Source organism: Sciurus carolinensis, chromosome 5, assembly GCF_902686445.1.
Source record: "Sciurus carolinensis chromosome 5, mSciCar1.2, whole genome shotgun sequence".
Classification (NCBI taxonomy): Eukaryota; Metazoa; Chordata; class Mammalia; order Rodentia; family Sciuridae; genus Sciurus; species Sciurus carolinensis.
The window spans coordinates 39,518,213-39,806,570 of NC_062217.1; the positions used below are offsets into that span (position 1 = coordinate 39,518,213).

Genomic DNA, 288,358 nt, shown 5'->3' on the forward strand with positions numbered 1-288,358 from the left:
CAACATTAACCACATGCAATCAACATTTGGAACAGTATCCAAACAGACATTACACATTAAACATTAGTTTTTCAAGAAAGAAAGCAGCTTGAAGTTTACTGGTGCAAATTAATTTTGTCTTCAGATTTGGTGCCCCAAACAAAAAAGGTTAGGTTTGATTATGAATTTTGATGGTGATGGCAGTAGTTATAGGAGAAGCAGCAAAATTTATGGGAGTTCTTCAAAATTAGCCTATACCAGAGAGGTGGAAGAGATGTGTGTATATATATTTCTACACTAGGTCTGTATAGTTTATATATATGCCATATATGTATGTGTATGCCCTTACAAACCATACATATAGTCCAAAGGCTCACAAAACAAGCCAAGTAGGTTTGAAATTCAGAGTTGGTTTTATGATGATTTTTTTTTTTTTAAAGTTACTACCTAAAAGTCTGTTTTTCCATGTTCTCAAGACTTGAAGAGGTACTTTTGGAGTAAACATTGAAATATTTTTAGGCCAAGTAAACTGCCTGTGCTTTCTTTAAGTGACTTATCTGTGAAGCCATGAATATATACTTGTAATGAAGAACTCCACATTTATCAAACAAGAAGGTTCCTTTTCACACATATTCTTTCATCCAGTTTTTGCTAAGCCCCTCCAGTTATTCATCATAATCCCACTTACCAAATAATTAAGACAAATGAGGAGGTAGAAATATAGCACTAGATTGCTTTCACAGCATCAGACTTTAACATTTTAATATAGCACATTAGTGTAAATTCTAGTCATTCTGAATTTTTCACTTGGTAATAATATTTATCAGGTTATCATTGTTTCTCTCATGGTGACTGGTTGAAATTATCAATTATAAATTGTTGTCTCTTAGAAAGTTTGTTTTATAAGAAGGCATGTCAAAAAAAAAAAAAAAAGAGAGAGAGAGAGAGAGAGAGAGAGAAGTCAAAGTACCAACCAAAAACCCACCCCAAATTGATATTTCTGTGGCTTGCATTCTAATAAAGTGCCAGCCTCTACCTAACAATATGAGCACTGAAAATGGCAAAAAATGATGTGCTATAGTTTCAATGCCAGTGCTAAATGCCATCGTTTTTGTAAAAGCGTTACAGAAATAATTTTAGTACATGACAAAATAAGATGTAATACAGTGTTAAAATAAAGTTATATTTTCACTTGATTACAAAGTACTGAATGATAAAGGCAATCAAAATGGAAAAAAAAGCAAACAGCACAAGGATGACAGCAGCACACTGCTCGTCACTAAGTGTGCGCCGGGTCCGGGTGCTTTCCACAGTGTCTCTGTTGGTGCTGGCTGGTGGTTCTGTCCTCTGAGAGATGAAGAGCACCGTGGTGCTGTAGGGACCTACTAGGTCCTGGTGCCCCATAGGATCTTGGCACTGGCGAATGGCACACACTCTGAAGCGATATTCACAGTTCAGTTGGAGGCTGGAATACCGGAAGGAAGAGTCGGGACCTTTGTAAATCTGTCAATGAAATATTAAAAGGAAGAACTGTATGGAGTTTGACCAGAAAATGTGTTAACAATGACTAGTTTTAGAATTATTTTTGACATGAAAGTTAGTAAATATCATTGATTTTATTTTTTGCAATACTGGGGATCAAACCCAGGGGTACTATACCACTGAACTATATACCAAGTCCTACTTTTATACTTTGAGACAGGGTCTTGCTAAGTTGCTGAAGGTCTTGCTAAATTGCTAAGATCCTATCTGGGAATGTGGCTGAGTGGTAAAGTGCCCCTGGGTTCAATCCCCAGTACCAAACCAATAAACAACACATAAAACAAAACAAAACAAAACAAAACAAAAACCCCACACATCCTACCTACAAAAAAAAAAAAAATTCAGAGATCTGTCAGAGAGGAGAAATATCTTAACTATATTCATTATAGTTCATTATATTCATTATAGTTAACTATATTCATTATAGTTATGGTTAGAGCTAATTTAAGGAGGTTAATATACTTATTAATGAATATAGTTAGAAATTTAGGTAGGTTTAATGTAAGAGGGGCCACTTTAGGAGTATAACATTAAAATAGTATTAAAGGAATTCTGATCATGTGTGATCCGTGGATAGGACATAGGCTCTAGCTGTACATAGGGCTATGACGTCCTGATGTAGTACTCCCACCCCCTTTTCTGGTACTGGGGATGGAACACTGAGTCACATCCCCAGCCCTTTTAATTTTTTAATTTTGAGGCAGGGTCTAGCTAAGTTGCCTAGGTTGGTCTCAAACTTGCATTCCTCCTGCCTCAGTCTCCTGATGAACTGGGATTACAGGCATGTACTAGTGATCTCAGCCTGATGTATTTTTTGTGAACCTATAAATGACTTTTGAAAGAGCTGGGTGCAGAGGGCTGGGTGGAAGAGCGCTTGCCTCTTATGTGGGAAGCACTGAGTTTGATCCCCAGCACCACATAAAGATAATAAAGATGTGTCCACCTACAACTAAAAATATTAAAAAAAAAAAAAAAAAGGACATATACTATTTAAAAAAAAAGAGCTGGTAGGGAAGAAAGAAAAAGGACTATATATATAAATAGTTATAGATGGACACAACACCTTTATTTTACTTATTTTTATGTGGTGCAAGGATGGAACCTAGTGCCTCACACATGCTCTACCACTGAGTCACAACCACAGTCCCAGGACCAAGATGATCTTGTCGATGCCCATGATACTAATGAAGTGAGGAAGAAGTTGGAAAAGAGAAATTAGAAAGATGATGATATCGAGTTTTCTCAATTTTGTGTTTCAAAACGTTGGGAAGATCTGAAGGGAGACATCTAAACAGCTGGAGATACAGGATTAAAGAGAACAGATTAACTTGGTAGAGCTAATTTAAGGAGGTTAATATACTTAAGAGAAGCGATTCAAATAAGCCTCATGCTTGAAATGAGCTGGGTTATATTTTAAAATGAGAAGTAAGAATTAAAATGAATAACACCACTTCTATCCCTCCCCCCTCATTACATGTTTGACCTTAAAAGAGAAAATAAAAATTTGAAATTCAAAATTTTTTTGGTTGTTAGCTGCTATTCAGATAAATTACATATAATTCAAACAACATAGCCCTTTATATTTGTTATGAATTTATTATCTAGTCACAGATAGAATGAGGCAAATATCAACACAGATTTACAGTTAAGGGAATACCAAGTAAGAGATTACCTGGTAATTAACTTTGCATTTTAATAGGGAACTACAGATTAAAATGTAAGCTTATGAAGTTCGTATGTGTCCAGTTAGCCAAGAACTTTGAAATAGTATGCCAAATGCAATTGAACTTTACAGGGAAACCTTCAAAGAAATTTAAAATTTCATAAATTGATATCTATTTTAGTATTATAAATATTTTGTACCATAAAGAAAATAACAATTGAAGAATTAGGATCAAGAAAAATGAATCTGGTATCTTACCTGATTTTATCTATCTCTACATTCTAAAAACCCATTTCATTGGCTAAACTTAATTTACCAAGTACTCATACTAAAATTCAAAATAGTTATCTTCTGAAGACAAGTGCATGTGTTTATCATCAAAGGTATCAACTTTTGAGGCTGTTTTTTAACAGAGGAACAGATTTTAACTACCACTACTTCCTGTGTGTATTACATAGCCATATCTGGTTTTGCAGTGAATCATATGCACAATAAATATTATAGTTTAAGACAGTAATTTTAGCAATATATTACTTTTGAATTGAGTACAACTTAAGCCATCCCTTAACATATATTATGTATTTGATTAATTAAAAATAATTATAAGAACATATATGGCACATGTCATATAATGATACATAGTTACATAATGTGATTCTTCTTTAATTTGTTAACTTATAATTGTAAATAATTGTTTCATAGTGAGCAATACATTAAAACAGTAAAAATCCTCACAACTAAATATAGAAAAATAACCAGCAGCTTGTTTATCTTCTGTCTCCTTTATTACTGAGAAGGGAACTGTAAGCAGAGTCTTGAGCAGTTATAAAATTTACCGTGCATGAATTCTAAAATTTTTTGTGATAGGAACCATGTGAAACTTCAAACAAAACAAAACAAAACAAAACAAAACAAAACAGAATTATGCACTGGATTAGGCAAAGGGGAATGAAGGGGAAGGGAGGGAGGATGGAAATAGGAAAGGGAGTAGAATGAATGGGACAGAACTTTCCTATGTTCATATATGAATACACGACCAGAGTAACTCCACATCATGTACAACCACAGAAATGGGAAGTTATACTCCATGTATTTGTCAAAATACATTCTACTGTCATGTATAACTAAAAAGAACAAATAAAAAATATAAAAAATAAATAAAGCAAAACCACTCCCACAAAACAAAAAACAAACAAAAACATAATCAGAATTGTGGGCTCCATTCTCAGATAGTCAGTCATTAGGTCTATAAGCCACTCTGAGAACCCAGGTCTTGACAATCTGAATTTGGAAGCTTATGAAAGGAAGAAGTAGATTCTGTATGAATCCACGGTGTCAACAATTTTTCCTGCTATGATAGTATGTGCTAACTTGACTGGGGTAAGGGGATGCCCAGCCAGTAGGAGAACACTGCTTCACAGTATGTTTGTGAGGGCCTTTCTGAAACAGATTAGGCTATGAATTGGCTCAGTGAGTAAAGAAGGTAGTTTCCATCAAGGTGTTTGGCATCATCCAATCTTTAAATAGAACAAAAAGGCAAGTATGTTCTTTCTGGTTGGCTGGAACAGCATTTTTCCTGTTCTTGGACTCTGATGTTCATAGTCCTTGGGCCTTTGGATTCTTAGGAATTAGGGTTTGAACTGCAACTATACCACTGGCTTTCCTCAGCCCCAAGCTTACAGATGACAGACTGTAGAACTTAGCAGCCTCCGTAATTGAGCAAACCAATCCATCAAAATAAAATCATTTCTGAGATACTTCTATCTAAAGGGCCTGTTGGTTCTGTTTCTATTTAGACCCCTTACCTACCAATACCAAAAGTGCTCTAATTTTTGAAAGGGGTGTCAAACTCTCTCCACTACTCAAGTCCATGTACAAGGAGAGGCTGGCCTTCATTCTTAGCTCCAAAGGTGGGCTCTGGTTGGTTTAAGCCCTAGCATAGTCATTGGTCTTTGAAATTTTAGTGCTTTCTTTAAGTGCATGAATCAAATTCTCTACTGCTAGGTGAAGACACTGAAGACAGTGAGAGAAACCAAGTCCCTGATGATTTCATTCAGTTATTGGACCAACCAAGTCTGCCTACCTTTTTGGTTTTTCCCTATGAGGATTTACACTTAGTTGCTCAAACGACAGCTCTTAGTTTTCCTGGTACTTGCAAAACTCCCAGCTTGTTGATCTGCTTTGAAAGTGTCTCTATTGCCTTCCAAACTTTCCACACCACCTTGTTACACCATCTAAAATGCCATTTTTGGTTAGAAAGCATTTGCTTTTAAAAACGAATACACTTAAGAGAAGCTTAAAGAGTCAGTAGATATTTGACACATAAATTTCCCAAAGTGTGTTTCTCCTAATAACTTGTAAGGTCAGTTATATATGTATATAGGAGTTAGCATGTATGTGAGGGAGGAAGGGAAGAGTACAGATTGTGGAGAATGGGGGCAATTCCAGATGAAGTGCTATTGACAGACACAGGGCAAGAAGACACCAAAGGTTTGGAGGAAAGTCATTGATGAAAAATGGATGAAGAAAGGTAAGAAAGTAAAGCAATCGATTTGTTTCTAAGCTTGGCTCAGGGTCATAGATACTTGCTGCCAGGCTAATTTCTCCACCTTAAAGATATCAACAATTCTTACTGCTAAAGAATGAAGACCCACCCATACCTGGCTTTTTCTACAACATACTCCATCCTTGAGCCTGCTGAAGTCACACTTTAAAGTTCATGGCTCCCTTTAAGTACTCCAGTCCCTGAAGTATTAGTTATATGACACTACTTTTGGAAATATTCCAAAGTCCAGCTGGAATTAATTATTCTTCTTTGTAAAACAAGTTTTATATTTATTATGACCTTTCACTGGTTAAGTAAAATGTTACCATTAAAATGGTTAGGGCTGGAGTTGTGGTTCAGTGGTACAGCACTTGCCTAGCATGTGTGAGGCACTGGGTTCAATCCTCAGCACCATATATATTTAAATAAAATAAAGATCCATTGACAACTGAAAAAAAATAAACCAGTTAATATGGTCTCCCCTATAATTCCTTGTACTTAACATTTTATGTGTTGCATATCAAATAAATTATAAATAAAATGCTAAACTCCATAAAATAAATTGGCCTCTTAAATGGCTTTTAAACTTCTGGAATACAAGTTGTAAGTTGTAAAATTTTATAAATTTTTAAGAGATTTAGATGAGCATCTATACGATGAAGTTCTAAGGAAATCATTTAAGTTTTACAATGTATAATCTAAAGTAAGTTTAGTGAATAAAGGGTTAATTTAGCTTTTATGTTATATTAGAATTAGCACTGGTGTTTCATGTAGTGACATTAAAATTCATATACTACTCAAATGTGGGGTCCCTATTTCCTTTAAACATGCTAATAAAATTACACTTTCTTTAATATTAATTTTGCTTCCTCCTTGGAAGGAAACTTGCTTATCAGAAAATTACATTTCAAATCTAATTACTGTGTAAATTTGCGGATGGCTTAATAAAGAAAAACAATCATGTGCTGAATTTAATCTAACTCTTTGGATCTTTTGTAATTCTAGTTAAGATGTTATGTGTCTATATTTAACACAATTTGAAAGAAAAATATATACTAAAAATTCTATTAATAATTAGAACAGCACAGGATGGAATAAAACAGACGGCTGATTTTCTAGTGGGAAAATAAAATATAAGATACAGAACAATTAAAACAGCCCACATTAAGAGTTCTCAAAAATGAAGGTTGACAGCAAAAAAAGGACAGTAAGATGAAATGCTTACAGACATTGTCAGAGTCATATTTATTTTAAATCAGAATGGACAGAATGCCCTTATTTTATTTATTTTTATGTGATGCTAAGGATCTAACCCAGTGCTTCACACCGCTAGGCAAGTGCTCTGCCACTGAGCTACGGCCTGAGCCCATGAGTCATATTTTTTTTTTTTATAACAAACACTGACAACTCCCCACTCTACCTAGGAAGTTATCTTCAAAATTTCTCTGCTAAGAAGGCAACACTTCCTCTAGATTTCCATTAACAACTGTTTTACTGCTATATTTAAGCAGTATATAATAATGATGATTATTACTATTGTTATGTGACTATTCTGGTCAAAATCCTCCATTTGCTTCTGAAATCGCATGGAGTTAAAGTTATTGTATAGCCTTTAATGTCTGTCCTACATGACATTCCTATAATCTTCACATCACATTGGCTTCCTTATAGTTTATTTTCCAAAATGAGTGTCATTTAACTGTCTTTAGAGCTTGAAGTGCTTAGGAGGGACCCTGAATTCTCAAGTGTGGCTTCAGTAAGGCTCAAGAAGGGAGTAAGTAACTGAGGAGGGCAGGTATTGGTAGGTCTTTATTCTCTAGCAGCAGCAAAACTGTTGACTACCATTAGCCACCAGACTTCATCAGCAATTCTCTCTAGGGTTCCCTCTGTCTCACTCATATTGGCCTTCTTATTGTTTGTCAAATTTAACAAACATGTTCTTGCCTCAGAGCTTCTTCTTGGAACACTTTTTTCCTCATATCACTTCTCATGGATCCTTCTCCCTGTAGTACTATTTCTTTTACCCTATTTTATTTTTTTCTCCAATGCTCTTAGAACTGTCTGACATACTATATACTGATGGTGTTTATTTGCCTTTAATATGTCTTCTTCCAAAAGAATGTAAACTCCATGGACTAAAGACTTTTTGTTCAGGGCTATACTGACAGTTTAGCAGAATTCAATGAAGAGTTGTCAAATAAATGAATAACCTATTCTAATGTAGCTCATGTCCCAAATATTCTGAATCCTAAGATCTTTGGAACATACTCTATATTGAAAAATATTTCTAAATCAAAATGGTAAAGATGGTCAAATCTTGTACTGAAAATACATAAAAATGAAAAAAAGATAAAATAGATATCCATAAAATTGTATCTTGGTACATACCTGTTTGAAATCTGAATCTTTTCCCATCATAACTTGAAGACTGTAAATAACTGGATCACCTTTCATCGGCTGTAAACATTCCCAAGTAATTTCACAAATGTGATCATTTAATTTCTCTATTTTGGGGGCTATAGGGAAGAAATATAAATAAGATGTGCTGATCCATTTATTTTTTAAAAAAACATTTTTATTTGTAGATGGACATAATACTTTTATTTATTTTTATGTGGTGCTGAGGATTGAACCCCACTGCCTCACACATGCCAGGCAAGCACTCTACCACTGAGCTACAACCCCACCCACTTGATTTTTAACTTCATATATCATACTTGCTTTAATAAACATAAACAAACCTATAAAACCCAATAAACAAAATAAATATCAGTAAATTTTTGGTATCGGCATACAAGAAGTTAAGAAAATCAGTATTTTTTCTTTTTTAACCCAGGGGTGCTCTACCACTGAGCTACATACACCTCAACCCTTTTATACATTTATTTTGAAACAGGGTCTTGCTAAGTTGTTGAGGGTGGTCTTGAAGTATCTGAAATCCTTCTGCCTCAGCCTCATGAACTGCTGGGATTATAGGCATGCATCAACAAACTTGGCTAAAATCAACACTAAACTGGATGAGGGAACAGAATAATGTTCCCAGTGAAACTCATCAAAATTATTAGAAAGACTATTCAAGAAGAATCCCGTTAATTCTAGATCTGCTTAACAAATGAGCTCTTGATGATCCAGGATACTGTCCTAGAAGTCTTTGTGATGAGTCCTTGGAGTTCAAAGAACTTAAGTATTTTGGCTAAATGCACAAAATGCAATCCTTGCAAGGCTCATTTTAAAAAGAGTACTTTGAAATTAGATTTATGTATACAGAAATGTGTGTGTATATGTGTGCATATTTGTGTATAAATCTGATTGAAAAATCCAAAGCAAGTAAAAATTTGTTTTACTTAGCAGAAGACTTGCTTCTCCCTCTGAATGAATCTGAATGAATAAAACAGCAATGATTTAAAACAATCATATTTTATGCTTTTCTTCCTTAAAGTAACAATAGCAGAAACAGAAAATGAGCCTATTAGAAAACTAGTCTATTCGGTTTAGCATTTTTAATTGTTAAAGTGACCAGTGACAAAACCCAGTACTTGTTTAAGTATTAACGTGTCAGATAAAATAGCTTTTATTACTGAAGAAAATTCCCAGTAGGTAGGCTTGTCTGTATTAGACATATACTCAGTACTAAGTTTTAATAAAAGTAAACAAAACACTTTATGAAAATGTAAAATTGATTTATTATTAAAGAAAAGAACAGCAAGATGTATAACTTACCTTTCAAAGCAGCTGGAAGAGATTTTGGAGTAGTGAAAATATATTCTTGGGAGAAGGGCCCTTCTCCAGCTTCATTACAAGCTTGAATACAGAATTTATAGGATGTTGACTCAGTAAGTCTTTGTACTTTATATGTATGACATGGTCCTCTGTACAAGGATACAAACCTAAAATGGAAATAACTCTTTATTAATAAACAGACTTTTATAAAAATGTTTCAAAGTTACTAAAAAAGTACAGTTGGGTACATTATTTAGAAATAAGAAGTTACTGCAAAAATTTAAAGCCAGAATTGTTTGTCACTCCAAACACATTATCTTTTTGTTTTTCATCATCATCAGATGAAAATCACAGACTGATAGATTCCCAATTTGACTGAAAGTCTCTTACTAAATTTCACGTCCAACCACTCTTTTTTTCATTACTGGGGATTGAACCCAGGAGTGCTTAACCACTGAGCAATATCCCCAGCCTTTTATTTTGTATTTTGAGACAGGGTTTTGTTAAGCTGCTCAAAGCTGCACTAAGTTGCTGAGGGTGACTTTGAACTTGTGATCCTCCTGCCTCAGCCTCCTGAGTGGCTGGGATTACAGGTGTGTATTGCTGTGCCGAGCCGTGTCCAATCATTCTAAATTGGTTTTTCCTCAGGCACCTGGTAACCATGACTTTGTTTCTGATTGTAGTCTTCTAATATATACTTCCACAACATGTTTCTATTTTTATTTTTCTTGTCTTTAACTGGGAAAAAACAGAACTCAATTTCTAGGCAAAATTTTAGTTGATTTACATTTTCTGGAGATTTATAATAATTTGAGAAAATATGAAATTTCAAATAAATTATACACTTGGAATTGTTTGGTGGAAGTTTAATATTACATATTCTAATATTTTATCTATAAGCCAAGTGTTTCCCAATATTTTTTTACAGGCTATTTCTAAAATTTTTGGAAGTTGGGGAACAAATAATGAATGCTTTTATAGTGCTAACAGTATGAAAATTGTAGTCAGGTTAAAAGTGAAGAAATATTTAATGACCTGAAGTAACAATATTTCCAAGCAGCAATTATTAGATAAGCTTTGCCCTTTTTTTTTGAAAGTACTGGCTATTTTTTTCTTTTGCAGTGTGGAACTTAGAATGTCTAGTTTCATGTCTGGACATTCATCTTGCCAAACCAACAAATTAGCCACACTTCTATACCGCCAGCTTTTTAAATGCAGCTTACAAAGGCTTCATTTTGCTATCTTTGTCTCAATCTTTAGCTAAATTTTAGCACTCTACTTTTAGAACAGAATGTAAATATTTTATTTGTTCTTTTGTAACATTAAAAAAAAACCCTGTAAGATTAAAGTCGATACCCTTTAAAAAAAAGGAAAAAATTTGAGATAAAAAGCTTGAGCTAAACTGGGCATGATGGTGCATGCCTGTAATTCCAACTGCTTAGGAGACTGAAGCAGGAGGATCACAAGTTCAAAGCCAGCCTCAGCAATTTAGTGAGGCCTTAAGCAACACAGTGAGTCCCTGTCTCTAAATAAAATATTAAAAAAAGAGCTGGGGTAGCTCAGTGATAGAGCACCCCTGGGTTCAATCCCCAGTACCAAAAAAGACAAAATTCTAATAAACTGAGTGAATAGTAAAAAACCAAAATTCAAAAGTCTTAAAATATTATAATAGCTGTGGAGGGTATATGACATTGTTCATATGGGGTAAAACGTGAACAAGCAACCCTAAATTGGTATTTGAATAATTACTATTACAAATATTTTCAATAACACTATAACTCAAATGCAGGGTTTAGCTGGGCAGCATATGGCATGGTATACTGGAAATAGTATAACATGTACATGAAAATGTAAAAGACAGAAACCCATATAAGAATCTGAATGAAAGGGAGACTAGCAAAGAGACTAGATTAATCACAGGATTTACCCAAGACTGAACAGTAAGGAGCTGAACTGTGTTCACCTAGCGTGTAGGTCCTTCTGTCAGGGATGTGGAGGAGAGTAAGACATAATCCCTGCCCTTTAGGATCTCAGAGACCTTAAAGTAAATCACAGTCAGTTGCTGTGAAATTATGTCCTGCTGAAAATAAGTAACTTCAGAGTTATTTTGTAGACAAGATTACATTTTATGAAGCAAGTAAATGGGTTGGAGAAGAGATCCAAAGGAAAGCCCACTTAATTTTTTTCTAATTTAGCATTCCACTCAAATTATAAAGTATCTTCTAATATTCTTTTATTTTTAATTTTTTTTAGTTATTGATGGACCTTTATTTTATTCATTTATTTATATGTGGTGCTGAGAATTGAACCCAGTGACTCACACATGCTAGGTAAGCGCTCTGCCACTGAGCCACAACCCCAGCTCTCTTCTAATATTCTAAACACAGTACACTTAAAAAGGATTTCTTATGATAACTGCAACTGGTTCTGCAACCTTATTTACTTCTATAATTTATAAAAATTTATATATACTTAAAACCTAAAAAAACTATATTAAAAAAGTTAACGACCTACCTTCCATTCTTATCCTCCATCTGAAGGTGATACTGGATAGAATCTGTTGACAATGTCTTTGGGGTTCCTTCTCCCCATTTCAGCTTAAGGTTCTGGTGGTTAAAGGCAACACATTCCAGACGAGGTGGGTCAGGAGGGAGGGGCTTAGTTTTCAATTTTATCATATGGCTGAAAGGACCAGCTCCAAGGCTATTCAAGGCTTGAATTCGTATTCTAAGTTCCACATTAAAAAAAAAAAAAAAATTAAGTTTTTACAATCATTTTATTTTAAAGTATTTCTCTGGTCTAGGCAAAAATGAACATCTTTTAGAGTGTACCTGTATGTTGTATCTGGTTGTAAATTGTCTATTACATAGCTTGTAATCTTTCCCACTGTCAAGGGCTGTTTATCTCCAAAGTCTATGCTGTAGGCAAGGATTTCTGAACCATGATCACAAGGCTTTTCCCAGCTTATTGCAAGGGATGTAGAAGGTGAATAATGGAGATTTTCTATATCATCATCACTTATTTCTTGAAGACAAGTCACAATGGCAGGAACTGATGGTGGAGTCACACAAGCTACTACTTCACTGAAAGGGCCTGCACCCACAACACTCAGAGCCTACAAAGCAACAAAGCCTCCAAGTTAACAAAGACACAACCATGAAAATGCTCATGAAACAGAAAACTCTGGATGGAGTACAGGACAAGGAACCGATCACTTTTACCTGGACTCTGCAATAATAGGTGGTTGCTGGTAAAAGTCCCTTTAATTCATAACTGAGGCCAGGCCCACAATAACATATCTGCATACTTCCTTCAACTCCGCCCCACTCCAATCGATACTCAGTGACATCGGTTCCATTACTCAAAGGAATCTTTAAGTTAAGAAAAAGTATAAAGTTCTTAGTCTTTATATTGGCTAAATAACTTTTGGGCAAAAATGTTCTTTCCATAAGCATATTAAAAGCTCAATTATTTTTTAATTATTTAAAGAGTTAATTGAAATTTTCTTTGTTCTAATTAGTTATACATGACAGTAGAATGCATTTTGACACATCATACATAAATGGAGTATAACTTCTCATTCTTCTGGTTGGTTGCACATGATGTATAGTTACACGGGTCCTGTAATCACATATGCACATAGGGTAAGATCTGATTCATTCTACTATCATTTATTTTTTAACTTATTTAAAACATTCAAACACAATCAAAACTTCATTTTTATATTCTTATTTATTGAAACTCTGAATTTAAGACTGGTCAAAATTATAACTTTTGAATTAGAAGTAGAAATATGAGCAGGAGTCACTTTAGAAAGAGTATTTTAAGGTAAATATATTTCAAATAATTATATTAGGTAATATAAAATGTTAAACCACATACTAACATTTTTCTTGTTAAATTTCAAAGGAAACTGCAGATATGTTTATCATTACTGATTAATACTATGTACAATAAATACCCTAGGGATAACCAATATAAGAGAAGTAGAATTACACCAATTCCTATGAATGTTTGTTCTGAACATTAAGTTCACTACTGGCTGAAGTAGTTCAGCACTGAGACAAAGCCTTTCATAAAAATATAAAGCACATCATGAACAAGAGTCCAAAAACTTGAAGATATACCTACTCAAATGTTTCAAAGAGGAAGCAAAATTCACTTTGTACCATATGAATTTAACTAGAACTAATTATGTGTAATAATTTAGGAGGCAAAAAAGAACTATCTATTCTTTTATATAAACTATTCATTGCACTCATTTAGGAAAGTAAACATGTGTCAATGGAAATTACAATACCTCCCAATTCACTTGTGCACAAGTTGCAGATCTGCACGTTACTTGCGGGGGTTTGCATTGATCTGGTGGTCCAGGGGCTGTAGTAATATCACACTTTTCTGAAAATGGTCCAAACTAGAAAAACAACATAACCAGCATTTTTATTTTTCACCCTTTAATGTCTACTGATTGCATAGAATTCCTTATTTAAGGATTCACTAATAATTAAGTTCATCTTCCCTGCCTTTCAAGATTAATTTGGTCATAACATAAATCTACAAGCAATCACAGAAAGTAAAAAGATTTAATAATCATGAAGTGAAGGAGTGGGGAATTTTAAAGTTTCATTCACTATACTTTCTTCTGTCCCTCATTCACTCCATGAATTTTTTGTTGTTGTTCTTTATTTTTTATGTGGTGCTGAGGCTTGAACCCAGCGCCTCTCAAGTGCTAGGCAAGTGCTCTACCACTTAGCCACGACCTCAGCCCCTCATGAATTAGTTTTTGTAAGAAGGGCAAGGCATTAAGGAATTCAGTAGGTGAAAATAAGAAGGAATTATGTAAGGGATGAAGAAATGGATATCAATTAAAGGCATGGGGGATGGTAAGCATAAATTACATCTTAAAATCTGGAATAGCTCTAGAAGGGTCAAAAATGTATATTCTTTGGAAATATAGAAAGCAAATACATAATTTTTTATATTTATTTTTAGATGTTGATAGACCTTTATTTTATTCATTTATTTATATGTGGTGCTAGGTATCAAACCTAGTGCCTCACAAATGCTAGGCAATAGCTCTATCACTGAGCCACAACCCCAGCCCCTAGAAGGCAAATATTTAAGGTCATTTTGACAAGTTATCTCAAACCTGAAAACATAAATTAAGATATTAGTATTAAACATGCTATCACAAGATGTCCTTCATATAGAAAAGAATGACATTAAGAACTGCCCACAAAGTCTATAAATTTGTCATGGAAGAAATTTAAAAATGAGTTAACAGTGATAAATACAGAACTCAGTTGGAGCTAGGATATGAAATGTAGTACAGCCCACTAAAATCTGAAATGGGGAAAGGAGACTTGTCATTTAATTTGTAAAGTTTTAATTACTGAATAGTTCACAAAAACAGTGTCACCCCTTTAAGTAAGAAATTATTGCTTTGTCCTTAGGGAAATTGCCTTAATGAAGAGAGATAAGAAGTGCCATACTTTTTGTTTTTTTTGGTACTGGGGACTGAACCCAAGGACATTTTATCACAGAGCTACATCCCCAATCCTTTTTATTTGAGACAGGGTCTCACCAAGTTGCTTAGGGCCTTGCTACTTTGCTGAGGCTGGTCTTGAACTACTGATCCTCCTGCCTCAACCTCCTAAATCACTGGGATTACAGGTGTGTGCCACTGCATTTGTTAAGAAGTATCATACTTGGGTAGAAAGACCTTTGGCTCTGGAATCTGACAAGCCTGGGTTTGTAGCTCACTCTGTTATTTGTGTGTGTGATTATGGGCAAGGTCCTTGTGAGCTATGGATGTTATCACAACTTTTGTTCATTTTATAAAACTATATAGACACATAGGTAATATTTTAAAAATAATCCATACAAAACTACAAATGCTTAAAATATAAGACCCAACCCTTAGGCAAAATATAAATCACAACTATTTTCAATTTGAAGTAAATGCTGTGTATAATCAGCCTGTGGATGAAGTAAATCTTATTGGCATTGCCTGAAAGGTAAACTTTTAACACCACTGAAGAAGTCCCAAGTGTCACAAATTCATTTAAAACAAAAACAAAAACAAAAACAAAACCTTTATTTATTATTGACATTATTATTATTTATGTGGTGCTGAGGACTGAACCCAGTGTATCACATGTGTTAGGCAAGTGCTCTACCACTGAGCCCGAGCCCCAGCCCCAGTCACCCAAGTCTAATTCTAAGTGAGGTTTGAAAATAATAATTCCCTAACAAGTTACAGGACATACTAATATTTTTCTTATTATCAATACAGTATTATTAAAAATTGTAAAATTTGGAGTCATATGTTGAAATTGAAATTGAGAAATAATGGGTGGGTTGATACATGATAAAATGAAACACTATTATAATTAGGATTCAGTCAACATGGTCTTCTCACCCCCATTTTGTTAGCTGCACGCAGTCTAAAGCTGTACATCTTTCCAGGAAGAAGGCCGCTCACTGTACATTCCAATTCAGAGCCTTGGTATACTTCTCTGGGTTCATCTTTTTCTGGAGAAGACATTTCCACACCATAATAGGAAATAGGTGATCCACCATCAGCTAGAGGGGGTCCTAAGTGTGGAAAGATTTATGCAATTTATGTGATTTAACAAGATGAACACTTAAAGTGCTAACAATTGTAATTTATTACCAAAATGAAAATTACCCCATCGTAACTGTATTTCTTTTGCTTTGGGTCTACCCTGTAATCTTGGAGGGAGGCATGGGCCGGGAGGTACAGCTGGAGTCTGCACAAGTAAAGATTCAGAGACCTGCCAAAACAAAAGCAAAACCAAAACAAAAATGCCACAAACCAAATAACCAGACTGCTTTTGATAAACGAAAAGAACACAAACATAAAGACCATACCGAAAATTTGAAATAATACTTGAATATCAAACGAAAAGGATGAATGTTCTGCATAAAATAAAAATTTAATGATCAAAATCACTATTTTTATATACAAAGACATGTACCATGTGAACCAAAGCAAGTTACTGGAAAAAAACACCAATAAACCCTTCCTTTCTTTACATAGTTAAAAAACAGTAGAGTATGGTGGTATATGCTGTAATTCCAGTTACTTTGGAGACTGAAGCAGGAGAATCTCAAGTTTGAGGCCAGTGTTGGCAAAACCCTGACTCAAAATTAAAAATAAAAAGGGCTGGGGATGCAACATAGTGGCAGAGCACTTGCCTACCATGTTTAAGGCCCTGGGTTTAATCCCTGGTACTGCAAACCAAAACAAAAAACAACAAACATAAAATCCAACAAAAACCAAACTACCCAAAACAAACCAAAACAAAATCCAACATGATATATTAAGTAATAGTTTTTATTCTGTCCAAAAAGATTCACAAAATCTCTTCTAAGGAGAGATGTTTTAATGTTCTCTAAATGCTGCCTGTCTTATTTTCAGGAGGTTTAGACTCTAACAGCTACTATATTTTTTAACTTAAGTGCTAGTTTATTTATTAAAAACAAAAACCAAAAAACTTCCTTTCTTTATTTCCACCTAAAAATAATTATAAAATCAGGTAAACATATCTAGGTATTTGGTATCTTTCTAGGTATTGCTTTCAGTTTCTATGCCAAAGTCTTAGTTTTATTTTATTTATTTATTTTTTGTTTTTGAGTCTTTTAATCAGAAAGAAGTCACTTTGGTCCTAATGAACTTGAAATCTTGATACTTCAATATACAGAGGGCTGTTTCAGTATTGCTACCAGCAAAGCCTTTAAACACCCATGTCACAAGCAACTAGAAATGAACTTTAAGTGAGTATAAAATTAGGGAAAATAAAATTGATGACCACTTGACATTAGTTGTTTAGGCCATGACCTTTAGAAGTAAAAGGTAAAGGAGGAATTATATTTATGAAGGTAATTTTCTTCAGCTAATATTTTGGGGATACAAGAGGAAAATCTTTTGTTGTTCTCGCCTCTTGAGTATATTTTCTGCCAGTTCTTCTGTCTCAGTCACCAAAGTATCCATCCTGAAAAAGTCTTGCTCATTTTCTTCAGATTTGCATCTAAACGAGGGATATTTCTAATTGTTTCAAGACAGGTTTCCAATCCCTCAATGAAAGTCACAGCCAGCTCCAGCAAATGTACCAAATATCTGTATAAAAAGCTTCCATAGCTAAGTTTTCCTGGCATATGGGTTTCAACAGTCTTTGCCTGAGGGACCTCTTTTCTCTTAGCACAGCTTCCAGATGATTATTTGTACTTTGTAGATCATGATACTTTTGAACCAAATAGAAAGGATGAACAATGTCTGCTGCATCTTTTTCTAGTTTCAGAAGTTCAATTTTCAGGCTTTTCTGTTAGATTTCAGCTTGAATATTTGTGATATGTTGTAGTCTAGAGAATTTCTCAAAGCAAGGAGCTGTTTTCTTTAGATATATTTAACATATTCTCAGTGACATGAAGTGGCTCAACTTCAGCCCTTCCGAGTTTGGCGCGGAAGCTGGGTCCCATGGGCTGGCAGTCATGGCTCTGACACACTTCCCTGCTTGGCACTGGGAGTGAGCTTGTCTTAGTTTTATTTTAAAAAATATTCTCTTAAAAAGACTTCTATAAATTCAGTGCCACATTCCTTAATTCTGCCATATTAAGGTTTACACTTAACATTTTTAAACATAAAATATTTCGTTATCGCTTTATTCGAAAAGTCATCCTTACATAAGAATACTATGATGCTGGAACTGGGATTGTCGCTCAGTAGTAAAGTACTTGCCTAGCACGTGGGAGGCACTGGGTTGGATTCTCAGCACCACATATAAGTAAGTAAAATAAAGGTCCATCAACAACTAAAAAAATTTATAAAAAAAAAAAGAGTGCTATAATTCTATATTAGCATAACAGGATTTACTGTGTGTATGTGTTTTTGTATAACTAAGGAGATTTTCTTTCTTTTTTTTTCCTTTGCAGTGCTGGGAATTGAACCCAGGGCCACAGGTGTGGCTCTACCTTTGAACTACACCTCCAGCCTCAGGGAGATTTTCTTACTGGATTAAATGAAGCAACTGGATCACAAGCCTACTGGGCAGGACTCACACTCAATTTCACAATACTCACATTTTATTTCTTTAGTCTTTTTTTGCAGGGGTAGGGGCGAAGGCGGGTACTGGGGATTGAACCCAGGGGTGCTCGACCACTGAGCTGCATCTCTAAATCTTTTTTGAGACAAGATCTTGCTAAATTTCACAGGCTGGCCTTGATCTTAAGATCCTTTTGCCTCAGCGTCTGGAGTTCCTGGAACCACAGGCATGTGCCACTGTACCATGCTTACAATATTCACATTTTCAACAAAATGATCATAATTTTTTTTTTTTTAAGAAGAGCACTTCGTGTTAAATTCCATTTGAAAAATAATAATTATATATAAATGCTCCAAGAAATTATTCTTGGTTAAATTCATTTCAAAAATCATTCTTATTTAAAAAAAAGTACCTCTCCAGAATAGTGTAAGTTTCTTATATACAATCAATGCACATTAAATCCACTTTGGTTACTGGGTCTCTAAAATAAAATGGTCAACTTTCCTGAAATAAGTAAAATATTATAACATGTAATATAACAACATTAAATGATACTTAATGGTTTTCCCTGACACACAGTTTATAGGGCAGTAAATCAGTGTACAATTATTTTATTTCTATTTCTGCTTGGTATGGTTATTCAGCATCATCCTAAAATTTAGCTTTATAAAATTTTTTTCAGTGTTCTCATAGCTAAACACCAATAAGACAATAGATAAGCATTACCGCACTCTGTCCTCCATCACTAATGCAGTAAACTCGTAAACGATAGTAACAGCCTGGATTCAGCCGATCACAAAGATGTTCCCTAGTAGCGCCACTGTATATCATATCCCATTTGTTTCCTGTAAGATGAAGAATCGTGTTCACACACCTACGAGGTAATGTTTAACACTGTGGTATCATGGACACGGCAGGTATCCTAGTTTTACTAAATAAGTGTTTATGTAATTTGACAGAACAATTTAAGCTTGTTACGAATTTCCTGGAAATGATCTAATTGTCTTTATGTGTGCAGCTTCCTAGACAAATATGCATGGCTTTGTTGGAAGTGAAATATCTCTGTAACTGTACAGACTTTGACTTAAATTGATAACTTGCTTTTAATTGAGCATTTTAAATGTGTTTACTGGCCCAGTAATAACGTTATAACAAACGAAACGTAAAAAGAATCAATATCATAGGAAGTTCAGTCTTAATTAAAATATATTCTCATTTTGGGCAGGAAATAGGTCATTTCATAGAAGTAAAAACTATTAAATGTGTGATTCAAGAAACTAAAATAATGTGAGTTAAATTTTAGAAGAAAAATTTTCTCTGGTACTTATGGGTGTAAATCTGAATAACCTTTAGAAGACATCATAGTATCTAATGACTTAAGTCTGGGTATTCTGGAACTGAGCAATGTAAACAAGTGAGAAAAAAAGGTAAGAAAATGTAAACATAATAATACAGGTAATACAGCAGTCTTACATTTGATTTACTGTATTTCTGGAGATCACAATTTGAAGTGGGTGATTAACATGCAAAATCCTAACTGCTACCAACAAATAAACAATCAATCAAGGACAGTCCACAGTGACTGAAGTATCTTTCCAAGGTAGCAAAGGAAAAGTAAGAGAAAAGATATAAAATGTAAAATCATGACAAGTAGAGACAAACTAGAATAAATCTATCAATTTTTAATAGCTGTTCTTACCATTAGAACCTTCTGCCATCTCCACTACATACTTATTGATGGGTGCTCCTCCATTGTCTTTTGGTGGATCTATCCAAAGAAACAAGTAGTGTCAGGCAAAGTTCAATACAATGTAAAAATGACAGAAAACCCTATTAAGCAGAATACCAAACTCAAGATTGTTTAAAAAGAAATGAAGTTTTATTATTAATACCTGTACCTCATTACTGTATGCTATTGTCTCCTGCTTTTCAGTTAATTTACCATATTTTCCCATGGTTATAAATTTGGCTCTCTATAAGAATTTTGATTTACTATTTATTTATTTTGTGGTACTGGAGATTAAATCTAGAAGACTTTGTTCCTGAGAGACAGCCTCAGACTGGTTTATTTTCTGAGAGAGGGTCTTGCTAAATAACCCAGGCTGGACTTGAACTTGTGATCCTCCTGTTTTAGCTTCCCAAATTGCTGGGATTACAGGCATGCATGGTAGATTATATTAGAATTATTGAACTTATGATTATGCTTTCTGTGAGAAAACAGGAATTCAGGAAATTGTGTAGATTATTAGTGTTGTTTTCTATTATTATTCTTGTTATTGTTATTATTTGTAGTGCTGGGGATCAAAACCAGGACCATGTGAATGACAGGCAAATGCTTCATCACTACGAGTCTTTGGTGTTGCTTTCTTCTTATTTTTAGAATGTAAGAGTTTTTATTAAAACTTTTTTTTACTGGTATATTATTATCAAATATATTAGTGGGCTTTGTTGTTTCATATTCATACATATATACACCATAATTTGGTTAGTTTCATTCCCCAAGTGTTGCTTTCTTCTGAATGAACAATGTTCTATTAGTCTGGCCTTTCCTCCTACAGGCAGGTGCAACACCGTTAAACCACATAAAGAACCACAGTCAGTCTGAGCATGGCTGAAAACCATGGTCTTCTTGTGGCAATGTGGACACTATACATCTGTAACATAAGAATTTAGACTCTGAATTAGTTGGTTTATCTTCTCTCTAGCCAAAGTTAAAAGACCAACCCATCTAGATAACGTTCAAATATCTTGTTATCTTCATATTCAAATATAAAAGCAATAATATTATGTACAAATATGCATAATATCTTACCCCAAGTTATTTTAAAACTGTGTGAATGTATCTTTCCTTTAACTGAAGGTTTTACAGGTACTCCTGGTTTATCAGGGCAGGTAGTAAATTCTACCACTTCACTCGGATTACTTTTACCTTCTGAGTTATAAGCAATAACCTGTGATGAGAACATAAAGACTTAAAATGACATGTTTGATATCTAATGATACCGGTTTAATGAACAACATAATAAAAAAAAGTTTCCATTAAATGATAAAACACATTTTCAGAGTGTGATAGTTTGTTTCTTTGAGAACTGCTTGTCAAATAGGGAATTGGGACACAAAGAATATGCAAGTGTACTTCCCCTTTAGAGTCAGTATTGGGAATACAAGTGCAAGTTTAACATTTTGACGCTAAACAACAGTCATCAAAGGAACAAGCTGTAACTGGATGATACTTGAAGAGCTTTAGGCATGCTGTACTTCTTTTTTGATGCTTTAAAAAGATGCCCACAAATTCTTTGAATATTCTTTCTTCAAAAGGTGAAAGCTCATTTCCCTTTCCTTGGGTGTGATGAGTACTTAGTGACCCCTCTGTAACAAAAAGAATGTAGCAGAAATGACAGTGTGCCTTTGGATGACTAGAATCCCAGTTACATATTAACTACAATCTCCTGGACATCAGATGTATTCACCCAACTAAACTGGTCCTGAATTCCTGACCTGTAGAAATCAAGATAAAGCAATATTCGTTTTTGTCAAGTTATGGGGTAATTTGTTATACAGCAATAGTGAAATGTAATTAACATCTAGATTTCATTTATATGGCTTTAGAAATTCATTTACACTTATATTTTTACCTCATTATAGGCAGGAACTATGATAGTATACACTAGAGATGAGGATTTACTTAGTACATCTACCACTCCAAATAACTCATGCAGCCCATGAGAACTTAGTAAAATTTAAAATTTAGTTCAATTTTTCAATTTTGCTTAGGCTTCTTCAGTCCTTTCACATGGTCAGATGGATTTTTCAGGATTTATTTTCTCACTCTGCTGCTTTACAAATGAGACTAAAGGGATTTAAAACACTCCTCAATGTTGTGCAGGGTATCTACCTAAACTTACTTAAACTTTAAAGAACAGTCTCCCTAGAAGACATAAAGATTCATATAATTATTTTTTAAATACCTCTATATATTTCATCATTGACCCTTTTATTGTAGGGCACCTTTTCAATTAGCCACAAAGGCAATTAAAGGCAAGAAATCATAATCTTTTTTTTCTCCCTAATTTTACAAATAATCAGAACATTCATTTAGTGCTTACCACATAGGGAGCCTTTGCAATGAATTGTAGGTGTGATAATCCTTATCTTTAACGAGTTGAGAATAATTTTTTTTCTTCATTTTTTTGAGACAGGGGTCTTGCTATGTTGCCCAGGCTGGCCTTAAACTCCTGGGCTGAGGTGACCCTCTTGCCTCAGCCTCCCAGAGCATCTGGGACTACTGGCATGAGTTGTTGCACCTGGCTCTGCTTTTTGACTATTATGAGTAATGGTATGAATATTTGTGTACTTTTTTTTCTTCCAGTGCTAGTGACTGAATCAAGGGCCTTGCACCTACTGGTCAAGTTCTACCCTAGCTAAAGAGTTTAGTTAGAATCTTTATGTAGCAGATAGGCAATACACATATTAAAATAAATGGGAGGAGAACAGATTGTTGAAAGAGTTCATGAGGTGCTCAAGGGCAACAGCAATGAAAGAGAAAGTTTGGGTAAGAGAGGACAGAAAGCCCTTAGCATAAGAGTAGAAGTGAAGAGTAAATAGTTAGGTCTACTCAGGGAAGGATGAGTAGTTCTACTCAATCTGGTGAGGTAGTCGGTCTAAGTAAAATCGAAGCAGTAAATTTTAAAAATGGATAATCCTATGTTGAACTAAGAATGAAAGTAGTAAGTTTTAAAAATGGATAATTTTATGTTGAACTAAGGGACTTTAGGGAAAGCTATTTTTCAGAAAGATTAGGTATAGAATAAAAATGTGATTGGAAGGTGAGAGAAGTAGTTACATATGGAATATGTTTGGAGATTCAGTACTCCTCAGGACAGAAATCACAGCTGGCATAAGGCAAAGAGATGACACATGAAAGTGAGAAACCACTTAAAGAGTTAAGGCCTTAGCTGAGGGCACACTTCAATTGGGGCAGAGGAAAAGGGAAGAGATTATAAACTGACCCTAGACAAGATGAGAAATAGGAAGGGAACATGATTATGTATTGTCACACATGTTGACATAATACAGGAACAGGCCACTTGCCTCAAAAGCCTTTCATGCTTTTGTTGAAAATTAGAAATAATAGTAAAATTAAGACCCTTATACATTCATCTAGTTTGAAAACTGTAGCATTTTCTTATTGTATTCTTTAAACCTTTTTATTTTCCTAGGTTTTTTCTTTTTCCCTTAATAAATGAGACATTAATGGGGGCAGAGGGAAAGGCTGTCCTTCTTTTAAAAAAAAATCTGGATACCAGGTCCCCATTCAGCATCTAGTGTACCATTTGATAATTAGACTTGTTGTTGTTGTTTATCACTCTCATTTTTAGGAATTCTGATTGCTTTGTTATGTTTTAAAATTGTATTTTCATTCATCTTTTGGACTTAAATTTTTTCATTGTCCTAATTTTGTTTTAGTATCTTGAATATCCTAGGTTACCTTCAGTGTAGAACCCTGAACTCTAGTAATTGGCTAATATGAGAAATTCATTTTCTGTTAATCATATTCTTATTGTTTCTTAGGAATAATAATATGCTATCTAGTCATTACTTCCTGGAGTATATTTTTAATATTTCTGCTTAGTGTTGTAAGATTTTTATAAATATTAAAATTTATTTTGATAGACTGCTTGAAAGAAGTTTCTGTAATGTCAAGTTAAAAAAGGAAGACTAAGACATGACAAAGGGATTTAATGATTTGAAACTACCTCAGCAGGGTCCTCAGCACATGGCTGAGCTCTAAATAAATGTCTGAACTCTCAGAATTTCATAAATATATCATTTCTTATTTTCTGCACCCCCATTTCTATATTAGTGGACCTCAACTTTTAGCAAGCATCAGAATTATCTAGACAGTATCCTACAACACAGATAGATAGGCCTCTTAGAATTTCTGATTTGTTGGCTGGAATGAGGACTGAGAACTTAAAACTTCTAACAAGTTCCCAGATAATGCTGATAGAATGACCTGTAGAGCTTATCACTATTTTAATTTGTTACTTAATAAGCCTTTCTATAATTGAGTGATGTGTAAAGAGGTGGTTTATAGATGTGTATTCCCACTCTTGACCCTGTTATTTGGAGTGGCTTTTGAGAACTGCTGTTTGTCTCCTTGGAGATTCTGATTCCTTTCTCCCTGCAATTTGAGATTGACTTCTATAGTGAAACAGCAATCTGATTTGCTTACAGTGAATCAGTAAAAACGACACATATTTATGTGCATGTGGTGTGTGTGTGTATTCAATGGCAATGACATCTTGATGTCACATGGTAAAACTTAACAAATTATAAAGACATAATCAAATTCCTCCTTAGAAGACCTGTTGGCAAGATAATCATTACTGAACCAAATTACAATTTAACATCACCATAAAAACTAAACTGAAAGTGTGTATTCCCCAAGTATTTTATGAATTTTGCAAATATAAAAACTGCATTTGGAAATTAAAATGAACTAGTCATATAAAATAAAGCATAATGAATGTGATTATTATGCACTATGTAATTAAATTTCCCACTATTATTAAGGTTTATTTGTAAGATTCTCAAGGGGTACTAAAATTTATCCTTGCTTTTTAATAATGAACACATTTACAGTGGCCTCTATTATTTGAAATGATAAGCACTGCTAAGAAAATTTAGATGTTGAATCCATCAACTAATAAGCATCCTATTATGTTCTTGGGAAAATTTCTGTATAATATTTAGGCTTACTTATATTATCTTATATATTAACTAGTTCAAGTACTGTCTGCCAAGAAATAGCAATGTATTTATTGCTAGTACCCTAGAATGATGCCATAGTAGCAAAGATAAATTTTGGAAGTCTCCACAGAAGAATCTTCAAAGTCTGTCACTGCCTCAAATGCGCAAGAATAATATAAACAAAGAATGATAAAATTAAATAATCATTAGTTGGCACCATCAATTATAGTAATTCCTGATTCAGGTGGGACAATTAATGGGTACTAAAACTAGTATGAAAATTTGATAAGGAGTAAGATGTTTACAATAGTACATAGTACTTACAAAACATTTATTACAAAAGGAAAAAGGAAAATTTTACAGTGAAGAAACATGATAGATACTGTCTCCCTCAAATGATTATCAGATGGGACAAACTGAAATTGTGTACCACTCTGTATGATGCACTGAGCATTACCTTTTTCATATCACTGTCCAAAAAGCATATTAAGTATATTTTAAGAACATTTATATTTTAAAAGATGTTTGTTCACATTATGCAAGTGAGAGTTCCCCAAAACATTGAAACTTGTTTTGAATTTATATATATAAAGTTTGAGAAGCATTATGATGTAATACAAAAGTAAACAAAAAAGCTCTTTAGAATAGGTCAATTATTTGTGCTTTAAAACCAAAGGAATGAAATATGTACTTAAGAACAATAAAAACAAGAAACAAGTATTTTAAGGGCTTTGAAAGCTTACCTTAAATGCAAATTTGCCAAAACGAAACCCGTTATTCTGTATAATTAATATACACTTATTAAAAAAAAGCCTACCTTAAATTTATACTTTGTACTACGTCTGAGATTTTTCACAGTGTAAGCAAGATCTTCTCCATCATACTTAGGCTTAAAACCATATCCCTAGAAGAGGAAAACAAAACCTTCATCAGCTTTCTAATAGCAGAAATACAAGGAATAACAAATATGTGAAAAGACCCAGGTTTCTCTTCATTTCCTGTTAGGTGCAATGTGATTTATGCTCTGTTGAGTGTAATTCTCATGTCGTTGCTTCTACCCTGAGTGGATGGACCCAGAAATGCTACTGAACTGTTGCAGAATGATCAAGGAGATTACTTATTTTCAACAAATATAGCAGCTAAGAGAAGACCTTTGGGTTGAGGAAAAAAAGGGGTCAAAGGCAACTTTGCCATCAGTTATTTATCCCAAGAACTATAGGAAATTTCGCAGATGTTACAAGAGTTAATCGGCCTACAACTATTTCATAGTTTAATTTGCCCTGAATGCGTTGTGTTCAGGTGAATAAATCAATGGTTGGTTTAACTGGCAGGTGAGGATACTACTCAGGTTTAAGACTGCTATTTACAGTTTTAGTGACAATGTTTTACTGCTTTCCTGATGCTACCATGTTTAAAATTTTTAAAAACTGACATAAAATTCACATATAAAATTCTACCATTTCATAGTAATATAATTCAAAAGTGGACAAGATTGTGTAGCCATTACCTAATCCCTAATTCCAGAATGAAGCCTGTCCTTTTTGGTTAGCAGTTATTTCCCCATCTTTTCATCCATTTTCTGCCTCCATCAATTTATCAATATTTATATAAGTGGAATCACACAGTGTTTGGTCTTTTGTGACTAGCTTATTTTACTTAGTACAATGATTTGAAGACTCATTCCTGTTGTGGTATGTTATCAGTATTCCCTTTTTATGGCTGAATGATATTTCACTGCACTGGGTATACCACATTTTTTTTATTCATTTATCTACTTATGGACATGAGTTGCTTCCACTTCCTATTTTTGTTTTTTGAGATGGGGTCTTGCTACATTGTCTAGGCTGACTTTAAACTCTTGGGCTCAAGCAAAACGCCTATCTCACCCTCCAGAGTAGTTGGGACCATAGGGGTAAGCCACTGTTCCTGTCTCTGCTTCAGTTTTTGGCTAGCATGAAAAATGCTGCTATGAACATTTATGGTTTTTTTTTTTTTTTTTTTTTTTGTAGTGATAAGGATAAAACCCAGGGCCTCATGCATTGTAGGCAAGAACTCTACTACTGTGCTATACACCTTATCCTGTGTACAAATTTTTGTTATTGACATGTATTTTCGGATTTCCCTGAGTATATATATGGAGTGCACTATTGCTATTTTTGACTCATATTGTTTCAAAGTAGTTTTGAAATAACAGAAGATACCCTAACTCTTGCTCAGCTAGGTTGAGTAACTCACATAAGATGAGCAATAAGTATCTATTTGGGCTACACTACGGTCTCATGTGGGACTCTTAAATCTTCTGTGGTACTTTGAGAAGCAGTATGCAATTACTAGCTGCCTAGTAGGAGGTTGTGATCTTCCCCTATCCCCAAAATATTTCTCCCCAAATGGATATATTTTCTTGTTCTTTTTTTGAAGTGCATGCTAGGTAAGTGCTCTACCATTGAGCTATAATCCCAGCTGCCAAATGAATACATTTAATCTATGTTTTTTTCCAGACATATACACTCACAAAAAAACAAATGTCTTTTTACATTTGAGGAAAACAAGACTGAGTTCTCCCTCATTCCCAATCCCTCTCAAACAATAATAAACCAAGGCCTGAAGGGACCTGGGGAAGGAGCTAACTACTGTATGACATTTATTTATCTGAAGGAATGCTACACCAAAATGTTGTCGATACCCTATTTAAAATATTTATTCATACTTACTGAAGTTTCTTCTTCCATCTCTAAAATATAAGAAATTCCTTCATCTGATGGTGTTCCTGAGGGTTTACTCCACTGTAAGGACAACCAAGTAACTCCAGCTTTTGCTAATACAGGACTTGCTGGCATAGAAGGGGCACAGCCTGAGGTGTAATATAAAACTTCTTCACTAAAACCACTGTTGAAACAAACGGATTTAAAAAAAGAATAAAAAGAATGATTTTTACCACTAGGGAACAAATTTTTGACTGTTATTGTTTTGAAAATAATTTTTTTTTTTGCAGTGTTGGGGGGGGGGCCAAGCCCAGAGCCTCGAACATACTAGCAAGCACCCTGTCACTGAGCTATATCACCAACCCCAGAAAATAAAAAGTTTTGATAATTATAATCCAAATAATTTATCTTGGATTTGATAATATTCTTAAGGTAACTAGTTTAAATATCAGAAAGTGAATTAGTATTCTTTAAAAAATGCAGTTAGAGCTGGGTGTGGTGATGCATGTGGTAATTCCAGTGACTTGGGAACATGAGGCAGGAGGATCCCAAGTTTGAGACCAGACTTAGTAACTTAGTGAGACCCTAAGCAACTTAGCAAGATTCTGTCTCAAAATAAATAAAAAGAGCTGGGATGTAGTGCCACGGTAATGCCCCTGAGTTCAATCCCCATTATCAAGGGTTCAGGGGAGGCAATGTTAGCTGGGTATGGTAGTGGAAGCTATAATCTCAGCTATTTAGGAAGCTGAAGCAAGAGAATCTAAAGTTCAAGGTAGCCTGGGCAACTCAGCAAGACACTGTCTAAATAAAAAGAAAGGGCAATAGCTCAGAGCTTGCCTCACAAGAGGCCTTGGGTTCAATTTTCAATATTACCAAAAAATCAAAACCAAAACCAAAACATGCCCCCCCCCGCAAAAAAAAAAAAACCCAGAAAAAACAAAAACCAATAACAAATTGCAGTACTTTCAGAATTTTTAAGCTTTCCTAATTTTTTTTTTTTTTTTTTTTTTTTTGTGGTGCAAGGCATTGAACTCAGGGCCTCAGTATGGTAGGCAAAATGCACTACTGCTGGGTTACATCCCCAACCCAAGACTGTATCTTAATTATCCAGTCAGTGAAGAAATACACAAATTACCTTATATGAAAAGTATGAACTTAGTAACAGCCTTTTATTGGTATAAACATACTTTCATATAATGCCATTTATACAAAACAGAAAATGCAAATTCTTGGTATGTAATTAAACATACCTGACCTCATAAAGATGAGCAAGGTTATCTCTAGAATACAGATAATTTCAATATGACTCTTGAAAGGTTTTTGTATTTAAATCATATTCTCTTGAAATTTATCAGACTTTAAACAACAAAAACACATATGCTGAGGATTAATATAAAAACTCCTTAGTCACAGGTAAATGTTTAATTTATGTTTGAAATTGGAAAAGTTGCTAACTTTAAACTTTACTGTGGTACTTCACAAAACTAAGAAAGTCTCTTACAGCTTTTGCTAATATGGTAACTGTCAACAAAGTACAGCAGAATTTCTAGTTGATAACTTGGACTGAATAAGCAAGCATCTGAAGTTGACTAGAATCTTCGATATTTACATTATTTTATAAAATGTGTCTTACCTTGTACCATAGTCATTTTTGGCTGACAGTCTAAATTTACAACCCATTGCTGGTGACAGTTTAGTAATTTTAAATTGCTTCTGTAAACCCACGTAACACTGACAAAATTCTCCATTTCCTTTTCCCTAAAAGAAATGGCTAATTATTATACATCCTGCACATTACTTTAGAAAAAAGCAAATCCACATCAATTCCTTCTAATATTAGCTAGAACACATTAAAAATTATTTATTACATGTAAGTCATGGATCTTAAGTAAAGGTTGAGATATGACTGACACACACACACACACACACACACACACACACCATACATACTTCATCTAGTGTAGAATCAAAGAATTAATATTTGTATAGTTTCTTGACTTATGTACCGTGTTTTAGACAATGCTAAAATTAGCCATAATAAAAGAAACTGTCTCCAGGTATGGACCTTACAATCTTCATGGGGGACTGATAGTAGTGGAAACAGAATGGCAATTATACTGGCAGCTTTGCTTTTCTTTAACCTATGAAAAGTTCTATGCAAACAGGCCCCCCCCCCCCTTCTTGGCACTGAAGAATGAACCCAGGAGCACTTTATGACTGAGCTACATCTCCAGCACGCCCCCACACCAAAAACATTTTTTTTTAAATTTTGAGACAGGGTCTCACTATGTGGCTTAGGACCTTGCTTAGTTGCTGAGGTTGGCTTTGAACTTGTAATCCTCCTGCCTTAGTTGTTTGGATCACAGGCAAGCATAACCAGCTTTGGTGAATGCAAACAGCTTGAAGAAAAGGTCTCTACTTAACCCCAAACCTCATCCTAGATACTGCTAAGTACCTTTAAATAAAGATTTGGAGGTGCTACTGATTATAGACTTAGCACTGAAAAAAATCCTAGCAACACTGAAGACAGAGTAGACCAATTAAAGGCAATAAAGAAGGAAGAAATATCAGGCTCAGGACAACTAGAGCTTTACAAACTTATGGTACTGAATAAAATAAGTTTCTTGTTCTCTACCCATTTTTCTTTATTGGGTTAATGGAGGTAAATAGTGGCTAGGATGACTCTTAAAAACTTTAGTCTATACCTAGCTGTTTTACAGAACTCTCTTATTAGTTTTAATGGTACTTAGTTGAGTCTACTGAGTGGTGTAAGTAGAAAATCATCTTCACATGATAATTTTGCTTCCCAGAACAGATACTATGGCTGTAACCTCCTGTTTTAGTTTCAAGTCATACAGCATCAACTATCATTTCCTGAATAATGTTAAATACAGTTGTGGATAACTGGAAACTTTGACTTGTTTTTGCTTTGATCAGAAATACTTTACTAATTAGTGATGGCACAAAAATTATCAAATTAGGAATTACTTTTCTATTTCTACTGGGTGTTAAATTTTACCAAATACTTTTTCATCATTTATCATGACAATATGGTTTTCCTTCCATATTAATGTGATTCTGTTAATGTTAACCAAAGTTCAAATTCTGGAATAAAAACTTTCTTGATTGTGTTTTATTAATCTTTGATTATAATTGTTGTAGTCCCAAATTATCAGTGGTATTTCTTTTTCTCTTCTGACCCCTTCTCTTGGCTTGGTATAAGCAACAGGGAAAGAGAGAACAGGATCACCAAGAGCAAAACAATGTACTTAACAATAAAGCCAAATATGCTTGCTGTGCTGGGCTGAATTATGGCTTCCAAAGATATACAGGTCCTAATCCCTAGAACCCGTGAATGTTTTCTTTATGATTGTGACGGGACTGAACAATGTGACTAAGTTAAGAATCTTGAGATGGGAGATGATCCTAGATTATCTGGGTAGACCATACATGGAATCACAAATGATCTTCTAAGAGGGAGGCAGAGAGAGAGTCGAAGGCAGACGATAGAGAGGATGAAGTGACAGTGGAAGCTTGGGGAGAATAAGCAAAGACATCTGGCTATGAATCAAGTCATGAGGATAGTTTCCAGAAGCTGGTCAAAACGAAGATGTGGAATCTGTGCTAGAGACTCTGGAGGCCACAGCTAGGCTGACAACTTCATTTTGGCCCAGTGAAACCCACTTTAGATTTCTGATCTCCCAAACTGTAAGAGAATATATGCTGTTTCAAGTCATCAAGTTACAAGTTTTACTGTAACAGAAGACATTCTATTAGTCTGTTAGAGCAGCTGTAGGAAATGAATGTCCTTGTCATTAAGGCTGATGTGGGGGAAAAAATGCCTTTATCAAGGTAATTCCATGACAGTTTTGATGGTGATTCAGTTAAAACAAAAGGGGCAGGTTTAGTCAGTAATGTTTTCTAAGAACACTATCAATCCACTCATGCACCACATAAAATCATTCATATTGTTTCTAAGAAAAAAATAAGTAAAAACAGACACATAATTTTAACTAAAAAGATTCAATTTACTTACCTCATCCCATTCTAAAATAAAGCTTTGGATTTTAGAACCATTGTCACTAGGTGCCTACAACAAACACCAAAACAACAACAAAAAGAATACAAATTAATACTTTCATAAATGATACTGTGATCTAACCTAAGGGATGTATTTTATGTTGCAGATATACTTACTCTGTGACTTAGTCCTAGAAAAAAATCCATAGAAAAACAAAACAAGAGGCTTTTCAAGTTTTTGTGAACACTGAATAATCTTTTAGCAAGAACTATCTGAATATTTATAATCCTTGAAAAAAGGTCACTTTGCCCTTCTTTCACGTATTCTTAGCTTTCAGTTCCTTTTGCTCAATCACATCATTTTAACAAAAAAGCACTTTAAAATCTATATGGAATATTGTATAATATACCAAAGAGGGAAGAACTAGGGTGCTGAAAGGAACTGAGAGGAACTCTGGATACCTACACCTAGATTAAAAAAGCCCATCACCTAAGATCAACCACATAGTAATCTGCTTATTTTTAGGGGTTGAAAATTAGAGTCTCCACTGGCATTGTACTGCAGTATTTAATCACTCTTGAAATTAAGAATCTCAACAGTATTTCTAATTAAGTTTAAGTTTTTTAAATGGTTCTGCAGAGAATTTACCTCTATAATCTTCTGAAATCTATCCAGTTTTTATATAATATCTGTCAACTATGTAAACAGTAATCAAGAATCACTAAATTTTTATTAGTGATAAACATGGTGGTCTAAATTATTATATTAACACAGACCTTTCATTTAAAAAATTTATGTATACTATATAATTTAAAGCAATATTCAACTCATTGGTACAGCACTTAAAGGTGAATAAAATGAGAAGGGGGCAAAGAAAGGGTTGTTGGGAGACTCATAACTTTTACATAGCAGAGAAAAAGAATTCAAGGAGACTGCAAGGCTCAGCAGGAAAAAAGGGGTGTAAAACTATATTTCCCAAGAGTTAATGACTGCAAGTTGCTCTAGTCTATAGTTGTTAAAAGTCTCACATTTACCTTTTACTTTAAAAAAAAATTTTTTTTTGGTAAGGCTACTAAAATGTCTACCTTCAACAACCTGGGATCTTCCAGCTTTCTCCATGTTGGAGGAGAAACTATGTTTACCTTAACTCATTTAATCATCAAATCAACTCCAATATACTATTATCCAAAACTTTATGAAAGAGGAAATGGGAACTTGAAAGAACACAAGTAAATTGTTCTAAATCACAAAAAGTCAGCCGATTGAAGCAGAACTGATTTTGGTCTGTCTGACCTCCAAAACAATATTCCTACCAAACAGTATTCCAGAGGCTGAGCAGATTAGCCTGGCTCCTGGCAATTAAGAGAGTAAGAGCCCAACCTCAGTTTTTATCGTCACCACAATGGCAATTCTAAACATCAGTGGATAAAATACTTCTTTCAACTGCTACCCTGAGTGCCAATTCATGTTGCTGTTCTTACTCCACATTAATTTCCAATGAAATGGTTTTAGATTATGCAAGGCAGTAGAGTCAAAAGACAGTATAGCCAAGTTGCTAAACTAATCAAATTTTCTTCATCTTTAAAATGAAAAACAATAGCATTATGCTATTTGTATTTTCAAGGCATAACAAAACATAACAAATTATCGGTTTAATCCTCTCAGCAACTCTGAGGTATATAATGTTATGCCCAATAATAGTAACAATGACAGCTCTTTCCTCAACAACCTAGATTACTGTATATTTATTTACAGGGCTATTTCTAGGAGAGTCCAAGTCTGTTTAACTTGAACAAGAAAGCACTTGCTGCTTGCATAGGGCTGTTGGTATATTGGTAAAGGTAGACATTTCAGAACTGATTTGAATTATCATCTTCAGAATAAAGAGTAGTGAAGGGCATGAAGCTTCCCCAAATGCCATATCAATTGGCAGGGCCTAAGCATATTTGTAAGTAAAAGGTTTTGCTACAGATAAAATGATATGGAATAAAGTTAGTTATACTTTTTATTACAATGGAAATGTGTATATATTTGATTTGCATATACTTTAGTTTTTTTTTTTTTTAACTCCACAAAGCATTAAATATCCTTAGAACTAGGGGTGAACAAAGCTACTAATCAAGTAGTTAGACACAAATTCTCAAAACTTTCAGAGGAAAATTATCAGTGAGTTTTGTTCTAGTGTTAAGAGTACATAATTAAATCATGGTAAGTGTTATAGCTCACTGCAAATCAATGGTTGCTAACAGGGGTATTTCCTTGTAGAGGGTGTTTTGGAAATTTGTAGGGGAGGTTTCTAACCTGATAACAATATGCAGGGGGAATAGGGGCTGATAGTTGCAGAGTACTAAGAGTGCTGTAGGGTGTTGGGCAAATCAGACCAATAAAGAATTAATTGCTCCTTTCCTCTAGCACTTCTGGATGTCCTGTTAGATGCCCACGTAGGTGAAATATCTGTCTGTAATTATCAGAGTATAGAATCTAATTACATTTGTTAAGGTATTTTTTGTACAGTTTAAAGAGACCCTGACTTTCGCCAACATGCAACTACTATGCACTTTGGGAGAGACTATTTAATTTTATTCTGAAATTTACCAAGACCTGCACACTATATATATGAAAATCATGTCACAAATGACAGTGCTGCTTGTGGTATCTGAATAATCAATTCCACATATAGGTGTTTGTCTATATTATCTTTGTGTGTAGTTGTGCCCAAACACTGATATATTAGAACACGCAGTATCTTAAAGAATAACTTTGTTTCTCCCTTTAAGGCATCACACTGACATTTAAAAAACTGAGTCTAGTTACTATGAATCTGATTTTAGGATAATATTTAGGATATAAAGGTATCATTATAAACTACCATAAATAGGAGCAGTAAAGAATTATTGCTATGAATCTCAGTGTCATCACATGTACAAATAACAGAAAAAACCTGTAAGAGAATTATCTGAAAGTATAAGAATGTCTATTTCTTACATTTAAAGAGCAAGTTGTTTAAAGATCTTTCAGTCTTCAAAAACAATTGACATTTCATACTGAGGGCCAAGGGAAAAATATACAGTTAGAACTACTTTACAAAATATTCTTACCTTCCATTGCAAAGTAAGTGAATTTTTGGTTCGATTGGCTATCCTTGGTGGATTAGGTACATCAGGTTCACAGCTTAAGGTAGTAAAGCTTTCAGCTTCTGAAGGAGTTCCCTTTATAGAATTGGACTCTGCCTGTACTCTAAGGTGATAAAATAGTTTTACCCCATGAAATCACTGTATTTTATTTTCAAAAACATAATTTTAAAGTATTTTCAAGTTAGTAAGGCAGCTTCTAAATGGTCTATCAAGAAAATATGAAGGGATGGTCCTTAAAAAAACATTACAGACCAGTGGTTTTTATTTTACTGCAACCCAAATAAATACATTTTAAATTGAGACATACCTGTGTTTGTAAGAAGGATTTCTTAAAATAGTAGTTTTCTGGAACAATATTATTAATATACTGATATTTTTTATTCCATTTGATTCTATTTTTTAAAAAAAATGTTGGATATAATCCACAAAATTAAATTCATGACTCAATAATGGTGGCAATCCATAGTTTGAAAAATGTTAGGCTGGACAATACTTTGGGTTTAACCATGGAAAATTACTTGAAGATTTATCAGTTTAATAGGAATAATCCCAACCACAAAAGACTTTAAAAACTGAATGATTAACTAAAAGTTATATTGGGCCCTAGATGGGGAAGCCCTAGAATTTATAAAATTTTGGCAATATATATTGGAAGAACTATAAAACATTATCTGAGTTACTCTAATTAAATTTGAGATTCTGTGATTTATTATTTTATACTCTTTCCAAAATGCAATGTAGTAAAGTATGTAAGAATAAACCAAGTATTATTTGGTTCTGTTAACAAAAATTTTGAAAGCTGGGACAATTCTCCAGTACTAAATTAGCTATTGTAGATATATTCTACAGATGCGTTTCAATCCCTAGATCCTATAAACTCAATGATTAAATCTTTCCTTACTATAACACTGAAGTTAAATGCTTTTGGTTATTTTGGGAAAAATGTTGATAGTTGTGCCAAAAGAAAAAAAACAGTCCACGTTTTTAGTCCAAAATTAATAAATTATATTCTATACTTATAAGAAAACAGTTAAAAAAAAAAAAAAAACCCAAACCATAATTCTGTTTTATATCATATAAAGGCAACATGCAGGAGTTTCTTACTTTGCATGGTAATCTGTAGCTGGTTTGAGATCATTTAAAGTGACACTTGTTTCTTCTCCTCTGGGGGTGGAAAAAGAGTAATATTTCAGTGTTTGACAAATAAAGCATTTCCAAAGGATGTGCATTATACTGTTCCTTTCTTTTTGGTACCAGGGATTGAACCAAGTGGGGCTTAACCACTAAGCCACATTCTCAGCCCTTTTTATTTTGACACCGGTCTCCCTAAATTGCTTAGGGCCTCACACTAAAGTGCTCTGAACTTGCAATCCTCCTGCCTCAGCCTCCCAAGTTCCTGGGATTACAGGTATGCCCCATGGTGCCCAGCCTACTCTTTCTTTCTTTAACAACTAAAATCATATTCAGATATCACTAATATAGAATGATTACTATTTTAAAACTAGAAAGTATGTTAAGCAAATCAAATGTGTATGCTGGCCTTTTTTTTTTGATGTGGAGTTAGAAGATATTTAACTTACTGAGGAAATGGAATCATTACTAAAGAATTTATTACTAAAAAATCCATTCTGTACACAAAATACCAAATAAAATGTGCTACTGAAAGGAAAACTGCCAAATTTTTACAAAGAATTGATCACTATATTTCATTTTATTAGAAAATAACATGACTTTATTTACATATATCACAGTTAAGTTTAATGAGTAGAGAAGAAAAAAAGTGAATCACAATTTAAAGTAAAGTATTTTCTGTGTCCACTATTATACTATTATACAGCAGCATATATCCTAAAATAATCATTTGCTAAAGTATGTAGCTACAAACAAGCCTGTTCTCCATTTTTTCCTCCTTCCTTTCTTTTTTTTTTTTGTAGAGCTGGGGATGGAACCCAAGGTTTGGCACAAGCTAGGTAAGGGTTTTACCATGGAGTTATACCCCCCAGCCCTATCTCTCCTTTTTATCTGAAAATCACTGTTCCCAGGGGTGGGACTGTGGCTCAGTGGTAAGGGTGCTTGCATAGAGTGTGAGGCACTGGGTGCGATCCTCAGCACCACATAAAAATAAATAAATAAAATAAAGGTATTGTGTATATCTACAACTAAAAAGAATATTTTAAGTAATATTCTTTTTAAATAATTTTAAATAATATTAGGTGTGGTAGCAAACACCTGAGTGACTCTGGAGGCTGAGGCAGGAGGATCTTAAGTTCCAGACCAGCCAAACCAGCTTAGGAAACTTAGAGAGACCCTGTCTCAAAATTTAAAAAGTCTGGGGATATAGCTCAGTGGTACAGTGAACCTAGGTTCAACCTTGGAACTGCCAAAAACAAGCAAAACAAAACAAAACAAAACAAAAAAAAAAAAAAATGTTACCTATTTCATTTCTTTCAACCAAATCTCTCCTATTTTACAGATTTCTTTCCCACCCTATGCCTCTCAGTTAAACTGTTTCTTAAATCAAAACCAATAAATATGATGAAAAATAATGTCTTATCAATCAAAGTATGTTTTAATAAACTGGGCAATGATAGTAGCATCCTCAGAAAAAGACTTTAAGGGTGTAGGATAGTGGAGATTACTATTGTGTTCCCTGACTAGGAACACTACAAATGGAAATAAATCCTTCTTAGTAAACAGTCATATCTAACTAGAAACAATCATTAATACCAAATTAGAACTAAACACAAGAAAATCTAGAGAGGAGGCAGGACATTTTATAGTTCTATGTGATGAAATGACATACTTTCTTCTTACCAGCTACTTTTTGAAAAAAAGATACCAAGGCGGATGCTGTCAGTGTTCCTGGTCATGATTACTTAAATGACTAACCACCTCCTTAATCATCTTTATGGTGCTTAAATTGTAAGATATAATTGGCTTTGGGTTAGGGTTGTGGCTCAGTGGTAAAGTTCTTGCCTAGCATGTGTGAGGAACTGGGTTCGATCCTCAGTACCACATATAAATAAATAAAATAAAAATACACTGACAACTAAAAAAGAAATAACTGACTTTACCTTTCATATTTTCCATTAGAATAAACACTTTCTATATTAAAAAGGGAGAAAAGCAATTTCTGATACTAAGTTCATTTTGTAATAGACTGTATGTATAAAAGACTTAAATCGAAGTCCACAGAGGAGCAATGTAATATCTCCTGAGTTCACAATTCAAAGTTCTCCATTTCTAGGTCCTGGGTTCTATACTACATATAATAATTTATATTTAATGCATCAAGAATATATGAACATGAAACATCTGTTAGGGAGCTGATGGGGGACGAGCTGAATGTGGTCAATGAAAAAGATAGTTCTGAGGGAGTACAGACAGAAATGTGTATCAGCCTTCATTAGAATACTTTACAGCAAAATCACTATTGCTAGCCAACTTAAAGGTCAAAATAAAAACATGAAGAGGGAAAATAGAACCAAATAAGAAATAACCTATTTATGATCAACCATTGACATAATGTGAGGGAACAAAACTAACAAATACCTACACGTAAAGACTTTTGTATTTCCCATCTTTTCCAGTACTTGAGACAAGAATTTCGTAACTGTAGGGCTCTGGCACAGTAGCCTCATCTGTTTCCCCGTTAATGAAGCTTGAAGGTGGTGACCAGGTAAGTACTACTGTCCTTGCCTGAATGTCAGAGGCCTGCAAAAACATAACGTGCCACATTCAGTGATTTTCAACTGTTGGTCACTGTTTGCAATACTGTCTGTGAACTACCATCCCCTGTTCACAAAGTCCAATGCACAACTTTTCCTTTAAATTTTAGTTCAGTCATCCTTGCATAGGAAAATTTCCCTAACATTCCTGCCGATGTTTAATTCTCCTATTACACACTGACAACACTCTCTTTGGCACTTCAGTTATAATTTTACATTTACTGCATGACGCTGTCCATGAAACTAAGCTCTGAGTCAGGGGCCATGTTTGTGCTCTCCATTCTATTTTCTGTTTTATCACAGTGGTATTATAAAGGACAGATATACACAAACGACTGGAAGAAAACTCAAACTGTTAAGCATAAGGAAGCTGAAGGAGTGGGTGATAGGAGATTTATTTTTATTCTATATATTTCTATATTATATCTTTCACCATAAGAGTTAACATACTAGTAGTAAACATTCAGGATTCAATCTAAATCACTGGCACTTCTGTGACCTTGCTTTCAAAATGGAGTGAAGTTATAGCTCTTTAAAAAGCAGAGAAAAAAAAATTACTGTGGTAGTTTGGTATTTTCCTTTCTAGTCATTTCTTAAATTCTTTATAGACAGACTATAATTATGGTGTTCAAACAGTATGGTCCTCAGTATTCCTTTTCCCTGACTTCTATAAGAACATCTTCAAATATTTCTGAATTATTACTCTGTCATATTTTTTAACAGCTCTATCATTTTGTCCAGTAAAAAATACCATGATTTAATTACACTTTCCTTTAGTTGTCTCACTTTTTGCTAATGTTAATGATGCATTTTTTTTTTCTTTTTTGCTTGTGTAGCTTTTTATGGAGAAATGGGACCTCACACAACATCAGAGGAGATTGTTTATGTTTCTCTTGATTATCAATGAAGAATCCTTTGTACTCTTAATGGGTTTAAAAAATTCAATTTGAGCCAGACGTACCGATACATGCCTATAATCCTAACTACCTGAGAGGGTGAGGTAGAACTGCAAGTTTGAGGTCAGCTTGGGTAATTTAGCAAGACTGTGTCTCAAAATAAAAATACAAAGGACTGGGGTATAGCTCAGTAGTGGAGTGTTTGCCTAGCATGTGTGAGACCCTGGGTTCAATATTCAGTATTGCAAAAAAAAGGTCAATTGTATGAACACTTAATATTAATATTCTGTCATACCTGATGTAAATATTTTCCTTAGTAGGTTATAGTCTTTATTTTTCATTAGTACATTATAATTATACATATATGGGGTTCATTTTGACATATTCATAAATGCAAATAACATAGATTGCTTCACTTCAATTCCCAGTACTTTTTCCCTCCCCTCTTTCCTTCCTGATTCCCTTCCTTTACTCTATTGGTCTTCCTTCTATTATTTATTTATTTGGTACCAGGGATTGGACCCAGGGTGTTTAGCCACTGAGTCACATGCCTAACTCTCTTTATTTTTTATTTTGAGTCAGGGTCTTACTAACGCTTAGGGTTTAATAAGTTGCTGAAGCTGGCTTTGAACTTGCAATCCTCCTGCTTCAGCCTCCCGAGCCTCTGGGATTATAGGCATGTGCCATTGCACCTGGTTCTTCATTTATTTTTCAATTTTTATTTTCATCATGGCTATATAAAAAATTAGAATGCATTGTGATCTACTCATACATGCAGAAAGCATAATTTGGTCAGTTTCATTCCCCTTTCCCTCCTGTTTCCACTCTACTGATCTCCCTTCTATTCTTGCAAGATCTCCTTTTTTAAAATTCCTTTTTTCTCTCCAGTTTCCACATGAGGAAAAACATTCACCCCTTGATTTTCTCATTTTGGCTTATTTCACTTAGTATGATGTTCTCTAGCTCTATCTACTTACCAGCATACGACACAGTTTCATTTTTCTTTATGGTTGAGTAGAACTCAATTATATATGTATGTCACATTTTATTTATCCATTTGTTGGTTGACAGGGACCTAGGCTGGTCCTATAACTTGGCTACTATGAATTGTGCTGTAAACACTGGTATGCATGTATCACTACAGCATGCTAATTTTAGTTCTTCTGGAAAAATACTGAGGATTGGGATAGCTGGGTCATATGGTAGGCAGGTTCTGTCTTTATAAAGACTATTTTAAATGTTTATAGATAATTTTATGTAAGCCACACATTTTTCTGATTTATTATATCTATACTTGTAAAGAGCTGGGAAATACTAATTATCTTCTAGTTTTTCTATTATTTGATTTTAACTCATTTTGCTTCTAAAGTTAACTGGATATACTTTATGTGGAAATAATATAAATGGGTTAAAGCCGTGATACTCAGTGTACTCACATTATCAGATCTATGCCTATTCCAATGATGTGTTATATCATTGTATCCTTGTTTAAAAACTGAATGCTTCTCTCAATATTCTGCTTCACTAATCAATGTTATTTTTCCTTAGGTCAAATCCATGATGACACATTACCGACCTCACATTTCTTTTAAGTTTTAAATAAAGCCTGAATGAAAGTATAACAAATCAAACTCACCCTATATATATAAATGTCAAGAAAATATGAGATACTCACCACCGGTTTAATAATGTTGGAAAGAAGTGCTTCAAATGCTTTAGTTTCTTCATCTTTTTCTTAAAATAAAACAAAATAAAATAAACTTAAATTCAATTCTTTCTTCTCTCAAATATATCTTCTGAAACTAGAATGGTACTTGAGATTTTGTTTTCTATTTCAAAAATTTTTTTTAATTGTAGATGGACACAATGCCTTTATTTTATGTGTTTATTTTTATATGGTGCTGAGGATCAAACCCAGTGCCTCACACATGCTAGGCAAGTGCTCTACCACTGAGCTACAATCCCAGCCCCCTTATTCTCCAGTTTTTATACTTAGTTTTATACAGAGCATTCGTGGTCCTTTAGTATTTGGCTACTTCAATTTCTATTTTAAGTTTAAGCATGACTATTAATTATATACATGTATTTATACATATTATCTACGAAGTATATACACACACACAAAACATGCATATACACATACATATGTGAACAGTAAGCATTTCTTATAAAAATATATTTCTATTTCAAAGTATAAAAAATACTCTCTTCTTCAGGAAGTTTTCATTTGCCAATCTTGAACCTCTTAATAAATTAACTAACAATTTTTTATGCCATGCCATAACTGTGGTTTCCCCAAATAAGAATATAATTTGCTTGACCATAACTTACTGATACCATTAACATACATGAAACTTTAGCTTAACTCTTCTGAAACATCTATGCTGAAAAGAATAATCAGAAAGTCTCAAAAGTGAAGAACATTTTTGTAGATGTTATTAATATACAGGCCACTATTTAAAATTTGTTAGTGAGGAATGAAAATTTTAAGGAAAAGGAAGATGGGAAGAGTTAACAAGGCTAGTATTTTGAAATTTCCCTCAAAGCTGAAAACATCTGAGCTCTAGTCAAATATTAGCTACATTATTTGATAATTCAACATACTAAGAATTAGGAGTGTAAGTTTAGATAAACATATTCAAGAATTGAGAGAATTGTGGTATTAGTATTTATGAAGTGGCATGTTAGTACGCGTCATCATGTCTGATGAAACCGTTTTAAATCCTGGCCTGATCTACCAGTAGAAATGAGACACAGTCAGTATCAAAGAAACCCCAAAGAACATACATACAGAAACTCCAGAAGTCAAGACAAATAGTAGAGAGGATTAATTTTATAGTTAAAAGTACTTGGGTACTAACTTCATGTTATAGGCATAATGGAAGACAGGGTATTTGTTAATCCAGTTTATATTTAGCTTATAGAGATCAAGTCTAGTATATATAAAAAGTAGTGCTCAGAGTTCAGATGGTGGAGGTCACAGACTAGGGGAAGGATGGAAGGTAAAGGGTATTTTAAAAGAAAAAAAACTTTTGAAAGAAAGGAATGGAGAATAACTATGTAGAGGAATTGGCTAAGGACATAACTAGTTAATACTGGGGATTTACACATAAAGAAGTTGGGAGAAATAAAATTTTGATAAAAACCAGGATAACCTTATCAAAGATCTAGAAACAGAAGAAATGGAATCTGGGTTAATATTATCTGAGTTTGCTTATCAATGAGTAAAAAAAAAATTTTTTTTTTTAGTCAAGCTATAGGAAATTATATTGGTAATTCTAGGAATAAAACTTTCTAGGGAAATTATATGGTCTGTTGGCTAGTCTTAACCTAGTTTCTTTTTCATCTTTATTTTTATGTATATGTATGATTACAAGAATGATGTGAATCTACATTGTGTACAACTACAGAAAAGTTGTACTCCATTTGTGTACAATGAATCAAAAAACAGTCTGTAAAAATAAAAAAATATTTTAATAACAAAATCAATCAGTAAAATTTATGATACCTGTGAAATTACTGAGATTTCCAAACTGTCAAAAACAGCAATCTGGTAACAGTTCAGGTTCTAAAACCTTTCTCATATTTGGGAAAAGTTAGGAGTATGAATCTAGTTTACTTGGACCAGGACAAAATGACTGAAAGGTTAGAATATATTTCTAGTAGGTTAATCAGTGATATAAAGTATCAATGACAATGCCTGAGTATTTTAAATCCTCACCTTCTATTTCTGTATCCACTTGTGCACCACCTTTCACTTTTCCTGATTTGTTTTTTGCTGATCCTGTGTTTACACCACTGGCATTCTGCCCTTTTACAAGCCCATTATGTTCATTTATGGGAGATGGGCATTTCTGGGGTGATGATGGCGGACTGTTCATCTTATCTTTCTGTGTTCCTTGGCGATCCTTTAATTTTTTCTGCAAACGTTCATATGTTTTGCTAGATCTTTCATCTCTAAAGTTGGATCTTCCATGTGTAGAGTGACCGTCTAGGAAGAAATAGAGTCAATGTTAAGATCACTTTCCCCCCAAAAATTTATGATATGAGAAAGATTGGGAAATGTCTATTATGTAAAGCTTATAAAATATTATGAAGAATAATTTTGAAAAACAAAGCTATTTCTATGTCACCACTGGTTGAAAAATAAAGCTTTATGACTTGATTATAATTATAAATATATATATCAAGTAAATTTACATAGACATTCCTTTCCTTCATTATTCCCAACTACTGATCATAGAAACAGCTTGGTGGTATGCTATGATTATCACAGGTGAAAAATGAGACTTGAACTTACATGTCCGCAATTATTATTAGTCTTTTACTCTTCTGTAAGCAGTTGCTTTTTGTGTCTCTTTAAATTTCAAACATATAAAATAAATAAAAACACTGCCTGACTAAACTCCCTTGTGACCAGAAATCATCAATGAAAAAGATTTAGAGTTAGCAAAAAGAAAAAAGTTGAACTATTTAATAACAATCTACATAAAGTATTACAACTTCAGATCCCTATATCACCCACATACTATAATGAGCTCAAACAAGTCAAGGGCCCAAATGTAAGAACTAAAAGTATAAAACTCTTAGAAGGAAACAAAGGTCTGTTTGATTTATTTTGGACTAGTCAACAGTTTAGTTTCTTAGATAAGAACCAAAAACACAGAACAAACAAAAAAATAAATTGGAATTTATCAAAATTAAAAACTTTTCTTTATCAAAGGCTGCCATGAGGAAAATGAAAAGATGAGAGAAAATACCTACAAATCATGTATCTGATAAGACATTCTATCTAGAATATGTAAAGCAAAATTCAATAATAAAAACAGTATGAAAAAAAACACTGGTAAAGAGCCAGGCATAATGGCACATGCCTGTAATATCAAGTTACTTGGGAGGATAAAGCAGAATGATCCCAGGTTTGAGACAGACTGGGCAACTTAGTGAGACCTTGTCTTAAAAAAAAAAAAAAAAAAAAGACTGAGGGGGTGTAGTTCAGTGGTAAAGCACCTGTGGGTTCAATTCCCAGTGCCAAAAAGGAAAAAAAAAAAAAAAAAAAAGATGGGGGTGAAGAATAGTGAACTTTCTCTGCAGAAGACACAAATGGCCAGTGAGCATAAAAAAGATGCTCAACATCAGTAGTCATTAGGGAAAAGCAAATCAAAACTATAATGAGATAAAACTTCACTTGTAACAGGTTGGCTATAAACAAAATTTGAGACAATAACGAGTTTTGTCAAGGATGTGGAGAAATTTGAATCCTCATATACTCCTAGTGGGGAATACTAATGATGCAATTGCTGAGGGAAAGTATGCTTGTTTCACAATTAGTTGAAAACAATTGGCACATGATCCAGAAATTTCATTCTAAGGTATATACTCAGAAGTGAAAACAAGTCAATACAAAATCTTGTTCACAAAAACTGAAAATAATCTAAATGTCCATCAACTAAAGAATGAATAAACAAAATGTGCTGCATCCACTTAATGCAGTATATACTGAAATATAAGAAGGAGTGAAAAAATACTATGTGATAATACAAACATCAAAAACATGTTAAGTGAAAAAACCTAGACACAAAAGAAACCACATAGTATATAAGCATTTTTTTTTGTACTGGGAATTAAACCCAGGGGTGCTCTACCACTGAACTACATCCCCAGCTCTTTTTTTTTTTAGACAGGATATTATTAAGTTGCTAAGGGTTTTGTTAACTTACTGAGGCTAGCCATGAACTTGAGATCTTCCTGCCTTAGTCTCCAGAGTCACTGGGATTATACCCAGGCATGCACCACCAAGCCTTACCGGCTGTGTGAACATTTTAATGAAAATTTCATATGCAATACATATATTGAATATACATTTAAATGACACATTACGGAAGACACAAATCCATAGACCCAGAGGTTGGGAGGGAAAGAGGAAAATGGGACTATTGATAGGTATAAAGTTTCTTTTGGGGATGAAAGAAATGTTCTAGAATGAGATAGTGGTAGTGAATGTAGTGTATACAGGTTGAGTATCCTTAATTCAAAAATCTGAAATGCTCCAAAATCTGGAACTCGGAGTGTTGATCATGACACCACAAGTGGAGAATTCCACACCTGACTTCTTGCGATGCGTTGCACAAAATTATTAAGGTAGCATATAAAAAAATCACCTTCAAATTATGTATATAAGGTATATATGAAACATAGGTGAATTTTCTGTTTAGAGTTGGGTCCCGTTCCCAAGACATCTCATTATATATATGAAAATATTCCAGAATCTGAAATACTTCTGGTCTCAAGCATTTTGAATATGGAATACACAACTTGCAGAGTCTATGCTAAAAACCACTGAAATGTACAGTTTAAAATGGTAAACTCTGTTATGTGAATTATAACTTAACAAAAACAATAAAACTTAAAAATGTAACCAATTAGTACATACATTTAAATTGTGGTTATTCAAATGCTTTATATTTTATTTATTTCTCAAGAAACAAAAATGTTACAGTGGTAGAGCACGAATTTTATTGTCAAACAGATCTAAGATGGTTGAAATTCTCAGTAACTAACTTGTATGACCTTGTAAAAATTATTTAGCATTTCTGAACCTCAGTTTTCTGTTTTTGCAGAATTTTGAGGATTAAGTGAGATAATAAATTTATGAGCATACCGTCTAGCTAAGTTCAGGCTTGATAATGGTATGACTGACAAAGAAATGTTCCATCAGGTCTCACTTTAGGAATTCATACAAAATGTGCACAGAAAAGGGATTCTCTGGCTAGGATACCAGTACTATCAGTTATCAGAATCCAGTGGTAGATTTCCTGGTTTATAAACATAAATACAATAAGAATCTTGCCTTCTACCATTGGATGATTGGTTAGGGATTTTAACAATGCAAAATACTAATAACTGTGATATCCAGTTATCCTTTTTGTTTTTCCTCAAACACATTTAAAAATTGTCAAAATTAACAATACAGAGAGAAGGATGGGACTTATTTGTAGCATAAACTCTTGCTACTGTAAAGTATGTTTGGGGTTGGGGACATAACTCGGTGGTACAGCACTTGCTTAACATTCATGAGGCCCTGGGTTCCATCCTCAGCACCAGGTGTGTGGGGGGAGATGTCAAAAGTATATTTGTTGGACCACCACATGAGCACAACTTGGGAGGTTGTTAGAAATGTAGAATCTCATGCCCCATCTAGACTTATTGGATCAATCAGCATTAGGTGGGCAATGGATAGGTTTGGAAAAAAAAAATACAATGTATCTATTACTTACAGGCTGTGTTGCATAACTTAAATTTTTATTTAGAGTTATTTTCTCTACAAATTTACTGAGCATAAGTGGCAGGCACTGAACAACACTGATTGATAAACCAGATTGAAGTCTTAGGGAGTTTATAGTCAAATAAAGGAAACAAGACATACAAATTGACAAAAACAAAAACAAACAAAAAAACCAACCAAACAAACAAACAAAAAAAACCGAAAGAAAAGAAAATAGAAATTGTCTTTAAGCTCTGTGAATTCTGTGAAAAAAATAAATAGATTTCAGTGCTAGAGACTTATAACTAAGGTTAGGGAGGATACCCTGGAAAGCTTAAGTTTAAAAGAAAAGGGGAAACCTGAAGAAAATGGGGAAGACCATTCTTGGCATAGAGGACACATGTGCGGAGATCCTGAGGCAAGAAAGGGCTTTAAGGTTTTGAAAAACTGAAAAAATGGGGGAGGGGGGCAATAATAGAATAAGACAGGGGCCACAGGTCCAGGGGACAAATGGCAAGATCGGGAGACAATTTTAGATGTTAAAATGGGACATAGGGAATGTGCTGAAGCTGTGTGCTACTGTGATCTAGTGGGTAAAGCTCAGGGAGCCTACTAAACCTGCTACCATGTGCAGTTTTGTTCCCCACAACAAAGACTTATCTGTTTCAAAACATCAATGGCAACCCTGGTCTAGGGGAAGGGTTTGGAATTTACAATGGGAAGTCGCCGAAATGTTTTAAATAGGATATGATCGAGTTAATACTTAAAAAGGGGTTACTGTTGCTGAAGTGAATTATTAGGGGTAAGAATAAAAACAAAAACCAAAAAAACTGAGTGGAAGAATGCTACTTCAGTTGTCCTGGAAAGAACTAATGGTGGACTGGATTTGAGTAGCAGTAGAGAAGTAGTAGATAATTTGGCAGTCTTTCAAAAACAAAAGAGATACTAATTCATCTGACCATCAGGCTTTAATTTTAGCAAACTGGTTAGTGATACCATCTACTGAGATGAATAAGACAGAAGAAAAACAGACTCTGGGGTCCAAAACTGAGAATGATATCACATACACTCTAGCTGTCATACAGGAGACATCCAAGTGGCGTTATCAAAATGGTAGCAAAACTGGGACTGGGGTTGTGGCACAGTGGTAGAGAGCTTGCCTAGCACATGTGAGGCACTGGGTTCAATACTCAGCACCACATAAAAATAAATAAGTAAAATAAAGATATAGGATCTATCTACAACTAAAAAAAAAAAAAAAAGATGGTAGCAAGAAATGGATGTCTGGGGCTCAGAGGAGAAATTTTTTTTTTTGGTACTGGGGATTAAACTGCAGAGCACGCAACCACTGAGCCACAACCCAGCCCTATTTTCTATTTTATTTAGAAATAGTGTCTCACTGAGTTGCTTAGAACCTTGTGCTATTGCAGAGGCTGGCTTTGAACTCACAATCCTCCTGTCTCAGCCTCCCTAGCTGCTGGGATTACAGGAGGAATTTTTATTGAAAATAAATATTTGAGAGCTGTCAGTATACATAAGTGGTGTTTAAAGTCATAAGAAGGAATAAAATTATTACTTCATATGTGTGTGGTAGTCTACTGTTCCCAACAATCTATTAACTCCCTCAGAGAAGAAGTTATGGATCATTCTGGCTTTTTTTCAATCACTCAAGGAACTTAATAACTTTGTGTAGTAGCATCATAGACTTCAGAATTTATCAATGATATGACCATTCCTGGTTGAAAATTTCCTCAGAGCCTGCACTGCAGGACACTGGCAAAGACCTCTTGTTTAATGTGATCCCATTAAATATTATTGTATGATGTAAGTTACTTCTCTTGATTTTCTGTTTACTCATCTGCCTTAAAGGGTGATCATGAGGATGAAGCATTTAACATACTGCTTGGGCAATAGAACTGTGTTATCTTTACTATGTGTTGTTTCTTTTATACAATATGATGATCACAATCTCTCATATCTGAGCAAAGAATATCCAACTCGATAAAGTAGAGTTTTTTAAGATATCTTACCTACATCTCCATAAACTTGTGAAGACTGATACTGTGGCATATACTGTGTTGCCATGTCTCCAGCGCCAGTCACTGGTGAGTACATATGGCGTGGTGGAGGGGGCATCATGGTTGGGACAGGAATGAAACCAGGCAGAGGAGGATGTGGAGAACGGTGGATGACTGTGTGACCACCAGGGTGAAACTCTGGTGCCTGAGGAACCACAACAACTCTTCGGACACCATTGTCTTCAATAACCTACAAAATGAATTATTAGATTAAAAGCAGGATATGAGCAATTCTTTTCAAATGTTAGATTAAGAACTTTTATATGACTAGAAGTCAAATATAAATTTTAGAGGGTCAATATGAAAAATTTTATTAAATACATTTAGGTGCGTATGAATTAACACTAAATAACATGAAACAATTTTTGTTATACAATTCAATATAAATCTTAAAATACTGATTAGAATGGCCAAAAATTATAAATGATAAGCAATAATACCAGGTGTAAGTGTTACATGCATCTAGTTATGCAGTAATTTTGGTTTAGACATAACAGGATCAGGAATTTCCTTTTCCACATTATGGCATAGGGTGGAGGAAAAACAAGTTGTAGAAAGATCAAAAAGAAAAAAACCCTGGATCTGGATTTCTAAAGATTTAATTGTACATCAGAGTTTAGGGACAAAACTCTTATATAAGACTACAACAAGGACAATTTAAACAGTTTATCATTTCAAGTAAGGCAAACACCAAATATTAACTCCCAGTTTAAAAAAAAAAAAAATCTGTTGCTTTGATGCTTAGAAATTATGCTTTTTTTCCCTTTCAAATAGGAATACAATTGAAGGAATTTTTTTTTTTCTTCAAATGATAGATTACCCTTTGAACCTCACTGGTGCTATAAGGACACGTAGGAAAGCCTCAAATGCCATAAGATTTGATCTCAAAATTAGGAATCCCTCCACTATGGTAAGGCCCTTACTCTTAAGCTGAAATGATAACTATCAAAGTAGAATAAATGGCTAACAATATCTTTCTCCATGAAACAAAAAGATTACAATGTAAACTGCTAATTTAAATACAAATCTTCTTTATTATGCATAAGGATGGCAAATTTTGTACGTTTGTATATATACAAATCTATACTATATATGTTTGGTAGGTATAGGTATATTAAAAACACTTATTTGGGTATAGATAAATCTAAATTACAGGACCAGGTGTGGTGGCGTATGTCTGTTATCCCAGTGGCTTGGGAAGTTGAGGCAGGAGGATCCCACGTCAAAGCCAGCCTCAGCAATTTAGTGAGGCCCTTGCAACTTTACCCTGACCCAGAATTAAAAAGCCTGGGGATGTGTAGTTAAGCACTCCTGGGTTGAAGCCCCAGTCCACAAACAAATAAAAAACACCTAAATACAAATATTAATCAGATTATATTAAACTCATCTACTGGAGAGTGATATGACTGCTCTGTAACATGGGACTGAAAAACCGAATGAATATCTGTTTATATATGTCAGGTCTAGCACCACAATGCCTTGTTCCAGTAAAATGGATGTCTCATTCCCTGACCTTTTCCCTATTTAACTTGGTTTGTGAATTTAAGTCTTAAGCAAGTGCACAGAGTTGATGGAAACTGAATCACATCTGGAACCCTACTGAAAGAAATCTACAAAGTATTTACAGGTTTTTATCTCAAAACTACAGGAAAGGACATTAGAAGTTTGGAATGGATTTTGAATGAGCTAAACCCTGGTACCTGTCACAATACCACTTTAACCTTATCAATGATTGACAAATCTTCAGACTTCTCATTTCTGATAGGATTATAGTTCATATTCATTCAGTCTGGTTCCAACCTACCTTCTTAGTCATATCTTTCTTCTGTACCAAATCCTGAACCCCTAACTGCAGTCAGACTGGTATACTAAAAAAAAAACCTGTCTTTGCACTGATCTATATCTTTCTGTATCTTGTATATTTGTTTACATTATTTTTTCTCTTCATTTTGCTTCCCCTTAATCTATAAGCATGCAAATCCTATCTATCCTAAATCTAGCTGACTAGTCCTTTTCCACTGATTAAAAAAAATTGTTTTTGAACAAATAAACATAATTTAAAAGAGAGAAAAAAATCTTAGAAGTATTATATATGTAAGGGCCTCATACTAACACAACGAAAAGAACAAACACAAGAAAAGTGAATTACTAACCATGTTACAAGATGACAAATTTTCTGAATAAAAGTACTGCAGGTAAGGGTGCTTTTACATATATTGTGGGAGGGGCATAGGTTGCAGAGTAAAAGAGAGATCAGAATAAGCTATATTGGTAAAGCAAATTTGAGCAGAGACTTGAAGGAAGTAGATGAATTAACCACACAGAAATACAGAATGCTATTCTGGGTAGAGGGAACAGTTATTTCTGAGTTCCTAATGTAGAAGTGCGTGTGACTATATGGAAGGAATGGAAGGAAGCCAGTGTGACCAAATGAGCATTTACAGAGGTGAAAGGGCAGCAGACAGGTCATAGAGAGAAACGGGATATGGGATGTTGGTGTCAGGCAGAGCCACACTGCCAAGTAAGGACTAGGACTTCAGGATTTACTCTCAGTGAAATGGGAGTCATCAGAATTTTGGGCAGAAGAATGATGTAAACTACTATTTCCCAAACCAGGGGTGACTATGCCTTCTAGAAGATATTTGATTGTGTCTTGGAGACATTTTTGGCTTGGAAACTGTCACAACTCAGTGGCACCTAGTGGGTAGAGTGAGGCCAGGATGCTGCTAAACATTCTGTAAGAGTGACAAACTCCTGCAACAAAAATTATCTGGTCCAAAATGTCTATAGTAGCAAGGCTGAGAAATCCTGATATAATCTTGTATTTGACAGACTTAACTTTGGGGAACGAGACAAGGGCAAAATCAAGGAAACTATTCAGAAAGTCACTGCATAATGTAGTTGCATTGACTTGGAGTGCAAGTAGTGAAGGTGGTTAGACCATGATCCACTTTCTGCATGCATTTAAGGTAGAACAAAAAGCTTAGTTGACGATTCCACGTGGAAAGTAAGAAAAAGTATTTGTGGAGGGATGGTGTTTTATAAACTGTAACAGGGAAAGGTGAAGGGTAGAAAAAATGCGGGGGGGGGCAGGTGGATTTGAAGTTTCAGGTTGCAGACATTTGAGTTTCATAAGTTTATGAGACACTGAAGTGGAAATGTTGAGCAGATTGATTGTATCAGTATGCAGTTTCAGAAAGATAAAGAAAGGACATCTAAGTGAGGTAGGAGGAAAACCAATAAAGTATGCAGTCTGAAAGTTGGGTGAAGTTGGGTATTAAGGAGGAAGGATCAACTGTGTTAAAAGCTGCTGATATATCAAGTAAGATGAAGGTAAAGAAATGACCATGGATTTAGCAAAGTGAACATCACTATGACCTTGATGAGAACAGTTTTGGTATAATCACAGATGTAAAGCCTAACTGGGGTAGGTTTTAAGAAATAAAATGGGAGAAGATTTACAGAAAGATAATAGCACAATTTTGGGAAGTTTTATTGCAAAGGAGAATAATGAAATAGTGTATGGCTGGCAGTGGAATCAAGAAAACATCTATTTGTGTTTTGTTTTTGTTTTTAGTGAGAGCAATTACTACATGCTGATATACTAATAAGGGTGATCCAGTTGAGTAAGAAAATGATGATGTATCAGAGGAAAAATGCTAAAGTAAAACCCTTGAACATGCAAAGAGGATGGGCTCCGGTACTCCAGTAGAGGTACTGAACAGGAATTCAGTCTGTCACTGTTACATACGAGGAAGCAGAGGTTTGTGGGTCATGTAACTGCAGGTGATGACAGAGATATGGATATCCTTCTGACTGCTCCTCCATGGACATTTTCTGAGCATTATAATCTACTGGTGATCTGTTCTTCCTATAATTTCTGTTCCATTTACTCTAAGTAACTTGTTTGTTAACATTGTAGTGTTTGGTAATTTTTTCTTATGCATATGTCTTATTCTAAAATAAAACTGTTTCTCAAGGGATCAGTATGAACTAATACTACAAAAAGGTATTATTGTTATTTCTATTTTTAGACAGGAAACTGAGGCATACAGATGGTGAATAACTTGCCCAGGGTCATACAGGTAGCAAGCACAGGAACTAGAAATGGCTAAATAACTTATGGAATTAATATTTCTGCTAAGAATGAACATTTAAAACAGGGGAGGAGAGTTAGAGGAGGAAAGCTGGACACAGTGGTACATGTCTGTAATCCCAGTGGCTCGGGAGACTGAGGCAGGAGGATCACAAGTTCAAGGTCAGTCTCATCAACTTAGCATGGCCCTAAGCAAAGTAGTGAGACCCCGTCTCAAAATGAAAAACAAAAAAAGGGATGGGAATGTGACTCAGTGGTTTAAGTGTTCCTGGGTTCAATCTCTGATACCAAAAAAAAAGGAAAAGGGAGGGAGAATGAGGAGTTATTGATTAATAGGTTCACAGATTCAGTTTTCAGCAAGGTGAAGGGTTCTTTGGATAGATGGTGGTGACAGTAGTAAAACAATGTCAACATATTCATTCAATACTGATTTGTCGACCTGAACATGGTCAAGAAGGTACATTTTCAGCACTCCATCCCCCCTCCCAAAAAAACCCTAAGATGTATAAGAGGAGAAAAATAAAACAAAAAACAAAAACAAAGAGCTAGACTTCACCACTTCAAGTAATGGTCTAAGCAGCCAGTAACTTTAGCCAGAGACCTCAAGTCTTGGCTAAGACTAGTTCCTCTACTTACTACCTGTGTGACCCTGGGCAATTTATTTAACATTTTTTTGCCTCTGTTTCCCCATCTAAAATGGAGACAGTAACAGTACCTACTTGCAGTATTATGAAGAGTCAATAGTTAATATTGGTTCCCTGAGAAATATTTAAGTTGTAGAGTAAAACATATGCATATGAAAAATTAACAAACACTACGATGTTAAACAGAAATATCTATTAAGTCTTCAGAGGCCTTGCTGCTAAGAAGTAGTCAAACAGAGACACCAGGGCTAGGGATATAGCTCAGTTGGTAGAGTGTTTGCCTTGTAAGCACAAGGCTCTGGGTTCAATCCCCAGTACCGCCAAAAACAAAACAAAACAAAACAACAAAAAACATGGAGACATCAAATTTCATACCAACAGGGTATTCTAATGGTGATGACTAAAATAAAATCAAGTTGTGACAAGGAAAAAAAAAAAGAGATGAAATACAATTCAATTTCATCTGTTAATAAAAATTAAAACAAACAAAACAGTGAAAAATGTATCAATGCAGTCTGATTCCTTAACCACAAATGCCACCTAATTTCTAATTAGGCAAAGTCCTGCTTTCTTTCCTTTATTGAATGCAGAAATAACTGAGCAAAACTGCAGAGAGATATTGTTTGTGTGTCTTCCCCACCAGAATGTAGTACCATGATAAATCTGTTTTGCTGTTTTCTTTTCAGTATCTGAAACAATACTTAAGTCATGGAAGATGCTCCAAAAGTATTTGTTGAATGACCAGAAATGTATGTATTCTTAGTTCCAATAGCATGTAACATTCTTCTCTTCCCTCTTAACATCACAAAACTATTAGGTTCTGTGATTTGCCTCAATTCCTACAACTATTTCTATTGCCTCACCCTAAATCTTGAACTACTCCAACTTTAAGATTTTAATACAGCTATTTCTAACTATTCACTCAACAAATAATTTTATATAGTCAACCACATACACATGATGTCAGTAAGTGAGCACAACCATCTATTTCCCTAGCTCTTACTATACTACTTTACTACTTCATGTTCATCTGAACCTTAGTCTCCCACCTACCTTCCAGTTTCCCAAACCCCTTGCCTCTTCCTTTTGGCTGTTTTCCCCCCAAGAGAGACAGAGAAAAGATTGACATCAGATTGATTTATAAAATCTTAAAAAAAAAAAAAAATGCACTGACCTTACCACTGGGTGAGAACATAAGGCAAAGTGAAATAGGAAACAAAGCTCAAAGGTATAATACAAACCTTTTCCTTAAATTGATACAAGCCTTTTCCCCACATTTTGAGATTTACAATCCCCTTCCTGTTAGGTTCTTTCTCATCTCCATAAAAACCCGCATTCCATAAAAAAGCAGTTTATGAAGCCATTACAAGAAAGACAGCAAGACTTCTGATGTTGTCTTTCAGGAGTCCCGTTCAGATAATTTATAAACTTTGATAAGCCATTAACTTCATCACTAAACTATCAAATGTGAATTCTACCTTGCAATGCATATGTTCTTAGGGACTACCAGTTCTTTGGCAGTGAATTAAAGTTCCTTCCACTCTTGTCACCATTTGCTTTCTACGTCATTATTTGCTTTGTGTTCATATTTCACAATTTACTCTTTCATTTCTCCATTTGACAGCTTAATTGGCATGTATTTCTGCTTCGATGTAGTATGTCTATCTCTCACAACCTTCCCTTTCTTCCAATTTAGCAATAATAAACCGCATTAACATTATGCCTAGAGAAAGAAGGGCCAAGCCCCAAAGTGGCTATGGAACTTATCTAAAAGTAAAATGCATAATCTTGGTTTACAGACTATATACAATCTTTTCTAAATAGTTTGTTATCTGAGAGCTTTTCCTCCCCACTATTCTTAAAAAACAAACATACCTGGAAATGTAACAATTGAGGTTTCTGATTAAATACAAGTAGAAAAAAAGTCTGAGGATAGGTGAAAATGATGTTATTTAGAAATTGTTAAAAATTTCAGTAATTTTAAAAAGAGGATATGTGTGATAAAATAACAATGGCAATTTGTTGATAATTGTTAAGTTGGTTCATGGGTACAAGACACGTTAATGATACTACTCATTCATTCTACTTCTGTATAAGTTTGAAAGTGTCCATCATAAAGAAGAAATTATATATATAAGAAAGTAACAATAATTTATATACACTAATAATTAATATTGGAGAGGTTAAAGTCAACTGTTACACATTTTGTGGGAATGTAAAACTGATATGAACTTCACTTGAAAGGATGTTATTATGTATCCAAAACTTTAAAAAGTTCAAATACTTTGAATTAATAATGCCATTTCCAAAAATTTATTCTAAGGAAATACGAAACAATACTAAGATTTGTGCATGTATTCACTGTACCTTTATAATCACAAAAGAAAAACCAAGAGTCTAACTAATCACATAATACAAATAATCAAATAAAGATATATTGAGACAATGGATTTTACAGCTTCTAAAACTTTTATAGTTTTGAAATACATTAATGATATAAGGAAATGATCATATCAAGTATAAACATCATACATATTTAAGATTTATAATTTTGTAACTGGATAAAAGGGAAATATCCTAATTTGCCTTTTGCATATTTTCCAAGTTTATATAAGTAGGATCATAAGAACAGGTAAAAGTATACTGCTATATTTGTTCTTTATTACTAAATATTTTTTCTATACTTTTGTTTGCAAAAGTAATATTTCTTTAAATTTAAGCCTGTGGTGAACAATTTCACTTCTTTCAGCATATCATTTTAATTAGTTTTAGGTCTCCCTATTTTGTTGGATGGCATCTTACACAATGTCATGTTTAATAATTTTTTTCTTATAACAATGATTTTAAAAAAAATCTATTTTTGATCCAACAACTAAAGCCATGTACATAAATGAAGAATTAAGCATATTTTTACTGTTTAAAAGCTGTTACTATTCACAAATAGAAAAGGTTAAAACAGTCCCTAGAAGCCCTTTCAAAAATCATTCTATATCTACATAGTATCTACTTTCTCTTTAAGACCAAAGGTCAACAGAACAATCTGTTTTCCCATTACTACTGAGTATAATACTAAAGTATCAGAACAATAAGGCACGAAGATTACAAACAAGTAACATCACAGAATTCTTGAATAAGAATGTAAAGGCAGGGGCTGGGGTTGTAGCTCAGTGGTAGAACACTTGCCTAGCATATATGAGGCACTGGGTTTGATCCTCAGCACCAACTGAAAATAAATAAATAAGACAAAGGTATTGTGTCCATCTACAACTTAAAAAAAAATGTAAAGGCAGTGTAATGTAAAAAGTAGCATGTATGGGTTTTGAACATTACAAAGGAGAAAAAAATAAAACCAATTACTCCCAAAGTAATTCAATATCTGATGCCTGGCTATCTAATGTTACTCTTAAATATGAACTGAAAAAGAAGAGAGAGATGGGTATAGTGATGCTTGCCTATAATCCCAGTGACTCTGGAGGTTGAGGACAGGAAGATTCCAAGTTTGAGGTCAGCCTCAGTAACTCTGTGAGATCAAGTCCCCCAAAAAAGGATGAGAAGGGTGAGTTCATGTTTGAAGTATCTGTAAACTTACTAGGGATATGAAATTGGTACCAACATGATAAATTTGAAGGTTAATATATACTGCATAAATCATGTTTTCATCATGTGTTTCTCCTAAAAGTACTTTTAATAAATCTTTATCTTATGGGGGGTTGGGTAGGGAAGAATGAAGGAACTTTGGATTATGTAGAGGGGAGTGAGGAAAGGGGTGGGAGTGGTAGGGATGGGAAAAAAAATTAAAAAAAAAATCTTGATCTAAAATCAAGATCTATCTGCCTGATATGGTGGTGGTACATGCCTGTAAACCCAGTGACTCGGGAGGCTGAGGCAGAAGGATCAAAACTTTAAGGCTAGTCTCAGCAACTAAATCAGATCCCTGTCACCAAATTAAAAAAAAAAAAAAAAAAAAAAAAAAAAAATATATATATATATATATAAAGGGCTGGGGATGTAGCTTAATGATATAGCACCCTTTGGTTTAATCCCCAGTACCAAAAAAAAAAAAAAAAAAAAAAAAAAAGAAAAAGCAAAGAAACAAACAAAAACCCAAACTAAAAAGATCTATCTTCTGATTCTTTTACTTTTCTGTCACAATATGCTCTTAGGTAGCATTCTCATTTCCTCAGTGGTGGATTGAAGTGGTCCCAACACTGAATTTTAATTTTCGCAGTTCTTGCTTGCTTGAGCCAACCTGTTAGGACACATACATTTGCTGAACTGTTAGTATACACTGAATTGTTATAAACACAATGACACAGCAAAACCTTCCTTAGGTTACTAGCTTTAAATGACGTATGTATAAGAGCAGGGGATGGATGTTATAAAACTTCTTGCTATGTGGGGAGAATCAAGTGTATAAAAGTCTAAAAGGAAACTAGATAATAGCTATTCAAGTGTGTGCTCTTGGATCTTGCTGAGCCAAACAGAACTTGTATATTATTAAAGTCATCTATATATTTTAATACTTGGTTAAACTCATAGCTTCTTGATTGCCAACATTATGATTGTGTGTCAAGTTTTGGACAATGTGTCAAGTGTTAACTCAGCTGTACTGAGAACTTGGATTTTTTTTATGTGTGGGATTGAAACCAGGGGCACTTAATCACTGAGTCACATCCCCAGGCCTTTTTAATATTAAATTTAGAGACAGGGTCTTGCTAAGTTACTTAGTGCCTTGCTAGGTTGCTGAGGCTGGTTTTGAACTTGTGACCCTCATACCTTGGCTTCCTGAGCCGGGTGAGCCACTGCACCTGACCCAGAAGTTGGATTTTAATGATAAATGTTTACCAACAGAAACTGTGTGTATTAGGGAATGGAGTTGTTTTGACAGTGATGTGAAAATGTAAGAATATAGTCTTATATACTGGGTAGTTAAATTGTTTAAATAATGATGAGACTAGACTTTTATCTTTAAATTATTCCATGTGCTTGGAAGTAATACATTTCTTGAGATAATCTTGATTTAAAGATTAATAACAGGTCTGCTAGCCTTATATATCCCATCTAGTAAGATTGCAGTTTAAATTAATTAATTTATTTGGCAACTATTTATGGGACACCTACTATAATTGAGTTATCACAAGAATGCAAAAATAATTAAAAGGTTACTCCTATCTTTGAGGAACTTAAATCCTACAGGGATTTAAAGCACACACAATTATAATATTTGGTGGTATGTACTACAACCAAGAAGTGGTATAAATAACTTGGTCTAGGCCCTCAAGGACAGATAAAATTCCGGAAGGCCAAAAAGGGGGAATGAATAACGTTCCCTAAATAAGAGCTTTTACAAAACAATGGAGAAAGGAAAAGACCATGTGAGCAATTGAGAAGTCATGCAAAAATGGATACATGATGGAAGTAATGAAGAGAACAAGGGTGTAAAGGCCAACTAAGACAGAACTATGTAAGGCCTTAAATGTCAAGACAACTATACTTTATCGAATGAACAAGTCAACTAAAGGTTGTTTATGTCCAAAGAAGTGAAAAGATCAAAAAATGTTATGAGAAAGTTATCTAGTGATTCTTTGTCTGAAGATAATAGTACTTCAATCTAGATGATTATTTCCTTGTTTGTAAATATGTATTGAGCTCCTACTATGCAGCCACTGTACATAGAACTGAGGCTAAAATAAGAACAGAAAGTCCTACACATGATCAAGTCCAGTTAACTCTTTGACCTCATTCTCTACTATTATTCTGTCCTGACAACTCACTGTTCTCAGGTATGGAGCATGTTCTCATTTTAGGCCATGTGCACTATTTCTAGAACCCTCCTTCTTCAGATAAATGCAAGGTGAATCCCACTTATCTTTCAAGACTTGGTTCAAATGTCTCCTTTCAATGAGGTCTGTCCTAACATCCTATTTTAAAATGTAACCAGCTCTATCCCCCCCCACAACATCACTTCCACCTAATATTAATCTAGCTGTTGATTATGCTTTCTGTTTTCCTCTCCCTCAAGAATGTAAACTTCAGAAGGAACAAGAATCTATGTCTCTTTTACTTAAACATGTATCCCGAGCACTCAAGAGTACTCAAGACATATTTGTGTGGAACACTGATAAATACAGTGTTTAAGAAGTCATAATCTTCCTAGGAAAGACAATTAGTTAACAAACTGTGATAAATGCATTAAGACACACACACACACACATATATATATATATATATAAATATTATATACTAAGAGAGTCCAAAAGGACAGGTAACCTGGAAAGGCCTAGGGGAAACCTGCTTCTAGAAGTTCATGATTGAATGAAATGAGATGGGAAGAGTTTGTTATAAACATAAAACGAAAAGGTATTATAAGATGAGACTATCAGATGTCCTATGATGGAAATGATGTCTTAATCATCTTTGTGTCACTTGTACCCAGCACAGATTTTGGCACAAGACACGACTCAATAAATGTTGAACTTTATGCTGGAGAACAGTCTTTGTGTAACTGAACAAAGTTCTGAAAAGGTACAATGGAGAAGAAGTACAAAAAATAAAAACATACAAGAAAATCTGGGATAAAATCATATCAATGGTGTCAGATTTTTAGAGGTCAGAGAATCAGGCTGGAAAAAAGTCCTTTAGATATGGTACACAGTAGCGAGAAAGGTAATATAGGCAGAATGCAGACTGTAATAAATTGAGGAGTCAAAGTGTTAAAAGTAGAGATACCAAGCAGAGACTATTCTAAAAGATTACAATGTACTTTATTTTTAAGTATTATTTGATTGGTTCTTATTAGTTATACATGATAGTAAATCCATTTTGATAAAATTATATAACCATAGGGTATGTATTATTTTAATTAGGACCCCATTCATGGTAATTTCATGTGTACAAAGGAATCTTATGTTAGATTTACTCTTTATGTCTTTCCTAGTCCTATCCCCACCTCCCTTCCCTTCATTCCCCTTTGTCTAATTAACTGAACTTCTCTTCTTCCTCTCCCCAGTTTATTATGGTTTAGCTTCCACATATATCAGTGAAGACATATGACCTTTGTTTTATGGGGACTGGCTTATTTCACTTAGCATGACAGTCTCTAGATCCATCCATTTACTGGCAAATGTGTTAAAGTCATTCTTCTTTATGGCTGAGTAATAGTCTATTGTGTATGTACACCACAATTTCTTTATCCATTCATCTGTTGATGGGCATCTAGGTTGGTTCCATAGCTTAGCTATTGTGAACTGTGCTGCTATAAAACTGATGTGGCAGTGTCACTGTTGTATGCTGTTTTTAAATCTTTTGGATACATTCTGAGGAGTGGGATAACTGGGTCAAGTGGTGGTTTCATTCTTAGTTTGCTGAGGAATCTCCACACTGCTTTCCAGAGGGGTTGCACCTATTTGCAGTTCCACCAGCAATGTACAAGCATACCCTTTTCCCCACATCCTCGCCAAGATTTGTTGTTACTTGTATTCTTGGTAACTGCCATTCTGACTGGAGTGAGATGGAATCTTAATGTAGTTTTAATTTGCATTTCTCTAATTGCTAAAGATGCTGAATTCTTATTTTTTATATATTGTTGATCATTCTTATTTCTTGTTTTGAGAAGGGTCTGTTCAGTTCCTTTGCTCACTGTACTTTGAACTCTGTTATCTCATGTTATCATCTTATCTTACAATAAGGGCACTGAGATTCAAGGAAGGTGATTTGTCCAAGGTCTGGCAGACAGCAAGTATTTGAAGATAGGGATCCAGCTTTTCTGACTCTCAATTTCAGATTTACTTCCCTTCTCCCCACAAGCATCTACATTTTTTTTTTTTTTTCTGTTGTTCATGTAGTGGTGTGCTTCATGGAATAAGCCAAGAATCTACCACAATATCTTACCAATATTCTGCCATGATTAGGGAGGCAAAAAAAGAGAGGGTCTGAACAAAACTGAAATGTAAATTCAGTGCTAGGAAGAGAAAGTGAGTCTTTTTCAAAAGGGACCCACGGCAATAAATACAGACTATATAGAATCTCAGTACTCAAAGCACACTTGGCAAATCTATAGTTTAATTCAGTTTGCTGTGTATGTAACTTAACTATACTTGATTATTCTTTTTTTTTTTTTTTAACCAGTGTCTTTCTTTTTTGTGGTGCTGGGGACTGAACCTGGGTTTCATGCATCCTAGGCAAGTGTTCTACCACTGAGACACATCCCAGCCCCATACTTCATTCTTTAAGACAGAGCTTGCCAATACGTGAGCAGATAAGGATTATAGTTGGGCAGTAATATTGATCCCTCTGGCCCTTAGGGTTGCAGATTTAAATTCTATTTACCACAATATGCCACATAATTACTATCAGTATCTGAAAGTCTCTGTATAAACAAGGTTAGAAGTACTGTCTTGGCTTACTTCTAAGCAAATGATTAATTAAAAAAATACGATAGCAGAGGCACCTCGACAGCTCAAATAATTATTAACATTAGTTACATACTCAGGGCGATAAAAACTTCAAAATGAATTTTCTTTTGTAATTCAATACCTAAAGACCAAATGGTGAGCACTGCCAATATACTTTTTTCTCTTTTCCAAATGTACTGAAGTACTTGAAATATGGATTTACCAAAGATGTGTCAGCATTTACATTATACTTTTCCCCACGAGAACCAGTTAAAAAGAGTAACATTACTGGGGACGTGAGTGTAGCTTAGTGGCACAGCCTCATGCAAGAGACCCTGGGTTCAATCCCAAGCAATGTACTCCCTCCCTGGAAAAGAGAGTAACATCATCACTATTATATACAAATAAAAAGAAAAATATCATAAAAACATACCTGTGGGGCATATCCAGGAGGCACATAAATAGGAGGCACAGAACCATTTGGGGACATCATTGGAACCTGAGCAGGACCTAGATGAGTTAGAGAAATGATTCATTAATACATGACTGTGTAGCAAGCAAAGTTGAAAACAACTACCTATTTCATCTAAACACTAAAGCCAACAGTAACTATATTACTATAAAAAGAAACCTAGGTGACTGACTTGTTATAAATGTTTACCTCATAAAATGCACCTTTTACCTATACTTGCATTCTCAAGTGATAAGTCACTTGGGAACTTATTAAAACATAAGATTAACAGTCTCTCCTAGAGATTCTTATTGGTATGCCTACAACCTTGAATCATTATGTTTACTTTATAAATATTCCAGGTGACTCTCATGATTGTGCAAGTTAGAAACACTGACTGAGAAAACCAAACAGAATTGTGTATATACATATAAAAAAAAAATCAATAAAAGACAAAAGTCAAATTCTCAAAAATAACGGGAAAAAAATCAAGAAAAAAGGGAAGAGAAGAATAGTTAAAAGAGAAGTGTGCTTTATTAGAGTTAAGACTCTTGTGTAATATATATGTCATGTCCGGGGTGCTTAAGAACAAAGAGAAATGCCATATATGGATATTTACCCCCAAATATTTGTTTTTTTATGCCAAGTTCTAAAAAAGAAACTTGTTTCTTTTATCCTGTATTTCTTTTCACTTTTATCGTGTTATGCTTTCCAAGTAAGTTTTATAAATATTATCACTTGTTTACCTTCTCACCTTTGTGGGAGAAATATAAGCATTTTTGGAAGTGGTTTATTCTTTATAGAAATTCAAATCTTACTTGCTTTTCTGTAACTTTTTAGAAAAGTATCTCACTTTCAGATTGTTTCTTCTTGTAACTTTAGACTATAGCATCCTTTTACTTACCAGTTTTAATCACTTGAAATGAAACCTTTTCAGAGTTTGATGAAGAATGTAATGGGGAAAGGATCATTTTTACATGCAGAAGTTAAATCTACCAGCGAATGTTACCACAGGTAACATTACACATACAATAAAGAGCATGGAGGTTCCAGCAAATCCAGATTCCAGCCTTTCTAGGGAAGGGGGAGGGGTGAGGACAGAACAATACAGTGGTGATGGGGGAGGGGAAGGTTGAGGAAGAGGTAGGCAGGAAAAGAGAGAATGTAAAAAGGGGGTGCAAGAGGCGAAATGCTGAGCAGTGGTGAGAAGGCGGTGGGGGGCAGAAGGAAAGGGAAGGAGAGGAGAGAGGCAAGAGGGGAAAGGAAGAGAAAGGTAAGAAGAGAAAGGGGAGGGATAAGGGAGGATCCTGGAGGAACAGTAAAGAGGAAGGCTGGGAGGGAAGATGGAGGGGAAAACAGAAGGGACAGAGAGGGAGAAAAAGGAAAAGGGCAGAAGAATAGAATAGAAGGAAGGGGTAGAAGAAAGGAAAATAAATACTGAAGTGGTTAAGATAAAGTAAGGAGGGGCAAGGAATGTATACTACCGAATTATACTACATAATATCTGGCTATGAAAATAACTTCTCAACAAAATACTTCTCTGAACCAAAACAAGCCCACCAAATACCTAAAGACGTTCAGAGTATCTTAATGGTACACAGATAATACTAACATACTATATGCCACGCCTTTTATATAGTTTTTCTTCTCATAATCATTTTATCAGAGAAATATTATTGCCACCACCCTCATTTTCCAGATGTGGAAACAGAGGCACAGAAAAGTTATGCTTGTCCAAGTGATAGAACTGGGATTCAAGACAGTTTCTTTTTTTTCTTCTTCTTTTGCAGTACCGGGGATCAAATTCAGGTCCGCATGTGTGCTAAGCAAGCACTCTATCAATAAGCTACATTCCTGGCCCTTTTAAAAAAAAATTACAAAAACTTTTATTTACAGACAGAGTCTCTTCTACATTGCCCAGGCTAGGCCGTGTTTCTTTTCTTTTCCTTTTTTTTTCTTTCTTTTTGTGGTGCTGGGGATTGAACCCGGACCTTGTGCATGGAAGGAAAGCACTCTACCAACTGAGCTATATCCCCAGCCCAGATAGCCTTGAACTTGGGATCCTGCTCTCAGTAGCTGGGGTTACAGGTGTGTGTCAACATGTGTGGCTCAGTTTCATTTCTGAGGATATAATCTCTACTACATAAATTTTAAAATACCATGCATATTGGCAATTGATGTAATGTCTGGAAGGGGAATGTAAGGCTGACTTTGTTATATTTCCTTGATAAACATGAGAGAACAAAATTAACCAAGTATTACTTATTAATTTACTACATAAAACTCAAGAGCTGCTTTACACCTCTATGCAGAAAGGCTTCTTTCAAAATACACCTTTTAGATGGGTACCAGGGAATCTAGAGACTGAGGTAAAAGGACTCCAAATATGAGGTCAGCCTCAGCAACTTAGCAAGACCCTGTCCCAAAATAAAAAGGGGACAGATAGAGCTCTAGTATAGAGTCCCTTAGTTCCATCCCCAGTAGAAAAACAACTATAAGAAAGAAAAAAAGAAACAACAACAACAACAATAACAACAAAAACCCCTCCTCCCCCCAAAAAGCAACCTTTCAAGTTCTATATTCTGGGCTCAAAAGAAGTAAAGTTTTATTCTACTGCTTATTTACTTCAATTGGTTAATTTATATAAATTATTATCAATTAGTTTTCTAAATCCTAAGAGCTGGCTTAGTTATTCACAATGTGTGAAAGTTAGCAGAAAACCAGAAAAATAATTTATTGAAAACTGTATTTAAGCGGGTGAATAGCTCACCCTGTAGACGCTTGCTGAGTGTGTGCACAGGCCCAGGGTTCGAATCCCCGGCACCTTGGAAGAAAGCAAAAAGTGAAAACTTATTTACAATCTGAATAAAGGAAATTAGTATCTTTTGAGATTTTAAACATATGAATCCTGGACTGTGGGCTCTTCCAAGTGTTGTCAAGTTTACTTATGTCCAGTCATTAGGGCAGGTGGTTGTTTTTTGGAGGGGAATTGGGGATTTAACCTAGGGGTACTTTATCACTAAGATACATCTCTAGTTCTTTTTATTTTTTAAATTAAGGTCTCACTAAATTGCTTCAGTCCTGCTAAATTGATGAGTCTGGCCTTGAACTCCTCCTGTCTCAGCCTCCTAAGCCGCTGGCATTACATAGAGTGCCACTGTGTCTGGGTGGTGTTAGTTTTTATTTAGCCATGAGAGTAATGTTATTGCTGATAACATTTAAAATGATAAAACTGCATAACTGCATTGTGTTACCCTCCTTTAAGAGAAACATGACTATAGAAATACTTGTAACTATAATTCAAACCATGTTACTTTTGATAGCACCTAAAACGGTTTATGATTTTAATTATATTTAAGTGTGATACTGAAAACAGAACAAAACAAACTTAACCTAAAGTAAACCAGTAGGACATCCTTACTAGTTGTAGTGAGGAATAATACTGATTAACTCACTTCTCTATGAAGTAATCATTTCACCCTAGCAAGTATATTTTCTTATTCTGAGGCAGAAATGATACATGATTAAGTTTTTAAAAAATGCAATTTCATCAGTACCATATTTAATATTTAAAACACTAGTGTGAAATATCATTCAACACCGAACATGTAAACCCCCAATAAATATAGTAAATATGAGTATTGATGTTCAAAACAATTATTTACAGCATCATTTTTGTTGCTATTACTGTGTTTATGGTAGTAAAACTCTAGATAAGGTCTTGCATATTTAACAATGCAAATGTTTGATTGCTTCCTTTGTTCCAACAATGTTTTTTAATTTAGGAAGTTCTAAAAGACAACTACACATTGACATAAATTTGTCTGCAGCAAGGGAGATTTGGCCCCATGGAAGAAGCTAAATATAATATAGACTGTACCATTAAATGCACATCTCACACAACAAGAGCAAGCTATAGTGATAAATATATTCATTATTTTTTAGGGGTACATTGCCTATCCCAAAAACCAGGAGAAGAGAAAACAACTGCATTCACCAATGCCTTAAATTTGGGAAGCTCCCCACCCCAATTTTAAAAAGTGCCACCAATGATTCAATATATAAGGTATTTCTTCTACTATAAGTAAAATTCTTCTTTATTTTTCCTTGTTAATATACATTCATATTTAAGTTTTTTTTAATTTAAAAACTCCGAATTTGTCAAAGCGTTTAAATTCTTAAAATGCAACGGGCTGCTGACGTGCTACACATTCTCTTTACAAGCAAGCTTTCACAATGGCTTCCAAATAATCTGATGCCAATTTTCATATTTTTGTTTTAAAAAGAAAAACCTAGTAAAATAAAGGGTCCAGAATGGGATATTCTGTGGAATATAAAATAAGCCTAACTCTACATAGAGTCTAATCTGCTTAAAACTACATAGCAACAATTTAAAATATTTTATAGCGATTATATTTGGCATCTATTTAAAAAAACCACGCCGCGAGACTTTAGATTAATACAATGTCTTTTTATATTTTAAAATAAAAGCAAAATTTTCAAAACCAGCAAATCTTACCACTCATTTTGTTTTTACAGTAGCAGCAGAGAACAAGAAAATCCAACAAGGAAACAGCGTAGTACACGTTAACAGCTTTAATTGGAGAACGGCTTCGCTTTTTTTTTTTTTAAAGCTCTAAGAGGAAAAGATCCTTTGACCGAGTCACGTGATAGATGTCACGTGACCTGCTGTGCCGGGAGAGCAAAAGGGAATGGGGGAGGAAACTTCCTTGTAGCACCGTTTCTGACACAGAAAATTATTCAATGATTTTTACTTTGCCGTTCCCCTGAGTGTGACCATCTTTCAGAATTCCTTATGAAACAATTTAAAAGCTCATCAAAATATACCTTACAGAAATAAATATTTGATGTAAAGCAGTTCTCTTGTAGTCACTGATAATACCCTGAAGGCATGATTTTCTACTTTATTCATCCATCCTGCTGCTGGTTTTCACTTACTAAGTTTGGGATAAATGTAACTATTTGTTGATTTAAAGGATTTTGTCTGAAATGCCATTGTGTAACTTAATCCACTCTACATATTCAATTCTTAAGGAATGTCAACAACACACAAAGAATTGTATACAGAATATAGGCCTGACTGGCATGTTCCTCAAAGGTGGGATTTATATATTGCAGGCTGGTATTTGAGTCTCTATCTACCAAAGGCTTTTATTGTTGGTCTTCCTTTCTCCTTTTTCTTTTTTTTAAACATTTAACCCGGATATTAAAATAGATAATTTGTAGGTGGCATTCTCACCCCTGTAGATGGCATTCTCACCCAATAAGTACAGACGAGGAAGGAGACTAATATTTAGCAGCAAGAGAAGAAGACTGTAAGAACTTGTAGGATGACTTTCACTACTTTATGGTATTGTAAGTTCAGAGGAAATTTATTAGCTAACACAAATATACAAGTAATGATTGTGATTTATAATAAATTGCACAGTGGAAGAAAATGGATTTTGGTATCAAAACAAATATTTTAGTAACAGCTTTAATATTTATTACCAAGACTACTTACTGCTCTTCTTTGGATCTTAGTTTCTTTCTGTGAAAAGGTTAGAATAACCAACCTCACACCATTGTGAGAATCCAGTTGGATAAATTTAAGCACTAAGTACACTGGCTGGTGCCACTCAATAAAGGATAATTCTAATAGATAAAGAATAATCATCATGTTTTCAAAAAATGATAATTATATAATGCTGAATATGTGCCAGGCATCATTTGGAGTGCTTTGCTTATGTTTGAGAACTTAATCTTCATGACTGAAGTAGGCATCACTAATAGGTAGGAAGCAAACTTAAGTAACTTGCCAAGGGCACACAGTGAGGGAAAGGCGCACTTATCTAATGATAAGATTATGTTTTAAAAAGGGTAAGTCATATCCAAGGGTCCTGTCTCCTAAAAAGGTGGAAAAAACCGAGACGAGATAACTTGGAGGAATAGGTAGAGAGCTCCCAGAGGAGATAAAGACCACAAAAGACTATTTTTTACAAATGGGGAAGGGTAATTGTTAACTTCCAAGTTCCCACTGAATGGTAGGGCTGCCCTGAAGAGGAAGACTATGGAGCAGTTTCATAGTCAAAGTTAGACCAAGACTCTGTAAATCTAACCATGCCTCTGACCACCCACTCCTAAAACAAGACAAGCTTCTGGAGTCCACTTTCTCATTTTGGCTCACAATCACACAGTTTTATTTTCATTTCTTGAATCTCTTCAGCTGGTGATATCCTTCTCAATTCTTCCCACTGTGCTCACTGGAACCCCTTTCCCCACTACAAATAAATTCCCTTGTAACCTTAACCTTAATACAAACCATCATCCCTGTGCTGCCTTTATGAAACCTGGCTGCCCCAGCACACTTTCCCCAGCAGCTTCCTATCCTCTCCTGAGGAAGTGGCTGCAGCTTCCAGATAGAGGCTGCTTCTCATTACCATTATTCCTGTTTTAGGCTAAAGTTTCTTTTCCCTTGCAATCCCTGAATGTGTGTATGCCACCTTCTTTCCATTTTCGCAGCTGTCGTACTCAGTCTAGTTTATTGAGAACTTTGACAATGAGTTAAGTTTTTTTTCTCTGTTTCAACTCTTGCCCATCAAAACAATGACTATAATGCTCAAAAAGGAGGCTTAAGGGGGAGGGGATAGAAAGGGGAAATACTGGGCAATGATATTGGTCAAATTATATTGCTATATTGTGTGCATGTACAAATATGTAACAACTTATCTCCCCACTATTTACAACTCTAATGCACCAATTTAAAAAATGGGACCCCTTCCCAGGCTCGGGACTGGGGATGTGACTCAATGATAGAGTGCTACTTGTCTGAAATGCATGAAGACTTGGATTCGATTCCCAGCACCACAAAACAAATGAATAAACAAACAAAAACAAACAAGAGTTCCAACAACAACAAAAACCCTATGCTTAAAATTTCTTGAACTCAGTTCTTTCACTGTTTTTAGTAAGTTATGTTCAAAGATATAACTTGGAACTTATTACTTAGAATTCCATCATCTCATCTTTAAAATCAGACTGTCATGTTTTACAGTTTCAGGTCACATTATCTTTCATCTCTCTGGTTCTCTTTCTTTTATAACTTTTATTCTTCCTCATAATGATCTCCTCTTTTCTCCTGGTAACATTGCCTTTACAACCTGCTGGCTTCCTTTCCCATTCATGTTTTCCTTTCACCATTTCTCTCCACAAAATTTCCAATCTTAATCAGTCTCATAAGTACCTTCTCTTTTCTAAAACCTGAGCTACAGAAATAAAATGGTATTCAGATTGGCATATTTGTTAATTTGGCAGCTTCAACCTATCAGCACTGCTTGAGAATCATTTCAGCAATCTATCCCTGGTCCCTATCTTGTTTTCTAGGGTGTTTATTAGAAATCTTCACTACTCTTGAAGATCTCCCCATCTGACCTCAACCATATCTTTCAACATGTAACTGAACTCTTTCAAGGTTATTTACAAACTTTTCTTATCTCTTTCCTCTATTTTCAAAAGTGTTGTCCTTTTATTAGATCAAAGGTATCTCCCTACTTCTACTTTTATTTGATCCTGTGCTACATCCCTCATCTCTGTTGGGTCCTACATTTTCACTTTCTCCTGCTCAACTTCTCTGTGCCCACAAAAAGATAAAGTTTCAAATATACACTACCCATCTCCAACAAATAGCACTTTTTTCCTCTGCCCTGTGATACCATCGGCTACTACTCTTCATCTCACTTTTTTTTTTTTTTTTTGGTAGCAGGGATTGAAGCCAGGGGTGCTTACACACTGAACCACACTCTCAGCCCTTTTTATATTTTATTTTGAGACAGTGTCTCACTAAGTTACTTAGGGCCTCACTAAATTGCTGAGGCTGGTTTTAAACTTGTAATGCTCCTGCCTCAGATTCTCAAGTCTCTAGAATTACAGACGTGTACCACTGCCGTCCAGCTTTAATCAACCTTCTAAAAATTAAGATGAACAGCTTTTATTTTCTGACCTTATATTCACATTTATATTCACATTAATAACATTTTATTTCTGACCTTATATTCATATTAATAACATTTTATTTGATATATACAAAGAAAATAATGGAAGTCACTAGACACATTAAAGTGACTACCTCATACCTACTATCCAAGCCAAAAAACAGACCACACAGTATTGTGTCCATTTACTCCTTCCCTAGTTATTCACTTTTATATTCAGAATAGTCTCCACTATTCTGAATTATTATTTTTATTATTATCTTTCTTTTACAAATAGTTTTCTATGTTAGGGGTATGGTTAAATGGTAGAATGCTTATCTAGCATGCATGATGCTCTGGGTTTGAGCCCCAAGGGGGAAAATTTCTAAAAAGAAATCATGTATACCTCTAAACAATGTTAATTTGCTTGCTTTTGAGTTGTATAAAAATTAAATAGTATAGTCTTCAGTAATTTGTTTTTTATACAATATTATATTCCTAAGATTTGTTCATGTAAGGTCATATAGTTGTAGTTTCCTCATTTTTATTTACTATTTCATGTAAATAACTATGATTTCTTTATGGTACCACTAACTTTTGGTAAGTTTTAAGAAAAATTTTTGTTACTTATGTTTGTTGTCATTCACTTACTGTTCATCAACAAACATACATAGAATGTCTACAATGTGCTCGATACTGTTTTGTATACTTTGGAGACGTCAAGTGAAAAAGGACAAAAATCCCTGCCCTTGTAGAGTTTACACTGGGGGAAGAAAATAATTAATACCATGATAAATAAATAAATCATATCCAAGTAAATCATATATGTTCAAGAAACATATATGTTGGGAACATGTTTGAAGGTGATAAAGCTATGAAGTGGGGGGGAGACCAGGGTGAACATGACTGTGAGTATCAAGATAAGCTGGTGGTGATGGGGGAGACTGAGAATTCCAACTTAAAATACAGTTATCAGTTGAAGTTTCATTGAGAAGGGAAGGTGATTTTTGAGCAGACTAGAAAGAAAAGTGGGAGGGAATGAGTCTTGTGAATGTCTGAAGAAGATTATTCTACACAGTGGGTGCAAACCAGTGCAAAGGCTCTAAGGTGGGAGCATGAAGTAGCATGTTCAAGCCATAGCAAGGACACCAGTGTCATGAGAGCAGAATAGGGAAGAGGAAAAAAGGAATTTGGTAACACTGGGAAAGATGGAAGTGAATGAGATTCTATCAGGCCCTTATAGGTTACTGTGAGGACTTTGAAATGGGTAGCCAAGGCTGAATTTTAAAACATTATCTAAATTATATTTTTAAAAAATTCATCTGACTCATACATAGTGCTGGTGGCAATATAGTACAATATTTGGGAAAATTGGCAGAGTTGAATGAATGCATGCCTTATACTTCTACTAAGTATACAGGCAATGAAAATGCTTACACATATCACCAAAAGATAGGACTTAGAATGTTCGTGGTATTATTTGTAATAGCACCAAACTGAATGAAACAGACTGGGGAAAAATCAGGTGTTCAGATTTGGATGTGTTACATTTGAAATGTCTAGTAGGCATCTAAATGGAGATCTCCTGTAGCAGGTTGTGGGTTTAATTGTTTGAAAATTCAAGGAGATGCCTGGTATGGAGATATAAATTCCAGTCTTTGGTAGATGGGCTTTTAACCCATGAGACTTAATGACATCACTAAAGAAGTAAAAGAGAGGGAGAGAAGAATCTAATGCTTTAGACAGAAGATTGCTGCTATTTCTGTATATCTCTTAGCCCATGTTTAAGGTACTCTGTATACCTAGGAGGAGAAATGCTGGGTCTTAGGGTAACAGGAATATTAATTTTCATAAGACAGTGTCAAATAATTTTACTGAGTATATCAATTTATATTCCCATTAGTCAACTATGTAAAACAGGTTCTACTGATTCAGTCTCACCACTACTTGGTATTCAGATTTAAAAATTTTTCTAATCTCATTTTGGTCTTATTTTACATTACCTCATCCATTTTTTTTTTTTTACATTTAAAAAAATTTTCTTCAGTTGTAGATGGACACAATATCCTTATTTTTTATTTATTTTTATGTGGTGCTAAGGATTTAACCCAGTGCCTCACATGTGCAAGGCAAGGGCTCTACCACTCAGCCACAACCCCAGCCCCCTAGTCCATGTTTATAATCCATTTTTTCTATTCTTTTAAAAATAGACGGGTAAGTTTTTGTGTTTTCTGGGTATCCATTTTTTTTGGGTTAAACTGGCTGCAAGTATGTTCTTTCTAGTTTACATTTTGTTTTTCATATTTTATGATGTACAGAAATTCTTAATTGTAATGGAATCAAACATACTAATATTTTAATAGCATTGTGTCTGTGTCTAAAGAAATCTCTCTGTATTCCATAATAAGAAGATAATCTCCTTTTAAAAAAGTTATTATTATTTATTTATTTGGCATTGGGGATTGAACCTAGGGATGCTTTGTCACCAAGCTATATTCCCAGTCTTTTCTATTTTTTGAGACACAGTCTTGCTAAATTGCTGAGACTGGCCTTGAACCTGTGATCCTCCTATCTCAGGCTCCTGAATCACTGGGATTACATGAATGCATTACCATGCCAGGCTTCCTTTGTTACTATTTTTACATTTATTCTTTCATATGTAATTCTTTGAGAACTGACTTTTGGGTATGGTCTAAGGAAAGGATCTGATTTCATTTTAATCAAAATGGATCACCAATTGACTCAGCAAATTATTTCATGTTCCCCAACTCTTGGGATGAGCCTCTTTCTTCTTGTGGGCAGAGCAATGAAATTAAAATTATCTTATGGAAGATCTTGTTTTATAAGATTTCCCCAGAGCATCCAGTCTACCAATGAAACGGAAATCTTCAAATCACATGTCAACCCACTGCAATCAGGCCCAGAACACTCTGAGATTATAGTGGTGAAGGCGACAAAGATAAAATTCTTACTTGCCAAATTCAATTGTCATTGATGACAACTCTCAAATGATTCCTCAACATTTGAAATACTAGTCTTTCCTTTTGATCAGACCCCTTTCAACTCCTTAATGACTTCTTGTCTTCTGTTCTTTAAGTTTTGGTTTTCCTGGGAGCTTTGTTTTAGGCTTGCTTCTTTTGTTACTCTACATGATCTCTCAAGATGACCTCATTTACTCTCCTGAAAACGTATAGTTCTGTATCTCATTCAGATCTTTCTCATGAGCTTTAGGTCTGTGAACAATCAGTCCATATGAAACTCAAAAGTTACTCTTCCACCAATATTCATTTCGCTATTTTTTTTAAAATGATAAGGTTAAAGTTTTACCTCAACACAGAAACTTGAGAGTTCCTAAACTTTAATTTCCTCCTCACTTTCCATAGCAGCAGATTGGAAGTTCTCATGGTCTTCCAAATATTTTTCAAATCCCTGTTTTCTTATTCTATTGCTAGTGTCTTAGCAACAGTCATGTCTTTTTAGAACTATTCTAGCATTCTCCTAATGATGTCCTTAACCCCAGTCCCTAGCAATCAATACATCTCACATTAGTGCTAAAGTGATCTAAAAAACAAATCTGTTTTCTGCTCTGCTTAAAACACACAACTAATTCTTTATTATTTATAAGATAAAGTCTAAGCAACTGACTATGGCCTGCTAAGGTTGCCATGAACCAGGTGGTGTCACTTAAGCTGGTAAAATACTAGCCTATACTTGTCAATACTGAGTGAATCACATTTTTTTCACTTGCATCATAATATTTTCAAGTGAATTTTGGTACTACTGTGCTATTTTACCATTCATTTTACTATAATTTGTAATATTTGTTATATCCTCAACAACAGAAGCAGCATAAAAAGTGATGAGAAGCATGAACTTCTTAGCTAGCTCATTTAACTCTAACGACAGCTTATGGCTATGAGACCTTGCAAATTACTTGATCTTTTTGTATTTTAGTTTCCTCACCTGTGAAGTGGAATAAGAGATATATTATAGTTATCTATAATTATATATGTTATATATATTCATAATAATATAATGCAGACTGAATGTTCTCTTATTTGTAAAGTAACCAGAGTGCTTAGTACACAATTGAGTGTATAAGCAATGTTACCCAAGAACAGTGTTAGTGCTTGTCTTGACAAGTCTACCTGAAAATCAATAGTTCAAGGAAAGGTGATCAATATGCCAAAGTATATGAAAAAGTTCAAACAACTGCTACGATATATCACACTATTAATAAAAGTCTCTGCAAAATACTTGAGACAATGTTATGAAAATAAAAAGCAGGTACATTTTTTATATTAATTTTCTCTTTAATCTGTCATCAATTGTGTTTTGTGTTTTTCCTGCCTTTTGGTTTTGCTATGTATATCTCTTCAGTTACCTTTCAGAACAAGTTTAGCCATTAAGAAATTCATTGCTTATGAATTACTGAAGTTTGCTACAATTGTCATAATCAGACAAGAATGAGAAAATGAAAAATATGCAACCATAAGGTTCTCAATGCATCCTCCTAAAATTTTTCCTATAGGAAAATTGCTGGATGCAGTTATTTAATTAACAAGGCCTTTAGGAAAAAAACCATACAATTACGTTTTCCTTAGTATTACTGAAAGGTCCATTAAAGTAGGGACCTTGTCAGTAATACTGAGTATTAGAGCTCACTGGTAACTGTAAAAATAGGGAAGGTACAGAGGTAAGTTTTGTTAGAATGGTACAGAAGGTAGGCACAAGTCCTAGAACACATGAAGCACACTAAAAGTCCTGCCATTTGGAGAAAAGATCCAACACAATTCACCTCAAATATATGTCAGCTACATATAATTATAACACAGCAAAATGTACCCAAATATGTCTCACTGAAACTGTTGTAAAGAAAGAGTCTAAATTTCTAATAAGAAAAATACATATGGAAATGATATAGTATGGAAAATAGTCAATGAATTACTTAATGGCCAAATCTGTTCTCAAAGATACTGAAGGTGACACTTAAGGGATACAGCACCAAAACCAAAAAGCACAAAACATAATTGATGACAAATTAAAAGGGAAACTTAACATAGAAAAAAAACAATAAAAATAAGGAGTGAGGTGGGTCTTATGGCATAACTAGAACTGGTCTATAAATGCACTCTGGTTTGTGTGAGATGAAATGCTGTGATTAAAATTAAACGCTATGTCTGCACTGTCAAACTAGTCCTCTGCAGATCAAGTATGGCTCACATTGCCATAGAGCATGACCCTAATGGCTTGGCTGGAAAAAAAAAAAAAACTAAAGTGGGAAAAATTCAGTAAAGCATTAATTAATGTGCAACACTTTAAGCAATGTACCTTCCAAAAGAGTTGCAAAATAAACATCTACGAGTCAAATTAGGTGACTTGCAGAAACAACTGTTAAAAAGTTGAAATGATTTTTTTTTCCTGGCAATAAATAAAAAAGATCAGCTACTTATTATGGCTGCACTTTGACTGTAATACAAAGTCTCAGTCATCTGCATGTCAGAAAATTTAAGCAGGAGACTCATACAGTTCAGAAAAGAATAACTTTGGATGAATAAGATATAAAAGGGCAGGGATGTGAAATGCATCCCTATTTCTCCTCTACTGATTTTCATCTGATCCTTCAAAGGACTGACTCTATTACCATGACCCTGATTCTTGAGGCAGCATTAAGGTGTAATTTCTTTTTTTTTTTCTTTTTTTAAGAAAATAAAATACGTTTATTAAGGCAAAGGCTGAACCAGCCACTCAGAACAGTCCAAGGGGCAGGAAGGGATTGCCCCAAACAACCACCCTAGCTCAAGGCAGCTGGTGATAGGATCCTGTACCTGCCCTGGTCCCATAGGAGCCATGTGTTCAGCTATGTGTAGGCCTGGGTCTCCCTCTCCACGAAGGCCTGGAAGAGGCCACCCAGCTCCTGGTGGGCTGGGGTCTGCTCGCCAGCCAGAAGCCTCCGTGCAGCTTCTAGGCCTTCCTGCTCCAGGTCCTGCTGCTTCTGCCGCAGCTGCTGCCCCTGCTCCTGCTGCTCACTCTCCATCAGCCCCAGGGCCACCTGGTGTCCACGGCAGAGCATGTGTCGGCGATCTACTTGAGTCTGGAATCGAGGCAGGGTCCGAACAGGATCCTGTGCTCCAAAAGTGGGGTACAGCACCTGGGGGGCCTGACTTGCCCCCATGCCAAAGATGAAAGGTTTGAACACTGACCTGGACGGGTCTGATGTGGCAGTGAGGAAGTGGACACAGGGCTGTGTGGGATCCTGAGGCAGGATGGACACCATGCTGGCTGTTGTTCGGAAGCCTCCAGAATCCATACAAATGCCACTCTCTTTGTTTCTGAGAATGTCCATCATCACCTCTGCTGTGATACTCCCTTGCCATTTCTGTAGCAGCTCCCGCCCAGCCCGGAAGTGTGCCTTGGCAGCCTCCATGCGCACAGGCTGCTGGGTCAGAGAGAAGACCTGAGCAAAGTCAAAGGCGCCCTGCCCACTCCACCAGCCCTGGGCCTGGGCATGGCTCCGAAGCTCCGGATGTTCGGCTGAGATGTCCGTGCCAATGCTCAGCTGGTTGGAGATGTTTCGGGCACCCCCCTGGATCCTCTGTGCAGCCCACAGTCTCCCAGCTGTCTCCAGCACCCATGCCTCAGTCCGGTCAGCCAGCAGGAAAGTGTTGTGGTAGCAGAACGGCATGGGGTCCTCCCGGCAGCTGCCCCCCTGCCCATAGCGCTCCAGCAAGCCTGTGATCACACGCAGGGCCTCCTGGGCAGTGCTGCCCCGTTCTAAAGCCAGCCTGAGCAGGTCCATGCCCAGCAGGGCTTCCCCCTCCCCAACGGGCTCCTTGGTCCACACTGCTTCATTGCCAATGCAGACACCATGCTCATTGGCACCCATCTCAGCCCCCCACAGCCAAGAAGGACGACTCAGAATCACAGCATGTGTCTTCGACACCTGTTCCACCTCAATGTAGGTGCACTGGAGCCGGCTCCCAGGGGTGTGAGTGCCTGCTGGTACAAACACCACCTCCTGCACCTCATCCCGGGGTCTGTCTGAGTTCTTTGCAAAGATCACGGCTGGGATGGCAGAGGCCGGAGGCATGGAGACTAAGCAGTCGCAGGAACGAGGGGTGTCAGTCATTGAGGACGCCATCCAGTACATATATCCCTCACTCCCTCAGCCTCCAACGCCCCCAGGTTGGTCCCCGGAGTCACCTCCTCTGCTTCAGATCAGGTGGATCAAAACTTTTTTTTTTTTTTTTTGTGGTGCTGGGAATTGAACCCAGGGCCTTGTGCTTACGAGGCAAGCACTTTACCAACTGAGCTATCTCCCCAGTCCAAGGTGTAATTTCTGTGTTAAGTATTTAAACAACATGTGTTAAGCTCAAGCAGCTCGGACCATAACTGATGCATGTTTAAAGAGCCAAAGTACCAAGAGTTAGGCCACTGAATACTACTAACCAAGTGCTCCATGGGAGGATGTCTATTGCTGGGAGATGAATGACAATGATAATGACTTCAGGAAGATAAAGAGAGCAAAGGATAAGAATCTATAATTTTGTCCTTGGGCACAAACCAAATCTTGTTCCTTGTCCTTTTAAATCTTTGTCATGTTTTTCCTCTTTTTGCCTTTCAGGGTCCTTAGTCTCCTTGCAGATCTGGCCTCATAGTTTCTTTCCCTATAATCTTCTCCTTTACTTAAATTATACTAAAGTATTAATTTAATAAAATTTTTACTTTATATGATACATACCAACAGAAAGCTAAAGTGAGAATCATTCTAAAGTCAGATATATTATAGATGAAATGGGGGATGAGGGAGGCTAGATGAGGTTAGGAGACTAGGTATTAACTAGAGAATGATCAATACAGATGGCTATATTCTAATGTACTATGTTCTAGGCATTGATTTTGTGTACCAGTGAAAATTTCAAAATGAAGTCTAGCAAATCAATCATTTTTTAAAATTAGGCCAAGTAAAGATATTAAAAGGAAAGAAGAAATCAAACAGAAGGGAGTCTATTCTGTTTATACCACATCACCTCACAATGAGAGAATGTTTTAACTTCAAATATTTAACTTCAGAATTTAAAAAAAAAAGACTTTTAAGTTGAAGAAATTTTGCTTAATGAAAAAAGATCACATTATCTGTATTTTTCCCATTTCTTAGACTGATGAGATTTCCCCAAATTTATGGATAAGGATTTGGGAATAACTCCTTAAAGGAAAAAGAGGAATTTATTCTAATGGCTGATTGAGCTCTGGTAATGGGGAGAGAGGAAATAGACCAGAGTTGGGTAATGGTTACCACTATTGTTCAATTTGGGACACTTCTGAAAGGACAATAGGAAGCTAAAAATCATTAAAATTATGTACTTTCAGCTATTACCTTACTGATTTTTATTTTATTAAGATATGTGAAAAATAACTCTATTAAAAATACTTTAAAAATGCTTTATTAAAAAACATGCAAATATATTAAACAGCATTCAAAGGATGACTATGTATTGAGTGTATGAATATTTTAGAGTATATGAATACTAAAAGTAACATAACTCTTTATACATATTCATATATTTTAATCAACTTACCTCTGTTTAATACCTGATATATAAATAGCAGTGACAACTGGTATTTAACTGAAAAATTTCTTCTTTCAGTATAGCCTTTATATTTTTTCATAAAACTGCCCATACTGTGGTATCTTATGGTTAATAAATTTGAACTGCTGATACTTCAACTGAATCCTTTCTTCAATATTTTAAGATTATAATGTTTATATTGAAAATATTTTTGTTTCTGAGGTGCTGTCTGGTAAGCCTGGAATAAATTCTAAGTGGAGGATATTACCACTGCTAATTTTTCTTACTGAAATGCACAAATATTTAGGTATGAACATTTCCCCACCCCATGGACAATAAAATACCTTCAACTATTTTTACAAACAAATCTCAGTGACCTTTCTTTTTTTTTTGTAAAGTTTTTACTGGCATCATAATTATACATAGTAGCGGGATTCGTTGTTACAAATTCATAGATGCACACAACATAATTCAGTCAATTTAATTCCCTAGTGCTTACTTTAGTTATAATTCTTTTAAGAATTTCACCAAGTTTAGACCTGTTTTTTGGAGCTCATTATTGCTGAAAAGAGTTCACTGCAAAATAATAAAGCACTGTCAAGTAATATAATCATGGATTTATAAAATAAATGAAAAAACATTCAGAATTTTTTATATAACCATGGCAGGAGTATTTAGATTTATTTCTTGCATGTAGTTCACATTCTTGTAACTGTATGATTTCCACCCGTTTCTCCAGTATCTACTGACACCAAGTGGCCAGCAGGGGCAGCAGCATCAAATACTTCTGCAACTACTACCATGAGACTGAATGAAGTTCCTGGGACTCCTTTCTATCTCAGTGCTAAGGTTTCAAACTGTCCCCTTAAAATTTATGTGTTTGAAATTTAATCTCCAAATTCGTATGTTGATGGCACTTGAAGGTGGGGTCTTTGGGAGGTAAATAGGAACAGATGAAGTCATGAGGGTAGGCTCCCCAGGATGGGACTAGTGGTTTTAAAAAAAGAGAAGACCCTGAGCTGGCATGACAGTCTCTTGCCATGTGATGGGTGATGGTGGTGCCATCCACCATGATATGATGCTGCAAGAAGGCCTTCATTGGATGCAGACACTCAACCATGGACTTCAAAGACTCCAGAAAAAATAAATAATGTATATTTTTTATTTCTACATTACTCTAGTCTGAGGTACTGAGTAACAAAAAATGGGCTAAGACACGCACTTTAATTGCTATCTTTGACACTCTTCTGGCAAGGATCAGGAAAAGAGAGATTTATCCTGATTGTCTTTAAGATTTAACCACAAGTTAAAGTGAACACTCAAAAGATAGAAGAACTATTTACTAGATGAGAATAAGGCAGAAGCTGTACCTTCAAAATGGTGGTCAACCTAATCTATGACAGTTTATCTTAATGGACTTACTAATAATTCTCTGTTAAAAACAACAAATCTGAGACAAATGTTAAACCAGTCAGATAACAAGATGAGAGGTATAAACCAGAACTGTTCTAGATAAACTGGAACACACGGTCACTTTATTAATAGGGGATGCTTATTTATTAATAAGGTTATATAACAACTGGCAACATTTATTCACATGTGATAGGCCATTAGTACAGGCCTCCAGCCTAGGAATTAACAATGTAGTGACTACAATTAGGAGTAGAATGAGGCAGGAAGTTATTGAAGAGAGAGAGAAAAAAATCAAGATTATTATTTATGCTTACATGTTTAGAGGCTTTTCTTTACCTTAGGGAAAAAAATTACTCTTTAATAAATTACTAGCCAGAGTGTAATTCAGAATTATGGATAATTTCATCTACATACAGGTAACTGAAAATGTCTATAATTAGATTATGCATTTGGATGTATTAGACATCTAAATATGTGATAAACACATTATGTAGAGTAAGTCTGAAGAATGTTTATCATATTATGGTTAAAATCTACTGTTGGCATTAAATTGAACTGCATATAAATAGAGAATATGAATTAGGAGACGTGTTTACCAAGCACCTGTTTATAAACATGAAGTTATTTTTAGTGTTCTTGTTAGAAATCTGCAGGCTGTGATATTGATGTGCATGGATGTGCAGGCAGGTTGTGAATACTACTATTTTTAGTGCCAGTCTAATGTGAAAAAAGATGAATCATTCTTTGTTATTCTAGTAGGAAACAGTACTTGGGATTTACTGCAGCACATTAGGTTAACCACGTTTCAATAACTAAACACCCACACGTTGACATCACACAGCAGCGATATGGATCAATGACGCAAATCCTGTCAGGATCAAACATTAAGGCCACAGAGGTTAGAAAAAAAAAAAAAAGTGCCTGAGTGACAGGGCAAACCAGTCACTGCACCAAGCAGACTGCATTAAATCAATATGGCTAGTGTCGAAAGGGTTGTGCTTGGTTCTTTTTTTAACATAATAGCTAAGCTATTTTAATTACAGATTTTCTATATAACAAACTCTATGTTTAAGGCTCTTCATAGCTACTGTGGTTTAAGGTCTGGACCTTTAAAAACATGTCTTAACGGTTGAGCAGTCAAATGAATTATATGGCAAATGGTCTTTTAGCCAGATTTTTTTTTTTCACAATCCTGTGCAGAACAGTCACCATTTATTAAGCATTTTATATAACATATTGTTCTTGACAATAACATTTAGATTCAGATTTGGAGCACTACACTAGGACCTCACAATTCATTGCAATCTAGGGGTCTTCTTTTCACGATCTTCTTCTTAGGGTCTTTATGATTTCAGTTTTAGTATTTTTGGATATCAAAATATTCGCTTTTTAAAAGGCTGCAGTTAGAGTAGTGGCTTATGAGAATTCACATATAATGTTTAACAATATTTCAACACACCAACAGAGTATTGGAAATCTCCTGTAACCGGAACAGAAACTACTCCTGGAGGGTTGCACAGAATGTTCATATCCTATGTAGGTTCCCCTGAAAAGAAACTACGCCTGTACACTTAAAATATTATCCCTTCCTTTCATCTTATTTTCTCCTCAAAGACTTTTACTTCCCAGAAGAACTGGAAAGCCAAAGGGAGATGAGAGCCGGAGGTGTCAACATGCCAAGAACCATTTGCCATACCCTCAGGCACCCTCAGGCACTTGCTTTGGTGTTGTTTCTTTTAACCAGGGCTGTTTCTAATAAAAATTGTTGTTGTTTTTTAAACGGTAAAAAGCAAAGGCGGTTCCTCATTCTAAAGTTTCTTTCTCCTTTTTTTTGAACTGCTAATCATCTGAAAGAAATATCTGCAAAATGTAAGAACTGCTGAGACAGATGTCTTCATAGTTTTGAGGGATAATTTTTAAATTTAGATTTTCCATAGCAGAAACCAAATAGTATTTCACAGAAACATTGAAAAACATTCTATACTTTTACTGTATGCCAACTTTCATCAGAAGTTTGGATTAAAGACCTTAATATTCTCTTAATATGATTTTATATATTTTGATCATCTGTTTTTGCTCCTTATTTTGGCCTACTCACTCCAACCTCTTCAGGGTAAGTCCCTACCACCTAAGATGGTCTTAAAATGGGAGAAAACTGTGTCAAATGTATGGTAAAGACTGAGAGGAGCCGGGTGCGGTGATGCACACATCTTTTAATCACAGCAACTCAGGAGGCTGTGGCAGGAGGATTCCAAGTTTGAGACCAACTTCAGCAACTTAGCAAGGCCCTGTCTCAAAATGAAACATTAAAAAAAGTGCTATACCAAAAAACAAACAAACAAACAAACAAACAAAATAAAACAAAACTCAAAACCCAAAACAACAACAAAACTGAGAAGAGGTAGGACAAAATACAAAATCCCACAAAGGCTAACAGAGGATCCTCTTCCTTTCATTCTCTTCAATTTCAAACATTACCAGACTAGGAAGCAGAACTTTATGTGGATCATCTATGATTATATTAAACAGAAAGATAAAGGGACAGAACTTTTTTCCAGGCTTTTTGCTTGGGGTTATGAGATATTTAGGAGATATTCTGATTAGAAGTTTGAGTCTTTCCTTTACAACTTGGTCCCCTAGTTATATAGTTTCCCTCTCAAAGGCAACCATTCTTTCTTTGTCTCTTCTAAATCTTTTAGAGATATTTTATGAATCTTAAAGCAATGTATATATTTCTTTAAAAAATACAAGGGTGGGAGGGGAGGGGGGGAAGGGGGAAAAATGGCAGAATGAATCAAACAACATTACCCTATGTAGATTTATGATTACACAAATGGTATGCCTTTACGCCATGTACAGACAGAGAAACAACATGTATCCCATTTGTTTACAATTTTATAATAAAAAAAAAAATACAAGCAGTGTTCTGTATCTTAACATATCTTAAACATCTTTCCCCACTGGTACATACAGATATGCTTCAGTCTCAATAGCTGCACAGTATTCCTCTGTTAAGAATATACCATTACTTAGTGATTCCCCTATTGATACTCACATTTTCAACCTTTTGCTATTACAATACTGCAATAAATATCACTGTACAAAAATGTCACATTGGTGTATCTGCAGGAGAAATTACTACAAATGGAACTGTTGTGTCAAAGAGAATTTACAGTTTTTGTATTAATGAATCTCTAGAGTATTTGTACTTATATATATTCTCATCTACATACACACCCTCAATAGTTAACAATCTTTTTGATAAATGCTAATCTGAAAGGTGAAAACAGTATACCACTGTAGTTCAGTTTGCATTTTCTTTTCTTCTTTCATCTGTGGTGTTGGGAATTGAAGACAGGATCTTGTGCACACTAGGCAAGCGATCTTACTATGAAGCCACACCCTCAACCCCTGCATTTTCTTTCTTCTTTTGGTATGTGGGATTGAACCCAGGGGCACTTAACCACTGAGTCACATCCCCATTTATTATTTTGAGATAGGGTCTCTCTAAATTGCTTAGGGCCTCACTAAGTTGCTGACGCTGGCTTTGAACTGACTATCTTCCTCCTGCCTCAGCTTCCCAATACATTTTCTTTTAAGTAAGGTTGACTATCTGTATGTTTAAGAGCCATTTATTTTTCCTTTTCTTGATTTGTCTGTTCCTAGCCCTTGTCCATTTTTGTATTTGATTTGCAGGGGTTCTTTACACATTTTAGAAGGAAGATCTCTGTGGTATGCTGCAAATATTTCTATTTCTTTGTCTTTTACCTAAGTTGTTCTTTTCCTTCTCTCCCTAGAGTAAAGTGATGTATATTTATATGTTTATTTTTGGATGCTAAGAAGGTGGGTTAGTGATGAGTCTCCAAACATTAGAAGTTGGGCCGGACATGGTGATATATGCCTGTAATTCCAGCAATTTGAGAAGCTGAAGCAGAAACAACGCAAGTTCAAAGCCAGCTTCAGCAATTCAGAGCCTGTCTCAAAATAAAAAATAAAAAGGGTTGGGAATGTAGTTCAGTGGTGAAGTACCCCAGAGTTCAATCTCTATTACTGTGAAAAACAAAAACACCCCATCAAAACAAAACCTCACAAAAAACATTAGAAATGGAAGCTGAAACTTCAGAGAATTTGCTCAAGGATATGATTTCTGAAAATGTGTTCTATAAAATTTGGTTTTATAATGTGCTTCTGGAAAAGGGTTCCAAACTCTTATGAATATGCTGCCAATGATGACCACTTTTTTTTTTTTTTTTTTTTTTTTTTTTGGGTTCTGGGGATTGAACTCAGGGCACTCGACCCCTGAACCACATCTCTAGTCCTAGTTTGTGTTTTATTTAGAGACAGGGTCTCACTGAGTTGCTTAGCACCTCACTTTTTGCTGAAGCTGCCTTTGAACTTGAGATCCTCCTGAGCCACTGGATTACAGGTGTGCGCCGCCCAGCAACAACCACTTCTTGAAAATTTGTAATGAGTATCTGCAAGTTAAAGTCATTGGTAAGACCTATAGCAAATAAATCTTTTGTGTTTTCCTTAACACCCAACTTATGGGCCTTTCCCCCTCCTATAACATCTACGAACACTCTATAGTAACTGTTGTACTGTCCTACCCACAGAAGGACTGATAAAGGAGTCATGTTTCCCTATGTGCACCCTTTTTTCCTATCCCTTGAATAATTCTCTCATGACCCCAACTCCAATCTTTACCTTTGTACTCCACATTTTTTCTTGGAAAAGTATATTCATATTTCACGACTTCAAATTACATATTAATGAATTGGTATTTCCATTCCAAGTCTTTCTAATGAGTAAGGCCAATAAATTAAAAGGTATTTAAAACCTAGTATGTTCAGAAAATCATTTATCGCTAACCTTTTCTTACCTAACATTGATTCTTTTCTTTCTCCTGTATTCTTTTCTTTTCTTTTTTTTTAACGGTACTGGGGATTGAATTCAGGGGCACTCAACCACTGAGCCATATCCCCAGCCTTACTCTGTATTTCATTTGGAGACAGGGTCTCACTAAATTGCTTAGTGCCTCACTTTTGCTGAGGCTGGCTTTGAATTTGTGATTCTCCTATCTCAGCCTCCTAAGCAGCTGGAATTAAGGCATGCACCATGGTGCCCAGCTTTTTTTTTTTTTTTTTTTTGAGCGGTGATCTCACTAAGTTGCCAAGGATGGATCTCAGTAAGTTGCTGGGTAGCATGGAATTTACAAAACTCCTGCCTCAGTCTCAAGTAGCTGGGATTATAGGTGTGCACCACCACACCCAGCTCTCCTGTATTCTTTAGCATAGTGAGAGTCACCGTTATTTATCTTTCTGCCAAAATAACTATTGAATTTGTAAATTCCTATCTTGTTCTCAACTTCCACAGTGAGTTACCAAGGCTCATTCTTATTACTATTGTTTTGGTTATTTCTTTGCTTAAAATCCTTCAGTAATTCCCTGTTCCTTTTAGGATAAAATCTGAAGACTTCCTCCCTCCCTCCCTCCCTCCCTTCCTACTGGGGATGGAACCCAGGGGCACTTAACCACTAAGTTACATCCCAGGCTGTTTTTATTTTTAAAATTTTGAGACAGGGTCTTGAAAAATTGCAGAAACTGGCAATTAAAATTCTAAAAAAAAAATTTATTTATTTATTTATTTATTTATTTATTTATATTTTTGGTGCAAGCGACTGAACTCAGGGTCTCACACATGCTAGGAATGCACTCTACAGAAGTTATACCTGCAGCCCCAAATATAAAATCTTTAGCATAAACTATATTGTATTTGGAATATAGCCTATATTTTCATTTGTAATCTAACTTTCAGTCATCCCCTTAGCCCCCCTATCCTCCTCTCTAATGGTAACTTTTCAGCCTCCTCTAATCTCTGTGTAGTCCACCTTTGAACATCCTACCTCTTCTGCCTCAAAGATTGTTCTTTATTTTTCCCATCTGGTTAACTACTTCTTTTTCTTTAAACACCTTCCTTTCCTGAAGTACTGAATGACTTCCCCTTGCTGGCTCAGGTGTTCCGGAGTCACTGGGATTACAGTTGTGCACTATTGCACCCAGCTAATCTTCCATTTTTAAAAAATACATATTTTTAAAGAATTTAACCTTTATTTTTTAATTTATTTTTATATGGTGCTGAGGACTGAAACCAGCGCCTTACCTGTGCTAGGCAAGCGCTGTACCACTGACCTACAACCTCAGCCCTAATCTTCCATTTTTGAGAGGAAAAAAGTAGAAGACTCATTCTTTGAGTGTCCTCCAGGAAATGTGTCCTAGTCCTGGCCTGGTTTGGCTACTCCTGTGACAGATAAGCTTGCATAGCTCCCTTCCTGTTTTCAATCACTGTACTTTTCTCATTTCATTAAATTCCTAAATCTCCTATCTTTCCTGGGAGAACAGAAACTTCATAAGAGTCAGGGACAGAACTATGTTGCTCACTGCTAAATCTCCAGTGTTTCAGAATAGTACACGCACATATTAAATTAATTATATTTAAACAAAAGAAAGGGTTAAGCAACCTCCAGGCCATATTTTAATCTAGACTTAATAATCTATTCGACTCAATCTTTTATACAACCTACAACTATAGTATAACCAGTATTGGTAGTTATAATCAGTATTGGTAGTTACTGGGGACCTAGAAGACTGAGTTATTTTCATATATTCTGTTTACCACGACTGAATTTAAGTGTCGTTTTGAAAATATTTTTAATAAAAGGAGTTGGTAAAAGGCTTTCTGGTTTTCAGTCAATCGGGAAAGGTATTTCATAAGCATACCTTGCAGATAGATTCATTACTATACTAAAGCAAACCAGAAAACCTTGCCTTCTGCATTTTGTGTAGCATAGAACCCTTAGTCTAATTTTGTAGGCACTTCCTCCCCTTATTCCAATCTTTCTACATTGAGTTCCAGAAATCTCCTACTACTCCAGATATTCCAGGCTTACTAGATACTCTAGAATATTTCTTGCAGACATCTCCTTCATACCTTTGTTCACATTGCTCTTTCTTAGAAAACTCACACACAGGCACGCACATGTGAACATACACACAGACTTTCTGAATCTTTCTAACTCTTGAAAGTCCAATACTAGCTATATCTATTTTGAGACTCACTTTCTGGCCACCCCAATGTTAAAAAGTGCTCCTTAATTTCCTGTTGTATATAAAGTCTGGCCTATACATCTAAACTGGCATATGTTATTTATTGGTCTATATTTTCACTTATCATTTTTTCTATCTTAAGTTCATCATTAATAATATATGTTCATTATCTACAAGGATTATGCTGTAAGGATTACATTAATTTTATTTAAACCTTGAATGAGGAACTTAAGTCTCATAGTTATTGGTGATCTGGGACTCAAATGAGAAAAGGCAGAGAGAATGACTGCAACTTAATTAGCACATATGATACTAGTTAATGGCTATTGAACATCATTCTACCAATTACTAGAGTAAGCATGCTGCATGTAATTAACCTATTTAACCTTCCAACTACCATGAGAGATAGCTACTTTCTTCATTTTATATAAAGAAAATTGAAACACAGGTTAGCAATTTGTCCAGTTACCAGGTACTGAGAGGCTCAGTTGGGACCTGAACTTACCAGTCTGGTTGCAGAGGACACACTTAAAAAGAAAAAGAAAAGAAAAAAAAAAAAGATTTAAATCATTAAATTGCTGAGGCTGTCCCTAAACTTGCAATTGCCATGCGCAGCCTCCCAAGTTGCTGGAATTATAGGTATGCAGCACCACACCTGGCTTCACACTTTTAACAGTTATTGTCCAGTCATTTCCCAAATATATAATACCTAAGATGATGTTCAACAACTATATACAGTCTCCCTGAAATGTTTTAATAAAAATACTTCAAGGTCATTTAAAATTATATACTAGAAACTAGAGTATTTTAAACCAACTACTATAAACCAACAACTACACTCACAAATGCATCCTTAAATCCTAGGATGACTTGGTTAACTAAGCTATAGCTCAGGATTAGACATGGGACCATCTCATGTTAGGTACTATATGAATATAGGCAAAATGAATTTCCCTATAATTTTCCTTTTTAACATAAATGTTGTAATTTTCTTTTAACTAAGTCATACATAACATAGTTTCTCTTAAAAAGTAACATTTAATAGCTTAGAGGGACAACCTGGGACTATAAACCAAAATACCCAGGAAGAGCCAGTCATTTGCGTAGGCTAAAATGGGCTAAATTTATGAATGGATGATCTGTTACAATTCATTTACACAAACATGACTTATTAAAGTTTCAAAACTAGTATTTTGGGCCTCTCTAATGAAACTGATGTTTTCATCAGGAGGGGAAATATAAAGAGTAAATTTTTAAATACAATAACATGATTTCCACCAGTATAAGAAATAGTTACCGATGTTTTAAGGCTGTTAAGATTTTCTAAGTAACATATAAAGGATATAACTTCTCCACAGTTTTGCTAATTATGAAAAAAGTTAATGCCTATTCATGGGAATGAATATCACCACACTGTTTTAAGTCAAGTTACTTATTATTTCAGTAGAACTTAAAAAATTAATCAAGTTCAGTCAAATTTCTGAAAAAATGTCAGTGGACAAAAGACGGGACTTGAAAACATTCTTTAGAATATCGAGTTCCCTATTATTAAAACAAATTTAAGATATGATAAAATTATCATAGTTATGAATTTTGTAAATATCTAAGGGCTAATGAGCGGTAGCTAATTACCACTGGCCATCCTTATTTCATATATGTATAAAACAATGACTGAATTTAAGTAATCTACCAAAGGCAACAGAATTACATTATTTCAGACTTGTGAAGAAGCTTTATAGGCATCAACTACAGCTATTCACTCAAAAAGGAAGAGCCAGAATATGTACCTATTCAGATGGACAAGGAACTGATTACTTCTAACCCTCTTTGACAGATCTGTTGATTACAAAGTTCTTCCTTATGCTTAGGTAAAATCTATTTTTTTTCCCCTAACTCCCACCCCCTGGTTCTAGAATACAGGTCAACTTATTTATTCCTAGATTTGGGCCTTTAACAATACACCATTAATTCCGTCACATATTTTGCTATTTCTTTAAAGTTTTATTGTTGTGTGACTTTAGGATGAAAAATTATATGGGTGTGTTGTATATGTATGTGTGCATATATGTACATATGTATGTAATATTTCATCCTTCTAGGTATAGTAACTACAGTAAAAAGTTGTGGTCATGATATATACAACAATAGACAATGAACTACTGATAAACTTCAGAGTTTATTTTTTGTTATTTTTTGGTACTGGGGATTGAATCCAGGGGTGCTTAACCACTGAGTCACATTTCCAGCCACTATATTAATATATATATTATATATATACATATTATTTAGAGACAGGGTCTCACTGAGTTGCTTAGGGCTTCGCTAAGTTGCTGAGGCTGGCTTTGAACTTGGGACCCTCCTGCCTCAGCCTCCTGAGCCACTGGATTACAGGCATGCACTGCCATCTCACCTGGCTCAGAATTATTTTTAATATTAAAGCCCTGATACACCTAAGAAAGGTTGTGGGATTCTAGAATATCATAGTAGATGAATAGAAGTTTTACTTGCATGAAGATTCTGAATCCCTCTTTTGTCCCCCACAGAGATATCCTGGGAGAAGAGGGGTTTGATTAGATTTTATGGGCATAAAGACTCAGACAAAAAAAAAAAAAAAAAAAAAAGGACAACACTAGGAGCTCCAACTTTTGTGGGTAAAAGAACTCACTCCAAGGCAATAGAGTTGAGATTAAAGGAACATGGGGCTTATGAGTATTTAACAAAATACTGACAGATCTCAAAATTCATCTGGTTTAGTCTAGGGGACTTGCTAAAAAATGCTCTGCAAAGGAGATAGCAAGGAAATGACAAATATGAAAGAGCGGAAAAACCATGGAGAGGGAGAATGGCTATCTGGTCATACTCAACATGATCCCAGAACACACAGAAAGTGAGAAAATGGTACTTACTGTTTGAAACGAACTTTCCTTTCCCTTCAAAAACTGCAGTAATGGAGGGAAAGTCAAGATGAAGTACTTGAAGAGATAATATCAGAGAGCAGAAAAACACTGATGAATAGATGTAGCAGTGAAGAGAAGAAAAATGGGAACAGAAGGGCTAAAAATTAACCACAGATCTTGAAAGGGGGGCAGTATAAAGAAGGGCCAACTAGACCCCTACTGGCAGAACAGAAAACCATACCAGCAGCAACATGATGAAAAAAATAATAATAATAATTGATGAGAAGCAGGTCTGAGCCACTTGGAACCAAAACAGAAAGTAACTGTGGGGGTTAATGTTATTCTAACTCTAGACAGTGATCACCACCAACATACTCTGGGATTGTTAAATAGGTTCTTGGGTTCCCTAAGGCAAACTATGAGGAAACCAAGGCGATCTGGCTCAGCAAATGTGAATTCACCTTGATACTTTTTCTATACATAAGAGTCAAATCACAGAAAATAAGCAGAAATATAAGATTTTCTGTTAAATGGGCAACATTCAGATGATTATCAATAGCTCACTATTCACATACTAAAATTATCATTTCCATATAGCTACAGAATCTTAACGGGTGCTCATATTGAAGACTGATATTGGGATTCTACAATATCCCAAGTATGAAAAGACTATTTTTTGGTATAGAGAAGTTATCATCAAGAAAAATGAATACCCACTATACTTTAAAATATTTTAGCAGTTCATTTTAACATATCAATGGAATACCTGCTAAGCAAGCAAATGGCATTATTTTAGCACAAAGAATCAGATGAAAAGAGACAATTTCTGTTGTTAAGGAAACAAAATGGGAGATAACATTTCTGAAACACTTTAGTTAAATAAGGTTTTATGTACCATGATAAAGATAGCATAATTGTTCCTGTCCCTAAAAGATTCAGAAGTTTAGTGCAAGTTTCTCTTTCAATTGCCCATCACTATTATGTATTAGTAAATTAACTAGCTGGCATTCTGTTTATAGGTCTATTATGAGCAATAACCATTCACTAGCTCAATTACTTTATGAACTGTGTCTGTGCCCAACTGTAATTGTTAAATTTAAGATTCTTATTCATAGTACTCATTCCCATAATTTACTAAAGAGATTTCAGTTTAATTAACAGATTATTCTAGAATCAAAGAATCTTATAATGAATGCTAGAATTCACCTAATCAAACTTCTCTTCCTATGCAGAAATTGCGTTAGTACCATCCAAAAAGTGCATGAATACATATAATAAACGATGATTACATTTATATACAGTCATATCTGTTATAGTTTTTCCCTGAGTCAAAATCTGCTTCCTTTAATTTCACCTATTGGTGTAAATTCTGCCCTCCAGAGAAACGTGGAACAATGTCTTCCTAGTCGCAGTTCTTTTTTCTAGGTTAAACATCCTTCATGTGTTTCTATAGTCTTTTAAAAGAATAATTTCACGCTTCTATTCTCTGCTGACTACCTTCTCTGGGACAATCCAAGTTTGCCAATACTTCTTTTAAACATGCTAACAAAACCATCTAACCCACATACACCATCATCTATTTTGTACTTAATTTCTATTTCTGCAATCCAAGATTTAATTTGTTTTCTCTTCAGCAAATTAGATTCAATAGACAACTCATATTTAACTCTAATTCTGCTAAACTGAGTTCTATTTATAAAGTTAAGGTCTCCTCTCTTTACACTATAGTGGACACTGTCATTTGTTTTGGTCACAGGATCTCGAGTTCCTTTGTGGGTTTGAGGAGTCAACCTAGTAAAGACTATCACTCCTATAGGTGCTGATAATCTAGTAGGCACTGGTGGGAAGCTATAAAATTCCTGTTACAGAACTGGTCTATGTGTTGGAAACAAGTAATATTGAGTTCTTTAGTGGAAAACTGGCAGAAGTACCATCATGGTATTAATGATCATTTCCTAATTAGATCACGTCTTTGTGAATGCCTTTTTTTAACCCCACTTGTGTTCTGATTATCCATTCCACAATAACCCCATCATATGGGTGGTCTGAACTTGCTGGAGCTTCTACAACCCAACTTCACTCTTGCCTGAGCTCCATGCTGGACCACCCTACGGTGTCAATGGGTTTGTCAACCTACTCAGGTTCTTATACCACATACTACACTATGCCTTTCTTGAAGATACCCTCTTCAGCCTACTTAGACTCTGACTCTGCACCAGGATGCCTTACTGTATGAATTCTCTCCTTATTGTGCTTGGGTCTGTCTTCCTCAACTTGGTTCTTCTCCTATGTAATGTGCTTCTCATTCAATTTGGTTATTGAATCCCACTCTGAGGAACTGCATCTTGCCTCCCTCATTCCACTGGAATACTGCATATAGTCTCTACCCCAACTAAGGGCTTCAGGATTGAACTGTCAGGGAAGAAAGAGAATCTTAATAAACTTTTGTGTTAACAGGCAAGAGTCAGCTTCATTAAAAAAAAAATGTAGAACTTTATTACTTCTATTAAATTTCATTCTATTAATTTTGACTTATTTCAAGATGTTCTGATTTTTTTTGAGCTTGACATTTACTTAATGTTTTAAGTTATCCTTTGTAACTTTCTGACTTAAAAATTTCATGAACATCTTTTATTTTTGTCAAAGCTACTAATTAAAAATGATCAAAAAAGCCCTAGAAAACAAAGCCCTGGATAACACAATGAGATGAAACTGTTTTTTGGCAATGGTCTGGTGAATAAATTTCATTTTGCCTTTATACAAAGATGTAAGGCAAATATGTGGAGTTTAAGAGTACTAGCTTATTCATTTTTGTCTCTTGCTGAATACTGAATGAATGAATGAATGAATGGATAAAGAATGTAAGATAATTCTAGATGGAGAAAAATGGAAAGCATTCCCTCTAAAAACTGGAATAAGACAAGGATGCCCTCTTTCACCACTTTTATTCAACACTGTCCTTGAAATTCTAGCCAGAGCAATCAGACAGACAAAAGGAAATTTAAGGTATACAAATAGGTAAAGAAGAACTCAAACTATCACTATTTGCTAATGACATGATTTTATATTTAGAAGATCCAAAAAATTCTACCGAAAAACTTGTAGAACTAATAAATGAATTCAGCAAAGTAGCAGGATATAAAATCAATTCCCATAAATCAAACACATTCCTATATATCAGTAATGAATCCACTGAAAGAGAAAGAAAACTACCTCATTCGCAGTAACCTCAAAAACAACAACAACAAGAACAACAACAACAAGAACAACAACAACAAGAACAAAAAAAACCCTGGGGATCAATCTAATAAGAGGCGAAAGACCTCTCATGCTCTTGGATAGGCAGAATTAATACTGTCAAAACGGCCATACCACCACAAAAACGTTATACAAATTTGATACAATTCCTATTAAAATCCCAATGGTATTCTTCATAGAATTAGAAAAAGCGTCATGAAATTAATTTGGAAAAATAAGAGACCCAGAATAGCCAAAGCAATCCTTAGCAAGAAAAGTGAAGTAGGAGGCGTCACAATACCACATCTCAAACTATACTACAGAGCAACAGTAACAAAAACATCAAAACAGACATGTAGACCAATGGTACAGAACAGAAGACACAGAGACAAACCCAGATATAAATACAGTTATCTCATACTAGACAAAAGCACCAAAAACATACATTGGAGAAAAGATAAACTATTCAACAAATGGTGCAGGGAAAAATGAAAATACATATGTAACAAAATGAAATTAAACCTCTATCTCTTACCCTGCACAAAACTAACTCAAAGCAGATCAAAGACTTAGGCACTAGAACAAAGACCCTGCAGCTACTAGATGAAAAAGCAGGCCCAAGTCTTTACCCTGTTTGCCTAGGATCTGACTTCCTTAACAAGACCCCTAAAGTATAAAAAGTTAAATCAAGAATCAATAAATGGGAAGAATTCAAACTAAAAAGGTTCTTCTCAGCAAAAAAACCCCAAAAAACAGAAAAACAAAAACAACAAGAAAAAACAATCAATAACGTGAAGAGAGAGCCTACAGAATAGGAAAAAATCTTTACCACATGCACGTCAGAAAGAGCATTAATCTTCAAGATATATAAAGAACTAAAAAAACTTAACACCAAAAAAACAAACACCCTAATTAAAATATGGGCTAAGGAACTCAACAGACACTTCACAGAAGAAGATATACAATTGATCAACAAATAAATGAAAAAACATCACTAGTAACTAGAGAAATGCAAATCAAAACTATTCTAAGATTTCATTTCACTCCAGTCAGAATGGCAATTATCAAGAATATAAGCAACAATAAATATTGGTGAGGATGTGGGGAAAAAGGTACACTCATAATTACTGGTGGGAATGCAAATGGGTGCAACCACTATGGAAAGCAGTATGGAGATTCCTAAGCAAACTTGAAATGGACTCACCATTTGACCTAGTCATCCCACTCCTTGGTTTATACCCAAAGGACTTAAAATCAGCATACTACAGTAGAAATGCAGCCAGCTCAATGTTTATAGCAGCTCAACTCACAATAGCTGAACTGTGGAAGTAACCTAGATAACCTTCAACAGATGAATGGATAAGGAAAATGTGATTCATATGATAGAAGATTACATATTTATATATGATAGAATATTACTCAGCTTTAAAGAAGAATGAAATTATGGCATTTGCTGGTAAATGGATGGAATTGGAGAATATCATGCTAAGTGAAATAAGCCAAACCCAAACAACCAAAGGCTGAATGTTTTCTCTGACATGCAGATGCTAATTCACAATAAGGAGGAGGGCTAGGGAAGAACAGAGTTACTTCATATTAGATAGAGTAGAGTGAAGGGAGGGGAAGGGGTATAGGTGCAGGAAAGCAATAAAGAGTGAAACAGACATTATTACTTCATGTACATATATGACTGTATGACGGACATGATCCTAAATATGTATAATCAGGAAAATGAGAAATTATACTTTAATTATGTATAGTTTATCAAGATGTATAAATGCATTCTACTGTCATGTACAACTAATTATAACAAATAACAAAATTAAAATAAAAGAAGAATATAAGGTTCTCATTTTTGCTGAAATGCAATTGTGGCACCTATGTTGTAAAAAAATAATAATGTAGATCTTCTGAATTCATGATCAACATAATTAGGGGCTACTTATCTGACATATGTCTTGGGTTGTATGGTGCCACAGACATAAACAACATGTCCAAAGAAGCAGAAATATTATAACAATGCAAAACTACTAAATATTTAATTAACATTCTTATTCTTTAGTCCCATTTATTATTTTTTGAGATGACACAGAAAAGAGAAAAATAAAGCCGTATCTACCTCTAAGGAGGATATTTAGCAAAAATTATTTGTCTACATAGATTCCATTTGCTTGACACATAGAAATGCTCAAGAAATGTTTTCTTCCTCATTCAACTTAAACATTTATTGAGCATTCTCTATATGCTGGGTGCTATAAAAGGCTTCTGACAGATATAAATATTTGTAAAACTTAAATCCTGACTTCAATTTTCTTTATAGGTATACCCAAGGCTAAAAGAGCAGAGAAACTGAAAGTAAGCACTTCAAAGAACAGATGATAATCTATATGTGGGTACCAATTTATCAGCTGGAGAATCAGCTGTATGACACAGATCTTAATAGTTTATCACATACTCTCTATGGAATATTCCTCTATAACTTTTCTAGTAATCAAATTTAGAAACTGCCTAAGTTACTCTTCTGCTTACCTTTCCACCAGGAAAAAAAAAAAAAAAAAAAGAGAGAGAGAGAAAGAGAGAGAGAGAAAGAGAGAGAGAGAGAGAGAGAGAGAGAGAGAGAGAGAGAGAAGGGCAGTCTTTAATATGTTACAAAGAGTTGTTAATCCTAAACCAAAAACTGTAGTCATTTAATAAATGTTAATTTCTTAGGTACAAGTGACCAAGCAAAAAAATCTTAATTTTCACAGTATATATATCATCATGGAAGACAATCTGTTGACATGCTAATAAAAGCATTTCACTACAAAAAAAAAAAAAAAAAAAAAAAACCCATGAAATTGTTAGATTGGTTTCAAAATACAAGAAATATTTTAGAATAGAAAAAAACTGAGACAGATTCATGGTAATATTCTCATTTAAAAAATAATGATGTATTTGTGCTGAAACCAATGATTTGCAACTAAAAAAAGATAGCAAAAATGAAGTACTGAGGCTGGGGATACAGCAGTGACAGCATGCTTGCACTGGTGTGAACCCAGGTTCTGAGGCCCTACTTTCAATCCACCAGCACTGTTTAAAAAAAAAAAAAAAGTATGGGTCCAAATTAGGCAGTATAAATAAACCTAACCAAAGAACATAAGGGCAAACTGGTCAATGGGACTGAACTTTTACATAAGTAAGAGTGGAACAAGGTAAAGAGCTAAAGGATGACAGAATTCATCAATGAGAACTCAGAAAGAATGGTATGAGACAATAAAAATCACCAAATCAAATGAACAGAGTATATATTTTTACTCTGTTTCTTGTTTTGGGCAGTGAAGGGGATACAAAGAAATTCAGCCATGTATTTAAAAGACTATTTGTTATATTTTATTGAACATCTCTAGATGTTTACAGTTGGAAGATTTATGGGTCAAGAGACACCAAATATTAATAGAACAAAAAGTGTCACTAGGATCCAAAATGGCGGACTGGAGGGAAGCTGCGTTCCTTGTCGCTCGGTAACTCCGGTTTCAAGCAGAGGATATCTGTTTCTTGGTGAGGAAGTTTTTGCTGCTTATCGATCCCCTGCTGTTTACCCCATTTGTCTGCTGTGATCACCTGCAGTCTGCCAGCATATCGACGCCTTTTTTGAATGCAGACTGCTCACTGTCAGGCACCTATCATCCGCCATTTGCCTGTCTCTTGCCTGTCCATTGCCTCCTTACACCTATCCATCATCCACCACATGAGGTTCACCTCCCGATCATCTGACAACAGTCAGCAAACCGATTGCAGATGGCCAGTGGAGCGCCAGCTGCCTGCTGTTGCCTGGAGTTCTCTGTCACAGTACCTACAGGTGTGATTACACGTGGCTGCCGCCATTTTGAGACAACAGCCAGGTCCTATAGGACCCCTGGCTGAACTGACTGAGGCCCGTCTCCAGGAGCCCTCAGCTCAACCAATCACTTCCTGCCTCCGGGGCCCTCACATCGACTGACTGCTCCCTGCCGCCAGGACCCCCAGACCAACTGACTGCACCCTATCACTGGGACCCCAGACCAACTGATTGCACCCAGCTTCCAGGATCCCGCAACCACACCAAACACACCCGACCTCCAGGACCTCTGCCTGACCAACCGCACGCTACCTCCAGGACCTCCAGCCCACCACGTTCACACCCTGAGCCACAGCTTGCCATTTGCCAACACATTTGGAAGCCAGAGCGGCCATCTTGGATAATTCTGGAAGCCTTAGCTCTAATCTTTGGGTGGGGCAAATCCCATCCTGAGTCGCCTGCTGGAGACTTGAAGCTCATTGTCAGGTACCTCTCATGCATCAGGCTACTAAAGACTGGGAGGTTTCATTACTATATGACTGTTATACTGTAGAATTTCTTTTTTCTCCTTATTAAAAAAGTTTAAGTTTTTATTTCTTTAATTTTCTTGCTCTCTTTTCCTTTTGTTTACCTATTCTCTCAGAGTCTCTTTCTTACTTTTTTGCATGCTAACATCCAATTTCTTTTAATTACACTCTCACCCTTTCTATTATCTAGAACTTCTGTATATTCTTTTCTTATCCCATTAACAGCCACATTCTACATCCCTCTGCATCCTCTTTGTCCTCCATTAGAAGCTGCAGACCTTATTGCAAATCTGTTTTACTGAAGATAATATTTGAACTCATTCTGTTTACTGTGACAATTTTGTTATTGTCCTCATAGGGGCTATTTGGTCTAGGATTGCATAGTGTCTGAATTGGGCACTGCAAATATTGATCTCCCCTTAAAGAAAAGGTTTTGGAAACCTATAGGGCCACTATAAGCCAACAGGGGGAAATCTGCAATACCCCAGATCTGCACTGCTAGAGGGGAAGATACATGAACAACATGAAAAAACAAGGAAATAAAATGATCCAAACAAATCTAGATTCTATATTAACAGAATCCAATGACAGTATGCTAGAAGAAATGTCAGAAAAGGACTTCAGATTATATATGATTAAGATGATTCGCAAAGCAAAGGATGAGATAAGAGAGCAAATGCAGGCAATGAATGATAATACCAATAAGCTGAAAGAGCAACTGCAGGAAGCAAAAGATCATTTCAACAAAGAGATAGAGATTCTCAAAAAAAAAAAAACAAACAAAAAAACCAAAATGGAAATCCTTGAAATGAAGGAGAAAATAAACCAAATAAAAAACTCAATGGAAAGCATCACCAAAAGACTAGACCACTTGGAAGACAGAACCTCAGACAATGAAGTCAAAATATTTAATCTTGAAAATAAAGTTGCCCAAACAGAGAAGATGGTAAGAAATCATGAACAGAATCTCCAAGCACTATGGGACATCATGAAAAGACCAAATTTAAGAATTATCGGGATTGAGGAAGGCACAGAGATACAAACCAAAGGAATGAACAACCTATTCAATGAAATAATAGCAGAAAATTTCCCAAACCTGAAGAATGAAATGGAAAATCAAATACAAGAGGCTTACAGAACACCAAATGAACAAAATCACAACAGATCCACACCAAGACACATTATAATGAAAATGCCTAACATTCAAAATAAAGACAGGATTTTGAAGGCCGCAAGAGAAAAGCATCAGATTACATATGGGGGAAACAAATATGGATAGCAACAGACTTCTCAACCCAGACTCTAAAAGCTAGAAGGGCCTGGAACAACGTATTTCAAGCTCTGAAAGAACATGGTTGCCAAACAAAAATCCTATACCCAGCAAATCTAACCTTCATATTTGAAGACGAAATAAAATCCTTCCATGAAAAACAAAAGTTAAAAGAATTTACAAATAGAAAGCCTGCACTACAGAATGTTCTCAACAAAACATTCCATGAGGAGGAAATAAAAAACAACAATGTAGATAAGCAAAGGAAGGAACTACCTTAGAGAAAAACCACTTAAAGGAGAAACCAAGTCAACTTAAAAACCAAAAATAAGCCCAAATGACTGGGAATACATATCATATCTCAATAATAACCCTGAATGTTAATGGCCTAAACTCATCAATCAAAAGACATAGACTGGCAGAATGGATTAAAAAGAAAGACCCAAAAATATGCTGCCTGCAAGAGACTCATCTCATAGAAAAAGACATTCACAGACTAAAGGTGAAAGGATGGGAAAAAACCTACCACACACATGGACTCAGTAAAAAAGTGGGGGTTTCCATCCTTATATCAGATAAAGTGGACTTCAAGCCAAAGTTAGTCAGAAGGGATAAAGGAGGACATTTCATACTGCTTAAGGGAACCATAAATCAGGAAGACATAACAATAGTAAATATTTATGCCCCAAACAATGGTGCACCCATGTACATCAAACAAATCTTTCTCAATTCCAGAAATCAGACCACAACACAATAATTCTGGGTGACTTTAATGCATCGCTGTCACCACTAGATAGATCTTCCAAACAAAATCCAACCAAAGAAATCATAGAACTCAAACACAATCAATAACCTAGACTTAATAGACATATATAGAATATTCCATCCACAACAAGCGGATTCACTTTCTTCTCAGCAGCACATGGAACCTTCTCAAAATAGACCATATGTTATGCCACAAAGCAGCCCTTAGGAAATGCAAAAAAATAGAGATAATGCCTTGTGTTCTATTAGATCATAATGGACTGAGAATAGAAATCAATGACAAAATAAAAAACAGAAATTACTCCAACACCTGGAGACTAAATAATATGCTATTGAATGAAACATGGATAACAGAAAATATCAGGGAGGAGATAAAAAAAACATTCTTAGAAGTCAATGAGAATGACTATACAACATATCAAAATCTCTGGGACACTATGAAAGTGGTAGTAGAAGGAAAACTCATTGCATGGAGTGCATTCCACAAAAAAATCAAAAGTCAACAACTAAATGACCTAACATTACAGCACAAAGCCCTAGAAAAAGAAGAACAGAATAATAGCAAAAGTAGTAGAAGACAGGAAATAATTAAAATCAGAGCTGAAATCAATGAAATTGAAACAAAAGAAACAATTCAAAAATTTACAAAAAAGTTGGTTCTTTGAAAAAGTAAACAAAATAGACAAATCCTTAGCCACTCTAACAAAGAGAAGAGAGAAAACTCAAATTACTAAAAAATTCGTGATGAAAAAGGAAATATCACGACAGACACCACTGAGATACATAACATAATGAGAAGTTACTTTGAAAATCTGTATTCCGACAAAACAGAAACTACCGAAGACATTGACAAATTTCTAGAGACATATGCTCCTCCCAAACTGAACCAGGAGGACATACACAATTTAAACACCTCAATATCAAGCAATGAAATAAGAAGCTATTAAAAACCTACCATCCAAGAAAAGCCCAGGACCAGACGGATTATCAGTCGAGTTCTACAAGACCTTCAAAGAAGAACTCATTCCAATACTTCTCAAAGTATTCCAGAAAATAGAAAAGGAGGGTACCCTACCAAACTCATTCTATGAAGCTAATATCACCCTCATAATCAAACCAGGCAAAGACACATCAAGGAAAGAAAATTTTAGATCAATATCCTTGATGAATATAGATGCAAAGATCCTTAACAAAATATTGGCAAACCGTATCCAGAAACATATTAAGAAAATTGTGCACCACGATCAAGTGGGGTTCATCCCTGGAATGCAAGGATGGTTTAACATCCGTAAATCAATAAATTTAATCCATCATGTCAATAGACTTACGGATAAGAATCATATGGTTATTTCAATTGACGCAGAAAAAGCGTTCAACAAAATACAACATCCCTTCATGCTCAAAACACTAGAAAAAATAGGGATAGTAGGAACATACCTGAACATTGTAAAGGCTATTTATGCTGAGCCCATGGCCAACATCATTCTTAATGGAGAAAAACTGAAAGCATTCCCTTTAAAAATGGGAACAAGACAGGGATACGGAAATAGAGCAATCAATCATGAAATTCATCTGAAAGAATAAGAAACCCAGAAGAGCTAAAGCAATCCTTAGCAGGAAGAATGCAACAGGGGGTATCGCAATACCAGAACTTCAACTCTACTACAAAGCAATAGTAACAAAACCGGCATGGTCTTGGTACCAAAATAGACAGGTAGATCAATGGTACAGAATAGAGGACATGGACACAAACCCAAATAAATACAATTTTCTCATACTAGACAAAGGTGCCAAAAATATGCAATGGAGAAAAGATAGCCTCTTCAACAAATGGTGCTGGGAAAACTGGAAAACCATATGCAACAGAATGAAATTAAACCCCTATCTCTCACCCTGCACAAAACTCAACTCAAAATGGATTAAGGACCTCAGAATCAGACCAGAGACCCTTCATCTTATAGAAGAAAAAGTAGGTCCAAATCTTCAACATGTCGGCTTAGGATCAGACTTCCTTAACAGGACTCCCACAGCACAAGAAATAAAAGCAAGAATCAATAACTGGGACAGATTCAAAGTAAATAGCTTTCTCTCAGCAAAGGAAACTATCAGCAATGTGAAAAGAGAACCTACAGAGTGGGAGAAAATCTTTGCCACTCATACTTCAGATAAAGCACTAATTTCCAGAATACACAAAGAACTCAAAAAACTCTACACCAAGAATACAAATAATCCAATCGACAAATGGGCTAAGGAAATGAACAGATACTTCACAGAAGATCTACAAGCAATCAACAGATATATGAAAAAATGTTCAACATCTCTAGTAATAAGAGAAATGCAAATCAAAACCACCCTAAGATTCCATCTCACTCCAATTAGAATGGCGATTATCAAGAATACAAGCAACAATAGGTGTTTGTGAGGATGTGGTGAAAAAGGTACACTCATACATTGCTGGTGGGGTTGCAAATTAGTGCAGCCACTTTGGAAAGCAGTGTGGAGATTCTTCAGAAAGCTTGGAATGGAATCACCATTTGACCCAGCTATCCCACTCCTAGGCCTATACCCAAAGGACTTAAAATCAGCATACTACAGAGATACAGCCACATCAATGTTCATAGCTGCTCAATTCACAATAGCCAGATTGTGGAACCAACCTAGATGTCCTTCAGTTGATGAATGGATAAAGAAACTGTGGAGTGTATATACAATGGAATATTACTCAGCTATAAAGAATACTAAAATTACGGCATTTGCAGGCAAATGGATGAAATTGGAGAATATCATGCTAAGTGAGATAAGCCAATCTCAAAAAACCAAAGGACGGATGAACTCACTGATAAGTGGATGATGACACATAAAGGGGGTGGGAGGGGGGCAAGAATGGAGAAAGGAGAGACTGTATAGAGGGAAAAGTGGGGTGGGAGGGGTGGGGAAGAAGGAAAAAATAACAGAACGAATCTAACACCATTACCCTATGTAAAAGTATAATTACACAAATGGTATGCCTTTACTTCATATACAAACAGAAACAACATGTATCCCATTTGTTTACAATAAAAATAAATTGAAAAAAAAAAAAGAGAAAAAAAAAGTGTCACTAATCTTTTCAAACCATCAATTAGATGTTTATTTCCCTATAACATGTTCCATTCCTGGGTCTTCCACATCCTCACAATAAAGTTAAATTTCTTAGTATGCTGCTCAAGCCATTTCAAGATCTGTCTGTTTCTGAGATTCATTTCTAGGCACACCCCCTTTCATATAACTTTTTAGCAATTCCAATCTCTGTAATTATTCAAATAATTCATTTTTTCCTTCAGCTGCTTTTGAACACTGTTTCCTCCCTCTCTAAAATGCTTTAATATTCTTTGTCCATCTGACCAACTGCTATTTTCCTTAAAAAGACCTGATGTTTCACTTTTTCTGGGGACATTTTTTCCCCTTACCTATTACTTTGTGTTATAGTCTCATTCCCTGTTCTCATAATATTCCATTACACATTTCTAATAGTTCTTTTTCTGTAAATTATTGATATTTCCTCCCTTTTCTTCCCTAATATACTGTGTTCTTGAATGGCAGGAACTGTTTTGGTTCTCTGAATTCCCAACAACTAGCACAGTACACCTCAGTAGACAGTAAAGTCACAGAAAAAATGACTATCAACTTGTCTCTCCAGGAAGTATGTTATAGTAGAAAAGGTACTGCATTAAGCACTACTCATAACTACCTGTAACTCAAAAATTCTGAACCTCTAATAAAGGAAGGCAATTATATAGACCTCTAAAGTTCTCTGTAACATTGCTTTTGTTTTTATAAATTCTTGATAACAAAACTATTTTAAAAAGAATGACCTTTAATTCAAATGCTTATTAATTTACACTGGATTTATCTCAATTCTTTAGGTTTTATTATAGAGACATTCTATGATAAGTACAGTGGCTATCCAAGAACAGTTTTTCTAACTTGATGATGTTAGATCTCTTTTTCTTTAAAAAGTTTAAAATTAATTTGTTTATTTTTATTGGTGCCTTATAATTATAAGTAATAGTAGGATTCACTGTGCTATATCCATACATGCACATAATATAATTAGATTAATCTCATTCCGTAGTATGTTCCCTTTCCCTGATCCACTTACTCTACAGTACTGATCTTCAATTATTATTTTAGTGTGCTATAATTACATTTGTGTGTACATATATGTATACATACATACACATACATACAAACATGGGATTCACTATGGTATACTTACATATGGATATATATAATTTGGTATATTTCATTTCCCAGTACTTCCCCATGCCCACCCCTTCCTTCTTCCCCTACTCTTCTCTATTGATCTAAGGATCTCCTTTTTTTCTCAGCTTGACTGGCATGTGATTTGCCCTCCTTGAGACTTTCTCTTTCTCCTTTTTACCTTTTGCTTCCCTTCTATTCCTGTTCTCACTTTTTACCCACCTCCAGAATTGGCCAGGAAAGGTTTGCTACGTGACAGTAACTAGTGGTGACAAAAGGGAGGAGATGAATTATAGTAGTCATATAATTTGTTTTGTATTCTCTTACTTGGAGTGAGGGCACACTGGTCTTTACAAAGACTTCAACCCCAGTCCCTCATTCACTACTATTCCTTCCACCCATATCCCATCTTGTAATTTTGGACAAACAAACATAAACAGAGGGGAAAGCCTTTTTGCTTCATGGCTAGTTCCCTTTTTCCTTTCCAGTGTTTTAAATAATTATGTCCAATAATTTTGAGAGTTTCCATTCTTAAAATTTATCATATAGAGAAAGAAGTTTCTGTTTTCCAGTGAAGCAGAGAAATCTGTCCCTATATAAAAACGTCTTCATGTGGTAGTTTCTAACATTAGGATACTGTTAGTACTATCCACATGTTATAAATTAGGTATGTGCCACCATGCTTAGTTTGCCAATGTGCTTGAAAAGATCAATGCTATATTAATTAAAATGTTTCCAATACAGACAATATTTATTGAAAACAATTTGAAAAAATATACAAAAATAAATCAAGGCTATGTGCTCTATTAGAAATTTACATTCTAGGAAACATATAGTAAAAGATAAGCTTATTTTCATTTAGGTAATGAAATGTATGCTATTTATAGCTTTGGTAAGATGGGGGAGAGGGGAGTACCATAAATCTTGGTTTACACTAGTCATGGAGTAATTACAAAAAGTTCTTTCATTCTCAAAAGTATCTCAGTTTGGATGATGGTAACGAATATGGTCACCCTACCTCTAATGTACTCCTACTGGGGACTGAACTCAGGGGCACTCAACCACTGAGCCACATCCCAGCCCTATTTTGTATTTTCTTTTTTTTTTTTTTTAGGTACACGATCTTGTTGAGTTGCTTAGTGCCTCACTTTTGCTGAGGCTGTCTTTGAATTCTTGATCATTCTGCCTTAGCCTCCTGAGCTGCTGGGATTATAGGTGTGTGCCACTGTGCCCCACCTAATGAACACTTTTAAACGAAACTATTAGGTTTGAAGGAATAAAAAGAAATATGAGGTGTTATCTGCTCTCAGTGCTTACACTTTAGTTGGAGAGACTGAATAAACTTTTCAAGTCAAATAATAAAAAACAAATAATTAACAGGGAAAAAATATTAGAAGAACTACTACAAAATTGCACATTGTTATCTGGTAAATTAATGGCATATAATTGGTATTATAGGGTTTCAGAGGAGATGGAGATCATTTTCTATTAGCACCACCACCACAGCACTCACTACCACCATTTATTGAGTACCTTACTTGTGCCATGTCTGGTACCGAGTACATTATATGTATATTAATCAAACCTCACAATTATCCTATTAGGTATACTATTCTTGGTGGGGATGGCAATTTTATTGAGGAGAAATGTATTTACAGAGGTTAAATAACATGTGCCAGATCATATGGCTAGTATGAGGCAAGAGTTGAGATTTAAATTCATGTTCTAATTCCATAGCCAGTGACTTTTTTTTCCCCCCCACTTAGAATGGAAATTTATTGTCTCACAGATTTGGAGCTTAGAAGTGAAATCTTAAGGTTTTGGGAAGGTTGGTTCCTTCTGACGGATTTAAGGTAGAATCTGCTCCAAGCTTTTCTCCTAGCTTATGACGGTTTGCTGGTGATCTTTGACATTCCTTGGTTTGTACATCTCTGCCTTCATCTTCACAAAAGACTCTTACCATATGTATGTCTGTGTATAATTTACTCTTTTCATAAGGATACCAGTCATACTGGATTAGGGGCCCGTCTTAGCCATTAATTTTTCTATTGCTTTCCTCTTTACATATGAAAGCAATTCGCATGAACTGGGGACAATTTTGCCACCCAAGGGTATTTGGTGATGTCTGGAGACATTTCTGTCTAAATGGGGGTATGGAGAAGTGGCTTGTGGGTAGAGGCCATGGATTCTGCTAAACACTATATAATTCACAGGATAGTCCTCCACAGCAAGAATTACCCAGCCCAAAAATGCTAAGAGGATGCTCAATGAAGGAAGGTTACAAAAATTCTGTTAAAGGTTAAGATCTAAGTTCAGTCTGAAAGCACTAGTAGGATTTGTACAGGCTGGAATAGTGATTATAGAGGATGAAATCTAGATTAAAAAAAAAGTACTGACACTACAACACAGATTTGAAAGACAGTAATTCAGATGACTTTGAAAGATTAAAGGGAAGCAAAGTTGGAAGGGAAGTTGGAACAAGACTAGGAAACTGAAGTTTTCTTTTTGAAACACTAAGGAACCTTGAATAGATTCACTGATGATTTCTAAGCAGGGAAGTAACATGAACAATAAGATTAATCAAGAAACCATGGTGAAGAGTTTAGTTAGGATATTACTGCATTAGTTAAACACGGTATTCAGAGTTTGTGCTTTTGTATGGTGGTAATGAGGAAGATAGGAAGAAACCATAAGCATTATATACTACTATGTATCATAATTGTTTGGTCACAAATGATAACAAATTGCCATTCTTACCTGTAATGCACTGAAACTGTCCATCTTCTCTTCTTATTGTAAATGCTTCCCCAGGATTAACTTGTACCAGAATAACCTTAAAATGAGGGGGGAAAGTATTACTCAAAACAATAAGAGTAAATCAGTATATAAAAATACTAACATGATTACATGAATGGTATGAATCTACATTGTGTACAACCACAGAAATGAAAAGTTGTACACTTGTGTACAATGCATCAAAATGCAGTCTGTAAAAAAAATTAATTAAAAAAATACTAACTGTTGACAATAAGAGAGCAGATATGAGTTATTTAACTTTATGACACTGAGAAGGAAAATGAAGAGTACACATTTATAATGCTGTTAAAAAAAAAAAAGGTATTATTTCACTTTCCTGGAAGCCAGACATAAGCTAGAAGTAAAGGAAATAAAAAAAGAATATAGAGGCAAATTTTTATTAGACGGTCAAGAAACTACTCAGAAACAAAGATGGAGTCAAATCCCAAATATGTGGATTATTTATGGGAATTCAACAGTAGTTAAGTATTGTGCTTTTCTGAAGAAAAAATTGATAGGTAGAGCATGAGTTGTACAACATCTTAAGTTATAGCTGAGAATGCGTTAAGTTAATCATACCTTTTTTTTTTTTTTTTGGTGCTGGGGATTGAACCCAGGGCCTTGTGCTCGCAAGGCAAGCACTCTACTGACTGAGCTATCTCCCCAGCCTAATCATACCATGTTAAGTAGTTTTTTTACTTATCAAAAAGGTAAAATACAGTTTAATTTCATGACATTTAAAAAACTGAGAAAAACAGAAAACTGGAAAAAAAGAAATCTTTCTATCCCAAGATAATGTTAATATTCTGAAAAAGTTCTTAAGTCTAGATTTAATTCTGTATCTTTTTTGAGTTCATTATTATAAAAGACTTCCATGTTAAATTATTCAAAGTATTTCATTAAGTGATTAAACCATAAATTACTTAACCATTCCTTTAATGTAAGGAATTTATGTATTTTTCATTATTATGAATAATGCCAAAGTGACCATTCAGATATGTAGTTTTTTGCTATGGTTAGTATTGTTTCCTTATTATTCCCAGAAAAGGAATTCTGGTACCTGCTGCTAAATTGCCCTTTAAAAGGGTTTTATTACTTTATAGTCCCTCTCCATACTATAAGAACATCCTTCTACTGTTTTCTGTGTAATCCTGAAAATTATAGTTTTATAACCCCTGCTGCTTCAACAGATAAAAATAAAATATTACTATTGTTTTAATTAGAATCTCCCTCCTGCCCAGCCCCACTGTGCTGGGGACTGAACCCAGGGCCTCACACATGCTAAGCAAGCCACTCTACACTGAGCAACACATCCAAATTTGTACTTCTTTGTTTTTGTTATGTTTTATCCTGTTTCTTCAGTAAATTGTCTGTTTATGTCAGCTTACTATTTATTTTCTGGGCTTTTAAGAGTTCTCAGTGACTTGACTGAATTGTCTGTTAAGAATACTGTACTATACTATACGAATATTGTACTGTTAATGTTGCAAATGCTTTCTCCTTTTACTTTATTTTCCTAGTCAATGTTACCATTTTTTTCCTTATGATATCTTCTATTTCTTCTATAGTTTGCTGTCCAGTATCAGCAGCCAATATCAAACACTTGAAATGTGGCTTATGTGTACTGAGATGTGCTCTAAATGTGAAATAAACACCAGATTTCAAAGGCTTTCTGTCGTTATCATCCTATTCATTGGCATGTTTCTATACTGTGGCTTTTACTGTTGCATTAATCTTATTCCAGTACTCATAACTTCTTGTTTCTCTTATAGACCACCCATCTCTCAAATGACCCTCCAGCCTATTGCTTCTCAACCAGTCTTTTACCATGGACCCCAGATTTCTAAACAGGAAGGGTCCATGTCACCTTCTTCCAGCTCAAAGCAGCCAGAGTGGTCTTTGTTCCATTTCCTATAGCAGTAGGGCATCCCTAAAATTAGAGGGGGAATGAAGCCAGAATTAAAGATAGGCCATTAGTGTAGAATAGGCAATTGGGTTGAATGGAGAAAACAGAAGCCGGTTTGGATCTGGGAAGTTGGAAACCATCCCTGGGAGACTGGAATGTTCATGTCTCCAGAGCCCTTGGATACCACTCCTCCCAAAAGGGTTGTTAATGAAGAACTCCTGAGTAGAGAGAGCTAGGAACCCATGCCCTCTGGGCTGCTGCTCCCTTCTTGCCTAACACTACCCTTTGGCCATTCCAGCCCACCTGCTCACCCGCTGGACATTCCATCTACATCTCCCAGTCATTATACAGGATCAGGGGAACTGAACAAGAAAAAGGAGAAGAATGCAGGAGAACAAAGGAAACTTTAGATGTATAAAAAGGATAAGACTTCCTCATCATACTGTTTCTGTCTTTGGGTCCCCTTCTTCCACTTGGGAGAAGTCTGTTTTACTGTCCTTTAATAAAGCTTCTTTCTACTCTAAACTTGCCTCAGTGTGCTTCTCTGGTGTTAACTTCAACATCTGAGGAAGCAGGACTCATCAAGGTAATTGATAACCAGTGGTATCACAAAACACCTAACAATGTAAAATACTAATTAATAATTTTTATATTGATTGCATGTTGAAATAATATTCTGGACATATTGGGTTAAATAAAACATTACAGTTAACTTTGCCCGTTTTAATTTTTTTAAGGTGCCTATTTAAAAATTTAATTTTATGTGGCTTGTATTGTGTTTCCATGGGACAATGCCAAAAAATTTTTAAAATTGGTGCCTCAAAATTATACATAATAGTGAAATATGTTGCTACATATTTGTACATGTACACAATATATAATGCCGATCTAGAGGTTTAACAAGTATTAGTTTCTATTTTCTTCTAGTTTTTGGATAATTTAAGTGTTTATGTTTCTTTGATGTAACTAAAATTCATCTTGAGAAGATTTAAACATATTTGTTTTTCCAGAGATGTAACGAATATAATTTGCTAAATATAAGATACCTCTCTTTTAGCACACAGTCTAATCTTCTAGACTCATTCATATTTATTCTAGCAAAAGTAGCTTTGGAAAAATGTTTAATAATTTTAAGCAATGTAACTTTAGATTTCTGATAGTGCACCTCCATTACTACTCTTGTTAAATATTTCTTTGATATTGACTGATGAGAATATCAGAGCACAAAAGACTATCAAATACATATGCACATGTGTACTTAATAGCTTTATAGAGAATACAAAATTTAAGCAGAGTCCTGAAGACGAGTAATAATTAGCTAAGCAAAACAGTGGGAAGGCCTTTCAGGTCCACAGAAGAATATATGCAAAGCTCAAGGACTGGAAATGTCACGAGAATTTATCATGTTCACTAAACCAAAGGAAGTTCTATAGCTCTATATGGTTGGAGCAAGGGGAGAGGGGATAGTGGTATGTCAGAACAAATGGGCATGGTGAGAAACACAGGGAGAAAGTGGATGGGAGCCAGGTTAGGAAGAGTCTTGTGAGTCAACTTAAGGGCAATTTGAAGAATTTTATTTATACAGGCATAGTGTCATGGAGAAATAATATGCCACAGCATAGCACCTGTATCTATGAAGATATATTAGGAGGGTAAAGCAGCTAGGTAGGTTTCTTTTAAAGCATTCATTTTTAATTTTAAAATTTATTATTTCCTTTCTTTCATTTTCCTTAGGTTTATTTTGTTATTTTCTAATCTACCCAGCTGAATACTCTTTTTGTTCTCTCTTTACTAATGGATGTGTATGGATGTAAGAGTAAATTTTACTTAACTCAGTGTAACCATACAGAGTACTTTCATTATTATTTTTGCTGTTTTGTTCTTGATCTCCTCTGTAGTCCAAGAATTTTTTAAAAAATTTGAAAGTGGGCTGGATTTCAGTTTTGCTATTATTTCCAACACATTTTTAGCAATCTCAACAAATCCACTGTTCTTTAAAAATTTTTAAATGCATCCTTTTAAAAAATAACTGTTTATATTATATGTGTGTGTGTGTATATGTGTGTCTGTGTGTGTGTGTGTATTTTTTTAATGTGATGCTGAGGATCGAACCCAGTGACTTAACACAGGCTAGGCAAGCACTCTACCAATGAGCTACAACCCCAGGCCCAATACGTTCTATCTTACTCACTTCTTTTCTCATTAGTTTAGAATTTGACAGTGGTGGTGAACTGCTGATGGATGCTACCTGAGAGATGTAGTTTAGTGGTAAGTACATTGGGTTCAATCCCCAGCATACCCCTCCAAAACAAAAAAGAATCTAGTCATTGAGACACTTAATATACTTGTAGAACTGTATATTCAATAAATACTATTATACTGGCTAGACACACTAACATCATTTTTCCAAGCTTACTGGTCTTGTCCTCTAATTTTAATATAATTTTTAAAAAATTTACAAAAATTAAAATGCTTCTCATATCTTACTATATGTTTTCTACATTATAAAACTGGAATACATTCATGGGAATACATAATGTAAATGAAATTCCCCTTATTCCCTCTTAAGTATAGTTCCTAGTTAATAAAATATTTATCTCTCTAGAAATTTATTATGTATGCAGAAATACATGCCTCCCTTAACATATACCATTTTATTTTACACAAGCTAACTAGGTCTTACTGGACACATTCATTCAATAATATTTACTGAATTCCAACAATGTACCCCCAGTTCTTGACTAATACAAAAGTGAACAAAATTGGGAGAATCCACGCCTTTGTGGAGTTTATACTCCAACGGAAGCCACTGGCAATTAAAACAAAAACTCAGTTAGGTAAGGAAGTGTGTTTATAGTGGTGGACCCCAATGAACCACACCTCTTAGCATTACTTCTTGTGTAGTCCTCAATGCTGACTTTGGGCTTGACCACGTCACTTGGTTTTCCTAAGTATTTAAGGTACTGGGCGTTGTGACTACTGAATAGTTCCTTCCTGGATTCCTAAGCTACCATGAGGAGGTCCAGATACTCTGCTGAAGATGACCCCTGGAAAATGGAAAGAGTGTGTTCCCGATCAGCCCATTACAGATTTCTAGCACCATTTGAATATTAGGTGATGGCAAGTCAATGAGTGCCTATTGTTGAGACCAGTGGAAAAACTGCCCAGTGAGCCCTGACCAAAAGCAGAAATTGGAGCAAATTGAACGCTTGTTGAATCAAGGCATTAGGGTATGCGTTGTTTGGTTACACAGTGACAGAAAAACTGACTGAGGAATTGAGAAGTATGATGAATTTTTAAAAAATTTATATAACATTTAACAGCAATATATATACCTTATACATTTGAGCATATTTCTATTTCCACAAACTACTTATTATTGTCTTTTACTTGTTTTTCAGTTGGGTTTTTGTCTACTGATTTTTAAGTACTTAGTATGTCAAGGAAATTTATTTTCCTATTTTTTTAAATAAAAATTTTGTCTTGCTACACCAAAGGTTTTTATGTAGAGAAATTATTATATCGTTTTTTTCCTTTAGAGTTTCTAGGTTCCATTTTGTACTAAAAGAGACTTTTTACTACATGATTACTTTAAAAAACTGATCCATGTTATAGTACATTTATGGCTTCTTTAAAAAATGCTTAAATCTCTGCTAAATCCTGAAATCTGTAAGATTTGGCTTCAATGTTAAAAAACGTTAGCTAATCGTGTAAACAATTAATCAAGAATGTTGTACCCATAATACTCTCCCACAGTACCTAGCAATATAGTATGTTAAGCAAGAATTGTTCATATTTACTGGATCAAAACCTGTTGAATACCTATTATGTACTGGTTATACTATAGAGTTTACAAAATACTAATAGTTCTCATAATAAAATCATCTACTATATAGCTGGGGAAAAGAAAGAAAACCAAACGACATATATAAAACTAGTATGTTCTGACATTAAGTAAAAAATAAGACAAACATCTATTTTAAATCATATGAACTACAGGAAAAGTAGGAGGTGAAATTTATTCATTTCTCTAAAAATAATTTATTGAACACCTACTCATGGCACACATTCTGATAGCTACTGCAAACATGAAAATAAATCCAAGTCCTCAAGTAGTTCATAGTCTAATAAGGGAGATAGGCAGAACTGTCATTTGACTTTAGAGTGTATAAGTGGACTAACAGGGATGTAAACATGCATTTTCGGTACCCTCTCAGCTCAAGATGATCAGAGAAGATTACTGGAGGAGATGACTAACTACAAAGAATTCAGAGGTCAATTAGAAGTTAACAAAATCAAGACAGGGAAAGACTATTTCAAGGACAGAACACACAGCATTGTGTGAGGTCATAATAGCAGGAAAGAACATGGGTAATTTGAACAAGGAGAAGTGTAATAGTTTATCTAATGTTTAAATTAGTTTGAGAAAAATAATGGAAAAAATCAGATTGCAAAGATAAGGGTGCTGGATCAAACAGATCCTTTAAGAATTAGACTAATGAGTTTGAACAGTTAAGTTTAAGTAAGGCTATCAAATAGGAAAGGTTCATATCCAAATTTCATGTTTATCCCACCTTATTTTTGAAAATTTCAAACTTACAGAAAAAAATTTCAAACTTACAGAAATTCTTATTTCTGTAAGAATAGGTCAATGAACACCTATATACATACCTTTCACCCAGATTTACCAATTATTGTGTTGCCACATTTGTTCATTCTTACACAAGTTGTTTTTTGCTAAATTGTTTTGGAATACCTGAATGGTGTCTGATCACTTGGTTAAGGTGATGTTAGGTATCTCTATTATAAAGGTTCTGTTTCCCTTTAAAAATTTTTAAGTATCAGTATGAACTCATGGATTCTTTTAGAAATCGATGTTATAATCAATTCCTGTTAACTATTAAAAATTTTACCTAAGTGAAAGTCACATAAAATTAAGCATATTAAGGTGTATAATTTGGTGGCATTTGGTGTGTTCCCAAGGTTGTGTAACTACCATCCCTAATTCCAAAACATTTTGATTACTCCAAAGAAAAAACCTTACTCATTAAACAGTGTACATTCTTCCCTCCTTCGAGTCCCTGGTAACCATTTGTTGGTTTTGTCTCAGGTTTCTATTTTGGATTTTTCATACTAATAGAATAACATAATGTGCAACTGGCATGTTTTTGATTTTCATCCAGGTTGTAGTACTGCACCAGTATTTCAATTCCATTTCACTGTATGAATGAATGTACCACAATTTATCCAATCAAACATTGATGGACATTGGGGCTGTGTTCAGCTTTGGTTATTGAGACTAGTGCTGCTACATACATGAATATGTACAAGTATTTAAAAACCTGTTTTCAATTCTTTTGGTATATCTAGTAGAAATGCTAGGTCATATGGTAATTTTATGCTCAGCTTTCTGAGGAACCACAAACTTTCCCCTCATGTCCACATCATTTTACATACCTACCAGTGATACATGAGGGTACCAATTTCTCTATTCTTGCCAATGCTTGTTATTCCATTTTTTATTATAGCCAATTGGGTAGTCATGGAGTTGTATCTCATGGTTTTGATTTGCATTTTCCTCATGACTAAAACATTTGGGTATCTTTTTATGTGTTTTGTACATGATTATTTGGAGAAATCATTTGCCTAATTTTAACTGTGCTGTCATTTTTGTAAGTTGTAAAAATTCTTTATGTTATGGTTACTATGCCTTTGAAGACAAAGGATTTGAAAATATTCTCTACCATTTTGTAGGTTGACTTTTGTTCTCCTGATAATGTTCTTTGAAGTGTAAACATTTTTAAACCAGTAATAATCAAAGATGACTGAGAGAAAAAATGCAAGTGGAAAAAGTAGTTACTTTTTTTGCCTTACAAGATTTTCAACTCTTGGGAGAATTTGGGGCAAGTAGTCGGCTTTAAAATGAATTTTATAAATACCTCTCTATGCAAGTTTTATTTAGGGCAATATTAAAATTATGGTTCTTCTCCCAGATCTTCACAAGGATGGCTCTTTATCAATACTCTGGTATATCAAATAACACCTCCTCAAAGAGTCCTTCCCTGACTGCCAAATTGTACAGTATACATCTGCTTCATATTGATGTATTTTATTTTTTAACCTAGTACTTATTACTATTTAAAATACTTTGTACAATTATTTGGTTAGTTTTATACTGAGCAGTTCCTATTCAACTAGAATGAAAATTCACTACGAAAGCAAACACCTTGAACCTGTAATTCCAGTAACTAGGGAGGCTGAGACAGGAGGATCTCAAGTTCAAGGCCAGCCAGGACAACTTGGTGAGACTATGTCTCAAAATAGAAAATAAAAAAGGCTGGGTATGTAGCTCAGAGATAGAGTGCCCTTGGGTTCAATCCAAGGTACTGCCAAAACAACAAAAAACTATACCCTAAGAATCTAGGTTAATAAACCTTTGTTCCATGAATAAGCAGCTGAACAAGGAGGACTGGGAGGTATGTAGATTCATTCATTCATTCAAAAAACATTTACTGATGTCTTATTACAGTGAGGCTTATTTCTAGATAATTGGGCCAGAGTAGTAAACAAAACAGACAAAATTACCTACCTTCAAAGTATGGCAGAGAAAGTTTTAAGTTCAAGTTATGTCACCAATACTAATGAGGCAGTTATTTCTAAAAGACTAAATTGAAAATGTGTAGTCAGAAGAAATAACATATATAGATTATGTGTGGTTGAGAATCACTTCACTGTTGACAGCAACACAGATCAAAGGAGGGTTATCTTTGAATAAAGGTTCCTGCCTAAATCGTAAGCCACTCAGATTTCCAATAAAAAAATCAACAGATTTTTGTTCAAAATGTGGAATTCCAAAATATAGTTCCAAAATGTAGAATTCATATCTTCAACTACCTGGATTTTAATGACATTTTACATTTATCTGCCACAAATGTAGAATTTTCCAGAATTTCATTACATAAAATAATACAATGTGATGAGTGGAGAAAAGGAGAACTACACATGACAGATTATTTTACCTGAGACAAAATAGTCAAAAAATCATATCCAGCATAATTATACATGAGTTAGTACAACATCTCAATATATATTACCTAATTCAATGACCAAAAAAATCTTGTGAACAAAGTAACTCTCAGAAATGTGACAGGTGAGAAACCCTGGCAAATTATTCATCATTTTATGACTCATATTACTGATGTTTCTATTAGCTTATGGAGTATATTTTAAAAATACAATATCATGAAATGATTGGGTAGTACTTTATTGGATTTTTAACAACTAAATTCTTCAATATCATCAAATTTAACAGAAAAACCATGCTCTTAAGTCTACTTATCTCAAATGTACTCCTCATCGTCTAACTCCAACTACTTCAAAGAATCAGAATTCAAACCTGACGTTTCCATTACACTATTGTAAAAAAGTTCTCCAATGTTTCTCTACTCATCCTCCCCACCCCCGCTTCTTATATTTGTAGCAATAGATTTGGTGGCATGTCTGAGATCTTACTCTATTAGTGCAAAACATCAGCTGGCAGTTTTCTTTGCCAATGCTGAGAACTTCTGTCTGGTTTTAGTTATTAGTGTTAACAGTGAGTAGACAAATGAAAAAACAATTATCTGAATATATACCAATAGCTCCCTCAAGCATCTTAAACAGAGATATGTAAAGTTAATGAACATTTTAAGTGTACTCTTAATTTAAATATTCACTAATACATTACTTCTTGAGTCACAGACAGACATAGGCTTAAAACTTATGTTTTATACAGGTGACTACTGCTTAAGGGCAGATTAACATTTATGATGACCATAAATAACGCCACACTATGTAGGCTTTTAAACTGGTAAGACACGGACATATGTATTATGGAAATATATTTTATATATGAATATAAAACTATTACATTAAAGAAACATAAAAAGGGTATGATAATGAAAATGTCACTCAGTAAACTCATAAATATGCCCAGTATATGCATTAATGAAGACTACAAAAGTCTAGAAAAATATAACTAAATTTTAATGCTCCCTAAATTCCTTAATAAATAATAAAAAAGCTATTGATAATGGCTTACAGAATTATGGAAGAGAGTGAAAGAAACAAATTATAAGATAACCAAATAAAAAACTTGGGAAAGTTAAAACATATCAAAAATAATTCCAAAAAAAAGTTTTGCAAAAAGCACAACATAAAAGATGATCCTGGAGTAAAGAAGGCAACAGTAATACAAGAGGGCATAGATACCAAAGATTTGGCAAAAACCTTTAAACGAACAGACCATACATTTTGGGAAAAGTCAGAGCTAAGTAAGAGATGAGATATCATTTAGTTCAATCGAGAATTTTTTTAAGTAAACTAAAAGGTGATTACTGGTATTATTCAAAAGGTTACTTCATTTTACAAAATGATTCAACAAGTTTTTTCCTTATACTTCCCTCCAGTGCATCTTAACTTAAAATTCAGTTTACATCAATCAGGCACTTCGAGTGAGGCAAATTCAAATGAATATTTATAATGAAAAATGTAGGACTTGGGTATCAACTTGGAATCTGAACTAATGAATAAAGGTGCTAGTGTTTTAGTTATTATGCTTTGTCTATACAAATAAACTTTATTCAAATGTCAAGGTATAATCATTTATTAATAACATTTGCATGTATTTTAAAGGAAACAATAATGAGTGAATATTTTAAAAACATTTTAACAGCTGGGTATAAATTATACTTATTATCTAATTTCAACTGCTGCTAATCACTGCTAAATATGTGCTTGAAAATATTCTTTTACATTCCAATGATTGTTCCTTGGTCCCTGCTTATTTTTACTTGAAGTCTAACTTCTTTAAGTAAAATGAGAATGAAAAAAATAACCACTTTACATGTGACCCATAGCACCATTTAAGTCTATCAGATAAGATATGCACCAGATGGAAAGTTGTACTAAGATCATCCTAGAATTTTTTCCAAAATACTGTACACATATTTAGGTCCCTCTCTTGAGGGTGAGGAGTGTGGTGTTTCTCCCCTAATCTGAATTCCAGAAATATAATGAGTTTTTAAATATAATTACTCCTAAATTGCAGATGGCAATCAGAAAAACCGTATTATTACTTATTGCTCTAGAAAGTATCACTACTTTTTAATTTCCAAAAAGATTTAGTAAATGATGCAAAGTTAGTGCAAATATTTTAGAATCTCTAAAGGAAAAAAACAGAAAAAAACAAACAGTTTTAAGTAATGTGTTCTGTATGGTTAACAAAAATTTAACTTTTTCAACTTAGAAAGTAATTTAAAAGTTTGTTTCTACACCACTCTTAATTGAAAATTTTTATTAAGATATTTACCTAATTATAAAATATTTAATTATGTATTGGCTTCTAAAAATGTCAGCTATATTTTTATAAAAAATGATCTATGAAACAAAAAAAAAACGCCCATTCAAAGGACACACAACTTACATTCTCCACTGACACTGTTAGGTCTGAAGAGAATAAACACTCATTGAAACTGCAGAGGGTTAATCAGAACAAGAAAATCAACCAGAATTCAAAAATACATATTCATGTTTCCAGTATTTAGAAATGAATTATCTTGGCTATTATATTAGTTTGTTAGGGTTGTCATAACAAAGAACAATAGAAATATATATTTTCACAATTTGGGGGGGGTGGGAATCAAGGTCTTGGCAGGATTTCCACCCCCCCTACCCCCCAGTGAGGTCCCTGGCTTTCAAAATGCTGTTTTCTTCCGTGTCTTACATGTTCTTACCTCTGGCATGTGTCTGTGGTAATTTCCTCTTGTTATAAGGACACTATAGCCATCCTGGATTAGTACCCTCCCTAATGAACTCATTTTAATTTTGTTTGGGTTTTTAAAAATTCTATCTCCAAATACAGTCACAGTCTGAAGTACTAAGGGAAAGACTTCAAAATATGAATGGGGGGGGGCGCCACAATTCAGCCCCTAAAGGTAACAACTCATTACAGAAAGCACATAAACACTTGGAAAGCCTAATCCTCTTAACTCCTTCTTATCCAACTGCTTGTTTATGCCAACTGCTTCCCAAAGAAGTTGAAAATAATAAGGGAAAAAATCCTTTGGGCCTGTATGCCTGAATAGTTGATAACATACCCTTTAGCAATGATTAGCTAACTAAACCATTCAATCCTTCAATCCTTGATGAAGACCATGAAATTAACTCAGTACTCAGAGTGTTGATGTGATGCTTAAATGAGTTAATGTATTTTAAGTATTTAGGACAGCGAGTGGTATACAGTAAGCATTACCTACATACATGTTAACTGTGACTCTAAACACTACATGAGCAAATCATTTAATCAGTATACATCTGTGTCACTTTGACTTTTCTCTAGCCTACCAGTTTACAAGAGAGAATAGTCTAGGAACACAAAATTCATGAGATTTCCCCTGAATTGGCTCAGTATCTACATTCCCATTACTTTACATATTTTTCCTTGCTGATATTTTAGCTATCCATCTGTTATCTTCCTTTCAATGTAGTGTTACAATGGTCAATAGCTTCATCTTCATTTCCTGGTATGTGACAGACTTACTATTCTCTCATTTTTTTAATATGAAGGACAATTCTTTAACTTGACAGATTAATTAATTAATTAATTTGGACTTGATTTCTACTAACTGAAATTTTCCTATGCTGAATTGGGGTGTCTTGACCCCTCTGAGAACTAAGGCTGTGAACAAAGAACCTCTTCAGGAAATTCTACTCATCCTTCAAGGCTCTAATACCCTAAACTAGAATTAGATTATTCCTACTCTTAGGTCCATGGCATTTTGTATACCCTTCCATTATAACACTTAGCACTGAACTGTATTCGGGTGTTTACAGGTTGTCATATCTGCTATAACATGAGCCTTTCATAAGACTTCAATCAGTTTATTTTTCTTAGCGAGAGAGAAGTGGCACATCTCTAAATGGCCTAAACCTTTTCCTCTGGCTTCAACACCAGTGCTCACAGAACTGTGATGATGAAATTGTTCTTTATTTGTGTTGTTGTAATGATAGCCTCTAGCCACATGTGGCTATTCCGCACTTGAACAATAACTAGTGAAAATGAGAAAGAGAGTTTGTAACTTTACTTAACTTTAATTAGTTTAAATAGTCACATGTGGTTAATGTCTCTGCATTGGACAATGTACTCTGGACAACCCAAATTTCCAAATTTCATTTCTAATTACTTTTACTTGCCTTAAGAAACTACAATAGTACTATATCTAAATTTGAGCTCATCACCTGAATTTACTAAGAAAATAAGGCGGGAAATTCATTACATTTGAATATACTATTAATTCACAAACAAGTCTATTTTTTATACAATAAAGTGCTATTAAAATGATTTGATTACAAGAACTCTGAAATCAAGCTTTAGCTGCAATTGACTATCTTGTCAACCTGTGAGCTGACTGATGTAACACACTTCAGCCTAAATCCAAATATAGATTAAGGTTTATAAATAAAGGAAAATTATCAAATTAATGACTATTTATTTATTTATTTATTGGTGTAGTGCTGGGATTGAACCTAGGGCTTCACGTATTCAAGTCATAGAACTTTACCACTGAGCCACATCATATCCCCACAGTCTTCAAAACTAATGAATTTGAACTTGTTTTTTAATATGAAGGCTAATGAACTTAAGAATATATGTTTGATGTCAATAATTAGACAAACAACTAAGATCAGTCAACCATCCACTCTCATTTAAGTCATTTTTGACAATGAGCTTACTGCATGTTAGGCACTCTTAAGGATTCAGGGATACAAAGATAAATTAGTAAGGGAGACAGTTATAATCAATTACAGTGTTAAGATAGAAGAGTACAGGGTATAATATGCAATAATTAGAAAACACCTGAGTCCCTTTTGTGTTGTTTAGGCTCATTTGTCTTTGTAATCATGTTTTAGAAATAAAGTCACTATGAGAGAAAATAAAATGTATTTTGAGTGGGATAATTCTGTGTTCAAATCCTACTCAGTTACTTATGATGTGCAATTACTAGGCAAATTATTTAAACTCTGTGAACTTTAGTATTCTTTCCTAAAATGGAAGTAGCAATATTTATGTGTTTCTGAAGGTTTAAGGAAACACTATATGTGTAACACCAGCACAGAGCCTGACACATACAGTATACTCTAAAATAGTATTAATATTTCTTTCCAAACCAATACAAATTAATTATCCAAACTTTGTGGAATAATCCATTTTCTGAAAATGGTAGAAAAATTATTTATTTTCTGATACTTACAAATATACAATGTGTGCATGTATATGTGTATACAAGTATGTACCTGCATACACTTACATATGTGTACATATACAAAGGATTTATATTCTTTCCTATTTCAGAATGGCTTATAAATACTTTTCCTTATTCATTTACTTAGCCTACTAAAAAAGGGTTATAACTGCACAAGAGTGCCACATATCTCACTGAACATGAATACACACACACACACACACATACATAAGTAAAATGAGGGTTGGCAACAATTAAATCTTTAGTTTATAAAGTCAGTTTTATCAGAAGGTCATTATTAAAATGTTCCCCTTTTAAATAAGAAGATATTAAAGGAAACTTACAAGATTGCACAATAACCATAATATTGGGTCAATTCAAATTGACCCAGGTGTCATTTGGGTCTGCAAGTTTTTTAACCATTCTAATACTACTCTTTGTTAACTGGCATTCAAAATAAGTGCAGGTATCAAGATTGCCCAGAGAATAATAAAAATATCATTACCTTAAAGCAGTGTTTTATTTTATTGTTAATAAAAGCATTTTTATACTCATTTATTTTGCCCATTTTAGGACTGAGTTTAAAATATTAATTCACTGTTCATACAAATTTTATCTGAACATTAACATGTACTCCTTTAACATGGAACATTTCCAGTTCAGTTTCACATGAATTGCCTACATTTGAAAATAAACTATCTTTAAAATAAAATTTATGCTTATGTTAATAACAGTTTACCTTAAATGCTGACAGTCTTCTCACAGAAGAATACATTTCTTACATAAATTTCATCAATATAATAAAAGCAATTAATTATGGCTGCTAACTTGCAAGTTTTTATATTGAGATTTAGAACTAAATGAGAAATACTGAGACTATCTAATATATGACAACATAATAGGACTGGATCAAAATAGTTATTGAGTAATTAAAAATAAGTTATTGAAGTTTCAAAAGTTTTATGACAAAGTTATATGAATGACAAATGCTGTTAGGTTATTTTGCATTTTTTCACAAATTATCTAAACAAAAGTATATACAGTGAAAGCCATTTCCGTCATATTAACAAGCTAAGATATAATTACTGAGAACACTTTTGAATAATTAGTGCCTGTAAAATACTGTTTATTTCAGGTGTCTTATAGCAATTTGTCATAGTTTTCCTTTTTTCCTAATATAGCTTTGAAAATCTTCACCTTTATAACTTCACAGAGTGTAACCAGACTGATCATTCTTAATAGATTCGTGAACTCTGAAATTCTATACTAAATTATAAAGATTTAAAATAGATTAGAAAAACAGCTGTTATAAAGATACCACAAATTTCAACCTAGAGATAAATGTTAAAATATAATTATCTTGGCTGGGCATGGTGAAGCACACCTATAATCCCCAGTGGCTTGGGAGGCTGAGGCAGGAGGATCATGAGTTCAAAACCAGACTCAGCGGGGCTGGGGATATAGCTTAGTTGGTAGAGTGCTTGCCTTGCAAGCACTAAGACACTGGGTTCAAATCCCCAGCACCGCAAAAACAAAACAAAACAACAACAAAAAAACCAGACTCAGCAACTTAACATGACCCTGTCTCTAAATATAAAAAGGGCTGGAGATATGGCTTAGTGGTTAAGTACCCCTGAGTTCAATCTCTGGTACAAAAAAAACAAAAAAGAAGGAAACACACACGTATATATAAAATTATTTTACAATAAATATAAGACACACGCTAAAACAACCTCATTTATACAAATAATTTACATGTTTAAAGTATTAGTGTTCCAATAGTTTTAACTACAAAGTTATTCTTAAGACTTAAAAAATTTAAACCACAGTATTTTCTAAAAATACAGTTAACTATGGATTTAGTAAAATTTTAGTGAAAACATTCCATAGTTTTAATAGTCTAAAATTGGCAAATTTGTGATTTTTATTCCCTAACAGAGCTTACATTAAAAAATATATCATGATCTTACTTATAAACACATAAGATTTAGATACAAATTATAAAATCTGATTGAAGTGCTAAATCATAAACATAGTAAAACCACTTCTAAAACCTTAATACTTTACTTACAGTTGCTTGCATCCTCTTTAATTTTCTCATTCAACTGCTGCTATCACAGTTACCAATGGCTGCTATAAGATTCAACGGTTTCTGCTCCAGATGTTCCAATTTGTTCTGATTCACTAAATAATGAGGTAATCTTCATTGGCAAGCTGGACTTCATATTACCTTTAGTCTAATAAGGTAACATTTAGAAACCATTTCGGTCGCATCTTATACCATTAGAGCTATCCAGTGAAAATGCATGTAAACGTAGGATGTTAAAGGAATAACCAATTATCAGTATACTCATCAATAGCAACCTCCAACCTCACTATCAAATTAGCCAATGTTCAGTAAGCTTCCTATTGTACAGGAATGTATCTGGTCACCATAGCAACTAAATCAACAAAGAGCTGTAGTAGCATCTGTTTCTGTATCATTCAATGTCAGTTAACAATTAAGAATTTGAGTATGCTGTTTCCAAATGTGTTCTGTTTTAAAGCTATATATCTAGTTATTTTATCTTTGCTCTCTGATTTTGGAGTATGTCAATATATTTATAGTTAACATATGCTATATGGAGCTATATATGTAAGGAAATAGTGCCTACTATTAAACACCATGTATCTAAGAATTATAATCTATTAATGCTTTAACTTTGAAACTGATTCCACAACTTTAATCCACTTATCGAAGTAAGATTGGTAACAATAAAAAATAACTAATTTATGGATCATTAATGATCACATTTAAATCATATGAACACATATCTAAAATGTAAATGAATTTTAAAAATACCTTTATTGAGACAATCTCAAAATCTTTATAGGATAAAAATCTTTACAGTTCTAGAGAGTACAATACAGTGGTTTTTTTAGCATACAGAGTTGTACATCTAACACCATAGTACATTTTAGAACACTTTCACTAACTCAAAAAGAGTTGGCTTCTTTCCTCTGGCTGGCTTCTTTCATTTAGTATAATGTTTTCCAGGTTCATCCAGGTTGTATATTGAAGTATTTCCTTGCCAGTTGATGGCTGAGTAATATTCCATTGTACAGGTACATCACATTTTGTTTATCCATTTGTCTATAAGTGGACTTTAGGAATGCTTTCACTTTTTGTCTATTTGAATGAAGTCGTATAACTTTTTTTTTTTTTTTTTTTTTGGCATGGGAATGTTTTTATTTCTCCTACAAGTGGAATTGCTGGGTCATATGGTAATTCTATGCTTAACAAAGGAACTGCAAGAATGTATGAGGGTTTTAATTTTCCACATCCTTGCCAGCATTATTGTGTATTTATTTATTTTTTACAGTACTGGGGATTGAACTTAGGGGTGCTCTACCACTGAGCTACATCCCCACTCCTTTCTATTTTTTGAGACAATTATCTCGCTAAATTTTCCAGGCTGATCTCAAACTTATGATCCTCCTGCCTCAACCTCCTGAATCTCTGGTATTACAGGTATGCACCACTACAAATGGCTTTCTCCTTTTTTATGCTGGTCACCCTACTGGGTGAGAAGGAGTATCACATTGTGGTTTTGATTTGCATTACCTGATGAGTAATGTTGCTAAGAATCTTTCCATTTGCTTATTGGATATATAAATAATTGAAAAACAACTTCTCAAATCCTTTGTCCACCTTTTAATTAGGTTGTCTTTTCATTTGAGTTGTGTTATTTATATATACTGAGTACAAGCCTATTATCAGATACATGGCTTGCAAACATTTTCTCCAATTTTTGGGGATTTTTCAGTTTCTTGATAGTGTCTTTTAACACAAAAAAACACTCAATTTTGAGGAAGTACACTGTATTTTCTTATTCTTTCCTTATGCTTTGGGTGTCTTAACTAGAAACCATTCTATAATTCAGAATCATGGAGATGAATACCTGTGTTTTAATTTTAGAGTCTTGAGTTTAGCTCTTATTTTAGGTTTTTGACTCATTTTTTTAGTTAATTTTGTATATGGGATGGTAAGGCTGACTTCATGTTTCTACATGTGAATAATGAGTTAAGTCAACTTCACTTGTTAAAAAGATTATTCTTTTCCCATTGCTTCAATTAGGCACTTTTGTCAAAAAAAAAAAATCAACTGACCATAAATGTAAAGCTTTTTTTTCTAAACCATGAATTCTATTCCAGTGATTTATGTCTATCCTATGCTAGTACCACAATGCTAGTTTTCCTTACTGTAAGTTTGTAGTTAAATTTTAAAACTGGGAAATGTTGAATTCTCCAACTGCTTCTTTCAAGGTTGTTCTTGTTACTCTGGATGCCTTGCATTTCCATATGAATTTTAGGCTCAACTTGTCAATTTCTGCAAAGAAATAAGCTGAGATTTGGGTGGGTAATATGCTGAGTATGTACACTTTAGAGAGTACTGCCATTTAACTTTAAGTCTTCAGATCTTTGATCATGGGATGTTTCTCCATTTCTTTCGTAATTTCTTCTAATGATGTTTTATAGATTTCAGAGTGTAAGTCTTGTACTTATTTTTTTAGATTTATTCCTATTTTATTCTTTTTGACTCTATTGTAAATGAAAATGTTTTCTTAATTTCATTTTCACACTGTTGTCAGTATTTGAAGATACAACTGATATTTTGAAATTGAACTTGTATCCCACGACCTTGCTGAATTTATTAGTTCTAATAGTCTTTAGTGGATTCTTTAGGATTTTCTTTTTATAAGATCAAGTTATCTTTAATAGAGTTTTATTCCTTTTCCAGTCTAGAGGTCTTTCATTTCTTTACTTATTTGCCATCTATAATTTCCAGTACAAATGTTGAAGAGAATGGGTGAGAGGACACCCATGTCTTGATCCTAATATAGGAGAAAAGCATTCCCCTTTTTCATAACTAAATATAATGTGTGTATTTGTGTGTGTGTGCATGTGCTTGTGCTTTGCAGATGCCTTTCATGAGGTTGAGGAAGTTTCTTCCTGCTCCTTATTTACTGAATATTTTTTCTTCTTTTTTCAAGTCAAATGATGTTGAGTTCAGTCAAACGTTTCCTCTGAGCAGCCTACTGAGATGACTGTGTGGTTTTTGTTCTTCTGCTATTATGTGGTAAAGTACAATGATTATTTTATGTATACTGAACCAATTTTGCATTCCTGCACTAGGTCCCACTTAGCTGAAGTGTATAATTATTTTACAAGTCACTGGATTTGGTTTGTTAGTATTTTGTTGAAGATTTTATGTTTATATTTACAAGGGACAATGATCTATAGTTTTCTTGTGATGGCTTTGCTGGTTTAGGTTTGTTAATTCTTCCTTAAATGTTTGGGAGAATTCACCAGAGAAGTCATTTGGGTCTGACTTTTCAATGTGGACAGTTTCTGGGTGAAATTCAATCTCTTTATTTGCTACAGCTATATTCAGATTTTTATATTTATTCTTTGGATTTAGATTTGGTTATTTCATGCCCTTCTAGATATTCATCCAGTTCATCTAGGTTATCTATTTGTTGACATTCAATGATTTGTACTATTTTCTAATAATCCCTTTTGTTTCTGGAAGATCTGTGGTGATGTCTCTCCTCTTCATTGCATTTAGTTTGCTCTTTTCTTTCTAGTTGCTCAAGGTGGAAGGCTGGATTATTGATCTGAGATTTTTTTTTTTAACACAGGCTTTTGCAGTTAGAAATTTTCCTTTAAGCAGTGTTTAAATGCAACTCATAGTTTTGTATTTTATATTTTTGTTTCCATTCATCTAAAAGTATCATCTAATTTCTCCTGTGATTTCTTCTTTGGCCAATTAGTTATTTATGAATATATAGTTTAATTTATATTATATGCAATTTCCCAAATCTTTGTGTGTAACTGAGTTCTAATTTCATGCCATTGTGTTTGGACATTGTATTATTTCTAGCTTTTAAAATTTACTGAGGTTGGTTTATTTTTGTGGCCCACTGTTATGGTTTGAATATGAGGTGTCCCTAGTATGTTTGAGACAAGGCAAGAATAGTCAAATGAAATGAATGGATTATGGGAGTCCTTAACCTCATCTTAATTAGGATTAATTCACTGATCTGGATTAACTGGGTGGTAAGTGTTGGCGAATAGGGTGCAGTTGAAGGTGGTAGATCAGTGGGGAGTTACTTTGGGATTTATATTTAGTTCCTGGTAAGCAGAACCCTACTTCCTATGCCATGTCCTAAACTGCTTTCCTCTGCCATGCCCTTCTGCCATGATGTTCTGCTTCATCTTGGGCCCAGAGCTATGGAGTCAGCCAACCATGAACTGAATTTCTGAAAACTGTGAACCCCACATAAACTTTCCTGCCTCTAATTATTCTTGTTTTTTTGGTCACAGCAAGGAAAAAGATAACTAAAACACCTAGCATAAAACTACCATGAATAATAATCCATGTGGATTTGAAAATATTATATATGTTCCTGTTGTTGGGTGATATGTTCTACAGATAGATGTCTGTTAGGTTTATAGTGTTTATACCTCCTACTTCCTTGCTGATCTTCTGCTTAGTTTTATTCATTATTGAAAGCAAAGTCTCCAGGTATACTGTTTAATTGTCTTATTTCTTCCTTCAAATCTCTCAATTATCACTTCAGGTATTTGGGGAGATCTTTTATTAGGTAGACTGGCTTTTTATCATAATAAAATCAATAATGCCTCTGGTAATGTTTTTTGACTTAAACGTGTACTTCTTTGATCTCAGTACAGCTTCCTTAATATAGAGACCTTCATTTCTAGTTTGGTTTTAGTTAGGATGGTATATTTTTCCATGCACATATTTTTTCATCCTTTAATTTCAATCAGTTTGTATCTTTGACTTAAAAGTATATACTTTGTGAAAAGTACATAGTTGGATCATGAATTTTTACCTCATGCCAATAACTGTATTTTCACTCATATACTTAATATACCCATAGTTGATTGATTAATTAATTACTGATAAAGTAGGATTTACATCTGCCATGTTCCTATTTGCTTTTTATATATATTATGTCTTTTTTGTTCCTCAATTCCTGTTACTGACTTTTTTTGTATGTATACTAAACATTTCCTAATGTTCTAATTAGAATTCTGTTGCTTCTTTAACTATATTCTTTTATTTTCTTATTAGATACCTTGATTACAATTAACTTCTTAAATTTATAACGATGTTGTATCTATCAGTGCCAAATGTTTGTAAAACTTACTCTACAGCTGTCCCTTTCCCATCCTTTGTGCTATTATTAATCTAATACTAACTATATCTTTATATATTGTAAGTCAATCAACAGTTTTGTAATTTATTGCTTTCTGAAAATTTCTCTTAAATTAGAAATATTAAAACATATATATCTGTCTAGTTACTTTTACTGATACCCTATTCTTCATATGGATTCAGTTATTGTCTTATGATCAGTCCTAGTAAATCCAAGGAGACAATATTGAAAAAGCATTCATTAACCACCACTATAAGCTAGGTGCTGCCATTTTTAAATTACTTTATTAGTATCAACTGAACTATTATTTACTTAGAACCAAATGTTTTCAAATTTTGAATTTAAGCTCAATTTCCTTTCTTATTCAAAGTGACTGAGACTAGGGATCAGAAGATCTAGATTCTGGTCTTGATGTTGCCATTCAGTGTGTAACCTAGGACAAGGTAATTAGCTGTGAAGTTTAGTTTTTCTATCTGTAAAAATATAAGTTAGACTATTTTTCTGTATTCCTTTTCAGTTTTGAAATTCTGTAATTTTATACTCATTCCCTCTCTTAAAGAAAGAAAGAAAGAAAGAAAGAAAGAAAGAAAGAAAGAAAGACCAGTCCCTCCTTTGTTTCCATTACCACAGCTGGAATCCTCTGAAAGATCTACATTACTTTGAAGGGAGATCAGTAGAGGAAAGGGACCCAAGGGGAGGGAGGAAGAGAGGGGAAGGACAAATACTGAGGAATGATATTGGCCAAATTATATTGTTATATTGTGTGCATGCATTAATATGTAACAATGAATTCCACCATTATGTATATTAAAATGCACCAAAAAATATGGGGAAAAAATCTGCATTACTTTATGTGAGAGTGGACAGTGAAGTCAATCAATTCTTCTGATAGATTTGAGAACAGATTTCATTCCATTTCATTTAATGATGTAGTTACCCATTAGCCAGAATTTTTTTTTTTTTTTTTTTTTTTTTTTTTGTGGTGCTGGGGATCGAACCCAGGGCCTTGTGCTTGCAAGGCAAGCACTCTACCGACTGAGCTATCTCCCCAGCTCCCAGAATAATTTTTTTTATAAAGAATTAAATTAAATACATATTGAACAAATGCAGAGTAAATTAACTAAGGATATTTTAATCTGTAGATACAATAAACAACCTCAACTATTCAGAGGGTTGTCACATAAGGGATGAAAAACTTATTTAGTACTCCTACGAAGGGCACAACTTGAACCAAGGGATAAAGAAAAGCAACCAATAGGCTGCAGGAAGTTGTACAAAGTGTATCATTTTGTAATAGCATCTTTCCACACATAATACATTCCACACTATCATTCTTTGGAAAGGTGATACTAGAATTTAAAATTTCACATGAACATCTTAAGTTGTATTTTCACACAAGCCCTTTACTGCCAGCAATGGATGCACTCACATTTTGTGATAAATCTAAAATTAACAAACTGACATACTAAGGAAATGATCTAATTATTCCTCAGCTATATTTCTGCATTCTACATTAAGACTCGGGAGGTGGGGAAAAAATACAGCATATTCACCAGAGTGTAATTTACAATCTCAGCAATTCAGATAGTGCCCCTAAGGGCAATCATCCTCAAACTCCAAATGGATCATCATGACTATCAATCAATGGTACAGAGTATGGTATATGCTGCAGTAGGGGTGACAAATGATAACCAATGTTCTACAAGAAGCAGGGGAGCTTATTTTATGAGTCACTACAGAAATAAACTAACCACATAATATTGATGGCTCCAATCGAATTATATTACAAAATGAGAATTGTTTAAGGACAAAATATATACCATATATTTTATACATGTATTTCACATACTTAGTAAGGAATGTTGAGTTATTTAAACTCCAATAAACAAAAATAAAAAATTTTCATTTCCATAATGGTCAGTATACACAATTCTGAATGGATCTTCAACTCACAATTAACCAATTTTTAAGGAAAGCCATGTAATTGGGCCATCGGGCTAACTGCTATTTATTGGAGATTGGTGGAGCGGGGGCAGGTTCTGATAAGGGAATAAACCTATTAAAGGAAACATCTAGGTTGACAACTGGCTTTATGGAAAGAGTGCTTTTTGTGATGGAGTTGGACTTGCCATCCTTGCTATAATGTACCTTTCACTGCCACTTCTACACAAGTCCAACAAAGGTTGCAAAAATCACTGTTATTGAGGTACCAGGGCCAATGCTTGTCTCCTTGTTGCATCTTTAAGTGCTACTATTGTTGGCTGTGTGGTTTTTTTCAAGTATAATCAAGTATTAAGTACTTTAGGTGTTTACTTGCTTATGGTATTATGTGTGGTAGGGAGTATGCACATACACAATTATAAATTTTTAGGAACAGAAATTATCTTATACTTAATGTATTCTTTGTTCAACTTAACTTAGCAGTAGTTACTTTAGTAAGTGTTTATGAAATTGAATCGTATTTCAGTTCCTAAAAAACGATTGAGAATCATGACAGCTAACCAATTTAAAATCTGATGATTTATGGCTTGCCACACAGTCCTAATTCCTACCTATCTACGGGAAGCAGTCACAGGAAGATATTTAGGAGACAATTTAAAATACTGAAGAAAACAGTAGTGGCAATAAAATATTTTTTCTAATCGTATTTTGTGGCAAAGAAAAAAATGGAAAAAACATGAGCTACTATTATTTAAAATAATAATTATTAAACAACAAGGCATCAGTGTGAATGGATTGGCTAATTTTGGATTCATCCAAACCAAATATTTTAAAAACTAACACATGGAGAAGCTCCTCCTCATATCCCTCACAAAAACAAAAACAGAAAATAAAACTTAGAAAATGTTCTTACTCATTATTATTCAAATTTATTTTCATTTACACAGTAAGTACATGAATAGTCTCTCTAAAATTCCAATAAAACAAACATTTACCATAATAGCTAAATGAAAAGGACTGACAATTCTAAATGTTGGTTTGGCTACAGATCAACTGCCAACAATATAGTGCTGAGGGGAGTATAAACTGGTATAATTTCTTCGGGAAATTACCTAGAGATGGGCAGTGGAGATTTTGGAGGAATAAGAAGAAATACTTTTGGTGTTTGAGGGAATCTGAAAAGGAACTCAAGTGATTTTTAGGTGTTCTGGAAAAAGTAGAGATAATAAAATAAAAGCCAGCTCTCATTCAAATAAACATATTTCCTATGATCCCTGCATTCCACTATCAGCTGTATGCCCAAAAGAAATGCATGCACATGTATAACCAAAGTCAATTGCGATAATGTTCTTGAAGCATTATTTGTGACAGCCCCAAACCGAAAATAACCCAAATTTTTATCAACAATAGAATGACTAAAGAAATTAGGACATATTCATTTAATGGAATATTAAAAGCAGCAAATACTATGCTATAGGTAGTAACATGTGTGAATCCCATACATGCAATGCTGACCAAAAAAGGTACACACACAAAATAATATTCTGTAATTTTATTTACATAAAATTAAAAACAAAACTAATCTTTAGTTTGAAGTGGAAGAAGGAAAGTTTTCTGCATCAAGAGTTTTCTGTAATGTATATGTACATTTGAAATTTCATGCTTTTTCCTTTTTTCAATTGCTAGGGCTTTTAAAAACTGAATAGAGTAATAAATTAACAAGAAAAAATGTTAAAAGGACAAAAGGGAATATGGATCAATTGTAAACCTTTCTGAGATCAGTCCCTGTTATAATTTCTTATATGCCTCCTGTTATGTGTTTTTATGTGTCTACATGCCTTTTATTTTCAAAATGTGATTTGAAAAAAAATCACAGAAATGCAGAATTTTAGGAATCTGAATATTGAGTTTTTATGTGATGGTAAAAAGATATACAACAGTGTTTTGAACATACAATCATTATAGTTTATCAATGAAAAGGGAATGAAAAGAATTGAAAAGAACTCAACTTCCATTTCTCTAACATCTGTACCATTTTTCATAAAAAAATCATATTTATATTTTTATTTTACTAGGGGCACTCTTGTGCTGAGCTATATCTTCAGACCTTTTTATTTTTGTCTTGCTAAGTTGCTTGGACCTTGCTAAATTGCTGAGGCTGGCCCTGAACTTGCAATCCTCCTGTCTCAGTCTCCTGAGCTGCTAATATTACAGGCCTGGGCCACCACACCCAGCTAAAAGCACCTTACCTTATATATAGTTCATGTAAGAACGCAAAAACTCATGGGAAATATCATTTTTGTAAGATTTCTTCTTTTCATTTACAATTTATTATAAAAAGCTTATAATCAACTTATTTTATAGAATTTTCAGCTCTTTATAGATAATTTTTAGTTGAATGCATGTATTCAGTATTGCTTTCAAGTTATTTTTTATTTCTTCCACACATTATGTTGAACTACATTTCTTGTAAGTTGATAATTTCCATAAGACTCCAGGGTACAGGAGTTGATGAACAATAGAGTCACTTAAAAAGAGAGTTAGGAAATATTTAAAGTATAGGAGTTAACAGAATATCAATGCTTTTGTTGATCAATCCAAAAATCTATCAAAATTTCAGGACCATAGTTCATTTAAGATGTTTCTTTAGAGTCTGATGATTCTTTCCTAAGTCTTGAAAAATATTTTATTAAAATGCTATTAAACACATAATCTTATCATACTAGCTTGAATTACATGAAAACATTTCACTGTTAACAATTTAAATGAAATAATTTATCAATCAAGCACTTAATTAGCTAATTTTTATTTTCTTTGAAATATTTAACAATGAACAAATTAAAAGATATTGTCCCAGTCATTCCATAAGAATACTAATATTATTTTGTTCCCAGTATAAAATTAAATTCTAATTTATACTCTTTGGAACTTTGTTCCCCTTTGGACACCTTAAAATTTATACCCAAATTGTATGTCTAATTTTCTTATTATCTAGAACAAGAATTAGCATAACATTTTATACAGAGATAGTATTTGAACATATGTGAAATTAATATTTTTTGGATCAGCATATCTGAATCTTTATTATAAAGTTATTTTTAAAAATATGTACTTATTTAAAAACAACAACACAATAAAGGGCTGGGGAGGTAAAGCGGTAGAGTGCTTGCCTAGCATGTATGAGACCCTGGGCTCAATCCCCAATATCAGTACCAAAAAAAAAAAAAAAAAAAAAGCAGATTATTATATCTTTTCATAGGTTTTAATGTCGAAGGAAAGTTAATAAATAAAACTACAATTTTGAAGTATTTGATCTTCCCATGAAACACCACAGGAAGTGCCATGGCACAGGCAAAACAAACTAATGGAAAAGAGAAGACTGGTTTAATATTTAAATTCTAGTTTTTCAAGGTTTTTAAGAGTGAGAAAGTTAGCAAACGGTTATTTTATTTGCCAGGCAAAACTACTGTGGTGAGAAGAAATAAATTTGGGCTGTGAAATCTACAACTGAGAGTTTGGATTAGAATTTGGGGGCACAAAATTTTTATCACAAAGTTGTGAGTTACTGTCTTTTAGAGCCCCAATAATCTCACCCTTAAGGATTATAGCTTGGTATGAAGGTATCAGGTTTTTAAAATGCATATTTTTACAAATTATAACTTACTTAAAAATTAAAACTGACCACTTTTAAAAGTTATTTTATCTGATTTTTCATTATTAGTGGAAGTTTTCCTTCTCTCAATTAAAGCAAACATAGCTTTCATGGAGAGGACCAATATCATCAGGCAAAAGCAAATCTGAGAAAGGAATCATTTAAGATTTGTTTTAGGTAGTATATTGAAGCACCTTTACTTTTCCTTGCTCTGCTTTTTTCATTTCTGCTTGACAGAAAGGTTGAATATTTTGATATCTAAACTCTGGAATATAAAAGAGCTTATTATTACCAATGAATATTTTGGGGACAATTCTCAATCAAGTGTCCAACCAAAGAGACTATTCTACATAAAAACTTATCACATATCAACAAAAATGATACAGGTCCCAAGGTAGGGAAATTCAGTGACTTGTGAAATGGTCTGAAATTCTGAAGTAAAGATCTGAGTCAGAAAACATACCTTCTTTTTATAATTATTCATCCAGCAGTCTTTGAATGGTTTTATTCTATATATGCAGTCACGTATTTATATAAGGTGGGAACTGATTATATTGCAGACATTGGTAAATAATAACCACTTTGTATTCCAAAGTTTAGATGTCAATAAATAAACTAAAATGACACTAGAAAAATGTTATATTCTGTAACTTCAATCTCAAAAAACCAAAGGCCAAATGTTTTCTCTGATATGCGGATGCTAATTCACAATAAGGGAGGAAGCAAGGGAAGAAAAAAGTTACTTTGGATTCGGCAGTGAAGGGAAGGGAGGGAAGTAGCGGTAGGAAGGGTGGTAGAATGAATCTGATATGATTACCCTATTTGCATATATGACTATACGACTAGTTTAATTCTACATCATGTATAACCAAAGAATGAGAAAATTATACTCCATTTGTGTATAATGCATCAAAATCATTCTACTGTTATGTATAACTAATTAGAACAAATAAAAAAGAACAAAAACAAAACCTACTTTGTGATCATTCTGCATTTTTATTCTATAAAAACCCCATTTGGATGATGTCCCAGGGAATGGTAGAGTATGAACCTCCAAATATCTACTGTTACCATAATGGCAGTGAGAACACAGGTAAAATGGTCAAAAATCAACTTTTCAGAACTGTGGAAATTAATCAAAGGCTTGCAACAACAGCTGAATCTTTGTATGAATGGTGAGCATTGTACCATTTTAATTTGCTACATTTCCTTTTCCCTCTACCTAGCTTCCTGGTAACCTTGAAAACTAATAGTCTCAAAATCAGAGTAGCAGTGAAAATCAGCAGATCACCAGCCACTGGAGTAGACAGAATGGTTTGGAGCTCCATAAATTTCCTTTCCAAGAACTGTCATTATCTGACCTATCCCAGAGTTCTTTGGAAATTCCCAGTAGCAGGGTTTGTCTATCCAACTGGATTCAGAACTCCCTTATTGCAAACAGCTGTACCCTTGTGAGTCTGTCTAAAATAATCCTGGCAGTTCATTAACATCATAGTTGCCTGAGGTGATACCAACAAATGGGAAAATAAGTGGCTGACCAAAAACCTTGAAAAGGAAAAGCTGGGAAGTAAGATGTCCATAGGCAGCTTTGAACATGTCCAACATGTTCAAGGCAAGGTACAGTTTCATTTTGGCATCACAGGGCTACTTGTGCTATTCGGGTGCTATATCAGAAATTATGAACACTTCTCCCACCCTGCCATTCTCAGTACCAATAATCTCATTCACACCTATGGCTTTGTTATCCTTAGTATTCTGATAATTTCTACATCTCTGGCTTAAATAATGTATTTTTCAAGAAATCTAAACTCTATTTGTGCAGCAATTAAGACCATATTACATGATTAGGGAATCTTTCACTTAGCTTTGAATCCTGGTTTTTGCCTTTCAGAAGCTCTATTACTTGATTAACCTAGTAACTGAACATTCCTCTAATTCTTAGTTTTATAAAGTGAAAACATTCGAGCTAGTTCTTAGGATACTATGATATTTAAATGTAAAGGCCCTGACTGTATCTGGTACATGGTAAGAACTCAAATGGTATCTATTATTTTTATTATCTTTTAAATTATATCCCCAAATACCTCAAAATCAAATGAAGTTCTTATATTCCCTTCAAATCTCAAACATGCTGTTACTTCCATTATCTTAATTATAGAACTCAATTTTTACCAAATATTTGTTGCCTCTTCCTAAAGTAAGATTTTCCTTAGCCCACCGATGGCAGGTTTGTGGTAAATGCAGTGAATGGAGGTCAGAATATTGTTCACCATGACACCAGCAACACCTACACAGAGGCCAAATATCAAATGAAGGTTATACGGGCTTAGCCACACTAATTTTTGGAGGACATGCAATATGAATGATAAGCCTTTGAGATTTAGGCTGTCTGTTGCCATAAAAATAATCTTGCAGCCAGGCAGGGTGGTGCATACCTGTAAGCCAAGTGGCTTAGAAGGCTGAGGCAGGAGGATCCAAAGTTCAAAGCCAGCCTCAGCAAATTAGCAAGGCCCTGAACAACATCAAGACCCTGTCTCAAAATACAAAGTAAAAAGGGCTGGGATAATGGTCAGTGCTTAAGTGCCCCTGGCTTTAATCCTGGTATCAGACCAAAACAAAACAAAAACCCATAACAACAACAAGATTATCTTGCTTCTCATGACTGATAAGATTTATCTTAGTGAATGGTCTTGTTATCTACCTGAACTTTCAAAGAAAATACCTGGCGAAATTTTTATTGTCTCAAGCTTTGTTCTATGAATTGTTTATTAATTATAGCTCTGTAATATTTCTCAAATTGTACATTATTAACAAGACCATAACTCAGGTTTTGAAAACTTACTATGATACTTTCTTTCCCCAGCTTTGTGCTCTTTAAACATTTCAATCTGCCTGGGAAAGACTCCACAACCGCCCCCCGCAATAGCTCTTTTTTTTTTTTTTCTTTTGGTACCAGAGATTGAACTCATGGGTGCTTAACCACTTAACCATTGAGCCACATCCCCAGTCCTTTATTGTATTTTATTTAGAGACAGGGTCTCACTGAGTTGGGCCTTGCTAAATTGCTCAGAGTGGCTTTGAACTCCCAATCCTCCTGCCTCGGCTTCCTGAGTTGCTGAAATTACAGGCATGTACCACCTCACCTGGTGACATAAATAATCTTAAACAGCCAACTATAACAAAATTAATTTGATCCCAAGAGGTAGAATAGAAATCATCCCACATAGTATAATATTCCCAAGAAAGTAAATACAAGAGGTGAAATATCTGTTGTTCTGAATTTCAAAAAATAAAAAAAAAATTTTTTTAGCTGTTGATGGACCTTTATTTATTTATATGTGGTGATGAGAATGGAACCCAGTGCCTCATACATGCTAGGCAAGCACTTTACCACTGCGTTACAACCCCAGCCCATTCTGAATTTTTAACATTAGTCTTATGCATGACACTTTTCTCTATTTGTAACTGTTTTTCAGTTTAATCCAGCATCAACCACATGTTGTGTCTCCACAGGCAAACTTTAACTTGGCATATTTTTGAGTTAAAATAAAGGAATGTCAACTGTCAAGTTTACTGTATTTCTACCTCTAATTGTCATTTATCTTTGTTTAGTTTCTTTTATACATTCTACATGGCTATTGGTACATGCTTTCAGATTTATAGTTTTGTATGCATCCTTCATAATTATCTTTCTAGTTTTCTGTCTACTGCTCACTATTTCTATTGATTTAAATCCGCATATTGATAGTTTCTTTAGTTTTTAAAACATTTGAGGGCTTCAATTGGATCCAGCAAACATTTACTGAACTCCTTAAGACTTATTTCACACTCATAGCTACAGCTACTCTAAGATACTATTTCCTTTTTTTTAGAGAGTAAACATACAGGGAGAAGTTAAAATTTTTTGGCTTAGGTCACCTGAATCAAATCTATCAACTAAATCCAGTGCTCTTTCCATTCACCTTTAGCTCTTTCCTGCTAATTACAACACAAGGATTTTCTCTGCTTCCTGAAATCTGTTTTTTTGTTTTGTTTTACTCTACCCAAAATCTTATCTTCTAGAACTTCTGGTCCCACTTAATCCTTTAAATCTTACTTCAGCAGATTCTTCCATTCCCAGATCCTACACCACTACAGCTACATGATGCCCAAGGTGCCCTCAAATTTTCAAGAAAATTCTGCCAACAGATTATCTTTTTGAAAGAAATGAGAGAAAGAAGTCTTGAAAGCACTGTGGTGTTTCAGCCTGGTGTACTTTCTCCTTAACAGAATATACAACATAGCAATCACATCAATGTATTGTAACTTGCTGCTTAATAGATGTGGTTTTTTTTTTTTCTTTTTAAATTATTTTTAGCTGTAGATGGATACAATATCTCTATTTTTTTATGTGGCGCCGAGTATGGAAACCAGTGCCTCACACATGCCAGGCAAGTGTTCTATCACTGAGCCACAACCCCAGCCCTTAGATGTGTTTTTCAATACAGAAGACAATCAACAACTTGAAACCAGTGACTGTGCCTGAAGCAAAAAGTGATAACAGAAAACACTCCAAGAGTTTCATAAAAGTAAATCAGTATCAGCCACACATATTATTTTTGTGTGGGAAAAAAAAAAAAAATCTTAACAGACTTAAATTGACCATGAAAAGCAAGTCAGGGAAATGAAATTGCTGCTAGAAACTGAGCACATGTAAAAATTAAAACCAGGACAAGATGCTTTTTTTTCATGCTTATATAAAACAAACATTTAGAATTCAAGCCAACCACTAATGATTTTTTAATAGCAGTTAAGATAGTAGCCCCTAATTTTGTCAGAAAATTTTAACTGTCTGTATAGATATAAAACTATGACTAAAAAAAAAAAAAAAAAAAAAAAAGCTTCCCAAGGCGGCAGTATCAGTAACAGGAATACAAACTTTCTATGATCTTGTTCAAGTGTTAGTCTTTCTGAAACTCATTTTCTTCAATTTGCAAAAATAAGGACAGGTATACACACCTACCTCAGAGGATGGCTGAAAGAATTAAAATTCACATGATATCTGTTATATAATAAGTACCCAAACTATTCCTTTTCCTCCTCATTATCATTTGTAATATCCTTAGTCTTTGTTTCTTCACCTATCATTAAAATACCTAGCATATAAGGTAGTTGTGAAAATTAAGCACATTGCCTAAAGGTACTTATGAAAATCCATCATTCCCATCCCCTTAAGACACTGGGGAAATGAGTCAGTGCAACCACAGAGAAAAGCCCTGTGTTGGGAAAACATATTAGCTTTTTAGGAACTGAGTATTTGCTTTTGGAAGGTGGGGTCTGGTGATGGGCAGATATGGGAAGAAAAAGAAGATAAATTTTATTATTTTATTATGTAGGGGGTGATTTAATTGTATCATTATGTCATAACTTCATAATGAATTGAAGGAAGGACTTATAATAATCATTAAGGTACAAGGATTAGTAAATTGTTTATCTGAAGGAAAACAAAAATAAACTTGGTGGCAACTTAAATATACACATGAGAAATCTGACCATTAATTAGTGAAACACTTCAGAAGCAACTTCAGAAAGTCTCATTATTTTACCATCTTAAAAATGAATCAATATTTTGAATTAGAGTTCAAAACATGAATTAGCAGAAACCAATTACTGTAAAGTTTAATTCTGTGTTAAATGTTGCACTTTTATGGAAGAAGTAGATGTGTACTAGCCATAAGGAAATAAACACTTCAGTTTCCTTACCTGTTGTGTTCCATCTGCACTTACAATAGGGGCAGATAGAAGAGAAATATCACTACTTAAAATCTGAGTTGTATCCAGTAGTGGTGGATGTTCTGCCATTATCAATAAGACATTAATATGCTGGATAGCCCTCCAACTCTGAAAAACAAAAAATATACAGTCATCTTAAAATACAATACATTCAAGATATGTCTCATTCTTTAGTATAAAGGGATATTATTATTATTTTTTGTACTGGGGTTGAACTCAGGGTCACTTAACCACTGAGCCTCATCCTCAACCCTTTTTTATATTTTATTTAGAGACAGGGTCTCTCTGAGTTGCTTAGTGCCTCACTAAATTGCTAAGGTTGGCTTCGAACTCACAATCCTCCTGCTTCAGCCGCCCTAACTGCTGGGATTATAGACATATGCCACTGTACCCAGAAAGGTTTTATTACTCTTGATGTCTACTTTATAATAAATCTAATCATTTCAGTGATGAAAGTACATACATTTAGAAATCTTTATAGACACAATATGACTCATATAAAAAGAAAACATGTGTCACAGGCAATATTAGTCTACTATATATAACGCCCACCAATAAAACAATAGTAAATTACATTTCAAGATGAGCAAATTGAAAACTGGGCACAATCATAAATAATAAACAATTCCATTGAATATATTCTGAAAGGCAAAAATAAACATTTTGGGGTGTCTATAGTATTCTATCATTCAGTGATAAGGGTCACCATATTTCATTTTTATGAGAATGAATTCATGTTATTAAATCTTCAACTTTTGCAGAAACTTTTACACAAATTGATTTAACTTGAAAATAATTTTCCATTTAGATATATAAAAACTGCTCTAAGACTTTTAAAAAATTAAATACTGGTATCTATTTGAAGATTTCATACTTAAAACCACTGTATGGAACATTTTATATTTCTTAACTGTCTCATAAAAATACATGTCACTTAACCATAGTGTTTATTTATGCATACCTGTGTGTATATATGTCTCTGTGTGTATTATGAGCAAATTAACTTCTGGCATAATCTGCATTGCTAAATTACTTCAAGTCCAGTAAAAATGCTGTATTTTAAATTTTGTCAAATTTCTTTGTGAAATATTTGAAGAATTGTGAGATAGGAAAGAGTCAACGTATTACTTTCCCTCTTGCATGTCACATAATGTGGTGTAAGAAGAAACACCCAGGAAGTTAACATATTTTTGTAAGTAATTCAGCTTTCCTTTTTTTTTTTTCCCATTTCTTTTTTTGGGGGGGGGCAGTTCTGGGGATTGAATTCAGGGGCACTTGACCACTGAGCTACATCCCCAGCCCTATTTTGTATTTTACTTAAGAGACAGGGTTTGAGTTGCTCAACACCTCGCTTTTTGCTGAGCCTGGCTTTGAACTTGCGATCCTCCTGCCTCAGTCTCCTGAGTGGCTATGCCTGGCTCCGTTTCTTTTATTGGTACATTATAGATGTACATAATAGTAGAATTCATTGTTACATATTTGTACATGCACACAATAATATATTTTGGCCAATATCATTCATAATTCCATGTTCTTTGTCTTTTTTTTTTTTTTTTTTTTTTTGGCAAGTGTGTTGCTGGGGAATATATATTTTTTTTCCTAATTAAGAGTGTCTCACTACGTTATCCAGTCTGGCCTCAGACTCCTAGCCTCATGTAATCCTACTTCAGTCTTCTAAATAGCTGGACTACAGGCATGTGCCACCATATCTTGCTCATTGTTCTAATACTTATTAAAAATTTTAAAAATCCATTTTTAAATTTTATCATTGTATTATATTTGTAATATTCCATATGTTTAACTAAGACTGCAGGCCATTATTGTTATTTATATTTTACAATGTAATATTGAGAACAGAACCATAGTTGGGTTTTAAGAGCTGGACTACAAGTTTTACACACAGAAATATAGATTTCTTCTGATTCTTCAAGTTAATTCTAAGAACAGTAAGTGCTATGAAAGCCTGAATATGAAGCCACATGCTATGCTAATTTAATATTACCATTCTACTTAGGGTATTATCCTTAATTTTATTCTTTTAAAAACTACAAGACACCAAAGTTTCATTTATAAACTTTTTGTTGTTGTTGACCATTACACTCCATGTAAAGTAGTTGGTTTTATTTAAGCTTAAAAATTGGAAACTTCAGCCCTGCAACTTATGTGCAGCATTTAATAACCTAGAAATTCCTTTCATTCTTTGTGTAGAGAACAGTATCAGCCTCTTCTTTCAATCCATTTCTTCTAATTTTGTTAGTACTCACTTTCTACATTTTCATTTTATCTTGTAACCATGGGCAGTCTTTTGGTTTTAGTTATGCATGTTTTATTCTTTATAATGTACTATTTAATATACGGGGAAAAAAGTATAGGAATGATTTAATAGTGTTTTGTGAATATCCATGGGATAAATACCCCACCCAAACTAAAAGTGAAGTTAAAAGTAAAATACTTTATGCTCTAACTCATAATGTAGAACATATACTGGTTTAAAAGATGATCTAAAATTTATGAATTTTTAACAACTTTGTATACAATTAAAGATGGCTCTAGCATATCTATATATCAACAATAAACTATAGTGTAGTAAAAAAACTAATATTTGGGAATCTGGGTGAAGAAAACCTGGATATCTTTGTACTATATTCTTGCAAATTTTCTCTAAGTTTGAAATTTTAGTGCTAAATTAAACATTATTTTAAAAATAACTATGCCAGATAGATTACAGATCTTAATGTAAAGGGTAAAAACATACTTATAAAAGATAACACAGAATATCTTTTTAACCATGGGACAGAAAAAGATTTCTTATGGGATATGTGTTTCTTAAGTTGCAAAGAAAAAGATAATATATTTGAACTACATGTAAGTATCTTTAAGAGAATGAAATGTAAACCAGACTGAGAGATGATAATGACAAACACATTTAATTAACAAAGAACACATTTATAGGCTTTCTACAAATTGATTAAAAAGAAAATAGAAAAATAACAACAGATTTGAATATGCTCTTCATAAAAGTAGAAATTCCAGTGGCCAATAAACATGAAAGTATTGTCATTAATTAGTAGGAAAACACTAATTAAAAATCATAATGTCATTATGCATCTAATATTAAAATGATAAAAATGAAAAAGACCAACAATATCAAATGGCAGTAAAGGTATGGGATAACTGCAAACCTACCAAGGGTTAGAAATGAAAACTCAAGAAATCACTTTGGAAAATTTTATATTATCTACTGAAGGTGAACAAATGCATACTCTGTGAACCAGATATGATTCAGCTATTTTTTTATTACTCTATTTTTCATTACTTGTTGGTATTAATCTCTCACTGTGCCTAGTTTATAATTTAAGCTTTATCACAGGTAAGTATATATAGGAATAAACATAGTGTATACAGGGTAAATCTTTTTTTTTTTTTTTTTTTTTTTTGTGGTGCTGGGTATTGAACCCAGGGCCTTGTGCTTGCAAGGCAAGCACTTTACCAACTGAGTTACATCTCCAGCTGATTCGGCTATTAGACTCCTAGTGTATACTAAAAAAAAATGCATGCACATGTGGACCAAATGACAAGCATAATAAGGTACACATGAGCATGATTTGTTAATAGCATAAAAGCATATGCAACCTAAATGTCCCTTAAAAATCAACTGTGGCTGATTTATTCCATGGACTACATACAACAATAAAAATTAACAAACTGGTGACACAGGGAATAACATGGATACATTTCACAAATAAAATGCAAGTGAAAAATATGCACAGAATAATATATACTACACAACTTTAAGGCTCAAAAAACAAGATCAGGACAGTGGTTGTCTTTGGGAAGGAAGAAAGAATGAGGACAGGAGAGAGGCATGATGGCAGTTTCTGTGGTGATGGTACTATTCTGTCTTGATCTGGAGACTGTTATATGGTCATTACCACTGAATTATTAACTGAGCTGTATACTGATTACATATGTACTTCTCTGTGTATATTATTCTTCAACAAAAGAATGTTTAAAAAAGTTAAAATGGCCATGTGATAATCTCAATTGATGTTGAAAAAGTATTTGGCAAATTCGACACCCTTTCATGGAAAAAAACAAACTAGGAATAGAAAGACTCTATCTCAAAATAAAGGTGCTATATGAAAAACCCACAGGGAAGATCACACTCAATGATAAAAGCTTTTCCTCTAAGATCAGGAACAGGCAAGGATGCTCACTTTTGCAACTTTTTCAACATAGTGATGGAAGTTCTAGCCAAAGCTGTTAGGCAAGAAAAAAGAAATAAAAGTTGTTTTAAATGTAAAGTAAAATGATCTGTTTACAGATATTATATGTAGAAACCCTAAAGATTAGAATTAACAAATAAATTCAGTAAAGTTGCATGTTATAGAATCAATATACAAAAATCAGTTGTGTTGCTACATATAGCAATGAACAAACTGAAAAAGAAATCAAGATTCCACTTATAGCACCAAAAGAATAAAATACTTAGGATAAACTTAACCAAGAAGGGGAAAGGTACACTAAAACTACAAGACACTGCTGAAAGAAACTGAAGATACAAATAAGTAGAAAGATATCCAATGTTCACATACTGAAAAACTTCACACTGTGAAAATGTTCACACTACTCACAATGATCTATAGATTCAATGTAATTCTTACAAAATCCCAACAAAACTCTTTTTGCAGGAACAGAAAAATATTCATCCTAAAATTCATATGACCACAAGGGACCTTAAATATCCAAAACAATTTTGAAAAACGAGATGGAAGATACACTTGCTGATTTCTAAACATATCATAAAGCCACAGTAATCAAAATTGGGTGGTACTGGCATAAAATAAGACACATAGACCAATGAAATAGGGAGCTCAGAAATAAACTCCCACATATAAAGTCAAATGATCTCCAACAAGAGTACAATGACCATTCATGAGGGCAAGGACAGTAACTTCAACAAACAGTGTCTTGAAAACTGGATTTCCACAAGCAAAAGAATGAAGTTGGACTCTTAACTTATACCACATACAAAAATCACTGAAAATGGCTTAAAGATCTAAAATGGTACAAACCAAGACTAAAACTCCTTAAGGAGAAAACAGTGGAAAACCTGCATAACACTGAACTTGGCAATGACTTCTTAGAAATGACAGCAAAAACATACACAACAAAAGCAAAAAATAAACAGGACTTCGTCAAACTTAAAAATTTTGCACATCAGAGGACAAAACTGACAAGAGTGAAAAGGCAACCTTCAGAATGGGAGATAACATTTGCAAACTGTCTTAAACAGGTTGCTGTATCAAAACACCACACAATGGATGGCTTAAAATACATCTCTCTCAGTTGAGGCTGAGAAGTCTAAGATCAAGGTTCTGGCAGACAGGGGTCTCTGTAAGGGTCCTCTTCCTGGTTTCAGATGGCTCTCTTCTTACTGTATTCTCACATGAGAGACAGAAGTACCTCTGGTGTTTCTTCCTCTTCTTATAACAACATTTACTACATCATGGGGGCTTCACCTTCATGACTTCATCTTAATTATCTCCCAAAGAACTCAACTGTAATACCATCACATTTGGGGATGTGAATTTTGGGGACACACACATATTCACACTACTAAACACCAATACAATCCAGCAATATTTTGCCCCTTTATAACAATGATCATCTTTTCTCCACTATCCAAAAACATATTTCTCATTTCCACCTGAAATGTCATTAGAACATCCTTTATCACCCATGTTTCTACTAAAATTTCATTCAGTATTATCTTGGTGTCCTCTAAGAAGATGGAGGCTTTATCTCTAGCTCTCCTCTTTTCTTTGTGAGTCCCTTATCAGAATTGTCTTTAACAGTTCTTCCTTACAATCTCAGCTTTTTCTACCATGTACCTGAACACATTTCCAGCCTTTACTCAGTACTCATTTCCAAAATTGCTTCCACATTTTTAATGTATCTGTTACAGCAATACTCTAGCTCCCTGGTACCAACTACCATCTTACTCTGGGCCTACTATAACAAAATACCAGTGTCTGGGTGCCTTAAAAAACAGGCACTAGCTGGACATGGTGCCATATGTCTGTAAAGCCAGTAGTTCTAGAGGCAGAGGCAGGAGGACTGCAAGTTCAAAGCCAGCCTCAACAACTTAGTGAGGCCCTAAGCAACTTAGCAAGACTCTGTCTCAAAATAAAAAATTAAAAGGGCTAGGATGTGGCTCAGTGGTTAAGTGCTCCTGAGCTCAATCCATTATATCAAAATAACAACAACAAATGAACAACAAAAACAACAGACACTATTTCTAACAGGTCTGGAGGTTGAGAAATCCAAGATCAGGGTGACAGCATGGTTGGATTTTGGGGAATCTTTTTCTGGCTCTCTCTGAATTCTCACATGGTAGAAAGGAATGGTCTCTTCCTCTTCTTATTAGGACACTAATCCCCTCATGGGGTCTCACTCTCATGACCTCACAGAAACCAAATTATCTCCCAAAAGTCTCACCACCAAATATCATCACACTGGGGGCTAAAGCTCAATGTATGAATTTTTCTTTTTTTTTTGGCACTGGGGATTGAACTCAGGAGCACTCAACTACTGAGCCAGATCTCCAGCCCTATTTTGTATTTTATTTAAAAATAGGGTCTCACTGAGTTGCTTAGGGCCTCACATTTGCTGAGGCTGGCTTTGAACTTTGATCTTCCTGCCTCAGCCTCCTGAGCTGCTGGGATTACAGGTGTGTGCCACCACGCTGGGCTCAACAAATTAATTTTGTGAGGATGCAACAAACGTTAGATGTAGAAACAGTACTGTTTCCTCAGTCACTGTCATAAATAAATCTGCCCTAGTTTTCTTACTCATGTATTCTGCCCATTTTTCTTCTTTAGCCATGTCATTGTTATCCACTCATTCTATCTGATTTGATTTATGCTGCTGTTACAACAATAACCTAGACTAGAGTCTAAAGTAGCTAATGTGACAATGAAGTTTGGACTGGGGTTTGAAACTTAAGCTCTTCTTATCTAAAAAAACATGTGGAAAATACAAAGTAGGCCCACACCTTGGATTACAGTCACAATATAACTGAGGGACCTACAGGAAAAGCAGGTACATTTAGATTAAGAAATTCAGTGTTTCTGGTATTTTGATGTGTCAAAATCATAATCACTAAAAATTATAGGATACCAAGGTCATATCTGAAATCATAATACTATTGTGTACTCCAAAGAGTTTTTTTAATTTATTTTTTGATATACAAGACAGTAGAGTGTATTGTGACATATTATACCTATGTGGAGTATAACTTATTCTAATTAGGATCCCATTCTTGTGGGTGTACATGAGGTAGAGTTACACTGGTCATGTATTCATATATGAATATAGGAAAGTTATATCCAATTCATTCTACTATCTTTCTTATTCTGATCCCCCTGCCCCATCATTCCCCTTTGTCTAATTCACTGAACTTTTATTCCCCAACCACTTATAGTGTTATCATCCACGTATCAGAGGGAACATTCTGCCTTTCTTTGAGATTGATTTATTTCACTTAGAATGATAGTCTTCAGATCGTCATTTACTGGCAAAAGTCATTCTCTTTTATGGCTGAGTAATATTCCATTGTGAATATATACCGCATTTTCTTTATCTATTCATCTGCTGAAGGGCACCTAGGTTGGTTCCATAGCTTAGCTACTGTGATTTGAACTGCTACAAACACTGATGTGGCTGTGTCACTGTAGTATGCTCATTTTAAGTCCTTTGGGTATATACCAAGGATAATTGGGTAAAATGGTAGTTCCATTCCATGTTTTCTCCATGCTACTTTCCACAGTGGTTACACTAATTTGTAGTCCCACCAGCAATGATGAGTGTACCTTTTCCCCCACATCCTCACCAACACATATTGTTGCTTATATTCTTGATAAATGCCATTCTGACTGGAATGAGAATCTTAGTTTTTTTTTTTTTGGGGGGGGGGTACCAGGGATTGAACTCAGGAGCACTTGGCCACTGAGCCACATCCCCAGTCCTAATTTATATTTGTATTTAAGAGATAGGGACTGAGTTGCTTAGTGCCTCACTTTTGCCTGCCTGTCTCCTTAGCTGCAGGGATTACAGGCCTGCGCCACCACACCTAGCCTCAGTGCAGTTTTAATTTGCATTTCTCTAGTTGGTAGAGAGGTTGAACATTTTTTCATATATTTGTTGGTCAATCATATTTCTTCTTCTGTGGAGTTTCTATTTAGTTCCTTAGCCCAATTATTGATTGGCTTACTTGGGGTTTTTTGGTGTTAAGATTTTTGAGTTCTTTATGTATCCTGGAGATTAATGCTCTATCGGAGGTGCAGGTGGCAAAGATTTTCTCCCATTATATAGGCTCTCTATGTTCTTGATTGATTACTTTGCTGAGAAGCAGCTTTTTAGTTTGATACCGTCCCATTTATTGATTCTTGATTTTACTTCTTGTGCTTCAAGAGTCCTGTTGAAGACATACTGTCTTAGGAAGACAATATGATGGAAAGTTGGGCCCACATTTTCTTTTATCAGGCATAGGGTATCTGATATAATTTCTAGGTCCTTGATACATGCTGAGTTGAGTTTTGTGCAGGGTGAGAGACAGGGGTTAAATTTACATATGGATTTCTAGTTTTTCCAGTACCATTTGTTGAACAGGTTATCTTTTCTGGAGTCTAGAAATGGCTCTTAAAAAACAGTTTAAGATCAAAGGCCAAATGTTTTCTCAGACAAGTGGATGATGATACATAAGGGGGGAGGGGGCAAGAGAGGAATGAAGGAACTCTGGATGGTGTAGAGGAAAATGAAGTGGGAGGGGGTGGGGGAAGGAAAGTTAGTAAAATGAGACAGACAGTATTACCCTATGTATATGTATGATTACATGAATGGTATGAATCTGCATTGTGTACAACCACAGAAATGAAAAGTTGTACCCCATTTGTGTACAATGAATCAAAATGCAGTCTGTAAAAATATTAAAAAAAAAACACAACACATGTAAGTAATTAAATGCATTATTCACTACAGTTTCCACTTTTTTTCAAAGGCAGGGCAACAATGGGGATTGAACCCAGGACACTTCATGCACAGAAGGCTCTACCACTGAAGCTACATCCCCAAATTTCCACATCTCAATGTGAATTTTTATGAGTATTGAGACAATTGTGCTTTTTTCTTTTATATTTATAAAAGAAATCTATATTCTTTTACAAATCTATATAAAATGTAAAAGAGGAATAGGAAGATGGAAGAAGAGGGCTATCAATCATTTTAAATGATTAATATAAAATAGGTGAAAAAGGATGACTCTTAATCATTCAAAAGACTTATATTTAAGCTGGCTCCCTATTTTTCTGTCTCTACTACCACTTTTTCATTTCTGTGGACCTTGCAAGTACAAAAAGAACACTAGTACAAGATATGGTATAAGAAAAGACTGCAACTAAGACTATTTGTCAGAAACAATATTCAACTAAGATAGGCTGCCCTTCAACATTTCTGGAGAATGTCTGGAAAAATATTTTCCACAGAAACATTGTAATAAGTGAAGATTAGGTTTTCAAATCATGCTAAAAAAAAGCTCAATTTAACTTTCCTCTTTCTTAAATCTTTTTACTGTGAAAATTTGACATATACACTATAATAAACATAACAGTATAATGTACTCATCACTCAGTTTCAACTGTATCAACTTGTGGTCAGTCTAGTTTCATCTATACCACCACTCACTTGTCTTGTATTATTCTGAAACAATTCAGGGCATTCTATAATTTCATTTGCAAATACTTCATTATGTATCTTTGAAAAGACTTTTTATAGCAGCACAATTCACAATAGCCAAGCTATGGAACTGGCCTAGGTGTCCTTCAACAGATGAATGGACACAGAAAATGGGGTTATCTATACCCAATGCAGTATTACTCTGCCATAAAGAAGAATGAAATTATTGCATTTGCTGGTAAATGGATGGAACTGGACACTATCACACTAAGTAAAATAAGCCAGATACAGAAAGCCAAAGATCAAAGGTTTTCTCTGATGTGCAGAAGCTAATCCAAAATAAGGGGAAAAGAGAGAGAGAGGGAGAGAGAGGAAGGAAGAGGAAAACTGGGATTCCATCAAAACTGAAGAAAGATTGGGGGACCATATGAAAGGGAACGAGGGAGAGAGAGAAGGAATGGGATAAGGAAAGAAGAGTGGAATGAATCTATGTTCATGTATGAATTTGCCATAGTGAATCTCACTATAATTTATGTCCACAAAACACTAACAACAACAACAAAACCCCAAACAAACAAAAAAACAAAACAACAATCAACAAGAGATCCAAGATGGTGGACTAGAGGGAGGCTGCATTCCTTGTCGCTCCATAACTCAGGTTTCAAGCAGAGGATATCTGTTTCTTGGTGAGGCAGTTTTTGCTGCTTATTGTTCCCCTGCTGTTTACCTCATTTGTCTATTGTGATCACCTGCAGTCTGCCAGCATATCGACTACTTTTTGAGTGCAGATTGCTGACTGAAGCCTACCATTCGCCATTTGCCTGCTTCTTGCCTGTCCATCGCCTGCCTTTCACTTACCCATTACCTACCAGCTGAGATTCACCAGCTGAGATTCGCCTGCTGATCATCCGACAGCAGCCAGCAGACCAACCACAGATCACCTGGGGAGCACCAGCTGCCTGCTGTTGCCCAGAAGTTCACTGTCCCAGTACCTGCAGGTTTGATTACACGTGGCTGATGCCATTTTGAGACAACAGCCAGGACCTGTATAACCCCTGGCCGGACAGACTGAGCCCCATCTCCAGGACCCCTCAGCCAAACTGACCACTCCCTGCCGCCAGGACCCCCAGACCCACTGATGCCCTACCACCAGGACCCCCAGACCGACCGACTATGCCCCTGCCTCCAGGATCCCACAACCAGACTGATCCCACCCATACCCCGTGCTGCAGCTCCCCATTTGCCAACACATTTTGAATCAAGAGCAACCATCTTGGATAATCCTGGAAGCCATATCTCCCATCTTTAGGTGGGGCAAATCTCATCCTGAGACACCTGCTGGAGACTGGAAGCTCATTGTCAGGTATCTCTCATGCATCAGACTACTGAAGACTGGGAGGTTTGAATACTATATGACTGTTATAGTGTAGATTTTTTTTTCTACTTATTGTAAAATTTTAAGTTTTTATTTCTTTACCTTTCTTGCTCTCTTTTCCTTTTGTTTACCTGTTCCCTCAGAGTCTCTTTCGCCCTTTTTGTACGCTAACAACCAATTTCTTTTGATTACACTCTCACTCTTTCTATTATCTAGAACTTCTATATACTCCTTTCTTAGCCCATTAACAGCTACATCCTACAATCCTCCCCATCTTCTTTGTCCTCCATTAGAAACTGCAGATCTTATTGCAAATCAATTTGTTGTACTGTAGATAATAATTGAATGCATTCTGTTTATTATGACAATACTGTTAACATCCTCATAGGGGCTCTTTGGTTTAGGGTTGCATATTGTCTGAATTGGGCACTGCTAATATTGATCTCCCCCTTAAAGAAAAGGTTTTGGAAACCTATATAGGGTTATTATATTCCTATAGGGGGAAAACTGCAATACCCCAGAGATCTGCACTGCTAGAGGGGAAGATACAAAAACAACATGAAAAAACAAGGGAAGAAAATGATCCAAACAAACCTAGATTCTATATTAATAGAATCCAATGACAGTATGCTAGAAGAAATGTCAGAAAAGGACTTCAGAATATACATAATTAAAATGACTTGTGAAGCAAAGGATGAGATAAGAGAGAAATGCAGGCAATGAATGATCACTCCAATAAGCAGTTGAAAGAGCAACTGCAGGAAGCAAAGGATCATTTCAACAAAGAGATAGAGATTCTCAAAAAAATCCAAATTGAAATCCTTGAAATGAAGGAAACAATAAACCAAATTTAAAAACTCAGTGGAAAGCATCATCAACAGACTAGACCACATGGAAGACAGAACCTCAGACAATGAAGACAAAATATTTAATCTTGAAAAAAAAAGTTGCCCAAACAGAGAAGATGGTAAGAAATCATGAACAGAATCTCCAAGCACTATGGGACATCATGAAAAGACCAAATTTAAGAATTATCGGGATTGAGGAAGGCACAGAGATACAAACCGAAGAAATGAACAACTTATTCAATGAAATAATAGCAGAAAATTTCCCAAACCTGAAGAATGAAATGGAAAATCAAATACAAGAGGCTTACAGAACACCAAATGCACAAAACCACAACAGATCCACACCAAGGCACATTATAATGAAAATGCCTAACATTCAAAATAAAGACAGGATTTTGAAGGCCGCGAGAGAAAAGCATCAGATTACATATAGGGGGAAACCAATATGGATATCAGCAGATTTCTCAACCCAGACTCTAAAAGCTAAAGGGGCCTGGAACAACATATTTCAAGCTCTGAAAGAACATGCTTGCCAACAAAAATCCTACATCCAGCAAAACTAACCTTCAGATTTGAAGACGAAATAAAATCCTTCCATGATAAATGAAAGTTAAAAGAATTTACAAATAAAAAGCCTGTGCTACAGAATATTCCCAACAAAATATTCCATGAGGAGGAAATGAAAAACAACAATGTAGATAAGCAAAGGGAGAAACTACCTTAATGGAAAACCAATCAAAGGAGAAACCAAGTCAAGTTAAAAGCCAAAAATAAGCCAAATGACTGGGAATACAAATCACATCTCAATAATAATCCTGAACGTTAATGGCCTAAACTCATCAATCAAAAGTCATAGACTGGCAGAATGGATTAAAAAGAAAGACCCAAAAATATGCCGCCTGCAAGAGACTCATCTCATAGAAAAAGACATTCACAGACTAAAGGTGAAAGGATGGGAAAAAACCTACCATGCACATGGAGTCAGTAAAAAAGTGGGGGTTTCCATCCTTATATCAGATAAAGTGGACTTCAAGCCAAAGTTAGTCAGATGGGATAAACGAGGACATTTCATACTGCTTAAGGGAACCATAAATCAGGAAGACATAACAACAGTAAATATTTATGCCCCAAACAATGGTGCACCCATGCACATCCAACAAATCCTTCTCAATTCCAGAAATCAAATAGACCACAACACAATAATTCTCAGTGGCTTTAACACACCACTGTCACCACTGGATAAATCTTCCAAACAAAAACTAAACAAAGAAACCATAGAACTCAATAACACATTCAATAACTTTGACTTAACATAGAATATTCTATCTACAACAAGTGAATTCACTTTCTTCTCAGCAGCACATGGAACCTTCTCGAAAATAGACCATATGTTATGCCACAAAGCAGCCCTTAGGAAATGCAAAAAAACAAATACTACCTTGTGTTCTATCAGATCATAATGGATTGAAATTAGAAATCAATGACAAAATAAAAGACAGAAATTAATCAAACACCTGGAGACTAATATGCTACTGAATGAAGCACGGATAACAGAAATATCAGGGAGGAGATAAAAAAATTCTGAGAGGCAAATGAGAATGACGATACAACATATCAAAATCTCTGGAACACTATGAAAGCGGTACGAAGAGGAAAATTCATTGCATGGGGCACATTCAAGAAAAGAACAAAAAGTCAACAACTAAATGACCTAAAATTACAGCTCAAAGCCCTAGAAAAAGAACAGAACAAAACAATACCAAAAGTAGTAGAAGACAGGAAATAATTAAAATCAGAGCTGAAATCAATAAAATGGAAACAGAAGAAATAATTCAAAAATTTACAAAAAAGTTGGTTCTTTGAAAAAGTAAACAAAATAGACAAACCCTTAGCCACACTAACAAAGAGAAGAGAGAAAACTCAAATTACTAAAATTCGTGATGAAAAAGGAAATATCACGACAGACACCACTGAAATACATATAACATAATGAGAAGCTACTTTGAAAATCTATATTCCAATGAAATAGAAAATACCAAAGACATCGACAAATTTCTAGAGACATATGATCCACCCAAACTGAACCAGGAGGACATATACAATTTAAACAGATCAATATCAAGCACTGAAATAGAAGAAGCCATCAAAAGCCTACCAACCAAGAAAAGCCCAGGACCAGACAGATTCTCAGTCGAGTTCTACAAGACCCTGAAAGAAGAACTCATTCCAATACTTCTCAAAGTATTCTAGGAAATAGAAAAGGAGGGTACCCTACTGAACTCATTCTATGAAGCTAATATCACCCTCATACCCAAACCAGTCAAAGACACAGCAAGTAAAGAAAATTCTAGACCAATTTCTTTGATGAATATAGATGCAAAAATCCTTAACAAAATCCTGGTAAACTGCATCCAAAAACATATGAAGAAGATAGTGGACCACAATCAAGTGGGGTTCATCCTGGGAATGCAAGGTTGGTTCAAAATCCGTAAATCAATAAATGTAATCCATCGTGTCAATAGACTTAAGGAGAAGAATCATATGATTATTTCAATAGACGCAGAAAAAGTGTTCAACAAAATACAACACCCCTTCATGCTCAAAACACTAGAAAAAATAGGGATAGTAGGAACATACCTCAACATTGTAAAGGCTATTTATGCTAAGCTCACAGCCAACATCATTCAGCATTCCCTTTAAAAATTGGAACAAGACAGGGATGCCCTCTTTCACCACTTCTATTCAACATCGTCCTTGAAATACTAGCTAGAGCAATAGACAGACTAAAGAAATTAAAGGGATACGAATAGGAAAAGAGGAACTCAAGCTGTCCCTATTTGCTGATAACAAGATTCTCCATTTAGAGGATCCAAAAAACTCAATGAGAAAACTTCTAGATCTCATAAATGAATTCAGCAAAATAGCAGGATATAAAATCAACATGCATAAATCTAAAACATGTTTATACATAAGTGATGAAACATTTGAAAGGCAAATGAGGAAAACAACTCCGTTCACAATAGCCTCAAAAAAAAAAAAAAAAAATACTTGGGAATCAATCTAACCAAAGAGGTGAAAGACCTCTACAATGAAAACTACAAAACATTCAAGAAAGAAACTGAAGAAGACCTCAGAAGAAGGAAAGTTCTCCCATGTTCTTGGATAGACAGAATTAATATTATCAAAATGGCCATACTTTCAAAGGCACTATACAGATTTAACGCAATTCCATTTAAAATCCCTATGACATTTCTCATAGAAACAGAAAAAGCAATCATGAAATTCATCTGGAAGAAGAAAAGACCCAGATCCTGGGCAGGAAGAGTGATGCAGGAGGTATCACAATACCGGACCTTAAACTCTACTATAGAGCAATAGTAACAAAAATGGCACGATATTGGCACCAAAATAGACAGGTAGACCAATGGTACAGGATAGAAGATTCTGAGACATACCCATATAAGTACAGTTATCTCGTACTAGACAAAGGTGCCAAAAACTTACAATGGAGAAAAGACAGCCTCTTCAACAAATGATGCTGGCAAAACTGGAAATCCATATGCAGTAAAATGAAATTAAACCTCTATCTCTCACCCTGTATAAAACTCATCTCAAAATGGATCAAAGATCTAGGAATTAGACCTGAGGCCCTTCACCAAATAGAAGAAAAACAAGGCCCAAATCTCCATCACACTGGCTTAGGATGAGACTTCCTAACAAGACCCCCATAGTGTAAAAAATAAAAGCAAGAATCAACAAATGGGATAGATTCAAACTAAAAAGTTTTTTCTCAGCACAGGAAACAATAATGTGAAGAGAGAGCCTACAGAGTGGGAGGAAATCATTTCCACACACACTTCAGACAGAGCACTCATCTCCAAAGTTTATAAAGAACTTAAAAAACTTTACACCCAAAATACAAAGAACCCAATCACTAAATGGGGCTAAGGAAATGGATAGACACTTCACAGAAGATATACAGGAGATCAACAAATATATGAAAAAGTGCTCATCATCCCTAGTAATTAGAGAAATGCAAATTAAAACCACCCTAAGATTTCATCTATCTACTATCAGAATGGCTATTATCAAGAATACAAGCAATAATAAGTGTTGGTGTGGATTTGGGGGAAAAAGGCACACTCATACATTGCTGGTGGGGTTGCAAATTGGTGCAGCCACTCTGGAAAGCAGTAGGGAGATTCCTCAGAAAGCTTGGAATGGACCCACATTTGACCCGGCTATGCCACTCCTTAGTTTATACTGAAAGGTCTTAAAATCAGCATAACTACAGTGATGCAGCCACATCAATATTCATAGCAGTTCAATTCACAATAGCTAGACTGTGGAACCAACCTAGATGCCCTTCAATTGATGAATGGATAAAGAAACTGTGGTATATATACACAATGGAATATTACTCAGCCATAAAGAAGAATAAAATTATAGCATTTGCTGGTAATGGATGAAGTTGGAAAATATCATGCTAAGTGAAATAGGCCAAGCCCAAAAAACCAAAGTCGAAATGTTTTCTCTGATAAATGCATGACAATATATAACGGGGGGGGGGTGGCAGGGGGAAGAGAAGAATGAAGGAACTTTGGATGGTGTAGAGGGAAATGGAGTGGAAGGGGGTGGAGGACAGAAAGATAGTAGAATGAAACAGAGTATTACCCTATGTATATGTATGATTACATGAATGGTATGCATCTACATTGTGTACAACCAAAGAAATGAAAAGTTGCACCCCATTGTGTACAAGGAATCAAAATGCAGTCTGTAAAAATAAAAAAAGATTTTAATAAAAAAACAAACAAACAAAAAACTAAATAGAACAGTATAGGAGAGGGAAGGGAACAGGGACAAGGAAGAGGGCAGGGAAAAGAGTAGTACTGGAAACTGATTAGAGAAAATCATAATCTAGGCTTTTATAATGAAGTCAAAATGAGTCCTAATATTATATATAACTAAAAAGAACCAATGATTTTTTAAATTTTTATCATTTCAAAAATAAAATGTTTTAAAAACCACACATGTCTTTAAAAGTGACATTAACTTGGTCACATTTAACTGACAAACCTTTTCAGGTTGAAATATCAGGTCAATGAATGAAGGTTATTTAAATATTAGTGACATCACATTTTAATATCCAATTTGACTAGAAAAATCTCAATTTCTAAGATTAATAAATCTATTGATATGGTGAAGCTAAGTCTTATATATCTTTATTCATAACTGCTATTACGATAACTAACCAGTCATCATTAATATTTTGTCTAGGAGCACATTCTGGGACATTTCACTCTCTAATTAAAAATCAAAAAACCCCCCAAAAGACTAAAGTCGTGTGAGGATTTGTATTTTATTATAAAAAAATTTAAGCCTATGGGAAAGCTGAAATAAATGAACAGTGAACACTCATATTTGCCATATAGGTTCTACAATGACATTTTCTTTTATCACATATATTCTTCTTTTTTAAAAATGCAGTTCGAAGTTGCAAATATCAGTATATTTCATCCCTTATCACTTCTGTATGTCAGTAATTAGAATTCAATATGTTTAGTTCTTTTTTTAAAGGTAAAATGGACATATGAAATGCACAAATTTTAAGAGTACTACTTTTTAGAACAAATTCCACACCTACTAGTATCTTAAGCATCTATAAAATTCTACTGTCGCTCTAAGATCATAGGTTTAAAACTTTGGCATGTATCAGAATCACCTGCAGGTAGTTTATTAAAACAGAATGCTGGTCTAACATTCAGAGTTTCTGATTCAACAGGTGTAGGGTAGGGCTCTAAAATACAAATTTCTAACGAGTTTTCCACTAAGCTCATTATGCTAGTCCCAAGATAATGCAGATCTAAGATAAACTAATTTTTACATAAGTAGTAATCTATAATAAAGATGTCAAGTTGATAACAACGTAAGGTGTAGCTCATTCTTGAAGGCCCCATTCCAGATGTGAATGCATTCTTAACCTCAATTAGAAACAATCTAAAACTAAAACTAAACGTCATTAGAAAGTGTTTGTAAAATAATCAAGTTTAATGAGATTCTGAAAATACCTTTGGAGATTTCAGTCCTATCAATATACTAGGAGAGTACCCTATATTCTCAGTTTGAAATTGCTATTTCTATAGGTTATAAAAACAGAATGTTCTTGGAAAATGCAGTTATGAGATAAACGTATTAAACATTGAATATTTACAAAGTGCCAACTACTGGATTTTTAAAGTAGCCTCACTTAAGTAGAACTGACATACATCAAACTCATGTTTTAAAAATGCACAATGTGGGCTGGGGCTATAGCTGAGTGGCAGAGCACTTCCTTAGCATGTGTGAGGTGCTGGGTTCAATCTTTAGCACCACACAAAAATAATAAATAAAATACATTCTGTCCATCTACAACTACAAAAAAATTTTTTTAAATGTATAATGGGATAAATTTTGATACACAAATACAACTTTGAAACCATTACAATATCAAGGTAACAAATCTACCCATTTTCAATCAGTCTTAGATTTTCCATACTGACTAAAGATGTTGAACTTGTTTTCATATGTTCATGGTTATTCACATAATTTTTTGGTTTAACATCAATTCATTGTGCCCATTTTGTTACTGGATTGTTTGTTTTCTTGAGTTTTGATAGAGCTTTATACACACACACACACATATATAGAGAGAGCGAGCGAGCTTTATATATATCCTGGACATTAGCTTTATCTGGTAGCTGATTTGCAAAGCTTTTCCTCTCAGTCTGGCTTGTTTTTGTATTATTACTATCTTTTGAAGAGCAGAAGTTTAAAATTAGGAAGTTCAATTCATCAATTCATTTTAATCGATGATACCTTTGACACTGTATCCAGAAAATATTTGCTTAATTCAAGAAAATCTAAAGGATTTTTGCTTTTCTTTAAGAAATGTTAACATTTTCGGTGTTACAGTCTACTTGTTTAATTGAGAAATGGGTACTAAAATATCTGCTAAAATGGCATACTTACGTATTTCTTTTTAGTTATCACATATTTTGAAGTTCTTTTATTAGATGCATAAAAATTAAGGATTGTATGTTTTCTTAATGAATTAATCCCTTTAAAATTATGAAAAAAAAACCCCAGTATTCCTGGCAATACTCTATTTCAGTCATCTAACTGATTATCTAACACAGTGATTCTAGTTTTCTTTTGGGTAGTGTTAGCACAGTGTATCTTTTTCAATCATTTTACTATGTGTCTTTATACTTAAAGTGAATTTCTTACATATGTCATAGAAGTGGGCTTGATTTTTAGAATTCTAATCCAAAAATCTCTACCTTTTAATTGTGTTTTGACTATTTACATGTAATGTAACTGTTAACATGTTAGGATTTGTGTCTACTCTCTTGCTATTTGTTTTCTATTTGTCTCATTCTCCTTCTTTATCTCTTTGCTTTGGATCATTTCTTATACCTTGTCTGTCTTGTTGGCTTACATGCTAACTCTCTGTTGTAACCTGAGTAGTTGCTTCCGTGTTTGTAACATGCATCTTTACTTATCACAATCTACATTTAAGTTACACTATTTTAGATATAAGTATTCAAACCTCCTAATAATAAATCTCCAACCTCTCCCCTTTTGTTGTTGTTTTTCACAATTGTTATTGTGCATTTTACTTTTACATGTTACAAGATCCACAATCATTGTGCTTATTTTTGCTCAACTATCAATTATCTTTTAAGAAAATCTAAATAATAATAAAAAACTTATACCTATTCCCATAGTTACCATTATTGGTACATTTAGCTCCTTGTGCAGGTGTTAGGTTTCCATGTGGTTTCATTTTCCTTTTGCTTGAAGTAATCCAATTAACATTTCTTTTTAGAACAGGACTGAAGAGGATAAATCCTTTCAGTTTTCAAATGTTTGAAATCTTTATTTTACCTTTGATTTTAAAGACAATTTTAATGGCTAAAGAACACTAGGTTGATAGGTATTTCTTTTTTCATTTTGTTTTAGTTGTAGGTGGACATAATACCTTTATTTTATTATTATGTGGTGCTGAGGATCGAACCCAGGGCCTCATGCATGCCAGGTGAGCACTCTACCACTGAGCCACAACCCCAGCCCCGATAGGTTTTTCTTTTAGCATTTTAAAGCTACTGCTCCAATTGTGTTTCACCTTCCATTATTTCTGATAAGAAATTTGATGTTATTCTTATCTTTGTTCTGTTTTTCTCTGGCTGCTTTAAGATCTGTTTTCTTTTTACAACTTATTATAACTAATTTGATTATTATGTTCCTTCATGTAGTTTTAGTTATCTTTCTTTTGTTTATTGTGTTTTCTTGGATATTTTTATCTCATTTGGAAAAATTCTCATCATTTCTTCAAATACTTTATAGTTCATTTAAAAAAAAACTTTTGTTAGATGATTTCTATTGCTATATCTTCACATCTACTATTTTTCTTTGGCAAGGTCTAAACACACCATTAATTCCATCCAGTGTATCTTATTTCTGACACTGTAATTTTAATCTAGGAGAGATCTCTACTTAAAATGTTCAGTCTTTCCAACAGTCATAACTGTTTTAATGATCATTAAATTCATCATCTTTGTCATCTGGGTGCCTGATTTTTCTCCTAATTATGGTTTGTATTTTCCTGCGTCTTTGTAGACTCAGTAATTGTACTGAATGTCAGGCATGTGAATTTTACCTTGTGTACTGCTAGATTCTTTTTTATTCCTACAAATAATCTAGAGCTTTGCTCTAGATGTGGATAAGTGACTAGGAAATAGTTTGATCCTTTGGGTCTTATTTTTGCAGGCCCAGAGTTGCTTTTAGTCTAGGATTAATTTATTTCCACCTCTAAGGCAAGATCCTTTGCAATACTTCAAATGCTATGTGAATGAGGTTTTTGATGGCTGGTGTGAAAAGGCACTTTTTCTGGTTCTGCATGAACTTGGATATTGTTTGACGGCTCTTTTCTCAGATGTATGTAAATGTATAAATTTATCAGTACTTTGCTGACTACTTAAAAGGAAACCCTTCACCCTATCTCTAAAGTTTTTTTTTTTTTTTTTTTCTCTATGCAGCTCTCTCCTCAGCAAACTTTATTCCCTTGGATTCCTGGGAATGCTAGTGTTATTTCTTCAAATGAGGCAGTCTGCCAAGACTTAACTGGGTTCCCCTCCCTATGTTATGCCCTGGTAACTTTCCCCAGGAAGCTGAACCAATCACAAGGCTTGCCTTATTTTCTCTTATCTGTTGCTCAATGCCTAATGGCTAAAGTGCTACTGTCCCATGTAATTTGTCCAGTTTTTTGACCAGGCAGAAAAGTAAATTCAGTCTTTTACTCCTTCTTGACAGGGGACCTAAATTTGCTACTCTTAATTTTTAATGTATCCAGCAGACAATACAAAAGTGAATGTATTTATCAAAAGTAGGACCCAAATAGCTATGCCTTAGAAGTATGATTTTTAAAATTATTATAATTACTAGCACATATTATTTAGATAAATTAATGGGTTTCATTGTGACATTTCCATATATGCATATAACATGCTTTGGTCTTATCTACCTTCTCTACTACACTCTACTCCCCCTTCCCCATTCCACTCTTCTACTTCCCTTTCCCTAATAGTCCCTCTTCTACTTTCAGGTCACCTTCTGTCATTCTTTCTAGTTACCACATAGAAAGTATGATACTTGTCTTCCTGTGTCTGGCTAATTTCACTTAACAGGGTGACCTCTATGAGTTTTTTAAAAGTATGATCCACAGAGGGAGGGAGGAGGAAAGGGCAAGGGGAAGCACTAGGGAAAAAAAAAACTACCAAATTATGCTATGTCCAGCTGCAAATCCTGAGTTTATATATATACACACATACATGCACATATCTATAAAATTATATACATATAATTGTAGTACACCAATTAAAATAGTAATAATAATAGAAGGGAGATCAGTATAGCAGAGCAAGTGATTTGGGGGAGGGATGATAGAAGGGAAAGGAAAGGTACTAAAGAATGAGATTGATCAAATTATTTTATGTGCATGTACAAACATGGCATAACAAATCCCACTATTATGTATAACTATAATGGACCGATAAAAATAAACTTTAAAGAGTAAAAAAAAAAATTGATCCACAGTTCACCACTTATTAAAGTCAGTGTGCTCTAGATATGCCCAGAACTAAAAGAAAAACCAAAGTTATTGATTTTTAAGAAAATAACACACAATTCCTTAGCTCTTATTTTCTGTGTAAGACCTTGGGTTACTTACTAGCAACCTGCAGAATGAATTCTAACTTAAAAGTGTCATCCACAAACTTAAATACATACAATTCTAGGGTTTATTAGAGTCACTAATTCAGGATTCTACTAAGACTGATTGGTATGCAAGGTGATGGGATCCCTACAATTTGTGGGGAAGAATACTTTGTTATCTGTGGATCTATCATCACTGCTTTCTTTAACTGGTAATAGTTTTTGTGGTATCTTCAACTGGTCTGACAATTTCAGGCCTGAGTGACAGCTTCTTATAAATTATTACAGGGTTTTTAATTATAAATTACTATCTTTTAGTTTCACCATTCTCACACTCAATTAGTTTTTGGAGAAAGTTGTTTAACACTATAGTGTACAATGATGCATATCTGCAGTTAACAATATTTTTGATTTACTACTTTTATCCTTTTAGAAGTAGGTGTCCAATTTCACTTATATGGTGACATTTCATCAGTCATGTGCTATTTATGAATTTACACTATTTAAATAACAATGTATTTTCATGATATGTATAATAGTATTTTTATGTATAGGGCAGTGACTGTAATCAGTTTTATAATAGGCTGAACCATATGAAATTGACATTTAAGGTCAAAAACTTTAAAATAACTATTTCATAAGGTTTAACCTAATATAAGCAAGTATATGTAATCATATTCTTGTAAGAGAAAGGCTAGTTTACATAGATTATTAGCAAATTTATTATAACTAATGTATTGTATTCATATTCAATTCCTTGTCCACTGGAAAGGTGGAAGAAGTACAATGGGTAAGAAGGGTAAACCTCACCCCTAAGTGAACAGAGGATTAATAAAAGGGGGAGGGCTTCAGAACCACTGTCATTACCTAATGCATGAAATATTATATAATTTTAGGCATTCATGAGATACACCCTCTGCTTTCTCACTATAAAATCACACTTTAATAGTTATTAAAACGAAAATCTGATTCAAATAAATTCCAAAACAACTGTTAATGAAAAAGATTTAACAAAGATACTTCTAGTCAGAAAACTATGGCAACGCGAGCAAGAGTTGTTTCCAAATCAATCCCAACCCATTAAAAAATTGATAGTGTACACCTAAGACCAGCTGATTGTTCTTTAAATGACATCTTAAATTCCATATACAGCTCTAACATCTGGAGAATTTGGATTACCTTTAGTGTCGAAGATAAATACCTGAGACAATTCTATTTTCACCTACAAATATTTTATGCCCTTTCTAGAAGTACTATTTTTATATTAAAGATTGCTCACTTCAGTCTTAGAATTTCACATTCTTGATTATACCCATCAGAGTGACTCTGGATGTACGACTAAACCAGCAGTTTCTAAATATTTTCTGCCCACAGCAACAGGTTTTGAATTCCTATGTAAAATCTGCACTACTGTTTCCTTCATTAAATCTTTACAAATAGAGAATTCTATCATAAGAAAATCAAGAAACACTTTTTATTTTTCATTAGAAGACACACTTGTTTGTAGAACTCAGTCCTTTATGAGTCAATCAAATTATCTATTTAAAAATCCTTTGTTTATAAAGGCCTGGGTTAAAAAAAAAATAGTTGCCTCTGAACATACACATCTTCTCCCATTTAATTTATTCATTTATTTATTTCTTGCAGTACTGGGGACTGAACACAATGGCACTCTACCATTAAGCCACACGTCCGTGGCACAGTGATAGTGGTAAAAAGTAATAATACTTTTTAAATTTTCTGACAGATCTTGCCAATTACCTAGGCTGGGCTCAAACTTGTGATCCTCTTGCCCCAGACTCTGGAACAACCAGGATTACAGGTGTGCATAATTGTGCCTAAACCTCATCTTATTTTAAAAAAAAAAAAAAATATTCCTTCTCTTTACTCCATCTTTCTCTCAAGTTGTTGACTTGTCTCCTGACCTTTAGCACCAATTTTCTTAAAATACTAGGTTCTGGGGCTGCAGGTGTACCACAACAGAGCACTTGCCTTGCATGTGAAAAGCCTTGGGTTTGATTCCAACATGACACACACACAAAAAAAAAAAAAAAAGAAGAAAGAAAAAAATTAGTTTCTGATACTAGCAGCAGGGGAATTAAAATATCCAGGCATATGGAGAACAAATCTATATTGATAATCACAATTTCTTTTTGGTAGCGCTGGGGATTGAACACCAGGGCCTCACACATACGAAGCAAGCACTCTACTGAGTTATTTTCCTGGTCCCACGATTTTAAAAAAGAAAAATGCTTTTATAATAGAAACTCAGAAAATAAACTGCAACATTGTCTGGATTGGCGGGTATGTTTATAAAGATTATGGATCACTAGTAAATTCTCACTTCTTTAACCCACTTTATCTAAGAGCACCAATGACTTTAGATGCCAACTGGAAAGGCTTTGCAAGTGAAAGGAGGTGCTATTAAAAATTACACAGAAAAATAGACATGAACCAAGGCCGTCCAATTAGAAGGTATGATGAAAGAAGGACCAATCATAATCACTGAAGTCAAATCTTCATATTTTTATTACATTTGTTATATCACAACCTGCTTATACTTAGAAAAGTACACATCAACATTAAACTTTTTCTTTCCCCCAAAATTCAAGTTCCTTTTCTGTAGCCACCAACTATTGTATGTACCCTTACGGACTTTTGTGCTGTACTTACCTGTGTATATGAAGTTTCTCGCAGTAATTGTTAGGTAAATAAAATCACATATGTTGGTCAGTGTCTTATTTTTTTCATACGATATATCTTCATTTTTTAAAACAGTCTTACTGATGTTTTAAGTTTCTCAGGTTACTGATGTAGATGAGCATCTCTTCAAACTTTTACAGGCTATCTATATTTCTATTTCTATGTATGTACTGATTATATTCTTTCCCATTTTCTACAAGGTTGTCTTTTTAATATTGATTTATAGGCAAATCTTATGAACTCTGAATTTATTAATTTTATCTATTACATGTCAAATATTTTATCCTGATCTCTTGACTGCATTTTAAACTGGTATCTAATGACTCACTTGAAAAGGCCATCATCTCAAAACTTTTTAAAAGCTATGCTTCTAAAACTTTTGCCATTTTTTTAAAAGAAATATTTAGTTCATTTGGAAGTTAGTTTTGCAAGTGCCAAGAAGTGGGTACCTAACTATCTTTACCCCAACTGGATAGCCAATTTTTCCATACCAAGTATAGAATAGTGCTTCCATTACTCAACCATTTGTCATCTTTTTCTTCTTACTTGTGGATCTTCCCTTTTGATCAATATGCTTATCCCTATTCCAAATAATTATTTTAATAACTGTACTTTACAATAATGTTTTGATCTTCAGTGGGTATATTTCCTTTTGTTATACTTCTTTTGTTTGCCATTCTTGTACCCTTCTTAATTTTGAACCATCAAGTTTGGCAAATTCTATTTTTAAAACCCTATGAATTTATGATTAGACCTATACTGACTTTATAAACTAATCTAGTGTAAACTGCCATTTTTATATTATTAAGTTGTCACATTTAGGAATGTAGTATTTCTCCATTCATTCAGATCTTCTTGGTTCTTCATATAATTACTATGCATTTTACAAATTCCTTAAGTATTCTGTAACTTAGACTGCTTTTTCTTAATGTATTCCATAGTCTGTTATTGCTGGTATATAAGAAAGTGATGTTTACTTTATGGTTAGTCACATAACTGAAACCTTTTATTAATTTCATTAATTTTCAGCTGATAGTCTTGTATTACCTAAGTAAGCAGTCATATCAACTATAAATAACAAAGGTGGCATATTTCTCTCCCATTATCTAAACGTTAATTATTTTTCAGGTTTCTTACTACACTAGCTAAGACTTCTGGACCAATATTATATTCCTATCTTTCAATAGAAGTACTTCTAATATTTCACTATCAGAGTCTTTATAAGGTTATTTCTTGTTGAGTAAGAATCTTTGTAAGGTTATTTCTTGTTGAGTAAGAGTTATTAGAAGGGACAATTTAATTTTAGGAATGATATTTTTAGCACCAAAGAGTTTCCCCTTAAATCTATTAACATAGTAAGTTATACTAATGTTTCCTGATACAGAATCATCATTACACTCCCTAGATTTGATGTATTAGCACTGGTATGATTTAACAATTAAATGGAATCAGAAAGCCTGGGTTCAAATCCCAGATTTTCACCTACTAGTTGTATGACCTTTGGCATGTTAATGTGCTTCAGTTTTCTCATTTTTAAAATGGTGATAAAAGCATCTACCTCAGTTGTTTTAAGAATTAAGTAAAGAGATGCATGTAAAATTATTTGGACCAGCACCCAGAACATAGAAAGTGTTTAATACGCATTGGTTATGTTATTTACTGAGTACCCTGTATTTGCCAAGCATTGGGTATATAGCACTTCAAGAGTCAGCAAACTAAGGCCTGTGGGTCAAATCTGGCTTGCTGCCCATTTCTATAAATAAAGTTTAATTAGAATACAGTCACATCCATTGTTTGTAATTTATCTATGGCTGCTTTTGTTCTCCTATAGCTCAGCTTAATTAGATATAAGAGCCCATATTGCCAACAATGCCTGAAATACTACTACTTGCTCTTTGTTTAAGAACTGCCAAGCCTAGCAGTAATGTTCAAACCCAAGTAGCTCATGTTCTAATAGTTGAGTCAGACAAGTTAAAAAAGAAAAAAAAAAAAATATATATATATAAGGTTACATCAGGATACACAATTATGACATTCTGTGAGTAATATGCAAACACAGCAATTCAGTATTAAAGGTATGGATTTACAAAGAAAAAGAAGACAAGTATTCTATTTTTTAAAATTATTTAAAAATATGTAATTATTTACCTGTCTTTATCTCTTATCCTAGTCTGTGTATTTCTAGAGAGAAGAGAGTAAGACATTCATTTTTGTGACACTCAATATTCTAAGTATCTAGGACATTTAAAGTTTGCAATAAACAGACAATGAAAATAAGAATAGGATACCTAATAATAATGATTAGACACGTCTGCTTAAGTTCTAGATAAAAATATTCTATGGCAATCATTGTATTTGCCTTTTTAACTGGGCTCTATCTTAATCCTTGTAACAATGTATTCTGAGAGACAGGTACCATAATTACTCCACTGTAAAATGAAGAAATCAAGGCTCATAAAGTATTATGTTTATATGAAGCCAGGGAGAAGACAACAAACCTATGTCTTTGCCTAAAGTGAAATGTACATATGTTCTTCACACTCTATTATAAAGTTGGGAAGTGGAGGGGAATGATGATATAGTCACAGCATATCAACAGAATATGAATTCTCAAAAAGATAAGAGAGATTTTAATTGAAGTAGCAGAAATAGTGATACCAGGGCTGGGGTTGTAGCTGAGTGGTAGACCACTTGCCTAGCATGTGTGAGGCACTGGGTTCGATTCTCGGCACTGCATATAAATAAAACAAAGGTCCACTGACAACTAAAAAAAAAATGTAAAAAAAAGAAAGCAATATGATTTTAATTTCTAAAATTGAGGAATGATTTGAATAAGTTCACGTTTCTAAAATATTAGTCAGGAAGAACACTAAAAGATGGCTGAAGGAAAAGAAAATTGCCCCATGTTTTAACCAGACCACTCTATCACACACAGGCCAGTTTTTCCAAGGTTCAAGTAATGGACAAAAAATAAATCTGTCATACTATAGTACTTAAAGAATACTGTACTGGTAGAAATAGTTGGTTCTAAGAGTTACTAAAGAAACAAAGGTTCGTACGTCAAACTATTACACTAATGTAAAAAAAACTGCAAATGAAAATATTTCATGAAAAATTAAATTTTATGAACGAAGACATAATTAAGAATGGCTATCTTAAGAAACCCAAACAATTCAGAAAATTTAATCCTAATGAAATCACAAATTATAAATTCTCACTTTTTTCATTTAAGCAAATTTTAGGAAAAACTTACTTTATGGAAAATGAAATGACTACACCCTCATGCTATATCTTAACCAAAGAGTTGTTGTATATGACATTTTGTAAAGCAAATTCCATAATATACAAGTAGAATATCCCTTACCCGAAATGTCTGGAAACATAAGTGTTTCAATTTCAAATTTTAGGATATTTGCATTTACCATGTAATGAGATATCTTGAGAATGGGGCACACCTCTAAACACAAAATTCATTATGGTTCACATACACCTTATATACCTAGCCTGAAGGTAATTTTATACAATATTTTTAGTGCGCCTGCATTTTGACAGCAACCCATCACATGAAGTCAGGGATGGAATTTTCCACTTGTGGCATCATGATGGCAGTCAAAGTTTCATACTGTGAGGCATTTTGTATTTTTAGATTAGGGATGCTCAACCTGTAATAACTTTAAAGTTATTTTAAATGCTTTATTTTAAATGCTTTAAAATAACTTTAAAGTTATTTTAAAAAAGTGAAGTCTTAACTATGATTTCAAATGTACTTACGAAACATCTGTTTGGAACCTCCAGTAGGAAGATTTTTCCCTTCCAAATTCTGTGGCTGCAGGTTTACTTAAGAAAACTATATACACAAATCAATTAAAATAATTCCTCACTGGGGAAGTAGACAGTGAAGGAATAATATAACTTTAAAAAATCATTCTGTTCAAATATGTATTAAAAGTGGATTCTCAAGAAGAAAAATGAAAAACAAAACAACTCTTTTCAACATTTCTGACAGAGGCTGATTAATACATACAATCTATCAGATTTAACTTTTATGTTAAGGTTTATTACAAAGCATACATACTTTGTATTTCTAGCAAAAAGCATATAAAGAGTCTCAAGAAGTTGAGAGAAGAGATAAGTCAAGTCAGAATTAAAATTATATTTGTAAAATCAGAGTACCACTATATACCTGGCAGGTTTGTGTAGGATTTAAAAAATTAAAAAATAGGCCCTAAAAACCAAAGAGATCTCAACAAGTGGATTTAAAAAACAAAAGCCATAAGGAATTCACCTTTTGCAGTTTTAACTTCACTTTGTAAAGAACATCTGAGGTTATCTGGAACAGAAGATCAGTACTCCTTTGCAAAAAGGGACAAAGGCACACTGGATATGGACTATACTGAAAGATTAATAAGAATGGTAAGTTTTTCTATGTATTCTCTTTGCCAAGAACGCAGTTAAAACTTTAGAGTAAACTAAATATTAACTGGAAACATACTATGTTTACAGAACTTAGAAGGATAAAACTTAGACTTAAGATTTCTGGTCTTATTAAAAAAGGGGGGGGGGCATTTTTGTCCAATACAGTAGTATTAATGTAAGCACATTTCTTTGGGTCCTCACAATATTTATAAGGAAAACAAGATAGCTTTAATTTTCTCTACTTTAAGAACTGAAAAACAAAGATAAGAAACCTAACCTGAAACCAATAGGGCTGATGAATGGTGAAGGTGGAACTAAGATTTAGATCTGAGTCATCATCCAAGGCATTTTATCTTCTACTTAGGAAATGAAAACAGCAGGAATGGGGAAGCTGTTTCAAGCACTGACAAAAGTTGGGGTAGGAGGGAGTAAATTATTAATTTCTTCTTAAAACCAAAGTCAAACTTTCATTAGGTACCAATTTATGAAGGTTGAAACTTAGTTCAAAGGGTCTGCATTGCCTTAAAATTCAAGACATTTACCAAGGATGGAAAAATGATACATACAAAAATTAACTTAAGTCTTTCAGTTTTGCCTGGTTTTAATGTTTTTAACAGGAAAAAACCCCACCACTGATTCTATCCAGGTAGCACCCATCTAAAAACATTTTTATTTTTCCCAGCACCTAATATCAACCCTAATATATGGAACCTATTTACTAATGCCTGTTGAATGAAAGCATGCTCTTATGCTACATTCTTTATCTCCTGATACAATAAAATATAGAGTAACCTTAGCTAATTGATTCATGAAGCTCTAACCAGAGGTACCACTACTAACCTGGTAATAAGACAGGAAACACAGGAGGTTGAGAGAACAGCACCGCCTTAGAAATATGCTCTACATATTTAGAAACTTCAACAGATGTTTCATGTAAATGAATTTTCAAATAACGAATACTTATCCTTTAAACCACCACAGCTTATCTTAAAATAATTTTAATGGAAATAGTTTAAAAGGGGGCTAGATATTCTTTCTCTGCTTTAATTTGTACCATATAACTTTTCTTGATGACTCAAGCTCATCAATGTAAATATCAAATTACACTGTCCCACACAGTGACTTCTTGGAGTTAATACAGGATCTCCAACTGTTTGTTCTTTCACTAAGTCACCCTAGACTACTTTTAAAAACTAGGTTCCCTACTGCCTGCTCCTCTGTTGTCACTTATAAGTCACCAGTACCCTAGCCAAGGTTTCTGAAACCAGTTTAGTTTTTAAAAAATGTTAAACCATCAGTCAGTTAATATAATTAACCTTATACAAATTCTATGAAATCACTGTGTAGCTATTTTCACTGCTGTAAGGCCCAGCTCAAAGGCTTTTCTTTTTTCACTTCCTAGTTCTGAGACCTATTCCAGGCCCTTGCTAGAAGTTTGGTTACAAAATAACAATTACAGTACTACTTATTTAGCATTATTTTCTTTACTTTCAGTATACCATATAGAAAAACACATAAAGCATAGTTAAAAACACACCAAACAACCATGTAGGCAAAATAAGATACTTCATAGTATGTGCTCTATGGACAATGACTTAGCCAATTATTGGCTAGCAGTCTGCAAACCAGGTCCAATAGCCAAATCCAGCCCACAGACAACTTTATTTTTAATGTGGTCCTTGAGCTAAGCAAACAAACAAGAATAAACAAGAATATTCCACAGAGACTATAAATACCTTGCAAGGCCAAAAGTAACCATCTAGTACTCTACAAAAAGTTTGCTGACCTTTGACCTAAGCTATACAAACACATATAAGCTACTAGCTATACATGAAGGTTAACTATCAATGTACCAAACAGGATGCTTAATTCTTTCATTGATGGGTTCCTAATGATATAGCCAAATTGTTTTGCCCAGTTATTCCTACTTTCTGATCACAGTCTTTGGCTTAGCTAAAATTGCTACCTAACCTTTCTAATACTTGTCCTTGGATGCTCTCAGACTGATCTCCTTGCTACTACTTCCAACTCTGCCTGTCAATCTCTTTTGAAATGACAATTCCTTTGATATATAAATCCTTCCTAAGTTTCAAGTTTGACTTCCTCCAAATGCCAGGACTGTTCTAGCTCTGTGCTTTAAATTACAGTTGGTACCACACACTTTAATAGTACTACTGTAAAGGTTTTGCTAATGATCTCCTGTGTAAGTCTAGTATCCCAATTCTTTTGTAACTACTTGAAGGCACATATCACACTGCTTTTCTATCCTCATTTTGATAATATTTCATTACCCTCTGGGCACATGCCATCTCCCAAGTGTATTCTTCTATCTTGGAGAAAAAATAGTCTGAGAACATGTAATGGGTGATAAGAAATGGAAAACATCAAAAGATGACACCTATACAGGAACCTGAAAGAAGATCAGAGGCTATACTGCAAACTTAGAAAATAAATATTAAAGACCAGCAAAAACATAATAGTGGAAGGAAAGAAAGTTAAGAATCAATACATAAAAAAAGACCACTGTAAAATATTCTGAAATAAAGACCAAAGTATTAAGAATATTATAAAAACTCATAATACATGTAAAAGAACAAAATTTGCCTTTCAATGCTACTGGTCAAATTTTCTTTTAAAAAGTTGTTGTTGACACTGATACACTAGAGAGCCACATTTCTTGTTTTGCAATATGACAAAAAAAAAAAAAGACTCAATAGACTAGGCATATACAGTAATCTAAATACAGAGATTTAGAATTTATTTGAAGTCTTTTAGAGATTGCTGAAAAGAAAAAGAAAAACAAACAAAAACCCCATTAATCACTTATCTTTTGACTACCTGGGTAATAAATTTAAAAATCATGTGCATATCCTTCATCTCTAAGATACAATCTAGACTCACTGTATGGAAAAAATGCACCAAGAATGTTTTATTAAAAAAAAAAAAAAAGCCTGTTTTGGTGACATCAAATTATAGTAGATGTATTGCAAAACTATATCACCGAATTGTATTTAAAATATAGGCAAAACATCAGGTGCACAAGCCTTGCTATATGAACACTTTAAAAACACAAATGTTTTAAAATAAGCATTACTATTACCCATAAGTCTAAACTAAATTATAAATTAAATGTCCTTTGCCTAAGTAATTACCAAAAACCATCAAGTCTTATTAATTATGCATTCCCTCTTTTTATCCCCCTGGGTTTTACAGAATCTCTCAACCCTTCACCTGCCTGGCCAGGGAAGGAGAAATTTTTTTCTTAATCAATAATAAGATATGCTTAATACTATACTGTAGAAATTTAACAAGTAAAAGGGATCATTAAATGCATGGTAAAATAAATCAGCTTTCAATAACAATGAAGAAAGAAGTGATGACACAAATCTGACCAAAAAAATCTGCTCCCCCCCCCAATGCATATCATTAATTTTGGAAAAAGCAAACTACCCTTATAATCATGCTTGACTGAGTTGAGTGTTAACCAAGAGCTATTTTCCTGAACATTCCATGATTTGGAGGATTCAGACAAAAGAATGGGGAGTTAACATAAGCATACAAGTGGCTGAGGGTAGACAGCCTGGGATAAAAATTTTCACTTAACCTACACATAGAAAACTGAGAGACGATCTGTGAAGGGGAAGAAGAAAACAGTAATTTTAATAGTACTGCAATTTTTAAGTATAAAATTTAACATAGAAATTTTAACAAGATTGTTTTCCTGTCAAGTCATCATCCCGTCTTCCCACAATGGGTATTATTAGTGATAGCAAGAATTACCAGTGGGCTAAAATGCTAAAAATAAAATTTTAGGTTATAGTTTATAAAAGATACGTTAAAAATCTTTACCAATGCTTTCTGATAGGCCCATCATCTGTCTCAGTGGGTACTTTAACTCCTTACTTGAGATAAATTAATTCAAAAAAGAAAACATTAAGGCAGTAAGGGACTCATTATCTTTAACATTTTAAGGTGTTTTAAACAAAACTTACTAGATGGCAAGAATTACAGACTTAGTTAATACACAAAAACTAAATATTTATCCAAACACAAAATCAGAGCCACAAAACTCAATTTGTTTCTGCCTAACATATGGCTCCAACTCCTGAGTGGCATATGTTTAGTGCTGGTGCTGGTAAAAAGCATATGATAAAATACTACAGAAAGAGTTCAACTGTTATTTCATTCTTATAATACAAACACACACACACACACACACACACACACACACACTTTGGTTCAAGAACTAAAAATACAGACCACAGTAAGAAGCAAAATTTTGAGGCTCAGTTTTAAAAGTCCACAGTGAACACATAATTAGAATAGCGCTGTAAAAAGAAAACGAAAATCCTCCCAGTTTGTTAATCTTAATAGATGGTCAGCCACAAAGGTGTCCAAAGGAATTTACATAAAATCTCAAAAGAATATCTCTAATTCTCGATCCCTAGCACACCAGCAACCGTCACACCCCCACCTCCAAATATCCCAAGGCTGTTTTAAAGCCAACAGTTTAATAAAAGGATTAACGACCACACTTATTAAATCATCCACCGTTCTGCTTGCAATTTGACGTCGAAATTATTTGTTCATCTTCCTTTACCTAACGCAAAGCCGTGTCAAAAGTTCAAAGATCCAGGCTGTTAAACAGGGCGAGGGTTGCAGCCTCCGGTCCACCTCCCGACTGAACAGGTGGTTAACTCACCTGGGGAGAGGAGCCGCCAGGTACAGGCAGCAGCCACACCGGATCAAACAAGGGCGGGTTTTCGAGGTTTTAACCCCCAGGGGAGCGGGGAAAACGCTCTCCGAAAAGCGTTCAAGTTCGGCGGCTGTTGGGCGGCCAAAGCCGCAAGAGCGGCGGGCGCAGGGTGATCTCTCCCGAGGGCTGCGCGCCCGCCCCCTGCCCTCCGGAGCCGCGACGCTCGCCGCGGGCCGCCGGAGAGGGGGCGGGGAACGGAGGGGAGGGCGGCCGCGCCCCCGCGAGCGCGTCCGGGCGAGACTCGGCCCCGGCAGGTGCGGGGCAAGTCGACGGGTCCCGTGCCCCGCCCGCTCCCCTCTGCGCAGCGCGCGCCCGGGATGGGGTGGGGCGGCCGGGCCCCTCGACGGGCCGAGCCTTGCTGGCGTCCCGGCCCTCAGCCGCAGCCTAACGGTTTCCGCGGCGCCTGCTCCGGGGCGGGACGGATCGGGGTCCCCCGCCTTCTCGGAGGGAGTGCCCGCTCTCTCACCTCCGAGTCACGCCGCTCTGAGGCGGAGGAAGGCGGCTCCCCTGGCGCCCCTTCTTCGGGTTCCTGATCGTTCTCTCTGCCTCAGCGGCAGAGCTAGCTCTCGGGGGCCGCCGCGGCCGCTGGCGCGCTGACTGTTGAGGTTGTTTTCCGGTAGTGACGGCGCCGCCTCAGCCCCGCTCTTCGCTCCCTCTCCGCGTAGCTCCCGCTTTCTGTTTCACCCGAGGGACCACGAACGCCGCCGCCGCCATGCTTACTACGGAGCCGGGAGGAGGAGCCGGAGTCGGCGCGCCCAGTGCGGCTGCGCGAGTTCCGCCGACGGCGCCCCCGGCCGGCCGGGACCCCGAGCCCCAGCCCGCGTCCGCGCCGGGGGCTCTCCCCCAGCGCGAAGCCCCGCGGGGCCCCGGCGTGTGGCGTCCGAGCGCCCGCGCGCCTCTGCCCGAGCGCCGCCGCCCACCCGGCCCGGGCTCTCCCGAGGCCCGGCTGCGCCAGGCTGGTCGTAGCCTCCGCCACGGCCAGGCTGGAGCCACACTCAGGAAACGTGGAGTTAATTGACGTTCCCAGGGTCACACACTCAAGTCGCAGTACACATTTTAAAAAGCTCCCCGAGACGCACCGGGTCGGCCCCTCTCCGAAAACACCAGAACTTATCGTCGGCAGGTGCTTTTAGAGACACTCCCCCAAGGACTAGGAAGCCAACTGAAGTGGGCTCGGAGGTTTCCAGTCCCGAACATCTGGAGCCCGGGACCTCGACAGCGCCCCAAAATATTTACAGATCTACTTCAGGTGGCAATAAAGGGATTGGTTTCTTGGTCTCTTAGCCAGCCAAATCTCATGGAAACCCATTACCTTAATTTTTACAGCCGCACGAAGACAAGTGAACGCGGCAGCGATTTCCTTAAACCTCAAGCAATGGGGGGCGCTGCAATAATGCCTAAGGGCCGACTGGCGGTGCTGACTTTCGAGTTTCCACCGGAAGGCTTGGGGAGGGGGCAGTCTTTGGGGCTCGGAGTCCTACCCCAGGCTCTGACCTTTCAGAAGTGGTGACGGATGAAACCAAGCTCCACGACTGACTTCATTTAAATATACTAATTGTGCCTCCATTGAAAATGGCCATCCTAAACTAAAAAAAACAAACAAACAAAAAAACACATTTTACAGAAATCTGTTAAAAATGTACGTGTTCATGCATCCTTAGCATACCATGGTTAATGGAATCCTTTGTTGGTGACTCGCCATAAGTTAAGGTCCCCGGGGATTGCAGAGGGATAGAGTCCCTACTTCGTTGCTTTTTTTTTTTTTTTTTTTTTTTCTCTCTCTTTGAAATGTTCTCATCACCTTTTCTAAGATCTGTCACTTCTTCTCATTTCCTCATCTGCCTCTTTATCCACTTTGATCCGTCCTCTCATTCTTTCTACTTTACTGTTTATTTTTTACTCTTTTTCTTCTTTTCTCTGATGCTTTTCTCTATGGCTCCGGGTGATGATTGATTGGATATTTATATCTACAGCCAGTTAATAAGAGGTCTCTTTTCTTCCCGTCAGTAAATAGCCGAGTGACTCCATATCAAATGGTATCTTGAGATATTTTCATTGCTATTCATTATCAAAAGTTCTTTCCCTGAGAGAAGTTTCCTTTTCTCAACTTCTAGATATGGCCCTTTTCCAGACAAAATTGCTGGAAAGCTGATCATGGAATAACTGAAGTGTAATTGTCTATTGTTTTAAAATATAAGGATGTAGTAGAGTGTGGGTGAGTTTCTCCATACAGCTGCTTAGCTCTGTTTGATCTGAGACTTAGCTAGTGGTTTCCACACTTGAGATAGTAATTTTCAAAGCTTCCTACTGAGGTACTTTTTAAAAATGCAAAATCATACAATCCACCCCTCAGGATTGGTTTATCAGGGCGTTTAAGAAATGACATTAGAAATAAACTGATATTTTTAAAAATTGTGTTTGGAGCATACCTACATGAATAGGCAGAGCAAGAAAGAACAACTATATTGAAGGAGACGAAAGGCATATAATTAAAAAATACCATTGAAATAGATTGTGGTATGATATATAGTGCTGTAAGGTGGAGCCAAGCCAAGTGAACTTGGAGCTTTATCTTCTGTAGAAAGAATGAAACACACACGTATTACCCTAGCCTGGGCTCCAGAATGAGTGGGTACTCTGGGAACACAGAGAGGGACAAAAATTTATGTTGACTTCAGACAAGTTGCTTCTCTTCTCAGTGCTTTATTCTCCTTATCAATAAAATAAGAGCCATTTTCAACCTTTATCTTTATTGAACTCTCACAACACTCACTACGTTGACCACTGTTCTTCCTTGTACATTTCTTCTTCCTTTGGTACTGTATTTTCTTGGTTTTCCTCCTACTTTTCTGGGCACTGCTTCTCTAATTCCTTGTGGATTCTTGTTCCTCTCCATAGCTATTAAAGAGAAGCTTGGAATTCATTTTTAGGTTCTTTTCTGTTTTTTTTTTTTTTTTTTTTTTTTGTTTTTTTTTTTTTTTAATGGTCTCTTTGTCCACACAGTATCATCCATACCCATGGCTTTTGTTATCATCTATTTGCCAGTGATTTCCATGTAGGTGTCTCTGCTCCAGACTCTTCCCCCTAAAGTCCAAATCTGATTGCAACTGCTTTACTGACATATCCTCTTAATGACTCAGAATTGCAAAGTTTGGACTGAATTAATGAACTCTTCTTGTTTTCCTTTTCCCTTATGTATTTAATTGTTCAAATCAAACATCTAGTAGTCATCCCTAATGTCCCCCTCACCTTCATTCTCAGTATTTGTTGCAGCACCAGCCTCCAGAATTTTTATCTCCTGAGTCTTTCTAATAAGTCCACTTCTTTCCATTACCACCACTCTAATTTGGTCTAACTGTGATTAATCTAGGCCTCTTCATTTGTTTTCCACTTTGCAGCCAAAATGGTCATTTCAAAATTCAAGTAGGACTACGTCACTTTTTACATGAAAACTTTAAACAGCTTGTCATTGTTCTAGAATAAGACAAGAGTTCTTAAAGTGGCCTATAAAACCTTTCACAGTCTCATTCATATCACTCTCCCCTTAACTTCCTGGGCAGAAGACTTTCTGGCTTTTTTTTTTTTAATTTTTTAGTTGCAGATGGACACAATACCTTTATTTTATTTATTTTTATGTGGTACTGAAGATCAAACTCAGTGCCTTACATGTGCTAGGCAAGCACCCTACCACTGAGCTACAACCCCAGCCCCTGGCCTTTTAGTTTCTCAAGTGTACTATGATTCCCAAGAGTTGCAGGATTGCTATTCCTTCCCTTCTCCTCTCTTTTAACTGCCTTCTCTCTTACTCACCTTTCAGGTCTCAGCTTGAAAGGAACATCCTTGAGAAAAACATTTCTGACTTCTTAGACAAGTTAAAGATCCCTAGTTGATGTCAATTCTCCTACCACCAAGTTCTTTTCCCTCTTAAGATTTACCAGTTTGTGGGTCCGGGCTTGTGACTCAGTGGTAGAGCACTTGCCTAGCACGTGTGAGGCATTGAGTTTGATCCTCAGCACAGCATATAAGAAAAAAATAAAATGAATAAGAATAAGAATGTCTATCAACATCTAAAAAAATTTAAAAAAGATTTACCAGTTTGTAATTACGTTTTGGTATGTGTGAATACTATGTCTGTTGCTCTTTTCATGGGGACAAAGGATCATGTCTATTGTGACTTGCATAGTTCCTGGCAAATAGAAGTTGCCCAATAATATTTTTTGAATGATTGAAGATTGTTCTTTAAGGTTCATTCCAGGATTCTATTTTATTTTATTTTTCATTCCAGGATTCTAGAAGGTTGGTAGATTATGAAACAAGTAAATTATTGGTCACATTCAAGAGGGCATGTTATGTATGAGAGGTGCAGGAATGTATTGTGAGACAATTATCCATGGGACTTATATTTCCGTATGTCTTGTTAGCAAATGCGTTAACAACTTTTATTCCAGACTATCTTTTCAATTATTGTTGTTTGGCAAACAACTTTTGAAAATAGACATAGTGTCTCCCGCCAGAACACAGGGTACATTTGTTTATCATCCACTATAATAAAGACATTATCTCCTTCTGGAATCCAGGTCGAGCAAGTTCTCTTGCAGACCATTATGAAAGATTGGGGTTTCCTAAGCTTAGGGTTCCTCAGCTGAGACCTAAACACCTCCTTGCCTTGCTTAAGACCTAGGAGGCAAAGGAACTGATTGAATATGGCAGGAGTGCCGCCTGCTATGCCAAGAGTAATGTAGTCCTTTGACCCCAAAGCTCCATGCCTTCTGCCAGCATCCAAGATACTATGGCAGATTAAGTTAATAGTTTGTTTGCAAGGAGTATAAAATCTCAGACCCTTCACATTTCTTGACAAGGCATAGCGGGTGGAAGAGATAGAGAGGGACATGAAGGCGGCAAACAGCAAGTGAAGACTTGTCTTTTTAGAAGTTTGAAAGTAAAAAGCTTTGCCGATGAAGAAAGAGCAAGAACAGCAGATTGAGGTGGGAGAGTTGTGTTAACTAAATTCTTAGAGCAAAATTGAGGGTCCTAACTGATCAGAACCAGAGACAACACTATTACCATTGCCCCTATCTTTGGGTGCAAGAAGTAGTTGACTTGGAGTTACACCAGTTAAAGCCAAGGAAGCTTTTGTTTTTCTCTGAGGAGTATGATATGACGTGGGGAAGGAGGGACAGGTTTGGGAGTCAGGTTTGGGCTTGACTTCCAGCTCTGTTATTAAATAATCGATTAATCTTAGGCATATTATCCTGCCTTTTTGAGTTTCAGTTCCTCATCTGTATACTAATGGTCAAATACCTACTTTGCAGGATTAAGAAGCATAATGCATCAAAATGCCTGGTATATGCTTGATGCTCAAGAAATAAACAATAGCCATATGATTAGGATGCCCTGGCTAATTGTGTTCCGGGGAGGTTAGGGAAACCCAGAAACTTCTTCCACATTGCCAGGGACAATTGGGAAGGAAGCTGGCTAAGGTCAACACTGATTCTAAATTCCTGATCCCTTTGCTATGATTTCCCATGGATGGAATAGCATCTTCCCTAAAAGCAAAGGAAACAAAGCACAACTTGACAAGAAGCAGCTTGACATTGATGTTGGCCATCCTCATCACAAGGAGTTTTTTCATTGGTCATCATTCTTCTCACACCCTACCCTACCACTCTTTTGCTATGATCCCTTACTTTAACAAGAACCTTTTCCCACATTTTTCTAAATTCTTAGGGCCTCTATAACCACCTCCCTTTAAAAGCAACCTGGGACAATTCCCAAATTCTTTTTTAACTTTTATTACTCAAATCAATTTGTCTCTTTGTTTTTTGTCCTCACTTTTATCCAGAATAGCTTTGGAAGCCTTACCTCTGTTTCAAAACTAAGAAAGTTCATAAAAGTGATTTCCTAGGGCTGGGGTATAGCTCAGTGGTAGAGTGCTTGCCTAGCACAGGTGAGGCACCAAGTTCAATTCCCAGCACCACAAAGAAAGTGACTTTCTAAACTAAAAAGTAACTCTGGCCTAGAGAAGTAGTCCTTTTAACATAAATAAAAATCACCCCAGGTGATTGTTTAAGAAATAATGATTCCAACCCATGCCTCTTCCCACCCACAGATTTGGATTCAGGAATCTGTATTTTATTAACACTCCAAGAGATTCTAATGATGGCAGTTCATGGCCCATACTTCGAGCATCTGAAAGCAATGAGCTCAAAGAACAGGCTACTTTCACAAGATTTTTTTTTTCTCTGTGACATAGAATTAAAGAAGGATTGATTGAGTTGTTTGAAAAAAATTTTTGTCTATGGTTCAAGGTTTATTTTTAATATTGTTTTTTCTTTATAGAGAAACTAAGAAAGACCAAGAATTCCTTAATCACAAAATGATAATCCTGATAGTCCAAATTTGTCATTGTTAATGATATGGTTTCATAGTATTCTATGGGGGACAATCTCACTTGCAAAAGGGGAACAGACTTATCTGGTTGCTGACCAGGACTTATTGAATAGCTTCCCTATTGAAGGGACTATACAATAATAGACAGATTATAAGGATTTTCACTAGGCTGAAAAAATAAAGTTTCTATGTCTGTCTTTGGGACTGTCAACAGCTCTTTGATGTTTTGTACAGCTTTAGGAGAGTCTTATAGAAGCCTTGGGGTTGAACACATCATGATCATTATCCAGCATAACCAGATGACATATGAATCAATTTTAAAGACAGAAAGAGGAGATAAGTATCTATAAGGATAATAAGGCAGAAGATGACTTGGAATTTAAAAACCTATTCTCAAACTACCTGGCTTTTTCCTCTTTTAAAAAAAAAAAAAAGCAAATTTCAAAACTAGAGCCAAACTTTACCAAGATAGCAATGAGATTTTAATATAAAAATTTAAATGACTTAGGAAATGAAAATTCAGATAATCTAATGTCAATTGTAATTTGCCAAACTTAAGAAAGTTCTTCTTCTGAATTTAACACAAAATAAAGATAAAATAATGACATGTTTCCTATCAAGGAAACTAAAAATTCATGTTTCAGTTGGTTTTTTCACTCTTTTGGATTATTCTAGTTTTACATTAATCAGGCCTTTTTAATTTTACTAGAAATAAATCTAGTAATCTTTTCTAGTAAAATAAATCTAGTAATCTAGAAACCTTTTCTTCAACTTTCAGATCTAAATATTTAAACAAAAATTTCACTTTAAAACTACCAAACTATCTATCTACACGTTAGTAATCACATAAATCTTCATAAAATAACTTATCTTTGTTATTTTTTAATATAATGTAAATATGAGATAGTCATCTCGTAAATAAGGACAGAGATGTATAATAATGGGAAAAACTAGGGAAAGCATAAAATTGAAGACTTAAAGGAATAAGTTGAAATGCAAATTTTATTTATTTCAAATTTTTATCTGTAAAGTTTTTATTATCAAGACACTTCTGAATTTTGATATTCTTTTCTCTTTACATAAAGTCATAAACCCAGTACTATCAATGTTGAAGACAAAGCTAAAATTAATTAATACTAATAATTTCCATTACTGAAAGAGACTGAAGAAGCCCTTACATAAAAATTAGTGAAAGACAACTTTACCAAATAAACAGTAAGCTTCAAATTAGAGAAACTAAGGGCCTAAGACATTAGAAATTTAAATGTAACCTATTTTCCCAAACTCTAGTCGACTAAGAGTAAAAATAGTTATAGTACAAGTCTCAAAGAGTCAAATTTCTTCCAGATGATTCTAAGAATCCCCAGAGATTTGCACAGGTGCACTGTAAGAATCAGTCTTCTGTGACACTCCATGACATTGACCATCTTCCTCCCCTGAGTCATGGAAGTGTTTTCTTCTACTACTTCCAAGGCCAACAAAGCTCTCCAACTGCAGTGTATCTGGGCCTGTGCTGAGGCTACCAACCCCTGACTAAAGGGCACAGATGCCTCTGCCAAGATAGAGGTTTCCTGGTACAACTTCCTATTGCTATTGTCTTCAGCTCCCAAACTACTATGTACATCATAATGAAGCATTTAATCATACACTTGCTATGGTTTGAATCAGTTTTGTCCCCTCAAAACTCATTCTGGTGTTTAATTCCCATTGAAAGGTATTAAGAGGATGAAAAATTAATCTGACTGTGCTAGTTAGAGATGAGGTCTTTGGGAGGTGCTAAGAATTCGATAAACTCATCAAGATGGAGCCCCCATGACTGAATCCTGGTGGATCTCTAAGAATGAGAGAGATCGAAACCACACATATATACCTTGCATGCTCTCTGTCTCTTGCTATGGGATACCCTGAATGACCTAGGAATTCTATCTGGCAAGAAGGCCATCACCAGATGAAACCCCTTGATTTTGCACTGGAACTATGAGTCAAAGTAAACCTTTTTTCTTTTTTCCTTTTGCTATGTTGGGGATCAAACCCAGAGCTGCTTATCAGCTAGACTAGCACTCTACCATCTACCCTAGTCCATCCTTTTTTCTTTATAACCAACCTATATATGATACTGTGTTATTAGCAACAGAAAACGGACTAATTCAGTACTGTAATTTGTTTGCAGTTCTGGGACTTGGGATTAAGCTCATGGAGTGGACTACATATTCCACCAAGCCTTTACTGCTAATGCTAGCACTAACTTCACTTATCTTTATTCACATAGGATGTGTTTTTCTCTTCCTCTGTAAATAGGCTTGCTCTCTGAATTCTACAGACATGTCCAAATCAAGTTCAAATACTAAGGCAAGAAATCAAAACAAACATAGCTTAAGCTTAAGCTGTGACTCCAGCTACAAAATCGATTAGGTACTTTAGGTGAGGGTTTGTATATTAATGAAATGACTTACTATACTAATTTCCTTAGTAACAGTATCTATTGCACATTGATATTATTCTAAGCATCTTACTCAACATAAGAGTTAACTCCTTTCTAGTAAGAATCTATTTTAAATTGATAATCCAGATTTGATTCTAAGAAGGGTCTCTTGCAAGGGGAAAAATCAATCAACAACCAAGAAATATTTATAGAATACTTTTCTAGACAAAAACAAATGCCTGATCTTAAAGATTTCCTTTTTGTGCTGATCATTTTCTGAGCTCCAAGCCCACCGTTTTATACCTAGGTAGCTAGGTCTGGAAACTACATTTCCCAAATTTCCTTACTAGATCCTTCCTGCTAGTATCTGCAAATGAGAAGTTGTAGTAACTAATGAGTGATTAGAAAAGAGGTAAAAGAGAAACAGGACTTATTTTCTATTGCAGTGCTTGTCAGTGTTGTTCCTTCAAAAGATAACAGCTTCAGAAAAAGCCTTGGTGTCTTTTGGCATGCTTAACACTAACTGTGCCACATTGTTTTATGGCTAAGAGAACCAACTGGGTGTGCCCCTTTGTTAGCATAAGCACCAACCAAGACACCTCCCTCAGAGAGCTGTTTAGTTCCCTGGCCTCTGCAGCCTTGGAGATGCTAACTACTTCCTCCAACATCCTCCCTTTTCTCCTTCCTTACATGAAATCTCTTTATCTGGAATACCTAAAGTGGTTTCTGATTTCTGGAATCTAGCTTGAACTTTGATAGATTTTAGCTAGATAGATGAAAAATACTTGGTTAGGGAATCAAAATATACTCATGCAAAAATCCACTTACAGGTACAACGTTTAAATGAATAGCTGAGATCAAATTTGTTATAGGTGTTGCAAAGGGCAAACAATCAGTTGCTATGGGATGGCCAAAAACAGGCATCATACCTTTAAAGTTTAACTTCTTCTATTTCATGTTTGAATGACATTGTGATCAAAGAACTATTAGTCCCATTCCATAGATGAGAAACATTGCTCTGAGAGGTTAAACTGAAGTTCACATACATACAACTAAGCAAGGGGCAGAGCTGGGATTCATATCAAGCTCTGTGTGAGCCTTTCCATTTCTCCTTGTTAGCTCAAAAGGGGTGAAATTTGAGGTGAACCTTGAAGAATAGGCCTCACATGGAATGTTCCAAGCAGAATGTTCTAGTAGGAACAGCAGCTACAAAGGCAAGTAGGAAAATGCCAAGTATGTCTAGGGGTAAGAAGTTGGGACAAAAGTTTGTGATGGAGAGTATGGAGATACAGGGCAGAAAGATTAGGTTGGGGCCAGGTTAAGAAGAACTTTGAGTGGCATATGAGGAATTTAGGAACCATTTATTTTTAATCAGGGGTCAGGGAAGTGGCAAAAGCGAAAAAGCTATTTGGTATTGTTGATTAATGTCCATCTCTGATATTTGTCAAGCTACTGTTGTTATCAAAGTCATTTAAAATAACTAATACATTAAAGCAAAACAAGAAAAAAACCTTTACAGATTACTGCTGTCAAACCAAGTAATGGGAAAAGGATTTTTAACATTGCATAAATTTCCAAAAGAGCAAAATCCAGACATAAAACAATAACAAAACACCTTATAAGGAAAGAAACTGATTTTTATCACAGAGGGGAAAAAAAGAATATTTCTTTTCTTCTTTCTTTAAGATAAATCAGAGTCCTAAAATAATCTCCAGAGCTATGAGAAATGAAATAAGTATTTTTTATACAAAGGTATTATTATTTGACTAATACATCCTCAAGGGATAAAATGAAGAAATATTAAAAGGACAAGCCAACAACACAAAATTAAGAGATTCTGATAAAGTGGACCACAAATCAGCCTGTCAGTGGACTATTATGTTCTGTTACAAACCTATCGTTGAAGCAATTGGATTCAGGCACATTATGGGTTAGATAGACTTTTGTGGGTAGCTTAGAGATTCAACTGTCATTTATAACTTTGTTTCCATGGCAAAATGCCTTTGCAAGTTCTAAACAGCAGACTTTCAAATTAACTTTTGGAATATAACCCATTTGCAACTTGGGGACTGCCTGTGCTTTGAATGTAGATTGTCTATTATAACAACGGTTTTCCATGGCTTTAACTCCATTGAATCGCAGAGGATTTCAAATTAGTTAGTACCTTTCTTTCAAATTCAGTACCTTATTTGGGAAAAGGAGATTTTTAAAAGTAACCCACCTGGTGTGAAGAAAAGGTGACTTCAAAAACTTTTTTCCCATTAAAGTCCTGATGATTAGGAAGTGAACGTTTGTCTGCAAGAATTAGGAAGTACTTGAGTATTTATAGCATTATTAATGGAAGACAGGATTTACATGCAGTTTGTCTCAATAATGCAAAGGTAAGGAAAAGCAAATCCAGATTTCTTTCTGGATCATTTATCACATAGGTGGCAGAATTCTCTTAAAACATTTGCCTAATATTCTTATTAATGACATTTGGATATTGCAGGCAATGTTTTTCTAGATTAGAACTGTAAAGATTATTGTAGGAATTTCCTATTTAACAGAAAGTTGCAGGTAAAGACCTATAAATGATAACGTGTGTAAGAAGTTGTCTTTCTTCAAGAGGATGAAATGCTTATTGATCAGGGAAAGCATATAAAATGCTTGATTGGATTTCCAGTTAATTTTACTCTTTCAACTAATTTCTTATTTTCTCTTTAAAAAGACAATAATTGAAATAGATACAGCATAATAAGGAATCTCTCTTCTATCAACCCATACTTTACTGAAGACTTTAGCTAAGCTCATTACATTCAGAGCTGATTGGTTTGTGAGGCACCTCATATATTAAGTAAAGTTCCAGTTTTCCATCAAACATGCAAGGTAATGAAAGCTGGTGTTCTTAATAAAGTTCACTTGTTATTTTACACCTGGAATTTTTGTTTGTTTGTTTATTTTATAAGCCAGATTTCTTTCTGGTTCTTTTATCACATAAGTGGTAGAAATAATACCATTGATTTTATACACTAAAGAAAACTTAAGTCTTTGAAACAATTTTTTTATTGTAACTCTATTTTTTGACACCTTGTCTTGAAAGGTTGAAAATTTTTATCTTTAGAGTTTACCCAGTCCTTTATTTTATATGTATAGTTTTTCAAATACTCCATTTGGGTACTCCTTATAATTGCAATGTCAAGTCTTTAGCCTGAGAGTCAAAAGCCCTTGATGCTAGTTCTGTCTTTCAAGTACTTCCTGAGGGCTTTATGTGTAGTGTGTTCATTGCTATTCAATTTTAGCAGTTTTTTTATGATTTTCTTTGTAATCCACAGAATTATTTAGGAGTACATTTTTTTCTTTTCAAACATTTTAAAATTCAAATTTATTCTTTTAGGCAAGAGAAAAGTAAGAAATGTAACTTGATTTTGTTTTGTTTTTTTAAAAACCACTTTGATGAGGTATGATTGACATACAAAAGCTGTACATATTTAATGTAGATAACTTGATGAGCTTGAAGATAAGTATACACCCATGAGACCATTGCCACAAATCATGCTATAAAACCTTTCCATTATCTCCAAAAGTTTCACATTTTATTCTTGAGTTGTAACCTTTTTTATTCTGAACAGAGACCATGTTTTTCATAATGCTGTTCTTCGAAGTTGTTAAACTCTCTTTTGTGATATAATATGTAGTCATTCTAAAAATATGCCTTTGAAAAGAATGCATTTTCTCTATTTGGTGCAAAACTATTTGCATCTATTGAATTGAATTTGGTGATAATTTTGTAGTTCAGCTCTTCATTATTCTCATTGATCCTTTTGAGTTTGAGCTCTTAGTTAAAAATTTACCACTGGGATTGTCAGTTTACTAATTTCTCCTAGTAATTAAGTAAGAGATCACTTTACATATTTGGGGGACTCTGCTTAAAAGTACTTACATAGTTGAAAATTGGTATATTTTCTTGGTGGCTCACTCCTTCTTTCTTCTTAATGTTATTTACAATGTGATTTTTATCCAATTAATGGGTTTTGACTTAATTCTATTTTATCTAATCTTATTTTTGTAATTATTCTTTTTTGTCTGATTTTGCCTATCTATCTATCTATCTATCTATCTATCTATCTATCTATCTATTTATTGTTGTGGTTGTGGTGATGGTGGTGGTGGTGCTGGGGATTGAACCCAGGACTCAGGCATGCTAGATGAATTACATTCCCAGTCCCAGCATATATAATTTTTGTATACCTTTATTTTTAGACTTTCTGTGTTTAAGTGTGTCATTTATAAATAACACAGACTTTATTTTTTATTCACTTTGATACTCTCTGTATTTTATAAGTGAGTATGATCTACTTAGATTTATTGTTATTTCTTATTTATTTGAACTTATTTCTCTAATCTTAGTTGAATTTCCTTTATAAAATGTTTTATTTTACCTTCCTGCTTCTTGTTTTCTAAAGTTTTCCATGTCCTTCATAATTTTCTTTGCTGGCTTAAAATCATAGATTATTTTTCTGCTCTTTTAATGGATTTATATGTATATGTATATTTTTGTCCTCTTGTGGAGTACAATAGCTATTTTGGTTTGCTGTTCTTATTGAATGAAACACTTCTTTAAAACCTCTTTTAATGAAGTTTTGTGAAAATGTTGGACTAGATCAAATAATTTCTAACCATATCAGACCCAGACATATCTTTTTTAATAATATAATTTAATATATAAAATTTATAAGCAATCAATACAATGCCACAACTACAACATAAGCATTAGTACAATAAAAGCAAGTTAATGAAAATGATATACATTTTGATATAAAATAAGTGCTTCAAGATGAACAAACAAGATGACTTATGCTATGCTTATATGTACTTATAATTTTTTAGTTTAGGAGAAAGAAAACAATATTCAACTGAACATTATTAGTAATTTAATGTAATGTTTTATTTTATTATTTATCATTTATATCATTTATCACTTATTTTATATTTTACTTCATATTTGACATTTTAATAAAAAGACAAAATACAAACACACATACACACACTTACATAGAATCTCCATGAATGAAGTAGCTACAAGGTATAGGTGTATTACTTGAGACTCAAGTTCCTTGAGTGGTTTTACCATTGATGACATAATTTTCCAAAATGGTGAACAACTCAGTAAAGTTTTAAAATAAAATCCAATTGTCCTTCAAATTATCCATCATCCTGGATAATTTAACATGCATTATTTTTGTGTTTCTATGTAAAATTGAGGTATATTTCAGATTCAAATGATTACAGAGGATTTTCACCTAGATGTATATCTGGCAGGACATCAGTGAGTCATGCAGGAGACAGAAGTTTTGTTGTGTGGGACTTCCCTACCACATTGCAGGCCATCAGTGTTTCTGCCTTCCTGGTCTCTAAGGACCAGTGCCATCCCTTCAATTATTTTGATAACCAAAATTACCTCCTAATATTTCTCAAATGCATCATAGGGTGTATTAGTTCCTCATTTGAGGACCACTGAAATAGATAATCTCCTGGTTAAAGTTCTTAATATGAGGTTAAGAGACCCATATGATTTCAGGAGGTCCACAGACTTGGAAGAAAAAAATCAAAGCACATGCTTTCATGTTCAATATGACTTATATATTGCTTTGTCAAAGGCTGCTGTTCAACGTTCTTATTACAGCTAAGCAACAATAAACTTCACATTAATATACCTCACCTATAGGGCTGGGGAGGTAGCTCAGTTGGTAAAGTGCTTGCCCCTGGGTTCGATCCCCAGCACCGCAAAAAAAAAAAAAAAAAAAAAAAAATACACCTCGCCTCTAATTTGTATATATGTGCTTGTTACTCAGAGTATTAAAGCAGCACATAATAGTGCCCATTTCTTTCTTTTCTTAATATGTTTACTGTATTTCAGCATTTTTTTTTTACTTTTATGTGTTTTATTTTATGCATTTAAAAACATGATTCTTAGACGTGGGTATATAGGCTTTCACTTGAGGCTAAGAGATCTATCATACAAAAAGTCTAAAGTGTTCAACAAAAATGTTGAGGCCTAAGTTGGCTCCTCAAGATGGAGTTAACATGGATCAGAATCAGGACCTCAGTGAGGGAGTATTCAGAAGGAGTGTCCCACAAGGAGTCAAATATCATCATAACTCAGAAATACAATTTGATTACATTTATGTAGGAATACAGTTAGACTGATACAAGACAGACGTGATGGAAGGTGTTCTAAGGTGTTGGATACAATCTCTTTGACCCATCTTCTCTTCCACAGGTTAGATCCTGGGTACTCAAATTTTGGTGTGTATATGAATTTTGAAGAGTTTTTTTTGGAAATGCTGATTCAAATCTATCAGAATTGCTGGAAATGGAGCATTATACTTGACATGCCTATGATTTATGGACCAAAACTCAAGGACCTGGGTTACACATGTACCTCTTGCACAATATGCTAAAGGAACTAGTTGGTACCTGATAGGCACTGAATTTTTTTGCTTGCTTATCTGAAAAGTCCTTCCCTTATTTTGTCCCCTTGGAACATTTTTAGCTGTTAAGCCTAAAGCATGTGTAGACTCCTCTACATTTATTTCTTCTCACTTCTCTTATAGTCCTTTATGCATTTCTCAATGCAATAGAGATTCTTATTATATTCAAACTATTTGTTCAAACATCTGCGTCACTCGACTGAGAATGTTGAGGGCAGGGTCTATTTTTATCCATCATGATTTTTCCCTTACCACATCTTAGATATTTGTTGTCTTGAATTAAAAATGAAGAAATTCTCTTTTCACTGAGAATTCTCATAGATGTTTTTATTCTAAAACCAATCTCTTGTAGATTCAGGCTTCTTCAAAAAAAGCTTTATTTTTTTCTTTCTCTTAGATCACATTTCTTGGGAATATATACAGATACATACACCTACATATATAAAAATACCTCATAGTAACTCTCTCTTTCTGTCTTGGATTTATGTAGTACAATACAAACTTTGAGTGATAGTTATCTAATCAGATCAATGATTAGGGCAATAGTTAACCTATGTTAAAGTTAGCATAGGTTAATCTATGTTAGTGCAGCAGAAAACAAACAAAAGAACTGATCATTACTTAGTTGTTTATTTGACCAAAACAGAGAAAAAAACACATATTCTATCTGGCTTCTTCATTCCTAAACTTACCTACTTAAAAACTGCAGCATTTGAATTGTTACATAACTTACTAGATAAAATAAATGAATGGCTGTATTTCATCTGAACTTTCTCTGAAATAGTCGATACCCCAAAACATTTCACTAAAATAAATCGTATTACTTTTATGGGTAAATAAGAGATTGATTATATAATTTTATACCACATAACTATTTAATATACAGATATTTTAAAAAGGTGTTGTAAATCCACGTTCATTGACATCAAAAGAACTATATGACATACTATTAAGTAAAACACAGTTATAAAGCACATATGTATGTACATACCTTTATACAGAAATACTTATACATATACACAGGCTTCCCAAAAAGATGTTTACTATAACCTCCAATAAATAACAATGGTGGGATCTCAGAAGATTTGTACTTTATGGTTTATAATTTTACATATTGCTTGCATTTCCTGCATGGCTGTGGATTTATAATCTTTACAATATCAAAAAATAATAAAAAATTTTAAAAACCAGTAAAATGGGTGTAATAGTAAGAATGTTCTTATAAAAAACAAAACATTTCCTCCCTAAGAATATTATTTGATTAAATGACACTTTGAGGGGATGAAGCAAATAAAAACATTTTAAGTCATCCAAAATAACTTGAGTACTTGGACTACTCCTGGGATCTCTGAGCTGCCATGAAGAAGTCTTACTTGATCACTATGCACAAAGGTACATATAGGTACGTGTCCCATCTGAGCCCAGCCTTCCAGCCATTTCTACCAAGGCATCAGGAAGTAATTGAAGTCACTTGGATTCTTGGCACCAGTCTCTTGGCTAGTAAAATGCCACCATAAGATCTCTTGGCAACTCCACATGGAACAGGAAAATTACCCAACTGAGTCTGACTTAGCAGTATTATGACAAATAATAAAAGGATTATTGTTAGAAAAGTAAAAATATAAACCATAGTCCCTCTTTTGGGATAGTAGTCCTACCTTGCTACCCACTTCTGAGGCCGAAAGCTGTAGGGTAGCTGTCTTTCAAGGGGTCTAAAGACAGCTTGGGCCCAGGGGCATCATCTGCCAGGTTTTTTGTCTTGTTCCTCTTGAAAGTGGCCCTCTTGAAATTTTTCTAATTAAACACAGGAAGCCACAAATTGTCAATTGGTTTGAGAAGAGGACATTGATTAAATAATATAGGGTTTAATGTATTTCTAAAGAGAACATGTACTAAAATACACAGTTACCAGTGAACACGACCACAGCATTGCAACTTCTGGGGGTTCTATGTAGTTGCACAATAAGGACTTGGGATGCCCTTTGGGAACATGTAATGAAACATAAGGGAGACAGCCTGCTCTTGAAGCATTTATAATCTAGCTTGGGAAGACAAATAAATTCAGACATCAAGATAACCAACCAGTCTCCTGTCTTATATGCATGTCTTAAATGTATAAAACACATGGACAACAAGTGCCAGAGGATTTTAAAGATGGGAGATATTCATTGTAGGCCAGTGTGACCCAGAAAGTTCCTGGAGAGGGTGATAACCTTTGGTCCTTGAAGGTAGGGAGAGAGTCTTACAGGTACACAATGATGTTGAAAATGCCTTCCCTGTTTCAAAGGAGTTCATTGAAGTAGAAATTCTTTACCTATTATGCACTTTACAATTGTTTTCCTACCCCATTATTTAAACAGCATTTCTCTTAGCAGCAAAATTTACACTATATGAAATATTATATATGAGGTAATTAGCTTCTCAAGAGGGTAGAAAGACTCTGGTAGTATACAAGATAAATGCATAAATTAACTTGATCTAGAATCTGTTGTGAAATGATACGTTTGTAAACGAAACAAGGGAAATCTGAGGCCTTTAAAGGTCTTTGTTTTCTAAGTACTTATTTAAATCTTTCTTTCATGTTTTAATAGTACTTTCTTACAATGCTAGAAATTAGATGAGTCCAGCTCAGGAAACAAGGAGTTTTTTTTCATTATGTACTGTTTTCAGCTCCTAGCACAAGGCTGTTCACACAGCATATTCTCATTCCATAGTTGCTGAATGAATAAATACATGAATAAAGAATAAGGAATATTCAGAGGAGAGAAAAAAAGCAAAATCCGGTTAACACATTCTAGTAAATATTTGGGTTGCTGAAAGTGAAATCAACCCATCTTGCTTAAGAATAGTTGGCTTTAAATTTTTAAGAAATCAAGTTTCCAGATTTAAATACTCCTTGCCATTTCTTATTTTTTGATAGATTCAGTGCATTTTTGTAATTGTGTTGTGGAACTGCTTTAGGGTTTAAAATTCCAATATTTCACTGTGACTCACTGCATTCCTTAAAAACAAAGAATTGATAAGGGTTAGTAGCCATCATCCCAATATATAAAGTAGATTAGTAATTTACTAAATTGTTTTTCCCCTTGCCTTCTTTTTCTTTTCTTTCTTTCTTTTTTTATTTTAAAGACCATTCCTTGTCTTCATTTTCTATATTATTTTTCCTGAAATGAACATATGTTCCTTTTGTATCAAGGGAAAAAGAATATTAAATTTTATTGAAAAATATAGTGAATCTTAAAGGATATGAAAGAGCTTAGGAATTTAACCAGTTGCTCACTGTGCATGGTTCAGGATGACTATGTACCAAACATTCTCTCTTTATTTTCACTGCCACCGTTCTTTAACATTTGACATCAATAATTTAGTTGGGTTTGAGGTAAGGGGCTCTCCTACCCTGTTAGGAACAGATTCTAATAGGTAGTTACTGTATTTAAAACTCTTTGAAGAGGAAAGGTGTTATTTAAGTATTAAGCATTGTTACAGACATCCTGCCTTTTAAAAGCTCAAAGGGATAGACAAGAGGACCTGTCTGTATTAGTATTCCAAATTAAACTGGGAAGGATAAATTATTTTTAAACCATCTAATCTCTCCCACATGCCCCCATCTCTGGGTTTGATTTCAGTCAAATCTGTACAAGGCGAGGTGAATCCAACCTCTAATTTTCCTTTTAGTTCTAATTAATATGTTCACTCTAGGGTTTCTCTGTGTATTTGTGCACACAAGCTTGATGGAGTTAGTTTGCTTCTGCTAATGAGGTTTAATAATATTCCCACAAGTAGTGCTACTTACTCCCTCCAAAATAAGTAGGTAATATAGGATCTGTGGCTTTTAGTTTGGGAATCACAAAGCATAAGTCCTATACCTGTGATATAGTAATATAGATTATCTGGACATAATAATCATTCCTGGAAGTCATCAAACGTACCTTTAGAGATTAGTTACTGGGAAGTGTTTTACTCTTTTTCAGGGAATTAACAGCAGTCTTAGTACATTTGCCGGTTAAATTAACAGAATTAACAGACCCTTTGAATGAAGTCAATTTTTATGGCTGGTGTGCTTGATGATTATTGGGACCCAGTCAGCTCATGTAGCTTTTCAACTTCCTTAGTTTCAATTCCAAAGCCATTCAGCCTGAAGCTGGTCAAAGAACTCATGATTTGATGTAATTGACATATTGAGGGTAGAAACTAAATTTCAAAATGATGTTAAGAAGTCACAAATAACACCTTTGAACATCTCTCACAAGTGCAATAAAAGAGAATGTCTAAAATAGATTAGAAACTCAATGGAGAGCATCATAAATTTAGATTGGATAATTAGAGGATATAATTTTTGGCCCAGGGGATGTGTTTTGAATTCAACACCAGTTATTTTTAGTAGAAGGTAGATTCTGAATATTTCAAATGAAATGGCACTATATTAAATTACCTGTTTTAGAATGAGGACCTCTTCCTATTTGTGATATTCCTTTATATTTATTCCTTTATAGTGTGATAATTCAAATTTAGAAGGTTGACTAAGTCGAATGTATAAAATGCCATCTTTAATTTCTTGAGAAATCAAGGTTTTGCAAAAACATGGTTTCTAAGAGTGCTATTTTGCTTCCATGTATGTACATGTATAGGTTTCATAAAAACCAAACTTCTTGCCTTTTTACCAGGGTAGAGTTTCTATTCAAAATATGGTTTTCTTTGGAATGTGTGAGAACTGAAAAAGCATCAATTTCAACTAAAAGCCTGAACTCATTGTATGTGAATATTCTTTCAGTTGTAATAGCATCCTCACATTAAGTGTTCCCTCTGCCTTTCAAGAAGGATGACTCAGAAGCCGATGGCATTATTTGGGCTATCTAGGGAGATCATTATATTATGCTGTTCTCACCTGGGTGCCCTATTAAGATGATTGGGAAAACCATCTTGAGTCACTGAACTTAGTTTATTGATCGCAGAATGCAAATATAGGCGAGGTATAAGGGAATAATACCAAAGTCAATGTTAGTGTGGAAAGTCTAGTCTTAAACTTGGAAGATAAGGGCAACCTAATACTAATAGACATTCCCCTGATCTTGTTACTATACTTTGGCCTCCTCTAGGTTGCTGTCTTCAGGAATGACGCTTCCATCTTCCAGCTGATGGGCATATTGGCTGCTGTCAACTCACACTGTGTTTCCCAGTGGAAATTTTCCTCTGCCACAGAGCACCACCAACATCAAGGAATACCCCTGCTATGAGGCAGCTGGTGGCAAATGACCAACTGAGAAAATGGGGATAAAAGACCTGACTCTTTTTTTTTTTTTAAAGTAACTTTATTTTATATGTGGTGCTGAGGATCAAACCCAGTGCCTCACATGTGCTAGGCAAGCATTCTACTACTGAATCACAACCCAGCCCAGGACCTGATCCTGTTACTTCAATTTTGGGCAATGCCGAGTGGTCATCCTAGCTCTGTTTAGGATTGATTGAGGCCTCAATTGCAACAGCTTTGTGGGTCAGCTCCTCTGCTCCCAGCTGCAATTCTCACTTTCTTAACAGGTATATATTCTGAGAGCACTCTCCATGTGAACATTTTGCAATCAGCACCTTATCTATTGAAATTGACACCTCATCTATCCCTAGTTTTAGAGAAACAATATAAGACAGAGATTGTCATTGTAGGCTGGCTTATTGCATTGAAAGAACAAGTGGCTTCATAGGTTGACATTCTGGTAAAAAAAAAAAAAAACAAACATTACTACCACCACCCTGCCTAAATGATGTTCAATCTTACCATGGTCAAACTATTGCCTTGAATTAGTCTTGAAAGCATTTGGTAGTAGAAAACTTTTGCACCTTTAATTAATATGAGTTTCTTTTATTTATTAAACAAGCCCCCAAGAAGAATGCTAGTCTATTGTAAATGTAAGATTGAATAAACTATAGGAAAAGGAGAGGAGCAAAAGATCTTATGTAGTCTGATTGGGTAAAGTTCATAATGGGTTCCCTGAGCCAATGGGTATTGTATTTCTGTGTGGCTGAGGGAGGAGTGGGGGAAGGTCACATCAGGACAGTGGGCACCTTAGCCAGGATGCTAAAAGGGAGGTGGTGGAAGGGATCTACTTGACAATTTTACTCAAGGTAACTTTAAACGAAGCTACTCTAGACCATTACTACCCACACAAATACCTTTCTCTTTTGAACTCCTTTCCCCACTCATTTTGATGCTAAACCTTGTTTTTCTGGTGTCATTTAAATATTTAGTACAAGTATCTCTTCTCATACTTCTTTTGAATGCTTTATAATAGTAACACAGACTTGTGCATCCAACAGGAGTTCAATTAAGTATCCATCAAATGAATGCATGATTAGATAAACATAAGAGAGAAAGAATTCCAAGTTAGGAAAGAAAAAAAGCATTTGTGATCCAAAGGTACTAAATCCATGCTTTCAGAAAGCATTTAAAACGTGGAATTTAACACGTTTTTTTTTTTTTACAGGAAGCAATGAATAGATATATTTTTATGTTGACTGAACCCAAATGATATTTTTTGAAATGGCAAATTGTTGATGATCTAAACATATAGTTATAAGAGATAATACACTTTATGCAATTTCAGACATGTTACAGCTCAGTGAGAGCAGGGACCTACTGGAAGGTTAGATGTGTTATGTAAGCCTTGAGCCATAATGACTTCTTTTTGTTCGGGGAGCCTGTTACAGAAGCTCCCCTCTTCCTGGTGAACACAGAGTTCTGCCTTGTCCCAGAGAACAAAGATGCGGACTGCAGACCACTTCTGTATCTAGGAGCCTAAATGGCTGTAAAATGACTCCATTTCCAGATGAAATAACTAGGTTCCTATTTCTCTTGAACAAAGTCTTAGTACATTCCTTTCTTCCCCTAATCCCACCTGACCAAAATACTCAGGTAAAACATTTCTAGGAATAGTCTGAAATGAGGATAATAAGCATTTCCTTTTACTAGGCTCCACTTTTCCAGGAAAAGATAATTTCTTTTATTGATGCTTATTAAGAACACTCCATGGGTATTCCTTTCTCCAAATCAAATATCCAAAACTAAAAATATTAAAACTATTCTGCAGATCATGTGCACATACAAGTATGTAACAATGAATCCCACTATTATGTACAGTTATAAAATTCTAATAAACAAAACTATTCTGCATATAGTCATAAAGTAAAACCTGTGAACTTAATCTTTTAGCATATGATTACCTAAAATGGATATAAATGTGAGTGGGTATAATATCGATCCAATAATGACATCTTTCTAAAAGGTTAAAACATTCATGCTTGTATCTTCCTTCTCGTTTTTGTTCTTGCCATAATTCTTGACATGGTCTGCAATGACATTATTCATTTGAAATGGACAAACTTATTTTTATAAAGGTGTATTTAAAATCACATTCAACAGATAGATCTATGCTGAAAATTTATTAACAACTTATAATAGTAAGAGCTTAATTACCCAGAAACATCAGTTAAACTGAAATGCATTTATTGCAGTAAATAGTTAGGAAAAACAGGAAGTTACAGAATGATATGGCAATGATAGGGACAATATCAAAAGCAACTTCCAAAGAAAACGTTTTCCTCAAGAAAGTGTACATCTTTTTTTATCTGTGAACAAATGTATGATTGAAGTGCGTTAGGGATTGAAGTGCATCAGAACTAACTTTGAGTGGTTCTGAGTGACGGAAGTCTTTAGCATGAGTGCCACTTAATTTTAAATTTTTAATCAAATGAACAACTAACTGGTTCTATCCTAAAAGTGAATTTATTTGCCAAAAATACTCAATTCTTGCTTATGCAATTGCTCAAAGTCTATTATTTTAATGATGTCAGTGAAGTTACTTCCCTTCATTATCATCTATAAAATGCCTTCCACTACTTAGTAGTTACTACCTGGGATTAGTTTTCTTCTCTGCGTGGCTCTCTCCTTCTTAAATCTGATTGCTCTGGTCAGCCGCTGTGATCTGCTGCATTGTGAGGATGGGTAGAATAATTTCTTGATTCAAGTCTGAATTGAGAACAGCTTTTCCATTAAGCAGAAACAAGGGTGCCACAGCAACTTCTGGGTCAGATTGTTTAACACAATCGTGGTTACCCAGGAACATCTATGGTTAAGCGCTTCATGGCCAATGTCTCTCACAAGGTTAAAACACTAAGAACCTTTCTTTTTGAAACCATATCCTGAATAATGATATCTCCAAAGCTGTGTCATTAGTTGCTTCTAATGGGCAGAAACAGGACCTCCCACACTGTCTTATTAGACTTACATCTTTGTAGATGATAATGAAGTTTAAACTGTATTCACTTATTAATGTGAACATAATCTATATGCCATATCCTGCACCAGAAGTTGGGGACACAAAGATGGAATGGCATGTTTACCTTTTTATTGTTGATCTTTTTAAAAATTTTATTTTTTTATTTTAAATTTTTGAATGACAACTGATTTGTGCATATTAATGGGATTCCATGTGATATATATTCATACATGTGATATATGAATGCAGCATGCACTGATCAACTCTGGTTTCCCTTAATCAACCCTGTCTCTCCCTTCTCAAGCTCTAGTATAATATAATTCTATATTCAGACATTCAGGTGGATTTTTTTTTAACTTCCACATATGAGAGGGAACACAAGCATTTGTCTTTCTCTGACTTATTTCACTTGACATAATGTCCTCCAGTTCCATCCATTGTAATGCAAATGACAGAATTTTATTCTTTTTTATGGTCAAATAATATTCCATTTTGTATAAACACCACATTTTCTTTATCCATTCATCCACTGATAGGTATCTAGACTGACTCCATATCTTAGCTATTGTGAATGATACTGCAAAATATGGTGTTTAAGTATCTCTTTCATATGCTGATTTCATTTGAAAGGTATGTCTTCAGTTTTCTCTTTCAATTCCCATTTTACTTGTCGCTTTGTTAACCTGACTTCTCATGGGTTTTATGAAACGAAGAGACAGGTCTGAAAGGCTGATATTTGGTGATAAAAAGGGAAGCCTCCCTCTTAAGGCAAGCATAAAGAAACTTAAAAAAAAGTATCATTGAAAGGATATGCTTACAAATTTCTGATGGAATTGGAAAACTCTTCATTTCAGGATGATGATTATAAGGCATTAGAGGCAATTGATAAAATGTTTAATTATTTTCCCTGTACTCTATTTACTTAACAAGAAAATCATATGTCTGTAAAATCCCATGATTATCTTCTCCCAAACTTGTTCTTTCTTAGATAATGACATCAGCTTCAGATAGCACCCAACTCACCACCTCCAGAGTGGTCCTGAGTCTTGTTGATTCCAGCACCCAAACATCTTCAGAATCTGCAGGCTCTTTTCTACCCTCACTACCACTGTGGTGCCTCCAGCCTTCATCAGCCATCTTGGACTACTGTGCACACTCAGGATTTCCTAATTGGCCTCATTTATCTGCTTTCAGTCATTCTCGACACAGATTTATCTTTCAAGAACACAAACACATTACTGATGGAATTAGCCCTTTATAAGCCCATCTCATTCATGTGTGTGTTGTGTGTGTTTGTTGTTGGATTCTGGGATGAAACCTAGGGCCTCGTGCATGCTAGGCAAGCACTCTACCACTGAGCTATATCCCCAACCACAACTCATCCCATTCCATCTTTCCATCTCCATTTCCCATCTGTACTCAACGCAAGCAGGTTGCATAATCTGCCGTCCATATTCTTCTGCCTTTTCACTCATGACTCTATCTGGGTGGAATGCTTGTCATGCAGCTATACTTTGAGATGTTGCTCAAATGACACATTCTCTAGTTATTTTGTTGTGTTCTCCAGGCAGAGCACACTGTACTCTTCTCTGTGCTTCCAGGATACTTAGTGTATATTATCTAATTTAAACTACTTTTGTTACCTTTTAACTATTTGATCCCATCTTGTTTTTCTCTTCTCCATACTAAGCTGCTAGAAGGTAGAGAATGTTTATTTATCTGCAGGTTTAGTGCATGCACTGATCCAGAGTGCCAGTCAATAAGTATTTTTAAAATTAATTAATTTCATTGGTGCATTATAATTATATTCAATAAATGTTTGATGAAGGAAAAAATCAGTTGATACTTTCCTGCAATTTATTCATTAGGTTTGTATGAGGCACGATTGACAATGTGCTGATTATGCACACTGTTGACAGCAATAACAAACTAAAATTTTCTTACTATTTTTTAATCCATAGAGGAAAGCCATGGATGTATCTCTAATTTGTCTGAATTCTGGAGATGAAGTAATATAATTTCCCAAAATACTGGATCAGAAAATTGTACATGGCTCAGGAGAACAATGTATTCTTTGACATTAGCCATGAAAGCTTTCAAAACAAAAATATAAATTCTTCTTGCCTCTGGGCTGTTTTCCCTAGTCTCTTTCCTACAAGAGATCACATTTTTCTTTCTGTACACGTAATATTTTTAGAGCACTCTGTCGTTAGGAAGCATTCTGTAACCTCTGGTTAACCTATTTAGATCTCAGTGTTCTTATCTGTATAATGAGGCTAATGGCACTAAGCTATTCTCCCAGGGATGTTTGATTAAATATGTTTCTTGACATTGCACAGGCCCTGCATACATCAGCAAGGGTTTTCAAAATAAAATGTCCTATATGCACAGAAAATGGTTTCATTTGGCATTGTTTTAAAAGCAAGCACATTTCCAAGAGGGAACATTTGCACCCTCAGCAAACATTTCAAAATAGATCTAAGGTAAAAATTGTTATGACTGCAACGAATGTTTTATTTGGGGTTGATAAGATAGGCAAGTATTTCAAAAACATCTCCACCCATAATTTTTTAATGGGAAAAGTAAGGTTTGGTGGAATGTAAGATAATTTTTTTTGTGCTCAGTATCCTAATTGTTACAGAAGATTTTCTAATTTTTTTTTTGGTCTGAAACAGTCCTGTGTCATGTTGGATCTTCTCAGAGTGATTTCTTTTTTTTTTTTTTTTTTTTGCTACTTCAAGTAGGACTAGAGCCCAGAATTCCTGAGGCAATGCCCTGCCCCAGCAGTTTCCTGTCATTTCAGGTGACAACAAGGGCTTCCTTGATCTCCCTCATAGGCAGAGCTAGCTTGGCTTAGGTGGACAGGATCTTTTTTTCCACAGTTCTTTTTTTATCCATCTGGCCTCTCTCTTACTTTTTATGATGGCTACCATTTTCTCTCCCAGCAATAGGTGGACCCAGACAGGCAAAGGGGAGAAACCTGCAGAAAAAGCAGGAAATTAATGGAACACAAGAAGAAAATATAAACAAAATATATGCTGGCATGCTTCTGAGGTGCTGAAGGGTAGGTAGTAAGATGAATTTAGACTTTTTTAAAAAATTATGGGTTAATATTCTAACTCACACTTTCCTTTCATCTGTCTTAAACCTAGATTTGGTTGTTAATAGGCAAATTAACTAATGCTTCCTTCTGTAAATCTGTGTATAAAATAATGGCAGTTTAGTCAGGGAAATAGCATATGCAAGGATTCCAGGACTGGATAAAATCAAGCCCTGGTCAAGCCTCTTTCTGCAAAGCAACAGAATCATCTGGAAATACTTTTTAACATTAAGAGCACTTTTTATTGAAGCCTAATGTACATAAAGAAAAATACTATATTACAAATGCATTGTAAGTGTAAACTTGATGAATTTTCTCAAACTGAACACACTTGTTAACCAGTATCATTTAGAGAGCTTTTAGGTTTTGATTTTAAGATTTTTCGGGAGCCTTTCTCAGATTTTCTGAATGAGACACTCAGTGTTTGAGACTCAAAAATTTAAATAGTTCCTCAGGAGATTCTTTTGCCATCAGCCAGGCACCATGTTGCACTTGTGAACTTCATTTTGGAAGTTCACATCCCAGGGTGATGACTAGTATATATATAGAGAGAGAAATGTAAGGGAAATCATGAGTCTTGAAGGAAGGTGGAATAGAATTCCCCTGCTTCAGGAAGAGTTCCAACAGTTATTTAAGTAAGGAACAGATGGTAAAAATCTTCCAATTGCCTCCTAATATCCATCTCTCTTTTATTATTTAGTAATAATACCCCAATTTTCAGGAGGCACATAGTTACCTAGAATAAAGATTAAGGGCTGTACTATAGCTCAGTGGTAGAGCGCTTGCCTTGCATGTGTGATGCAGTGGGTTCAATCCTCAGCACCACATAAAAATAATTAGATAAAATAAAGGTATTGTGTCCATGTACAACTAAAAATGATTTAAAAAATAAAGAAAAAAGATTAAATCTTGGCCTCCCCTGAGGCTAGCTGTGGCCATGTAATTAATTTTCAGACAATAGGCTGTGAGTGTGTCATACATGATTTTTGGGAAATTTTTAAAAGGATGAGTGCAATCTTCTTGACTCTTTCCTTCTAGCTACTGGGTGAAATGTGGAAGTGTTGGTTTGGGCTTAAGCATTCATTTTGATCCAGATGGACAAAGGTCATTCATTAAGGATGGTAAAGCAGAAAACTGGAAGAAGTTTAGGTTCCTTAGGAAATCTTTATAGATTTTATACTAGTTCTGAAATACCAAATGTGAACTTTCAACAGAATAATATATTTTGTATTTGGGCTACTATTAACTTGAGTTTTTTAATGCAATAAGTGAACCAATTCCTAACTGCTACAGAGATTTCCTCTTCTAGTTATGTTTGCCTGAAGGATCCCAGTAGATACTTGGTGATCTCTTAAAAACATGTTGTTGTATTGTTTACTTGCTTCTTTTTGGCCGGCAAACAATTGAGATAAAAATTGGGTGTTGATCATCAATTCTCAATCAAGATAAACTTGTTTGGTATTGTACAATAGGGGCTTGCTCTCTAAAGCTATTTATGTGGTTGGTTTCTCCATAGGCTTCATCTGGACCAGGTTTTATCTGCGTATCTGGTGCACTTTGAGGGAATTCTCCAGAGAGTGTCTTGTTCTATGCATATGGGAATCATCATGTCACAATTGTGAAGGAATTTTATGGTTTAGGGCCACACTTTCAACCAGTGCAAGGGTACTGGCTCCACCATGTAAAGAGATAAACCTGGGAGAGGTTGGGTGTGTTATTAGGTGTGTAGCCAAGAGAAGCAAGAGTGGGTTCTTACTACAGCTCTAGTGCCAGAGAGAGAACTAGGACCTATACCAGGTTTTGGAACAGGGGTGAAGCAGAGATTAGGGAAGAGTAACAGATTAGAAGGCATTGGAATATATAGAACTAACTGACTCAGGTCTGCAGCAAGACCAACTCTAGAGTCCTCTTAACTACTGCCTGAGAGTCCTAATGCATGTAGACCCTCTGTCTTTTTCAGAAACCCAACAGGGTGGACAGAGGCTACTGGTATCAGACATCACAGTCTGGGCCTGAAATGGATAAGAGAACGGTCATTGTTTGACTTTTTGCAAGCTAAACTTTCCTAAGTTTCAATTTCCTTGTTTCTTAAGTTGTGTTTAAGGATACCTAGCTCACAGGTATTCCATCATAAATTAAAGTAAAAAATTTATGTGCAAGAAATTTGTACATTGTCACAAGTTATACAAATGTAAATTATTATTACTATCTGGGGAGAAGGATGGCAGCAATTAACTCTAGAGCAAATCTCCATGGCATTTAAGATGAGTTGAGTATAATTCATTAATTGAAAATGAAAGGGGATAGATTTATGGAATCAGGATATAATTAGAAGATTTGTAATCTGGTCAGGAAACTTATGTCAGGAAGAGAAATTGTATTTGAGAAAAGCACAAGTCTTTTTTAAGAGATTGTGTTGTCGTAGCTTTGCTTACTTTTGAATCATTTCATGGGTAACCTGGTTTATCTTAGGAAGTGATGATTCATAAAATCAGAGTTTACCATTCACCAGAATCAAGAGCAGCCATGTGAGTTATTGAACACTGTGTTGTTCACAAGACTACTATTAGGGATCAAATACAAAAGTCAGGGGCGCTTGGTTTTCACCATAAAACCAGCATTGGGGCATATAGGTTTACAATTGCATTTGTTGTAATAAACCACATTTTACAGGCAACAGGTGTAGCTGACTTCTATCCTAAACTGTGTGAAGCTGTGCTCTCAGGCTGGCTCTAAAGGGATTTGGAAAGATTTATGAGATTGAGTGACAGCCAAGATGATTCTTGAAATTGACTTTCTGAGATGCCATTTTGGTGAATGACAGGTTATCGTTACTAAAAAAAATTCTCAAAATAGTAAGGAATTTGTCTGGAAGTGGAAGTGAGGCTGTTTAGAGAGAGAAAGAGAGAGAAAAAAAAAGCTCATTATTAGAAAGTGCTAAATTTTGGACATTCCATGAATCTAATTGGCTCTAAACATGTGGCCTGACTTCCTCAGCCATTCAGATTTACTTCTGGCTCCAGCCAAAGGCCTCAGGTTTCTTAGAACAGGGTTGAAATGTATGCATACTGTTTAAAGCAGAATGCGTGCTTAATTAATGTCTTTCCTAACTATTGCAATTAATTTGATGGCAAAGAAAGAGAGGGAGGAGGAAAAAAATTAAAAAGGAGAAAAATTTATTCTGCACCCTTATGCAATGAGCTGCTTCTCGTTCGTTGGCCTCCTCTTTACAGTGATCCTGCTGGAGGCCCCCAGGCTTGCTTCTCTCCCATTGGTAGATCCTTTAATCTCTACACTCCTCTCCCATTTCAGACCGGTCAACTTCTCTTGCAAAGACTGTCAACTTTAGAACTTAGCAGTTTGGGGGGAATAAGAAACATCTCTCTCTCTCTGATTTTTATTTTATGTTCATTATACTATTGTAATAACTATAAAGAAAAATTTGGTGGGAGGAAGGTCTACAATTCTTCTTGATTGTTTCTTTGTGCTTTCATTGTTATCAATTTATTTGCTTATCTGACAAACATATACTGAGAGACTACTATATATCAGGCTCTATTCTCAACATGGGGGCTTAGTGGGAAACAACCTTGCCATCAAGAGATCTTCAGTTCAATGTGGGGATTTAGAAAATGAACAAATAAATATTATGTCAGACACAGTTAGGTTTGAAGGGTGGGAAATAAAATGGGTTAAGTTTTGGGAATGTGGGTGTTGGGGAGGAGCCGTTAGTTTCTCTCTTCCCAACACGTATGGTCTTACCAATAAAACATGTATTCTTCCCTCAGAAAAATGCAAACAAATAAAGCAACAACAAAAACCTAAACATGCAACAATAAAAACAAACAAAAGAACAAACCAAAAAGCCAACCCATACATGCACATTCAATGATATGGTCTGAACTGAACTTCATTTTTTCATAGCATTCGTGACATTTAATGTAACTGATACTAACCAGAGGCTTGTGTTAATTCTTAAATGAATAAAATTTGAGGAAATAAGCATAGAATGGTAAGAAAGCATCAAATAAGAAAGTAAACTGACAAAGAGGAGAGCAAATTCTAGTCATTAGAATGTTTGCACTCAGATATCAAACGTTGAAAATTTTGAACAAGATCAGATTAGGGTAAAGAACCTCTGAGATTAAAACTGGGAATGGAACCACCATTTGATCCAGTTATTCCACTCCTTGGTATATACCCAAAGGACTTAAAATCGGCACACTACAGTGATGCAGTCACATCAATATTTATAGTAACTCAATTCACAATAGCTAAACTATGGAACCAATCTAGGTGCCCTTCAACAGATGAATGGATAAAGAAAATGTGGTATACATACACAATGGAATATTACTCAACTATAAAGAGAAATGAAATTATGGCATTTGCCAGTAAATGGATGGAACTGGAGACTATCATGCTAAGTGAAATAAGCCAATCCCTGCAAAACCAAAGGCTGAATATTCTCTCTGATATATGGATGTTAATGCACAATAAGTTGGGGGTGGAGAGCAGAAGTTCATTGAATTAGACAAAGGAGAATGAAGGGAAGGGAGTAGGAGATGGCAATAGGAAGGACAATGAATTGGACATAACTTTGCTATATTCATATATGTACACACGACTGTGAAACTCCACATCATGTACAAACACAAGAATGCGATCCTACTTAGAATAAGTTATATTCCATGTATGTAAAATATGTTAAAATACATTCTACTGTCATCTGCATCTAAACAGAAAAATAAAAAAAAGAAACTCTGAGATAAATAGAGACAAATCAAGTTAGATTAAAAGTAGTTTATTATTTCAGAGTTAATTCTCTTAGCCAACCTGTGCATCATAGATTCTGTTTTTGGAAGGAACAATGTTTTATTTGCAGTGCTGGGGATTTGAACCCAGGGCCTTGTGCTTACCAAATGAGCTATTTCCCCAGCCCTGATTCTGTTTTTGAATAAATCTCCTGGGTTCCTTCTTTTACTCTTTTGTCTTAGAAAATAGGCAGAGATTTATAAATGAGAAGCCCTGCCTCCCTAGAGATGATAGGACTGCTAGCAATGCGAGAGACGGAGAAACATCTTAATTATGAATCAGAGGATAGTACGTTCTGAGTTTAGCTCTATCAAGAGACTACTTGGAGTTGGAAATGGGTGGTTCAATTCTTTCATCCCCTTGGAAAAACAAGCGTGCTTACATATGACTACTTCTTATAAAGATAATGACTTGACTCATTACTTGTGAAATTTGAGAGGCTCATTTACTTTGGGAACCTGCGTAGAACAGTGGAATGGGCTCCGACGGGCAGTTCTGAGAGTACTGGAGACAGATCAGGATTTGAAGTCTAGCTCTACCAGGTATATGTTATGTGACTTTAGACAACTCAATTTCCTTGTGTCTATTTCCTAGCTGATGGTATATTTTTGATGTTTAAAACTATATGTAGTATATTCTAGGGACTAAACTTGAGTTAGATTCAGCTACTCGGAATTGCCATTTTGTAGCTCAGACATTAAGGTATCAGCAATTGCACGTGGCACAGCTTGGTATATAGTGGGTGTCACATAAATAGTAGCCATCAGCATTGCCAAGTTCATTTAATATTTTAAAGATTTTTAAACTTGAAAACATAAGAACATTTATACACTGATGAAAATCTTTAGCTGTAAAAAGGATGATCATATAAAGTGCTTTATTATTTTCTTTTAAAGAATATTAGCTTTATTGAGATGTAATTCATATTTCATAAAATTGATCCTTTCAAAGTATGCAATGTAGTGGTTTTTATTATATCTAGAGAATTGTGCCACGATTACCACTAATTTTAAGGTATTTTCATCACTCTTAAAAGAAACTCTGTGTCCATTAGTAATCATTCCCTGTTTTTCCCTCCCTTGAGCTCCTGGGCAATGACTAATCTTTCTGTGTCTACAGATTTGCTTATACTGGACATTTCATAAAAATGGAATTAGACAATATGTGGCCTTTCTTGGTGGACCTCTTTTGCTTCAACTAAATTTTTCAAGGTTTGTACATGTTATTCCTTTTTACAGTTGAGTACTCTTTCATTATATAGGTATACTAGATTTGTTTCTCTATTCATAATTTGGTGAAAATATGAACTGTTCTACTTTTTGGCTCACATTAATGTTGTTGTAAACACATACAAGTTTTTGTGCAGACATATCTTCAGTTCTCTTAGGAATGAATTTGCTGAGTCATGTGGTAACTGTTAAAAACTCTAATAAACTTTCCTTTGTTAGAAATAGCTAAAAAGTGGGTTATTTCTGAGATAAAATACAGGATGTACTCAGGGCATCTCTTCTAGAAAGCAAGGAAGTGCTAAGAACGTTGAGAATAGAAGCATGTCAAAGGAACATAGGAGCCATCCCAAAAAAGCTGCTGATAGCCCAAATTGGAACCATTTGAGCAATAAAGGAAATAGCATGGTATTAAATTACCACCTGGAGTATGAAATAAATATGCATTAGTTGATACTGATGTAAATGCATGATGGAATAAGCAAATAAATGAAGAAGAGACCAATATTCCTTAAAAAAGAATTTCAAATAATAGACGTGGGTACTTCCTCCTCTAGGAACTTAATTCCCTTGAGTGTGGGCTGATCTTAGTGACTTACTTTCAAAAAATAGAATATGGGGAGGGAAAAAAAATGTAACTTTATAGAGAAACTTGGCAATGCTCCCTTGACCCAGTGGTCAAGATTAATACCACCAATTATAAGACATATCGATATCATGTATCTCTGATATGATATGATGAGAAGGGAACTTCTTTCCCAAGACCCATAATCCAATTAAATGATGAGAAAACATCATATAAATGCACATTGAAGGGCATACTACAAAATATGTCACCAGTACTCTTTAAAAACTGTTAAGATTACGAAAAAATAAGGAAAGACTGAATAACTGTCACAGAGCAGAGGAGATTCAGGAGACTTGAAAACTAAATGCAACATGGCATCCTGGATGAATTCTTGGAGCACAAGAAGAATATCAGTGGAAGAACTGGTGAAATCCAAACAATGCCTGGAATGTAGTTAATAGTATTAGTACTAATAGTAACAGTGCCAATATTGGTTTTAAAATTTTGACAAAGTTACTATTGTAATATGCAATGTTGATATTAGGGCAAACTGGATGAGGGGTATTCTGGAACTTTCTGCTATCTTTATAATCTTACTATAATCTAAAATCATTCTGAAATAAAAAGTTTAACTTAGAAAAAGAAACCCATTACAAAATAAATAACACATTTTAATTGAAATGCAACTATATTTATCAAAACAAAATTATTTGGTGACTAAAAATTTGTGGACATAGAAATGGTTTTCCAGGTAGTTCAGATAAAAGAATTGTTATTGAGAATGAATGTTGAGATTGATCTGAACCAATGATCTACAGGGATTAAGTTTACCAGGGAATTACTTATCTTTCTATCAGACTATCTACAGTTACAAGGTTGGTTGGCTAAAGCAACAATGGCTTCTATAGCAATGAAGATTTATTTGGCATTTGATCCCCAGAATTGAGCACTTAGGGCACAGTTCTCTTGCCTTTTTTGTGGATTACCTTATCTCTTTTCTTAAGTACTATGGGCATTTACCAAATTAGTGAGTTAGTGTTACACCCAAGAAGGTATTAATTTACCCTGGCCTCCTTTACCTGGTCTTGCTAAAACACACTTTACACCTGCTTGCAGGTTGATCTCATTCCCAGTCCAGGACTCAACTCTCACATCAACAGTGATGACTCCCAAATCTGTATTCTCACCCTCCTCTCTCGAGTTTCAATCTTGCATATCCGATTCTCCTTTAAGACATAAACTGGCTGTCCCATTGGTACTGCAATGGGAAAGATCCCAAAGTCAAACTCACTCTCTTTCTGCCTTTCATTCCTGTTCAAATCGTTCCCCCACCTATGTTCCCTTCCTCCATTTTAACAACCATCTATCATTCAGGGTCAAAAAAACCAAAAAACAACAACAACAAAAAAAACCTGAGTGACTTCAATGTCTTCTTACAATAGACATTGGCGGTTCAAACATTGCCTTGTTTTTAGGTTGTGAATGAAACCCGCTGTCTGATGATTGATGTTGACCGTGATCCTACTTTTGTTTTGCTCAGTCTTCCATGGAAGTAGGTACAGTTATTGGAATTGTCAATATAAAAATGATTGTTTAAACCAAGGGTCAATAAAATTTTTTTTGTCAAGGGCCAGATAATAAACAAGCACAGAATCTGGAGAAGCATCAATGTGAAAGGAGTTGACTTGGGAAGAGAACTCAATGAGAAGTTGGGAAGAAATTAGGGTATAAATGTATCCAAGAAATCAAAGCAGCAGTGTATTTTCATTTAATATTTCCATTATTAAATGCTGTAGAGAGATGAAGTAGGATGTGCTGAAATTTGAGTGAGTTTGGACATAAGCCATCCTGAGACTGTGGTGCTTTATGACAGAAGTGCACAGAAAACTGGAACTAGGGTAACCTAAACTGAAGTCGGATCTTGAGGTCTAGGTCATTCAAGGAAGATTAGGGATAGACTGAGGAAGAGTGAAGTTCTTTGGCCAAAACAAAATCAAAAACAAAAACAAAACCCAAGGATTGCTTAGGATCACAAAATTCCACTTCTGGATAGCAAGTTTTCTGTGTTTAGGAGTGGTGGGATTGTGAACTTAATGACCTTACTCTAATACAGAAACGTGGGTACATGTCCTGAAAGACATATGAACGTTGACCTCGAAACTGCGAATAGAAATAGAAATTCTGGAAAGTTTGACATTATAGATAAAACCAACCAACCAACCAACCAACCAACCAACCAACCAACCAACCACCCGCCTCTAACTCTACCCCTCTCTTCTTTCCCCAGCCCTGCATTTGTGGGATAAGAAGGGTAATTAGGCAATTTTAGAATAATTTGATTCCATGCATTATATATAAAAAACATTTTCTGTTGTCACCATTTAAAATCAGAAAAAATATTTGGCATTTACAATTAGATAGTTTATAACAACATTTAGTAACTGAATTTACTTTTAAAATTTCAAATTTTTTGATAATGTAAATATATTGGTCATCCTCAATGTATAAATCTCACAATTAATGGTTTTGTATAAAAATCTTTTTTTTTTTTTTTTGCTACTGGGGATTTAACCCAGGGGCACTTCACCACTGAACTACATCCATAATCCTTTTTATTTTTTATTTTGAGAGCAGTTCTTGCTAAGTTGCTGAGGTTGGCATCGAACTTGCAATCCTCTTGCTTCAGCCTCCAGAGTTGTGGGATTATAGGTATGTGCCACTGTGTCCAGCTAAAATCTTTCTTAACATAGACTTTAGAAAGGATTTTTTATTTTTATGGTTTTGCTGTGCTGGGAATTGAATCCAGAGCCTTGCTCAAGGTGGGCAGGTACTCTATCACTGAGCCCTAGAAATGATTTTTGAAAGAAAGAATTGATGTCATTCACTAGAAATATTATCTCATATACCTTATTCATCATTCGTATTACCACATTTTTTTAGTTAAAAATACCTGCAATGGAAGTCTTGCTCATTCTTTCCTTTTTTTCCATGCCTGTATCCTTCTGGGACACAGGCTTGAAAGACTAACCACCTGAGAAATATCCTGGGGCTCAAATCACATTAAATGACAAAGAAAACCCCATGACCCTAATCTCTTCTTGTTCTAGGAGTTCTGTTAGTGAGTTCTTGGAAAACATGAGAAGTAGATTAACGTTAGAGTCCAAAGTTTACAGAGACACTGGGAGAGGACTCTGACTGCTAATTTTGCCTTTTGATCAAGGGCAGTGACTGATTTCACATCATTAGTGGGGCTCTTGACCACACCTCTCTCTTTAATTCTTTCCTGAGTGAATTTGTAATTTGCCTTTGGTTTCCGTGTTTAAACAACAGATTGTGAAGGATCAAAGAGGATAATGACAAGGAGGAAGTGGCAAGTTAGTGACATCTTTGTAGGAGGAATAGTAACTATACACAGTGTGATTACATAGAAGTAGTTTTCTGAGAAATGATTTTAGAATAAATTTCAGTATAAAACACTTCAAGGGATTGTGCAAGTATCACATTTATTCTTTAATTCTCAGCCATTAACATTTATTGAGCAGCCACTATACACAATTTTCACACATATATTTTAGACATCTCTCATAATACTTTACACACTATAGCTTAAGATTTAGTAAAAAGAGAAGAGGAGAATAATGGATAAGAGTTAGACCTTGAAATAGAGCTGTGTTTGAATCCTGGTTCTACCATTCACTAACTGTAGCTAGTTGAATTGTGGCTTCCCCCCACATATGTCCACCCAAAATCTCAGAATGTGACTTCACTTGGAATAAGTCTCTCTAGATGCTATTAATGTCTCTTGAGATGAGATCATCCTGACTTAGTTGGGCCCTAAATCCAATAATGAGGATTGTAATAAGAGACAGAAAAGGAGAAGACATGGAAACAGGAAAAGGTCATGTGAACATGGAGGCAGAGATTAGTTATACAACATAAGTAAAGGACAGTCAGGGGTTGCCGGTAGCCACCTGAAGCTAGGAGAGAGGCATGGAACAGATTCTCCCTCAGAGCCAAATCTGCCAATATTTGGTTTTCGGACCTCTAGCATCCAGGACCGTGAGAGAATATTAAGCTCCAAATTTTGTAGTAATTTATTACAATAGTCCAACTAATATCCTAGCCATGTGGTTTTTGGTTAACTAACTCTTTCTCTATCTCCATTTCTATCTATGGTATATGAAAAGAATAATGTTACCTGCTCGTAGAGTAATTGTGAAGAGGCGTTGTGTGTGTTAGGAGATAATGCATGTAAAGTGCTTAGCATAAGAACTGTCACAGTAAGGGCTTGATAAATATCAATAATTATTATTAAACTTGGGTAATATTTATGGGTCAAGCATCTATGGGGTAGGTACCTCTAGGTCAGGGCAAATTTCTAACTTACCAATATTGTGATTACTTGAATAATTATCTCAACTGCTTGTGGGGAGAGGGTTGGGGGATCTTTTTATCTTTAAAAGAGAAAGAAGAAAGAAGAAAAAGTGATATCATGCAGATGAATTGCTTCTCACACTATTTCATATTCAAAAATCATGTGAACTACTGAATCTGTGCTCCCATGACAAGGACACAGTACACATTTTTTGAGGAGCTGCTGAAGACAAAGTAGAAAGGACTTGTACATGCTGTTTATAGACTCTAATGCACTGTTCTGAACTGGGTCATTTATGTCTCCAAGTTTATAGGAATCCCATTAGTCCTCCAGGAAATAGATGTGTACAGTGAAGAGAAAAAAAAAAAAAAAAAAAAAACCCTGAATATATTTATTTTTAAAATTGTGCTTGGGTAACTACTTACCATCTTCAATACCTTGTCAAAATTTTCTCTTCAAAGTTCTTACAGATTTTTGTTAAAAATTTCTTCTCAAATAAGTTATTCTCTTATTGTAGTTTATTCTTATTTCAAACTGTTTTCTGGTTTGTTCAAAACATTTTTTAAATAAATGGGTAGTTGATCTTATCAAATGATTTTAGTGCCTCTATTAAGCTGATTGCATGTGATTTTTCAATCAGTTAAGTGGTGAAATACATTTCTCCATTTATTATTGTTAAACCACCCATGAATTCCTGGAATGTGATTAATTTAGTCATTTGTTCATTTGATTAATAAGATTGGATGCTTGTTATGTTCCAGTCTGTACTTAAAGTGTTAAGATACAGTAATGAGAAACAAATATCCAGAGATCAGTACCATGGAGTTCACGTGCTAACATTTTACATATCACTGATTTCAGTTTGCTAAATAATTTCTGCTTCTATGCTCTTAAGTAAAGGTTGCCTATAACTTTGCTTTCTTGTATTTTCCTTGTGTGCACAGTAGGATTCTATTGTATATGCTGGGCTGTAAAATCTTGATGAAGGTGCAGCTTGCACATCAGTCTGAATTTGCTTTAGAGCTTCTCTTATGTCTGGTCTCCACTCAAACCTGATAGTCTTATATGCATTTGGCAAATGAATTGAAGTAGCACGCTGGAAAGTGGTAAAAGTTGCTTCCAAAATCCAAAAGCAGGCCTCTCCAGCATTGTGCCACTTTCTTGGTGGCAGGTGGAGCAAGATGCAGCAACTTCTTTTTCTTCTTGAAGGGGAAATCTCCACATGTTCCAGATCATTGGGTTGCAGAAACTTTAATGAGGTGATGGGTTCTTGGATTTTCTTGGGGTTTATCTTCCACGACCTGATTTGCATGCTCACATGTTTTCTCCACACATAATTGGCAAATCTTGCACTTAATTTTTTTTAACCCACTTTCTCCCAGATCAGACTAAGTGTTCTTTCCCTTTGAGCATAATGAGATCTAATCTTCATTATGATTTTGTGGAGACAAGGAACATTCAGGTAAGTCTTCAGAAGAACAAGTGTCACCTTGTTTGGCAACTGCTTTTGATGAAGTTATTATGGTGTAATCAGGTAAGGAACATATCTTCTAAGACATGAGAATTTCAGAGTAATAGGGGAGGGAGAAGGCTTAAGATTCTCAATGTCTTCTGAACCCAAGTAGATTTCCCCCTTCTAAGTTTCACTTCTCCTTCTTACCTAATCGATGGCCTTACTTCCATAAGAGAGTTAGAGAGACTGTGAATTCAATTTATGTTGTAATTTTGCAACCAATATAGTTACATGTTGTGTTTGGTTTTCAATGATATTGGTCCTGTGGTTATAAAAAAATAAGAAATTATTTTAGGATATAATAGATGTTTTTTAATACTCTGTAAGCTGAGTGTGTAAAGATCTGAGCTTGTAATTTTCATTCTGTAAGTACTCCTGGGACTCAGAAGACTTTATTCAATGTCACAGTCCTTGAGGTTAACATCACTTCATTAACAATCAAGTACAGCAATCCCTTGTTTCCTTAAGGTACTTAATTCATTAAAAACTTTATCATAACCAACCACAAGTATAATTTGATTAACTATAATGCCAATACATGGATCACTAGTGTCCCATGTTCCATTGCCAAGGAATGTAACACTGCATTCAAGTCTGAGGATACAGCCAAACCAATCCACAAATGACAAATTTTAAACATTGTTGTTGCCGTTATTGTTGTTGTTGGAACTATTCCAGATACTAATTTGTGTATCATTGGTGTCCACTCAGGAGACAGAAATCACACCAGTTATTTTCACAGAGATATTTTAACACAGAGAATTATTAACTGAGTATTAAATTGCTAATTAGGTAACTGAAAAAGCAGAAAGAATTCATTAATATATCATGAAGTTACCAACAGCAGGAAGAGCTCCCATCCCTATGACTGGGGGAATCAAAGGGAAGATGTTGGAATTATTAAAACTTTAAAGTCTGGAGGAGAGTCCCCACAGAGCTGGAACTCAGACCTTGGGGAAGACTTAGCTTGACTGGGACTCTCTGAACCTGAAGGAAGCTCTGTGGGGCTGAGACTCTGAGGTGGTGACACTGGCTAGTTGGTGCTGGTGTTTCTGAGGCAGGGTAATGAAGCTGGGCCCTGCAAGTGTTGGAAAGACTGCAAACTGGATTCGACTGCCAGTACGGAGAGGGATGGAGATTGACATGGAGCTAGGAACCGGAAGTGGACGAAGAGGCAATGGAGGAAGCCCTCCCCACCCTCCAGCCCTGTGGTCTCCCTCTACTGCAAAAAGCTTTTGGCAAAGTCTGACAGGGAGCCAGCTAGCAAAGCAAAAATGTGGGTTGCAGGGTCCTGGCACCAGCATTACAAAGCAGAGAATGGAAGGGTGGGTTTGACCCTCTTTCCTCCAATTTCCTTATAACTCCAAGTCTTTGAGAAAGTAAAGTAATGAGAACATTTAAAAAACATTTATTTATAAACCATTAGAAATAATTCTTATGTTGGTAAGCATAGTCATTTACTCAGAAATTCAAGTTAAAAAACAAAAAGCCTGAGATTCAAGATGGTGGACTAGAGGGAGGCTGCATTCCTTGTCGCTCCGTAACTCCGGTTCAAGCGGAGGATAACTGTTTCTTGATTGCTCACTGTCAGGCGCCTATCATCTGCCATTTGCCTGCCTCTCGCCTGTCCACCATCTGCCTTACACCTATCCATCACCCAACACACGAGGTTCACCTCCCGATCGTCGGAAAACAGTCAGCAAACTGATCGCCAACCGCCAGTGGAGCACCACCTGCCTGCTGTTGCCTGGAAGTTCACTGTTACAGTACCTGCAGGATCCCTCAGCCAGACTGATCACTCCCTGCCTCTGGGGCCCTCACATCGACTGACTGCTCCCTGCCACCAGGACCCCCAGACCAACTGACTGCACCCTATCACCGGGACCCCAGACCGACTGCAACTGGCCTCCAGGATCCCACAACCACACCAAACACACCCGACCTCCAGGACCCCTGCCTGACCAACCGCATCCCACCTCCAGGACCTCCTTTGCTGACCACATCCACACCCCGAGCTGCAGCTCCCCATTTGCCAACACATTTGGAAGCCAGAGCGGCCATCTTGGATAATACTGGAAGCCTTAGCTCTGATCTTTGGGTGGGGCAAATCCCATCCTGAGACGGAGGCTTGAAGCTCATTGTCAGGTACCTCTCATGCATCAGGCCACTGAACTCTGGGAGGTTTCATTACTATAAAAAACAAAAAGCCTTTGAAGACTTTTTTTTTTTTTTTAACTACTTCTCAGAACTGGACTTCTTATTCCAATGATGGAAATAATGAAATCTGGAAAAAGGTGTGATAGGATGTTTTAATTAGCAGGGAAAATAATAAAGGAAAATGCAACTTGGAATTTAGTTTAAACATAGAATTTATTTTTCCCCTTAGTCTATACTTTGCAGACATTTGACATTCTACTGATTTCATATAGAATCTTGTCACTCATAGTGATAAAATTCTTTTAGAAAGCAAAGTTCAAACTTAATCGATACATCATTAGTTACAGGAGGCTCTCTTTCTTTTTAACTTAAGATACATTTGTTCCAATGCAATGATTCATAATAGATTCATGGCGAATGCAGTTGACCTTAATAAATAAGACATAAAATATGGAAACATTTTAGTCAGGGTTTAGTTTTCTACAGGGTCTAATTGCAAAGATTCTCTGTAATTAAATAGTTCTGAATATTGGCTTAAGTTTTAATAAACTGGTGTCTAACTTTCCCATGATTGTCCTCATGCAAAACAAATCAGACTTAGGAAATATATTTTTTCCCCAAATTGCAATGCATTTCACAGGCAGATATACTTAAAATGCATTCAAATAATAAAATGTAGTACCAAATGTAGTACCAAATGCTACATTTAGCCCTTAATGTATTTAGTATTTCCAAAGCAGTTTAACAGCCTCTCTCTTTATCATTGTCATAAATCATAACAGATGGTGTTTCTTGATATCTTTCAGTCAGATTTCAGTCCTGTGCCACCGAGGCATCCTGTATCAATATGGCTTTTTGGTAGATGGCTTCATTTTGCTGTTGAAAAGACTGATATAAACAAGTTGTGTAATTTACTCTGCTATCAAATAAATCACATGTGAACACTTAACTCTGCTAGTCTGATAGTCTGGCAAGTGTTTTTTTGTCTGCATGAAGAATATTTGACATTTAAACTCAATCCAGACAAATATAAAAAACCAAAAACAAACCTCAAGCTTATTCTCCTATGTCTGAGAGGAGGCTTTGTGTGCAAGCAAAAGGTAGTTTAATTATGACCATGAAGGGGATTAAAGAGGTATTCTTTTTTTTTTTAATAAAAGTTTTCTTGGAGAAAAATAGAACCATCATGTACACAGGGAAAAGAGCACAGAAATTCAACAGATTCAGAACAACTGAAAGTCACAATTATCCAATGTAGTCTGCAATTACTTTTTAGTTTCTTAAACAACTCTCCTTAATTTTTAATAGTCTTGCTCATTTTTCAGCTGAAACAACTTCAAGTTTTTGAAGAATTAAGAACTTCAAGGAAGGGACCCACTTTCAAAGATGGAAGGTGACATCAAGAGTCTCCTCCTAATAGGACCAACTCTTTCTAAAAATTGCTCGAGAGTAGCTAGTGAGTCTGGTGTAATGGTCTACATATTTCAGAGACCATCATGGATGAGTGAAAACACTGATGTAGATGGTCCCATATGCAGAGAGGGCAAACAAAATAGTCACATTTCCTTGTCAGATGAGTTCCTGTGAGGAAACCAGGGAGGAGCTGAGAAAATATAGGCAATGGCTGCTCAAAAAGAATTAAGAATTCTAAAATACTATATGTGGTTAGACAACGGTGTGCATCCTTTTGAAGGGCCTTTCTAGACAAGTTGTTATGAAAGTCATCAGGAGACTTCTCTTGGTAACCAGTAAATGATGTCATAGGGTGAATTTTTTTTTATTGTAAACAAATGGGATACATGTTGTTTCTCTGTTTGTACATGGAGTAAAGGCATACCATTTGTGTAATCATAAATTTACATAGGGTAATGTTGTTTGATTCATTCTGTTATTTTTCCCTTCCCCCCCGACCCCCCACCCCTCTTTTCCCTCTATACAGTCCTTCCTTCTTCCATTCTTGCCACCCTCCCTAACCCTAACCCTAACCCTAGCCCTAACCCTAACACTAACCCCTCCCACCTCCCATTATGTGTCATCATCTGCTTATCAGAGAGATCATTCGTCCTTTGGTTTTTTGAGATTGGCTTATCTCATTTAGTATGATATTCTCCAATTTCATCCATTTGCCTGCAAATTCCACATTTTTATCATTCTTTATGGCTGAGTAATATTTCATTGTATATATATACCACAGTTTCTTTATCCATTCATCAACTGAAGGACATCTAGGTTGGTTCCACAATCTGGCTATTGTGAATTAAGCAGCTATGAACATTGATGTGGCTGTATCTCTGTAGTATGCTGATTTTAAGTCCTTTGGGTATAGGCCAAGGAGTGGGATAGCTGGGTCAAATGGTGGGTCCATTCCAAGCTTTCTGAGGAATCTCCATACTGTTTTCCAGAGTGGCTGCACTAATTTGCAACCCCACCAGCAATGTATGAGTGTACCTGTATCCCCAAGAACATAGGGTGAATTTGACATAAGCCAGAGTCTGTGATCAAAATCTAAGAATTCCTGGTTCCATACTAGTGTACATTATCAATTTTGATCTTCTTCTGCAAGGAGTTAAGCCCCTCTGGGGGATAGAAGAGGCATAGGATTCTGTACTCATTGTTTCCTATACTATTGAGAAGATGATTTTATCTCCCTCTGTTTTTCAGATTCTAAGGCAATGGTTGAGATGGCGAGTGGGCGAGGACACATGAAAAGATGCTTACCATCCTTAGTCACTAGAAATGCAAAAACCATAATGTGATAATACTTCATACTAACTAGGTTGGACTATAATGAAAAAGGAGCCAAAAACCAAATGTTGGTGAGAATTAATAGAAATTGGAATTGTCAAACATTGCTGGTGCTAAAATGCTGCTTTGGGAATATGGTTGGCATTTCCTTAAGAAATTATACATACAGTTCCTATATGAACCAGCAATTCTACACTTAGGTATTTACCTAAGAGAATGAAAACAAATGTCCACACAAAAACTTGTTCATAAATGTTCATAGCAGCATTATTTATAATAACAAAAAATACAAACAACACAAATGTTAATTAACTTATGAATGGATAAGCCAATGGTATATTTATACAATGGAATATTATTCAGCAATAATGAAGAATGAAGTATTGATATGAGCTTCAACATGGACCTACCTCTAGAACATTTTGACAAGTAAAAGAAACCACACATATTGTCTGAATTCATTTATGTGAAATGTCCAGGTGGGCAAATCTATAAAGATTGAAAACATTAGTGGTTGCCTAGGAATTTGGGAGTGTGGAAGGATAGTTACTGCTAATGGGCATGGGGTTTCTTTTGGGGGTAATTCAAATATCATGAATTAGATAACAGTGATGGATGCACAACTTTGTGAATATATTAAGAACGAAAGTCCAAACTTTAAAAGGATGAGCTTTATGGAATGTGGGCGATATCTTAATAAAGCTATTATTTAAGATAAAAATGTAAGGGAGTTTTTCAAGATGGCGGACTAGAGGGTGACTGCATTTCATGTTGCTCCAGGACTCAGGATTCAAGAAGAGGAGATATTGAGAGACTTGGGACCAACTCAAAGCTGCTGGGTTGAGGCTCCCAGGCACAGAGGGAAGGTCCAGGCCCCTGGGAACGTTGCAGAGGAAGGCTGCCCAGTCCAGGTGGTAGTTGTGGATTGAGGGGAACCAGGAGGGCAACTGACCAGTGAGACCTCCCCACTGGGTGAGTCTTCCCTGCCAGGTGAGGTTTTCCCACAAGGACGGTAAAACCAGAGACACAGGCCCAAACAGGCCTTGCCTCAGCCCGCAGCCTAGTTCCCCTTTGGATGACCATTGGTCAACAAGTGGAGGCAATTCTGCCCACTAGCAGGGAGTATACACCACCTCAAGGCCACCACCGCTAGAGAGGCAGCTTCCTTGTGGAGCACCGCATTATCAACTTCCTCCAAGACTTCAGGCTACTGAAGGATAAGAGGGGATATACTAGAAATCTTCAGGGACACTATAAGTCAACAGAGGAAATCTATAATATCTCAGCGATCCACTGATACCTGAACAATATGAGAAAACAGGGAAGGAAATGCCCCAAACAAATCTAGATGTTACATCAATAAAATCCAACGACAGCATAGCAGAAGAAATGACAGAAAGGGAGTTCAGAATGTACATAATTAAAATGATCAGGGAAGCAAACAATGAGATGAAAGAGCAAATGTAGGCATTGAATGATGAGATGAAAGAGCAAATGCAGGCATTGAATGATCGCACCAATCGACAGATAAAAGAGCAAATACAGGAAGTAAAAGATCATTTCAATAAAGAGTTAGAGATATTGAAAAAAATCAAACAGAAATCCTTGAAATGAAGGAAACAATAAACCAAATTAAGAACTCCATAGAAAGTATAACCAATAGGATAGAACACCCGGAAGACAGAACCTCAGATATTGAAGACAAATTATTTAGTCTTGAAAACAAACTTGACCAAACAGAGAAGATGGTAAGAAATCATGAACAGAATCTACAAGAATTATGGGATATCATGAAAAGGCCAAATTTAAGAATTATTGGGATTGAGGAAGGCTTAGAGAAACAAACCAAAGGAATGAACAATCTATTCAATGAAATAATATCAGAAAATTTCCCAAATCTGAAGAATGAAATGGAAAATCAAGTACAAGAGGCTTATAGGACTCCAAATACACAAAATTACAACAGACCCACACCAAGGCACATTATTATGAAAATACCTAACATACAAAATAAAGACAGAATTTTAAAGGCTGCAAGAGAAAAGAACCAAATTACATTCAGGGGAAAACCAATACGATATCAGCAGATTTTTCAATCCAGACCCTAAAAGTTAGAAGGGCCTGGAACAACATATACCAAGCCCTGAAAGAAAATGGATGCCAACCAAGAATCTTATACCCAGCAAAACTTACCTTCAGATTTGACGATGAAATGAAATCCTTCCATGATAAACAAAAGTTAAAAGAATTTACAAAAAGAAAGCCAGCATTACAGAACATTCTCAGCAAAATATTCCATGAGGAAGAGATGAAAAACAAAGATGCAAATCAGCAAAGGGAGGAGCTATCCTAAAGGAATTGTCAAATAAAGGAGAAACCAAGTCATGTCAAAAAAAAAAAATGAGCCAAATGACTGGGAATACAAATCATATCTCAATAATAATCCTGAATATTAATGACCAGAACTCATCAATCAAAAGACATAGACTGGCAGATTGGATTAAAAAGAAAGATCCAACAATATGTTGCCTGCAAGAGATTTACCTCATAGAAAGAGATACCCATAGACTAAAGGTGAAAGGATGGGGAAAAACATACCATGCACATGGATTCAGCAAAAAAGCTGGGGTATCCATCCTCATTTCAGATAATGTGGACTTCAAGCCAAAACTAGTCAGAAGGGATAAAGAAGGACATTTCATACTGCTTAAGGGAAGCATTAATCAACAAGACATAACAATCATAAATATCTATGCCCCAAACAGTGGCTCATCCATGTACGTCAAACAAATCCTTCTCAATTTCAGAAACCAAATAGACCACAACACAATAATACTAGGCAATTTTAACACACCTCTCTCACCACTGGACAGATCTTCCAAACAAAAATTGAACAAAGAAACCATAGATCTCAATAACACAATCAATAATTTAGACTTAATGGACATTTATAGAATATACCATCCAACCAAGAGCGAATACACTTTCTTCTCAGCAGCACATGGATCCTTCTCTAAAATAGACCATATATTATGCCACAAAACTAATATTAGCAAATACAAGAAGATAAACACTATCTTGTATTCTATCAGATCATAATGGATTGAAATTAGAAATAAATGACAGAGTAAAAAACAGAAACTACTCCAACACCTGGAGATTAAACAATATGCTATTATATGATGAACGGATAACAGAAGACATCAGGAGAGAAATTAAAAAATTCTTAGAGGTAAACGAGAACAAAAATACATCATATCAAAATCTCTGGGACACTATGAAAGCAGTACTTAGAGGAAAATTTATTTCATGGAGTGCATTCAAAAAAAGAAGAAAAAATCAACAAATAAACGACCTAGCACTACAGCTCAAAGCCCTAGAAAAAGAAGAACAGACCAACACCAAAAGTAGTAGAAGACAGGAAATAGTTAAAATCAGAGCTGAAATCAACGAAATTGAAACAAAAGAAACAATACAAAAAATTGACAAAATAAATAGTTGGTTCTTCGAAAAAATAAACAAAATTGATAAACCCTTAGCCACACTAACAAAGAGAAGAAGAGAGAAAACCCAAATTATTAAAATTCAGAATGAACAAGGAAATATCACAACAGACATGATTGAAATACAAAACATAATTAGAAGCTATTTTGAAAATCTATACTCCAACAAAATAGAAAATTCCGAAGACATCAACAGGTTTCTAGAGACATATGAATTACCTAAACTGAACGAGGAGGACATACACAACTTAAATAAACCAATTTCAAGCAATGAAATAGAAGAGGTCATCAAAACCCTACCAACAAAGAAAAGTTCGGGACCAGATGGGTTCTTAGCCAAGTTCTACAAAACCTTTAAAGAAGAGCTCATTCCAATACTCCTCAAAGTATTCCATGAAATAGAAGAGGAGGGAACCCTCCCAAACTTGTTCTGTGAAGCCAATATCACCCTGATACCTAAACCAGACAGAGACACATCGAGGAAAGAAAATTTCAGACCAATATCCTCAATGAACATCGATGCAAAAATTCTCAACAAAATTTTAGCAAATCGCATACAAAAATATATTAAAAAGATAGTGCATCACGATCAAGTGGGTTTTATCCCAGGGATGCAAGGTTGGTTCAACATCTGGAAATCAATAAATGTAATTCACCATATCAACAGACTTAAAGTTAAGAATCACATGATTATTTCATAGATGCAGAAAAAGCATTCGATAAAATACAGCATCCCTTCATGCTCAAAACACTAGAAAAAATCGGGGTAGTGGGAACATTCCTTAACATTGTAAAGGCCATCTATGCTAAGCCCATGGCCAATATCTAAATATTCTAAATGGTGAAAAACTGAAAGCATTCCCCCTAAAAAACTGGAACAAGGCAGGGATGCCCTCTTTCACCACTTCTATTCAACATCGTCCTTGAAACTCTAGCCAGAGCAATTAGACAAACCAAAGAAATTAAAGGGATACGAATAGGAAAAGAAGAACTCAAACTATCCCTGTTCGCTGATGACATGATTATATATTTAGAGGAACCTGGAAATTCCACCAGAAAACGTTTAGAACTCATAAGTGAGTTCAGTAAAGTAGCAGGTTACAAGATCAATGCTCATCAATCTAATGCATTTTTATACATAAGTGATGAACCTTCAGAAAGAGAAGTTAAGGAAAACTACCCCATTCACAATAGCGTCGAAAAAAATAAAATACTTGGGAATCAATCTCACAAAAGAGGTGAAAGACCTCTACAATGAGAACTATAGAACACTAAAGAAAGAAATTAAAGAAAACCTTACAAGATGGAAAGATCTCCCATGTTCTTGGATAGGCAGAATTAATATTGTCAAAATGACCATACTACCTAAAGTGCTATACAGATTCAGTGCAATTCCAATTAAAATCCCAATGATGAACCTTACAGAAATAGAGTAAGCAATTATGAAATTCATCTGGAAGAATAAAAAACCCAGAATAGCTAAACAATCCTTCACAGGAAAAATGAAGCTGGGGGTATCGCAATACCAGAACTTCAACTCTACTACAAAGCAATAGTAACAAAAACGGCATGGTATTGGTACCAAAATAGACAGGTAGATCAATGGTACAGAATAGAGGACATGGACACAAACCCAAATAAATACAATTTTCTGATACTAGACAAAGGTTCCAAAAATATGCAATGGAGAAAAGATAGCCTCTTCAACAAATGGTGCTGGGAAAATTGGAAATCCATATGCAACAGAATGAAACTAAACCCATATCGCTCACCGTGCACGAAACTCAACTCAAAATGGGTTAAGGACATCGGAATCAGACCAGAGACCCTCCAGATTATAGAAGAAAAAGTTGGTCCAGATCTTCAACATGTCAGCTTAGGATCAGACTTCCTCAACAGGACTCTCATAGCACAAGAAATAAAAGCAAGCATCAATAACTGGGATAGATTCAAACTAAAAAGCTTTCTTGGGGCTGGGGAGATAGCTCAGTTGGTAAAGTGCTTGCCTTACAAGCACAAGGCCCTGGGTTCGATCCCCAGCACCAAAAAAAAAAAAAAAAAAAAAAAAAAAGCTTTCTCTCAGCAAAGGAAACTATCAGCAATGTGAAGAAAGAGCCTACAGAGTGGGAGAAAATCTTTGCCAGTCAATGTTCAGATAGAGCACTAATCTCCAGAATCTATAAAGAACTCAAAAAACTCTACGCCAAGAATACGAATAACCCAATCAACAAATGGGCTAAGGAAATGAACAAACACTTCGCAGAAGATCTACAAAAAATCAACAGACATATGAAAAATGTTCAACATCTCTAGTAATAAGAGAAATGCAAATCAAAACCACCCTAAGATTCCATCTCACCCCAATTAGAATGGCGATTATCAAGAATACAAGCAACAATAGGTGTTGGCAAGGATGTGGGGAAAAGGTACACTCATACATTGCTGGTGGGGCTGCAAATTAGTGCAGCCACTCTGGAAAGCAGTGTGGAGATTCCTCAGAAAGCTTGGAATGGAAACACCATTTGACCCAGCTATCCCATTCCTTGGCCTATACCCAAAGGACTTAAAATCAGCATACTACAGAGATACAGCCACATCAATGTTCATAGCTGCTCAATTCACAATAGCCAGATTGTGGAACCAACCTAGATGTCCTTCAGTTGATGAATGGATAAAGAAACTGTGGTATATATATACAATGAAATATTACTCAGTCATAAAGAATGATAAAATTATGACATTTGTAGGCAAATGGATGAAATTGGAGAATATCATGCTAAGTGAGATAAGCCAATCTCAAAAAACCAAAGGATGAATGATCTCGCTGATCAGTGGATGATGACACACAGTGTGAGCTGGGAAGGAGGTAAGAATGGAGGAAAGAGGCACTGTGTAGAGGGAAAAGAGGAGTGGAAGGGGTGGGGGGGGGAGAGAAAAAAATAACACAATGAATCAAACACTATTATCCTTTGTAAAAGTATGATTACACAAATGGTATGCCTTCACTTCTTGTACCAACAGAGAAACAGTATGTATCCCATTTGTGTACAATAAAAATAAATTTTTAAAAAATGTAAGCATGCTTTCATTCTCAAGTGTTGATCCTGTACTTGAATGAGTCTAAGAGGAACTGCTTCATTAAATTTTGACCCTTGAGGGGCATGGGTTGTAGCTCAGTGGTAGAGTGCTTGCCTAGCACATGTGAGGCACTAGGTTCAATCCTCAGTACCACATAAAAATAAATACATAATAAATAAAATAAAGGTTAATTAAAAATTTTTTTTTGATCCTTAAGTACATGGCTTGCCTTACCCTAATCCAGGTCTTACATTGTGGTGGTCTACCAATGATTGGGCCTTATGCTTCATTTGCATACATTGCTTCATTTTTAAAACTCCTGTTGTTCACGTTGGTATCCATTAACGATCCTACCCAAGAACCTATGTCCCCACCTTGCTGACCCCAATCGAAACAGGAAGGCAGGGTTTATCTCTACGTGTCTTGTTCTGAGGTAGCCACAGAGTGCCTGATATGGAGTAGGTGCTCCAATATCTAGTGAATAAATGCCCTTTTCTCAGGAAATATCACCCAATTACTTCCCATTGCTTTTAAGTTAAAATCTCAACTCCTTCCTGCATGAAATGTAAGGCCTTTTGTGACTGTACAATTATTGACCTGTCTCTTCCTATTTAGAGCTCTCGCCAGGATGCTCCCATTTTTCTGAACCATTTGCAGATCATGAAATGTTTCACGACAGAAAAAGACACACAGACAATTAACAAATATATAAAAGGTGTTCAACATCTCTAGTAATTAGAGAAATGCAAACTTATTTCATCTTATTCCAATAAGAATGACTATTATCAAGAACACAAACAATAATAGATGTTGGCGTGGATGTGGGGAAAAAGGCACACTTTTACATTGCTGGTGGAGTTGCAAATTGGTGCAGCCATTCTGGAAACCAATATGGAGAATGCTCAGAGAACTTGGAATGGACCCACCTTTTGACCCACCATCCCACTCCTCAGTTTATACCCAAATGACTTAAAATTAGCATGCTACAATAATACAACCACATCGATATTTATAGCAGCTCAATTCACAATAGCTACATTTTGGAACCAACCTAGATGCCCTTCAACACAAGAATGGATAAAGAAACTGTGGTATATGTACATAATGGAATATTATTCAGCCATAAAGAAAAATAATATTATGGCATTTGCAGATAAATGGATGGAATTGGAGAATATCATGTTAAGTGAAATAGGCCAATCACAAAAAACCAAAGGCTGAATGTTTTCTCTGATAAGTGGATGATGATATAGAATGGGGGTACGAGGGTAAGAGAAGAATGGAGGAACTTTAGATTATGCAGAGGGAAATGAGAGGTAGGAGAGGTATGAAAAATGGTGGAATGAGACAGACATCATTACCCTATGTACATGTATGATTACACAAATGGTATGAATCTACATCATGTACAACCATAGAAAATAAATGATGTACCCATTTGTGTACAATGAATCAAAATGCAGTCTGTAAAAAATAAAAATAAAAAAATAATAATAAGAAAAGAAATGTTTCACGAGTGCTTTTCTCTTCTCTGACTTTGTATTTTTTCCTTCTTTCTTGGACATAGCATGATCCTACTCAATCCTTCCTTCCTCCTGTCCTTCACAGGTGTCAGCCTACATCATAGTCTGAAGGTTCTCTTGACTTTCTCTGACTCCCTCATCTTTATCCTTCATCGGAATTTCCCCCAACAAATCTCTTGCACTTCTAAACCTTTCTTGGCATCTACTTCTCTATGGATAGGAACCAACAGTTACACAGTTATTTGTATTCCCTCAGTGTTTTTTACTCCAGAAATCACATAATGAGTCTTAGCTTATTCAAATATAAAGTAAATGCTTTTACTTTCTTTCTAAACAAAACAAAGACTTTAAATACTTGAACTGTATTTGTTAATTCTTCTGACCAATGTGTTGCCAGGGAAAAATATTTTAATCCTTTTTTGCTTTGTTTAAAGCATTTTATGATAAAAATGATAGTTTTATTAGTTCACTTAAATTTACCCATGCATTTCACCTTCATTGATCTTCATTTCTTCTATTTACAATCCCTTCTCTTTCATCCAAAGTACAGACTTTATAATTTCCTTGAATGAGAAAGCTGTTCTCTCAGATTTTGTTTATAGAAAGTTGTCTTCATTTTGACCTCATCCTTGACAGACAATTTCGCTAGGTATAGAATTGTAGGATGATAGTTATTTTCAATGACACAAATATGGTAGCAACTGGACAGCTAGAAAAGGTGCAGATATTGTCCAAGTTTAATTTATCACCTTTTCATTTGCTCAGTAGACATAGGTGTGCTCTAAACAGAGTGAAGATGTAAAAGATAAATCAGTTTACTTAGTAAAAGATCATGTAGAAGATCATCTTTGTGACTCAAAAATACCTAAGCCATGAGGCAAGCGTCTGATAGCTTTGACTATTTAAAAAGTAAAGATTTCTATTTAACACAGGTCACTGTCAGATTTAACAGACAGACACCAAACCAAGAGAAGGCATTTGCAATGTCAGAAATCATCAAAGTGTTATACTTTGCTAATCCATAAGAAAAACAGTTGAAAAGTAGACAAAAGACACCAATAGAAAGGGACGTGCAAATGGATGACAAATTCACGAGGAAGGGCTCAATCTCATTAGTGATGACAAAAATGCATTTTAAACGACAATAAAATACTGCCCTTCATTTAATTTTTTGGAAAAAAAGAGTGAGTGTGTGAATGGATTTTATTAGGAGATTGCTACCTATCCTTAGAGTAAGAAGACAAGAGCCTCATCCCATTTAAGGAACTTACCAAGCTCACAGACCTCATCACCTGGATCTTAGCCAGAGACATTGCTGCAGAAATCTGCTCCCTTCTCTAATGCATCATCAATTTTTTCCTCTCCCTTGGATGATTCTCAATAGCACACAAAGAAGTTATAGCGTTTTCTATCTTTAAATAATCCTGCCGTGACCTCCATATCCCCTTCAACTACTAGGGCTCTTCTCTCTGCTCCCGTTTTCAGCACAACTGTTTGGCAGAGTTACTCAGTCTCTCTTTTTTCTTCCTACTCTCTCCTGAATTCATTAAAACAACCTTTCCAGTGCCACTGGAAAAATGCTTATAAAGGCCAAATCTGTAGGCTCATTCTCTGTTTTTACATATTCTCTCAGCAACATTTGAAAAGCAGCATTCCTTCCTCCTTGAAAGAGTTTTTTGGTGACTTCCAGCAGGCTCTTTCTTTGGTTCTGTTCAAAACTTCCCTTTAAGTGGCTAACTGGGCATTTCACACTTAAAATGTACAAACTTATCTTCTGGTTCCTACCCCCAAACTCAATCTTTCTTCGTTCTTCCTGTTGTTCAGATCCTACACATGAGGTTTTCTTTATCTCACACCCCACGTCCCCTTCAGCAAATCCCACTGATGCCACCTTCCAAGTAACAGCACAAACAACCACATCTCTAACTCATTCCCCTTCCAGAGAAAGGTCTAAGTTACTACTGTAGGTGCTAAGAATAGACAAAATAAGGTCTGGTGAAGGGAGAGAAGCAAACATAGGAGTCTGGTGAATCCATTAATGAAAAAATTGAGTCTTCCAACCTGCATGTTCCTATCTATCTATGAGACAAATCCTTCCTCCACAACCAGTCTCTTCTTTTATTTTTTAAAACATATTTTTCTTTTAGTTGTAGATGGACACAATACCTTTATTTTATTTATTTGTCTTTATGTGGTGCTGAGGATTGAACCCAGGGCCTCACACACACTAGGCAAGCACTCTACCACTGAGTCACAACTCCAGCCCCAGTCTCTTCCTTTCTTTGGATGGTACATTAGTCAGAGAAATAGAACAAATAGTATAAATAGTATACACACACACACACACACACACACACACACATACATATATATATCCTATTTGTTCATATATTTATGTACATATATGTATATATATGTATATATGAACATATATATATATATACACGGATGTGGGGACTAATGTGAGTATAAGTGCTGAGAAGTCCCATGATAAGCACTCTGCAAGCTGAAGAACCAGGAAAGTCAGTGGTATAATCCAGTCTGAAGCAGAAGGCCTGAGAACTGGAGTAACTCTTCGAGTCTGAGGCCTTGAGAACCAGAAACTCTGATGTCTGAGGGGTAGAGAAGATGGCTACACCCACTCAAGAAGATATAGTGAATTCATTCTTCCTCTATTTTTTGAAATTCTTTTTAGATTTTCAATGGATTGGTGATGTCTATTCACATTGGTGGGATGGATCTTCTTAATTTAGTCTACTGATTCAAATGCTAATCTCTTCTGGAAATGCCTAAATAAGCACACCCAGAAATAACATTTTAACAGATACCGGACATCCCTTAGCGCAGTCAATTTGACACAAAATTAGCCATCACTGATGGCTTTTGGGAGCTGGGCAGAACAAGTGGCTAAGTATGTTCTAGACTTACTTGTCCTGCCCTTTCTCTATTGTGCTCTGTATTGAAGGGGGATGTCTTCATGTTCCCTTCCCCAGGCTTTCTAATTAGAGGTGGTGGGGTTTCTGGTTGGGTTTGACCAGTAGGAAGCAGTGATGCCAGATAGAAGAGAAAGAGGGAGGGAGACGCATAGTATTTCTCCCTTCTTTCTGTGTCTGGATAGTGTTTCCACCAGAGGCTACATCCATCCAGTTCCCACAGGACAGGACACGTGGGACCCCAGTTTCCAATGGCCTCAAGCTCTGGGAACACCATCTGTTCCTTTGGTTCCTCTAGCCTAGAGGTGGTCTTCCTGTTTTTGTTCATCTCTGGTTGCTTCACAGTTCCGTGGTGGGATTCCTAGCATCCTTCACCACTTGTTAACCAATTTTATGCATCAATTTCCTTTCATTTCTCTGTTTCCTGTTTGGACCTGAATGATATAGTTACTATTTTCTTTCATGTATATATATTATTCCCTGTTTTTAACAGTAATGATGAAGTACCCAGATGGTGGGCACTACTTAGGTGGGCCAAGAGTGACACACAAAGGGATATTTTAAGATATGAGAGAAAATTGTAGAAAATAAGCACAAAAGCAAGACTGTCAAGTCAGAAGTTTCTTAATAGAAGTTTCTCCCCTCCTCTTTTTTGTCTTTTTTTTTTTTTGTATCCTTCTCCATCATCCTTCCCAACTGCTTTGAGTACCTGGGCTCTTCTCTCTCCATTCACCTCTCTTGTTATTCTCTCCAATTCCCCACACCCTGCACGCTGGCCTGCCTCATTTCCTAACGTTATCCTTGGGGCCTGGGAATGCAGCAGAAGGGGACAGGGCACAGAGCCATACTGTTAACTGATGGGGGAAATAACTAGTAAAATTCAACCCTTTGACCTCTTTTCTCTGTGCTTCCTGGCCTGTCTTCTGATGTTTCATTGTGAACTTTGTTGTTTCTTCTGAAGTCTTTCAGTCATCTTAAGGTTAACATTTTAAAAGAGGAGCTTGCCTACAGAACTCAATTTGGTAACTGTGTACTAAGCATCTACTACTACCAGGCAGTCTATGGTGTAGAGTTAGGTTATAAAAGGAGGAAGAGGTCGTACCTTTGGAGAATGTGTGGGTGGTGAGAGGGACCACTTCTGTGCTTCTGTCCAACCTCCTTCAGAATGTGCCTTTCTGTAAGTGTACTATTTTAAAGTGATGGTGCATAAAATCTTACATTTGTATGTAATTTTTAGTTTACAAGTTGTTCATATTCTGATTATCTTATCCCACCTTCAAATCTTTTTAAAAATAAGCTAGGCATAAATCCATGTTCACCAGATCTTCAGCTTCTTGAATCTTGGGGTAAAGTGTGTTTGGCTCAGAGATCTTTAGGGAACATGTTGGCCTCACAGTGCTGATGTCATTATGAGAACAAGCATATATAGCATAGAATATAAGCCTAGCTTACATAGGTGTATTTTACCTAGTGAAAAATTCCTTAAGCTTTTGCAACATTTTCAGTTTCCTTAGTTTCTTCTCTTTCCCCCACTTCTGCTTCATCACCATAACAATGAAAAGGAAGATTCTGAGCAAAACCATTTAGAAAGCGTATACTGTTTACTTGTAGAGAAGGTTCTCACAAAAAAGGGTCTAGAAGGATCAGCTCATTGAATTAAAAAAAAAATACAAATATTTAAGGGGAAAAAGCCACAGTGTTACTAAGACTATATATATATATCACAGTTGTGTTTAGGGCCCAAGATTAGAAAATTTATCTCACAATTATCTATAAAGGTTGTAATATATTACATCAGTCATAGAGCTGTACCATTTAAATCTCCCTTTATAGGAGAATCTTCTATGAAAACAGTAGTCAGTGGACAGCTTCCTGCTTTGCCACACCTTTGGAACCTGCCACACCTTCATAGCCAGGCCATATCTCCCTGGGTTGACCCTGGCCAATGACTGAGCATTGACGCTAAAGGATGATCTTTTTTGAAGTTCCCCAAGGCCTAGCTGAGACATTTCCCTACCTGTTTGGAAGCCTGAAGCTCTTTGTACACAATGCTTCTTCCTTCCCCTCCTCCTTTGTACAATATCAGAACCATATTTTGGTCTGAAGGCTCTTCTAACCCCTGATGTTGGCTTCTTGCCCCTTAATCCTTCACAAGCATTTCCCACCATAAATATTTGCACCTCTAGTTCTTTCTTAACATCTGTTTCCAGAAAACCCAAACTGTGATAGCTTCAGATACTAGTATTACAAATATCAGAGCTGACCTTTTTTCAGAGTTCATGGGCAGATGCTGATTGCGCCAAGAAAATAAAATTATGATCCTAAATAAAACTGTATTAGTTTCCTTTAGCTGCTATAACACATTGTTGCAAACTTAATGATATTATTTTGTTAAACGAAAGACTTAAATTTTCATTTATTTGGGAGGCTGCAACTGGATAAGGTGGCCTACTTTTTTATTTTTGGTTTACCTCAGGTGTTTTGTTTATTTTTCCTCTGACTACAGCTCATATTGTATGCACATAAACATAAAGCTGTGGGACAGAGTCATTTCTACTTTCACTCAAATTATAAAAGGCTAAATTATGAAAAGACATTAGAGGAGAAAATGCGCCAGGTAGAGGCTGAAGTTCTTTGTGGTAGGCAGAAAAAAAAATAGCCCTGCAAAGATAAACATATAAGTCTTGAAACCTGAGAATCGTTACTTTACATGGTAGAAGGTGTCTTGAAAATGTGATTAGTTAGGAACATCACCTTTATGTCTGAGATGAGATTCCCTAAACTTCCCTTAATGTGCCTAGACAGCCCAGGAGCCCTACCACCCTGGTATTCAGGGGAGCTTAAGGTAATCATAAGGGTCCTTATAGAATGGAGGCAGAAAGGTCAGTCAGAAGAGAGAAATAAAGATGCTATGCTGTCATTTTTGAAGATGGAGAAAATGGCCACAGCCCTTCGAAGTGGAAAAGGTTAGGAAAGAGATTTCTCCCTGAACCTCCAGAAGGAATACAGTCTTGTACTGATATTAGCCCAGAGGAAGTGATTTTGGATTTCTAATCTCAAGAACTTTAAGATAATAAATTACACAAATGGTATGCCTCTACTTTATGTACAAACAGAGAAACAAGATGTATCCCATTTGTTTATAATAAAAATGAATTAAAAAAAAAAGATAATAAATTCTTATTGTTTTAAGTCAGTAACTTTGTGGCAATGCGTTACAGCAACAGGAAACTCATGCAGTCTTCTTTAGGATTGTAATTTTATTTTCTTGGCACATGCCGACATTCAGCATCTGCCCTTGGGCTCTGAAAAAATTCATACCAAGATTATCACCTGGGCCCATCTCTATGTCTTCATTTCATTCATTTACTACCAACTTGAGGCATAGTGATTAAGAATCAGACCCAAGAACCAGGTTGGAATCCTAGTTCTGTCACTTACCAGCTCTGTGATCTTGGTCAGGTGATTTAACTTCCCTGGGTTTCCCATCTTTTAACTAGAACTGTGATCAGCAAACTATAGGCTTTGTGCCAAACCCAGCCTGCTGTCTTTTTTTGACAAATAGTTTAATTGGAACACAGCCAAGATATTTATTTATATATTATCTATGGTTGCTTTTGCACTACCGCAGCAGAGTTCAGTCGTTATAATAGAGACCATGGTTTGCAAAGTTTAAAATATTTACTATTTCATCCTTTACAGAAAAAAAAGTCTGTGGATCTCTGAAATAGGATAATAACCTATTTGATGGCATTTTTATGAAAATAAACAGAATACTCAGAAGAGAGTTTGGCATAGAGTGGGGGATTTAACAAATGTTAACTATTATTGTTATTATTATCATTGTGATATAATTTGTTACAATTGTTATTTTTAGTTAATTCATCTCATCAATACACTCATTGTGGGCATCCATGGTCTCTGCTGTCACTTCCAGGAGACTCCTTTGTGAGCCTGAACTATAGGACTCATTTTTCCAAGGGCATGCCAGTGACCACTCCTGGGTTTGGGGCAACCTTGAGTCCAGGTCAGGAGAAACTTTTGGGGAGAAAATGATAAATTCACCATGAATTTGATGGTACTTTGAAATTTATTTTTTTCTTCACTCTGCCTACTATTATTTGATTTCCAGAGTCCTCCAATAGCAACCCGTGAATTATGTCATTGCATTCCATGGAAGAGACAAGTGAAGTGTGCTTACTCCATCTTACCTGGAACCGGAAACTCTCATTACACTTTAGTGTTATGGAACTTCAAGGCAGGATGCTAAGTACTGGTACTGTAAGATTTTAAAGAATAACATGACTTGGTCCCTCCCTTAAACAAGTGTGGTAGAAAGTAGAGAAAGTCAGGGTGATTCCCACATGTCAGAATTTGATCTTTTCCACCCATGTATTATGTGGAGGAGGGCAAATGGTAACCTGACATTCCAAGCATGCTGGGATCTTGGCCAAATAGCACTCACTGGTGGGGACCAGGTTAAAGCAGGGCCAGGAGAAAATGGGGTGAAAGATCTGAAAATTTTCTTGGTGGTGGTGGTAGGCATCCTGGGGCTGTCTAGGCACATTAATGGAAGTTTAGGGAATCTAGTCTCAGATCTAAAGGTGATGTTCTAGGATCTCAAGTTATAGGCATGTGTCAGCACAGGAGAAATTTATGAAAAGGTGGAATGTTTGGGAGTCAGGCAGACTGTGTAATATGAATTTGAAAGATAAGTACATAGGGTTAGCATGCCAGATAGGTGTTAGGAACTGTTCCTCAAGAGAGTTGGAGTCCAGAGGGATGCATCCGCCCTGGAATGAAGTGGAGTATGAGACAGGGCAAGAAGGGGTACCAAGAGGAGAGAGGTTTGGTTAAGAAGTCTGGTTGTTTGGATAAACTAACCTGGTAGTAGGGAAAACTGCAAATTGGGAAACTACTTAAAGCACATGAAATATTCCTGAATGCTTAGCAGGTCAGTGGTCTTGACATGATTCTGACTAGACCACTTGATCTAGAAAATACAACTTAAACTCTACCAACAGAACTTTGATTTTCAAAGTTAATGAACATAGAAAGCATCTGGGGAAGCTACTTAAAAAATGCAGATTCCTGGAACCTACTCTCCTGGTAAGTCCTACTGGAGTGAGGCCCAGAAGTTTGCACTTTTAGGTGATTTTGATGTGGCTTATCCACACCCCTCAGAAGTCTGATATTTCTGAACTTCAGGTGAGTCACCTCTCAGTTGTCATCTGTGATGAGTGTCTGACTGGAGGATGAGAAAAGGGGCCGCGCAGGAGTTATTATATGTTTTTTCCAGGATGCTGGGATTTGGAGCCCCATTTTCCTCACTCTTCACATTTTCTTCTCAGGAGACAGCATTGCCCAGGCAATTCCCAAAATATTGCTTATTAACACTGGCATAGGCATCCAATACTCTTCAAAGCACAGTTCTCCAGTAAAAGGCTGTATTTTACAATGTAGTTTAGGACAGGAAGGACCAACAAGGTTTTGGATTAATTTCTGCTGGAGCATAAAATGGTAGAGCCTGAGCCTACCTGGAATAGAAAATAATGCACCTGAGAGAGGCCTCCACCTGACTGCCCCAGAGACAAACCTTACAGGCCACCTTACACTCGGGTATAGCAAGGGCAGAAGAAAGAGGGCAGGCCCTTTGTCTTCTATTAAGCACTGTAAGCCTGCCCAGTAGTAATACACGGACCAATCAGAATTGAGTCTCTAACTTTATTGGCATTACTCCTTTCCTTGGGGAGAAGCTTGCAGTTCACTAGGGAGAAGAATAAGAAAGGTGATCCAATGGTCCTTCTATGCTAGAACTGCCTTCCCTAAAGAAGTTGATTTTGAAAGGAAGAACTCTAAAAAATATTCACTCATGATAAGATGTCCTAGATTTATGGCAGTAGAACACATAAAAGAATGTCTTGTCCTCCAGGCAACTTTGTATAGAGTCCCAAAACATCATCTCTACTACTTGTGCTTACTATAGGAAGTTTTTACAGTGAGTAAGAGAATTGATCCCTTGATCAATTTCTCAAAAGCCCTCAAGTGGCCTTCAGACTTCCACATAGGCTCCTCAGAGGCAAGTGGGGGAACGCTCAAGTTCTTCTGGAGCTCCCTAGAGCCAAATCTGTGACCATTCAAGTAATATAATAAATAATGATGATAATGGATTATAATCCATAAAATAAAATAATTATCCGAGTCCACATTAATTTAAAAAATAATTGAATAAATGAGAGAGAAGGGACCATTCAAACTGAAAAATGTAGAATAAATGATGGAAATAGAAATTCACTCTTTGGCAAACATTACCACAATAATTATTTTAGGGAAGTACCATCAATGAATGCTAAAATTAGTGGATGATGGTATCATGAGGCACAAGTATTTGTATAGTTTTAAAATATATACTCCTCCAAGATATTCATAATTACAAAAGGGAAATAGACATTTTGTAATGGAGAAACCCAGCAGACATACCCTTGGTGATCAAAGTTAACATCATCATAAGGAAATCTAGATATCATGTACCTCCTGCTGCGAAATGCCAACATCATACTTCTATGGTGCTGCTGCCAAAATGTATAACCTCCAGCTAATAGTGAGAAAACATAGGAAAAATCCAAACTGACAGGCATGCTACAATAGCTGGCTTATACTTTTCACAAGAGACTGTTATGAGTTTGAGAGACAGAGGAGACATGAGAATGATATGTAATGTGAGATCTTGGACCAGAAAAAGGACATTAATAGAACAACTGGTAAAATCCAGATAAGGTCTGTGGATTAGTTAATTTTATTGCATGAATGTCAATTTTCTGGTTTCAATAATTATACTATGGTTGTATATTAGAGGAACCTGTGGGAGGGCATGTGAGACTCCATGCAGCATTTTTGCGAATTTTTGGAGATCTAAGATGGTTTCAAAATAAAAAAGTTAGGAAATGAAAGAAAGAACCTGTCTGGATTCTATGAAGGGATTCCTTCATCTTCAGATTTATGCAATGAAATAAGGAAGAAATTATGCAGAAGATAAAAACTTGGCATATGAGATTAAATATTTCATAGCATATACTATGTGTTAATTCATATTCAACTAAATGTAGTCTTTAGGTCCGTTTTAATAAAAAGTTGAACATTGAACATTTGATTGAGAATTTAATGCCCTAATATGACTTTAAATCTGTGGGAAAATAATTTCCAACTTACATAATTTTGACTTATGGCACCTTTTCTAGAAAAGTAATCCTCCACAGAAGTGAGACTGCTTCGCAAACTAATCACATTTCTCAAAGAGACCAAACAGATTAATAGAAACTGACTTTCAGGGAGGTGTTCTTACTATCTGGATTTTTTTTTTCTGATTGCAAAGCATCGTTGATATAAATGGATAAATTTAATTGAGGTTTAAATGTAGTCATCATACTGAAGGGCCTTTTGGCATATATCATCATTCAAGAATGGATTGATTAAAAATAATAGAAAAGAAAGACATGACCTAATTCAATTCTGGATTCTGAGAATGACTTTCAATCTTGAAGTCTCAGAATCAACAGGGACATTCTTTGGGCAAATTCATTACCTGAAAGGACAATTTTGTTCATTCAGAAGTCTGTATTACAGAATCAAGGAAGATGTATGAGAACACACCTGACTCTCCAAAAGGAAATGAAATTGGGTGCAGATGCAATACCGTCCAGTTTAAGTGATGGATGTATTCTCACCTTCCATGCTATAGAATACCAATACATTGATTTTGGAAAGCACAGAGGTTTCACTACTGGGGAACAAGAGTAGAGATGGTGAGATTTTTAGAATGATATCAGTGTGTGCAGGTGTAATTCTCTTGCAAAGGTTCAAGTTAATATATGGCTTCTGTAAAAAAAAACCTGGTTAATATTCTTTGGTAATGTACTTTAAGATAGGTAGAAACTAACATTTATTTATTTATTTAATTTTAGTGGGGTTTAATTTTGGTACTGGGAATTGAACCCAGGGGTACTTAACCACCGAGTAACATCTCCCCCTTTTAATTTTTAAATTTTGAGACAGGGTCTTACTAAGTTGCTTAGAGTCATGCTAAGTAGCTGAGGCTGGCTTTGAACTTGTCATCCTCCTGCCTCAGTCTCCTGAGTATCTGGAATTAAAGGTGTGCACCACTATGCCCCACAGAAACTAACATTTAAAGAGAACTTGTTATATGTTAGATTCTGATCTACATGTTTGCTACATTAATTCATGTAATTATCACTATAACCTCAGAGTTAGGTATTAATTATAATCTCCACTTTTCATATAAGGAAACTGAGGCATAGAGATAACTTAACTTGCCCAAGAGTCTACTTAAGTGACTGAGATGATCCAAATCTGGGCAATCTGGCTCCAGGGTTATGCTTTTAACTACTATAATATATTAAGCATCATTTAGAATTTGCTTCCTTATTGTATTATGTTCACTTATCTTCTGGACACATGCCATCAATTTTCGGGATACATAGTAATTACAGTCAACATTTTATAAGCACTTTATATGTGTGAATTTTAATGTTTCCACTTTGCAAACTGAGGTTAAATAACAGTCCTAGGTCAGACAGCTAATTATTAGGCAAGGTGGGAGTCAATGATGGAGAGCCCTGAGCTCCTGTTCTTATACACTGTATTCTATGCTAACTTTGAAGGATTGCCATTTTCCCTCCTAATCTGTCTTCCCCTTCTCCCATGTCATGGAGTTTTCAGTTCCTACAAGACTACCCTGTTTGAACTCCATTTCCCAGAATGCCCTTGAAGCTAGATTTGGCCAGCAAACTAAGCTGGAATGAATGGAATGTGATCAGGAGGAAACAATAAAACTTCTACCAAGAAAATTGCTTACCTTGGCCTTCTCTTCTTCCAGTGGGGTAAGACAGAGGTGCCACAATGGCTTGGACCTGCCAGGCTGTGATATCACAGGATAAGTCATAGTTCTTAAACACTTGCTCTTTCCTACCCCACTGGAAGTGGTCTGATGACAGGAATGTGTCTTGTGTTCTGCCAAAAGTTTTTTTGTTGTTGTTAGAGCAGCTTATCTTCCACCATAATACCAACTGGCTTGTGTACCAGGACCAATTAGAATTTTCCAAGTGATCATCTGTACTACTAGTCCAGGATTGAAACATTCTGAAAACATCAACCAACAATGTTCTAGGTGCATTAATTTATGAACAGAAATATTGCTGTTTGCTCAACTGATTTTCCAATGATCTATATAACTTTTCTAATTCCTCCATTAAAAATATAGTATTTAACGACACAAAGGGAAAGATATTTGTATTTTTAAGAGCAAAAAGTGCCTTGCCAAATGGTAAAATGTGATCCCTGTCTTGTAATAGTAGATATTATTATGTTGAGTAATTATAGATTTTTATTTCCCTTTTCTTTTCTTTCCCTTCACCTGATTGCCTTTCTTTTTCCTTGTCCTTTCCTTTTTTCTTTCTCTCTCTGTCTCTCTCTCTCTTTCTTTCTTTCTCTCTCTCTCTCTTTCTTTCTTTCTTTCTCTCTTTTTCTTTATTTCCTTATCTGCATGTGATATCTTTCCCCAATGAATTTGTATTATTTTTATTAAATTTTAAAAAGATGAAATAAGAATAGTACATATACACAAATCACATTGACTGCTCTAACAAATAAAACTAAAAATATGTAGTGGCTTAGAGAACTAGAGGTTAGTTCTTCCTCATGTAACAGAGCCAGTGTAGGAGCCAGTTTGGTTGGTGGTGGCTCTACTCCACACAGACATTCAGGGTCCCAGGCTGACTGAGGTTTTGCCATATTGAACAAGTAGCTTCAAGTTACCACCATCATCTTTTATTTCCAATGGCAGGAATGAAGAAAGCACATGGAGGAATATGTATGGCAGGTATTTTAGAGCCAGATCTGGAAGAAGTACACATTCTACTAACATTCCATTGTCAAAACTGTCTTGCCACACCTAATGGCATACCATCACGATTAGCCTATGAGGTAATATCATTGTTCCCAGCTGTTCATTCAGGTTATACAAATGCTTGAACAATATGACTATTTAGTTTGAATTCTTAGGCTATTTTTCAGTTTAACCTTAGTGCTGCTAAAAGATAACATATCAATTTTCCTGTTGAAAAACTTTTCATAAGAAGCAGGTAGTTAAAAATCTCCTCTCCCCAAAGATTCAGGATGTGGCCTCCTATTTTTCAGCTTTGTAAAGATCATATTGATTCACTTTATTATGCTCTTAACTAAGCTTCATTTCTGAGCAAGTGGCACCTATTATTTATAGGTCAGGAAGAGAGTTGACATTCAGTCTTGTCTCTTGGGTGAAGCTAATGAATTATAAGATTGGTTCATGGTGAATAAATTAGTTTTGGAACCATGGAATTTAGAAGTTTGGTATTTCTTTCTTTATATCCCAAATTGCTATCTGTGACTTCCTGCTGTTTGCCTTTGATTTTATAGATCACGAAATAAGCTCTTTGCTTCCCCTTCTCTATGGCCTTCCTTTCTATCCTTTTGTCAAGTGAAGGAGTAATTTGTTAAATACTGAATACAGTCCAAAGAATGTGTGAAACTTATTTCTTCTGGAGATAGTAATAACAACTTTCTTCTGATCAAGGATAAATCACCAGTCCTGAAACAAGTGCTCCCTCCCACCTACTGTGAAATGCTCTGATGACAGAAGTATTTCCTGCATTCTGACTGTATTATTCTGATGAAAACAGAGAGAGCTGGCTAGGAGTCTCAGAGTTCTGAGTCAGCAGAGTGGGAGTGATGGGAGGATAGCCTTGAAGCTTTAGGGCTTAGGGTTAGGAAAAACAAGATTATGAACAATGTTCTGAAGGCTAATAGCATCTCAGAGAGCAGAAGCAAGAAAGGAAACCAGATTCTGAAATGTGTGGCTTAAACAGAAAAGTTGGCAAGAGTGGGTCGTCCAGTACTGCAGGACTTATTAAATCTCATTCTCTGTCTCAGCACATTTCTCTCCATCATTCACATGTTTTTTTTTCTCTCCCTCCTCTCTGCTTTCCCCTTCCCTAACTTTTTTACCTGTTCCTTTTTCTCACCTCTTTTTTTTTTCCCCCTAGTAGCATCCTCAGCTAATCCATGTGTCTTTCCTTCTCCCTAAGGTGGCCATGAAATGGAATATTCTTAAATGAACACATAAATTTAATCACAAATCTTTGAAGCACTACATATAATCCCTGTGTTAGGTCTGAAGTGTCCAAAGATGAACAAGAGGTACTCTCGGCTCATAGTCTCTTTGGTCAGACACTTTTGGTCTTTGGGATCATGAAGGGTAGAAATGACAATTTTGCCAGGGAGGGTCAAACAAGATGGTCCCCAAAAAAGTGACACTTGAATTTCTGACTTCAAAGGAATGTTGGATTTTGCCAGGTAGAGAAGGAGGGAAAGACCTTTTAGACAGAGGAAACAGTGTGTAAACTACTTTCCCCCTTAAAAACAGATTTCTCAATACTAAATGGACGTCATCAAGAATTATCAGTGAGAAAGCATTTCCTTCCTTATCCATCATAAGACATATTACATTGACTAAAGATGTCAAGAGTAAGCCTTTTCTACGTAGAATCCAGTTATCTAGCATTCTCATCATTTTGAGAACATAACTGAGCACCAAGTAATAAATAAACAAAGTTTCTGAGTAACCAAAGGTATGTAGCAAAGTCTCTGCTTATTGAAGAAGACCCATTCATCCTCTCAGTCTGAGCCTCTTGCTGCGTAGTACGAACATCATTTCCACAAAGCAAATCAGAGGCAGCCATATGGATGGCAGTAGGGAACGTGTTACAGTTTGGGGATATTTCAGGAGGGCTTACTAGGAGTTAAATAAGGCAATGGTTGGAGTCCCAAGAGTTTGGAAGGAGCCAGATAAACTAGAAATGAACTTAGAAGCTTCAATCATAGTAGTCTGGGGATATGGGGAGAAGAGGCAAAGAAGTTGATAGGCCTTGGTCAGTTCTGCACAGTAAACTAATTGTGTTGATGTCTATAATAATTGTAGTGGGTTATTTACCAAGGAATTCAGTTGAATTAAGTGTGCTCTTAGAAGGTAGTTTGTAATTAATTTTAGAAAGATTGCCACCTAACGAAATGGAAAATTTCTTTAGAAGTTTCTTTGGTTTTATTAATATTACTTAAAAATCATTACTACCTAATATTTTGCCTTTTAAAAAGCTCTTTTAATTGCCTTATTGACTCAGGCAATTAGCTGGCAGGACCAGGAAAAGATACACGCATTCAGTCCTTTGTCCTATCCATTTGCACTGTCTCTAAGCTTGGGCTGAGGTGACACAGGGTGAACTGGGTATGCTGCCTGAGAGTGGGACAATGTTCAATGGGAAGAATCATATTTAACAAGACAGTTTCACATTTAATTTTACATGAAAAGTTAAAGCCTTTCAAAGCCCTGTTTACTTTGCACCCAACTACCATTTGCTTATGTAACAGAGTCACTGCTAATGTGAAATATCTCACTGGCAAGCAGCATCTTCAATCAGAGTGAATCACTGAAACCTTGGCTTGGGCAATAGAACAAGTTGCAGTAAAACCTGATATTTGGAGAACTACACTTGGAAAAGTGCTTTCAACTGAATGATACTAAGTGTTGGTGACCACATGGGTGTACAAAAACTGCTGGTGGGAGAGTAGACTGGTAAAGACCATTCCCATCATGTACAACCACAACAGTGGGATTCTAATTATAATAAGTTATACTCCATGTATAAAGACCATTCTGTATAGAATGAGGTTTTGACTTTAGGTATTCATTAGGATCCTTAGGAGCTTTTAAAATTCCTGTGTCCATGCCCTACTCAGATCAACTATATTAGAATCTCTGTAAGTGGAACCCAGGAAGCACTGTATTTTTTTTAAAGCTCACTGAATGATTCTGATTTTCAGCCCATGTTGCTAACTATTGCTGATGGGCAACTGGCAGCACTTAATCTCTTGGAAGTATGCACCTTGCCTTGTATGATATCTAACTTAACATCAACAATTAATGCTATTAACAATTAGTGGGGTGCTCTGGGTAAGTGGGGATATATACTGACCCTGCTTAAAACCCTGACACTTTTTCTTCTGGGGATATTTCAGAGAAATTTTTACATAAGTTTAATCAGTGTGTGGGAATGTTCTCTGCGGCAATATTTGTGATGAAATGGAAGTGATCTAAACATCTATACCTGGAAGAATGAATGGGTAAGATGAACCAACATGGATTCATCTTAAAATGTAGTGCTAAGTGAGAAAAGTAAGAAACAGAAGACAATCCTTAGCACACTACCACTTCATTAAATTGAAAATCTATAGATAGAAAGCAACAATACAAATTTTATTTAAAAATACACAAATATGGGGAGACAAGGAGAGACATGAGAACAAATGAATGGGAATAAATGAGAATGAAGAAATACTTCACTAATCACAGAAATTGGGGCGCAACCTAGCTACGATGAATAATACTAGTGCGCCATGCACTAAGGAGTATGGCAAGCTCAACCTCTCTGCCTCGGTAGCCTAGAACTATACCCCCTCTCCTCCAATAATAAAAGTTCAAAGAACTCTCAGAGCCAACAGGCCACCATGTTGTGGGGGCATGCAAGGACACATGAGCCCACACATCTACCTGGACTAACTGCTGTGTCAGACAAAGGTTCCGAGGTGGACTCATTCCCTCACACACTGTGCTTCATCTTGACTCCACAGTCCTGAAGGAGGTGCTATCTACCGAGATCACTAAGGTCCAATTGGTTTAAATAACTTGGTCCATATAACAGAGTGAGTAAGCAGCAACGCTGACTCTCCCCCATGGCTTCCACCCTCATGTCATTGTAGTTTACTGGGCCCAGAACCACCTTTGTCACTTCTTTCTGCATGGTTCCCCTTTGCTCCGTGTTTTGTTGTGACTAACTTAAGGCCATGCGACTGATAAATACTTTTTGGGAAAAATTTTCTAGGAATTTGGGAACAGAGACAGAAAAGGCTTTGTTTTGTCCCTCAAATAATTTGGTGAAGAGAAAGGGGTATTTTCAGAAAATTCAGCATGGGGTATAATGTGAAAAGTGTGATATAAGTTACAAACAAGATGGTATGGGAATAGTTGGTGGAGTGAGGTTATTTTTAGCAGTCAGTGGTTTAGGGGTTGAGTCAGGGAAGAGTGTGAAGAAAAAGTATTGAAGGTGGGATATGAGGGTAGGTTTGACTCCGCAGGGAAAGACTGATAGGGAAGTCTGCTCCTGGTACAGAGCACAGATCCGGAGTGCACAAGGGTTGGGAGGGATGTTACTGGGTGGAACATCTGGAAGGGTAAGTAGAGGCCAGGCCTCTGCGGCTCTTCAGTGTTGTGCTTTAGGGCATCACTGTGTGAGTACTGAGCATTGGGGAGGACCAACGTGTGGTTCCTGATTGTAACTCCACGTGGCTGAAAAAGGGAGCACTGGGAATCAGGATTTGCAAGGACCTCCCTCCCCTCTCTGAGGTGGCGGTTGCAGGAACCCGTGGCTGATATCCCTGTTGGTCTGGGCGATTTCGTATGGTCTGTGCTGAGCTGGCATGATGCCTCTTCTACATCACCTTGCCCCTTCTTGAACCATGGGGTACATCATCTTCATTCTTGAACCCCAGTAGTCCTGTATAATTTTTCTGCTCTTTTGAGGCATCTTGCTTAATGAGAAAACTGTTTCTGGCCCCCTGAGTTAGGTTATAAATCCCTTGAAGCCATGAGTCGATTCTTACATTTCTTTTATTTACCACCCCCCCATACTAAAATACATAGTAGTCTTGTTTAAAAAAAAAAACAAACCTTATGAAATATGTGATCCTACCCCTTCCCCACAAAATGGCTGAATAAAGAACATTAATATAGCAAACTGCTTAATCCTTTAAAAAAAGATTCTTAAGAAGAAAGTTCTAAGTAGTCAAATACTTAGATGTTGTCTTTAAATTAGCATAATTGGTTTCATGAGTATTTTTAGCTGCTAACAAGGTACAGAAATCTCCAGAGTGCTAGTGGCTGCTTACACCCACATCTTGGCCAATATTTTACCAGGCCCTGAGTCATAGCCTTGAAATCAATTCTGCCCTTTACTGCAAAATCATTACAGGGCCAGGAAAAATGATCCTTGTTGTTTAATCAGTGGGGGCGCTGGAAAATCAAGAGACATTGATACTGTGCTTGTGTGATAAGGGTGTGACTGAAGAATGCCAAGCAGAGACATTAGAGAATGTGATCGTGTTCAGTTCTGAGCCTGGCTCAGGAGGCGGCTCAGGGAGAGGGATGTTCTAGTGCACTCTTTGTAATTCACAGAATCACGAAATTTTTGCACATTCAATTCCTCATAGAGTATTTTAAATCTCTTTCCAATAAAAAACATTCTAAAGTGAAACATTTTTGATACAAGAAACTAAATCTAGGTATAAACTGAGGTCAATCCATTCCCAGTTTTTTGTGTTAGCCTCCTTACTTGAAAAAATAGTCCAAGTTCAAGAAAATGATGAGAGAGAACAAAGAGAAAATATTTGCCCTATAATCAGAAAATGCACAGGATTAAGGTGAACCTGGTAAGATGTCACTGTTCTTCTTGCCATAAAAATGCCAAGGAATGTAAGAATATGGCATCCTGAAAGAAGAGAATTCAAGAGCTATGGGGTGGAAAGGAGGCTTTAAAAAAAGTTTTATTTTATTTTTAATTAAAAATAAAATTTTACATATCTGTGGGGTAAATTTTGATGTTTTTATACTTGCATACATTGTGTAACAATCAAATCAGGGCAATTTAACACATCCATCACTCCAACATTTATCGTTCTATTTTGAAATATATATTACTATTCATCTGATAGGGGGCTAATATTCAAAATATGCAAGGAATTCAAACTACTTAGTGACAGGAAATAATCTGATTTTAAAAATGGACAAAGGACTTGGATAGACATTTCTCATTAGAATACGTACAAATGGCAATAGATACATGAAAAAATACTCAGCATCTCTAGTTATTGGAAAAATGCAAATTAAAACCACAATGAGACATCACTTCACATGTGCTAGACTGGTTATTATGAAAAAGACAAAAGTTACCAGCTTTTGGCAAGGATATGTAGAAAAGAGTACTCTGTAAATTAGTACAACTGTTTTGGAAAACAATATGGAGATTCCTCAAAAAACTAAAAACTGTGGGGAGGGAAGATAGGCAGAGGTCCATGGGTAAAATGTTACAATTAGATAGGAGGAATAAGTTCTTAGGGTGACTATAAATTAAAAGGAACTGTGTATTTCAAAATAGCTGAGAGGATTCTGAATGTTCTCATGACAAAGAAATAATGCATGTTGAGAGTGATAGATGTGTTTGTTACTCTCCTTTGATCATTACACCATGTATAATTGTATTGAAACATCACATTGTACTCCATAAATATGTCCACAATATAATACACAATATTATGTGTTTATCAAAAATAAAATAAAACCTTAAAAAACCCTAAAAATAAAATTACCGAAAGATCTAGCAAATTCTACTACTTGGGTATATACCAAGAAGAGTTTAAATCAATTTTCTGAAGAGGGTCTTTCTTTTTTTTTTTTTTTTAATTTATTTTTATTGTAAACAAATGGGATATATGTTGTTTCTGTTTGTACATGGAGTAACAGCATACCATTTGCGTAATCATACATTTACATAGGGTAATGATATTTGATTCATTGTTGTTTTTTCCTTCCCCCCTCCCACCCCTCTTTCCCCTCTATACAGTCCCTCCTTCCTCCATTCTTGCCCCCCTCCCACCCCCCATTATGTGTCATCATCCGTTTATCAATGAGATCATTCGCCTTTCGGATTTTTGAGATTGGCTTATCTCACTTAACATGATATTCTCCAATTTCATCCATTTGCCTGCAAATCCATAATTTTATTATTCTTTATAGCTGAGTAATATTCCATTGTGTGTATATATATACCACAGTTTCTTTATCCATTCATCAATTGAAGGACATCTAGGTTGGTTCCACAGTCTGGCTATTGTGAATTGAGCAGCTATGAACATTGATGTGGCTGAATCTCTGTAGTATGCTCATTTTAAGTCCTTTGGGGAGGGTGGTCTTTCTTTTGTTATTGTTTTGTTTTGTTTTTCTTTTTCCAAAGTCTCCAAATGTGGTGCCTTCAGTAGAGGCTGTCACCAATGGGTCACTTTCCTCATTTGTATATCCTCAGGTTTGGTCATGAATTCTCAGGTGGCTTCCTGGGGCTAGGGTGGAAGGGCTGCATGATACAGAGCCTGATGGTTTAAATAAGACCTGCTTCTGACCTCTTTGGGGACAATCTGGGAGGTTGGTAGAATCAGAATCTCTGTGTCCACAGTCAGACCACGACTTCTTCAGACTCATGGGATTCCAGTGCCATTTTCATTGTGGATTACTGAGACCTCCTTTACCACCACTTTCTGGATTGTTTCCCATGGCTCTTACCTTGACTAGTACTGGCCATGTAACCAATATTCATTTAGACTCTATAGGACACACATGTTAGTGGGTATGGAGCAACATAATGAATAAGGCTTTCCCCTTGCTTCTCAGTACTCTTAGGCTAGAGAGAAAGATGTTCACAGAGAATTCAGTGCAAGGACCTCTGTGACTCCCCCTCTTATCATATGTATCCTTTCTTACTGGTCCGTGGCCTAATGGGTATCCAGGAGGGAAAATTTTGTTTACTTGGGATATTTTCCATAGGAGAGCTACGCATGGAATATATGAGAGAGACCTCAGTAAGGAGGCTCTGCAGCTAGCTCTATCCCCTACAAGACCATGAGCTTTGCTTATCTTTTCTGACCAGCTCTGTGGGCAGTGATTGAACATAAATAGCAGTTGCACATTAATAATAATAACAATAATGAGAATGGCCATTGAATGACGATTAACTATACGCCCAGGGTTTTGCCTCTATTATTTCAATAACTCACTATTACGATTCTCTGAGGTAGGTGCCATTATTTTCATTTTCCAGATGCGTCTCTCAGAAGGCAGGCAGCCAGTATAGGATGTCTTCCACAAGTACCTGTCGGATGCTGACAGTGATTTTTGAAAAAAATGTTAAGAAACCGCCCAAGGTCACACAGGTTCTAACTCACAGTGGGATTTGAATCTCCCTCTATTGGAGGCTAAAGTTCTCAGGTAAGAACAGTTCATAGTGCTCAAGTGAAAAATTTTACCCAGGGGCCAATTTATTCCCTGTTGCCACTTGGAAAAAACGCAAGATGACTCAGGCAGTTTCCAGGTTGTTGTTGCCCATTATGGACAAACTAAAGGCTTTTATTTTTTATTTTAACAAGAACTGTGTCTGTTGTGGCACTTCCTAAGACCATAGCCCTGCTGGTGATATTTAGTTCCTATGGTGTTTTTGGTTTGGAGAAAAATCTGATGGAAACCCAATAGTTCTAACTCAACGCTTACTATTTAAAATTTCTTGATGTCATTCTTCCAAATACATTCTCTCAGCACATCTATTTCTTCATAGATTTATAGTCAGCGTTTTGGAGACAGCTTCCTTTTTAATTTGGATCTTGGCACCTTAAGCACAGCGGCTGGATCAAGGAATGTGCCCGGTCCCTTCTCTCTATCTTGAACTGGTGAGATGACCCTTTTCATATTACTGCACATTTATCTCAGCAATTACGAATTTTCAGTTTTCCTACACATTACCTTAATTGATTCTCTTAATTACTTACTGAGACAGGCCAGAAAGTATTCTTATTGCCATTTTTATTAGTGCTACAAAAGTAGTACATGTGGAAGACAGGAAAAAAAACCAAACCAGATATACAGAAGACTGAAATATTAAAAAGAAGAGTTAACTGCTTCTCCCCCCTCTTTCTGCACCACTCCTCAGAGATGGTCATTTTCAATTGTTTTTATTTCCACCTCTTCTAGTATTTATCTTCATAATATCAAATAATATCATTATGTGGTCATTTTTTTGATTTATCAGCCTTACATAAAACCCATTATTTCCTTTCTCTGAAAGATAAGAAATAGGGCTTATTTATGTTACCTTCTCTCCTTCAAATTTTTGTTGTTTATATACATATCGTGTAGTTTTCCTACAGCTAAAAAACATAGTGCTTAAATCTGTATTTCTTGATCCCTCATCTTTAGAAACATACATGAATTCTATTTATGGAAGGTGAAGAATGTTTACTCTTACACTTCCCTCCACCTCCTGTGTCTTCTTTTTGTTCTTAACTTCTATCAGCTCTGTCATTGCTTTTATACTGCTAAGGTGTTTAACTTTTGTCTTCTGTAACTATTAAGTGCTACGTGCTTTGTTTTCAAGTGAATTCTAAAGAAGGTTTAAACAATACTTATGTTAATATGATTATGAAAATACTACACATTTACTACAAGTCTATAATTTGTGATCAGTTTTATAAAGAAGAAATTGTAGTTTGGGTTCAAATTTTTTTTTTTTTTTTTTAGCAGAGTCTCACTAGGTTGCCTAGGCTGGCCTGGACCTTCTGGCTGAAGTAACCCTCCTGCCTCAGCCTCCCCAGTAGCTGGCACTTAGGGCATATGACTGTGCAGTTGGCAAAAATATAGTCTTGTAAATAAATTTATATAATTCAAAGGAGACTGTTTCCAATATTGACATCAAATGAGGCAAATTTTTCTTAGTCATATTGATTGTTCAAAATATGCTGCAGTGTTGTAATTTGCTTCACATTTGGACAAATGACTTTCTTTTACAACTTTTTGTGTTTGCTGGAATTTTAAACATCCTACCTTTTTCTTCTTTCGTAATGAGTGTTGTGGTCTCACATTTAGAGCCACACCTCAATTCCAATGAGTGGCTGGCTTCTAATAGCTCACAGTTGTCCACCTTTCCAAAGAATTGCTCTTGGTCTGCTGGAAGCTGCCTCACCAGGGATGTTATCCCATCCATATAAGCCCTTTGCTGGAATATTGACTGATATAGGGTATAGTAGACCAGTTGCTTGAGATAGGACCCATTCCCTGGGGCAATCTGTGCTCCCATTTCCTGAAGAGTCAGGATACAGTGCACATTCAGTGGTGCCACATTCTTGCTTTTTCCTTTTCCTTTTCTTTTTTTTTTTTTTTGTTTACCTTATCCCCTTTCCAAAAAGCACTTCATCCATAAATCACTTATGAAAGATCCTTTTCTCAGAATCTTCTGGGGAATCCAACTTATTATACTATTAATAGAATCATGTCTTTATTAAATCATTAATGAGCAAATATTTTTTAAAAATCCATTTTCTTCTTGAATGCATTCTTCTTAGAATCCTTGAAGTTGTTCTTTAGGTATACTGTGCATGTAAAGTACCAAGATTTCTTTAATTACCTTGCTCCTGGGCTAGGTCTCCTAATCTTTGTATCATATGCCTTCCTCTTTCTTGGGTTCCTTTGGATGTTAATAACATGTACTGACACTTCAAGCAATTTTCACAAGAAGTTGATGAGGGTAGATTTTCTAAGTCATAACAAGTCTAAAAATCTGTTTATATAAACTTCATGATTTAAAAATTTGGCCAAACTTAAAACTACAAAATAATTTTCTCTAATCTCTTTAGAAGTGATTCTGTATTGTATTCTAGTTCCTGAGAATGCTGACTGAAAAAAAAAAAAAAAACAAAAAAACCAGTGTTGGCTTAATTCTTTTGCAGGGTGAGATGGGGAGAAAACACATTATTTTTCCCTGAAAGTTTTTAGATTTTTTTTTTTTTTGTCTTTCTGTTTTCTGAAATTTCATCCATACAGCCACTCAGTGGGCTCTTTCAATCTGACAACTCTAAGCTTTCTTTTGTCCAGGAAATTTTCTTGAATTATATCTTTAATTGTTTAAGCTCTTGCTTTCTGTGTTTCTAAAACTTCTATTAGAAGTACCTTGGCTCTCCTAGAATTATTTTCCATATTTCTTAAATTTTTGTTCCCTTAAAATTGTTTTATTATAACACTGTACTTCCTATGAAACTTTTATCCTCAAATGGGAGGAATCCTTGGCTTCCCACTTATATTTGTGAAAAAAAGTGCTAGGTTATTATTAGAGGGAGTTGACATAGCTTTCCTCTGCCAACTTCACTTCCGCTTGTTTGGATGCTGAGTTCATGGAGAGGAAGTAAATCTGGTGTAGTTACTTCAATAGTGAATGTTTCCCTTGATTATCCTTATTGTTACCCTCAGCTAATCCCCTGTCATACCTCCTAACTCTGTGCTTGGTGCTCTCCGGGGTCCTGTGGAGAAGAACAACCCTAACTTGTATCTCTGCTGTGGTCTTCTGTATGGGTCCTGGACTGTGACTTCTCTCAACATGAAGCCATTTCAGTCTTTATTTTTTTTAATTTTATTTTTTTATTGTATACAAATGGGATACATGTTGTTTCTCTATTTGTACATAGAGTCAAGGCATACCATTTGTGTAATCATACGTTTACATAGGGCAATGATGTTTGATTATTTTTTTTTCCTTCCCCCCCACCCCTACCACCCCTCTTTTCCCTCTATACAGTCCTTCTTTCCTTCATTCTTACCGCTCTCCTTATCCCTAACCCTAAACCTAACCCTAAACCTAATGCTAACCCCTCCCACCCCCCATTATATGTCCTCATCCGCTTATCAGCGAGATCATTCATCCTTTAGTTTTTTGAGATTGGCTTATCTCACTTAGCATGATATTCTCCAATTTCATCCATTTGCCTGTAAATGCCATAATTTTATCATTCTTCATTGCGGAGTAATATTCCATTGTATATATATGCCACAGTTTCTTTATCCATTCATCAACTGAAGGGCATCTAGGTTGGTTCCACAATCTGGCTATGGTGAATTGAGCAGCAATGAACATTGATGTGGCTGTATCTCTGTAGTATGCTGCTTTTAAGTCCTTTGGGTATAGGCCAAGGAGTGGGATAGCTGGGTCAAATGGTGTTTCCATTCCAAGCTTTCTGAGGAATCTCCACACTGCTTTCCAGAGTGGCTGCACTAATTTGCAACCCCACCAGCAATGGATGAGTGTTCCTTTTTCACCACATCCTCGCCAACACCTATTGTTGCTTGTATTCTTGATAATCGCCATTCTAATTGGGGTGAGATGAAATCTTAGGGTAGTTTTGATTTGCATTTCCCTTATTACTAGGGATGTTGAACATTTTTTCATATATCTGTTGATTACTTGTACATCTTCTTCTGTGAAGTGTCTGTTCATTTCCTTAGCCCATTTGTTGATTGGATTATTTGTATTCTTCGTGTAGAGTTTTTTGAGTTCTTTATAGATTCTGGATATTAGTGCTGTATCTGAAGTATGGTTGGCAAAGATATTCTCCCACTCTGTAGACTCTCTCTTCACATTTCTGATAGTTTCCTTTGCTGAGAGAAAGCTTTTTAGTTTGAATCTATCCCAGTTGTTGATTCTTGCTTTTATTTCTTGTGCTATGGGAGTCCTGTTAAGGAAGTCTGATCCTAAGCCAAAAGTTGAAGATTTGGACCTATTTTTTCTTCTATAAGATGCAGGGTCTCTGGTCTGATTCTGAGGTCCTTGATCCATTTTGAGTTGAGTTTTGTGTAGGGTGAGAGATAGGGGTTTAATTTCATTCTATTGCATATGGTTTTCCAGTTTTCCCAGCACCATTTGTTGAAGAGGCTATCTTTTCTCCATTGCATATTTTTGGCCCCTTTGTCTAGTATGAGAAAATTGTATTTATTTGGGTTTGTGTCCATGTCCTCTATTCTGTACCATTGATCTACCTGTCTATTTTGGTACCAATACCATGCCGTTTTTGTTACTATTGCTTTGTAGTAGAGTTGAAGATCTGGTATTGCAATACCCCCTGCTTCGCTCTTGCTACTGAGGATTGCTTTAGCTATTCTAGGTTTTTATTCTTCCAGATGAATTTCATAATTGCTTGCTCTATTTCTGCAAGGTACATCATTGGGATTTTAATTGGAATTGCATTGAATCTGTATAGCACTTTAGGTAGTATAGCCATTTTGACAATATTAATTCTGCCTATCCAAGAACATGGGAGATCTTTTCATCTTCTAAGGTTTTCTTTAATTTCTTTCTTTAGTGTTCTGTAGTTCTCATTGTAGAGGTCTTTCACCTCTTTTGTGAGATTGATTCCCAAGTATTTTATTTTTCTCGATGCTATTGTGAATGGGGTAGTTTTCCTAATTTCTCTTTCTGAAGATTCATCACTTATGTATAAAAATGCATTGGATTTATGAGCATTGATCTTGTAACCTGCTACTTTACTGAACTCACTTATGAGTTCTAAAAGTTTTCTGGTGGAATTTCCAGGTTCCTCTAAATATATAATCATGTCATCAGCGAACAGGGATAGTTTGAGTTCTTCTTTTCCTATTCGTATCCCTTTAATTTCTTTGGTTTGTCTAATTGCTCTGGCTAGAGTCTCAAGGACGATGTTGAATAGAAGTGGTGAAAGAGGGCATCCCTGCCTTGTTCCAGTTTTTAGGGGGAACGTTTTCAGTTTTTCACCATTTAGAATGATATTAGCCATGGGCTTAGCGTAGATGGCCTTTATAATGTTAAGGAATGTTCCCACTACCCCAATTTTTTCTAGTGTTTTGAGCATGAAGGGATGCTGTATTTTATCAAATGCTTTTTCTGCATCTATTGAAATAATCATGTGATTCTTAACTTTAAGTCTGTTGATATGGTGAATGACATTTATTGATTTCCGAATGTTGAACCAACCTTGCATCCCTGGGATAAAACCCACTTGATCGTGGTACACTATCTTTTTAATATATATTTGTATGCGATTTGCTAAAATTTTGTTGAGAATTTTTGCGTCGATGTTCATTAAGGATATTGGTCTGAAATTTTCTTTCCTCGATGTGTCTCTGTCTGGTTTAGGTATCAGGGTGATATTGGCTTCATAGAACGAGTTTGGGAGGGTTCCCTCCTCTTCTATTTCATGGAATACTTTGAGGAGTATTGGAATGAGCTCTTCTTTAAATGTTTTGTAGAACTCGGCTGAGAACCCATCTGGTCCTGGACTTTTCTTTGTTGGTAGGCTTTTGATGACCTCTTCTATTTCATTGCTTGAAATTGGTTTATTTAAGTTGTGTATGTCCTCCTCGTTCAGTTTAGGTAATTCATATGTCTCTAGAAATTTGTTGATGTCTTCGAGGTTTTCTGTTTTGTTGGAGTATAGATTTTCAAAATAGCTTCTAATTATGTTTTGTATTTCACTCGTGTCTGTTGTGATGTTTCCTTGTTCATTCCGAATTTTAGTAATTTGAGTTTTCTCCCTCTTTCTCTTTGTTAGTGTGGCTAAGGGTTTATCAATTTTATTTATTTTTTCAAAGAACCAACTATTTATTTTGTTAATTTTTCCAATTGTTTCTTTTGTTTCGATTTCGTTGATTTCGGCTCTGATTTTAACTATTTCCTGTCTTCTACTACTTTTGGTATTGGTCTGCTCTTCTTTTTCTAGCGCTTTCAGCTGTAGTGTTAAGTCGTTTATTTGTTGATTTCTACTTCTTTTTTTGAATGCTCCCCATGAAATAAATCTTCCTCTAAGTACTGCTTTCATAGTGTCCCAGAGATTTTGATATGATGTGTCTTTGTTCTCGTTTACTTCTAAGAATTTTTTATTTCCCTCCTGATGTCTTCTGTTATCCATTCATCATATAATAGTGTATTATTTAATCTCCAGGTATTGGAGAAGTTTCTGTTTTTTATTCTGTCATTTATTTCTAATTTCAATCCATTATGATCTGATAGAGTACAAGGTAGTATCTCTATCTTCCTGTATTTGCTAACAGTAGCTTTGTGGCATAAAATATGGTCTATTTTAGAGAAGGATCCATGTGCTGCTGAGAAGAAAGTGTATTCGTTCTTTGTTGGATGGTATATTCTATATATGTCCGTTAAGTCTAAATTGTTGATTGTGTTGTTGAGATCTATAGTTTCTTTATTCAATTTTTGTTTGGACGATCTATCCAGTGGTGAGAGAGGTGTGTTAAAATCGCCTAGTATTATTGTGTTGTGGACTATTTGATTTCTGGAATTGAGAAGGATTTGTTTGACGTACGTGGATGAGCCAATGTTTGGGGAATAGATATTTATGATTGTTATGTCTTGCTGATTTATGCTTCCCTTAAGCAGCATGTAATGTCCTTCTTTATCCCTTCTGACTAGTTTTGGTTTGAAGTCCACATTATCTGAAATGAGGATGGATACTCCAGCTTTTTTGCTGTGTCCGTGTGCATGGTATGTTTTTCCCCATCCTTTCACCTTTAGTCTATGGGTGTCTCTTTCTATGAGGTGAGTCTCTTGCAGGCAGCATATTGTTGGATTTTTCTTTTTAATCCAATCTGCCAGTCTATGTCTTTTGATTGATGAATTCAGGCCATTAACATTCAGGGTTATTATTGTGATATGATTTGTATTCCCAGTCAATTGACTCATATTTGTTTTTGACATGATTTGGTTTCTTCTTTATTTGGCTATTCCTTTAGGCTAGCGCCTCCTGTTGCTGATTTGCATCGTTGTTTTTCATCTCTTCCTCATAGAATATTTTGCTGAGAATGTTCTGTAATGCTGGCTTTCTTTTTGTAAATTCCTTTAGCTTTTGTTTATCATGGAAGAATCTTATTTCATCGTCAAATTTGAAGGTAAGTTTTGCTGGGTATAAGATTCTTGGTTGGCATCCATTTTCTTTCAGGGCTTGGTATATGTTGTTCCAGGCCTTTCTAGCTTTTAGGGTCTGGATTGAAAAATCTGCTGATATTCTTATTGGTTTCCCTCTGAATGTAATTTGATTCTTTTCTCTCGTGTCCTTTAAAATTCTGTCTTTATTTTGTATGTTAGGTATTTTCATAATAATATGCCTTGGTGTGGGTCTGTTGTAATTTTGTATGTTTGGAGTTCTATAAGCCTCTTGTACTTGGTTTTCCATTTCATTCTTCAGATTTGGGAAATTTTCTGATATTATTTCATTGAATAGATTGTTCATTCCTTTGGTTTGTTTCTCTAAGCCTTCCTCAATCCCAATAATTCTCAAATTTGGCCTTTCATGATATCCCATAATTCTTGTAGATTCTGTTCATGATTTCTTACCATCTTCTCTGTTTGGTCAACTTTGTTTTCAAGATTAAATAATTTGTCTTCAATGTCTGAGGTTCTGTCTTCCAGGTGTTCTATCCTATTGGTTATGCTTTCTATGGAGTTTTTAACTTGATTTATTGTTTCCTTCATTTCAAGTATTTCAGTTTGCTTTTTTTTCAGTATCTCTACCTCTTTATTGAAATGATCTCTTGATTCCCGTATTTGGTCTTTTAACTGTTGATTGGTGCGATCGTTTAATGCCTGCATTTGCTCTTTCATCTCCTCCTTCAATGCCTGCATTTGCTCTTTCATCTCCTCATTTGCTTCCCTGATCGTTTTAATTACGTACATTCTGAACTCCCTTTCTGACATTTCTTCTGCTGTGCTGTCATTGGGTTTTATTGATGTAGTATCTAGGTTTGTTTGGGACATTTTCTTCCCTTGTTTTCTCATATTGGTCAGCTGTCAGTGGGACCCTGAGATATTGCAGATTTCTGCTATTGGCTTATAGTGTCCCGGTAGATTTCCAGTGTATCACCTCCCAGCCTTCAGTAGCCTGATGTCTTGGAGGAATTTGATAATGCAGTGCATCCGAAGAAAGCTGCCCCTAGCCCCCTACTGGTTCCAGGGTTTGGAGCTGGCTCTGTGCGGAAAGGGGCCTGCACTGTGCAACTGGCCGTGTGGGAGGAGCCCACTGCCGGAGTGTGGAAGGCTACATGGGGAAGACTCTAGTTGCCCTGCCCTGCTCTGATGAGCCACCCCTATCTGTGCCTGCCACCCGGGCCGAGGTTTATCCAGTGGGCAGACTCACCCGTGGCTCTATTTCAGTCCGAGTCTCTCAATGCCTCCCCTTCTTAACTCCTGGGTTCTGGAGCGACTGGGGGTGCAGTCACCCTCTAGGCCGCCATCTTGGATCGCCCCGTGAAGAGAGCCTGCGGCCGGAGTGGGTAGAGCCGCCTAAGAGGGCTCTGGCTGCCCTGCCCTGATCCCAGAGGCTGCTTGCGGATCGAAGCTCTCCGTTGGTTCGGGGACTTGTGGCTGGTTCTATGTAGAAAGCCTCTCACTGGGCGGTCTGCTCCGAGAAGCTAGCCTTGAAAGGCACCTCCCACCGCAGGGGTACAGGCTGCTTGGGGAAGTCTCTGGTTGTCCTATCCTGGTCCCTGAAGCTGCTTACGTGCCGGAGTACGCTGGGAGTACGCTGTGCTGGCTCCAGGACTTGGAGCTTGTTCTGGTCAGAAAGGCTCTCACTAGGGGGCCTGCTCCCAGATCCTGGAGAAGCTGGCTGTGTGGGCGGGGCCCACTGCCGGAGTGCGCAGGGCTGCCTGTGGAAGACTCTAGCTGCCCTGCCCTGGTCCAATAAGCCACCTCTATCTGGTCCTGCCACCTGGGCTGAGGTTTACCCAGTGGGCAGTCTCACCTGTGGCTCTATTTCAGTCCGAGTCTCTCAATGCCTCCCCTTCTTAACTCCTAGGTTCTGGAGCGACTGGGGGTGCAGTCACCCTCTAGGCCGCCATCTTGGATCGCTGCCATTTCAGTTTTTCATGGATGTGCCCCTTCCCCATATAATCTTTGTTGTCAATCTATAGGATGTCTGGGAGAGGAGTAAAATGAGTATATCTCTTAATCTGCCTTCATGAATCAAAGTTTGATCATTGCCTTATTTTATAGTTCCTGAATCTTGGACTCAGAGAGCTTGAATACTTTGTCAAATGACTATTAAGTGGTGGAGCCGAAAGCTAGAATTCCGATTTTCTTTCACTTAGACAAATGTTCTGTTACTCACATTTCTTCACCTCCCTGGGTCCTCTCAGTCCTTGTCAGTGGAATTCAATGCAGTTGAACAGTAATGTTGACATGCAGAATTTTGGGTATGAGCCTTTGCTCATTAGGGCCAGAGATAATGAAGAAAATACATTTGTGTTTGCATTGCATGTTCCTTGACTCAACATGACTCTCACCTTTGGTTTTCATGGAAATGTCAAAAGGTAAAAGATTTTGAAACTTTTGTTTTAAAATCCAGTGTAAGTCATTTTCAGAAAGAGATTTAAAAAATCAGTTGACTGGGGAAAAAATGACTTTAAATTTTTTTCATTATAACTTGTAAATATCACATTTACTAAGTGTGACCAAATTAACCTAATATCTCCCTTACCCTTATTCACACCTATCTATATTTCCCTCTCTTCCACTTTTTGTGCCCACTAATGTTTTTTTTTAAAGGAAGAAGAAGCTGGAGCATGGAGTTACGACTGTCATTGTACACAAAGGACCAGTTAAACAAAGTGGATTAAAATTTCACACTTTAATTTTCAGAAAACCATCACCAGAGGGAATTAGTCATGTGTAAAAATTCTCTTAATTAGGAAATCTGAGGGCAGAAAATAATTATTCATTCATTCAATGAACAAATGTCTATTGCGTATCTCTTACTATGAACATTGCTGGAAAGTTGGGATAAAAAAATCAGACATGACTTCTTTCTTTGTGGAACATTTAATCTAGTAGGGGAGAGAGAAATGAATCAAATAATAGAAACATATATAGTAAAGTAATGAACTAGGACAGGTAAAAGCCCACACGCAGTACTGTTGACAGCTGGGGGAAGATAGGCAGGGAAGGCTTCTTAGGAAGAGGGACATTTGAGATGTGTTTTAAAATGTGTTCAGAGAGCAAGGTGGGAGAGGAAGAGCATTTTAAGCAGAGAGAATAGAAGGTATAGGGGACCCATAGCAGGAGGGCCATGGTGCAGCCTGAAGGTCAGAGATGTAGGCAGAATCCACAGCACCACAGGCTTGTGGGGTTGGGAATAATAGGAAGGCACTGAAGGGGAGATCTGACTGGACTCATGTTCTGGAAAATCACTTTGCATGTATGGTGTGGCACAAACTGGAGGTGGTAAAAGAGTACCCAGGAGGTGAGCTACAAGGCCAAGGTGTAGCCTAGGTGAAAAATGGTGCCAACTTGGTCAAAGTTATCCCAATGGAGATAAAGGAAAATGAATGGATTCAAGAGGTGGTAGAATTAAGGAAGTAGAATTTCCAGGATAGGTGGTGGATTAAACATGGGGAATCAGAGAGAAGTCCTCTGGACTGGGAGGTAACTGGTCTCTCACAGATGGCTGCCTGCTGAAGGAAACACTGTACTGGTGGAATGTGGAAATTGGAATGTGTCTGAGAGAAGTTTCTATCTTAAAAGTTGAAGACAGTGATGAGAAATGGCCTTTAAGGTAGGCAGAAAGATATGGAAAGGAAAAAGAGAGGAATCATATAATTTGGGGCATAACCAAGGTGGAAAAATAGGATGAAAGGATTAAGGTAGGCAAGAAAGAGAAGAGATAAATCTAGAAAAGTAGGTTGGAACTATATTTTGTAGAGCTGTGAATGTTATCTTGGGGTTCAAATTTGATGGTCTAGACAGTGGAGTCTGACTGGGCATGTTGGTGCCTGCCTGTAATTCTGGTTACTTGGGAGGCTGAGGCAGGAGGATCCTGAGTGCACTGGAGGCCAGGTTGGGCAACATAGCAAGAAGCTGTCTTGAAAAAAAAGAGAAATATTTATCATGTGTTTGAAAATACATGATTTGAAGTTCAGGTCTGGAAATGTAGATTTGGAAGTCATCTCCGAATAGCTAAAACTAGGTTGAGGCAAGGGTGGACTTGCTGAAATCAGCAAAGAAGTAAGTGTAGGGATTTGAGAAAAACAGACCCAAAGTGGGAAACTTAGGGAAAGTCCTATTAAAAGGGTATAAAGAAGGATTATCAATGACAGGGGAAGAGAAGAAGCCATCAAAATGGCAAGAAATGAAAAAAAAAATGGCAAGAAATGAGCAAGAGGAACATGCAAAGCAGGGTGGCTGAGACTTGTGGAAGGAACATAGAAGTTAACAATGCTAAATTTCTCACCCCTCTAGTCTTAGGTTAACATTGAGAGGTTTGGGAGTAGTTTCTTAGACTTGATGCAGAGAAACAGAAAAGAAAGGACCAAGAAGAGGGGCTGACATTGAAGGAGCTCATAAGATGCATGTTTAACAAAGAAGGCTGAACGGGGCAACCCACCACTGTTGGAAAAAACAGGAACACTGTGATGGAAAGAACTTGGAGGTATCCAGGAGTTTTAGTTGATAGCTATGGATCTTCCATTGTTTTTAGTCATGTCTTGAGGACCATAAATATAATGCAGCTGAAATGATCAATTCCCTCTTAGGTCTTTTCTGGTCGTTGTTTGATGCTCAGTATAGAGTAATTTTAAAAGCATTTAATCTAGAAAGCTCTGAGGTTTCTCAGAAACCTCAGAAACCACCATTTCTACTTTATTGCTGTACCAATGACTGGTTGAGTTCCTATTCTCAATGCGATGGACACAGTGATGTCTGCTGTGTCCTTCCACACAGATTCCTTGGATAGAACCCAGAAGTCAGGTACCCATATAAAAAGGGCACATGTGGCAGGCAGCTCTCACACTTTGGAGTATATTATAGGAACTAGAAGAGAACATCTGGGAGCTGTTACTAGATTTTTCTTAGATTGGGAATTTCTTGTTGGAATTATTCCCAAAGGGCAACGATAAGTGACTAGTTGTTTGTCAGCAATTTGGTGACTGCCCAAACTGCAAAATGTATATAACCACCCACCTAAGACACGTTTACATTTCTCTATTCTAATAGAAACATGCAGTAGAAATTAAAAGGTCACGGTTCTGTGGCAACACGCTCCTATCTCATGGGAGCACAGTTATGGCTGCAAGTTCCCATGGAAAGGGCACAGAAGTGGAAATCAGGAAGCTGAGGGTCTAAATCCCTGCTCTTCACCCTAGACAAGTTACTTCACCTTTTTGTGCTTCATATTTAACATCTAAAACCAAGAGGTAATTGGACTTATCTTCAGCTATAAACTGATGATTTATGAATCTATATTTCTATCCAGACCTCTCTCTTAGCTACCCTTATGCCCAGTTGCTTCCTGGAAACTCTCTAAATAGATATTTCACAGGCACTCCTAACTCAGTTTGTCCTAATCCAAGCTCATCTCCACCCTCTATCCCTTCTATAAAGAAGCATGGCTCTTCCTGTAGTCTTCCTGGATTGGTGAATGGGCCTCTCATCCAGTCCATTCCATACACCAGAAGCTTGGGCAGCATCCATGACTTCATCTTCAGCCCTGTCCTGTTTTTAGGTCAACCCATGTCCTATCAGTGCCACTCACTGTCTATTTCTCTCCTCCCCCTGTCATCAGACTAGTTCAAATCATTGCTATCTTTCTGTCTAGACCTCATGCCTTTTCACTTGTGCTCATGTATAGTAAATCTTATACTTCAATTTTACGTAGCTGCTTTTAGTCCCTGAAATATACCATGGACTTGCTTCTTACTTGCCCTTTGAAAGAGTTGTTCTCTTTACCTGGAATGTTCTGGTCACATCTTATCTTTTTCTGTCTTTTGCTTAGATGCCACTTCCTTAGGAAGATGTCCCTCATTCGTACCTTTTCCTGGACCAGGTTAGGTGCCCCTCTCAGTCATTGGGTATTGCCCCATACTTCTCCTAGCATAGCACTTACCAAGGTGTATTTTGAAGGTTTATTTGCTTATTTTCCTCCTATATTTTCAGCTCCTTAAAACAGGGATTTTGTTTATTAGTATATTCTCAACACTATTTGTAAAATTGTATTTGTGGAAAGAAGGAAGGAAGAAGAAAAAGGAAGAAAGAAAGGGAAGAAGGATTTATTGAAAATAATACAAGAAAGGTGATTCACAAAAGAAAACTATCATCATTGCTTATTCCAGAGAAGGAGGTTTCAGAAGCAGACTAGGGCATGGAAGTGGGAGTGAGGGGTGGAGAATTCCCTGAATTTACCCTTTATGCATCTGAGACTGTGTGGGAAATAAGAGAACATTGTGCTCTCTCCCACTGAGTGTGAGAATGCAGCTTAAAATCATTGACTGTACTTTGGGGAAGTTACTTCATTTCTTTGAAAACTAGGTTTGTTCACACATAACATGAAGATGTTGGACAAAGCCATCTCTGAGGTCTCTTCCAATTCTGACCTAGACTCTTCTTCCTTGACATCCACTTCTTTTCTTTCTAAGTATATTAGTTGGTGGTGAAAACAGCTAGAAGAATTCACACAATATATACACAAGAGTGTATATGTTGCCTGTTCTATAATTTGAATCTCATTGTACAGACTTCTATTTTCATAGGCTTTATTTGGATTTTCAGATTATCCATATTTTCAGAGTGGCACAGATTCAGAGTTGCTTCTTAACTTGGAGCCATTGGTTTCTGCCATATCTTCTATCGGCAATTCCATTGAATTATTTTCGCCTGAAATCTTGGCTCTGGTCATCCTCTTTACTCAAGTGTCCTTATGAAGATGTATAATCAAAGGGAACCAGTCTATTATTAATATTTCAAACCAAATTTCAAAGACTTCAGTCAATAGTGAAACTTCTATTGGAATGAGGTTTCCTGATGGTTCTGTCTTCCCAAGGCGCCATATTAGTGCGTACCTATGAGTTATTCTCAGTTCCTTGTATGATCTCTTCTTTCTCATCATTCACGACTCAGCTTTTATATCATCTTTTCATAGAGGACTCCTTTGACCATCTGAACTCAGTTCAGACATTTTACATATCACTGTGCCTCATCGTTATAGCATTTTCACTGCCTGAAAATACAGTGTTCATTTATTTGTCTACTCCATCTCTTTTCTTTCATAAAATGTAAATTTGAAGGAAAGTGGGATGCTATCTTGTTCACTACTGTATAGCAGTTAGACCAGTACCTGAATAAAATAGATGCTTGAATAAATACCATGGTGAATGAATGAATATTTGAGATGTGCAGTTTACTTAATCCATTCACCCAGTGGCCTTAGAATGTCAGGGCTTCTATCTGATTACTGTGGAAAATAAGAGGTTTAATAGCCTTAGAGTCTCCCCTCCCCCCACACTATGTGTTCTTTTATACAATCTTATTTCTCTGCTTTCTAGCCATACTATTACTCTATTAGAAGGGAAATGCTCTCTATATGGAAATTACATGGATATACACACAAGTTTACCTATCCTTAATTCCTACTGGTCAACAGCACTGGTGTACTTTTAAAAAACAAAAAACCCGAATAATCCTTTCTTCAAATGAAAATCTAATGAGGAAGCCTTACATATGTGAGATAAAATAAAGTCAACAGGAAGAAGGAACAATGAGGCAGATGGGGGTGGGATTTATAGTTTTGCCTGCTCCCCAGAAATAGCACCTTCTTCCTCATGGCAACTTCTGGAAGAGTTAAACTATTACTGAATTATGACAGTAATATAATTTTTAATTGCTTTTTTATGTACCAAGTACTTTACATACATTGTCTTGTAGATTCTTGTAACAACCCTATGAAATAAGTATATCATTAGTCTCTGTATTCAGGAAATAAGGAGTCTGAGAGTTCATGTACCTAAAAGAACTTGTTCAAGGTCACTGTGGTAGTCAAAGACAGTGCCAATGATTCTCACTTCCTGTTGCTAGTGGTCTTAAATAAACTCCTTTCACGTGGAATCAGCCGACCAGTGTGACCAGTAGAGTGTGGCAGAGGTAATGATATGTGACTTCCAAGAGAAGGTAATAAAGGCATTGTGGCTTCTGCTTTGCTTTCTTGGATTATTTACTCTGGGTAAGCTGCTTGCTGTGTCATAAGAACACTCAAGCAGCCTGTGGAGGCCCATGTGAGGAGGAAGTAAGTCCCCTGCCATGGGCCTACACTAACTTGTTATGTGAGTAAGCTACCAGGAACATAGATCTTCCAGTCTAGTCTCAGATGATCACCGACCCAACCAACATCTGATTGCAACCTCATGAGAGATCTTGTGCTAGACTCATCTAGACAGATGGTTCCCAAATTTCTGACCTATAGAAACATCAGTCGGGAAGCTTAGGGGTGATTTGTTATACAGAATTAGTTAACTAGTAGTCTTGCACATTGTTAAATGGCAGAACTAGGATTTAAATCCCAGGTCTTTCTCTACAGCCTATGTTCTTAACCAAAAGAATGCTCCATTTTATTACATACTCATGTTTAACACAAAGTTAAAAGTTATGCAAGTATCTTCCAAACTCCAAGGCCTAGATGAGAAAACTGAGGCATGCAGAGATTAAAAAAATTAATCGATACATCTGGGATTTGAAGTCAGTCTAATTCTAATACCTGTACTCTTCACCACTGTGCTAAATTAATTTCATAATTAGAACAATACTTTAATAAAATTAATATGGAGAGGAAATGTCAGGGATGGAATGGAAAGGAAGGAGCCAAGAGATGCAGTAATTAAAGAGAACAGTTAAAGGAAACGAGGTCTCTTCCATAGAGTGTAATACATAAAAATATTTCCCAAAATATCTTTGATACGACTATTGGCTACTGAAAATTTGGATGGGCAGGTCATTGTTCTGACACAATATGACATTTCTTGTGTTGAAATAGTGTCTCTACTCATTGGTCAAGTCAATATTCCAAAAAGAAGTCACCATGGCCATTGCCTGACTCAGTCTCCCAAATGGTGGGAACTGGATCAGTTGAACTTTGTTTTCAGCCTTCACTGTAATATTTAATCTCTGTTTTCCTGCAGCACTCCAATAATTATCTTTATATTAAAACACAGACCACCATTTTTGAAAGAGGAAGGAAAATGGCCTAAGATTTTCTGTCTTTGAAGTAAGCTAACAAATCAGTGTTAATTGAAATGAGAAATCCTGGCGCAGGAAGAGAGAACTGATTGTGCTCTGTCCTTGGTAGAATTTTGAGTCATTCATGCAGTATAGTGTCTGGAGAGTTCTAGTGAGTCATGCATTGCTAAGTATGGAAGAAAAATGTATTTTCTAAAGCTGTCTGTTATTACTCATGCCTTCAGTTGGCATCAGCAGATGCTGATATCCTATTGACTGGTGATCTAATAGAAAGTTTCTCATCGACAGACAGGTCTGACACAATTTCCCTCTAACTCTGATAAATTTGGCACAATCCTTTTATTTGGATTGCAAGACGTTTGCATTAACATTGTGACTTATTTTTGGCTTGGTGTTAAAAGGATTGTTTAGTAACAAAATGGAGCATTTGGATTTTGTGGCAGCCGGGAGGGATGCTCTTATTTTATAATGAAACAACTGAACAAATGTTCTTTACAGTGATTCATTCCTCATGTGGGAAAAATTTCTTTTTATACATACTCTCTCTCTATTGGCTACATGAAGCTGTTTTACCTTCAATATTTGGGCAGAATTTTCAGTGAGCGATTTGGGAACAATATCTGTAAATTACAAAGATAGGCTCCCCTGCAAAAGTAACAATAGAATTGAATGTTAGGAACCACTTGGGTTTTATTTCTAACTGGGCCAGAGTTTGCATATAACCTTGAGCTATTCACTTAATCTTTTTTAAACTTAGGTTTTCTGTCTGAAACGGGCAGAAAATTGCCTACCTATTTAGCTAAGGCAGAAACAATTTCCTGATAGGAAGATGACTCAGCAGCCTAGGGCAGCTGTGGAGCCTCTTGTCCTGGACATCTTCAGAGAGCAGAGACAGCCAGAAGATTGGCGACTAGACCGCACAAATGAAGCCTGACATTTAAGAATGGTAAAGAGACAGAGTCACCATGGGTCTATTTGCTAGGCACTCTGCTAGGTCTTGAAAAATAATGGCAAACCAGACACACCAAAGTTTCTGCCCCAACAAGGTTTACTGCCTACTCTGCTTTGTGAATGTTTGGGGTTATTCAGAGAGGTTCTGTTTATTAATTTATTATGTGGATCTTAGGTTTTGTTTTGTTTTTAAGGACAGGATCATTCAGAGTCACTGCTCAATAAACACAACCCTGGAAGTCTTATGGAAGAGGAGTTTGATTTTGTAAGGGGTATTGTTAAGACAGGCTTGAAGAGAAGCACAATGTTTGATGATGCTATTCTAGAACCGGACCAACCAGTTCCAATGGTAGCAATGGGTTCATGTTGGCATGGTCCATTACCTCAGATTAGCATTTTTAAATGTCTCACATGAACTTTCAGGCTATAGTTAATGGGCCCTCCTCTCCACTGCCCCCAGAGGAACTTCTTGTTACCAATCTCAGGATGTCCACCTTAGCGAATGATTGATTGGATCTGCAGTCATTGAATGATTCTAAATATAAGAGCTGCTCCTCATTTCTCAGGGGCATGCCCAGGGGTGGTGGACAGGTAGGGAGACAACATCCTTGCTCTTGTACCAAGGTTTTGTTTTCAGTTGGCATTCTTATCAAGGAGCGGTTCTCTCATGGAAGGAGTTCAAAATATCCTTCCTCTCATCACTGTGAGTGTCATACTGCAGGGGAAAGGCAGCTATAGGTGCTGAGATTAGGAAGGTGGGGAGAGAACTGCAACTTCACACGGTGGGTCCATCTGGACTTCCTAAGTCCTCCAACATTAACAATTCATCTGTTCCATTACAACTTTTAAATTAAAATGATTCAAGTTCCTGTCCTCCTTATGATGAGTATCCCAGTAGCCTTGAACTATCTCTCATGATTCTTTTTTAAAATTTTTTTTAGATGTTGATAGACCTTTATTTTATTTATTTATTTTTATGCGGGGCTAAGGATTGAACCCAATGCCTCACAGGTGTGAGGCAAGTACCCCACCACTGAGCCACAACCCCAGCCCTCTCTCATGACTCTTAAAGGTTGATAATTTGAGTCACCTTCGAATCAGAATTTCTGCTTCTGCTGAATTCTTCTTCATCGCTCTTCCTATTACCCACTGTGAACATTGTCCACATCCTACCCTCAGCAATATACCATATCAGAAACTTCCAGATTCCTTTACCACCATCCTCCCCATCTACCCAGGGGAGGGGAGGGGGTTACATCACAGTCAATAACTGAAAACTGATGTTGATTAATCCTGATCTTAGACGTTCTTTGGCCACTCCTGCTCAGGCAAACTCCTCACAGGCTCTGTTCTCCACCCTTCTCTTTTTATCATTTTATTGAAGTCTCTTCAGGTTCCTCACTGTATTATTCTAAGGAATTTGGTTTTTCTTGTCCCCATCCTGAAACTCAGCTCTGGTCTTCATACTGGAGAGCTGGGAGAAATGACTCATTAAGCTACTCAGCTCACCTCACCTGCCTCACAAAGCAACGGGGCAGTTTCCCCTTTCATAGAATCAGACTTGGGTGTGCTTCCCTTTCTCACGAGTCTCTGCTCTATGGAAGGTAGCAGGAAAATGGGAATTCATCTCTTGCGTGGATAGTTATATTACCTCAGTACCCCTAAGGAAGCTGAAGTAGTTTTTTATTTTATTTCACAAGGACAAAGGCAATCAGCATTTTGTAAAGCACATACATAGGAAATTAAGGGATCCAGGAATCAAGGGACTAAGATTGAGAACCAAAGATAATGTCCTGATCAATGGCATGAGTAAATATCAAACATTTAACATCACAACCTCAGAAGTAAGAAGTAATGGGCATTCTCATTTTCAAGACGAATTGAATGAGACACACAGGGACTCTCTGGGGTCAGAACAAGAGGGATCCAATCTGGACTAAAATTAGCCAAGCCCCAGGGGAAACTGAATATTTATATCAGAATCTATTCTCTGATCTTTCTTTAGACACATACATAAATATTTAGCATGAAATGTATCTCATTCTTCCTTCTGAATGGGATTTTAGTCATTATCAACAAATACTTTGTCTTAATAAAATTGCTTGTCTTTGGGTTTTACTTGTTAAGAGGGGCGATACCAGGTAGTAACATCCTTCATGAAATCCTGTCTTAAATAGCTTATTTATAAACACACAATCCAATAGTAAGACTGAGCCTTCTCAATATCCAGCAGTTTCTGAAGGAACAGGATAATATATACCATTAAAAAATGTTTTTGGAACGACTGCATGTTCAATGGTTTCCTTACCAATGATATGTAAGTATCTTATTATTTTTCTTGTGTTACATAGAGTGTACGTTCTTTGGAAGAATGGGCATAGATGAAATATAAGGAGGTATGAATGTTGAAGTGATGACAAAATGATGTGACCTTCTCTTCAGGCCATTCACAGCATGGCTGTGTACCTTCTTGTAGGCCAGCAGTAGAGCATCTTCCTGCTGCCTCACCTTATTTTATAGGACTCGCCAGATTAAGAAGGCCCACCCAGGATAATTTTCCTTATAATTAACTCAGAGACAACTGATCAACTGATTAGGAACCCAATCATGGGAGACATATCACATCATGTTCACAGGTCCTGCCCATACTCAAGGAGAAGGGACTAGACAGGATCTGTACCAGGTGGAGGAAATCTTGGGGGCCATTTTGGAATTCTGTCTACCACAAATGCTGCCTATTTTTCATCTTGGAGAACATTTTACGGTATGACAAAAATATTAAAACTCAAATCTCTCACCAGAAATCACATATCTAACTGGTACAGAATCTTTTTCCTATAATGTCCTCCTGTTTTTCCTTTAAAAAAATTGCAACATTGCAGTTAAACATAGGCTTCTCCCAAACTGAGCACAAGTCTACATTTGAAAAAAGTCAATCAGATATCAGCCATCTGTAGAACTAACGCATCTGAAGTTATGATTTGTATAAGGGAGGCTAAAATGTTTGGGGAATATGTAAAAGGTAAATTAAAGCTTTCTGACCATAAACTGAGAAAACGATGGCCATACTCTTCTGTCTAAAGATGTAACCCAGTTAGTTGGGTTTTGCCCTGATTAAGGAAGATGGTTTATATGGGGAAATGTGTGGGCAGATAACTTAGAAAATGGTTGCAGTGGAGTTGTTGAGTTTCGTGATTTGGCCACCAAAACAGCTTCACTTATTCCCTTGTCTTGAGTTCTTCGGTTCTTTAACTTAGCAACTGTCCCCTTTGAATTTGGCTTTATAGTACCACACAAGAATTTACTGAACATGAACAATAGTAATTCCAGGAATTTATTAATTTTTTTTTTTTTAAGAACTGAGGATTAAACCCAGGGTTGCTCTACTGCTGAATTACATTTCTGGTCATTTTAAAATTTGAGACAGGGTCTCGCTAAGTTGCTAAGGCTGGCCTTGAAGTTGTGATCCTCCTATCTCAGCTTCCCACATTGCTGGGATTACAGGCGTATGTCCCTGAGTCTGGCTCAGTACCCTTGATTATATGAGAAATTATATGAGAAATAATAGACATTCTGATTTATACATTATTTCTTTTTGAGTTTGATTGATGTTCATCAGCACCCCAGCATCTAATCGTATCTAGGTATCCCAACAGAACTGACTATTTGGCCATAAAGTTGTGGACTAGGCTCTAAATGAGATGACCAAGGACATTGTTGTCCCTTGACACCCCCACTGACTCCAGGCCTAGAGAACAACTCTGTTTCAACTTTCTCTTACTGCAGTACTGTGCGATTGATATCATGCTTTGAGAAGTCAATGTCAGTGACCTTAATGTTCCGAGCCAAACTCAGCTGGTGGCGGAAACTGACAACCTGAATATGTTTTTTAGCTGAAGCGAGCAAGTGGTTGCAGCAGTCGCCACAGCAACAGCGAGACTGGACCCTCGGGAGCTCCAGCAGAGGAACAGGGCAGCTGTGAGGAAGGCTGCAACTGGGATTAATAGTGACTAAATTTTAGGCTCGGCCTTCTGGGAATCCTGTATGTTTTTTCTAGTAAATAGAAGTACACATTGTGATTGTTCTTCAACATGAAACACTTCCCTTGGCTTTTATGCAACACTTCTCTTTTTCCTTTTCTGGATTTCATAAATGCTAAGTAAATCTTCACAACAGTCTTTGATTTAAAGGATGGGGAAAGGGAAAATAAAACCAATCAAGGAATTTATTTTAGGCGACAGGAAAGCATAGATTTTTTTCTAACTTTTTGGATTCTGTATTCCTGAAGTTTGCATTGATAATATACCCAATTGACTGTAGTTATCTCCAGATTGAAAGAAAATCAGAATAAGATGCTAGGGGGAGGAGAATGGTGGACTCAGAGAATTATTATTTGTTGTTGTTGTTGTTTAATTGTAGATGGACACATACCTTTATTTTATTTATTTATTTTTTATGTGCTGCTGAAGATCAAATCCAGTGCCTCACCATGAGCTAGGCAAGCATTATACCACTGAGCCACAAACCCAGTCCCCAGAGAATTGTTTTGAGTCTTCACCACTTGCTTATTGACTGCATTTAGATATCAGTCACAGTGTCACGTACATTGTTGTGTGGGGGTGATATCATGTGTATCACTTTAGTAACTATGACTAGAATATGCTTGACTGATACTTTAGGAATAGCAAAAATTGTTAGAACAATTTAAAGGGGGACAGATCTGAGAATGACAGAGAAGGAGACTGAGACACAGGTTTTATCACATGTGAATATAAAGCCATAGACTGAAGTAAGGTGCTGTTATGTGTTGAATATGAAGTGTTGAAGACTTGATTCCCAGGTGAAGAAATGTTCACAGATGGAGATTTGGGGAACTGATGTATCATAAGGGCTCTGACCTCATCAGTGTATTAATCCATTGATAGTTGATTGGACTACTTCGAGGTGGTGGGAACTGTAGACCCGTGGGCATGGTTGGAGGAAACAGGTTACCGCCCTTAGGGACTCTTGTCTTGTCCCTGGCCTCTCTCTCTCTTTGCTTCCTGGCTGCCACTTTCCTTTGAGAGACTTTCCTTTGCCGCGGCCTTCCACCATGTTGTTCTATCTCACTTCAGGTCCAAAGGAATGGAGCTAGTTGACTGTGAACTTAAACCTGGAGCCAAAACAAATCTTTTGCTCCTCTAAATTTTTTGTCAGATATTTTGGTCACAGCAATGGAAAGCTAACTAACACAGATGCCATGTTGGTAAAATGAACTGTGGCCCAGAGGATAGAGCCACAGTGGGACGTGATTTAAGGTTCTTGTGAGTTAGAGAGAACACTAGTATTTTCCTTGGAATAATAGATCCACCAAACTGCAAACTTGTTTTCGTAAATAAATATCTGTAATTCATAGTCAAAGTCACATGCATTTCTCTGCAACACACCTTCCATGTGTTGTGGAGTAAATTTTTTTTCCTCCAACATTTATATTTTGAAGCCCTCACCCCCCAATATGATAGTATTTGGAGGTGGGGGCTTTGGGAGGTGACCAGTTTTAGTTAAAGTCGGGAGGGTGGAACTCTCATAATGGAATACATACCCGGGTAAGAAAAGGAAGAGAAACCAGAGCCCTCTGTCTTTATCTCTGTGTGTCTTTCCCATGTTAGAACACATGATATGGAAGCCATCTGTGAGTCAGGAAGAGTGGTCTCACTAGGAAACCAAAAGGACCCTCACCCTGATCTTGAACTTTCCAGTGTTCAGAACTGTGAGAACCGAATATCGGTTATTGAAGCAGCTGTGGTTTTCCTTTATGGCAGCCTGAACTAGGATACTATGCTAATGTTGGTTTTAAATTTCCAAGAGGGCTACGCACTCTCTAGTGTTTCTCAAACTTATTTGAATAAAAACCCTTTTTCCTTAGAGCATCTGAGGAAGGGTGTGGGCAGAACTATCCTTAGATAAAGCAAGGAAGTTCCCTGCACGGGCATCAGTGTTGGAGAGACCCCAGAAAGGCCCTCCTTTGGCTAAGCCCCTTTCCACAGGCTGGAGATAGTTCCAGCCAGAATCACAGTTCCCTGTGATTCATCCTGCTCTGGGTCTGTGAGTTTCTAGTTTAGTTTGTCTTCCTGGAGTACACTTCCCTTACCCCAGGCCCAGGGGTGACCAAGGGCCAACTGTTTGCAGAGATTTGGGGATAAAGCTTGAATATGTAGATTACAGTGCGCATACAAAGCAGTCTTGGAGTGGTCTGGAATCAAGGATGGGAAGCTAAGGGGTCAGCTGGTAACAATTTCACCTCTTACCCTCGAGTTCTCATGTAGTCTGCTCTGGAGTCTAAGGATCCTAAATTTGAACCTGACCTTCCAAGTTATTGTGAAGGTATATTTACCAAAGTAAGAGGAAAAACTTTAGAAGTTTGCTAGGTTGATGTATAAGTTTAAAATTATTTTGGGGATTACTGGGGATTGAACTCAGGTGGCCAGAGCCACATTCCCAGTCTTATTTTGTATTTTATTTAGAGACAGGATCTCACTGAGTTGCATAGTGCCTTGCTTTTGCTGAGGCTGGCTTTGAACTCACGATCCTCCTGTCTCAGCCTCCCAAGCCACTGGGATTACAGGTGTGTGCCACCACACCTGACTATAACTTTAAAATATTTTACACATATGTTACATGGTCTTCTGTTTGTACTGTATGTAACTTCAAGCCCTGTGAAATTTGGGAGAGAGCCCAAGCTGTTATACACAGGTCAGAAAAACTTGCTTTAAGGTTTGCACTGGTGGATTTTTTATATACTACTCTGTTTACCCACACTGAATGCCACAGCAGAAAGGAGGTTTTATATGTCAAAGTGGGAGGGGAAATTTCATGTAGTGGTTTTTTTCTAGTTCTCATTTTTTTTTTTTAAATGGGGGCAATAGTATCAGGGTTCAAAGTTGAGTCTTTCTAGTCATTAGGCTGAAGTGGCTATTATATGAAAAGTGTGTCTTAACTGACAGGTGAGAAGCAGGCTCAGCCTGGAAGTGGTCCAGCAGGCTTCCAGCTCCTTCAGGCTGCTACCACCTGAAGTCCAGGTGATTCCCTCTGTGATGAAGTGTCAGGCTGCTACCCTAACACCCTGTGCAGAGGGGCCTGCAGTCTGGTAAAGCTGCAGGTCTTGATTGGGACTGGAAGTAAGCCAATGAGCAGGAATGATGACCTTGACATTTCTACTTCAGAGAGATAAGGGCCATTCCCCAACACAAGGCCCAAGGTGTAATTCTCACTTGTGTGGTTAGTCTGGTAAAATGCCTATTCATTGAGATAGTCAGTATTTTAACTACTGTAATCAATGAAGATAAAGTATTAGGTTGATCATCTTAGCAGAGAAAAGAGTTTAGTCATATGAAATTGGAGGAAGGACGTTACAGTCTAAGTGTGGGTGGTTTAGAGCAGTGATTCTCCAACTTCAGAAGGAACAGAATTATTTGGAGAATTTGATAACAACACAGGATTCTGGATACCAGCCTGGAGTTTTTGATTCAGTAGGCTGGGGAAGGGTCCTGAGAACCTGCATTTCTAACAAGCTCCCAGGTAATGTAGATGCTGCTAGTTTGGGATCACACTTGCAGAACCACTGGTTTGGAGCACTGGGCACGGTTTGGAAAAGACACACACTTATACTACAAATCACTAAGGTCAGAAAGTGAGCAGAGGGACAGTCACATGGTAGTTATAAAACTACCATGCATCAGGACTGGCACTAAGATGAATATCACCTGTTTCCCACCTCAGCCTAGGAATGTTTCTTTCAAGTCTCTTTCTTAATCTGGTATTGCAGATTGCTGCTCTGGCCACACAGTAGGTGCTTGGTTAACATTTGCTGAATCAAATGTTGATCAAATAGAACTTGTAGAGATCAAAGAGTTTGCACAACTACACAATTAATAGGCATATCTCTTGAAACATTAATTTATCTGGCATCTTTAGAGAACGAGATGGGTTTTCTAAATAACTCAAGTCAGGTTCTTTCTGAAGGATAAGGGGCCTTGGGCAAAGCAGTTGGTGTAGTCTGCTAAGATCATCATATTTGGAGGGAACCCCCCTTTCAGCGTCTTTTATAGACTCCCTTGGGTTATCTTTATTCAAGACATAAACTTGAAAATTAAATTTTAATGATGTTTCAGAATAAAAGAGTAAGATGCAGCATTATCAGGGGCCGGGGGCAGCTGTGTCCCTTGCCCATCCAAAGCAGAACTCTGACCCCAATTTACCATTAAAGTTACCAACCTCATTTTGCCTTAGTTATTTCAGGTTCAACGCAATAGAAGTTTATTTTATGCTCACATGATAATCTGGTGCAGGTATAGGCCAAGTGGAAGTGGTGGTTGTGGTAGTGAGTGTGTGCCCGTGTGCACACGTTTGTGTACGTTAGATGGAGCCCTCTGTTACACACTGGCATTCAGGGGCTCAGTATGAAGGGGCTTTGCCGTCTCCAGTGTGAAGGTCCAAGGTTGCTCTGTACGTCAATGTTCAGGCAGAAGAGGAGTAAAGAACATGAAGGATTGTGAGGGGGGCCCACACAGTATTGAACAAAACCTTGGGCTAGGATTTAATTATGTGACTACAATAAGCTACAAAGGGTGAAGGGGGAGAGGTGGGGTGGGTGCATGGAAATACTATCCCTGACTGGGCAGCCACTTTTCAGGGACAACTTCTACTGTAGAAGAGTAGAGCACAGATTTTGGATGTACAAACAGATAGGTCTTGTATGAATAGAAATCTTCCTAAAATACATGATTCCTACTCCAGAGTAACACACAGAATGTAATCTTTTCTTGAAAACTTAGTGTGATGTTTTCCAAGTTAACCTGATCCTATGAGGTATTTCCTTCTTAAAGATTTTTAAAAATTTTGTTCTAATTAGTTGTATACATCAGTAGAATGCATTTTGACAAATCATATGTAGATGGAGTATAACTTCTCATTCTTCTTGTACATGATGTAGAGTTACACAGGTGGTGTGATCATATGTGTACATAGGGTATTAATGTTTGATTCATTCTACTATCATTCCCACCTCTAAGCCCCCTCCCCGCCCTTCACTCCCCTCTGTCTAATCCAAAGTACCTCTATTTTCCCCTCCGCCCCCCTTTTGTGTTTCATATCAGAGAAAACATTCAGTCATTGGTTCTTTGGAAGTGGTTTATTTCACTTAGCATAATATTCTTTAGTTCCATCCATTTACTGACAATGCCATAATTTCATTCTTCTTTAAGGCTGAGTAATATTCCATTGTGTATATATGCCACATTTTCTTTATCCTTTGATCTGTTGAAGAATGCCTAAGTTGGTTCCACAGCTTAGCTATTGTGAGCTGAGCTACTATGAACATTGATGTGGCTGTGCCACTGTAGTTTGCTGATTTTAATTCCTTTGGGTATAAACCGAGAAGTGGGATAGCAGGTCAAATGGTGATTCCATTCCAAGTTTTCTGAGGAATCTCCATACTGCTTCCAAAGTGGTTGCACCAATGTGCAGTCCCACCAGCAATTTAAGAGTGTACCTTTTCCCCCACATCCTTGCAACGTTTATTGTTGTTTGTATTCTTGATGATTGCCAATCTGACTGGAGTGAGATGGAATCTCAGGGTAGTTTTGATTTGTATTTCTCTAGTTGCTAGAGATGTTGAACATTTTTCCACATATTTGTTAATCAATTGTATTTCTTCTTCTGTAAGGTGTCTGTTCAGTTCCTTTGCCCATTTATTGATTGAGTTATTTGGCTTTTTGGTGTTAAATTTTTTTGAGTTCTTTATATATCCTGGAGATTAGTGCTCTGAGGTGTGTGGTAATGATTTTTTCCCATTCTGTAGGCTCTCTCTTTGTGTTACTGTTTCCTTTGCTGTGAAGAAGCTTTATCATTTGATTCCATTCCATTTATTGATTCTTGATTTTACTTCTTGAGCTTTAGGAGTCTTGTTAAGGAAGTCAGTTCCTAGGCAGACGTGGTGGAGATTTGGACCTTTTCTTTCTTGTATTCGGTGCAGTGTCCCTATGACATATTTCTAAAACAAAACTTAAACAAGACAAAATTTGCTGGTCAAAAAAGTTTAGAAAATACTGCATGTCATAGTTCCCTCTTGGGAACCTTAAGGGCTATAAGAAGTCATAAAGAAACTAGTTTATTTTAACTTAACCTGGTTATTTTTCAAGCTTTACTGTGAAACACTTCACTGTAGCGACATGCCTTGCTATCTCATGGGTCTAAGGTCGTCGTTATTATTGTCAGTAATTGCTCTCTGTTCTGATACAGTTGCTCAGCCCTTAGGTGGGGGAGGGGGCCTCCCCCTCCCTCTGACCCCTCGCCACGACACCAAAGGACCTGGATTTTAATGGGTTTTGAGCTCTTTGCTTCTTATTTGCTTTTGTTTTCCTGATTCTCCTCTCCATATTGATGTTACTGACCTTCCCCTTTGAGGATGGTTTGTCTCCCCTTAATCAGTGTCTCTTCCATCCTGGCCTTCTCCGTGGCTTCTTACCTTCTCTGGGTTGAGAAAACAGTCATCAACCACACTTGAATATTTTAAAAGTCAACTTCTAAGACAGTCTTGCACGTGCTAGGTTGTATTTCTTTCAAGTTAAGTGAATATATTTTGCAAAATCTATTTTTGTTTTTCTGATCTTCCTGCCTACTTCCTGTTTCTTACTGCTGAAGAGAAGTGTCCTGACAAGTTGAACCAAACAATACTGTTATTACCTGGCCAAGGCACTGAGCTTCACCCCAGTAACTCTGCTGACCTCAAAAGATAAATCAACTGACCCCACCCCAAAAAGTTTTGCCATTGATTCCACCATAATTCCAATGCCCACAGAGAAACACTTTTAGATATAATTTGCATTTCAATATGCGTGACTTGTTCTTCGTTTCTACTACTTATGGACAGATTTTTAAAACACCGTCATTCTTTTACCTATTCCTCTTCATCTTTCCCAAGTGTATCTAGAGCTGTGAGATGAGAGAATAAAACATTTTGGGAGTGAGAACTGTGCTTCTTTTTATCTGGCCCAAGTTTTTAATCAAAGGATCAAAAAATAAGCTTCAAGGGAAAAAAGAAGCTGTTTTAGGTATTTAATAGTTTATTATGGTTTGCATGAGGAAGGATATCTAACCACTGTTATGCATTTATAAAGAACGTTTCTGCAGGGTTAGAGAAACTATTTGATATCACACACAAAATAATAATAATAACACCCTATGGCGCCATGTGGTTCTGAGCGTATTTTAGCTCCCTGCACGTTCCACTCTGTATGATTCAAGAGGTTCAGATGACAGGAAGAGAAAGAAAAACTTCTGTTCTTTTCTAGCAGGTATTCTTAGAAATGCCAACTCATTTTTCGAGTATATATAGCACAAGTTAACGAGAAAATGAGTCACTTCCAGCTCCACGTGGGAACTGTGATACAGTAGTAACACAGCTTACTTAAGATGCTTGAAAACAACATTCTCCAAGATTTTAAAGTTACAATTGGAGCACCTAAGTGAGTAGCAAGACTATGAAGAGAGTTCACACCTCAGTGGAGCTAAGATTTGTCATTTAAGGTAATTGGACATAGGTTTAATAGTAACACAGACGCATGCACACACACGTTCTGTGCCCAATGGTGATTAGGTATCTGTGGTACTCACTGCCACATTTGAGTCTATTTTATCACAGCCAAACCAAGCATTTCGGGAATTCTGATGGCTGTTAGGTCCTGTCTAACCCCCATGAAAGAGAACCAGAACCAGATGCTGGTTAAAGTGGGGAAGATAAATTTTATTAAAAAAAAATTACAGTAGGAGAAAGAGACTCAGTAGAGAACTAAGCTCAATTTTGAAAACAGCTAAGGTTCAGGTGGTCAGTAGATGGAAAATTAGCAAATGGAAACACCAGAGATAAGGGGGATTTTGGTTAAACTAACTTGATGAGATTTTTGCTGAAGGCAGGCCAGAGTGATCAGAGGCCAAAGATGGAAATGAAGGATCTGATCAGATGATCAAGGGTGATCAGATATCTAAGGTAGGGATTCTTACTAAGCTAACATAGTGGGGTTTTTGCTAAAACTGGATATCAAAAAGATAGAAGCAGAGGTCCAAAAGTTGGTTGTAGCCAAGAAGCGTGCTCTGGGGAACTTGATTAAAATTTGGTCAGGGAGAAACTTTGTCACTTTTTGTGTCCCTCTTTCACCTTCCACAGCTCTCCTTTTCTCCAAGCCACTTAACCCTTAGCTGCTGACAGACCCCAGTCCCTGCACCGATCTCAGCTTCGGGCAAAAGTATTTGTGAGGATGGCCCAGATTTCAGCAGAGGTTTGCTCTGCTGGATTGTTAGTGGCTGCCAGGAGCTGCAGGTAAACAGTGAATGGCTTTGGGCTCAGTGGACAGAATGGCATGGGACAGGGAAAAGGACTGCAGCCAGCATGCCCTGGGGTGGAAGCATGCTTTACAAAGCCCAAGATCTGTAGTTTATAAAAATATATTACCACGTGAACAGATTACTAAGGCCTTGGAAGGGGCCTGTGCAAAGGAACGGCTCTAAAACTTAAGCTTCCCAGTATATCTGTCTCTGATCAAGTCACAAACATGCCATTCCCACTCTGATCCAACATTCCAGATTTCAGTGCCATATTGTTCTTTCACCTAATACAAGTTATCAATTTTTTTTTTCCGTTTATGGCTAGTCTTCTGCTCTATTTAAGAAGTCTTTGCCTATTATCAAGATATTTTTCTGTTTTCTTTTAAAAGCTTAAGCGTTTGGCATTTAGATCTATAATCCATCTGGAATTGATATTTTGTATAGTGTGAGATAATAAGATGAATTTTATTTTTCCATGTGGACATCCCACGCCTTAAATAGACTATTCTTTCTGCACTGCAGTGCTGAGTCACCTTTATCTTAAATTAGTCAATACTATTTATTTCTAGATTCTATTCTGTTCCATTGATCTACTTGCTTATTCTTGCTCCCTTACTACACCATTCTCTTTACTAAAACTTTAATATATTTTTTTAAAAAATATATATTTTAGTTGTTGATGGACCTTTATTTTATTTATTTATATGCTGTGCTGAAAATCGAACCCAGTGCCTCATACATGTTAGGCAAGTGTTCTAACATTGAGCCGTGACTCTGGTACCTAAAACAAGTCTTGATATTTACTAGTATGTGTATTCTAACTTTATTTTTATTTTTCAAGATTACCTTAATGTTCTCAGCTTGTTATTTATACACACACACACACACACACACACACACATAGAGGGACTGATTTTGGAATTGTCTTAAATTTACAGATCAAGTTTGGGGAGAATTTGCATAGTAAGTCATAATCATGGGAGATCCCACCATACTCTGCATGATTCCAATCCTTTGAAATTTGTTGAGGTTTTTTTATAATCAATTTTTAAACTTCTCTATATGCACACACACACATACACTAGAAGCAGTGTTCTACCTATGTAAATTGTTAGAATTTTTATTTGTGTTATTTAGATACATCCTTACTAACTTTTGTCCATATTATAAAAAAAAACTATACAGTCATTAAGAGAGGTATTAAAGTCTCTTTTTTCCTTGAGTTCTACTTTATGTATTTTGAAGCTCTTATTGAATGCATACTGATTTAAAATTGTGATATCTTTCTAGTGGACTGACCCTTTGATCACTAAAAAATGTCTTTCCTAATTCTAGAGCCACTCTAACCATAATGCCTACTTTGCCTGAGAAGTTTCACATGTGTAATATACAGAAAAAGTCTAGATGATATAAAAAGTTATAAGCCTACATTCTCTGAATTGTAATTATAGATAATTGTTATCTTCCTTTACCTTATTTATATCCCCCTCTTGCAGTGAGCATATGTAACTTTTATAATGATAAACAGACATGGAAGTTACTTTGAAAAACAAAATAGTAGACAGTAACTCCAAGTTTATACTGTACCTAAGCAAGAAGTAAAGTGGCTGTTTGGGCAAAAGTACATAAAGCCAGATTTTGGGGTGGGTCTCAGCCATTACAGTTCTCCTTCTGCTGAGTAAATCACTATTTTTACCTCTTCTAGGCGCTCTCGTATGGAACTGTGAAAGATGTAAGGGTTGCACAGAAGTACACATGAAACCATTTCTTGAAATTTTTAAACTTCAGACTTTGGAGCTGTTTAGAAACAATGACAATCGGACTTAAAATGTCATTAATAGCTACTACATTCTTTTTAAAATTAATGGATACCCTGGTATCATTGTATCATCTTTAGAAACCCGTCCAAACAAACAAAAAGTCCTAAAGCAGAATTCCATACTTGAGAGAGAATGCAATGAAAATTGGCAATTGGAACCTATGAATCATGCTGAATTTTGTGTGAGTAGTAGTTGTAGTATGTTTCTCCACTTACCATTTATCAGAATTCCTGTTTTTCAAGGGGAAAAATATTAATTAGCTAACATTTATTGAACACTTAAATTCTGTACCAACCATAATTTTAAGCACTTACATTTCAAACCCTATTTCATAGCTATCACTGTTCCCATTTTACAGGTGGGGCAACTGAGGAGGACAAGTATCTTGGCCAGGGTTCAACATCTAATAAGTGGCAGAACCAGGATTTCAACTCAGGGAGTCTGAGGTCATCCTCTTTAATACTCTATTATACCACAGGGGAGTGATAGGCAGAAAATTGAAATTCGAGAGTTGGGAAGTCAGATCTTGGATTAGATGTTTTAAGGAAGTGGACATGGCCTGAGACTTATGTAGGAACTTCAGACTAGGACAGGAATACCCAAAAGGCTTTTGGTGAGTCAGAGAAGGGCTGGTGGGTCTGGTAGAAGCTCTAGAGTGCACTGGCCTGCTCTAGGTGATAGAGTCAGAGTTACTGGCCTATTTGTTAACATCATCTGCCCAGTGAGGAGATGTCAACTTGCCTTGGAAAGCACTATGCTCAGGAACCCAGTATTTCTGCCTTTCAAGGAACACTAAGGTGTCGGGGTCCTCTCTGCCATGTCCTGCGTGGAGGAGGAAAGGGTTGACTGCTGGAGGAGGATGTTGGCTGTTTTTCTATCTGTTACCCAAAAAACATATCAATAAACACACAAGAGCCAATACTCTTTTTATGGGAAGGGGTGTGATGGGCCCGAGCCATACCAACTCTGGCCTCTTTACAACAACGAGTTGCCCAACTCTCTTTTATTTATAGACAGACAGATAAAAGGGCAAGGACCAGGAGGAGCTTCTTCTGTGATGGACAGGATAGACTGGAGTTAGGGGAGACATCCTTTTAGGGGGAAAATTCCAGAAGGAGACAAGGAACCACTCCCCCACAGCGTCACATGCTTCCCAGCAGTTCCTACAGGCCAGGCCTCTGCGTCCCATGGCTCAACCTAGTCTGATTCTGCTAAATAAAGACGACTTCCCACACCAAGGTTCTACCCTTATCTTCTTGACCTGTGGCTGTCCAATCACTGCAGATTCCTTGACTTCTAGCTGGAATCTGCAAGGTATAAATTAGGTAAAAGTTGTCTCGAACTCCCTTCATCCTTTTAAGTTCTTCCCTTCTTCCTCTCCAATCTCCTTCCTCTTCTTCAATAATCAAGATAATCTATCATCATAACCATCATTGTCATTATCATCATGCCCATATTTATTGAGTTTTTGGTGTACACTTGGCAAAGTATTAAGCACTGTGAATGCATTCTGTCATGTAGCTCTCAAAATCACCTTAAATGGCAAATGCTGCTGTTATCATTCCTACCAGATAGAGGAGATCGCTGGGCTTAGAGAGGCCAACCACTTGCTCAAGGTCACTTGCTCAAGGTCACCCCACTCAGGAGCTAGTAAAGTGGGAGAACTGGGTTTTAAACTAGGCATGTCTGATCCAAAGCTCAAGTTCTAAACCCACCATGTTATACTGTCCAAAGTACTGTCTGTACTTATGGAGTTTAAAGCAAGAACCAGAAGAGAGAAGACATGTGCTGAGTCAGAAGTCTTTTCTCATCACTGTGTAAATGGCTTCTTCATAAGACAGTTTGGCCACACTGGATATTCAGAATGCTTTCCCACCATGATCAGGTATGGCTTCCATCATTCAGTATTATAGCTTCAGTTGGTATCTGTCGCCCTTAATATATTTTTAGCTCTTTAAAAAAGAAGATACATGCATTTTTTTAAATCATTTATTATTTATTAGAGAGTCTGGCTCACCATAGTACTCAGTACTACTTTTAGTATTAAATATACTAATTTTGTTGTTAGAAAGAAGTGTGGGAGCAGGCATAGTGGCTCACACCTGTAATCCCAGAGGCTCAGGAGACTGAGGAAGGAGGATCACAAGTTCAAAGTCAGCCTCAGCAATCAGTGAGGCCCTAAGCAACTCAGTGAGGACCTGTCTCTAAAATATATAAAAATGGCAGGGGATGTGGTTCAGTGATAAAGCAGCCTTGGGTTCCATCCCTGATACCAAAAAAAAAAAAAAAAAAAAAAAAAAGGGGGGCGGGGGTGGGAATTACAAGTATTAGAATAAGAACATCTGACTTTGGTATTTAATCTTGCTGTTCACAGGATTTATGATACTGGGCAAGGCATTTAACTTCTCTGAGGGTCTATGCCCCAGTCTGTGGAACTTGACTATTTCTTCATAGTGTTAGGAGGCCTCATGACCACATGGACATGAAGACCCTTGAAATCTGTAGAATGCATTTGCTAAATGTGAGATGTATTGTGTTTCTGAGGTGAGCTGTGTCTCCTCTGGCCCAGCCCTGAAGCATCCTGGGTCTGGCTGGCAGTTGCCCATGCTGATTTGTCTTCCCAGAATCCAGCTGTGTTTCTTCAGAGGAGTAGGTGCTACTAATCAGTATTGCCCATGCCAGACAGATCTGCTTCATTTAATGTTAAAGTTTATATTCTTTCATGTCTCCTTCCCACGTTTGCTCTAGGTCCTAAGGAGATGTTAAGTGAGCATAAATCTGGTTAACTATTAGGAAGAGGAAAGTTAGGGTCTACACAGCTCAGGTAGCAGGTAATTGGCTCTCCAACTATTGAAGGTTAAGTGTAGTGACTCATCAAAGCACTGTTCCTCCTCACAGTCGTTATCATCTGCATTTAACCTGGTTTGCTAAATGCAGCAGAAAACATAAAAACCTCAGGAAGTTGACATCTTAAAAAACTTTTAGACAGCGATGAATCAAAGATCCAAGAATCCCTTCACATTTGACAATCACTTCAAATTCAACATGTTCTTACTTTAAATTTTTTCTTATTATGAGATCCCTCATTTTAGGGAGAATTCTTTCTTTTCCTATTTCTGAAGAACTTGTTTTCAACCATAATAAATTCTCTCAAGGTTTTCGGAAGACTTTGAACACCTACTACCATGCAGAGGTGGATATGCTTTCTAGCTGTTTTCTTCTAATTTTAAAGATTTGTTCATTCACTGTAAAAAGAATAATACGGACAGACTTAGCTGGGTACAGTGGTACACACATGTAATCCCATCAACTCCAGAGGCTGAAGCAGGAGGACTGAAAGTTCAAAGCTAACCTGGGCAAGTTGGAGAGACCCTGTCTCAAAATAAAAAATAAAAAGAGCTGGGGATGTGGCTCAGTGGTAGAGCACCCCTGGGTTCAATTCCCAGTAGTGCAAGAAAAAAAAAACATACTTAGTAGTATAAGCTTAACATCCTTTAGCCAATCATATATAGATGTATAGTAGTACTTAGAACCATTAAATTTAATATAGGAAAAAAATAAAAATTCTTTTAAAGCTATTTTTGACCCAGTAATCCTATTACTGGTAAATAGTTTTGAGGAAATAATGAGAGTGGCTCCAATTCTTGTAAAAATAGCCCCAAATGGAGAAAATGCCAATGTCCACTTTGGGGAAATGGTTAGATAAATTATTTTTTAAAAATAATTTGTTGCTATTAAAATGGTATTTAAAAATAATTACACAGAAACATGCTGGCTAGTATAATAATCTGTGAAAATCCAGGTATATTTATTTATTTTTATGTAACAGTCTTAGAAAATATATGCATCTTTACATAGAAAGGAGTCTGGAAGGAAACTTAGCAATATTTAACTGAGATTACTTAAGAATGATGGGAATATGTGTAAGATTTACTTTTGTTTTTTTCTCTCTTGTACCTTCCAAATTTTCTGTAATGTGGATATTCACATTTTTCAATTAAAAATATACTTTGAAAATGCCTGATGCAGCATTGATAGTCATTACACTGGAAATTTTTTACATTATGATGGAACAGTGAGAGGATTGTATTTCTACCAATGTTTTAGTCAGCTTCTTCACTACTGTGACTAAAGGACCTGACCAGAACAACTATAGAGGAGGAAAAGTTTATTTGAGGGCTCACGGTTTCAGAGGTCCTCAGTCCATAGACAGCAGACTCCATTCCTCGGGCTCAGGTGAGGCTGAACATCATGGTAGAAGAGTGTGGCACAGGGAAGCAGCTCAGATGATGATCAGAAAGCAGAGAGAGAGACTTCACTTGCCAAATACAAATACATACCTCAAAGCCACGCCCCTCATGCCCCACTTCCTTTGGTCACACCCCACTTGCCTTCAGTTACCACTCCATTAATCCCATCAGGTGATTAATTCATGATTGGGTCAAGGCTAATCATAACCCCATCATTTCTCCTGTAAATTTTCTTGCACTGTCTCACACATGAGCTTTTGGGTGACATCTCACATCCCAACCATAACAACCAACTTCAAAGAATAAAAATGAAGGACAGGGTAGCAGAGCTCCACCATCAGTAAGCTGCTCTGGACCCCTTCCTACAAATTTTTGCACTTGTTCTTGATTCTGTAGGTCTCCTTGACTAGGTAGACAGTTGGTATTTCTAGAATTCCCCAAATCCTTCAGACTAGCTGGGGTCCCTCACTGAGTCCTGCTTAATTCCAAACAGCACAGGCTGGGAGAGTGGTTAGGGCAGGCAGGATATACCCCAGTTGAGGGCTGCATTTAGTGTGGTAAGAGTTATGAGTGAGACATGGGTTTCAAAGGCAGCTGGATGTCTCACTAGCTGCTACCTGACTGCTCCTTAGTTTTCACCTGTGGATTAACTGACATCATTGAGGTTAGCACAGGGCCTGACCCATAGTAAGCACTCAGTAAAAGTTAGCTCTTATTGAACTTCAAAAGGAGCAGAAGGCTTTCATCAACTCTGCAGGCATAAGTTAGAACAATCTCAACAGGTGTAGTCCAGGAGTTGCCTTCTCCTTAGGAAGGAAGCAATTAACAGGCTGAGTCTGTTTTGTTGTTGGGGGTCGAGAGGGGGGAAGGACTCAGAAAGCCCCAGAAGGGCTGTGCCACGGGAAACACGGAGGCAGGGAGGCGAGGGTTTCAGCTGTTGTAACAGGTTGCAGGACAGGGTTCAATTATGGAGGGACAGAGGTGGAGAGAGTTAGGAGCAACTGTGCTGGGATGGCTGACTGAGGGACATGGGGGGCTGTGTTGCTCCTGAACCTCGCAGATACCAAGGGACAGGAAGAGGAGGTGACCTCCTCTCCAAATGCCTCCTTCTCCTGAGCTACAACCCAGGGGTGGTGAATGGACGCCCTGGTACTGATGATGAACTTAGCTGGAGGAAGAAGTAACTTAGGTCCCCCAGGGGAGGAATGTCAGGGGCCACATAAAGCGACTCTTCTCACTCTCTGACATCTGCACTTTTTGCTGCCAAGGATGACAGATGCCATCTCATCAGTTCATTCAGGTGCCCGCATGCAGTCTGGGGAAATGAGACAATGAGAGGTGTCCAGGGAACAGGAGAAAGATTAAGAATTTGACATTTTAGGCTCTGAATTGCTTGGGAAGAAATTAATTCCTGGAATGGCTTAAAAAGAGAATCTTTGTCCTGTCAGATGGGGGAATTTGAATTAAAAAGAAGATTGCCATGCTTTGGTGTTATAAGATCGGAGAGTGATTTTTAAAGGAACACAGCAAACACCTTCCAAAGAGGTCTGGTGGTTCACGTGGATACCAACAGGCCTGAGTGGTAGAAGAAGGCTCTGGTCAGTTGCAATGCTCTGGTACCTTCCTGGCAGGTCAACATGAGAGAACGGCGGTTATCTCAAGGCTGGGGTTTGTCCTGGTTGTTATGGGGTGGGGTAGAGATGACTTTCAACCTGGGTTGACTTTAAATAGCTTCTGTTCCAGCTGCTTGGTGACATTCTCACTCCTCAGAGTGAGTTTATATATAGTACGTTTTCACCTTTGGTAAGCCCAGACTACTACTTTTCCCATAAGACTCCAACACCACGGGCCAGGATAGTACTCCAGCAAAAGCCTGTGATGGAAATGGTGGATAAATGGCAAAGGAAGGAATCTCCACTTAAAGTACTAAGCATTTATGTGGTTTGTAAATTTAGAGATAGATAGCATGTCCTTACTGGCTGCCTCCTGGCTGTCCTACTGGCCTTTCCTTTCATTTAGAACTACCCTTCTGCATTAAAAAAAAAAAAAAAAAATTATCATTTGAAAAAAAATTCATTCTATAACAGATTAACTTCTTTGGGCCTTAAAGCCTTTCCCCAACTTTAAGAATCATCTATTAATATGCAAATATTTAAGGAAGGAGTAAAATCTGTGGGTTAGATGGCTAATAACCTTACCTAATCCATCAGTTCCATTGTTATCACTTGGACCAACGTTGACTGAGCATTTACTACCTACTTCCATGTGTATTTATTTGTTTGGTTGTCTGTTAAAGTCAGTTTTTTTGAGGTATGATTTACATACCGTCAAATTTATGCTTTTTAATATACAGTTAGTTCTACATCATGTGAAAAAATTCCAGCAGTCGAAAACTGACCTCATAATCAAGGTAGAGAACATTTCCTTCTTCCCCAAAGTTCCCTCAGGTCTCCTTCTCTCCACCCCTCGTCCTTGGCAACCATGGACCTATGTTCTGTTCACCTAACTTTTGCCTTTTTCAGCTTTTATTTTAAAACCAAAATACCTCCCTCCTCAGAAAATGACCCCAAGCTGTCTCCAGCTCTGTTTCCTATCTAGTTGATTAACCATTTCCCTCTGAGAGGGAGTGGAGAAATTTCAGACTCATTTCCAGGTTCTGCAGCTAGCCAAGTGCCTGGAATTTAGGAATCCCTGAATGGAGTTGGGGAACTAGGGAAGAGAAGTTGGGCAGATGGGGAGGAGCTGGTGTTGGATGGGTGGGGCCAAGACGTACCTAGCACTCATCCCAGCGAGTCCTGAGAGGGACAAGCTGAAAAACATCTTGAACCAGGGCCCCTCTGTTTGTCCACTTCTCCAAAATATAAACTCAGGTCAGAGGCACAGCACCAACTTGGTGCAGAATGTCCCCCTCCCAGGGATTCCCCCTCCCTTGCTCAATGACATCAACTCTGGGGCCTGGACATGAGGGTGAAGGACAGAGGAGCTAGAATTACTCCCACATTTCTGGCTCCAGTTACTGGGTAGGTGATGGTGCCAGTAATAAGGGAGAAAAGAGAGGAAAAAAGAATACTTATTAAGCCTGTACCATATGCCACGTATACATTATTTCATTTTGTCCTCGTAATAATCGAATGAACCTCTGACCCAGAGACCCAGGAGTCCTGTTCTCCAGCTCTCTCTTGCCCACCCGCCTCATGGACTGTCAGGCTCACGCATCGGCAGCTTCCTAACTTTCCCTTCCTTTCCTTTTCCATGCTTCTCTCTTAATTCACTCTCATCATCTCTGGTCCTGATGTTTGCAATACTCTATTAGGATTCTCTCCACTTTCAATCTGGTCTTAATTCATCTTCCTTGTGTCTAGAAGTTATTTTCCCAAATGAGAAACTGATGGTATTAGTCTTCTGCTTAAATTTCCTCTATGACTCACTTTTAGCTTCAGGATAAAATTGCAACTCTGGGCTCCTGGTAAACAAGGTCCTCCTCGATCCCTGGTCAGAGGCAAGCTCCTCTTCCAATCTCCTCTGTTGTCCCCAGAAATCCGCTGGTAGTCCTGGGTGACCATGCTAATTCATGTTAATGCTCTTCTCCTTCCTCTGAGCTGGGCCCTGGGTTGCACAAGTCATTCTTGTTCTAAACAAAGGTCCAGTATGACTTTCTCTGAGGTTTCTCTCCAGTGCACTCACCAAAGATATATTCTTGGCCTCTCCTTCCCCTGTTCTTCAAATATATCCTGACGACCTTCCATCACATTCCCTGCCAGAGTTTACTGTCTTCACATTCTGACATCTTGGGCTGGGAGCAGTCTTTTCCTTGACTGTCTGCAATGCAGTCCTTCGTAAAGGATGAAGTCCTATTTTAAATTCTTATTTTTTATGAAATGACTAACTCAAAGAGTGGAAATTCGAACCTAGAAAGTTGGCTGATACTTATTCCCATCCTATTTCTGCTACATTAACTATAGAGGCACATTTAGGAGGATGGATGATTTTATTCTGAAATGTGTTGTGTTTGATGCCTGTGACCACTGAGGTGACTGTGTGAAATAGGCAATTGGAAAGGAAGGGAGAGAGCTCAGCAGGAAGTTTTGGGTTGGATTTTTTTAGTAAATATTGGTAGTCTCTAAGCACACTTAATTTTAAAGGTTTGTCTCCCCATCGTGTTAAAATATTTTGTGTGTGATATATTAAATAATCATATTAAGAATTAAATTGTAGTTGACATGTGACATGATTTAAAGGCAAGTGATAAAAGATTTATTTATTCCATTTTGCAGTTTTCCTTGCTCTCTCCCTCTTCGTCTCCCTCCCTTCTCTTTTGTTCTCCCTCTTTCTTTTTCAAAATTTTCTTTGAGATTTGAAAAGATAACTGTGCCTTTAGTACCTATTGAGTAAAACTTCCCATGTGTAAGTGACAGTTAAAACCTCGACACCAGAGGATCAAGGGATGACTGGAGATGAGGCAAGATTAAATCCCCCTAAAATTTACATCAGCATCCAACGAGTCATCCCAAATAAATAGAGAATGCAGATATAAGAGTAGCTAGACTCTTCTGCAAACTCAGCTCCAAGACAATCTCCTAGCTCTTCCTCTATGGAAATTGTGGAGTCTCCACTGTGTTTGGATAAGTGATATTCATTTGTCCAGTGAGAACGTGACTAAGAAAACCCAACAGAGTACCAACATTTGAAGTATCAAGAGGGAGTCTGGGGAAGGGCCAAGAGGTTAGCCCAGGGGCAGAGGTAGACTACACAGTAAAGGGTGGAGTGTTACTAGAATGGGAAGCAGTCAATAGTCAGAGGGATTCCGCAAGTAAAAAGAAAATAGTCTTGTGAAATAGGCAATTCCAGAGCCATTTGTGGGCAAAAGCCAGGTTATCTCAAGTTGACAAGTGAAAAGAAACCAACAAAGCAGAGCAAATATGAACAATGTTTAAAGACATCAGTCTATTAAGGGAAGGAAAGAGA

At 35.9% G+C, this 288,358-nt stretch overlaps 2 protein-coding genes, 1 non-coding gene and 1 pseudogene across 7 annotated transcripts; 1 reads left to right on the forward strand and 3 right to left on the reverse strand.

The window, feature by feature from the left end:
* Nucleotides 1–342: 342 nt before the first annotated feature.
* On the reverse strand, nt 343–174,858 carry Fndc3a (fibronectin type III domain containing 3A). 4 transcript variants are annotated; one of them, XM_047552169.1, is made up of 26 exons: nt 174,610–174,858; nt 140,027–140,164; nt 107,243–107,318; nt 62,657–62,733; nt 49,043–49,280; nt 43,470–43,739; nt 41,424–41,482; nt 38,681–38,838; nt 36,229–36,288; nt 35,089–35,227; nt 32,006–32,059; nt 29,603–29,727; nt 27,979–28,153; nt 26,085–26,171; nt 21,327–21,465; nt 20,214–20,282; nt 19,241–19,359; nt 16,141–16,246; nt 15,871–16,046; nt 13,750–13,863; nt 12,671–12,820; nt 12,281–12,564; nt 11,964–12,176; nt 9,450–9,616; nt 8,118–8,245; nt 343–1,482 (listed from the first exon to the last, which is right to left on the reverse strand). In XM_047552169.1, the coding sequence occupies exons 2-26, from the start codon at nt 140,123–140,125 to the stop codon at nt 1,168–1,170; spliced, it is 3,597 nt and encodes a 1,198-aa protein (XP_047408125.1). In that variant the 5' UTR covers nt 140,126–140,164; nt 174,610–174,858; the 3' UTR covers nt 343–1,167. The 4 variants fall into 4 exon arrangements, with proteins under 4 accessions (XP_047408125.1, XP_047408126.1, XP_047408127.1 ...); XM_047552170.1 differs by lacking the exon at nt 174,610–174,858 and adding an exon at nt 174,090–174,544; XM_047552171.1 differs by lacking the exons at nt 107,243–107,318; nt 140,027–140,164; nt 174,610–174,858 and adding exons at nt 65,445–65,498; nt 67,194–67,215.
* Nucleotides 16,680–19,227, reverse strand: LOC124984503 (HAUS augmin-like complex subunit 2; annotated as a pseudogene).
* On the forward strand, nt 54,077–54,153 carry Trnat-ugu (transfer RNA threonine (anticodon UGU)). Its single transcript has one exon. It is a non-coding gene; the product is annotated as a tRNA-Thr (tRNA).
* On the reverse strand, nt 76,363–77,870 carry LOC124984501 (secernin-2-like). 2 transcript variants are annotated; one of them, XM_047552174.1, is made up of 2 exons: nt 77,848–77,870; nt 76,363–77,739 (listed from the first exon to the last, which is right to left on the reverse strand). In XM_047552174.1, the coding sequence occupies exon 2, from the start codon at nt 77,732–77,734 to the stop codon at nt 76,505–76,507; it is 1,230 nt and encodes a 409-aa protein (XP_047408130.1). In that variant the 5' UTR covers nt 77,735–77,739; nt 77,848–77,870; the 3' UTR covers nt 76,363–76,504. The 2 variants fall into 2 exon arrangements, with proteins under 2 accessions (XP_047408130.1, XP_047408129.1); XM_047552173.1 differs by lacking the exon at nt 77,848–77,870 and having other exon boundaries at nt 76,363–77,834.
* Nucleotides 174,859–288,358: the final 113,500 nt, after the last annotated feature.

Coding starts and splice junctions, on each gene's coding strand:
- Fndc3a (XM_047552169.1), bottom strand. CDS start 140,125: ATGGCAGAACATCCACCACTACTGGATACAACTCAGATTTTAAGTAGT. Junction 13,864..15,870: donor GTGCAGCTAACAAAATGGGG/GTGAGAAGACCA, acceptor TTGTTTTTCTAG/TTTGGACCATTTTCAGAAAA. Junction 9,617..11,963: donor ATGGAGGATAAGAATGGAAG/GTAGGTCGTTAA, acceptor TTTCCATTTTAG/GTTTGTATCCTTGTACAGAG.
- LOC124984501 (XM_047552173.1), bottom strand. CDS start 77,794: ATGTACTGGATGGCGTCCTCAATGACTGACACCCCTCGTTCCTGCGAC.